At 41.8% G+C, this 288,358-nt stretch overlaps 1 protein-coding gene across 1 annotated transcript; it reads right to left on the reverse strand.

Moving 5' to 3' along the window:
* Nucleotides 1-1,174: 1,174 nt before the first annotated feature.
* Nucleotides 1,175-180,876, reverse strand: LOC132832169 (cadherin-6-like). The gene is made up of 11 exons (XM_060849919.1): nt 180,646-180,876; nt 118,629-118,923; nt 105,574-105,693; nt 90,962-91,129; nt 86,109-86,296; nt 85,755-86,008; nt 45,233-45,369; nt 34,053-34,180; nt 23,799-23,916; nt 15,869-16,120; nt 1,175-1,665 (listed from the first exon to the last, which is right to left on the reverse strand). Exons 1-11 carry the CDS (start codon nt 180,874-180,876, stop codon nt 1,175-1,177), a joined length of 2,382 nt encoding a protein of 793 aa, XP_060705902.1.
* Nucleotides 180,877-288,358: the final 107,482 nt, after the last annotated feature.

The following is a 288,358-nucleotide window of genomic DNA, read 5'->3' on the forward strand; positions in this document are numbered from 1 at the left end:
CTCAGTGTCACAGGCTGCAACATTGTCCACAGCTAGCAGCAGTCGGTGGTGAAAAATGTTTCTGGTGCTTCCTCGGGAATTCAAAGTTCTGAAGTGATTTTTAGCTCTGCAATGTTTCGGACAAGAAAATAAAAGAGGATGATCTGTCGTTACGGGAAGGTGTGCAGCTTTGAAAACTGCTGCAGTATCAAACTGTCAACAACACCAAGCAGATTAACTCTGTTTTAAGACGTACCTGTAGTGATTCACATCGACACTACATAATACAGCTCTGCATACAATATGTATGCATCTTTGTATACTGAATCTAAGTTACAGTACAGTACATTGTGAAAGAAACAGTTGACTCAACCACATGTTCAGCTCAAACATCTAATTCACTAATTTTACCAAAGGGATGTGCTGGCCAATAGTTGTTAGGGTCTAAGGCTGTAAATAAACCTGGAGTGAATCCAGCAAGTTTCTGAGTAGACCAAGGCTTGTTGTTCAGTGGCGTGAGTGTGAATCTCATAACCTTTCACCGCTTCAGCAAGCATATGTTGTTGTGATGCACATTTTCACAAGCAGCTCAATGGACACCACTTGTTGCATGTATAACCACTCCTGCAAATACACGGTTCTCCTCCTCTTCAGCAAGCAGTTCTTATCCTGCATTCACATAACATGAGGAGAGCAGCCCAAATGTGTCTTCAACCTGAACCATGCATCCGTGGTCTAATGTTTGGATCCAACTTAGGTCTTCCATAAAACCATCAAACTTTTGCCTCAGGCCATTTTCAAGAACTTGCTCTATGCACATCCCTATTTTAACACATTTTCTATTCCTCTGTGCAGACAGTATTACCTGTGAAATATTTCTATATGAGAAACAGAATGAGCAACATAACCTGTGTCTCCACTAGTGCACCAGTGGTTAGTGTAGGTATATAATTACGGTTTAAATTCCCATAGACACTGAGTCGGGCTCTTGTGGGCACTCAATAAATGCAGGGTAAATGACACACATATCACACTGGTACCATTCTGAGACCATGAATTATATGGAATAAAGTCCAACAGTTCACAATAAATGTTTGCTTAGTGGGATAGGTTTTGAAAAATGGCCCCTTTGTGTTTACACAGCAACACTTTTTTTGATAGCTGAATTTAAAGGGATGATTTGTTTGTTCCCTTGCTAAGAGTCTCTGTCACTGTCCTCTCCTCCGTACATGTCTGACAGTTTTTTGAACCGAGGTCCCCAGTCACTCAAGTAATCATAATCCTGGTCTGTCTCTGTGGTAACTGACTCTAAGGAACTGAGAGACTCAGCAATGGACCCATTCCCCTCATAGGCATATGTCGCCAGTGAATCATAAGGAGGTGCTCCGGGGTCTGTGTCGTTCTCCTTTAACCTCTGGTTAATGAAATCTCTTACGTCGGTGTTATCTGGTATAGTTGGAGCTGGTCGCGGGAGAAGGAAGTTTTCGGGTTTAATGTCTCTGCGTAACTGGGTGTCTTCGATGACCTCCGGATTTCTCAGTGTGCTGATGTCAAAGGCCTGAGTATCCTCCTCACCACCTCCCTCATCGTTGTAGCTGACAATGTTGTCCCGGATATCCTCTTTGGAAATAATGAGAGGCTCCTTCTTTCTCTGTTTCCTCATGGCAGCAAACAGCACTACAATAACTGAGAAAGGACAAGAATATTGTTTAAACCATCGTTATACCCCAAAACTAAAAAAAGAGAGGACAGAGCATTGCTTAAATAAATCCTCCTCTTTTGTTTACACAAAAGGACAAATTGTCCTCTTACTGTTCTTTACAAGTGACCTGACTCTTTTGTTTTATTGAAATAAAACAAAGAACTGTGATACTGGGGATCTAAAATGAAAGCAGAAACTCAGCATCTCTGGAGAGAGAAAAACAGGATTAACGTTTCAAGTTCAGCGACCCTTTACCAGAATAAAAACCTATTTTATTGACTTAATTCCTCCATCAACACCTTCTTGAGGACGGCACGGTGGCTCAGTGGTTAGCACTGCTGCCTCACAGTGCCAGAGATCTGGGTTCGATTCCACTCTCGGGCAACTGTCTGTGTGGAGTTTGCACATTCTCCCTGTGGATTTCCTCTGGATGCTCCAGTTTTCTCCACAATCCAAAGATGTGCAGGTTAGGTGGATTGACCATGCTCAATTGCCCATAGTGTTTAGGGATGGATATGTTAGATGCATTAATCAGGGGTAAGTGTAGGGGAATGGGTCTGGGTGGGTTACTCTTCGGAGGGTCAGTATGGACTTGTTGGGCCTAATGGCCTGTTCCCACACTGTAGGTATTCTATGATAAACCCAGAATCACTTCCATCTAGAAGGACAAGGCATAGGAACACCATGCTCAGCAAGTTCCCCTCCAATCCACTCACCATCCTGAGTTGGAAATGTATTATTATTCCTTCACCGTGTCTCTAATGGCATTGTGGGTGTGGCTACTGCAGCTTGCCACCACATCTGAAGGGATGATTGGAGATCAGCATAGCAAAAACATTGAGCTCCATCACTGATGCCCACATCCCATGATCAAATGAAAACAAATAAAGTTATAGAGTCATAGAGATATACAGCACAGAAACAAACTCTTCGGTCCAACGCGTCCCTGCTGACTAGATATCCTAAAATAATCTAGTCCCATTTGCCAGCATTTAGGCCCATATCCCTCTGAAGCTTTCCTATTCATATACCCATCCAGATGTCTTTTAAATGTTGTAATTGTAACAGCCTCCACTACTTCCACTTGCAGCTCATTCCATACACACACCACCCTCTACGTGAGAAAGTTGGCCTTAGGTCCCTTTTAAATCTTTTCCCTGCACCTTAAACCTATGCCCTCTAGTTCTGGACTCCCCCACCCTAGGGAAAAGACCTTGCCCATTTATCCTATCCATGCCCCTCATGTTGAATCAAGATCCTTTTGAATCCAATTCAAGGCTGGAGCTTTTCTTTTGCAATCTCTTCCCAATTAAACTCATGGCCAAATGAATTTGCTACATTACAGGGTTTGGAGTTGCTGATACAAAACACAATTCAGTTTGGACAATTCACAGGCAGAAAATAATCAGAAAATTTACACCTCAATCCTAGTGACAGGCAGCCATTGTCAAATGATTGCAATGACAAGAGAGTCATTAGTTCGTATTACTGCTGCTCTGTGACTAAAGGGAACATGTTTAGATTCATATCCATTCCCTTTCCAAGATTTGATGATGCAACTATAGCTGTTCACTGGGCAGTACAGGGAATAGTTTGTGATTGAAGTTGCTGCTCTTTGTGGATGAGATATGGAACTGGGGAATGCAGATATGCTGATTACCTCTTCATAGGAAATGGGTTAACTGTTAAAAATGCCACAGGCTGATTTTAGACATCTCCTAATTCCCTGTCGTGGCAATCTCTAAGCCCATAAAATGTAGCAATAGAAGTAGGCCATTCAGCCCATCGAGTCTGCTGTGCCATTCAATAAGATCATAGCTGATCTGATAATCCTCAACTCCACTTTCCTGCCTTATCTCCAGAACGCTTGATCCTCTTCCTGATTAAAAAAAACTTTATATTATCCCTCAAATGGCTCCATCACTAAACAAAAATGGGCTATAGTCTTATGAACAGTGACTGATAAAGAACAATTCTCTGGCCCATCCAGTCTGAAAATTCAATTGTGACAGTGTGTGTATCACGATAGTTAGACTTCCCAACAGAAACTACAGGTGAGTGTTTGGGACATTCTATTGGAGCTGTTAGAAAGTCTGACTGAAATTCCATTGTCAACGATCAGCGGGATATTCTGGGTCACTCACAGGTTACTGTTGAACACACCAATTTCCAATCTTGTTAAAGACGATATATCTCCCTCTCTTACCTATGCAACAACACTCACTAAACTTCAATTCATTGTTTATCAGACATTTTCACACATTTCAGAGACATGGTAAGGTATTGTATTAATATCTGGGAAATCACTGACTTGAGAAAGCACACAAGATCTGAATATATTTGTTTTAATATTGTGCTTTCACTGGGGAGCATCTCCCACTCAGAATGAATACTGGCATTTGCCAGAAGTTTCCATATGCCCTTGTTACTCCTCATGGGGAATGCAAAGTCAGAAAATAAATCAGAGAAAAAGCAAACAAACTCAATAATAGTGAAGCCTACAGATTTAAAATTATACCTAAATCATTTAAAGAATACGCTCTGAGCTGAGGTGGCTATACTCCAGAAAAGAAAGTGGTGCATTGGCAATGTTCACAGCACTATTAATCTCATGATCCAAACTAATGTTTTGTTAAGGAGAGTTTGTAGCCAACAGTTGGTGCAATTTCAACTCAACTAACTAAACTAATCAGCAACTATTAAACTATCATTGTTAGTTTAAAAGCCATTGGGTTTACCAAGGGAATTTTGCCCTCCTTACCTAGTCTGGCCTAGGTAAGCCTCCAAATGTGCAGAAGTGTGGTTGATTCATAACTGCCCTCTGAAATGGCCCAACAAGCCTTTCAGTTCAAGGACAATTAGAAAAGCCCACATTACATGAACAGGAAAAGAAAGCTCCTTTAACTTTGCGATTGCAATGTTGAGATGGGTATGCTGCAACACTTCAATGTAATTTAAAATCTGGGAGTTGTTGGTCTAATGCAGTAAAGTTGAGTGTTTGGGCAGGAGCTAAGGTGTTTGTATAATGTAAAGCAATATTTTGCAAATGTTACTGCAAAACCTTGGAGTAGAAATATAAGGCAGATTACTGAATGAATTGTACAACATGCATACGATCTGATGCCCTTATGATAACCTGCTTTCTTTATCCCAGTTTGAGCTGCATTAGTGACTTTTTTAAAATGCCTTTTGGAATGTTGCTCAGAGGGCATTTAAGACCCAACCACATTGCTGTGGGTCTGGAGTCACATGTAAACCAGACCAGGTAAGGTTGGCAGTTTCTTTCCCTAACAGAGGATAGTGAACTACATGGGCTTTCTTCACAACCAGCAATGGTTTCATCACTAGCAATTGCATCTCAATTTCAGAGTTTTAATTAATTGAACTTTCACCAGCTACTCTGGTGAAATTTCAATCCAGGTCCCCAGAATATCACATCAATCACGAGATTAACTGTCTAGTGATTATACCATCGCCTCCCTGTGGTACAACGTACTCACTACATCCTGTTCCAGAGTTGTGTTCACCCACCACAGATGTAGGAGAGATCATTTCAGAACAACATGGTGCTGCATGAGTTTAAGGTTCATTTTGTTTTGACTGGAATTGGAGATGTAAGGACAGTGCTGGTGAGGACCAGGACACTTGAACCCCCCCAAAACCCTGGCAAGCCTTTCATCTCTGTCAAATGGGGTGTGGGGAGGTGTAGCAGGTGCCCCACAACTCTCCAGCTCCTACTTCTGACTCCAAATAGCTGGATGTACAAACCAGTAGCAATACCCTGGGAGTTCAGTTCTGTCGCTGTACAAAACTGAGTTGGGCAGGGGGATGTTAGATTCTGTTTGTGTGCCATGGGGAATGTCACATAGTTCAAAATGAGGATTTGGGGGGGGGGGGGGGCGGGCAGGGGAATGTCACGTAGTACACAATGGAGGCGGGATGAATGGGGAATGTCACATAGTACACAACGGTGGAGGGGAGGGGAAATGGGAGGATGAGGCAGTATATCCCAATGAGTTAGCGGGACAAGGACTTAGAAGAGATGAGCAAGTTGTCAGCTCCCAAAATAGCAAACCAAAAGCAAGCTCAAATGCAATGCATTGTTCAGCATTTAGCCATCTCCATCAGCACTCATTTAAACTGTGGTTGTAAAATGGATAAGACTGAACTGATGTCAGCTAAAGGGGAAGGGGGAGAGGGTACCTAATGAATGGTCAGTTTAAAGGAGTCTTCCATACCATCATTTAAATTTAAAATAGCCCCCGCCAAGTAAAAGGTACATTCTTGCTGTTCAATCCAACTTTTAAACGTGAAAATTGCATGATTATGCTCTGATGTTCTGCACTACTTACAAACTTAATATCCACATATCATTCAGAAGTCAATTTATTTCACATTCCCTCCTTTGAGATGTTCTACATTAGTTTTTCTTTAATTATTTTTCTCTCTTCCTTTTTCAGACTGTGACTCTTATTCCTTTCCTGTCTCTGTTTCTCCATCATTAGTTTAGCCCTTATGTTCCTTCAGCTTGACCTGCCTTCCCATTGGAGCTCCACAGCTTCTGAAAGGGCTTGACAGAGTCAACACTGAGAGGAAGGTTTCCACTGGCTGGGACATCTAGAACACAGGGCACAATCTCAGGATAAGGGGCCAATTATTTAGAATTGAGATGAAGGTTTGTGAATCTTTCGAATTCTCTCCTCCAGAAGGTTGTGGATGCTTCATTGATGAAATACATTAAAGGTTGGGATAGACAGACTTTGGGCCTCTCTGGAAGTTGAGAGATTTTGGAAGCAAATGGAAAAATAGAGGTGAAATCCTAAGTCGGCTATGATCATATTGAATGGTGGAATAGGCTTGATGGGCCGAATGTTCTACTCCTATTCCACTTACGCTAATGTTCAAAGTGTGATTTTTTATTCTTCTCAAGCTAAGCAAGTGATTTAGCAAATTCTTTCTCTAAGGAGTAATGAATTACTCCACTCAATCTGGTATCTGTTCATTGCTCTGTAAAGGAAGAATTCTTGAGACTGTCAGGGCTGGAGGGCTTCAGCGATAGGGAGAGGCTGAATAGGCTGGGACTATTTTCCTTGGAGCATCAGAGGCTGAGAGGGTGACCTTATAGAGGTTTATAAAATCATGAGGGGCATAGATAGGGTGAATGGACAGGGGTCTTTTCCCCAAGGTAAGGGAGTCCAAAACTATAGGGCATAGATTTAGGGTGAGAGGGGAGAGATATAAAATATGAGACTTAAGGGGCATTTTTTTCACGCAGAGGGTGGTGCATGTATGGAATGAGCTGCCAGAGGAAGTGGTGGAGGCTGGTATAATTACAACATTTAAAAGACATCTGGATGGGTATATGAATAGGAAGGGTTTAGAGGGATATGGGTCAAATGCTTGCAAATGGGTCTCAATTTATATAGGATATCTGGTCGGCATGGACAGGTTGGATTGACGGGTCTCTTTCTGTGCTGTATATCTCTATGACTCTATGACTGTAAATGCAATGGGGGATTGTGCACAGGATCTAATTTCTCAGTATGTGTGAGATCAGGTGTTATTCAGCAATGTATTTAAGCCCAATGCTGGTACCCATTATACTTACTCTGGCTACAGCACTATGCACCATGTCAGATCAGAAATCCTATCTTTTCAATTCAATTTATATTCAACATCCAAATAGAGAGGTTTTATTTTAGCTCGTTCACGTCATGAAATTATTGCATCTCACCTTGGGGAACAGAATCCAAATGTAATTATCTCTGGATTTGCATATCAACAACTTCAATGAGCCTGCACCATGTACAACTCAGTTTGAAGTGCCCCATTTCACCTGCTTTAATTATGTTTTGTTTTTAACAGCTGGAATTTTAAACCCTCAGATATCTATAATCTCATCTGGCAGCTTCTGTCTTTGCCGAAGACCTTTGAAAAAGTGCCTCCAATTTTGCGAGCGATCATGCCGATAACAAGCAACGGCTGTGATCAGTCCCATTGTGAAACACCGGACAGATGTTGAACAAAGACTAATTCCGATAAAAGAGTCCCGAGGTGTCACAGGGAATGTATCCAGTGGCCCTGTGAGCCTGGTAGTGAGTGAACCATTCATTACACAGGCAAACTGAAAGCACTGAGCCAAAATTGGCTGTGTCAATTCTCGCCAGTTTTGTGGAGGGTTTCATTCTTTGATTTGATTTGATTTATTATTGTCACATGTGCCTAGGTACATTGAAAAGTCTTGTTTTGCGTGCAGGACATGCAGATCATACAATGCAAAGTCCATTGGGTAATAGAGCAGAGTGAGGAATCCAACGTTACGGCCCCGAGTGAGCTTCTTCAGATATTATCTAAGTAACCAGATCAGCGACGTGGGTGGGACTAAAACCTTGGACTCTTGGGTCAGAAGTAGGGACATTACCACTGAACCATAAAAGCCCTCTTGTAAGTTTTCTCACATTACGTTCCCAAGCATGCCTCATTATCTATGCACCATGCTGCAAGGGTACCCTGCTCATCCTGTTGTCCAACTTGCCATTGGTGAACAGACTGGCCACTTCTGGGACATCCCAGGATTCCTAGCACTGGTGCCATCTTTAAAGGTCAGACGATCACCCGTTCAAGTGCTGACCCTGCACAACTCCTGTCAATCACCCCAGACATGGTCAGACAGAATGATTGAGCACCAGCATGGCGGAGAGACACCGGGGGGTCATGGTGGATGGGAGAGAGGAATTTGTGCATTTGTAGTTCAGGGAGTTTGTCCTGAGATGTTGGCACTTGTTGACCAAGATAGAGGTCTGGAGGAGCAACTGGTGAGTTCGAGGTCACCCTCACTTTCATGTCAGGAATTGTCACCATTTAGTTTCTGTCTGCCGAGTGCGAGAATGGGAAATGCATATTCAAGAGATGAGATAACATCACAATGAGGACATTAATGCATACTAATACATGCATCATCAGTGCATCTTTGATAAGGTGTTGGTGCTCTGTCCCATCTGGTATTTACATCTCTGTTTGTTGGTACTTCCGGTTCTGTATCTGAATGGATTGTTTAACAGGGTCCAGTTCAGAAATCTTTATTCATGAACTCAACCAGATTCCTCCCGCCCCTCAGGAGAGCAGGCTTGGGACCAATGAGGATGTAGGCCATCCCTTGCTGAGTGTGAATCAGTCAGAGAAACAGAATCAGATCCTTTGGTCCAACCAGTCCATGCTGAATATAATCCCGAACCACACTAGTCCCACCTGCCTGCTCCTGGCCCCTATCCCTCCAAATCTTTCCTGTTCATTAATGCATCCAAATGTCTTTTAAACATTGTAACAGGACCACATCCATCACTTCCTCAGGAAGTTCATTCCACATGCAAACAATCCTCTGTGGAAAAGATATATCCCTCAAGTTGTTTTTAAATCTCACCTTAAAAATGTACCCCCAGTCTTGAAACTCCCCATCTTAGCGAAAAGACAACTACCATCAATTCCAACTATATCTCTTAATATTTTATAAACTTCTATCAGGTCACTTCTCAAACTCCTATGCTCCAGTGACAAAAGTCCCAGCCAATCCAGCCTTTCCTTATAACCTTCCATACCAAGCAACAACCTGGTCAATCTCTTCTGAACCCTCTCCTGCTTATAATATCCTTCCTATATCTGGGCGATGAGAACTGGACACAGTATTCCAGAAGACACCTCACCAATGTCCTGTACAACCTCAACATGATTTCCCAACTCCTATACTCAAAGCACTGAGCCATGAAGGCAATCATGCCAAATGCCTTTTTAACCACCCTGTCTACCTGTGACACATTTTAAAGAATTGTGTACCTCTCTGTTCTACAACACTACACGAGGCCCTACCATTAATTGAATAAGCCCTACCCTTATTTTTTTATACCAGAATGTAAAACCTTGCATTTATCCAGGTTGACCTCCATCTACCATATTTCAGCCCACTGTCGATACGGCGAATTTGGAAGTTCTTGCATTCACTGATCCATGATGCAGTTGGGACTCCACAATGCAGTCAGGCTGAGTAGCTAGATCTGGGTTTGGAAATTGATTTATTAGGAATATAAGAGTGTGGTAGTGATGAGAATATAACAGCTTGACAAGAAAACACATCATTTTGGGCTGGTGGCTGGGGCAGGCAGGAACAAAAGGTGAAAAGTAGAATCCTGAGAGAGGCTGTTATCAACAGGAGGAATTTGGAGCAGGCGGTGAAGAGAAAAGTCTAATTGAATATAAACAGAAATGAGAGGTGCTGATTAATTCAGTATGGTTCAAAATAAGACCAACAGCATAGTTCAAGTTCTGTTTGAGCTGAATTGTCCCGACAACAATCAGGGATAGGTTCACAATCAGCATTACTGAGATTATTCAATTCAAGCTCCACCAGCTGCCCATGTGGGATTTGAACTTCTGTCCCTCCAGGGTAGTAACCTGAGTCTCCACATTACTAGGTACTGCCTCAGCTTAATCATAAGGATTGACAGGTTAAAGCAGGAGTGGGGTACTGAGCCAATCAGCCTCTCAAGTTTGGGGCATCATCGTCTTCATAGAATCATCACAGAATCCCTACAGTGTGGAAACAGGCCCTTCAGCCCAACAAAACCACACTGAATCTCCAAAGAGTATCCCATCCAGACCCATTTCCCTATTACTCTACAAATGCAGAGGGTGGTACATGTATGGAATGAGTTGCCTGGGGAAGTGGTGGAGGCTGGTACAATTGCAACATTTAAAAGGCATTTGGATGGGTATATGAATAGGAAGGGTTTGGAGGGATATGGGCCGGGTGCTGGCAGGTCTAGTTTGGGTTGGGATATCTGGTCAGCATGGACGGGTCAGACCGAAGGGTCTGGTTCCGTGTTGTACCTCTCTATGACTCTATTTACCCCAGTCCAAATGCATCTAACCTATACTTCCCTGAACACTATGGGTAATTTAATATGGCCAATTCACCTAACCTGCACACCTTTGGACTGTGGGAGGAAACTGGAGCACCTGGGGGAAGCCCACACAAACACGGGGAGTATATGCAAACTCCACACAGTTACCCAAGGCTGGAATCAAACCTGGGTCCCTGGTGCTGTGAGGCAGCATTACTAACCACTGAGCCACCGTGCCACCTGTCTTGTGGGAAGGATGAGGACCATGGCAGCAGCTTCTGTTAAATGGCTATGGCACTTCAATAGAAGTGAGTGAACGAAAGATGGGAAGGCAAGGATAAGAAATTCTTAGTAATGAGGAGTTGGAATAGTGAGAAGGAAGACATGGAATAAAGTTTGGAAAAGTCCAAGGAAGAGGAGACACAGCCATCAATCATTGTGGTCCACATGAGAATCACCAGTAAAGGAACGGGCAGGTATGGATGATGTCAGAAGGGGTGTTTTTGACAACAACAAGGCAAGATTGGAAGCAGGTTTATGAGGGTAGTAAGGAGAGGGTTACTACCTGGCTGGAAATCTGTTACAGACAAATCACTGTTTAATATAGAGGCAGTCTGATTTTCACTTCCTTTGTTTTGAACAGTAGAATAAACATTGTGGGTTTATAAACATGCAGTGTAGGTGCAATCTGCTCCCTCTACCTTGTGATCTCTTGAAGATGATTCTAACCAAAAGAAAAGAAGAATTTGAATGTTTGGGGGTATTTAATAAAATGTAATCAAAAAAGTGGCACATATCACATGCAACTTTAGTAGTAACTCTGCCCTACCTTCACCTCAAACACCTCCTGCCCTACTCACACCTCAAACACCCCCTGCCTCATCCTAATCTCAAACATCTCCTGCCCTACCCTCAGCTCAAACACCTCCTGCCCTACCCTCACCTCAAACACCTCCTGCCCTACCCTCACCTCAAATACTTACTGCCCTACCTACACCTCAAACACCTTCTGCCCCAAACTCCCTCAAACACCTCCTGCCCCACCTTCATCTCAAACACCTCCTGCTTCATTCCCCCTCAAACACCTCCTGCCCCATTCCCCCCAAACACCTCCTGCCTTACCCTCATCTCAAACACCTCCTGCCTTACCCTCATCTCAAACACCTCCTGTCCCATCATCACCTCAAACTTCGCCTGCCCCACATTCGGCAGGGTGTGTGGTTCCGGCATGGCTCTGTTTAGTCACCTGATTCATCTGTTTCAGGATGAGACCTACCAGATCACCTGCCAGGTATATCACACCACATTGTCCCATAATCCGGCCCCAAGCACAAGCACCTGAAATGAAGCATGGGAAGGGGAATAAATGAAGTGGAGGACAACGGAATAGGAAGGACACATCTTGATGCAAGTCTACGTTTCATTGCCTGCCACATAGACGGGGTTTATTATGCTACAGGCTACTCTTCAAGTAAACTTTGATGTGAGGGCAAAGGCTTTTGCAACACCCTATGAGTTCACATTGTAGCTGCTGTAAACTATGTATGAATGGCAATATGCACTTCTATAGTGCCTTTAAAATAATAGCAAACTCCCAGGTGCTTGACAGCAAGTCAAGCAAAATTATTATCAAATATTATCAAAATTATTATAAATCTGACTCCAGGTCACATGTGGAGGTATTAGGTCAGTGTCCAAATGTGTGGTTAAAGAGAAAGGCCTTAGGGCACTACTTTAAGAATGACAGGGAGGTAGAGACAGAGAGGTTAAGGTGAGGCTTCCAGACTTAGAAGCACCTCGGAGGCAGGACCGCTAATGGTGGAGCAATTAAAATGGGAAAGAGGATATCAAAGATTCTGGATGGCTGCAGGCGGCTGCTCAAACAAAAATCAGAATTTTTACATCGGGGTCTTGCTGGATCAGGTGTTGGTATAGAGTCATAGTGATGTACAGCGTGGAAGCAGACCCTTCAGTCCAACCCGTCCATGCCGACCAGATATCCCAACCCAATCTAGTCCCACCTGCCAGCACCCGGCCCATATCCCTCCAAACACTTCCTATTCAAATACACATCAAATGCCCTTTAAATGTTGCAATTGTACCAGCCTCCACCACTTCCTCTGGCAGCTCATTCCTTACACGTAACACCCTCTGCATGAAAAAGTTTCCCCTTAGGTCTCTTTTATATCTTTCCCCTCTCACCCTAAACCTATGCCCTCTAGTTCTGGATTCCCCACCCCAGGGAAAAGACTTTGTCTATTTATCCTATCCATGCCCCTCATAATTTTGTAAACCTCTATGAGGTCCCCCCTCAGCCTCCGACGCTCCAGGGAAAACAGCCCCAGCCTGTTCAGCCTCTCCCTATAGCTCAAATCCTCCAACCCTGGCAACATCCTTGTAAATCTTTTCTGAACCCTTTCAAGTTTCACAACATCTTTCCAATAGGAAGGAGACCAGAATTGCATGCAATATTCCAACAGTGGCCTAACTAATGTCTTGTACAGCTGCAACATGACCTCCCAACTCCTGTACTCAATACTCTGACCAACAAAGGAAAGCATACCAAACACCTTCTTCACTATCCTATCTACCTGCAACTCCACTTTCAAGGAGCCATGAACCTGCACTAGGTCAGCAAATGCAGACTGATGTGTGAATGGGATTGTACACCAGTGTAGCCCCAACATTACTCTGGTCGTAATCAATGTCAAAGCACTACCGAGTGAGTGTGACCTTCACAACTGTCGGCAGAAAGCAGAGAGGAAACAATTTCAGAACAGCAGGAATAATATTCGCTGGTGACTGCCATCTTTGGGATCTTGACAGTGACAGCAGTCTGTTACAGCTAATTGTGACAAAACTGGAAGGTCATTTGGAATGAGCAGCAATGGGAACACTCTCTCTCTCTCTCTCACAATTGAACACAGTCTCACCATGGGAACACACTTTCTCTCTCACAATAAACACACTCTCTCACACAATGGCAACACACTCTCTCACAATGGAACACACACACTCTCTCACAATGGAACACACTTTCACCATGGGAACACACTCTCTTACAATGGGAACAAACTTTCATGCTCAAAGCAGGTGCATCCAAGTATAAGCTGCTGCAAATCAGGCCAGCACTGGCAGCTAAGACACTGTCTCACATCATGTTTACTGGGGAGTCACAGAATCCTTCATCTAGAGATTTAAGGCTCTGATCACTCCAACAAGTTTTCACCACCTCCCACCTCAATGTCCTCCCACACAGAGAGCACATTGACACATGATGAGCATCAAATTAAAACAAAGGCAATGGGCTCAGATCACATAAGGGATCTAGGAATCAAAAAAGACTATTGATCCTTTTTAAGATGAGGTGTGAGGGCGAGCGGTGTCAATCTGTGAAGGAAATTATAGACTGGGCAAGGGTTAACATATTGGCAGCTGAGTGAGTTGGAGAAATATCTTAGAATGCACAGGATATGTTTGAAATATAGTAAATAGGAACAGGAGTAGGCCATTTGAGCCTGCTCCACCATTCTCTCTGAGCACTGTTGAACATCCAGCTCAGTCTCCTGCTCCTTCCCCTCCATACCCTGTGAACCCTTTAGCCTGATTCCTTCTTGAAAACGTTCAATGTTTTGGCAGAGAATTCCATTAGGCTCACCACTCTCTGGGTGAAGAAACCTTCCCTCATCTCAATCAAAATGGCCTATGTTGCATTTTATACTATGAACTCTGGACTCCTCAGCTATCAAGAACATCTTTGCTGTGTTTATCCTGACTAGTCCAGTTTGAATTTTATAGATTTCTATGAGATCCTTGCTCTTCCAAACTCCAGTGAGCATTATCTTAACTGATTCATTCTCTGTTCACACGTCAGTTCTACGATCCCAGGAATTAATCTTTGCTGCACTCCCTTCATAACTAGATCATCCTTCTTCAGATTGGGAGATCAACATTACACACAATACTCCGCGTGTTTCCCACCAATGCTGCGTACAGTTGCTCCTGTACTCTAATCCTCTCACTATGAAGACCATTCTCTTATAGTTAAAGCATAGCTAAGAAAATTTGAAACAGTTTTAGGCCATTGGGCCCCCTGTACTTGCTCCACTATTCACTAACAATACAGCTGATCTGATCTGTGGGGCCAACTCTGCATTACTGCTTTGACCTCTGAGTGTTGATAGTCAAGAGTTTATCCTTCAGCCTTAAAAATGCTCAATGATCCACTGATCACTGCTCCAAAGACTCAAATCCCTCTGGTACAAAGTAATTCCTCCTTATTTCCATCTCAAAGGAAGAGCCTTTAATTTTAAAATGTGTCCCTTGTTCTACTCTCTCCCACAAGGGGATATATCTTACAGTATCGACCCTGTCATTCAGTGTTTCTGCCAAAAATCACAGAATCACAGAATTGTTACAGTATTGCGGTAGGAGGCCCTTCAGCCCATTGTACCTGCATTGGTTCTATCCCTTGTACTAATCTGCTGTTTTTTTTCCCATATCAATGCTCACCATTTTTACCCAAATAACCGCCCTCCCGAATACCTCCAATAAACCTGCCTCTGCCACATTTCCAGGCAGTACATTCCAGACCCTAACTACTGCCTGCTTGATAAATTATTATCTCCCATCATCCTTGCTTCATTTGCACATCACTTTAAAAATTATGGCCCTCTCATTCTTTTCTTCTTTTAGGAGGGGGTGCAGTTTCTGCCCATCTACTCAGTCCAGCTCTCTCATGATTTTGAAAACCTCAGTAAAATTTTCTCTCAACCTTCGTCTCTCCAGGGACACGGTAGTCAAGAGTTTATCCTTCAGCCTTAAAAATATTTTGTGATGCTCACTGCTCCAAAGACTCAAACCCCTCTGGTACAAAGAAATTCCTCCTTATCTCCATCTCAAAGGCCTTTACTTTTAAAATGTGTCCATTGTTCTACTCTCTCCCACAAGGGGATATACCTTCAATCCATCCTCATCACTCAAGTTCCTCATTGCTGGAGCAAACAAAATCAAAAAGTGCTGGAGAAGCTCAGCAAGTCTAGCAGCGCCTGTGGAGAGAGAAACTGAGCTAGCACTTTGCGTTTAGTAACACTTTGTCAGCCTGCTTTTTTTTTGGTTTTCTCTCTGGAAATGCTGCCTGACATACCGAGCTTCTCCGGCACTTTGTTTCTTTCTTTTGTGTCAGTTCTTCATTTTATTCCTGAAGCTATTCTTTAAAATAATTGCATTTGTTTGAAATGAAATGCAATAACAAGAGAGATATTAATTAAACTTTTACAAAAAACACACTTACCGAGCAGAATAATGATACAGAGCAGAATGGCTATGAGAGCCCCAGTGCTGAGACCGGGAGGGAGGATTATTGCTTCTGTATTACAGGATTGCATAGTCCCGTCACTGTCACAGGCACACACTCTGATCAGTAAGGTATTCGTGCTGCTTTGTATGGGATACTCCTTGTCAGCAATCAGGACAGGCAAAAGGTAGGTACTCATGTCTTGACGACGAAATCCACCTCTCCTGGTTAGAATTCCTGCTGTGTTATCTGAAAGGAACATTCCACATGAAAGAGTTAAAGCACTTACTTTGTACAGGCCCCCTTCACTCCTTTCACAAGTGGAAGTTTCACATGTCTTGTTTGATTGTTACATTTGGATCAAGCCTTAAAAATCTGTCATTTTCCTATCTGCTGTGCTTCATGCATTCATTTTATCTGGTAACTTTATCATTTAAACCTAGTTTTCTACTTCCGTGCAAATTGCATTTTATGTGACTAATAAAGATTACTAATCATTGTTGCATTAGTTTGCAGTCAGTCATGTTATTTAGATTGGAAATATTGTGCATTATTAAAGAATATTGACAAAGTTCAAATCTAAAAACAAATTGAATATTGTTGCTTTACAATGTACACAGCCAAAAAGATTTTAGGATTCTTTGTTTCAACAGGTTGGGCTCCTGTTTAAATGAATAGAATTGAGCGTTATATGACCATCATACATTGTAACTTTAGCAACATGTGATGACTTTCCTTTCCAAAAAAGCTGGAAAGGCTCAGTCATCCGAGGTTGAAGATTCAAGGATATACAATCAGGGAAATGGTCACACTCTCTCAGATCATAGTGGTCCTACATCCTGGGAAAGGTGCAATGGTCCATGACTGCATGTTCCTATAGAATGAGATGTTTGTGCTTGTGGCATTTCTCAAAGATCAAATGATTCGGATTTTCCCATAAGTGAGATGGTTAGTTATTCCTTTAGATGAGATGGTCCTATTGGCGAGATGGTCAGGTTTTCCACAGATAAGATAGTAGGGTGTTCCTGTATGTTCGATGGTTGGGTGCCTCTATAGGTGAGATTTTTCGTAAAATGGTCAGGGTGTTTATACATGTGAAGTGGTTGGGTGCACCTATAGGTGAGATGGTCAGGCATTCCTGTAGAGAGATAGTGAGGTGTTCCTGTATGGAGATAGTGAGGTGTTCCTGTAGGTAAGATTCCAAGGTGATTCTATAGATGTGATGTTTAGGTATTGGTGAGATGTTCAGGCATTCCTATGAGTGAGATGGTCGGGTTTTGTACGGGTGAGATGGTCGGGTATTCCTGTCGATGAGATGGCTAGGTATTCCTACAAGTGAAGTACTTATATATTCCTAAAGGTGAGATGATTGGTTGTTTTTGTTCAGTGCGATGGTATGTTTCTGTGGAGAGAAATGGTGTATAAAGTTGGATGGCGTGGATGGGTATATTTTCAAAGAAAGTGAGATGGCCTTAGTGGGTCTGCTGGAGAGTGGAATCTCTGTAGTCTGGACTTAGGAGGATCAGCCATAGAAATTTTATGGTGGTTCTCTATATCCTCTGTCAAAAATAAGAGTGATTGGTGGGACTAAGTGAAAAAAATGGAACAAGGAGTATTACTGTCTTGGCATTGCAGTGCGGTGAGAACAGGAAAACTTATTGTGAGACTTCACTGCTCTGACAGATTTGTGTAAGTCAGAAGGCTTAAGTTTAAAATTGTACTGTAGATAAACTTCATACTAGAAAGTCATAATGTATTTTTATTAGGATGTTATTTTAGACGGTGCAAAGATTGGTAGTGCTTTAACTATATAGCTAATGGGGAGAAACTTATGAGGTTCTAAGTGGGAAAGTTTCATATTTGTGTTCCATTGCTATCTAGGGATAGCAGTAAAAAAAAAACTGAGACTACAAGACTGTTTGAAATTCCTTGAAGTTACCCAAGGCCTCTTGTCAAAATTGTAAAAGGGACAATTAAATAGTTGTGGGGAAGCCATGAGCACGCTTCCCATTGGCTAAGACTTGCTATTACTTGTTAGAAATTGTTAGATTGTGTTGATGCAGATGTGTGTATCTGGATAAGATGTTGCAGAGGCTACCTGTAAAAAGGATATAAAAATAGAGACACATCACTGAGCACTTAGCATCTGTCATAGGAATCGTGCTGAGGATCATTTATTCAGACAGACAGAGAGAGCAAGAGTGTTGCTGGGTAGTAAGGATTTGTGTAGCACATTGTCAGTCAATGGGTATTTGAGTGGTGTCTTAAGAACGCAATGATGACCAACGTATGTGTCACAGGTTGAAGACTGTCATAGGAATCCAGTACAGGAGTGTGGACTAAAATCCAATGATAAGGCTAAAGTAACTGTCTTAAATGAGATGATTAGTCTTTGTCAGAAAATAGCTGAAAATGTGTTGCTGGAAAAGCGCAGCTGGGCAGGCAGCATCCAAGGAGCAGGAGAGTCGATGTTTCAGGCATGAGCCCTTCTTCAGGAATGAGGAAAGAAAATAGTCTGCATCTGAGAGAGAGAGATAGAGAGAGAGAGGAAGAGGATGAAACATTTATCAGCAGGCAGCTGTGTATAGTGCACTTTGGAAAGCTGTTGGTTGAAAAATAGAATCGACTAGAGTTGAAGGCTTAAAGCTGCAAAGGAATTTGTGTGTCATGTTGACTTAGCTAAAATTTCAAAAAAGATATATTGTGAGTCAAGAGATCGAGTTTAAGGTACTAAGAGGAAGATCACAGAAGTCCAGGGATCTACATAAAACGATAGATCGACCAACATGGGTTAGAGTTGTGTCTCCTGCTGTGCACCACCTAGTGAAATGTTATGCATCAGGCTTCATTGACCAACTCAACCTTGTTAGTTTGCATCCTAAATTAGTGATTGCATTTTTTTGCCAATATTACTTGTCAAGAATTTTTACTAAGAATGATGTTCACTTTCGATGACTAATTTGGAGTCCAATTTCCTGCATAATGTTGACTTGCTAGGTCCTAATGTCTTCGTAGAATTGTTTCACTCTTAATGGCACAATCTGGGTGAGAAATTTCTCCAAGGTCGCTCTGAAAATAAGGTGATACAGCCTCCTAAACTTAATGAGTGTATTTGTGTGAGGAAAGTGCAAGTTGTCAATACAACAGATCAGAACCCTAAAGTACCTGTGGACATGTTTATTCCTATTGAAATTTTTAAATTCACTGATGACTGGCCCAGTATTAATTGATCATCCCTAGTTGCCCTTTAAGAAGGCGAACTGTACAGTCTATGTGCTGTAGATAGACCCTCAAAGCAGTAAATGAGGGAGTTCCAGGATTTTGACCCAGTGATACTGAAGGAACAATGATATATTTCCAAGTCAGGATGGTGAGGGGCTTGGAGGGGAACCTGCACATGATGGTGTTTCTGTGTAATCTCAGTGGAATGTTACGTTCCACCATAAGTTTTTCTTTTAAAAGAGGGCTGTACAGGAAAAAGGTGCTGTGGATGTAAATTTAGTGACTGAGAGGAAGAGATAGCAGGAGGCTGACTCCACATCCATTTCTCAGCAGGAAGCCATCTTCTGCAAATACGTATGTGCTTTTCCCTTCTGGTGACACACAAAAAAGGTTTAAAATTACCTACAACCCCTAGATTGTGTGTATTATTGTCCTGAATTATTAGGGTGTGGATTAGTGCACTGTGACAGTCACAGTTTGAAAGGAGATATTAAACATCTCTGTACTTCAAGTGAAAGAGGAAAAGGAGTTCCTCACCCTGAGTTCTGCCAGACAGCCACAGATAAAAAAATCCAACTGCTCACCTACCAACAACGACATAACGAGTCCACAATTCACAGTCACAATATTCTAATCTACTCTTCAAGAACTGCTCAGAGGCTGTTTTTTTTTAACTTCTATCCATTTTTTGGATTCACTCTTTGTTCTTAATCTGTATGTTTATACATTGCGTTATTATTTCTTCTTTCATTTGGTAACTGATAAACTTTAGTTAACTCAAGAAGGCTGAGTTAAACGGATTCCTTTTAAAAACATGAATTCAATTGGTCTAGGAGAAAGACATCGCAAAGTGAAGGGATGATTGCTTAAATTAACCTTCGTGCACCCAATCGAGGCGGGGGGGGTGGTTAGTGGGATGGAGGGAGAATAAAGGAGAGGTATCAGTTCATTCCTCCCACCCAGGAGCTGAATGACTGGGGGGGGGGTAGCCTGACTATAGCTGTTGGTGCACTGAGGAATCTTGCCTGGGGATGATCCATAATAAAGCACCAAATAAGACATGATGTGTTATACCCCAAGATTGTGTAATTGCTGCAATCTTGGGTGAAGTGTCACATTTATAATGGATGCTTCTCATGAAATTCTGGAAGCTGGGTGAGTGGTTAAGGTGAGAAACCTTCAAAAAGTAGTTGAATAAGCACTTGATGTGTCTTACATGCAAGGTAATGGGACTGAGTAAGCGTATATTTTTTGGCAGGACAGACTGGATGGGTGAAGAGCCTCTTCTGTACTGTATCATTCTACAATTCTAGCAGGCAGGATGGATACAGGCCATTTCATTCTGCTGAAAATGTGTTGCTGGAAAAGCGCAGCAGGTCAGGCAGCATCCAAGGAGTAGGAGAGTCGACATTTCAGGCATGAGCCCTTCTTCAGGAATGAGGAAAGTGTGTCCAGCAGGCTAAGATAAAAGGTAGGGAGGAGGGACTTGGGGGAGGGGCATTGGAAATGTAATAGGTGGAAGGAGGTCAAGGTGAGGGTGATAGGCCGGAGTGGGGGTGAGGACGGAGAGGTCAAGAAGAAGATTGCAGGTTAGGAAGGTGGTGCTGAGTTCGAGGGATTTGACTGAGACAAGGTGGGGGGAGGGGAAATGAGGAAACTGGAGAAATCTAGGTTCATCCCTTGTGGTTGGAGGGTTCCTAGGCGGAAGATGAGGCGTTCTTCCTCCAGCCGTCATTTGCTATGGTCTGGCGATGGAGGAGTCCAAGGACCTGCAATCCCTACCTTTTATCTTAGCCTGCTAGACACACTTTCCTCATTCCTGAAGAAGGGCTCATGACTGAAACATCGACTCTCCTACTCCTTGGATGCTGCCTGACCTGCTGTGCTTTTCCAGCAACACATTTTCAGCTCTGATCTCCAGCATCTGCAGTCCTCACTTTCTCCCATTTCATTCTGCTGTCAAACATTGCTGAAACACGCTTGGATATTGCCAGTATATTTCCCGAAGTCCCTCTTTCTGGCACACCACTTGCAGCTTGCCATTTGAATCTGCCATCTGAGTCAAATTTATATTTTCAAAAGGCTGAACTGGGAGGTGCTGTGGTGAAAGTTCACACTGGGCCAGGTGTTCCTTTTTATGCAAAAGCTGACATTAGACTGGGTCGAGGGAATTAATGAAAGGCACAATTGGAAGATTCTTAAATGGCTAAAATTAATTATGCCAAGGCTAAGAATAAACTGCCTTATTTCCACATGTATCATGTTTCATGTAATACATATTCAAGATAATAAAAAGTGCAATATTTCACTCTGAGGTATAAACATATCTTCCTCTGAGCCACATGATCGATTGACTTACTGTCTTTATGACACTATGTTCTAACTTAAGCTCCCTGACATTATCTATAGCCAAAAAAAAGATATTTTATGTACAAGTCACTAGTAAACTGAGTAAAACTAAAATGTATATTCCTGTGTTTTGTAACTGTAATGCTGTTCCTAGATTAAAATGGAGGTAACAGTAGTTCCAGAATTTATTGGATTTAAAGTTTTAATGCCATAATTAATGACACCAGTTGGAATCCCTACAATCACATTTCTGAGTTGTAACACATGAGCTTACAATGGATAAGGAGCAGGAGTGGACTGTTCAGCCCCTCTACTACTTATTCATATCGTGGCTGAGCTGATTGCTTCATATTTCCGCCTACCCTGATCACCTTTCACAGTGCTGCTTATCAAAAGTCTTAAAAATATTGATGGTAGCCACGATGTGGAACTGGTCCAAAACCACGCAGCAGCAGGTTAAAGTCCAACAGGTTTATTTAAAAGCTTTCAGAGTGCTGCTCCTCATGAAGGGACAGTGCTCTGAAATCTAGTGATTTCAAATAAACCTGTTGGACTATAACCTGGTGTTGTGTGATTTTTGATCTTAAAAATATTCAAATATTCTGCTGCCATTGATGTTCTGAGGAAGGGTCGCTGGACTTGAAACACAGATGCTGCCAGACCCTGCTGAGTTTCTCCAGCAATTTCTGTTTTTGTTTCAGATTTCCAGTACTGCAGTTCTTTATTTTAATTTGTGCTGACACCCAATTGCATTCATTTTACTGACCAACTATAAGGCAAAACTTAATCTGGAAGGAAAATCAACACTTATCTCAACAAAGGCTAAATACTGGAGGCAGGCAAACTGGAATATGAGAAATGAGTGCTGGCACAAATTTAAACCAAACAGACCTGTACCTTCAAGAGCAGTTACATGCCATCATAATATGTGATACTTCAGTCTGAACAGACTCCCCTCAGCTTCAGTCATGCTCTCTATATAATGAGGTCAGTGTAGTATCTTCAGTAAGTCAGTTTTGTGTACATAAATAGTAACATCCATAAGGACAGTAGTTAGGCTATGTTCTGATTACATAATTAGGGTTTTAAATAAACTTCTAGATATCTGTCTCAATAGCAACCTGATTCTCTGAATTGTTTGCTACATTGGCTCACATATAAAAATGACAAATCACATCAACAAACCCTGAGTTATCCAAGCAGGTGTACGTTAATTGTTGGAGCCTGGTCTGCTAAGTATTTCCAGCAGTACTCCTGTGCATCTCCTCCACTTCCTGACCTCCATCCTTGAAGACCACCCTTCTAATTGCAACAAGGATAGAACCCCTGGTCCTCACCTTCCACCCCACCAACCTTTGCATACAACGCATCATCCTCCGACATTTCCGCCACCTACAATCAGACCCCACCACGAGAGATATATTTCCCTCCCTACCCCATCTGCATTCTGTAGAGATTATTCCCTCTGTGACTGCCTTGTTAGGTTCACGCTCCCCCCACCAACCCACCCTTCACTCCCAGCATCTTCCCTTGTCACCGCAAGAGGCATAAAACCCATACCCACACCTCCCCCCTCACCTCTGTCCAAAGCTCCAGAGGATCCTTCCACATCCAGCAGAGATTTTCCTGCACATCCAAACACCTCATCTACTATATCCATTGTTTTCAATGTGGTCTCCTCTACATTAGGGAGACAGGACACCAACTTGTAGAAGGTTTCAGAGAACATCTCTGGGACAAACATACCATTCAACTCCACCACCCCGTGGCTGACCACTTCAACTCCCCCTCCCACTCCGCCAAGGACATGCAAGTCCTGGGCCTCTTCCACTGCCAAATTCTAACCACCCAATTCCCAGAGGAAGAATGCTTCATCCTCCACCGTTGGACCCTCCAACTACCAGCATCAATGTTGATTTCACCAGATTCCTCATTTCCCCTCTGTCCCAATTTATCCCAGATCCAACCCTCCAACTTGGCACCGCCCTCTTGAACTGTCATACCTGTCCATCTTCCTTCCCACCTATCTGCTCCACCCTCCACTCTGGCCTTTAACAATCACTCCTCCACCTTCATCTACCTATCGCATTTCCAGCTACCGTCACCCCAGCCCCTGCCATTTATCTCTCAGCCCTCTTGGACATTCCCCACATTCCTGATGAAGAGCTTATGCTCGAAATTGATTTTCCTGCTCCTCGGATGCTGCCTGACCTGCTGTGCTTTTCCAGCACCACACTCTTGACTCTGATCTCCAGTATGTGCAATCCTCACTTTCTCTGAAGTATTTCTAGCACCTTCTGCCTCTATAACACTTCACTGTGTCGCCCACATACTTGGTCCTGGGTTAAATCCCTACCTTCATTATCCAGAACTGTAAAATTAGGATTGTTGGCAGATTCTGGGGTCAAACTGAAGAAGAATCTGGATCCACTTGGTGGTGAGTCCTTATCCACAGCTCCGACAGTTTGTATAAGCTGCATGTTAGAGCAACATAAAGATTAGTTCTAAACAGCTATCTATAATAGCCGAACATGTATAATTCAGCTGTATATAAACAAAACATGGAGCAAAACCTGAGTGGTCATATGGTTTAGAGCTACATACCATTTACACCACAGTTTTTAAATACTATATTCCACAGAATATATAACTTGTATTTATAGAGCACCTTTCATATAATTTGACTTCAAGCAGGGATTTGGTTAAAGAGATAGGTTTTGAGGAAGGTCTTGAAGGAGAAGGATTCAGGGAGGGAATGGTAAGGCTTAGGGTCCAGGGAAATGATGGCATGGCTAAACACGCTGCCAATTATTCTGATCAGGAATGAACCAAAGGCCAAAATAGAAGAAGCATCAAAATTGGTGAGTGTTTGCAAGACTGGAGGAGGTTATGGATGTACGAAGCCATGTAAGAATTTGAAAGCAAAGGCATGCAAATTTCAATGTTGAGATATTATTTTAAACAGAGGCAGTGTTGATTTAGTCAGGCGGATTGCTAACAGTGTTATTTTAAATTATCAAAAGTGACATGGTCAGACACATGTTAAGTACACCTCTGCTGATATAACCACCTGTAAATGTTAGACTCATGTACAGTGTATCTTGTTCATCAGTGTCCAAATGTCAAAGCTTGAAGTGTATGTCTCTGGAGTGTTATGCTCCCAGCTGATGGTAACACTGGCCATCAGTTCCCACAATGAAAGCTGGCTTGATGGGGCATATGTTTAAATGCTGCATTCAGTTAATATGGTGGATTAGTCACAGAAACATATTCACATGAAACTGCAAATATTCTTTAACAACAGAACACACATACATTATAAAAAAAACGGCAAAAACAAAATCTATATCTCTAAGATAGATAGATCTGAACACAAACAGCAAAACAAAGTTTCAACATGTTCCTAACACAATCTTATTTTAGATACTCAATTCCAGAGAAATCTAACTCCCATCTCAACTCTTCAAGTATTAACTTAGAGTCTTAGAGCCAAATGGTGCAGAAACAGGTCCTTCATGTCTCTGCCCAAATTGCCGTCTGAAGTGGCCCTAGGAAATCACTCAAGGGACAATTAGCGGTGGATAACAAATATTCTGGCTCAGCCAGTGACACCCACACATCCCATGAATGACTAAAACAAAATGTGACAATGACTTCAGCTCTCACACAAAAGAGACCTCTTGAAGGTTGATGAAAGGCTAATGCCCGAAACGTTGACTCTCCTGCTCCTTGGATGCTGCCTGACCTGCTGTGCTTTTCCAGTGTCACACTTCTTGAGTTAGAAAAGAGAAATCAACTGCAAGATGATCAGGTATGATTAAATTTTGGCTAAAGAAATATAGTGAGGTCTAACTTGAGCATATTACAAACTTACACTAAAACAGCATTCCTGTCCAATGAGTGAAATCACAGAATATGTGATCTCAAAAAAAATCATACAAATCCTCTAATTTCATGCAATAAGAGTGGGATTTCAGTGTTAAGAAATTAGAAATTAATGGCCTTGATTTCAAGTTTCAAGTAGATAGAGTTATAGAGTTATACAGCACAGAAACAGACCCTTCTCGTCCAGGCCGACCAGGTATCCGAATATGAATTGGTCCCACTTGCCTGCGTTTGGCCTGTTTCACTCTAATCTTTTCTTACCGAAGTACCTGTCCAAATGACTTTCAGATGTTGTAATTGGCCCCACCCCTACCACTCCCTCTGGCAGTTCATCCCACATATGCATCACCCTCAATGTGAAAACGTTACCACTCAGCTCTATTTTAACTCTCTCTCTTCTCACCTGTCATGACTGGTTTTGATTCCTAACCATGATAACGACCAGGACTTTAGCCTTCAATGCCACAATTACTTAAATGGAAGCATTTCGGCAATAATATTTCAGTGCATTACTGAGGCAGTGGTGCACTGCCTGAGAACTAACCCTTGACGTTATTTTAAAGCTACACTCTCAACTTAACTCTGTGGCTAAAATAGATGTGAAAGGATCCCTGATACTAGCAAATTGGAAATGGTTATTTATCCCCTTGAGCTTGTTCTGCCATTCAATGGGCTCATGATGTAACTCCCTCTAGTCCCACTTAACCAAATCTTGTAATTCCTGGGAACAAAACAATCAAACTCAGATTTAACACTAGTGTCAATTGTCATTGCAGAAGAGAAATGCAAATTTCTCTCACCCTTTCTGTGCCCTGACTATTCAAAAAATGGGGAGGTCCTCTCTGTGACATGGAGAACATCGATCCCTCAGTCAACACGATCAGAAGATAGATTAGAGTCATAGAGATGTACAGCATGGAAATAGACCCTTCAGTCCAACTCGTCCATGCCAACCATATATCCTAAATTAACCTAGTCCCATTTGCCAGCACTTGCTAGTTTTACTGGTGAGCCCAGCTTTACGTCCATTCCTAATTGCCTTTCAGAAGGCAGTGGTTGAAACAACTGACTGACTTGACTAATTTCAGAGGGCAGCTGAGAATCATTCACATTCGTGAGTGTTATGTAGAGATGATAGATGTCTTTTCCTCAAAGGCATTAGTGAATAAGACAACATGACAATCTAGTAGTTTTCTGTTACTGCAAATGATTTAAGCTTTTCAATCCAAATTTATACAGTTAATTAAACTTAAATTTCCCAGTCGTCAAGGTGAGATTTGAACATGACTGTCTGGATTATAAACCAATGTCTCTCAATTACCAATCCAGTGACATAACTATAATGTTATTATAATTTCAAATTAAAATGCTGGGATTCTGCTGCATGCAAATTGGTTTCTTGCTTTGATTAGATTCCCTACAATGTGGAAACAGGCCATTTGGCCCAACACATCCACACTGATCCTCCGAAAAGTGACCCCATCCAGACCCATTTCCCCACTAATGCATCTAACCTACATATCCCTGAACATGATGGGCAATCTAGTCTAGCCAATTCACCTAACCTGCACAGCTGTGGATTGTGGGAGGAAACCCACACAAACACGGGGAGAATGTGCAAACTCCACACAGACAGGTGCCCGAAATTGGAATCAAACCCAGATCCCTGGTGCTGTGAGGCAGCAGTGCTAACCACTGAATTGCCGATTGTCATGAATAATTAAAGGGAAATATTTTGAAGCATCTTCAGGGTTTGATAATGTGTTAAAACTTTATAAATCCGAGTTCTTTTAAATATCTATTATTCTATCCTGGAATCCTGTGCAATAAAGATGGAAATTAATTAAGTTTGTCACTGTACAACAGCTGTCCTGGTTGCTAACTTGATTATTTCAATAATCTTCACACTAACCTAACATCCTCGCACTATTTGAAAACATCTGGCCTTCAATTTTACAAGCACATCTAATCTATTCTGCATTGAATCCAGCTCATCCTTCATCTCACCTGTCAATTATTCCTGGGATAACTGTCAGTCCCATAATGCCTACATTACAGGAGTTCCTCAAGATAACATTCTAGAATCTTCAGCCAATAGAAAATTACAGTGCACCCTCACACAATAGAAAATCATGCCATGGAAAGCCGCTATAGAAAATTGTGCAGTAGAAGCTCACTATAGTAAATTGCTATACCTATTCAGTAGAAAGTTTGCATTATCTAACCTGTTTCCACAATTCCTCAATCGCATTATTGCCGGTTCACATTGATGAACCACATAATATGCCAGAACAAACTGTACCTTCCTTGCATCAGATGAAGCACTCACTCTTCACTAATGGTTCAATCCTTCAGAGAATGAAGCAGTCTGCGCTCTCACACAGGAAGACTTGAACAGTTCCCAGGCTTGGGTTGATATCTAACAATCATGCCACAAACGGGCCAACCAAAAACCATCTGCAAACAGCTATGCAGCTTCTCCTCATCATTCAATGTTGTTGCTTACGCCAATGTTCTCATACTCAGTCTCTCAGACTGTCACCACTGAATAGAAGCACAACTGGTGTGGCCTCAAACACATCCTAATCAGTAAACCAAGTCAGAGGTTGAATGTTCTACAGCAACTGGCTTACCTCTTGATTTTCTAGAACCTCATCATTCCCCAAAAGATGAGGGAGTTTGAAGGAATTCTGTCCAAATTGGCAATGCAGCTACAGCAACATTGAAGACCCTCACCATCATCCAGAACAAAGAAGGAGATACATAAGAACATCAGACGTAGGAGCAGGAGTAAGCTATCTGGTCCTTCAAGCCTGCTCTGCCATTCAATAAGATCATGGCTGATCTTTTCATGGCCTCAGCTCCACGTAGCCGTCCATTACTATTCAATTCCTTTACTATTCAAAATGTTATCTATCTTAGCTTTAAAAACATAGTTGATCCCGAGAGTTGAGCCTGGACTTCATCCACTTTAACTATTCATTGCCCCACTACTGATATTGTACCATCTGTGTCATCTACAAAGGAATAAGTTGATTAGGGATAGTCAACACGATTTTGTGAAGGGTAGGTCATGCCTCACAAACCTTATTGAGTTCTTTGAGAAGGTGACCAAACAGGTGGATGAGGGTAAAGTGGTTGATGTGGTGTATATGGATTTCAATAAGGCATTTGATAAGGTTCCACATGGTGGGCTATTGCACAGAATATAGAGGCATGGGATTGAGGGGAATTTAAAGGTTTGGATCAGAAATTGGCTAGCTGAAAGAAGACAGAGGTTGGTGGTTGTTGGGAAATGTTCATCCTGGAGTTCAGTTACTCGTGGTGTACCACAAGGATCTGTTTTGGGGCCACTGTTGTTTGTCATTTTCATAAATGGCTTAGAAGGATGGGTTAGTAAATTTACGGATGACAATGAGGTCGGTAGAGTTGTGGATAGTGACGAAGAATATTGTATGTTACAGAGAGACATAGATAAGCTGCAGAGCTGGGCTGAGAGGTGGCAAATGGAGTTTAATGTGGAAAAGTGTGAGGTGATCCACTTTGGAAGGAGTAACAGGAATGCAGAGTACTGGGCTAATGGTAAGATTCTTGGTAGTGTAGATGAGCAGAGAGACCTCGATGTCCATGTACATAGATCCCTGAAAGTTGCCAACCAGATTGATAGGGTTGTTAAGAAGGTATATGGTGTATTCGCTTTTATTGGCAGAGGAACTGAGTTTCGGATCCACGAGGTCATGTTGCAGCTGTACAAAACTCTGGTGTAGCCACTTTTGGAGTATTGCGTACAATTCTGGTCACCACATTATAGGAAGGCTGTAAAAGCTTTGGAAAGGGTTCAGAGGAAATTTACTAGAGTGTTGCCTGATACGGACAGAAGGTCTTCTGAGGAAAGACTGAGGGACTTGGGGCTGTTTTCGTTAGAGAGAAAAAGGTTGGGCATGTAAGATAATCAGAGGGTTAGATAAGGTGGACAGTGAGAGCCTTTTTCCGCAGATGGCAATGGTTAGCACAAGGGGACATAGCTTTAAATTGAGGGGTGATAGATATAGGACAGATGTCAGGGGTAGTTTCTTTACTCAGAGAGTAGTAGGGTCATGGAATGCATTGCCTGCAACAGTAGTAGATACACCAAATTTAAGGGCATTTAAATGGTCATTGGAAAGGTATACGGTTGAGAATGGACCAGCGTAGGTTAGATGGCCTTCACATTGGTTCCACAGGTCAGTACAACATTGAAGATTGAAGGGAAGGGTCTGCACTACCTTGTCATGTTCTAAGATCTATGTTCTATGTAGATACACTGGAATGACTCACCAAGCTTTCTATAACAGCACCTTTCAACCTTATGATCTTCCAACAGAACAAGGCAAGAACTGGATGGAAGCACCACCAGCCTCAATCATCCCATTCAGTACGATATCCTAATGCTGAAATAACCTGTTCCTTCATTGTCACTGGATCAAACTCTTGAAGTTCATCTTAACAATAAAGGTGCAGTTTCCCTATGCTCGATGCAGAAAGTGTTCATTACTACTTTCTAACGGGCACAAAAATCAAGGCTCCTCTGATCAAGAACACCCGGCACATCCAAAAAATGAGTTTTCTTTAATAATGATTGTTGTTTCTGAAGGCTGCAGGATACTTAATATGGAAATAGTTAACTGGGTGCAGGTGAAGTGCCTCCCCTGAGATACAACTTAAAGGAGACCACATGGGGAAAAAGAATAAGCACTACCGCAGTTAGGCGGTAGTGTGGGGGATTTTAAAAAAAACAAAAGAAAAATAAAAAAAAATAAACAGGAGTGTTCACACAGCATTGCCTTAAAACAAAAGAAAAAAATAAAATAAAATAAAGGAGACCACAAATATCCGGGTCACTAGCCAGGAGGTCTGTAAAATTGCAGACACTGACCAACATTAAAATGTAGATGTATCCTTATTATAGTGGGTCTCATTCTGAACTCAAATAAAACTACTTGCAACAAATTTACTTACAAGTAGGTTAATTTTAAATAAACAATTTTTTCTTCTATATTTTTGTTTTCAAATACAATGTAAGGTTCCCTACAGTTCCTTTCAGCTCTTCTTTCTTCAGTTCAAGGACAAGAATGCTTTATTTTATCATGGCCCAAATTGTTGGCTCTCTGGATTAGTCACTCAAGATGGTAATCAGGGTATTTTCGATACTGTAAGGATGTCCCTTAAAGGTATACTTACTTACTGTCAGACACAATACAATGTCCCCACTTTTCCATTAAAATAATCCCAAACAGATATACATGGCTGGATACAGACATATGTTATCAATTTAATAATTAAACAAACACATAATACAGGGTTTGTAAGATTAAAACTTCAAACTTCAATGCAAACTTTTGAGGCTTCATAACTTTAGTGACTTTATGCCTATCTGGAGAGGCATGCATTTTTCTCTAACACCTCAGTTTGACACCTCAGTTGTCTTGTTACTGGTTACTGTTACTTAACATCTCTGCACAACCATGAGATTACTTACAGTGTAGAAACAGGCTCTTAGGCCCAAGAAGTCCACACCGACTCTCCGAAGAGCAACCCGCCCAGGCCCATTCCCCCACATTTACCCCTTCACCTAACATTATGGGACAATATTAGGGTGACCAATTCACCTAACCTGCACATTTTTGGACTGTGGGAGGAAACCGGAGCACCCAGAGGAAACCCACACAGACACGGGGAGAATGTGCAAACGCCACACAGTCAATTGCCTAAGGCAGGAATTGAACCTGGATCTCTGGCACCGTGAAGCAGCAGTGCTAACCACTGTGCCACTGTACTGCCCATTATTGTCAGAAAGTTCTGCCTCACTGTCTACGTGTATGCTTAGTGTGTGTAGTTGGTCTGAGCTGGCTTCTGTTCCTTTGCAATGTAGTAGAATGATGATTTGTGACTTCTTATGATCTGGACAGATTGCATTTTCTCAAACCTTTTCCTGGTATCTGAGCATTTATATTTGCCTTGGTGTTACTAATTCACAGTCTCTGTCCAGAGCAGGCTTAGGAGTTCTTTACCTTCTGGCTCATTGTGTATCGCGTCATTTGCTCCTGTTCTTGCAATGCAGCTTTTTAATGTTTTGCTTTGTCTTAATTGAGGCAAACATAAACATTTATTTTATTTAGAAAGAAATAATAGTCTAACCAAAAATAAATCAGCTCTGTTTTCTTGGCAATTAATGCCCTGTTTGCAGACTAATTAATGTCCTCGGAAACAGATGCAGTTAAGAAGTAAAATTCTCTTCTGTCCAAAGCTAACCTCTGTTCATCATCAACTTGATTTCCCAATAACCACCACCGAAATGATAGAATCTTTTATAGATAGCTATAGTTCATGGTATGAACTTTCCTCCAGCAGGGCATTTTGCTTGCTGTGGCAATGTTTATGCAATCTCCCGTAACATTCAAAATTGGGTGTAGATATTGTGGTATTAAAGAATGTTATAAACATTTGTTACATCTAACTATTATTTATAAGCATTACATTCCACAGGCACACAAGTATCTCGGGCTAACATTAAGCTTCTAATTACACATAGGAACTTGCTTACACTAAAGTGTCATGTTGCAAATGCACTGAGGCAGGATGGACTATGAGACATTTAGACCTCCCATTTATTTACTATGATATAATGATGATGATATGAACATCTCTCTTAAAGGTACATTGACATACTAATCATGAGACACAAAGACCTTGTGGAACTCTAAATGCACTGACCCTGTGGGCTAATTGAACTTCTAAAGGGTAATTCTGGAACCCTCCTGAAAAAGGGTGTTTGGAGTCAAAGAATTCAGATAATTCTTATGTACTTGAATAGTTACTCAGGAAATGTTTCATGAAAAAAGTCCCCATCTAATCCTGGGTGACTACATACCTTTAACTTTCCCACCCTGTCTATACTTTCCTCCAACTCTTCCAGCTCCCCCTTGAGGCCCAAATCCACCCAATCCCTTGATCATAACCTCTGAGTCACCATCTCCTCTCCAACCTTACCTGAATGGCCACTATCACTTGAAACTCTCCCTCGCCCAATGCTTACAATACCCTCCTTACTCCCCAGTAGTCTAACTCCTTCCCATCTGAACTGGACTAGCCCCTACTACAGAGTCTACTACTCCTGATCTGACAATCTAACCCATCACCTGACACTCCAACAGGATTTAACCAGCCCCCAACCTGACAACATTCTCTCCACCTGACTGCACCAACCTAACCTGTTACCAACTTGCCCACCTCTCACCTAATCCACTGACAAAGCTGCACACTGGGGAGGCCATGGACTGTTAATCCAGAGGCCCAGGTAATGTTGAGGAGTCCAGGGTTAAAATCCCATCGTGGCAGATGGTGGAATTTGAAAATGATGATAAAGGAAAAACTGGAACTGAGAGTTTAATAGTGGCCGTGAAACCGTTGTTAATTCTTGGGAAAGCCCATCTGGTTTATTATTAGGGAAGGATTCTTACCGGGTCTGACCTACATGTGACTCCAGACCCACAGCAATGTGGTTGACCCTGAACTATCCCCGGGCAATAAATGCTGGCTTAGTCAATGATGCCCTCATTCCATGAATGAAAAAAAGACTCACCCTTTCACTAAATACTTTGTGACCCTTAAACTATTACATATCAGAATATAGTGACTCCTGCAATAGAAATGGACTTGGCTTCTGTGCAGATTCTCGTTAAGGTTTTCTACAGTGAGGGAGGTTCTGTATGAGTCCTGATTGGACAAAAAATATTTCATATAATTCAGTGAATGTGGGCGTTACTGGTGAGCCCTGACTCTCCTGGTCCTCAGATGCTGCCTGACCTACTGTGCTTTTTCCAGTGCCACATTTTATCAGCGTTTTACTGCACATCTCTAATTGTCCAGAAGACAGATAAGAGTAAACACATCACTGTGGGTCTGGAGTCACATGTAGGCCAGATCAAGTAAGGACAGCACTTTCCTTCCTGAAAGGATATTAATGAACCAGATGGGTTTTACGTCTGACAACAGGTAACAGTTTTAGGGTCGCCGTTACAGTTTTAATTTCTTTTCATATCCAGAAGCTCTTACTCACAACCAAACAATGTTTTTTCCATCACCAAATCACCTGTGGGTTTTTTTTAAAAATCATCTATTCACCACCACCAGTAAATCTCCCGCATTTGCCAGGTGATTAATTTCCATGCAAAACCCATTAAGGGCCAGGTAGACCATCAAAGGTGAGGGAGAGGGGCCCAAGTGAAAATGGAATTGGAAGGAAGCCATTAGACTTTTGATTCCATATTTTATTGACTTCCAACTTCATCATTTGTCATCTCAGAGTTCCTAGAATTTCCTGGGGTCGTTGATTAAAAAAGCTAATGATAATACCCGGAGACCATTGCTTCCCCTAACATGGGCCAGTTTCCTGTCCTGTTAGCACAGGGAGAAAAAGAAGTTCTGATGCTAATTGGAAGATTTTGGTCCCATGATATTGCCAAAGTGGCAAGGTGGAGCAGGGCACAGATAGCTCTTTAGCCTTAAGAGAAAAGAATATGAAATAATGAGCACAGATTTCAAGGTGTGATTGACCAGCCCTCTCTCTTGGCACTGTGGGTGTGAGCAGGGAAAAGCCAGCCTGCTGGCAACGACAGGGCAATAAAGCTACTTCTCAATTCTAAATTCTCAATTCTACTCCTCTTCAACTCTGAAAACAACTTACCTGGCCAGCCTTTGCATTCTCACAGACAAAAGTCTCATAAACCACGGGAAACTCTGGAGCATTATCATTGATGTCTAAAACCTTGAGAAGTACTGGCACGCGGCTAGTTTGCCTTGAATTTTCCAAAACTGCAAAAAAGCACAAAGAAACATAATTCAAAATGGCCTACACGGATTCTACTGAAGGTTTCGAGCATATTTAATCTGACAATAATTCGGATATAAGACCAAATCTACCTAAAAGGAGGAATCCTAGAAAATTAACTGTTCAAATTCAAGTATATAACTCTGTAGCCGTGAAACAGAAGGACGCCATTCAGCCCCTCAAGCCTGTTGTACCAATAAATGAGATGGTGGCTGATTTATACTCTACCTCCACTCACCTGACATGGGTTCAAATCCCTTCATAACCCCTGCCTCACAAGAATCTATCAATCCCACATTTACCCGACTCAATAAAAACATGAATCTTTGTGTTCTCTGTTACATGTGCTAACATACATTGGTCAGCATTTGTTGCCGATTCCTAATTGTTCTTGAACTGAATAGCTTCAAAGGCTGTATCAGAGACTAGTTAAGAGTCAATCACATAACATTTAGTCCAGGAGTCTTATGCAGGCCAGAGCGGGTAAGTATGGCAGATTTCCTTTCCTCAGAACATTAGTGAACAAAATTGCTTTTTCACAAACGTGACCGACACTTGGTTTGTTTTCCAGATTAATTAATTAATGTTTGTTGCCAACACCACCACTAGTTGGCGCACCATCTGCAGATGTGTACAATCAAAGTGCTACTGTTAAACTTACAGCCAAAGCAAATTCTGTGTGCTATATATGAATATAAACAAGGTAATCAGGGCCAGAGATATACAAGTATATTTGGGAGAAATTGCTCATTGCAAAAAAATATAACATCAAGAGTTTCTGATCTATTTTGCTGCCAAACAAAATTCCATTAAAGCTCTCCCTCTAGCTATTTACGACTTGAGTCTTTCATATTTTAAATAACCACACAAAGACACTTGAGTTACAGTGGATACTAGAAAACTATTGCATATTTGATATGAATGAGCCTTCAAATATTATAAAGATTACTATTTTGGATGGTTTCAACTATCACTGAGACCTTGGTTTTACACAAATGCTGTAACAATAAAGGTACAAATGCACATGCTCAGAAACATATGACAACACGTTTAATGGTGGTGCCTTATCTTCTGCATTGGGAATACACATCCTGTTAACACAAAGAAATTAAATTCTACCAGCTGGTTGTGATGGAATTTGAACCCAAGCTCTTACAGCATTAACTCTGAGTTGCTGGATTGCTAGTGTGGTCACATCAGTCATACATCAATATCTCCCTTGTAGCATATTGTTAATCTCAGTGAACTGGTAATCCAGAGGTCTAGGTTAGTGCTCTGGGCACTGGCATTCAAATTGACAGCTAGTGGAAATTAAATTCAAATTAATAAAATTGGGAATGGTGGCCTCTGGTAGTTCAGTGGTAGTGTCCCTACTGTTGGACCAGAAGGCCTGGGTTCAAGTCCCACCTGTTCCAGAGGTGTGTAATAACATCTCTGAACACGTTGATTAGAGACTAGCTAAAATCAGGAATTGAAAGCTAATCTTAATAAAGGTGACTATGAAGCCGTCATCAACGTTAAAAACCCATCTGGTTCACTGCTGTCCTTCAAGAAGGGAATCTTCTGGGCTTAGTCAGGCCAGCCAACATGTGACTCCAGATCCACATCCATGTAGATAACTCTTAACTGACCTCTGCAATAAAAAATGAGGTCTGCAGATGCTGGAGATCACAGCTGCAAATGTGTTGCTGGTCAAAGCACAGCAGGCCAGGCAGCATCTCAGGAATAGAGAATTCAACGTTTCGAGCATAAGCCCTTCATCAGGAAGGGCTTTTGGTCCTTCCTGATGAAGGGCTTATGCTCGAAACGTCGAATTCTCTATTCCTGAGATGCTGCCTGGCCTGCTGTGCTTTGACCAGCAACACATTGACCTCTGCAATAGCCCAGCAAGTCAGTCAAGGGAAATGAACACTGGACAACAAAAGCTGCCCTTGGCAGCCATGTCCACACGTCGTTTAACCAGAAAGAATATACTGGAGGAGTAGTTTTGGAACATCAAAAATTAAGTTCCAAAAAATCCATCTTTTACTTCACGTGGAACAGTAAGGAATGTGAGACCAGAATGTTGTATCTTCAAAGGCTGCAATTCAATTCAGGAGTTCAGCTTTGTTTGTTGGAGGAGGAGAGACTTAACGTTGGAATGGGAAGTTGGATGTTAGTCATTTTCACCCCTGTTGTGAGAGCCAACACTTTATCCCCGAGTGAGGGGACCAGCTGTTTCAGCTGTTGACTTGTCTGACTGTGAGCTTTAACTCTCAGCGCTCTGTGCCCCCACTGACTGCACTGACATTGCTGACTGGGAAATGGGCAGGTCTGTTACAAAGAACATCCTGAAACCCAAAGCCCGAAAAATGGGAGTGGGTGAGCATTGTCAATTAATTCAGCGATGCAAGAAAGCTGTATGGGTGCAGGTGTTCACAGTTAAAGGGACGGCTGGAAAATCGGAAGCCTTCAGAAATGAGATAACGAGAGTCTAGAGAAAGTATATTCCTGTTAAGGTGAAAGGAAAGGCTGGTACGTATAGGGAACGCTGGATGTCTAAAGAAATTGAGGGTTTGGTTAAGAAAAAGAAGGAAGCATATGTAAGGTATAGACAGGATAGATTGAGTGAATCCTTAGAATCCTATAAAGGCAGTAGGAGTATACTTAAGAGAGAAACCAGGAGGGTAAAAAGGGGACATGAGAGAGCTTTAGCAAATAGAGTTAAGGAGAATCCAAAGGGTTTTTATAAATACATTAAGGACAAAAGGGTAACTAGGGTGAAAATAGGGCCCCTAAAAGATCAACAAGGCGACCTTTGTGTGGAGCGGCAGGAGATGGGGCAGATACTAAACGAGCATTTTGCATCAGTATTTACTGTGAAAAGGGATATGGAAAATATGGAATGTAGGGAAATAGATGGTGACACCTTGAAAACTGTCCATATTCAGAGGAGTAAGTGCTGGATGTCTTGAAATGCATAAAAATAGATAAATCCCCAGGACCTGATCAGGTGTATCCTAGAACTCTGTGGGAAGCTAGGAAAGTGATTGCTGGACTTCTTGCTGAGATATTTGTATCATCGATAGTCACAGGTAAGGTGCTGGAAGACTGGAGGTTGGCAAATGTGGTGCCACTGTTTAAGAAGGGTGGTAAGGACAAATCAGGGAACTATAGACCAATGCATCTGACATTGGTGGTGGGCAAGTTGTTGGAGGGAATCCTGAGGGACAGGATGTACATGTATTTGGAAAGGCAAGGACTGATTAGGGATAGTCAGCATGGCTTTATGTGTGGGAAATCATGTCCCACAAACTTGACTGAGCTTTTGAAAAAGTAACAAAGAAGATTGATGAGGGCAGAGCAGTAGATGTGATCTATATGGACTTCAGTAAGGCATTTGACAAGGTTCCCCATGGCAGACTGATTAGCAAGGTTAGATCTCATGGAATACAGGGCGAACTAGCCATTTGGATACAGAACTGGCTCAAAGGTAGAAGACAGACGGTGGTGGTGGAGGGTTGTTTTTCAGACTGGAGGACTGTGACCAGTGGAGTGCCACAAGGATAGGAGCTGGGTCCACCACTTTGCATCATTTATATGAATGATTTGGATGTGAGCATAAGAGGTATTGTTAGTAAGTTTGCAGATGACACCAAAATTGGAGGTGTAGTGGACAGCGAAGAGGGTTACCTCAGATTACAACGGGTCTTGATCAGATGGGCCAATGGGCTGAGAAGTGGCAGATGGAGTTTAAGTTAGATAAATGTGAGGTGCTGAATTTTGGGAAAGCCAATCTTAGCAGGACTTATACACTTAATGATACGGTCCTTGGGAGTGTTGCTGAACAAAGAGACCTTGGAGTGTAGGTTCATAGCTCCTTGAAAGTGGAGTCGCAGGTAGATAGAATAGTGAAGAAGGCATTTGGTATGCTTTTCTTTATTGGTCAGAGTATTGAGTACAGGAGTTGGAAGGTCATGTTGCGGCTGGATAACGTTGGTTAGGCCACTGTTGGAATATTGTGGGCAATTCTGGTCTTATTCCTATTGGAAAGATGTTATGAAACCTGAAAGGGTTCAGAAAAGATTTACAAGGATGTTGGAGGATCTGAGCTACAGGGAGAGGTTGAATAGGTTAGATTCCCTACAGTATGGAAACAGGCCCTTTGGCCCTCCCAGTCCACACTGACCCTCTGAAGAGTAACCTACCCAGACCTATTTCACTCTGACTTGTGCACCTAACGCTGTGGGCAATTTACCTGGCCTGCATATCTTTGGACTGTGGGAGGAAACCCACGCAGAGGCAGGAATTGAATCTGGGATCCTAGTGCTGTGATGCAGTAGTGCTAACCACTGAGTCACCGTGCCACCCCTAGACTCAGGCTGTTTTTCCTGGAGTGTCAGAGACTTAGGGGTGACCTTATAGAGGTTTGTAAAATCATGAGGGGCATGGATAGAATAAACAAAATCTTTTCCCTGGGTGGGAGTCCAGAACTAGAGGGCATAGATTTAGGTTGAGAGGGGAAAGATATAAAAGAGCCTAAGGAACAACTTTTTCACTCATAGGATGGTACATGTATGGAATGAGCTGCCAGAGAAAGTGGTGGAGGCTGGTACAATTGCAACATTTAAGAAGCATTTGGATGGGTATATGAATAGGAAGGGTTTGGAGGGATATGGGCCGGGTGCTGGCAGATGGGACTAGATTGGGATGGGATATCTGGTTGGCATGGACGGGTTGAACCGAAGGGTCTGTTTCCATGCTGTACATCTCTATGACTCTATAACACATGATGTGTCAGCTCCTAAATTATTCACATTGTAACCAATAGTTGGTGTTACATTGAATTTTTGATTCATGGAATGATTATAGTACAGAAGGAAGCCATTTATACAATTGTGTCTGTGTCTCTCCATAAGAAAAACCCACCCATCTCACTCTCCTGTCTTTTCTCTAATGCTCTACAAATGTTTTCTCTTCAGATAACCATCCAATGCTCCACTGAAAGTGATTATTGAATCTGTCTCCATTGCACTCTTATGCAGTGGGATCCATAAAATACTCCCCCCAGACAAAAAAGCCTAATTGGGAAATAAACTAACAAAGGTACAACCATAAGAATTGGTGTTGAGATTAACTTCTAAAGGATGCAGAACTGTAACTGACACTCCTGTAATTTTTAAAGGCATCCAAAACCTAATATGCTGAATATTGAACCTTGATTTTTTTTCCAAATCATCATTACTTACTTTGTGTAAGTTGATCTCCCATTTATTTCAATGTTAATAAACATTGAAATACATAAATTAGGTTCTTGATTTCTGTAACCCATGTTACACTAGTTTATCAAGTCAAGATCAGTGCCTAAGTGCCAAGATACAATCTAGCTCAATCAGAATTCAGACAACAGTGATGGATAAGCAAAGGACTCTAGATGTAATTTTGTCCATTTTGAAGCCATATTTTGCATTAGTTTTGTGTTATACTTTGAGGTTATGATATCATTTAAAGCTAAACTGCATACCTTACAGCATTGCTCATCATTTACATGACAGAAGTCAGGAGTGGGATAGAACACTGTCCACTTGCCTGGATGAGTGTAGCTCCCACAATATGCAAGAAACTTGATTATATCTAAAACAAAACAGCCCACTTGGTTGTCAACCCATACACCCTTCACTATTCACTCCCTCCACCAGCAGCAGCAATGTGTACCGTCTACAAGATGGACTGCAGCAATTGACCAAGACACCTCTGACAGCACCTCCAACCTCTACTGTTTAGTAGGACAAGGGCATCAACACATGGAAACACTACCCCCTGAAAGTTACCCTCCAAGTCATTCATCATCCTGACTTGGAAATCTATTGCTGTTCTTTCAGTGTCACTGGGAATGAATCCCAGAACTCCATCCCTAGCAGCACTGTGAGTGAAGCTACACATCACAGACTGCAGCAGTTCAAGAAGGGAACTCACCATCACCTTCTCAAAGCCAACCAGGGAAGGGCAATAAATGCTGGTCTGGCCAAGTGCCCAGAACTCCTGAACAAATAAATATTTTTTAAAAATATATCCGTGTTAGTGGGAATTATTCTGCAATGGAGGCAGCAAAGCTAGAACCGACATTCCGAATGAAGGGGTTTTGCCCAAAACATCGATTCTCCTGCTCCTCGGATGCTGCCTGACCTGCTGTGCTTTTCCAGCACCACACTCTGGACCCTATAAACTACTGCACCACCAACAGGTGAGAGGATGTAATTGAACTCAACCGGCAGACCATACAATGAAGGAGCAGAAGAAAGCCATTTAGTCAATCGAGCTCCAGCATTCAAGGAGACAATAATTAATCAGTTAATCCTCAACTTAACTTTCCTGCCGTTTTTCTATAATCCTTGACCTCTTTACTGATTAAAAATATATTTATGTCAGCCTTTAATACAATTAATGACTGAGCGAGAAGATTTGTAGCTCAGGTTGAGGTTCTGGATCTGAGTTTGCTCACTGAGCTGGAAGGTTCGTTTTCAGATGTTTCATCACCATACTTGGTAACATCTTCAGTGAGCCTCTCGTGAAGCTTCATCTGGAGGCTTTCTGGAGGCTTACTGAAGGTATTGTCCAGTATGGTGACAAAATGTCTGAAAATTAACCTTCCAGCTCAGCGAGCAAACCTACATCTAGAACTTAATGACTGAGTCTCAACAGCCCTCTGTAGTAAAGAATTTCACAGGTACATTACTATCTGAGAGAGGAAATGTCTCCTCCTCTCTGAATTAAAGTTCAACCCCTAGTTCTGAGATAATGCCCTCTGATCCAAGACTCTTCCAAAATGGGAAGCAATCTTTCTCCATCTACACTGCCAAGTCCTCTAATAATCTTGTAGACTTCAAGAGGGTCATCCTTTATTTTTCCAAATGCCAATGAGTAGTGGCCCAATGAACTTCTCCTCGAAAGACATTCCAACCATCAGCTCAGTGAATCTAATCTTGACTGCCTCCTATGCCAGTATACCTTTCATTAAATCAGAAGCCCAGTTCAGAGTGTTCTAACTGTGAATTAATTTGTGCTTTGTGTTAGTTTAACAAAAACTCTACTCTGTTTCCTTTGAAATAAAGGCCAATATTGAATTTCTTTCCTCTATCTCTATTGAACTTGGATGCCAGCAATGTGTGATTCATGGATGAAAACTCCCGAATTCTTCTGTGTTGAAGATTTCTTCAGTCTTCCTCTACTTAAATCATATTTAGCTCTACTCTTCTTCCTCCCACCTGTCTGTATCCCTCTGCAGACTCTCTGTGTCATCGCTACCACTTGCCTTCCCATTTATTTTTGTGTCATCCACAAACTTGATGAGAGTACATTCACTTCCCTCATCTAGTGTTACAAATCTGTGGAGAGATTGCATTTTAAACATAAACATTCATACAGGAAAATGTTTATGTGAGTTGTGCAGGGAGACGTGATATTTCACACCCAGATGAATTACCCTATTCACCTTTTCAGTTCTTTCCCCTTGGCTCATGTGCACTGCCATCATTTTTGAAGATGCGTTGGCACAGTTTCAGTGCCAGTATTCTGTCTTTCATGCTCAGAGCTGGTACAATGGGTTAAATGCTGTATTGGATGGGCCAAAGGGCGACACATTAATACTCAACAGCTGTATGAGACAGTAGATTTTATCAGATGGGCTGAAGGGCTGCAATTGTTGATGATACTTTACAAGCTACATGAGTAGCTTGAATGAGACGGCAGCTGCAGCTTGTTTTTTTCTCCTGTATCTGTACTAGCAAGCAGCTTTGTCTTCTGTCTGTCTGTGCTGGTTTTTTGTTACACTGTATAAGGGAGAGAGTTTCATTCCAAGTGGTTGAGACTTCCCCTCGGACCGGGATTGTGAATGGCGTAAGGAGGGAACCTAAGCCCCAGACTAGCCATCGATCAAGGGGTCCCCGATGGGCAGGAGGGTGTGAGGTTCATTGCTTACCTTTCCATAATTTTTTTATTACTTAACAGATGTTCATAGTTTAGTCTTTTATTTTTTCTTCCTTTTCTATCTTTTATTATTAATCAATAAATGTTCATATATACGCAAATTGCTATTGTTTAGTTTTCTTTTAATTACGTTTAACCAAATCTGTAACGAACTGCTTGGAAACACCCTGTGATCCAAGACAAATACTATACGCTAGGCTTCTTGAGCAACACCCTGGATTTCTCACTGTGAATTGTTCACACTGCTAGCAGCAGCTGCAGTCCTGGACCTCACAATTATCTTTCCAGATATAAACCCAATCGGGAAGTAAGAATTCTCAAGCTACTTGGCTGGGAGTTTTTCACAATTCAAATGGACATCAGACATTTCAGATGCCACTTTCAGATTTATAAAAACAATGTAAAAACTAGGAGCTGGAGTAGACCATTCAGCCCCTTGAGCCTACTCCATCATTTGATATGGTCTCATCTCAGCCTCAACTCCACTTTCCTGCCCTCTCCATTGTTCTTTTACCTGTTACTAATTAAAAATCTGTCTATTCTCTCCTTAAATGTATTCGACGTCTAGGCTTCCACCACACTCTGGGGGAGTGAATTCCACAAATTCATGACCCTTTGAGAGAAGTTATTCTTCATCCTCTCTGTTTTAAAACTGCTATCCCTAAAACAATAATACCAGATTGCTCCACATGAGGAAACAATGCCCCACATCTATTTTGTTAATCCCCTTTAGCATCTTGTAGTCCTCAACTAAGTCTCCTCTCATTCTTCTCTCTCCAGACAGCACTGGCCTGAACTGCTCTCTGCAATCACTCTGCAGCTCTTTGCTATCTACAAGATGCACTGCTGAAATTCACCAAAGATCCTCAGACAGCACCTTCTAAACCAATGACGACTTCCATCTGGAAGGGAAAGGGCAGCAGACACATGGGTACACCACCACTACCTTCAAGTTCCCCTCCAAGACATGCTGGCATGGACATATATCACCGCTCCTTCACTGTCACCAGGTCAAAATCCTGGAATTCCCTCCCTAATGGCATTGTGGACCAACTTATAGCAGGTGGACTGTGGTCATTCAGAAGGCAGCTCACCACCATCTTCTCCAGTGCAATTAGGAATGGGCAAGCCAGCAACACCCCATCCCACAAATGAATAAAAAACAATACAACCCCTTGTCGCTTGTAGTGGCATGGAAAACTTCACAACAGAATTTCACTGAGAAATAATTCATTACATAGGCTATTGGTGTTTTATATTGATTTAAAAGTATGCAATTTTTACACCATGATGTGCTGTCCTTTAGAAGTGTGCTCCCTTTTTATCAAAGGAGCTTATATATCAATATAGCAGTGTGGAGCGACTACAGTTTACAGAACTCTGAGATGCAGAGGCATCTGGGCGTTCTTGCGTATGATTTGTAAGAGGTTAGTGTACAGGTACTAGCAAGTACTTAGAAAAGTTAATATAATGTTATCATTTATCATGAGGGGAAATTAATGCAAAAGTAGGGACATTGTGCTTCAGATAAATAGGACACAGATGTGATTGCATCAGGAATTTCTTGGCTCAGAGAGAAGTGGATCTGTGGAATTCATTACCACAGAGACTGTAAAGGTTGGATTTTGAATACGTTCAAGGGTGAGATCAATAGCAAGGGTTGTGAGAAAAAGGCAGGAAAGTGGAGTTGAGGATTATCAGATCTCATTGAATGGCAAAGCAGACTCAATGGGCTGAATGGTCTACTTCTATTCTTATGTCTTATGGCCCGTTCAATGTCAGTATTCTGTCAAGCTTGCTCCAAGCTATTACAGTTAAACATTGGAGTTAAATACTGCATATAGCATTGGTCCCCTTGTTTAAAGAAGGATGCAAATGCTTTGGGGATGAAGTGATTGTAAAGAGGTCAGCCAGGTGAATCTTATAGAATGTGAGTTTCCTGATTGGGAGCCCTGGCTGACAGATAAGAACAGGAGTGTCAGAGATTCTACTCACTCTGTGGGCTGGCTCTGAGGGAGCTGGAGCAGTGTCAAGAACTCTCTAAGTGTAAATAAAGAATGACATGCTGATGGGATACTGGCCTCTGCGGTATTGATTCAGGACACAGTTCAGAGATGTTTTATCAGACTAATACATGGAATAGACAAGGAAAGGTTGGACAGATCAGACTTGTTTTACAAGGAAAAGTTGGACAGATCAGACTTGTATCTGCTGGAGTTAGAAGAATTAAAGGTAACTTTATTGAAAGATATTCCTGATGAAGGGCTCTGGCCCGAAACATCGAATTTCCTGTTCCTTGGATGCTGCCTAACCTGCTGTGCTTTAACCAGCAACACATTTTCAGCTCTGATCTCCAGCATCTGCAGACCTCACTTTTTACTGAAAGATATACCATCCTGATGGGTTTGATCAGGTGAATGTGGAAAGATTATTTCTTCTTACAGGAGAATCGAGAACTTGGGGCTATGGTTTAAAAATCGCACATTTAGAACAGAGATTAGGCTAAATATATTTCCCTGAATCCTTAGAACCCTCCCTGAGAAGGTAGTGGAAATGGGGTCCTTAAATATTTTAAAGGCAGATGTGGAGAGATTCTTGCTCAGCAAGGATGAAAGGTTATGTCGGGTAGGAAGGAATTTGAAATTACAGTCAGATTGTGCATAATGTTATCACAGGTGCTGAAGGATGTCCTCCCACTGATTGTTTGTATGTTGGTATATAGACGCATGTGGTTCAAGATTGGCTGTCACAGAGGGTTCTGAATTTGATCATACAGATATCATCTCGTAGTCGCTACACACAAATTTACGTTATGTGACTGTTCTCTCACCAGAGAGGTATACGCCACACATTTTGGTAAATGTTTTCATCAAGCTTAGCAAGAGGCTGGAAAGACTTCTCACTTTGAGGCAGATTCTTGAACAAAGCGAAACTCATGCTAACGGTTTTGATAACCCTCGGTTTGATGATAAAAGCATCCTACTCTTTGCCCACCACTGGTTTAAACAATGTTAAATTAGAGGAGCAGTGCAAAGAAACTGAAACATAGCAGCAGCAATATTGACACTGACCTGTCTCGATTGCTATGACCGTAATATTATGCCAAGGCATTTCTTCTCGGTCAAGAGGTTTCAAAGTTACAATTGATCCATTGGCAGAGTTTATGTTGAAATATCTGTCCAAATCAGTGTGCCGATCGATTGAGTAACTGAAAGAATCAAGAAAAAAAAGTAATTTATGTAACTTATCACCAGCTTCCAAATAAGCTCATAAGATCTACATTGTTGGTCTATTTTCTTTTCTGATCTCTGATACATCTCAAATGCGTTGGTCTCTCACCCAGCAACTGGCCCCCTGACTTAGTGCATTGTTCACTACTCAGGATCTAGTCAAATGTCAGCAAGACCATTGGGTTAAAAACACTGACTGCAGATGCTGGAAAGCAGATTCTGGATTAGTGGTGCTGGAAAAGCACAGCAGTTCAGGCAGCATCCGAGGAGCAGCGAAATCGACATTTCGGGCAAACGCCCTCTTTCGGGCAAAACGTCGATTTCGCTGCTCCTTGGCTGCTGCCTGAACTGCTGTGCTTTTCCAGCACCACTAATCCAGAAGCAAGACCATTGGTGCCAGTGAATTTATCTGTAAAACCCTTCAGAAATAAACATAAATTCTGATGATTATTTGAAGTTTGGCATGTGGCCTGATGAGTGCAAGATGAAAGGCTTCAGTGACACGTGTCTTTCACCAAAATTCACTGGGCTGTCAAGAAGGCATCACCCAGTGATGCTCAGTAAACATTATCTGTAGATAATGGTCACATCCCATAAAGCAATAAAACATAACATGAATGAGGAACAACTAGAGTAAAGGTCAGTTACTCTAGCCTGACCAGAGCAGAGAGCTGCTCTCTCGTTAGAGACAGAAAACTGGTTATGGTGAAGGGTCACTGGACATGAATCATTAACTCTGTTTCTCTCTCCACAGTCCTACTGAGTTTCTTCAGCAACTTCTGCTTTAGACTTTCAGCATCCACAGTTCCTTGTTTTATTTTACATGAGATGAAACTGGTGGCAGTCTCAGGTGAGGGGAGAGGTTGAGAAGGAGAGATGTTCATGGTGACCTCAGCTGGAGTAGGCATTGAGCCCACGTTAGCGGTGTCACTCTGCCTTACTAATCAGCTGTCCAGCCAACTGAGCTAACCTACCCCCAATCAAGGTACACTGGGTCCCATGAAGTTACACCCCATCATGAAAATAAAGTCTACATGGAAGGACAGGAGGAGAGAAAACTGCTAATAGTAATAAAATAAAATGTGTCTGAAGATCGAATAAAATGTGTTGAAACATAAATTTACAAAGAGTTGTTCTCCGGTGTGTGATGGCAGTGAGTGGGAAGCAGCAGGTTCCTCACGCTGTGTGTTCTGATCAAAGCCATCTGCCAGCGATGAAGTGCTAAATGCAGGAAAGATCATTCCCAAAGCGGGGAAAGAGAAAACCTGGGAAAGTGAGTCATGTTTTACCCTGTTTGCATGCACTTCCTTATTGTGTAGCATTTTCAGAAAGCTCAGAGCTGGAGGACCAGCTCAATTGATATACAGTTTCATGAAATGAAATACATTTAATCTTGAGTTGTGAGATAGGTTGAAATCAAGGCCCGTTACAGACATGCCTTTAAAGAGCACAAATTACATATTCTACTTTATCCTCATAAAATTCTCTCTGCACAAAGTGGAGTTGCACTTGAATCCAGTAACTGAATTTCAATGATCACCTCCATTTCTCTGCTTCCCCATATTCTCTCCATGGTACCAACATCCTTTTGCACATTCATTCTAACCATTCAGTTTCTGTCTCAAGGTCAGTTCACCTTGAGGGTGGTATAATAAAACAAACGACCTGAGGATACAAAGATCTCATACTCCATCTTACCTCAGATCACTTGAAGCATGACATTCTACTGGAAACATAATCCTCTGTTGAATCCTTTCGCCCAATCTTAACCCAGCCACTTACATGTAAGAGGAGTGTAATGTTTGCACATTCAGATAGTTGTAATAAATGTCCAGGAGAAAGTGAGGACTGCAGATCCTGGAGAGTCAGAATCGAATGCATAGTGCTGGAAAAGCACAGCAGGTCAGGCAGCATCCAAGGAGCAGGACAGACGACAATTTGGGCATAAGCCCTTCATCAGGCTGCTTGGATTCTTGAATACCATGATATCTGTACTCAGTTTTTAATTCACACTCAGTAATGGGAAGTAAAGACTGAGATGTCCCTTCCCAGAAAGTGGTGAGCTTGTAGAACTCTCTGTCACTGAAAGCAGTTGAGACTGAAACATTGAATGCTTTTAGGAAAGGGTTAGATGCAGTTCTTAGAGCTAGAGGGTTCAAGGCGTATAGGGAAAAAGCAGCATAGGTTTCAGAATTGAATGATCAGTCAAGACCATACTGAAAAGCAGAACAGGTTCAAAGGGCTGAATGGCCTACTCCTGCCCCTATTTGTTTCTATGTTTCAATCACAAAGGGATTATCATAAAATGTTGGAGTCAAGCTCACATCACAAAGTAAACCAGCTCCCCTTGGACATTTAAAAAACAAAGAACAAAGAACCTTCCAGCACAGGAACAGACCCTTCGGCCCTCCAAGCCTGTGCCGATCCACATCCTCTATCTAAACCTGTTGCATATTTTCTAAGGATCTGTATCCCTCTGCTCCCTTCCCATTCATGTATCTGTCTAGGTGCATCTTAAATGACGCCATTGTGCCCACCTCTACCACCTCTGCTGGCCACATGTGTTCCAGGTACCCCCCACCCTCTGTGTAAAGAACTTTCCATGCATATCTCTCTTAAACCTTTTCCCTCTCACCTTGAACTTGTGACCCTAGTAACTGAGTGCCCCACTCTGGGAAAAAGCTTCTTGCTATCCACCCTGTCTATACCTCTCATGACCTCAATCAGGTCCCCCCCACCTTTGTCTTTCTAATGAAAATAATCCAAATCTACTCATCCTGTCTACATAGCTAGCACCCTCCATACCAGGCAACCTCCTGGTGAACCTCCTCTGCACCCTCTCCAAAGCATCCACATCCTGTTGGTCATGTGGTGACCAGAACTGTACGCAGTTTTCCAAATCCAGCTGAACCAAAGGCTTTTACAACAGTAACACGACCTGCCAACTCTTGTACTTGATACCCCAACTGATGAAGGAAAGCATGCTGTATGCCTTCTTGCCACCTTCAGGGAACAATGGACCTGAACACCCAGATCTCTTTGCACATCAATTTTCCCCAGGGCTTTTCCATTTACCATATAGCTTGCTCTTGAATTGGATCTTCCAAAATGCATCACCTCACATTTGCCCAGATTGAACTCCATTTGCCACTCCTCTGGCCAATTCTCCAACCTATCTATATTCTGCTGCATTCTCTGACAGTCCCCTTCACTATCTGCTACTCTGCCAAGGTTAGTGTCATCTGCAAACTTGCTAATCAGACCACCTATACCTTCATCTAGATCATTTATGTATATCACAAACAACAGTGGTCCCATCACAGATCCTTGGGGAACACCTTTGGTCACAGGTCTCCATTTTGAGGAACTCCCTTCCACTACTAATCACTATTTTCTGTTGCCCAGCCAGTTCTTTATCCATCTAGCTAGTACACCATGGACACAGTATGACTTCACTTTCTCAATCAGCCTACCTTATCAAATGTCTTACTGAAATCCATGTATATAACACCTACAGCCCTTTCCTCATCAATCAACTTTGTCACTTCCTCAAAGAATTCTATTAAGTTGGTAAGACATAGATTCCCTGCACAAAACCATGTTGCCTATCACTAATAAGCTCATTTTCTTCGAAATGTATATAGATTTTATCCCTCAGCATCTTCTCCAGCACTTCCCTACCACTGGCATCAGGCTCACTGGTCGATAATTACCTGAATTATCCCTGCTACCCTTAAAGAAGGGGACAACATTAGCAATTCTCCAGTACTCTGGGACCTCACCCATGCGTAAGTTTGTTGCAAAGATATCTGTTAAAGCCCCAGTTATTTCCTCTCTCGGTTCCCATCAGACCTGGGGACTTGTCCACCTTAATGCCTTTTAGAATACCCAACACTTCCTCCCTACGTATGCTGACTTTCTCTAGATTAATCAAACAATCATCCCTAACCTCAATATATATCATGTCCCTCTCCTCAGTGAATACTGATGCAAAGTACTCATTAAGAATCTCATCCACTTTCTCTGCCTCCATGCATAACTTTCCTCTTTTGTCCTTGAGTGGGCCAACCCTTTCCCCAGTTACCCTCTTGCTCCTTATATCCAAATAAAAAGCTTTGGGATTTTCCTTAACCCTGTTTGCTAAAGATATTTCATGTCCACTTTTAGCCCTCTGAATTTCTTGTTTCAGATTGGTCCTACTTTCCCAATATTCTTCTAAAGCTTCACCTGTTTTCAGTCGCCTAGACCTTCCTTTTTCCTCTTAGTTTCACAATTACATCTGTCATCCAGGGTTCCCTAATCTTGCCATTTCTATCCTTCATTTTCACAGGGACATGTCTGTCCTTCACTCTAATCAACCTCTCATTAAAAGTCTCCCACTTATCAAATGTGGATTTATTTTCAAACAGCTGCTCTCAATCCACATTCCCCAGCACCTGCTGCATTTTGGTACTGTTGGCCTTTGCCCAGTTTAGCGGTCTTCCTTTAGGACCACTCTCATCTTTGTCCTTGAGTTTGCTAAATCTTGTGGAATTGTGATCACTATTCCCAAAGTAATTCCCTACTGAAGCTTCAACCACCTGGTTGGGCTCATTCCTTAACACCAGGTCCAGTGTGGCCCCTTCCTGAGTTGGACTATTTACAAACTGCTCTAGAAAACCCTTCTGGATGCTCCTTCTAACACTAGGTGAATCCCAGTTAATGTTGGGAAAATTAAAATCTCCGATCACCACCACCCTGTTGCTTCTACATCTTTCCATAATATGTTTACATATTTTTGCCTCTATCTCACACTCGCTGTTGGGAGGCCTGTAATACAGCCCCAACATTGTTACCGCACCCTTCTTATTTCTGAGCTCTGCCCATATTGCCTCACTGCTCAAGTCCTCCGCAGTGCCCTCCTCCAGCACAACCACGATATCCTCTCTGACCAGTAATGCAACTCCTCCACTCCTTTTACCTCCCTCTCTATCCCGCCTGAAACATCGATATCCTGCGATATTTAGTTGCCAATCATGCCCTTCCCTCAACCAGGTCTCAGTCATACCAATAATCTCATACACCAAGTTACTAGTGCAAGCCCTAAGTTCACCTGCCTTACCGACTGCAGTTATCCCATCAAAACAAATGCACCTGAGACCACCTGCCCCTTTGCGTTCATCATCTGCTCCCTGCCTATTCTTCCCCTTAAACACGCCGACTTCATTATCTAGTTCCTTACAGGCTTCAGTTACTACCTCTTTACTGTCCACTAACCTCCTCATTTGGTTCCCATCCCCCAGCCACATTAGTTTAAACCCTGCCCAACAGCATTAGCAAAAGCACCTCCAAGGACATTTGTTCCAGTCCGGCCCAGATGTAGACTATCCAATAAATAATAGTCTCATTTTCCCCAGAACTGGTCCCAATGTCCAAAATATCTGAACCCCTCCCTCCTGCACCTTCTCTCAGGCTGCACGTTCACCCTGCCTATTCTTATATCCCTACTCTGACTAGCACCTGGCACTGGTAGCAATCCTGAGTTTACTACCTCTGCGATCCTACTTTTTACTTGTTTCCTAACTCCCTAAATTCTGCTTGTAGGATGCCATCCCATTTTTTTTACCTGTATCATTGGGGCCTATATGCACCACGACAGCCGGCTGTTCACCCTCCCCCTTCAGGATGTACTGCAGCCGATCCGAGACATTCCTGACCCGTACACCTGGGAGGCAACATACCATTCAGGAGTCTCGTTTTCAACTACAGAACCGTTTATCTACTCCCCTTACAATTGAATCCCCTATGACTCTAGCCCTTCCACTCTTTTTCCCGCTCTTCTGTACAGCAGAGCCAGCCACAGTGCCATGAATCTGGCTATTGCTGCCTTCCCCTGGTGAGCCATCTCCCCCCAACAGTATCCAAAACGGTCTACATGTTTTAGAGGGCGATGACCACAGGGGGCACCTACACTGCCTTCCTGTCTTTTCTCTGCCTTTTGGTCACCCATTCCCTTTCTCCCTCAGCAATCCTAACCTGCAGTGTGACCAATTTGCTAAATGCACTATCCACGACCTCCTCAGCATCGTGGATGCTCCAAAGTGAGTCCATCAACAGCTTCAGAGCCACCATGAGGTCTAACAAGAACTGCAGCTGGACACACTTGCTGCACGTGAAGGCGTAAGGAATATCAAGTGCATTCCTGAGCTTTCATATTCAGCAAGAAGAGCATTACATGGGTCTGAGATCTCATGCCATTTTTACTCTTAAACCTAACTTAGTCTAACTATAATATCAAATGATGGATAAGTGAAAAAATTAAAAAAGGAACAGTTTTTTTAAAAAGTCACACAATAAAAAGAAGTAGAAAAGTCTAACCATACCAAAACACATTTAGGGTCCCCTTGCAAGTGGATCCTTCTGCTCAAGATCTTGCCCTAATTTTTCCAAACCAACATCACCAATATTTTCAATGGCCATCCCTTGATTGCCTGTCCTTCCTTCACTGTTGCCCAGTGTCCAAACTATTCCTTCTCTCCAAAGTCATTGCCTCCATCAATGCCCATTTCTCCTATAGCTCTACACCTCATATCCTTTGACAGAACCTGAAGAAGCTGCTTTCTGTCATCAGGAAATGTTTGCTTCCTTTCATCCTTGATTTATCTGAAGCCTTTGATGAGTTCATTCACACTGTTCTTCCCTTCCAACATCCCTCCTCTGATGAATGATTTTTCGCCCCACCATTGGGTCCAAAAAGGATTCATCTTAAATAATTCCTTCTCATTATATGCACTGCACATCTGTTAAATCCCTCTCCTTCCAAAGACAACTACATTTCATTTTGTTGTGAATCTTCATTCCTGATCATCCTGACTCAACCTCTTGATAATCTGCATTAATGTCATAGCGTAGATCATATTTTCTCTCTCTCTCTCTCTCTCTCTCTATATATATATATATATGGTGCTATCATTGCCAGCCCACTGCCTTTCTATCACTTTCAATTACGTCCAAAATCTCTGCAAGATTCCCCCTTTACCTTTGTTCATTGGGTTCTTAATCCAACATCTCTAGTTGAAGCCCCATAACTCCCCAGCCAACCACAAATTCACACCTCCTATATCCATGCTGCCCTTGTCATTCCTGCTTTATTGACCCTTCTCCCATTCTTTTACACTCCAGATGAACTACAACAGAGATAGCCATTATTGATCTTCGATTGCTCTTTTATTGGTGACCTCTGTCCACCTCTGTTTCTCTCCTTGGCAAACATCTTCCTCCTTACCCATGTGGGTAAAGTGCTATATTCTATGTGATGCTGTGTAATGGAATTTATTCAGGGGATCTGAGTTAATGTGGTAATCACACCTTCACACACATGTTGTTGTCTGGAGCTATGGATGGTGACTGAAGAGGTTCCATTTTTATTTCTCACAAATGATGACCAGAACCCATTCCTGCTCTTAGAACCTGTCATTGGTGAGTGTTGGCTGGAGCTACAGGTTGTTTGGTTGTGTTTTGCTTCAGCTTTGGTGGACCATTGGGTCCTGGGGTAGAACCTGAATCCTGCGCTCAGAGGTGGGATCACTACCCACTGCGCCACAAAAGTGCTGAACATAAACAGAGTTGAAAATCACACAACACCATGCATACTCACACTTACATGCACACACTTACATGCACACACTCAGTCTCTCTGCCTCATGCATGCACACACATATATAAGTCTATGGGGTGAATTTGCTTTTGCAGAATTATATTTGCAGATACATTCAGTTTTGCTTAAAAAATATGCAGTCTGCAGGCAGTCAATCCTTGTAATATTTCATGAATTTCTACTTTGGAAATAGAACCAGTCTGACTCAAAATTGGGATACACACAGACCCTAACCTTACACCTTTAATGCATTGTTTGAGCTGAGATGTCACTTTTTTTTAATAAAATCTTAAGTTATGTTGGGAATGTGACTTGAAAGGAGTTCTGGGATTTACATATTAATGAACTGAAACCTGCAACCCATTTGAAAAGATGAAAGACTTAACAGCAATCTAGGTTTGTTCAATATATCATTTCAGTTGCATAACACTGTAATCTTTTGCTACAAATTCTGTTTTATGATCCTGTTCCACAGCTACCTGATGAAGGAGCAGTGCTCTGAAAGCTAGTGCTTCCAATTAAACCTGTTGGACTATAACCTGGTGTTGTGTGATTTTTAACTTTGTACACCCCAGTCCAATACTGGCATCTCCAAATCATGAATATAAACAGGATACAGCTACACACAATTGAGCCTTGCTTTGTGAGCTGGAACCTATTGTTTTCAGCCAATTCCTTTGTGATGTGACCAGAGCACAGAAACAAGGAATCTTCATGGTGCCATTGGCAAAGGAAAAATGAAATGTTTCAATTTTTTGGAAACAGTTCATGAATAGAACAGGTTTGAAGTTAAAACAAAATGTCTTTAAGGCTGATATGGCAGCGCAAGGCCAGCTTGCCAGACACAGGGGAAGAGGCAGAGTGCATGAACCTGTGGGAGGAGGTAGCTGGGATATACAGAGAAGGACATGGAAGAGAAACAAGACTCAGAATAGGTGAGAGAAAACAACGCCATTGGGTGGGAGGAAGCTTGCAATTCCTCAATGACATTTCACTGCATCGTTTATAGGAAGCTTTGCAGATTAAGGTGGAAAATTTGATCAATGTTTCACTTCCTTGCATTTTCTGGACATAATATGAGAATGTATAGTCTACTAATTTCGACATCTTAATGCCAAATGCTTGCATCGTACTGAATGTATTCCTCGTTTGAATGCATTACAGACATAATTCTCTGCACATACATTCAGAAGACATATCACTCGGAAAATCTGTTGTACTTTCATTCTTTTTACCCTCAATCCTATCAAAAATGTTGTTGTCTGCTTGCCCCCCTCCACCCCTCCTCCACCTCCCCAGCCTCTATCAGCCTCTGTAAGCCATTACATCTCGAACCTTTTCAAACGCTGATGAAAAGTTACTGACTCTGTTTCTCCCCTCCACCAATGATGCCTGATGAACATTTGCAGCTCATTCCTGTTTTTATTTCAGATTTTTTCAGAATTTTGTTGTTTTTCATTTGCATTAACACGCACGTCAGTCAGGGAGAATGGCATAAATAATCTCTGTGACTGATTAAACTAATATCTCTGCAAATGGAATGACTTTAGGATTTTGGGCAGTGGTAAGTCACTAATAATGTAATCAACCTCTTCTGTCAATCACAGTCATAGTATTCCTACAGTGCAAAAACAGGCCATTTGGCCCAACAAGTCCACACTGACCCTCTGAAGAGCATTCCCCCTATCCTATCCCTGGAACTTGCATTTCCCCTGGCTAATCAACCTAACCTACACATTCCTGGACACTAAGGGCAATTTAGCATGGCCAATCCACCCTAACCAGCATAGCTTTGGACTTTGATAGGAAACAAGAGAACCTGGAGGAAACCAACACAGACACAAGGAGAATGTGCAAACCCCATATAGAGAGTCACATGAGGCTGGAATTGAACTTGTGCCCCTGGTACTGTGAGAGAGTGGTGCTAACCACTAGGCCACCATGCTGTCCCTATCTGTGGTGAGATCTCACATTTACAAAACCACAGCATGCAACTGTTAAGTAGCCAGACCATTGTTTATCCACAAGCGCCCTGAAAATGATCCTCCAGATAAGGTCTTGTTTTGTGGCTTTCCCTGGTGTCAGTAAAAGTATATGAAAGGAAATTAGACCAGAATGTAATTTCAGCTGCAAAGCATTTTTCTGTTCTTGAACAGACAAGCGTTGAGTCCTGTCTCACTGAGATGTAGACATAGAGTCATAGAGATGTACAGCATGGAAACAGACCCTTCGGTCCAACCCGTCCATGCCAACCAGATATCCCAACCCAATCTAATCCCACCTGCCAGCACCCGGCCCATATCCCTCCAAACCCTTCCTATTCATACACCCATCAAAATGCCTCTTAAATGTTGCAATTGTACCAGCCTCTACCATATCCTCTGGCAGCTCATTCCATACACATACCACCCTTTGCATGAAAAGGTTGCCTCTTGGGTCTATTTTATATCTTTCCCCTCTCACCCTAAACCTATGCCCTCTAGTTCTGGACTCTCTGACCCCAGGGGAAAGACTTTGTCTATTTATCCTATCCATGCCCCTCACGAGTTTGTAAATCTCTATAAGGTCACCCCTCAGCCTCCAACGCTCCAGGGAAAACAGCCCTAGCCTGTTCAGCCTCTCCCTGTAGCTCAGATCCTCCAACCCTGGCAACATCCTTGTAAATCTTTTCTGAACCCTTTCAAGTTTCACAACATCTTTCCGATAGGAAGGACACCAGAATTTCCCACAATATTCCAACAGTGGCCTAACCAATGTCCTGCACAGCCGCAACATGACCTCCCAGCTTCTGTACTCAATACTCTGACCAATAAAGGAGAGCATACCAAAAACCTTCTTCACTATCCTATCTACCTGCGACTCCACTTTCAAGGAGCTATGAACCTGCACTCCAAGGTCCCTTTGTTCAGCAACACTCCCTAGGACCTTACCATTAAGTGTATAAGTCCTGCTAAGATTTGCTTTCCCAAAATGCAGCACCTCGCATTTATCTGAATTAAACTCCATCTTCCACTTCTCAGCCCATTGGCCCATCTAGTCCAGGTCCTGTTGTAATCTGAGATAGCCCTCTTTGCTGTCCACTACACCTCCAATTTTGGTGTCATCTGCAAACTTACAAACTGTACCTCTAATGCTCGCATCCAAATCATTTATGTAAATGACAAAAAGTAGAGGACCCAGCACTGATCCTTGTGGCACTCCACTGGTCACAGGCCTCCAGTCTGAAAAACAACCCTCCACCACCACCCTCTGTCTTCTACCTTTGAGCCAGTTCTGTATCCAAGTGGCTAGTTCTCCCTGTATTCCGTGAGATCTAACCTTGCTAATCAGTGTCCCATGGGGAACCTTGTCGAACACCTTACTGAAGATCATACAGATCACATCTACTGCTCTGCCCTCATCAATCTTCTTTGTTACTTCGTCAAAAACTCAATCAAGTTTGTGAGACATGATTTTCCCTCACAAAGCCATGTTGACTATCCCAAATCAGTCCTTGCCTTTCCAAATACATATACATCCTGTCCCTCAGGATTCCCTCCAACAACTTGCCCATCACGAAGGTCAGGCTCACAGGTCTATAGTTCCCTGGCTTGTCCTTACCACCCTTCTTAAACAGTGGCACCACATTTGCCAACCTCTAGTCTTCCGGCACTTCACCTGTGACTATCAATGATACAAATATCTCAGCAAGAGGCCCAGCAATCACTTCTCTAGCTTCCCACAGAGTTCTCGAGTACACCTGATCAAGTCCTGGGGATTTATCCACCTTTAACCGTTTCAAGACATCCAGCACTTCCTCCTCTGTAATCTGGGCATTTTGCAAGATGTCACCATCTATTTCCCTACAGTCTATATCTTCCATATCCTTTTCCACAGTAAATACTGATGCAAAATATTCATTTAGTATCTCCCCCATTTTCTGTGGCTCCACACAAAGATCTTTGAGGGGCCCTATTCTCTCCCTAGTTACCCTTTTGTTCTTAATGTATTTGTAAAACCCCTTTGGATTCTCCTTAATTCTATTTGCCAAAGCTATCTCATGTCCCTGTTTTGCCCTCCTGATTTCTTTCTTAAGTATACTCCTACTTTCTTTATACTCTTCTAAGGATTCACTCGATCTATCTGTCTGTATCTGACATATGCTTCCTTCTTTTTCTTAACCAAACCCTCAATTTCTTTAGTCATCCGGCGTTCCCTATAGCTACCAGCCTTTCTTTTCACCCTAACAGGAATATACTTTCCCTGGATTCTTGCTATCTCATTTCTGAAGGCTTCCCATTTTCCAGCCATCTCTTTACCTGAGAACATCTGCCTCCAATCAGCTTTTGAAAGTTCTTGCCTAATACCGTCAAAATTGGCCTTTCTCCAATTTAGAACTTCAACTTTTAGATCTGTTCTAACCTTTTCCATCACTATTTTAAAATGAACAGAATTATGGTCGCTGGCCCCAAAGTGCTCCCCCACTGACACCTCAGTCACCTGCCCTGCCTTATTTCCCAAAAGTAGGTCAAGTTTTGCACCTTCTCTAGTAGGTACATCCACATACTGAATCAGAAAATTGGCTGGTACACATTTAAGAAATTCCTATCCATCTAAACCTTTAACACTGTGGCAGTCCCAGTTGATGTTTGGAAAGTTAAAATCCCCTACCATAAACACACATTATTCTTACAGATAGCTGAGATCTCCTTACAAGTTTGTTTCTCAATTTCCCTCTGACTATTGGGGGGGTCTATAATACAATCCCAATGTGGTGATCATCCCTTTTGTATTTCTCGGTTCCACCCAAATAACTTCCCTCGATGTATTTCCAGGAATATCCTCCCTTAGCAGAGCTGTAATGCTATCCCTTATCAAAAATGCCTCCCCCCTCCTCTTTTGCCTCCCTTTCTATCCTTCCTGTAGCACTTGTATCCTGGAACATTCAGCTGCCAGTCCTGCCCATCCCTGAGCCATGTTTCTGTAATTGCTATGATATCCCAGTCCCATGTTCCTAACCATGCCCTGAGTTCATCTGCCTTCCCTGTTAGGCCCATTGCATTGAAATAAATGGAGTTTAATTTATTAGTCTGACCTTGTCCCTGCCTGCCCTGACTGTTTGACTCACGTCTGTTCTCAGCTGTGGACTTTGCACTCCACTCTGGCAGTTGGATCCAGACAGCTGTTTTCTAATGAAGGAACTATATTAGCTGTGGTGCTGCTGGTTCTAGCCCAGTAAGGGTCCACCGAAGCTCCTGTACTTGATATTAATTCATCATTAACTAGGCTGATAACATCACAAAGAATCACAGAATTGTTCCAGTGCAGAATGAGGCCATTCAGCCCCATTGTGTTTGCATCGGTTCTATTCCCTGCAGTCAATCTCCTGCCTTCTCCCAATATCCCTGCTCACCATTTCTTTCCAAATAACCATCCAATGTCTGCCTGGAATACCTGATTTGAACCTGCCCCCACCACATTTCCAGACAGTGCATCTCGACCCTAACTACTCAATGTGTGAAAAAGCTTCTTCTCAATTCGTCCTTGTTTCACTTTAAACATGCTGCAATTGGCGTACTTTCATGACATATCTATCCTGCTAAGCTGAGGAACTAGATCTGTGTAATTTTATAACAGATAGCGATGTGTTCATCTACCCCATCTTTCCAGAGAAAAGGGAACACTGGGAATCCACTGCAACCAGGTATTGTTTCCTGCAAGCCCCATGCCGTACGTGGCTCAGGATCCAGGAGGAAGCTTCATAAGATTGATTCCTGGGATGAGAGGGGGATCCCTGTCCTCCAAAGGGACATTATGTCAAATGAATCCATATTTGAAGAATGAGAGGTAATTGCAGGGTGAAGGGACAACAGCAGAATGGTGAACGATGAGAGTGCGGGTTGAGGTGATGATGATGTCAGTGAGACATGATCAATTACACAAAATTGGAGGGAAGCAGAGACTTAGACCATGAGGCCATAGCCCAGAGAGTGGGAAGCCTGTGGGATTCTCTTCACAGAAAGCAGTAAAGACCAAAACACTGAATGTTTTCAAGAAGGTGTTAGATGGAGTTTCCATGGTTAAAGGGATCAAAGAGTATGGACAAAATCAAGAACGGGGACTGAGTAGGAAGATCAGCCATGATGACATTATATTGTGGAGTGGGCCCCAAGGGCCAAATAGTCAACTCTTTTTCCTATTTGTTAAGTCTCAATAAGACGTCGGAGCAGGATTAAACCATTTGGCCCATTGATTCTGCTCCACCATTCGATGAGATCAGGGCTGATCTGATTATCCTCAACTCCACTTTTCTGTCCCACAAACCTTGCTTCCGTTACTGATTACAAATCTGCCGATCTCAAGCTTAAGTGGACCTTAAAGACCCAGCTTTGACAGCTGGGTAAGGAATTCCACAAATCGACTACCATCTGAGAAAAAAATTCCACCTCATCTCTATCCTAAATGGACAATCCCTTACTCGGAGATAATACCCTCTGGTCTGAGACTCTCCTAAAAGGAGAAACCATCTTGCTGCAGCTATGGTGTCAAATTCTCTCATTCTACTGAACTCTGTCCAGTGTAAGCCTAACCTACTCAATCTGTCCCTGGGAAAATCCCTTTATACTCAGGCGAGTAGTGGGTTCACCAAAGTGGATGCTGAGAGTCTGTTTGCCCCCATTTGGAGTGTCCAGAGTTCGAGGTCACGATCTCAGGACAAGGTCAGCTTCAGATGAGAAGGGATTATTTTCAGTCAGAAGATGTGAGTATTTCTACCTCAGGGAACTTTGGATGCTCAAGATGGGAGCAACCGATTTTAGGAAGCAGCATATCAAGGAGTATAGGGATAAAGGTGCCACAATGGCTCAGTGAGTAACACTGCTGCCTCACAGCACCAGGGACCCAGGGTTGACCGCAGCCTCAGGCAACAGTCTGTGTGGAGTTTGTATGTTCCCCTCATGTCTGCATGGGTTTCCTCTGGGTGTTCTGGTTTCCTCCCATAATCCAAAAATATGCAGGTTGGGTGGATTGGCCATGTTAATTCAGGGATATGTAGGTTAGGTGCATTAGTCCGGGTAAATATGGAATGGGTCTAAGTGGGTTACTCTTCAGAGGGTTGATGTGGACATGTTTCCACACTGTAGGGATTCTATGAAAGAGAGTTGGGGGAAAGTGTTCCGTCATTGTTTTATTGTTTGTTGAACCAGCTGAAGGGGTTGAATGGATTACTTTTGTTGCTGTTCCTTACGAAGGATGTTAGGGTCCTACAGGGATCTGATAGAACAACAGTGGCTATTGGTCAGTAAGCCTTTCCTCTTATCCCTGGGAAGCCATGAGCTGTTTCCATCAGGATGGAAAGGGATGAACGTTCAGTTTCGATGATGTGTTTGGGGTGTCTGACTGCTCATTGAAGTTGTCAGGCTAGCTGCAAACACAGCCCTCTCAGTACTCAGTGCATGGACTGTCTGCCAAGCCTGACAATGTCTCTCAGGATCAATAAATAAATCAATAATATTCACGAGTTATCCTCCATTGTGACTATCAGGAGCGACAGGTGAGACAGCTGCCTCCATTAATACCTCTGTCAGCCTGCCAGATTCTGTGTTACATCATCAGATTGGGAGAGGCTAAAGCTGCTCCAAACTGAACTCTTTCAGAAGCGTGACCTTACACAACTATAACTCGATGACAGGGTCACCTCTGGTACCCTACTGTCTTAGGTCTCAACTGCGTGTGATCTGAGATCACTGTGACATAGGTTCTTACACACATGCTCAATGACTATCACTAAAGATCGAGTTAAGCCTTTACCTGCCATTCTAGACAAGTTTACAGCTTACTTTCTGCTTTCCAATTCCATCCCTTTAGAAATCATAGCATCCCCGTAGTGCACATAGAAGTCACTCTGATTGAACTCACTCTCTAAAGAGCTCACTCCCTGAACTCACTCTCCAGTGCCATTCCATCCCTACAACTCCACATTTCCCATGGTTAAACACCTAGCCTGTACATCCTGGGCACAGCCAATCCACCTAAACCTGCCCATCTTTGGACTGTGGGAGGAAACTAGAGCACCCAGAGGAAATCCACGCAGACACGGGGAGAATGTGCAAACTCCACACAGACAGTTGCTCGAGGCTGGAATCCAAACTGGGTACCTGGTGCTGTGAGGCAAAACCACTGAACATCGTAAGCCCTATTTATTATTTGCCAAGAACTGTATAATCTCCTTCTTTGTCCAACTTATGTTAAACATTTGGGAAACAAAGTGTTTATAACAATTTAAATTAGGCAAAACTTGCTCTTGTGCTTTGAGTATTAATTGATTGCTGATGTACTGGTAGCCTGACCCCATTGTCAACCTTTCCTGTGTTTGACTAAGAGTCATTTGAAAAGTGCAATGTATTTTCAAAAAGGGGAGTACTGATCAACTGATCATCCCCATGCCCCCCCCCCCCCTCTCCCCCCCCTCTCCTCTCCCCCCCCCCCCCCCACCCATTTGATAAGCAACGGTGGATTCCGTTTTCAAAATCACATTTATAAATTATGCTATGATGGCATTTTAAAATTCACCCGAGAAACCGGATGCAAATTTGGGTGCATTGATTGTGTAAACTCTCCACTGCACTGAAATCACACAGGAGGTATTTAATATAAATGTGTGAAACATTGTGATAAAGTAGCACGCAAGGGGAACTGAACTCAATAAAAAAAGTAATCTAAAATCTCAAGGTGTAATGCATCTTTTAATATTCAAGCACGTTATTATTACATACCTCCTATTTCAAGAGTCTATGTTTTTTGTTTAATATTTGTTTGAGGGATGTGGGTGTCTCTGATTAGATCTGTATTTATTGCCCATCCTTAGTTGTTCTTGAGAAGGTGATGGTGAGCTTCCTTCTTGAACTGCAGCAGTCCATTTGGGGAGTTCGGACACCCGTAGGGAGGGTGCTCAATGGCACTGAAGGAGTGGTGATACATTTCCGAACCAGGACGGGGAGTGGCTTCGAACTGGAATATGCTGGAGTTGGTGGTGTTCCCATATATCTGTTGCCCTTGTCCATCCAGGTCAGAGGTCACATGACACCAGGGTTATAGGTTTAGTTGAAGTCCTAAGCATTCGGAGCACTGCTCATTCCAGTTGGCGCAGGTTGTGGGTTTTAGACACCACTGTAGTACACACACAATGTTGCCACATTACATCATTGGTGAAGGTGGCTCAGGCGTCAGGGTTGAGCAGTGAATCGTGGGCAATTTCATAATGAATTTTCCTGATTCTTCAAAAGAACAAACAAAATCCCTTCAGGTCTCAGTAGCTAAAAGGAATGGACTCAACCCAGTTATAGAGTCATAGAGATGTACAACTCGGAAACAGACTGTTCAGTCCAACTCATTCATGCTGACCAACATCTGAGATTAATCTAGTCCCATTTGCCAGCACTTGGCTCATATCCCTGTAAACTCTTCCTAATCATGTACCAATCCAGATGTCTTTTACATGTTGTAATTGTACCAGCCTCCAAAACATCCTCTGGCTGCTCATGCCATACACGCACAACCCTCTGCGTGAAAACGTTGTCCCTTAAGTCCCTTTTAAATCTTGCCTCTCTCACCCTAAAGCTATGCCCTCTAGCTCTGGACTCCCTCACCCCAGGGAAAAGACCTTGTCTGTTTATCCTATCCATTTTCTCACATTCCAGTCAGAGCTAATGTGCTATTACAACTTACATTTACATAATGCTTTAATGTAACAAACCATCCCAAAGTGTTTTACAGAAACATGATAGAGACACCGAGCCACATAAGGAAAGTATTTGGGCAGATGGCCAAACTTTGGATCAACATGGTTTTAAATGGATTCTTATTAAAGAGTTAAGAGAGGTAAGGGAGTGTAGGGAGACGGAATATTACAAATTAGGGCCCAGCTGTGAGTGGAGCTGTGAACATTTCAAGAGGCCCGAGTGGGGGATGAGTGCGGACATTGTGGTCCTTGAAGAGATCACAGAAACAGAGAGCTGCAGGTCCGCGAAGGGTTCAAAGCCATGGTTGAGAATTTTAAAATGGAGGTCTTGCTTAAACAAGAGCCAGTGCAGGTCATTGGGCACAGGGGTGACTAAAAGTAGAGTCACAAAGAACTGAGATTTAGAGAATCTGAGGTTTATGATGGACATAGTGTGGGAGACTAGTAGGAGTGGGTCTGGAATGGCAACGTCTAGAGGTAACATGGGAAAGAATGAGGGTTTCAGGAGCTGGTTTGTTCAGGTCGGGGCAAGGTTGGATAGCTTTAAAGAAAGACGTTGTTCGTTTTAGCTCAGTGCGAGTGTTGGATCATTTCTGAGTCAAGAGTTTGTGGGTTCCGAGCATACTGCAGAGGCTTGTGCATAGTATCCAGGCTGAACGCACACTTGGAACATTGACTTCTCCACCTCCTGGTGCTGCCTGGCTTGCTGTTCCTCCAGCCTCCTGCTTGTCTACCTTGGATTCCAGCATTGGCAGTTTTTTTGTCTCTAACTCTATCCTGTCTTTTGGCTGAGACTCTCTCCGTCTACTCAGGTGGATATAAAAGACCTCATGTTGCAATTTCAAAGGCGAGTTTTCACTGGTGTCCCAACCATCTTTTATTCTCCAGTCATTAACATTGAATGAGGTTACTTTGCCAATTATTTAATTGCTATGTTTAGGAATTTGCTCTGCATCAATTGGCTACTGAGTTTTACACATGCCAATGGTAACTACACATCAACGATCTTTCTTCCTTATCCCATTTCCTGACAAGGATTCCATCCCTATTTTCCAGTTCCTCCTTCCGCATTTTCTGTTCCAATGGTGCTGTCTTCCACATCAATGTTTCTGAAATGTTTCTGTTCACCTTGTTCTTCAAGCAAGGATTCTGCACACAGCATCAATAGCACTATCAGGTCTGATCTATTTCCCAGGTTTGAATTGAATTGCATTGAATTAAATTAGCTTTATTATCATATGTTTTCAAATGAGTGCAGTGAAAAGTTTGTATATGCAACATGTTAGATATAAAAGTACCTAGCTTCTTCAGTTACAAGATCTTAGAAAATAGTGAAATAAAAAGTTGAGGACAGTGGTTTTCCAACCCAGACCACGCTGACACCTAGTCTCCAATCCACACCGGGTCTGTCCTCCAAACTGTGCTGCGTTTAACTTCGAGGTTCATGAGGCTGAGACATCGCTCTGGAATCACCTCACGACTTGGAGACCACGCTGAGATAACTCTAGGGCAAGAGATTGCCACATACAGCCAGAGGACTCCCACGCCACATTGGGCCTGGTCAAGGGGATACCGTGCTGGGGTGCCGCTATGCCAAGCCAGGAGGTTGCTGCACCCTTCCTCAGAGGGCAGTGAAAGGGTTCTCCTGCAGCCTCCACATTCAAAGGACAATCCTCTTGTATTTCCACTGGTTGGAGCACGTTGCTACCACCAGCCACATCTTTTCCTCCCCTCCAGGGGACCATGGCTTCTGTGATACCCTGTCCACTCCTCAACCACCCTCACCCCCAAACACCTTGACCTTTCTTGTGACACCTTTCGCGACAGTGGGGAGACCAAACACAGTGACCATGCTGCAGAATATTTCCGGTCAGTCTGCAACTATCAACCCCATCTTCCAGTTATTTGCTATTGTAGCTCACCAGCTTGCTGTCACCCTGATATCTCTGTCCTTGGTTTGCTGCTGTGTTCCAATCAATCTCAACAGAAACTAGAGAAACAACACCTCATCTTCCCAGTATGTACTTTATAGCCTTCACTACTCAACATTGAGTTCAATCATTTCAGGCCATGCACTCTGTTTTCCAGTTCAATTTTATTTGCTATGCATTTGTCTGAAACATATTTTTCCAGGTTTAGCTTTCAGACAAAGGCTTCCATTATTCTGCCATTAACATTCACTCTGGATTGATGTTTTGTTCCTTTATTAACATCTTTATCACTCGAAAATAAGTGCACAGATAGCAGTATCCTGTCACCAAGTCACCCTTTACTTACATGGGCTCTGACCAGCCAGCTCCAAGCTAGTCCCTAAATAGAGAAGACTCTCTGAATCTCCTGTTTATTTTTTTCATTTTTTTCTTTTTCTTTTCCCTCACACTACCTCCTAACAGCGACTGTGCTTATTTTTCCCCAGCACCATGTTGTGTGTGTGTGCAGGTGTTGGACACAGTGAAAAACAACAAATATGTAAATCTTTATTTATATTCTACCATCAGGAAGAAAGGAAACACCCGGGTGGCCAGTGACAAGCAGTGCCCTTCACATCAAAGGGCCATGCTGTGATCAAACAGTGAAGAGGCGGGCAGGGATTAAATCAAAATATAATTGGAGGGGAAAATAAAACACTCCACTCCCTGCTGTGCCCACCTCTCCCTGAAAATCTTGAGGGCGTTTCTCCTGTTTATCTCATCGTCAATAAGATCCACTTGGTCCTCATTCCAATCACAACACACTTAGCTTTCTGTTCCCTGACACCTTAGTCATTTAATCTTTCCCACCTCTATCCTATCCCAGACCTTCCCATTTTCAACAGCTTTGAACACTTCCACCTTCTTTCAGTTCCAAAGCAGTCGTTGTCAGCTCAAAACATTCACTGTTTTTCTCTCTCTGTTGTCAGACCTGCTGAGCATTTCTCACACTTGCTGTTCTTATTTCGAAGTATGCCATTGGCTGCTTGGGGAAGTCCTGAAAGGTGCTACAGAAATGCAGAGTCCTTGGATTTCTCAAAGCTGCATCCAAATGAAAGCCTTTGCCATCTTTTCTTTTTGTTAAATTCCAAATTATGTGGAACAGGAGTTCAATAACTAATTGAAGCTCACGGTATACCGAATACTTGAGAGTACAGTTGTGGTTTCTGTGGAAGTTTGCTAGTGGGTGCAGAGTCAGTAAGAACAGCAAGGTTCACGTTCATTTTGGTTTGATTGAAATGTTAATTGTATGGGGGAGGGTGGTGCTGGTTTGGTTTCACCAGCAGATGGCAGTCAAACACCAAGTACTGATTCCTTCTTGTCTGAAACAGCAGATGGTGATGTGGTAATGCCTTGGGTTGGTAATTCCAGGGATCCAGGTAATGTTCTCATAACATAGGTTCAGTTCCCACTATGGCAATGAGTGAAAATTAAATTCAATTATTTAAAGAAAGCTCCATTGCTTTAAAACAACATCCTTTGGGAAAGGAAATTAGCTGTCTGATCTACATGTGACTCCAGACCCAAGCAAAGTGTATGTAATGAGGTGGAGGAGGTAGTGGAGGCTGGTGCAATTACAACATTTACAAGACATCTGGATGGGTATGAGAATAAGAAGTGTTTAGAGGGAGACAAATGAGACTAGATTAATTCAGGATATCTGGTTGACAGAGACATGTTGGACTGAAGAGTCTGTTTCTGTGCTATACATTCATATGACTCAAAGAGGTTAACTCTTAATTGTTTTATGTAATGACCTTGCAAATCACTTAATTCAAGAGCAGCTAGGGCTGGATGCCAAATGAAGTGCAGCCACTTGTCACAATATCAGCAGCCAATCTGCCCACAGCAAGTCCCTGCAAACAGCAATCACAGTGATTGGTTTGTCTGTTTCTTTGTGACAAGGGTTAGGTACTGAGCAGGATACCAGGGAGATATCACTCAACTGTCTACGCAATTGTCGCATGGGATCTTTTATCCCCCACTCCCACCCCAAAGACAAGGGAGATGGGCCTCGGTTTAGCAATGTTAATGAAAGACAGTGTCTCAGAGAGTGCTCACACTCCCTCAATACTGCACTGAAGGTGAGATATTTTTCTGTTCAAGGTTATGAGAGTTGCTTCCTAAAATTGAAAGATAGTGCTCCGTGATTCTATATGGCGGCCCTTCCCACCTTTCACGTTCTAATTTAGTTTTATTTTAGTCTAATTTTAATTTCACAATAATTGGATAATGAAGAGGGAGTTTCGAAGAACAATGTGATTGTCATCTTACAGTTCCTAGTGTTAAAACAGTGCCTTGATGTCAGAGTGGAAGTGCTTTATTGACTGGGAAATGCGTTGGGACATCCGAAAGGCATTGTGGAAATGCCAACTTTTTCTCTGGTTCACTAGAATGAGCGGAGGAGATTACAGAGAGCTGAGGGGTAAGTCCCTTCTGGAGTATAAATAATTGTAGAGGGATATGGTCGGGGGATGCTGTTTTAATGTATATCTGAAATCCTGGTGATACCTCTCAGGATGAATGGTGGCTCAGTGGTTAGTACTCCTGCCCGGGACTTGGGTTCAATTCCACATTCACGACAACTGTCTGTGTGGAGTTTGCACATTCTGTCTGTGTCTGTGTGGGTTTCCCTCAGGTGCTCTGGTTTCTCCCAAAGCTGTGCAGGTGGATTGACCATGGGAAATTGTCCAGTAATGTGCAGACTAAGTGGATTGGCCATGCTAAATTGCAGGCTGGGTAGGTTAGCCATGGGAAATGCAGGGTTACGTGGAGGGTCAGTCTGGATGGGATGCTGTTCAGAGGGGTGGTATGGACTCAATGGGCCAAATGGCCTGCTTCCACACCAGAAGGGATTCTATGAGTGGCTAGGCCACTGAGTTGTTGCACAATCCCTCCAGACCACCTTTCCCTGAATGGCGTCGCTGAAAGAATCCGTATTCTCCAATTGAAATGCCAAGCCATTGGCATCTGTTGCTGGAACTCGCTGCTCTGAGTGAGTTGGAGGGAAATATTGTTCATAACCCCTCACTGCCTCTGACAAACAAGCAAAACTCTGTCACCACTGAGTGCAGCGATTGCTGGGTCAGTTTGCGGTCGGGCGGACTTTATCTTCATTCATTCGAAGAATGTGAGTGTCGCTAATCACTGTCAATCCTGAGTTGTCCTTGAGGAGATAATCGTGAGTCATTTTGAACCACTGCAGCCCATCTCATGTATAATACATCTGGACAGCAGTAAGAAAAACTGAAAGCTGAAAGGAGTTTGAGGGTTTTGACCCTGATGAGAATACTTAGCTTCAAGTTGAAAATGAAAATGAATGATTTTATTGTCACCTGTATTTTACAGTGAGAGAAACAGTAAAATACAGAGGGACCTCAATTATCTGAAGGACATAGGCGGGGAGTAATTTGTTCGGTTAATCGAATTCTGGATAATATAGTTAGCCAAGCATCGAGACCTTGCAATCTTGTTCAGATCATCCGAAATTCAGTGAATCAAATGCCAGATAATCAAATTTCCACTGTCACTATGAGCTATCAAAAGTTGCTGAAGATTGTTAATTTCTCCACTGAGCACTTGATTAATAACAAGCATTTATTTTAAGACCGATGTTATGTAAATTCATTGATACTGGTCTAAGATTCAGCACTGTGAAATTAAATTTGCAACATCACAGTAAATATAAGAACCATTCCCACTTATTCAATCACACATTATTTACTTTTTTTGTAGCTATCATTAGAAATCCTGGTTTTGAATCCAATTGTCAGTGCTTGAGTCAAAGTTTACCACGACCATTAGTTAGAAGAACCTAACAATAAACAATCTCAGGCCCAGCTCTCTTCAGTTTACAGATGTTAAGGTTAACGGCACAGAATAGCCCATTATCTGCTACTCGAACAGTAGCAGGCTCGTGTTGAGAGATTAGGGGTTAAAGGTGGAACATTGTTGAAGCACAAAAAAAGGGAGCTCTACTCCTCAATTGCATGTTTTGTAGTTCACCTGACTGTACTCAATACGGACAGTGAGAGGGTAATTTCCTGACCTTGCACTAACTGTATTGCTAGAGAGGAGAGATAAACTGAATAGAGAGAGAGATAAAAGAGATTGAGGAGATCAGAAGTAGAGAGGTCAAGGAGAGGGGAAAGTGTTGAGACAGAATTAGAGCAAGACGGCAGAGAGAGAGGGATCGAGATCAGAAACATGGAGGAAAAAGATAAACAAGCCATTGATGCTTGTATCCAGTATTAAATGAGTTTCTGTGGACGCTGGTCCAGTTGCTCTCTGAATTCAAGGATTGTAAATCTACAGTTTAATGGAAATCTAAATGTTGTGCTTTGTGGCCTCATTGTTCTCAATGCAAGCTTTGCTCATAGCTACAATGTGTTCTCATTCGTTGCAAAGGGTTTGTGAAAGTCAATGACTGTAGGAGAATAGACTGAAAGTTCTGGGTCAATCAGTAGGAGTTGGAAAGACACTTCAACTTGCAATGGAACATGGTAGCAGGTATCTTAAAGCCTGACAGTAAACCCAATAGATAGCGCTCACTCAGACTGTACTAAATAGAAGGTACTGGAGCACAAAACATTTGAAAACATGTCCGGTATCACTTAAGAATACAGCCAGACTGCTATTTCATTCTGAGTGCTACTATAGACCTTTTGGAATGGATGAGTGGTGATACAGAATATGTTTCAAAATACATTTGAGGATCACTGTTACCTGTGCAAGGCAAAAGCAGGAAAGTGGGTCATCAATATTTCCTTTTAAAGTTGGTTGTTATGGTATTTTATTTCATTTATTGTGTGGTCTCTGTCCATGCTTTTTGCACACCTGCATTATCGCAGGGTAAGTCCTGCATGGCTGCACAACCACACACTTTAGCAGAAATACTACAAGTTCCTGTGATGTAATAAACTGTAAGTAAAGCCCAAGGTGTCAAGGTTGTAACAGTAACTCAGCTGTGGGACAGAAGTTTGAGAGTGTAATTTCAGCTGTGGTTCCAGCGCCATATTAGAGATCTACTCAATGCAACTCTGACAAAGTCAAAGACCTTCCACTGACTCATGCACTAGAAATACTGAAGAAAACACTTACTAGGATGTTACTTGGACTGGAAGGTTTGAGTTAGAAAGTGAAGCTGAAAAGGCTGGGATTTCCTTCCTTGGATTGTAGGAGACTGAAGGGTAACCTTATAGAGGGCCATAAAGTCATGATACACAGAGATAAAGATAGCCAACAGCTTTTCCCCATGGTGGAGGAGTCTAAAACTAGAGGGAAGAGGGTTAAGGTGAGGGGGCAGAGATACAAAAGGGTCCAGAGGGGCATTTTTTTCACACAGTGGGGGTCTGGAATGGGCTGCCAGAAGTATAAGTGGAAGTGAGTACAACTTCATCATTTAAGAACATGGATGGGATAGGTGTGGAGGGATATGGACCAAACACTGGCAAATGGGATTAGTTTAATTATAAAACTGAGCAGCATGGACAAGTTGGGTTGAAGGGCCTGTTTCCATGCTGTAAACCTCTATCATACTGTGTCCCTGACCCATGACTGCCCAAAATGAGGAGGATTCAGTCAGGAAGACATTGGACACATTGGGAACACACAGAAGGAAAGGAGAAACATCTGAGAGAGAGCACTGACCTCGAAATACATCTCATCTACCTGGACTCCTCATGCATCTCTGCCCCACATCCTGAAGGTCGTGTATTGACCCGTCAATGTTGGATGGAGGCAAGTCATCCTTGTTCTGAAGGGGCTGTCTGAGAAGGGACAGTAGGAATGAAATATTCAACTGGTGGAGGTACAGCCTTTGGATGGGGTCGTTAAAACTGAAACCCTGTCTTGCCCTTTCATGCAGATGTCTATGATTCCACGCCACTATTTTAAAGAAGACAAGGGGGATTTGTCCCAGACAATCCTCAGCCCACTTCACTGAAAAAAAATGATAACTTGGTCATGGAGTTAATTTCTGCCTGTGGGATCTTGTTGTGCAAAATAATGGCTGCTGCGTTTCCCACATCATCACAGAGATTACTTTTCATAAATGACTACACTGGTGTAAAGTGCTTTAGGGTTCCCTGATGGTGTGAAAGGGCTGCAGAAGTAGGCCACTCAGCCCTTCAAACATGCTCTGCCATTCTAGATCATGGTTGATCATCTATCTCAACGTCATGTTTATTTGCTATTTCCCACATCCCTTGATGTCAATGTAAATCTATCAATCTCTGCCTTTGACACACAGAAAGACTGAGCTTCCGCACAATGTTTCATTAGCTTCTGAGTGAAGATATTTCTCCTCATCTCAGGAGGCGTGGAAATGACAGTCTTTCTTCATTGGACATGAGTTAATAATTCTATTGTCTTGAGTCTCTTGGTTTAAACCTTTTCCATTTGTGTCTATCAATGTTCTCCAAAGAGACAGTTTACCTTCTTTCTGTTGCAGCACTGTCCTATCAGATAACTAGTCAAACACTAGTCGAAGAGAAAGCAAAGGACCAGTAAGCCTGAATTAACACAAGTCCCTAGCACGGGGGACCTAGACAGTGCCTTGAGATCTGTCTCAAGACGAGGCCTTTTACAAGGTAAACAATGGATGTGGAGCTTAACTGTGGCGAAAATGTGTGTGCATTCAGTAATGTCCCCGTGAAGCTGAATCTTCAGAGTCAATGTGGATCAAGAAGCTGAGAGGTGATCAGTGATTGGAATTTGTATTACATTAGGGCTCTGGATTTTGAACAAGCTCAGTTTTATAAAGGCTGGAAGATAGGAGGCTACCCATAAGTGTACAAAGTTAAAAATCTTACAACACCGGGCTATAGTCCAACAGGTTTATTTGGAAGCACTAGCTTTTGAAGTGTTGCTCCTTCATCGGGTGGTTGTCAGATGAGTGTAGAGGTTCCAGCAACAGATAAGCTCGGATCATGTTGACACCTTGACATTGTGCCTCCTATCCACATCAACAATGTCATGTTCCCTCCCCATCATCATCCATTACGCACAAACCTAAACGCCAATACATTCTGCTTATTCTTATACTCCCACCTCTGTCCCACACAGCCAGGGTCCTCATTGTAACTCTAGAATGACACTAATGAAAAATGCTGAATTTTGTTAAAGGAATTCTTTCATGTTTTGGGGGTGTCACTGGCAAGGTCAACATTTGTTACCCATTCCGCGCCTTTTAGCTGAGTGTACCTGAATATGAAGCTGACTAGGCTGCTCAGATAATAATGCTGAAGATGTGTTGCTGGAAAAGCGCAGCAGGTCAGGCAGCATCCAAGGAACAGGAGATTTGACGTTTCGGGCATAAGCCCTTCTTCATTATCTGAGACTGCCATAATAATATCCACATCACCATGGGTCTGGAGTCACACGTACATCAGATCTAGTATGAGTGGCAAATTTCTCTCCCCTAAGGGACATTAGTGAACCTTTTTGTGATAATCCATGATAGTTCCATGAGATGAGATTTAATTCTAGATTTAAGGATTAAATTCAAATTCTTTCAGCTGCTAATGTGGGATTTGAACTTATATCCCCAGAGCATTACCTGTTATTGTGTTATACCTTACAGGTGGTGTGCAGTATACCTTTAAGAGACATGCTTATGAAATCACACCATATCACATCATATGGTCTGACAGTGTAAAGGTCTCAGTCTCCATTTTAACTGAGGCCACTTGAAGCATGGTGTGCTACTGGAAATGTACTACTGTTGGTGACTAAATAGCTTAAAATGAGCCTAGAAATTGAAATGTCTGGGACTGTAATATATAGCCCAGGAGGTGGAATAAAATCTTTTGAATTTCTCTATATCACAGCACCTTCATCTTATATAATGGGAACTATCGTAAGAGTTGCCTCATCATGTACAATTACCCACAATGGGAGGCAATGACCGAGTGGCATTATCGCTGGACTTTAATCCAGAGAGGAGAAAGTAAGGACTGCAGATGCTGGAGATCAGAGCTGAAAAATGTGTTGCTGGAAAAGCGCAGCAGGTCAGGCAGCATCAAAGGAACAGGAGAATCGACGTTTCGGGCATAAGCCCTTCTTCAGGAATGAGGAGGGTGTGCCAAGCAGGCTAAGATAAAAGGTAGGGAGGAGGGACTTGGGGGAGGGGTGTTGGGAATGCGATAGGTGGAAGGAGGTTAAGGTGAGGGTGATAGGCCGGAGAGGGGTTGGGGGCGGAGAGGTCAGGAAGAAGATTGCAGGTCAAGAAGACGGTGCTGAATCCGAGGGTTGGGACTGAGAAACAACCAACCAACCCAACCGCCCCGTGGCTGAACACTTTAACTCCCTCTCCCACTCTGCCAAGGACATGCAGGTCCTTGGCCTCCTCCATTGCCAGACCATGGCAACACGACGCCTGGAGGAAGAGCGCCTCATCTTCCGCCTAGGAACCCTCCAACCACAAGGGATGAATGCAGATTTCTCCACCTTCCTCATTTCCCCTCCCCCCACTTTTTCTCAGTCCCAACCCTCGGACTCAGCACCACCTTCTTGACCTGCAATCTTCTTCCCAACCTCTCCGCCCCCAACCCCTCTCCTGCTGCGCTTTTCCAGCAACACATTTTTCAGCTGTTAATCTGGAGACCCAGGTAATATTCTGGTGACCAGACGAACTCTGCAATGGCAGATGCTGGAATTAATCTGGATTTAAGAATCTAATGATGACCATGAATCAATTGTTGGAAAAACCCTTCTCTGGTTCACTAATGTCCTTAAAATAACTGCACAGAGGCCAGTATCCCATCACTAATTCATCCTTCATTTACTGTGACCAGCCAGCTCAGAGTCAGTCCCCTGAACTCAGGAGGTTCTAAATCCCTTGCTAATACTTTTTCATTTAATCCATATTTCTAATCAACCCATTCCGCGACATTATTACACACCTCAGGAGGGAGTGGGACTTGAACCTGGGGCTTCTTGGTCCAGGGGTAGGGACACAACCACTATGCCACAAGAAGGCCTGCCCTGTTAATATTTTTTTTCTTTTTCTTTTCTTTCTCTTTTTAGTGACAAGCAGTGCCCTTCACATCAAAGAGGGCAATGCTGTGTGATCAAAAAGTGAGCTGTGTGATTTTTTTTGTGATCATCCCCCCTCGTTCTTTTTTTCTTTTTCCCCTACACTACCGCCTAACTGCGGTAGTGCTTATTATTTTTTTCCCCCGCACCTGCCCTGTTAATATTGGTCAGCCAGTGTCCCCCTGATTGGTCCACGTTAACAACCTCAATCAAGAGCTCATAGTCACCGATGTTTACCTGGTTTCAATCACTACTGTCCTTAACTGAAAATGTGTTGCTGGAAAAGCGCAGCAGTCAGGCAGCATCCAAGGAACAGGAGATTCGACGTTTCGGGCATAAACCCTTAACTGGTCTGTTAGCCACATGAACAGGAAGGGTTTGGAGGGATATGGACCAAGTGCTGGCAAATGGGACTAGCTTAATTTAGGATATCTGGTTGGTGTGGCCAATTTGGGCTGAAGGATCTGTTTTCTGTGCTGTACATCTCTGTGACTCTATGACTCCATGTGATCCCAGACCCACAGTAATGGGGTTGACTCTTAATTGCCCTCTGGAATGGTTAATGAATACTGGCCTAGCCAGCAACACTGTCATCCTGTGAATGAATAAAAAAACACAAGGGTAGATTATCTGGTTAACTAACTCAGTGACAGTACCACTGCACTGTTGTCTCTCCCCTGTGCATTGTCGATTAATTGCTGTACCTGAATAGTAATCAGGCTGCGCCTGGCCCCTGTGGAATACTGCAGCTTTACTTTCCAAACAACGATGGCTTTGTAGAAAGGTTTTCTTTGATATCCTCAAACATGAGGAAGAGAAACCTACTTAAACCTGTCACTGAGAGCCGTGCCTTGCTTTAGCTGAGTATTTGCATGGCACTTCTTTACACTTGGGAAGTTTTCTTTGGTTTCAACAAATCTGTTGATCAAGGAATAGAAAAATAAATGCCAGTCTCTGCAGTGAGAGCAATGCTTTTAGGAAAATTAAATTGGTGAACTGTCATTAACTCTAACATCACTTTCCTCCATTTAATTTTGATCCTATTTGTTTCCGATGTTCATTTAAAGAATGAAGATTAACGCTAGCTTTGGACAGTTGGCTTGGGGTGATCGCTGACTGTGCAATGAAACCAAATCAACATCAAGAAAAGATATAATCACAGAGACAAGAATGCTTCAACTTCAGTTGTGTACCTGCCAATTCAACTGTCACACATTATCAAACTCAGCAACCTCTCTCAGGCAGTGATCTCCTCTGATGCCATCAACAGTCAACATTCAAATAATATTTAAAAAATATCAGCAGCAGAGTGAAAATAAACAAAAGGGGCACAAAGCAAAATGGTGTGGTGTGCCATTGTTCAATTTGACAGGAAGGATTATTGGCAGGAGGCAGAGGTGATGTTACTTAGCTGCTCTTGTGTATGGATTCCTATGCCTTTGAAGTTGGCTTCTTCCTACGATTACTGAACAAAAGCTTGGCACATTCCTCCAGCAATCCTCGCTTTGCTGTGTAATTCCTCTCTGTGTTATTTAACTCTCTTACCACAATATCGCTTTTGCACAAACATATTTGAAGCTGATGGTCAGAAAGCTAAATTCAAGCCTATCTAATTCCTACACATCTTGTGGTACTGTCAGTACTGATATATAAATAAGCATGAAAACCACTGCTGAGGTACTGCCTCAACTGGAAAGCTGACCTGACATCCAGGCAGTTTTCACATTGTCTGAAAAGTGGACTGATCTGAAAACGACCATTGTAACTGGGAGTGCTGTTCTGCTGTTTGAGGATTTTATGAGTCTGAATTCTGGATTCTGCAGTGGCAGCATGTATTTACTTTAATAAATCAATGGGGTGTTAATGGATGGAGCACTATCTCACAGAAAAGAGCAATTGTTGTAGCAATGTGCAGGGCTGTGCTACAGTAATATTTGGAAAAGCTAACCCAGTAGTGATAAAGACTCAAAACCAATATCATCCACATGAGGATATTGAATCTAAAACTCAAATTTAGACATTGCTATTTTCTGGCACATGTGGTCAGCAAATATATTTCTTACACAATGTGTATATCTAAATAAGGACTGGGGCTGAGCAAATCAGGTTCATATTCTCTGGAGTTCAGAAGAATGAGAGGTCATGTATTGAAATGTACATAATATAGACAGGCTTAACACCTTGTTTCAACTATTGACAAATCTGGAATACAGGAGCAGAATCTCAGGATATCATTTAGGATTAGGATGGTACGAGGAACGTCCTTACTCAACATTTGTGAATGTTTGGAATTCTCCACAGTCATTGTTCCTTGAGAATTGAGGAATATGGGGAGCAAATGGGACAGTGGGAATGAAGGTCAAGATTGGCCATGGCCTTATTGATTGGTAGAACAGACCTGATGGAACAACTGGACCTTCTCCTATTTCTTAGGTTTTATATTCCCAAGTTTCCACCTCACTCTGCATTTCACAACGGCCACCTTGTTCTGGATTAACCCAACTATGGCACTTTTTGCACTATATCTAATCCATCAAATCCTTTAATCATTTTAAAGTCTTCAATTAGATTATAGAATCAGAGAATAGAATTATAGAAGAGTTACAGTCCCATGGAGTCCACTGCATCCATAGTGGCTCAGCAAGAGCAAGCATGGTTAGTAGTTAGCATTGCTGCCTCACAGTGCCAGTGACCCCGGTTTGATTCTAGCCTCAGGTGACTGTCTGTGTGAAGATTGCACGTTCTCCACATGTCTGCGTGGGTTTCTTCTGGGTAGCTCTGGTTTCCTCTCAGAATCCAAACATGTGCAGGTTAGGTGAATTGGCCATGCTAAGTTACCCATCATGTTAGGTGCATTAGTCAGAGGGAAATGGATCTGGGCGGGTTACTCTTTGGAGGGTGGGTGTGGACTTGTTTCCACATTGTGGATAATCTAATCAGCTAGTCATAATCCCTTGTTCTTTCCCTGTAGCCTTGCAAATATTTTCACTTCAGCTAATTATTCATTTTGAAAGTGATGATTGCAGCGGCCTGCAATACTCTCTCAGGCTGGACATTACAAATCCTAATTACTCATTGTGTAAAAGCATTTTGACCCAATTTCTTGGCCAATCTTGGTGATGCCCTCTGATTGAACCTTCTACTAATGGCAACAGTTTCTCCCTGTCTCTGCTGTCCAGCCTCCTCTTGATTTTGAACACCTCGATCAAATCTCCCATCAACCTCCTCACCATCTTCTTCAGAGCTGATGTGAAGATGCCGGTGTTGGACTGGGATGTACAAAGTTAAAAATCACATGACAACAGGTTATAGTCCAACAGGTTTATTTAGAAGCACTAGCTTTCAGAGCACTGCTCCTTCATTTCTGTGCTCTATGACAGAGTCCTGACAAAGGGGCAGTGCTCCAAAAGCTTGTACTTCCAAATAAACCTGTTGGAACTAAAACTTGGTGTTGTGTGATTTCCAGCTTTCTTCAGGACTGAAGTAGGATCACTGGACCCTAAAGGCTAGCTCTGTTTCTCTCTCCAAAGATGCTGCCAGCCCTGCTGAGTTTCTCCTGAAATTTCTATTTTTCTTTGTTTCAGATCTCCAGCATCTGCAGTTTTTTGTTTATTTCAGTTCCTTGTTCTTGTTTTCTTCCTACACCCTTTGATCCCCTTAGCCCTAAGGATTACACTTAATTCCTACCTGAAAATGTTCAAAGTTTTGGCCTGAACTATTTTCTGTGGCGGAGAGTCCCAGTGCTCACTGCTCTCTGGGTGAGGAAATTTAATCAATTCTACAATAAAGATCAGACACTTGTTCTCAGACAGCTGTACTGCTTGAAGTTGTAGAGATGTACAGTACAGAAACAGACACATTGGTCCAACTCGCCCATGCCGACCAGATATCCTAACATAATCTAGTCCCATTTGCCAACATTTAGCCCATATCTCTCTAAACCCTTCCTATTCATATACCCATCCAGGTGCCTTTTCAATGCTGTAATTGTACCAGCCTCCACCACTTCCTCTTGCAGCTCATTCCAAACATGCACCACCCTCTGGGGTGAAAAAGTTGCCACTTAGGTCCCTTTTAAATTTTTCCCCTCTCACCATAAACCAATGCCCTCTAGTTCTGAACTCCACCCCCAGGGAAAAGGCCTTGTCTATTTATCCTATCTATGCCCCTCATGACTTTATAAACCTCTATAAGGTCACCCCTCAGCCTCCGACACTCCAGGGAAAACAGCCCCAGCCTGTTCAGCATCTCCCTATAGCTCAAACCCTCCAACCCTGGTAATATCCTTGTAAATCTTTTGTGAATGCTTTCAAGTTTCAGAACGTCCTTCAGAAAGGAAGGAGACCAGAATTGCACACAATATTCCAAAAGTGGCTTAACTTCTGTGCAACTGCGACATGTCTTCCCAACTCCTCGATGCAATGCTCTGACCAATAAAAGAAAGCATACCAAACGCCATCTTCACTATCCTACCTACCTGCAACTCCACTTCTAAGGAGCTATGAATCTGTAGTCCAAGGTCTCTTTGTTTAGCACCCCAGGACCTGCGATGTGAAGATGGAGATCATTCAATCAGTACTGGCAGGCAGATCTGTAAGCACATCAATTATATTCTGTACTTATGCAGCAAAGAGCAATGGTAACTGCTCGAAGTATGGAGGTAGTTGAACTGTTCAAGCATCTGCTTTGAGGGCAGGGGTTAAAAGAATTAAATGCAAGGCTGGAAAGTTTGCATTTATTGACTGCTGAGATAGAGATCATCTCGTAATGTGAGCTGGTCTTCCATGGATGGAGGTGCCAAGTAAGGTACTGATTCCAGCAGGGCCACTATTTAAGTGCTCTCACAGGTATGTTAACAGGTAACCAGGTAACCAGCACATTGTAGGATTCTGAAAGCCTGAAGGAAGGGGTGAGGAGGTCCCCTCAGATTTCCCCTGCCCCCTGAGTGTGCAGGGACGGTAAATGTCTCCATTTGGTGAAAGGGGTTTCTCACATCACAGCTGGTGACCTGCAAGTAGCCTACTTTCCCATAACCAAGTCTCTGGTTAATGAAACCAAAGCAGAAAAGTACGTTGAGAGAGAAAAACAACATTTTGAGTCCAGTTCAGAAGAAGGGTTTCTCCAGCAATTTCCATTTCTGTTTCTGGCTTCCAGTATCCACAGTTCTTTGATATGTTTTCTCCAGATCATGACATCCCTGCGCCAGCCAGCGACAGATCCACAGTGAGGATGCAGCAAAGCACATTGACTGTTCAAATCATTGTGCAGTCTTCGGCTCATACATGGAAACTGTCGCTCCAGGAGCGTGATGGGAAGGGGGTGTTATATAGTGGCACTCCATCATCATCATCTCCAATGACTACCCACTGCAGGCTGCACAACAGAACAGTGCAAAGAGGACATTTCTCCTGGTCACAAGCACAGCAAAATGAAGAGCTCACTGCAAGACCAGCATAGGCAACTGTTTGCAGCACACACCAATCCAAGGAACAAAAGTTATATCAAAAGTGGTGTGAGTTATTCGAAACGTCGAATTCTCTATTCCTGAGATGCTGCCTGGCCTGCTGTGCTTTGACCAGCAACACATTTGCAGATTAACCACCTCACCACTACAACCACTTACAAGCTCTCATGGGTAATATTGTATTTTCATGAGCAAATGGAGACTCTCCAGTAAAGCAAAATGGAACCAACTGATCACCTTTTTTATTGTTTGTGAGCTTTTGTTTTGTGCCATGGTATAAATGAGGCCACGTGCATCTCTATGCGCTTAAACTGTGACCCTTACATCTGGAGGCTTCTGCTTGTTTCCAGCCCCATCATCATTAGCTGAACAGAGGGGAATGTAGATATGTCAGAAGCCTCAAGAGACAGTAAGCTCTTCTCCTGGTCATGGTGAGGTGGTAGCTCCACTGAACTACATGGGATAGGATTTGCAAACCACAATGTGATTGGTAATGATCATTCTGATGGATTTTTCTGCTGATTCTTTAACCTTACGATCTAACGTATCACAGTTTGGTGTCACTGTGTTGGTGCTTGCAGCAGATGGTGTGAACAGCAAAAGTTCTTTTCACTCCTGTTAGCTTCTGTTCACACTACAAGTCTATAAAGCTGGCAGGAGAAGCTCATGTTACAAATGCAACAGGGACAGCTTCAGATCTTCCATCTTCCCATTTCCCCCATCACCTCTGACCAGCTTCCTCTCAATTTGAGCACATCTGTCAGCTCTCAGCATAGCCTTCTCCTGTCCAAAGAAAACAGTCCTGCACTTCTCAATCTGTTTTTGTAACTGAGGTTTCTCAACCTTGGAACTTTTCTTGTGAACTTCTTCTGTACTCTATCTAGCGCATTCACATCCTTCCTAAAGTGCAGCACCTAGAACTGTACACATTGTTCGAACTGAGGTCTGACTTGGGTCTGGCACAGTTCAGCATTGCCTTCTTGCTCCTGAAATCTATGGCTCTGTTAATAAAGCCTAGGCTATTGTATGCTTTATTGACTGCTCACTTTTTCTGTCCTACTATCTTCAGTGATTAAAGCACATATGTAGAAAAAATTACAAGAGAAAAAATAAAGACACAATAAATGAAGCATATCTTCATAAAATCCCAACAGTGGAAACAGGCCATTTGGCCCATCAAGCGCACACTGTAGTCAGACCACATGGAGAACTGTAAATACAATGAAAGCAGTTCCAAGAAGTTTTACTGGACTAATACCTGGTATGGGCAGGATGTCTTGTGAGGATAGGTTGGACAGGGTAGGTTTGTATCTGCTAGAGTTTAAAAAAGTAAGAGGCAGCTTGTTTGATTCTTTAAGATCCTGAGGGATCTTGATAGGATAGGTGTGAAGAGGGTGTTCCCTCTTGGGGGAGAATCCGGAACTGGAGATCTTCTGGTCACAATTTATCAAATTCTTTTGTAACAGCCCCTGAAACTTTGCTTTGCAGGTGGTAGTATTCCCATGTATCTGATGCCCCTGTCCTCCTGGATGGAAGTGTTTGTAGATTTGAAGTGGTGTTTCAGTGGTCTTGGTGAGTTTCTGCAGTGTATGATGATTACATTAATGGTTTGCACACGATGGTAAAACAGCGTCTGAAATTCCTTGTTCCCCTTCTAGCAATCCTGCTGCTTTTAAAGCCATGGATGAGAATTTGCATGGAAGTTGGCTTCAGTCATCTGTACTTGTGAAAATAATGCTGAATTCACATTGTCAGTGGGACTGTCTATCTGACCTCGATCTTTCTCATTAGCAACACCTCTGTTCCGAAATTAAATCAAGGTTTGCTTGATGTCTAGGGCTATCCCTTGAAGTGTTAATACAAGCGGATCAGCAGACTACAGAACACAGACATTAAGTTATTCTGTTTGCTCGGCAGTTGCAGTACGATCTGTTCAGAAGTGTTTTATTAGCAAGACATCAAAACCCACACACTAGGTGTGAACACTGACTTAAAATGTTTGATTGTAAACTGAAAGGATTCCCTTGGCACTAAAATTATTTATCTTAAAATTATTCATGTTAAATTGTGTTTGGATTTTTGAATTTTCTAATTTGCAAAAGTACATGATTCATATCCAACTTCGTAAAGATCCAAAAAGTAACTTGTTGATCCAGGAGTTTTGTTATTTATTAAGTTGTGGAAGAACTGTGTTCTAATAACATCTACTTCTTGAAGACCAGTTCTACCTTTATTGTTTTAAGTGTTCAGTAAAATATTGTCTCTACTATTCTACCTGTTAATAAAAATAACCAATACTGTTAACATATAATGTTCACCTCACAACATGGTACAGTGTGATTTTCAAAGCAATAAGAAGAATGTTGAAGCTGATATTTTAAGCTAATTAATCCTGGACTCACCTTCTCATTCACCTTATGTAGATGGGTACAATACTTGCTTCTTAACAAATTTGATTTTCCTATGAGAACTGTCTTTATTGTTTGTTGGAAGTGTAAGCAAAAAGTATCTGGATAATACCTGAACCATCACATTAATTCATATAATAGGAGTAGGAGTAGGCCATTCAGCCCCATTTGATACAATCCTGGTTGATCTCATCTCAGCCTGAAAGCCACTTTCCTGCCTGGTCTCCATAGCCCTTCAACCCATTACTAATTAAAAATCAGTCTAACTCCTCCTTAAATGTATTCAGTGTCCCCACACTCTGGGGAAATGAGTTCCATGGATTCACCACCTTTTGAGAGAAGTAGTTTCCACTGATCTAAGTTTAAAATATGCTGCCCCTTATTTTAAAACCATGACCTCTTGCTCTATACTGCCACACATAAAGAAACATCTTTTTTACTTTCACCTTGTCAATTCCCTTTAGCATCTTATACATGTGGGCGGCACGGTGGCACAGTGGTTAGCACTGCTGTCTCACAGCGCCTGGGACCGGGGTTCAATTCCCGACTCAGGCGACTGACTGTGTGGAGTTTGCATGTTCTCCCCGTGTCTGCGTGGGTTTCCTCCGGGTGCTCCGGTTTCCTCCCACAGTCCAAAGATGTGCGGGTCAGGTGAATTGGCCATGCTAAATTGCCCGTAGTGTTAGGTAAGAGGTAAATGTAGGGGTATGGGTGGGTTGCGCTTCGGCGGGTCGGTGTGGACTTGTTGGGCCGAAGGGCCTGTTTCCACACTGTAAGTCTAATCTAATCTAATCTAATCTACATCTCAATCAGATGTCCTCTCATTCTTCTAATCTCCAGAGAATTAAAATGCTCAATCTCTCTTTGAAAGACAAACCTCTCATTTCTGGAATCAATCTGGTGACCTTCCTCTGAACTGCCTCCAATGTCCTCAAGCAAGGGAACTGAACTTGTAAGCAAAACTCCAGGTGTGAGCTTACTAGTGTCTTGTACAGTTGTAGCAACGCTATTCTGCTTTATTAAAACAAAGGACCGCGGATTGCACTCTGAGGAAGGGTCTCTTGAACCGAAATGTTAATTCTGATTTCTCTCCACAGATGCTGCCAGACCTGCTAAGCTTTTCCAGTAATTTCTATTTTTTGTTAAAGAACAACAGATAATGGAGATTTGAAACATCAACAGAAATTGCTGGAGAAACTCAGCAAGTCTGGCAGTATCTGTGGGGTGAAAGTAGAGTCAACATTTCGAGTCCAGTGACCCTTCCCACTTTTTATATTCTACATCTTTGGCAATAAATGCCAAAAATCCATTTGCCTTCCTAATCGTCTGTTGTACCTGGATTCTTGTTTTCTGCAATACATGCACAAGGACATCCAGATCTCTCTTTGAAGATGATCTTTGAAGTTTCTCTCCATTTAGTTGTGCAGAACACCAGCAATTGCTCTAAATACTGTGTCCCTTCATATTGCAGCCTGTGATTTGCCCTTGTCCCATTGCAGAAGAATATTTTTTTCAAACTTTGGTATTTCAGTTTTGCCCTAATCTCTTTGATCGATTGTCCAACATGTGAGTTACATGTAGGGACAAGTCTCGGAAACAAAATCGGCACAAACAGCATTGGTATCCCAAAGGGCTCGGTGGTATGTTTTGATCCACATGCAATGCAATTGGCACAAAATGATGACAATAACCACAAATTATGTTAAATCAGGGTGCATTATACTTGCAGAATTCTTACATGGAATTGGCTGTTTTCCCTGTAGAAGATAAAGTGTGCCTCACAACATTGTGTCACACACTCAGGTCATTAAGTGATAATAAACATTTAAGTATTGCTGAAAAGAGACATTTTGTATCAAAGATTTTCATCTTGCATTAATCAGGACAACTTACAAGAAATACGAATGGTGAAACATTTTATGCATGAGAGGAGACTGCTGATTGTTTGGCACTCATACCAAGTCATTTATGTCAATTGTAAGTAGTTGAGGACTCAGCTATGATCCCTATCTCACATTAAACCTTACTAACTAAAGAATAATTCATTTCAGCCTGATGTCTGTTTTTTTTATGTCAGCAAGTGAATGTTCTATCCATGCTGATATAAGCATGAGCTTTTATCCCGCAACAACCTTTGATGTAGCACCTTATCAAATGAATCATGGAAATTTAAACACATTACATGGACTGTTTCCCCTTGATCCACAGCATGTGCTATTTCCTCACAGCACTCCAGCTGAGCAGTTAATCATCATTTCTCATGTATGAAACCACACTGCCTCTGCCTAATTACCTTGAACATTTCAAAGTGTCCTGTATGATGAAAGGTGTGTTGTTTTAAACAATAAAAACATTTACTAGACTTTGGATTCCAATGCAATATAGGCGTTGATCTATTGTTGTGAAATGATTTAAAAAGTAATTAAGTCAGACTTTCTAAAGCCATTTTTTTTAGAACAGTGTATGCTAGACAGCAGATAACAGAAAGCTCCCTGAGATGTTAATAGAAGTTAATTTATGCTGTGGCGCTTACATCTGAAGAGAGAGAGAAAAACAACAGCCATTAGTTTAGTAGTAACTAGCATGACCAAGTGTTTGTTGTGAAAATATCGTTTAAAAAGTTAGTTCAGTTTGAAGAGGGACCTGATTGAAATCACGTACAAGTATAGTCTGTCCTCGAGAAAGGAAAATTTTCAGAGCAGTTAAGAATGTAAGTTTCCTAAGTGAATGTGTTTAGCTTGTGAAATTTTCAGACCAGGAGTATTTGGTTAGAAATTTGTATTGTTTATTCAAAGCTACGAAAGTCTAAGCTCGCAGTGTAAATGGTCAAGGGAAAAGGCCTCATAGGGCCAAAACTGTGAAGAAGGAATTAAGTTAAACCTATAGAATTTGATAAGGAAAAAAAAGTCTAGTTTTCTGAGTAACAGTAAACTTATGGTGATGGGGAATAGATAGATTTTTATTTTGTTATGTTTAGAAGCTTTTCAAATTGACTTGCATTTAGGTAGGTTGTATGGCTTTACCTTTCTTTCTTTTGTGCAATAAATTTCTGTTTTATTGTTAAATGTGAAACTGCAGCCTCGTATGCTTATGTCTCAGGGAAAGATGGCTACATTAAATTAAAAAGAAAATATCATGCTAGAGTTCATTCTGGGTTTTGACTTGTTCCAGTAACATTGGCTGGAGTCACAATGCTGCTATTGGTACATCATCCCTTTGCAAATTCTTATCTGTTTTAAATGTCTGTGGAAAGTCTTACTGTTTGTTATGTATTTCTAGTCAGCTTTCTCTAGTACTCTAATTGATTCCCTTTTTATTAATTTTTCCTATTTTTTGTTCTTTCTTACATTCCATCTAATTTTCTGAATTCAAACAATCTTTGCATAATAATACACTTTGTTTAATGTTAACGTTATTTTTAACTTTTATATAACTACAAGTAGTTATATAAAATCCTCTTGGATTTTTTCTTACTCATTGGAATATATCTATCCTGTGTATTCTGAAATATCTGCCATTACATCGCCAATAGCTAATCATTTAGCCCAGTTTGCTCAATCAGTTTTACTAATCATTCATTCATTCATTCATCTTTGCCCTTATTTAAGTTTAAAATATAATTTTGAACTCTTCTGTCTGTCAAACTAAATGTAAAATTACATCACTGCTACCTAGGAACACAAGGGCACTAATTAATCCTATCTTCTGACACAGCACCATGTCTTACATGGTCTGTTCCCTCATTGGCTCCAGAAAGCACAATTTTAAGAAACTGTCCCAAAAACATTCTATGAACTCTTCGTCTCTGCCCATCTGAGTTTTCCAGTCAAAATGTACATTAAAATGTCTCATGATTATTGGCATATCTTTCTGACAAGTTCTCATTATTTTGTCCCTTGTACCCCATCTTACTGGGTCGTTAGTAATACAGGACCGTATATACTCAAAGAAGTGAATTCTTGCCTTTATCTCCACCCAAACTACTTCTACATCCTGGTTTCCTGACTATAGGACATCAGTCTCTATGGTGCTAATACCACCATTAATCAACAAAGCCACATCTCTACCTTATCTTAGCTTCCTGTCCTGTAACGCGAACACCCTGCACTCTAAAAAGATGGTAAAGCTTACCTAATCAAGCTATGAGATGCATCAGGATCCTGTGCAGTTACGGTACCGATGATAGTCCCCACATCAATGTCTTCATATACATCAAACATGTAAAAGGGTCTACTGAACACTGGAGGCTCATCGACATCTTCAACAGCAATCCTCACAGTGGCTACATCTTTGTATGGACCCAGGTAAAGGAATCGCGGGTCAAGCCGACTGTTCGTTGCCTCAACTTTTAAGGTATAGCTTTTCTTGTTCTCATAGTCCAACATCTGCTTTAGAAGAACAAAGGTTTAGATCATCTGATTGCAAATAAAAAGAATGACAATGGAGAAAAGCCAGAAGAAAGAAAACTACTGAGTGTGTCTGCACCTTTTTGACCAACACGACACCCTCTTGTGTGGCCTTGTCAGTAATAATGTCAAACATATTCATCCCATCTCCATCAATGATGTGATAGGTTATTTCTGCATTTTCTCCAATATCTGCATCATAAGCTTTAATTCTGCCAACAGTCCCACCTTCTGGGGAAGATTCCTTGACGCTCATTTGGTATAAACCTGAAGAGACAAGACATTCTGATTTATAGGATCAGATATTACAATGGGTTACACTCCAATAACACTCAGCCAGGTGTGTATGAGCCTGGGCTTGCAATGAGTCATTGGTCTACATTGAAAAGTGCACTAAATCGACTGTGAAGTTGGCTTAACACAGAGGTGTAATTGTAAAGGTGACACGTATTTCACAAGGACTGATCCTCTTAACTGAGGATCGCAAAAACTCTCCAGTTTCAGTTGACATAGACAATGGCCCATTGCGGAGTAAAGGTAACATTGCCATAGCCGGATTAGTCCATAGGACTACCCTCTCATTAGAGAGAGAGAGAGAGAGACAGTTAGTGGTGGTTTAACCTGAAGGTCAGCACGCCTCAGCCACAGGGAGAAGTTGAGAAAAACAGGTCCTTATGTTAACCTCAGCCAGTGCAGGAATTGAATGCAAGCTGTCAGCATTACTCACTAGCTGTCCAACCAACTGAACTAACCAACCTCATTGAGACACATTTACTGAGTGTCAGAAGGTCAATTTATACCCATGAGCAAAGTTTTACCAACACAATAAACATTACAAGATGTTAAATTTGGAATGAGAGTATAATGACACAAATTGATTTCTTGTGCCCAGTCCCAGTTCGTTATTATCAATCATTGTGTTTTTCTAAAAGCAAATTGTCTTTTTTTAAAGTTCATTGTTAAGTTGTTGTGACCATTATTTGACTTGAGAAAATTTTGGTAGGTCTTCCTCTGAAGACTTGGAGGTACTGGTGTTAGACTGGGGTGGACAAAGTTAAAAATCACATGACACCAGGTTATAGTCCAATAGGTTAATTTCGAAGCACTAGCTTTTGGAGCGCTGCTCCTTCATCAGGTGGCTGTGGAGGTTAACCCCTGAATGCTCCGAAAGCTAGTGCTTGCAAATAAACCTGTTGGACTATAACCTGGTGTTGTGTGATTTTTAACTCCCTCTGAAGACATTTGTTGGGTGTGAAAGACTCGCTAAGCTACTGAGCCAGTAAATTTTGCAAACATGAGAATGTAGTCAGAACAGATAAGACCATTCATGAACCAGCTGGGATTTTACAACAATCAACAATTTCACGGTCAGTTTATCAATAATTTAGTTTCTTCACAGTTACTTTTTAACCAAATTCAATTTCCCGACATCCCCATTCGATATGAAGTGGGGATGAAGAATATTCATCCAGTTCTGAAGAAGGGTCACTGGACCTGAAATGATAACTCTGAAATGTTTCTCTCTCCACAGATGCTGCCAGACCTGCTGCGTTTCTCCAGCACTTTCAGACTTCATTTATTTCAGATCTCCAGCATCTGTAGTTCTTTGTTTAAGTATAGATGAAAGATATATTTTTTAAAAATGATTCCGTGGAGATATGTTTTCCGAAGCTGGATTCTACATTGGTTTCTGTTTGCATTGCCAGGTGAGGGAACTCCAGAAGTGAGTTCTCTCTCTGCCTAGGAGTGACAGAGGAGTTAGGACGGTGTTAATGACTGGGCGTAATTAGCCTGTCCCCTCTGATTGATCAGTGAGTAGCTGGGATATCATTGGGAAGGCTATCTTTATGAGTCCATGGGAACATGCTCAACACCGTCTGAATCCATTGATTTTGGGAAAGGGGACTCAGGATTCAAAGAAGTCAAAATAGGTGTTGTAGATTGTCAAAACAAAAACTATGACCCTCCTACCACAACAGGAAATAAATCAGACTTCTTTTTGAAAAGGGTAATGTTGTTGGACTTCTGCTTGCCCTTCCTGCTCAATACTTTGACAGATTTCATCCAGTAGAAAACCAACCCAGCTTCACTCAAGTGTCATTGACTTCAGGCTGGTATCCGAGCCACTGAGATTAACACTACAAAAGATGGCCTGGCACTACTGCCTTGTTACCATCTGGTGAGGGTTGAGGAGGAGACGTACAATTACCGTTCATGTTATTTGTTTGCATTGCTGGGGTATATATGTTTGAAAGTTTCATCAAGGGTCAAAGGTTCAAAGGTGGCCAACAAAGAGAGGTTGGGGGTTCCAGGAGTAGTTTAGAACAGATTGAGAAGCAACAGTCCAAATACCACACAGCATCCAAATGGACACAGTCAACATATGACATGTGACTTAGGTGTGAAGATTTAGTGACCATGAATTGGAATGACAGTACGCCCTGATCTCCAGTGTCTGCCCTTATCCATCTCTTCCACCCTTTAACGTTGATAAGAATATTAAGCCAAAGCTAGGAGAAACTGAGGACTGCAGATGCCGGAGGTCAGAGTTGAAAAGTGCGTTGCTGGAAAAGTACAGGAGGTCAGGCAGCATCTGAGGAGCAGAAGACTTTATGTTTCAGGCATAAGCTCTTCATCAAGAATGTTAAGCCAAGGCTGTCATGAATTGATCCTACCCCTTCACCCTGATCCATGATTCTTCCTTCATGGCTGCTCTCTTTATTTTTTTTTATTTTTGAGAACTAGTGGTTATTTTATGTCAATCACCTTCCAGCTCAACATACCTGGGATTGGGTGTCTAATCCCACTACTTAGATCTTAACTCTTTGGGACCACCTTTGCTTAATTCTCAAAAGGATACCTTACCACCTTCACTCAGCCAGCTTAGTTCAGATTTATGGATATCACTCTTTCTCTCAAATTCTCATTATGCTTGATTATGCTAACAGAGAACTGCTCTTACACTGCGACTTTGGTAAGACATTTGGCCATTAGAAAATACCTTATTTATGTTGCTGTGTAGGTTTCCATTATTGGTATTTTGTTAAGGACTCACATATGAGGAGCTGTGAAAATTATCTCATTTGAGACCTTATGAAGAAATCTGGACTTGTCTTTTTTTATAACTCATTGAAGGAACACAGTGGAACACATTAATAAAATATGTGAGTCAGGTGACTTCAGCTAACTGTTCAGACTTACTGGAAGTCACCTGTCTGAGAATATGGCTGTCAGGTGTGTGGCTATGTGATATTTTTGGAGCTCGGATGGTGTGTAGTATGTGAAGAGATAAGACCACCCAGCTCAACTTTTGCCATTTTTCTGAGAGACCCTTTTGAGGGTTATGTGTGATAATTGAAAAGCTAAAATGACGATTCACCCTGGAAGACTTTGAAAAGATTTCCTCTCAAAATCCTGAATAAACTGGCCTGAAAAGATCTCGGGAGGACAACTGCCTGTGTTCTAGTGACAACCTTTGATGTCTAGTCACCTGCCATATAAAAGAACCCTGGATTGAAAGCAATCTGGAACATTTCATATCCTCGCCTTTTATTTTCCAAAGACTGTCAACAATTTTGGCCAAGGTATATTTTTTTAAAAGCTAATCTCTGCAGAGAAAGTTTCCTTATTTCTTTCTTTAATTTGTGTGTGTGTGCACGCAAGTATCAGTCTAGTGTTTGTATGTGTGTGTACATGCATCTAGTCTGTGTATCTAGTGTATCTGTCCAATATGTGTTTATGTGTGTGTAGGCACATGCATGTATTGAGGTTACTTAGAAAGGTAAATATTGATAAAATCATATTTCAATCTGTACATTAGTCAGTTTTGCATCGAGTCTCCACAGTGTGGAAGCAGGCCATTTGGCCCATCGAATCCAGACTGACCCTCTGAAGAGCATCCCATGCAGACAGACACCCCCTACCCTAACCCTGCATTCCCATGGCTAATCCACCTCACCTGCACTCCCCGGACATTATTGACAATTTAGAATGGCCAATCCACCTAAGCTGCATATCTTTTGACTGTGGGAGGACACCAGAGTACCTCAAGGAAACTCACACACTCAGGGGGACAGTATGCAAACTCCACACAGACAGTTGCCTGAGGGTGGAATCGAACCACGGTTCTTGATGCATTGAGGTAGCAGTGCAAACAATTGAGCCACCATGCCACATCTTTGTCAACAATTGTGTTGCTCAGTGAAGAAACCTGATCGATGGATCTTTTTATTCTGACTCTACTATAGATAAAGCAGATAATTGGCTGGATCAGTAACTGGGTAAAACATTTAGATTTACATTGTGAGTGTTGGACTAGAAAGAGGCAATGTATTCCTTTCATCTTGCTTGCCCATAACAAGGTTAGCAGATTGTCAAGATACCGAGATTGCTGAGACACTGAACACTTGTAACCAGAGGTCAGGAATTGTTGTACTCTTAAACTTCTCAAGGTCATAGGACAGTCAATTCTTAGGACAGTAGGCAAGGCTTTCTGCTTCCACTCTGCCTGTGTAAACAAATTATTTTGATTCTCAAGCATTCATTCTATCAAAGGAATATTTAATAGAATACAATTTAAATAGCCAGGCTACATTTTTCTGAATAATCAAAAACTACTTTTCCAATAGGTACATCATTTGTATATTGTTCTCTGACTTGAATGTTGGATAATGTATGTAGTTCATAAACTATGGATTTAATATTTTCAGAACTCTTTGTTTTAATCAGCTTTATGTAAATCTTGCAAAAGGATGTTTTCTACATTGGAAATGAATATTATTTGAGTAACATTTGTAACTGTGTAGACACTAGACTCATTCAGACTAAAAAGGTGTGATGGCGCTCAAATAGGTTTATGCTTTTATTCACAAATGCTCCATACTGATAAATTATGGATCTAAATTTAGCAGCAAATCATTGACTGTAACTCACTTTGAGGAAATCTGGGAGGATTGTCATTGACATCAGTGAGGGTGATGTTTACAGATGTTGTGCCTGATAATCCTCCCATCTGTCCACCCATGTCCTTTGCCTGGATGATCACTTGATACTGCTCCTTTGCTTCTCTGTCCATGTTTGGTAAAGCTGTCCGAATAATACCTACAATAAACCACAAGGACAAAAATAAATCAAATTAATCAGAGTTGCAGGGAATTAATAAAACAGCAGGAAAAAAAACAATTACCAGATTCTTGGGGGATTTTGGTCTTGTTCAGTCACTGAAATCTAAGTCAGCATCTTACATTGTCTGAAAAATTACAAACATCTCTGTAATAATTACTAAACCATGCTGTGAAACAGTAAAGTAACATGTTAGCCTAACCAGCAAAATCTAGCTCCCGAAAGGTTCAGATTGCCAACTTTGCTGATGGGTGTGAAACTGTACAATAGATGGATCACAGGGTCATAATTTTGATTTCTGAACTCTGTTGCATTAGTTGATCTCAGCCAAGGTGAATGCATGATGTTAGGGTTGCTTGCAATTTTGCTGGGCTCAGAAGGAGAACATGTTCAGCCAGATTTATTATAACTGACAGAGTCATAGAGTCCTACAGCACGGAGACAGACCCTTTGGCCCAAACTGCTCCATGCCGCCCAAAATGTCCAATCACACTAACCCCATTTCCCTGCAATTGGACCATATCCTTCTAAATCTTTACTATCCGTGCATTAGTCCAGATGCCTTTTAAATGTTGTTAATGTACTCGCCTCAACCACTTCGACTGGCAGATCATTTCACATGTGTACCATCCACTGTGTAAAAAAGTTGCCCCTCAGGTTCCAATTTATTCTTTCCCCTCTAACCTTAAACTGATGCCCTCTAATCCTTGATTCCCCAACCATGGGAAGAAGACTGAGTATATTTAATGGTATACTTGTTATGAAGATGTGGGTGTACCATACCTTTAAGGAAGTTAAAAGCTAGCAGAACTACCTGACAGCACTAAATATTCTGAACAAAATATAATGTAACCTTCAGGTCCAGCAGTTAAAGTAGCTGGTTGCCTGGAGACAAAAACAAATTCATATTCAGCCAATCAGTTTAAATTATACTCCAAATGCCAACTTCCAATCAAGTTTGAATTTAATATATTAACGATATTAAAAACCAATGACACATCCAATGCTTTGGGGGTATAAGACCGGGGAAAATCAAACAGTTGGAGGAGAACTGCCAAGCTAACGACATCTGCAAACAACCCAGAGAATAGCTCTCTTAAAGATACCTTTATCGATCAGTGACCAGTGAAGCATAATCACGAAGAAGAAAAGAAGACACAGGAAGATCCAAATAGAAAATTCGACAGATGGCTGGTTTTGTAAACTTGAATTTTTGGTAAATCTTAATCATGGGGTTTTATTGGACTAGATTATCGAAAGGAAAAAGTAAAACATAGGTTAGAGGAAGGAGTTGTAAATAGTTGTGAGTTAATTATTCTCTGTTACATCTTAAGACATAAAGTTGTTAATTTCTACATTAAGTTGTTCTTGGTCTCTCGAATTTTCACAGATTACTGCACAGGATAAATCTTTTCTGTGTTGCTGGTTTAAATTAAGCAGGAGGGTTTACCCGTGTCATAATAAACTGTAAGGGCAGAGTCAGCTAGGAGAAAGTGAGGACTGTGAAATGGAAATGGGTAATGATTCTGGCCATTCATGAAGATTGTACACAATGATAACCATTGTAAAATAATCATTACTTTGCCCAGGTTATTCCATTCATTAAGAGATTAAAAGATATTCCTAGATATATAAACAATTTTGATAACTTGGTGCAACTTGATTATTACAACAAGAGCATGTGAACCACAAAAGAAAATAATTTTAAATCATGGTCTCATGTCCATCACTTGTGGAGAGTTGAAATTACAAACAGAGTCGAAAGTGTTGTGCTGGAAAAGCACAGCTGGTCAGGCAGCATCTGAGGATCAGGAGAAGCGATGTTTCAGGCATAAGCCCTTCATTAAACTTATGCCTGAAATGTCAACTCCTCTGCTCCTCGGATGCTGCCTGACCAGCTGTGCTTTTCCAGCAACTCACTCTCGTCTCTGATCTCCAGCATCAGCAGTCCTCACTGTCTCTCTGTCCTGAAATTACCAACATACAAACAAGGGATAAGAGGAGGTGTCTGGTCCTTTGAGCCTGTCCCACCATTCAATAAGTTTATGTCTGATTTGATTTTAACCTCAATGCTTCAATCCTACATTCCATTCCCTCTTCCAATAATCTTTCATTATGATCAAGAATTTAAGTCCTTTCACTTTAAAACTTGTCTCGTATGTTTTATGGACATACGTATGAGATTTATTTAGAGTTATATTGGTTTAGAGCAGCCAGCTGTGGACCTTTAACACTTTAATATTTTTAAATCACTCCAGTTAAACATCACAGCACTCAAAAACATGTAACTTTATTCGGAGCATCTGCCCTAAGTTCACAGATTGGTTCAGTGAGTGGAAACTTGCCGCATGCAAGTTGATTTGGGTGTTGCCACTTTATGAGCAGGGCATTTTCTAATGAGATACTATTAAAGTTCATGCTAACAGATCACAGACACTCAATTTGTGCCAGGCATAATATGTGTGTGGAATTCGGCAGTCACTCCCAATGGCTTGATTGATTGCAGATGAGCAAAACCAGCAAAATCTAGTGAAAATTCCATGCCAAGTATATAATATTCCCATTGGCCTCTCACTACGTGGAGGTCCTGCAAGTGGCATTGCCTTTCAGAATCTTCAGTTTTTGCTCAAACATTTAAAAAAAAAGCAGCTTTTTTTTCAGATTAGATTCCCTACAGTATGGAAACAGGCCCTTCAGCCCAACAAGTCCACACCGACCCTCCCAAGAGTAACCCACCCAGACCAATTTCCTCTCTGAGAAATGCACCTGACACTACAGGCAACTTAGCATGGCCAATTCACCTAACCTACACATCACTGGATTGTGGGAGAAATCCCCACAGCCACAGGGAGAATGTCACCCAAGGCTGGAATTGAACTTGAGACCCTGGTGCTGTGAGACAGCAGTACTAACCACTGAGCCACCGTGCTGGAGAGCAATTGGTGCCTGTGCAGAAAAAGCCCAAACATAAGCCAGCACCTTCAGATCAGAAGGGCAAATACTCCAGCATTAATTCCGTACCATTGAATTTAGACCGTTTAAAATTCTGCACTGGGAGCCTGGACTTTGATTTTACTGTCACTCAGATTATATTAAACACCATCTTTCAGACATTGCCATCCCCCAGACAGCTATAACTCTCCTTTAAAAAAACATTGAAAATTTAAAGACCAGATGGAAACTATTCAGCCCATGTATCTGTGCTGGTCATCCAAGAGTTAACCTAATCCCTTTTTTCTGATTCTTGTTGTATCACTGGAGTCTTTTTTATATTCCATGCTGCTCCATTAAAAATAAATGCAAATTGATAGATCTATGGGAACAGTTCAAATAAGTCCAGAGAAAACAATTTCCTTGCTCAACAAAATACATGAAAATAGCAAATGTTGCTTGGCAGAATGCCTTGCTTATGACTCACACCAGACCAACATCTTATTCATCTGTTTCGTCATGTTATTTCTCAACAGATAAAACATTATGGGACAATGCTGACCACTCATTGGCAAACACTCCAGCTCTGTTTCTCTGGCAGAGCGCAACTGTGATCACAAACCACTTACCAAAAAGATATTGCATCCGTTGTCATACATCCAGTCAAGATGACGCATGTCACTGTGAATACCTGGGTGTTTCTTAAATGATTTCAGAATTGTAACCTCTGTCTGGATGTTTATTTAGCAAATTGCTTGTTCTTCAGAGTGGATCCTAATTTTTCACAATGGTGTAAAACCAATGAGGAGTCACCTGCCTGGATTGCATTTCTCGTGCATTTTATTTTGTTTTGTTGCCTACATGTTTCTCAAATTATTTCCTTTTGCTGCAACCTTATAGCATTGAACTTATACTGTTTAGAACAGTGCACTAGACTCCTGGTGTTAGAGATTGCTGACACTCAGATTACGCTGAACCTCCTCTTTCGGTTGTTGCTGTCCTCCCGAGAGCTGTAACTCTCTTTCAAAACAACATTGAAAATGTAAAGATCAGGCAAATCCTATTCAGCCCATTGTATCTGCTGACTGCCCAAGAATCAACCAACCTAATCCCTTTGCTAACTCTTGCGGTATCGCTCTGTATAATTCAACATCTCAGTACATGTCGAAGTCCTATGAAATTAGATTACTTACAGTGTGGAAACAGGCCCTTCAGCCCAACAAGTCCACACCGACCCACCGAAGCGCAACCCCACCCATACCCCTACATTTACCCCTTACCTAACACTACCTGCAATTTAGCATGGCCAATTCACCTGACCCACACATCTTTGGACTGTGGGAGGAAACCCACACAGACACGGGGAGAACGTGCAAACTCCACACAGTCAGTCGCCCGAGGCGGGAACTGAACCCGGGTCTATGGTGCTGTGAGGTAGCAGTGCTGACCACTGTGCCACCGTGCCGCCCACAAATGAAAGGGTTTTTTTCCATCTCCAACCATTTCAGGAAATGGACTTCAGAATCTGGTCACATGTTGAATAAAATATTCTTCCTCAATTCACCTCTAATCTTTCCACTGGGTTAGGAAGCAAAACAGAACCATATCGTCCATCCCCCAGTTCCAAAGTACTGGGGTATTCTCACTTTATACAAGGTCAGTCTCCCATTGGAATAACATTGCGGATCTCTCACATCTTTCTCATCCACCCACAGAGGAAACAAATCTTCTTACACTGACTTGAAAAGTCTGCAGCATATCTCTGGAGTTAGCTTTGATTTATTTATACTTCAAGATAAATAGCCAACATTATCTATTTTGTATTATTCTAGCTTCAACCACAGAGGAGACCATTGTTGAAAGAATGTGGGATGGAAACACTTATTCTATGCTTGCCCAGTGTTGCTCATGATCATTATTATGATTGAGATGGGAGGCATGCATTGTCTCACTTCAGTCCCAACAGTCCAGGAATCACACTCCAATATATGGGTAGCATGGTGGCACAGTGGTTAGCACTACTGCCTCACAGCACCAGAGACCGGGGTTCAATCCCTACCTCAGGCAACTGACTGTGTGGAGTTTGCCCATTCTCCCTGTGTTTGCATGGGTTTCCTCCTACAGTCCAAAAATGTGTAGGTTAGGTGAATTGGCTACACTATATTGCCCGTAGCGTTAGGTGCAGGGGAATGGGTCTGGGTTGGTGTGGACTTGTTGGGCCAAAGGGCCTGTTTCCACACTGTAAGTAATCTAATAATTGCTTCACCAACTTCCCAATACAGACATTTAAATTAAAACAGACTTAAAATAAAAATGTTGCCATGAACCAGGTTTCTTCAACAAACACAAAATTATTGATATATGGAGAAACAAATCTAATGACTTAAAACTGTAAAATGTTACATATGTAGAATATGTAATATTAGAATATAAATGTCTGCCTCCATAAATGGCCCAAAAGATGCAAACAATAAGTCAAGAGGATTTTAAAAAAATCTGTCTACAGAAATAAACAAAAACACTTTTGGTCCAAAAGTCTTTGGTCTTAAAAGTAAAAGAGATAAGGTTTGAGATATTCTGATGGATCTTTGTCTGACTTTCCAGTGCACAAAGACAGGTGGACCTTGACACATGTAATTGTCACTGGGGATCTTTGATGATTCAGTCATTCAGGAGATATCAACAAAGGCTTCTCATATGAGGGCTGTCGGACCCAGGCTCTAGGCACCACATGGGAATTATGGGGCTGCTTTTCCAGAAACGGGAGAGCTGAGCTGGGAAACTCCTTCTCCTTGAGCTGGCTGGTGACTAATGGAAAATCCAAACAATCTCTAACCATGTTCAAATGGAACAGCCTCAAAATCCAGGCAAAAGAAAAGTTCAAAGGAAAGGTTTTCACTCGAGTGAGTTTAAGGAACAAAGATGAACAAAGCTGTATGTCTTCCAAGAAAAGCCTTCTTGAAAATAAATTCCAAAGCTTTTTATTGACATTTTTAAAAAGTGCACCAATCTAGGTATCTCTACAAGCCTTCAAGCTCATGTCCATAAATGAGATGAAATATGAACTTTCCTAACAACTTTATGGAGATTAAAACCAGGTCAATGTAAAACTGGCATTGTTCCCAATCTTCTCAGTTTCCTGGTCATCAGGATGGAGTTAAATTTGCCCCTACAGGGCATTCCATCTGATCCCTGTGAGTTTCTCATTGGCTTATTTGGTTAAAATTGTCCCTTAAATGCCTCAATGAACTGACAGTAGCAGATGTCAGCATTCTGGGAAAATCATTAAAATAGCTAAAGGCAGAGAACATGAATTTGAAGTCATTGTGTTACACAGTATAGAAACAAGTCCTTCAGTCCAACTTGTCCATGCCAACCAGATATCCTAAATTAATCTAGTCCCATTTGCCAGCACATGGTCCATATCACCCTAAATCCTTCCTAATCATGTACCCATCCAGATGCTTTTAGATGTTATAATTGTATCTGCCTCCACCACTTCCTCTGGCAGTTCATTCCATACACATACCACTTTCTGTGTAGAAATGTTGCCCCTTAGGTTCCTTTTAAATATTTCCCCTCTCACCTTAAATCTATGCCCTCTAGTTTTGGATTTCCTACTCTGGGAAAATGACAATGGCTATTCATCCTATCCATGCCCATCATAATTTATAAACCTGTATAAGGTCACCCCTCAGCCTCCGATGCTCAGGGGAAAACAGCACCAGTCTATTCCGCTTCTCCCAATAGCTCAAACCCTCCAACACTGGCATCATCCTTGTAAACCTTTTCTGAATCATAAGAAGAACGTAAGTACATAAGAAATAGGAACAAGAGTAGGCCATTCTGGCCCTTTGAGCCCATTCTGCCATTTAATAAGATCATGGCTGATCTTTTTGTGGCCTCAGTTCCACTTACCCGCCCTCTCCCTGTAACTCTCAATTCATTTACTGCTCGAAAAATTATCTATCTTAGCTTTAAAAACATTCAATGAGGAAGCCTCAACTATTTCACTGGGCAGGGGAATCCATGGATTCACAATTGCCTGGGTGAAGAAGTTCCATCTCAATTCAGTCCTAAATCTGCTTCCTGTAATTTTGAGGCTCTGTCCTCTTGGTCTAGTTTCAAGCTTCCAGTTTCACATAATCTTTCCTAAAGCAGGTAGACCAGAATTGAATGCAGTATTTTAAAAGTGACCTCACCAATGTCCTGTACAGCCGTAACATGACACCCCAACTCCTATATACAATGTTTTGACCAGTGAAGATAAGTATGCCAAAAGCCTTCTTCACTATCCTGTCTACCAATGATTCCACCTTCAAGGAACAATGAACCTGAACTCCAAGGTCTCTTTGTTTGGTGCACTGCCCAGGGCCCTACTGTTGAGTGTATAAGTCCTGCCCTATTTTGAGGAGAAAGTGAGGTCTGCAGATGCTGGAGATTAGAGCTGAAAATGTGTTGCTGGAAAAGCGCGGCAGGTCAGGCAGCATCCAAGGAACAGGATTTGTCTTTCCAAAATGCAATGCCTCATATTTATCTAAGTTAAATTCCATCTGTCACTCATTGGCTCATTGGCCCCTCTGACCAAGGCCCTGTTTTTTCCTGCATGTTCTGTTTCAGATACAGAAAAATTAGCTAGTTTGCTTAGTTTTGCATCTCCACAGGCATTTACTGATTGTGAAGATGCAGGGGGAACGGTGGGGTCACTTAACAAGAATGAATAAGTAAAACTATCCCCTTCATTGATTTCACTCTATTGTACCAGCTGTGGACTGGAGGATATTCCAACTCCCAATGCTGGATTGTCTGGTTTTGTGAGATGTTGAGATGTTGTCATGTTAAAAAAAATGTTGATGATGCAGACAAGAATTTTCTGGGATATTGTATGGTATCACAATCAATAGTCATCCCCACGTTCGATATTCTCAACCAGGAAATGCTCTAAACCGCCAGAGAATCAACTTCATGGCTACGTTTCAAAAGAATAGGCCTGGTTATTACCAAAGTCCTTCTCATCTTACACTCATCAGGACAAATGCAAGAATGCCAAATTTCAAACAATCAGAACAATTTCCATCACAGGAGAAACTGGTTGGCAAGCCACATCTGAAGACTGAAGCAATGCCATGGAGTATCCAATGGGGCACTATACATTTCTGAATAATTCAGAAAATGTGCAAGGCTTGAACTTATGTTTTTGCAAAGGTGTGGCCCTGTGTATGAATGTATGTCACTTCTTGTGGTAAATGTAAGGAGTTGCATTCTGGGCTTACCTATTACCTTAAATTGGTTGTTCCTGTTATCATCAGACCTCAACAATCCTTCCTTAGTCAATACTCCAGGAGAACTATTTTCCTGTCGACCATCACCAACTCACACTGACAGCCCAGTCCTGAAGAATGACTATGCCCAAAACGTTGACTCTCTTGCTCTGATGCTGCCTGACCTGCTGTGCATTTAACTGCGCCATGTTTTATCAACTCTCCAGCATCTGCAGTCCTCACTTTCTCCAAATTGAAGGGTATCTAAACATGAATCAGATTTCTACTTTTTGAGGAGACCCTTCCAATGGAGCTTGTTTTCTCATGATTTACATAGGAGCCATGCTTTAATAGAGCTCATTTTAAAAGAATCAGTTTACTAATAACCGATGTGGGAGCATCAATTAAGCTAACAAATAACTCAATACATCTTTTAAGTCATTTTCAAAGATGCTTCTTGCCCGGATCCATTTTTGTAGTCTCGTCCAGTCCTACTGTCGAGCAACATATTTGTGTTCATCCAATTATAGTTTCTTCAGCACTGTGACAACAATCACTGCACACTAGTGACTGTACCTTCATCTATTTAGAATCTGAGATTCTTCCAAAATCATCTTCAAAGCTCGATCTTTCCCCCCTCTCCTTATAATCGACCTCTTCGACTGACCTCTTGGTCGTTTGTCACAGTATCTCGATATAAGACCAGTGTCAAATCAGATGGTGATAACCTAGGGACACTATCACTGGAATTTTAATCAACTGACCCAGGCAATGTTCTGGGGACCCAGGTTCAAATCTCACTCTAGCAGTTGGTGAAATCAACAAAAATCTGGAATGATATGTTTAATGATGACCATGAAATGATTGTCAGGTGAAGAAACCCATCTGGTTCACTAATGTCATTCAGGAAAGGAAACAGCTGGCCTACAAATGATTTCAGACCCACACTAATGTGGTTGACTCCTAAGTATAACTTAGGGGTGAGCAATAAATGCTCAGCCAGTCAGCAATGCCCTGAGAATGAGTAAAAAATACATTGATTGATAATCACTATGTGAAGCAGTATGTATCATTTCATTGGAGCAAATTTGCTGTATAAATGCACGTTGGTGTTGTGCTCATTAAGGTGTATTGAGAGTGTAATTGGTTTGGAGAGACAGAGTGCAGACTGCATCAACCCAAGAGCAGCTTTCGCAGCCTGACTGATTTTGCTTTCCTGTTAACCTCATTGGCACGGTGGCACCAATCCATACAACCCTGGAGGCTGCGACACGGTAACTCGGTCCAGAGCACTCAGCGTATTAGACCCCTCACAGCAACTCCACCCCAACTGCATGTACCTTGTAAGGAACAGATGGAGGCTCCAGTTCTTAACAAAAGGCCAGTCGGAAACCGCTTGGGTTCACCACAGGACAGCAGCTGAACTGCTGAGACATTTCAGTCCCTCCAGGTGAATTCCTTCGACTTCATCACACGCTGATCTCAGCAATAGTCTGAACAACTGACTTTCAGACAGCATTTTGCTTCTTAAGAAGTGTCTCCTCCTGTATAGGACGTCACATTCAAAAACTGAGAAGCTTTAAGTTACAAATGATAATGATCATTTATTTCGCTTCTCCCTCCCAGCTGTATTCTTTCCACCATGAAGACAGCCTGCTAATTACAGGGACCATTTAGCTAACTGGATTGTTAGGTGTGCAGATTTGTAAAACACTGAAATTATTATCAGTTCTTGGGACAGTTTTTGGTCTTTTTTTTTTAAAGACAACCACAATGACCTACTTTCCAGATGGCTGTCTGTGTCAAAACACCCGATGTTGCAATTTGACTAAAATGAGCTGTCGTTTTTATTTTGCTCTCAATTTTTTGATCGTATTACTCTCTCAGTACTTATCCACTCATGCGATCAACATTAGCTGAAGGATTTGGCAGCTTGAATACGTGATACCTGGGGTTTCACTGGAGCTGCAATATCAGTGATGCCTTTCACCCAGTCAGCCAGAAGTAGCTTTACTGTATAGGTGGGGGCTGGGCATATGGAGATGTGGAGGTCAAATGCTTACAAGCAGCGGCTTGGGTTAACAGAATTAAATAATCAATTTATCTGATGGGCTGGACGTGATCTGAGAGAAACATTCTGCCTCCCTATCCCTACAGCCTCCTCCAGTCTCACACCCCTCTGAGATCGATGAACTCCTCAGATTCTTGACTGTAGAGCATTCCTGATTTTAATTCCTGTACCACTGGGCAATCATGGCTTTAGATACCAAAGCCCCACTTTCTGGAACATCCCTTGCCATCTCCTATTTCTAAGATGTTTCTTAAATCCTGTCTCTCAGATGGGACATCGGGCCAGCAATTCTAATATCACCTTTTGTAATTCAATGTCAAACCTCATCTGATAATGTTTCTGTGAAGCGCCTGAAAATGTTTGACTCTGTTAATTAGGTGCCATATGAATGTATTGCTGTTGCTCACAGTAGTTCAAAATAAGTCAAAGCAAACTGCTGAGGAATATAGAATCTTATAGGCCAGGCTATATCTATAATTGAGTAGTGCAGATAACTAATGTTTGATTAGGCTAGTTTCTCCTGCAATTTCTGAAACCAAGTCTAGCCATGAATTTAAACATTGCCTCCCAAAAACACCGATACGTAAAGACTTTGAGAATATATTGAATTTTCTAAGTACAAGTAAATGAAATTGAGTTTTGATCAGGTTTACACATCCATATCTCAAGTAAAACATAGAAACAGGAGTAGGCTATTCAGCCCCTTGAGCCTATCCCACCATTCAATCAGATCATTGCTGATTTGTGGCCTAACTCCATATACCTGCCTTTGGCCCATATCCCTTTGCTGAACAAAAAAAATCTATCTCAGATTTAAAATTACCACCTGATCCAGATTCCATGTCATTTGTGGAAGAGAGTTCCAAACATCTACCATCTACCATGGGTGGCACGCTGGCACAGTGGCTAGCACTGCTGCCTCACAGCGCCAGAGACCCAGGTTCAATTCTTGCTTTGGGCAACTGTCTGTGTGGAGTTTGCACATTCTCCCTGTGTCTGCGTGGGTTTCCTCTGGGTGCCTTCCACAGTCCAAAGATGTGCAGGTGAATTGGCCATGCTAAATTGCCCGTAGTGTTATTAGATTAGATTACTTACAGTGTGGAAACAGGCCCTTCGGCCCAACAAGTCCACACTGACCCGCCGAAGCGCAACCCACCCATACCCCTACATTTACCCTTTACCTAACACTACGGGCAATTTAGCATGGCCAATTCACCTGGCCCGCACATCTTTGGACTGTAGGAGGAAACTGGAGCACCCGGAGGAAACCCACGCAGACACGGGGAGAATGTGCAAACTCCACACAGTCAGTGGCCTGAGGCGGGAATTGAACCCAGGTCTCTGGCGCTGTGAGGCAGCAGTGCTAACCACTGTGCCACCGTGCCGCCCTTAATATGTACGGGAATGGGTCTGGGTGCTCTTCGGAGGGTCGGTGTGGACTTGTTGGGCCGAAGGGCATGTTTCCACACTGTAGGGAATCTAATCTAATCCTTTGTGTGTGGAAACATTTCCTCCCAGCTCTTCTGAATGGTTTGGCTCAAATTCTCAGACTATGCTTTCAAATCCCCAACTAGTGGAAGCATTTATCTTTAACTACCCTGTCATTTCCTTCAATCAGATCATTCCTTAACCTTCTAAATGGTAGAGACAACAGGCCTGATTGGCATAATCTTTCCTCATAACCCCTGAATGCTGGTGTCATTCTTGTAATCCTGCATTGTACTCCCTCCAAGGCCAATAAATCCTTCCTAATGTGTGGTGCCCAGATGTGCTCTTAATACTTCGTTTATATGTACCATGTGTGAATGTTGGTAGATTTCAAGGCAAGGTGAAAGCGACCATTGCGTAAGCTGAAAGTGGGAGAAATTGAGGACTGCAGATGCTGGAGATCAGAGTCAAAACATGTGGTACTGGAAAAGTACAGCTGATCAGGCAGCATCCAAGGAGCAGGAGAGTCGACATTTTGAGCATAAACCCTTCATCAGGAATATGCTGGAAGTGGCTGACTGGATTGATCCTAGTCTCTCTATTCTCTTCGGATTTCATGTTGCATGTCTAGAATTTTAGCTTCATTTTCAGACATTGTTTATTATTAATGGCTTAAAAAATTGCCTGCCTTTCTGTGGAAACCCATAATCTTCAGTATCAAATGTAAACTGTTGCTTAATCTCTCCATCACTAATATTTGATGAAGTGAGCAACGGCGGGAGTTACAAAACAGCTCGTCATGCTGTAACCCAAACGTCCCCGAGCAATCACATTACAGCTGTGCAAAAGCACCATTTCTCTGTTCCATTCAGGTTAATCCAGTGTATTTTGTGCATAAAATCCCATTAGTGTTGGGATATTTGAGGCAGCTCAATTACTAAAAGATTAGGCCAGTACAGTGCAGTATTCCAGATCTCATACTGCAGAGGTCTGCACTGTTATATTGTCAGACATGTAATGTCCTGAATAATTGAAAGGTGATGCTGGTCAAAAGCAGATCATCAATCCCTTGTGAGATCTGACATTTCAAATATACAGGCCACACTGTGGGAAAGGTGACATTGGGAAGTGATATATGCACAAAGAAGGCAAAGTCCATTTGTACAGAAGCCATATTCCATTTACATGGCTCGTTTATCTATCTGAAATATTGACAGATTCCTCCATCACTAAAATAACCTGCCCTGTTCTCAAATGCCAGCTTTTCGATCACCACCTCAACTTGTGCTGTTTCTTTTACAATGAGACGCACTGGTTACATGATAATGATTTTTGCAGAGATGGGTTCATGATGAGGCATACAGTAACCAATGAGACACACCTCCTACATGCTGTCAAATATCCATGCATCTCGATAACTTTACTCGACAATACTGGATTGAAAGGGTGAGTTGCCTTATGAGGAAAGGAAGGACAGGCTTGGCTCATATCCGCTGGAGTTTAGTAGAATAAGAGGTGACTTGGTTAAAAGAAACAAGATTGTGAGTGTAACATAAAGCAACAAACTGTGGATGCTGGAAATTAAAAACAAAAGTCAGAAGATGCTGGAGAAACTCAGCAGATCTGACAGCATCAGTGGAGAGAGAAACAATGAATGCTTCATGTCCAGTGACTCTTCTTCGAGTCTTCTTGAGTTCTGGTGAAGGGTCACTGGACTTGAAATTTTAATTCTACTTTTTCTCCGTCAATGATGCCAGACCTGCTGAGTTTTTCCAGCAATTTCTGACATTGTTTAAGATCCTGTTTAAGAGGTTTACATAATCACTTTATTCCAAGAAGCATAAGTGATAGCCCTTAGAGTGAGGTTACCTGATGTGGCCAGTGTTCAGGGATAGGGGGGAGTGACTGTACATGAAGTGGGTAAGGGGGAGCCAGGAGTATGGCCATAAGAGCCTGAGCCATTGCAATTATCAATTAGAGTTGAGTTTTTCTCCACTTGACTGGGTGAAAGTGAAATTTAGAGTGGATAAGTTAACTGAGCAGGACACCCTGGTGGAGGAAGTAATGCAATTGAGGGGAGATGAAAGGGATATGGTGGTAATTGGGAACAGAATAGTGAGGGGAAATTCACACTGGAATCTGCAACAAAGTGTGTGAGTCCAGATGGGGTCATTTTCAATCAATGCCTGGGTTCAGGGTATCTGCTCCGGGCTGGGGAAAAACTATCAATGGAAGAGGAAGGATCTCGCCATTGTGGTCCACACAGATCCTGTTGACATACAAACAACTGAGGAAGTGTGAAAGGCTCAGGGCTAAATTTATAAGAACTTTAAAGGTATTAATCTCTGGAACACTACCATAGGCATATGCAAAGGAGGATTTTATTTTGAGACATGAACTTATGATGTAAGGGATGGAGTGGGAGCAGTGGGTTCTAATTTATGGGAAAGTGGAATCTGTACCATTGGAATGGTCTACATGTGAGCAGCTTAACTAGACAAGTGAAGAGGGCGGGGGATCATGCTGGGGTCAATATAACAAATCAAGGAGGAGAGTCAAGACTGCAGAACAGAATGTTATTATGGGAATGTAAGGTCAGAGAATAGCAGGAAGGGACAGACAGAAGAGTTCTCAGAAAACACCAACAATCAAGGCTTGATATTACAAAGACATCAAAAAGGCAAATACTTCCAAGATAATTCACTAAACTTCAGTTTGAAGAAGTGTCTGACCTGTGTCCGATTCCACTGAGAAGTAAGGCTGCCCTTGTAAGATGCTGTATGCCACCCGGGCACTGTACCCATAGGTAGGGTCATCAGCATCAGTAGCAATCACTTGAATTACAGACGTACCTGGAACATACATAAACAGATTAAAGCAGTTCAGCAAGACTTTTTTTCTGAAAAAAAAAGTATTGTCATCAGTGCAAACCTTTCCCAAATTTCAAGTATTTTGTCTGATAGGTTTGACAATAATGAGTTTTTTCTGAATGTACCGGACAGTGTCTTAGTCAGTGAATCTCAAACCTTTTCCCATTGTGACCCTAATTTAAGGCTTGAAAATCGAGATGACCATTCAGTGAAAAACAAGGAACGATGGTTCCCATGTATAGTCTCCATCAGGATACCTCAATTAGACTTCCCAACCAATCAGCGCTCTTGTTTGTCCCTTTGAAATTTAGCATTCTGACATAGCTCTAGATGGGTGTAAAGCTTTCCCAGGATATCTCACTTCTAGCTGTATTGATGTGAAGTATTGTTGAAACACTCAAAGTCAAAATTCTTCATCTTACACTTGTTAGAGCAGGTATACAAGAAACTTCCAAAAGGATCACCGATTTATATAGCAAAGGAGGACGCTTATCTGTTGGATTGTGGTTGACATGAAGATGTTTCAGAAACTATTCACTCACAATCTTACGGAAAAGGAATTATTACAATGAAGAAGGAGGCCATTCAGCCCATCCTCATTAAGTTGTACCATTACCTGGTGCCAACCTCCAGCTTTCCCTCTCCTAACCTTACACATCATTTTTATCCAAACAATCATCAATATGCTCAAGAATGCTAAAATGAACCTGCCCCATCCCATTTCCATGCAATGCATGCTATCAGCTAACTGTTCGCAGTATGGAAAAGGTTTATGTCCTCACATCACTCTTGCTTCTTTTGCAGATCATTTTAAATATGTGCTCCCTCATTTTTGTTCATTTTACAAGTGGGAACAATTTCTTCTTATCCAGCCTGCTCATGATTTTGAAAATAATTGTTCCTGGGGATTTCCTTCACTGTCCATGTTGCCAGGTTCCCGACTCTGAGATAGGATTTGCACTGACTGTTGGAACAGCTCAGCTGAATCGTTGTAAACAGATAAAGAGGGTATCACATCACAACTTCACAATTCTCACCCGTACAGAAGGTGATGCTGGTCTTCAGTAGGAACACAAAATGGGTGATAGTGACTCACATCCCACTGGCTCCATTGGGGAAAGGAAATCAGATGAGGCGCTACTTCTGCGATCAGTCACCATATGAACTAACTAGATTCATGCACAGAAATCAGACAAGGCAGGATGCAGACAAAACTGCACAAGCTTATCTTTACTGACAGCAGAAAACTCGCCAAGTCTTTGAAATTTGCAAGTTCCTACTCCAGCTGTCAATGTGAAGGACCGCATTACCAAATCTCTATAGCATGTTCCACAGCTCTCTCTGCCTCTCTTTCTCTCTCTCAATTCAGTGCCACTCTGAACCACTCTGTTTCTGCAATTTTCATGATTCAGGTCTCTTTCTTTCTCTCTCCCTCTCTCTCTCTCTCTCTCTAGAGCTCTCTGTATCTCAAGCCACTGCCTTTCTGTATCTCATTAGCTTTTTGATCTCTTTGTAGTACACATGGATTGATGCTTTCTCTAAGTGGGCCCGTTTTCAGTCTGAATGATCCACAGATGGTGGGGGGTAGTATGTTAGTGTTCCTTGCATTTCCAGGTCATGTATTCCTGGCTGCTTCATAAAACTTTAATCCAGTCTGGAGACAGAAGAAATCATCTAGAAATCAGACCAGGTGCAATGCTAATTCAGAAGGAATCACCAATAAAACTTGTGAATTTGCATACTGGACCAATTTGTCATGTGTATTGCAGAACAGTGTTCCAGTATGACCAAGCATTAATATTTATTTTACTGTATTTTTTCCACCTGGACTGACCCACATCTGCCATTCCACATATGCAACAGCACCTCTTCCATGGCAGTCCTGAACACTGGTGCCTGGAAAGGTTGTATACTCAGCCCCTTACTGTACTCCCTGTCACATTCATGACTGTGCGGCCAAACTCCATCTATAAGTTTGCTAACGACACCACCATCATAGGCTGGATCTCAAACAAAGACATGACAGAATTCAGGAAAGTGAGAGAGTGCTTGGTAGTGTGGAATAAAGTTAACAATCTCTCCCTCAACACCAGCATATTGAAAAAGCTGGTCACCGACTTCAGGAAGCAGATTGGAGGGCACACCCCTTGTCTGTATCAACGGTGCTGAGGTGGAGATGGCCAAGAGTGCCAAATTCCTAGGTGTGACGATCACCAACAATCTGTCCTGGGCCACCCATATTCATGTGATGGTCAAGAAAGCACAACAATGCCTCAACTTCCTTAGGAAGCTCAGGAAATTCAGAATGCCCATAAAGTCTCTTACCAATTTTACGGATGAACAATAGAAAGCATTCAATCTGGGTGCAACACGGCCTGGTATGGCAACTGCTGTGCCTGGGGCTGTGAGAAACTGCAGAAACTTGTGAACACAGGCCAGACCATGACGCAAGCCAACCTTCCATCCATTGACTCCATCTACACTTCCCACTGCCTTGGAAAGGCAGCCAACATCATCAAAGGCCCCTCCCACCCTGGTTATACTCTCTTCCAACCTCTTTTGTTGGTGAGAAGATACAAACGCTTAAACACACGTATCAACATATTCAAGAACAGCGTCTTCCCTGCTGTTATTAGACTGCTGAAATGGAGCTCTCAACTTTATCTTGACTTCATTCTTTCTGCACCTTCTCTGCAGCTGTAACATTGTATTCCTCACTTTGTTCTATTATCCAACACACTTTATGTTTGCCTGTACTGCAAGCAAAACACAACGTTTCACTGCACCTAGGCACATGTCACAATAATAAATCAAATCAAATATATAGAGCATGGCACCACTTTGTGTTGGCACCAAAGCTAGATTTCCCTCAGTTAACCTGTGCACTCAGTTAATCCTTACAACACCAGGAATTTGACACAAAAATAACCAAAGTCAAGCTAAGCACACAAATCGAATTGTCCTCCCAAAATACCTTGATGGCTTCTTTCTCAACAGTTAACACTTTTAATATCCTGCAAAAGATTTATAGCTTAATAGAGACAATAAAGCTGTGTATGACGTAATAATACTGTATATTGTTTGCTCAGACAGTTTCATTGATAGTTTAATAGGAAGGGCTTGAAGATGTATTTGAACCCATTCATGGAATGTGGATACAGCTGACAAGGCTACAATAAAGCCCTTCACTTGAGAGATGGTGGCGCGCCTTCTTCTTCATAAACTGCTACAACATACATACAATGCTGACAGGGTGACTGTCAGATACTGCACGGTACCTTCATAAAAGCTTGAAAGTGAGCAAGATACGGTAAAGAAGTTAGACACCACACATAGCAATAAGAAGCAACCTCCAGCATAGTTTTCTTAAACTTGTCAAAAAGTTAAATCTATGACTTCAAGTGTGTTCTTTTAGATTGAGCTTAAACACTGTTAGGAAGGGTTTTCTAGGAGATTTGACCACTCAATAATGAACCAATGGTAATAATAGTTCCATGTGTGAGCAGGGCAAGACAATGTTGGTGATGTATCAAATGCCTTTGTCTTTTTAAATGGTAGAGGCTATAAGATTGGAAGGTGCTATTGAAGGAGCCTTGGCAAGTCACTGTAGTGCAACCTGTAGACAGTACACACTATTGCCACTGTGCGACGGTGCTGGATGGAGAGGATGCTTGTGGATGTGATGTTAATCAAGTGGGTTTAATTGTCCTAGATGATGTAAGGTTTCTCAAGTATTGTTGCCATGCAGGTGAGTGGGGAGTATTCCATTACCCTCCTGACTTGTGCCTTGTAGAAGGTGGACAGGCTTTGGGGAGTCAGGAGATGGATGATTCATCATAGAATTCACAAACTCTGATCGGTCATTGTAGCCATAGTGTTTTGATTAATTTATCAAGCCTGCAGGATGTTGATATCATGACCAATACTCTGACGCTGTAAGGAGAGGAAAGAATGACAGCCTGAGCATATGCAACATCAAATTATTTCCAAAATGCAGAATATACAACTAATATCTTACCTGGTGTTACCTCAAATGCCTTCTTTCTGTGTAATATTTTTAAAATTACATCAAGAATGCACTTTCTAATTTTCTTTCTCCAAGTAAACTATACCTTTCAATTATTATATTGCATAAAACTGTTTGAGTTTTACATTAGAAAAAACTCTTTAATCTGGAGAGTGGTAGATTATGGACCAGTCTATAACAGGGAGTGTGTGTGTGATATAAAAATCATTGTGTATTCTGTTTAAGCAGAGATTCCTCATACATGCTCAGGCCAAAAATCTGTGTTTCTTTTAAAACAAATATATTGACAAAGATAAATGATGATAAAGTTATAGGTTCCAACCTTCTAGCAGAGTCCTGTCACATGACTATTGAAGTCACAGTTACAGCACCGCGTGTCTCATCAATATATTGCAAATATTTAACTGTATCTCTATATATTTAATGGGAACCACAGGAATGAAAAGGGAGTCGAGGGTTACACTAACTGATTTAGATGAGACATTTTGGGAGGAGGTTCAAATGGGGAGCATAAACATGGACATGGGTTATTTGGACTGAATGGCCAGTTTCTGTCACATGCAACCCAGACAAAGTCAAGACAAACTGCATCTATCCCTTGTTCAACACTGCCTCCCGCCCCCCCTGACTGTTTGCAGAGTACAGAAACAGAGACAGGAATAAAGAAACTGCAGACAGCACATGTACAGAAGAAAATATCAGACACTATATCTATCATTTCCGTAACTTCTTTCAAAACCTCAGGACAACTCAACAGTGTAGCCACTGGAGGATAATGTTGGATGCACACAGCTCCCACAAGCATCAAATTGACAACTGATTGGGAGAGTTGTTACCGTGGAGAATGCACTACCTAGATGTTATAACTGACAGATAACTGCCAAGAATTGTTTAAAATTTAACCAGTCAGGATCCATTTACCAACCAATCAGCCTTGTCATTCAGTATAATGTCAGTTTTTGTATTGACTTTGGTATTTCTTGTGAATTGCCACAAAGGATGCATTCTGGATCAGTGGTGCTGGAAGAGCACAGCAGTTCAGGCAGCATCCAAAGAGCAGCGAAATTGACGTTTCGGGCAAAAGCCCTTCATCAGGAATAAAGATGAATGATGAATAGTTTTGAGAAGTTTGTCTTCTTTCAAACAACTGTTAGAAGTTATTGATAGGCTGTTGAAGTTTCCAGAACTTTTGGATGTATCAATTAGACATAAGCAGACATACATGAGCTCACTTGTGTTTCCTCATTGTCGTAGGGGGGATCGTGAAGTGAACAAACATACAACGAAAAGCTGTAAGGGAAAGGATGTTCCTACAAGTGACCAACAAGAGAATAGGCAGTGATGTCAGTTGGATGACCATCGTTGTGTAAAGAAATTAGGAATTAGGCAGATAATCATGCCAATCTGAGACCTATTATGTGTTGTTTGTGTGTTGGCAAATCAATGGGAGTTCAGAGATTCTGCCCCTTCATGGGAGAGTCTAGAACCAGAGGGCATCCCCTCAGTGTAGAGAGGCACCAATTTAAGACTGAGATGAGGAGGAATTCCTTCTCTCAGGCGATTGTGAGTCTTTGGAACTCCTTGCCACAGAGAGCAGTGAGGATAGAGTCCTTGTGTATACATAAGGCTGAGATCGAGAGATTCTTGATCAGTCGAGAAATCAAAGGTTATGAGGTAAAGGCCATAAAGTGGACTTGAGGAATGTCAGATCAGGCATGATCCTATTGACGGATGAGTAGGCTCATGGGGCTGAATGGCCTATTTCTGTTCCTTTATCTGATGGTTTTATGTCTTAAGGTTTTATGCAATGGATTATTATCCAATGTGCAGTAGTAAGGAGAGAATGCAGAAGAACAGCTTCAGTCAAAAAGACCAGAACAAGAAATCAGTCAGCTCGGAGCCACGAACTGGTCTACCAATGTCAGCGGACTAATCCACTGCCGATATTCATTACTATTCTTTCTAACTTATTGTAATAATATTGTGAAAAAAAACATACACCTGGAGTGATCTTGTGGTTAAGTAATGCAGAAGGACCTTTTAGAATGGGGTGTATAACTGAAACTCATGTAAGCCTTGCAACTAAAGTGAAATTGAACTCTCCAGATCTTACACCTGAGATTCTGAAAGGCTTTGTGAATAACAGCCTTTCTTTCTGCAAACCTCCTTCTACACAACATAGCTCCACCCAAACCTTTGCAAAAACGTCTCCACAACTCTGACCAGTGTCCTGCTACTAATAGACCTCCTTTGGTCACTTTGGGATCTTGGAGAAAGTGAGGACTGCAGATGCTGGAGATACAGAGTTGAACAGTGTGGTGCTGGAAAAGCACATTAGATCAGGCAGCATCTGAGGAGCTTATGCCTGAAACATTGATTCTCCTGCTCCTCGGATGCTGCCTGACCTGTTGTGCTTTTTCCAGTGCCACACTTTTCCACTTTGGACCCTCACTGACTGAAAGATGGTTGCATGTAGGCATCACCAGAGGGCAAGTTTGCATGTTTTTGTAATGCCTCTACTATCAAATAGTCTGTTCCCGAAGGCAGCTTACAGCGGCAGAGTGGAGAATGGGAAGCGAGATCACAGAGTGACACTTGGTACTAACTGGCAATGGATCTGCAGTGTCCCTTTTGTCTCAGTGACACGCCATCAATTCAGAATGCGTTCTCTGCTGAAACCTCATTGATAACTCAAGCAAAGTAGCCTTTGATTCTACTTGACAGGCTTTATAGGCAAAAAAAAGCACATGATTTATAACACATAATCATGTCCTGTGTTGTTTCGATTTTTGCTTATTTTGTTGATTTGTGCAACTTGATGCTAATAAGTGAGGACCAGAGTATTGACGCTCACCATTGTCAAGCTGAATGTTGACATTTTTTTATATAAGTTCTCTATTCTTTTTCAGCAGGGATGATAAATGTACTCTTACACTAGCAAGACCCAGCACACTCAAAGCTGAAGCTGACGAGCAGTTGCATCAATAGCAAATAGAATCTGAATCCTGGCACGAGCATTCTGAGACAATGGTCTGTAAATCAGCAGCAAGACAATGAAATGAAGAGGTTTGAGATCCATTTATAGCAGCTGAAACTTGCTTATACCTGGCACATTGTTACATTACCTAGAGATCTGCTTGTAGCATTGTTGCTGTATCACCATAGTCTGGAGCACTGTATTCTGTAGCAATGTGTACAACTGCTCTTAGGTTTTATGCTGTCACACCATAGCTTTTTCTAATGCTATTACATGCTTCAAGGTTCAGTATCTGGGATGCCATGATGTGGAGGTTCCGGTGTTCGACTGGAGTGGGAAAAGTCAAAGGTCATGCAATCGTTTGGAGCTTTTACAGTACACCCGAAGAATGGGCTACACTCCAAAAGCTTGGGTGATTTCAAATCAACCTATTGGACTGTAAGCTGGTGGGCTGTGACTTCTGACAGTATCTGGGATGGTCTTGTGTTAAAACTGTGAGAAATGAAAGGTCATCAGCCTGACTCAGTGACCCTGAGTTGGGAGGTCACAAGACCTCATGGCTTTCAAAAGCCTTCCGCCTTCTGAAGATGTCTGCCTGGAGCTCACTCATCTACACTCCAGCTGTGGCCCAGCCATTTGACACTCTATGGGGGTGAGGGGGTTCCATGGTACGAGGTGAGACATCCCCTTCCTCCTGCTCAGGCCAGGGAGGAGATCCTGACCTTCAGCAGCTGCCAGTCAAACTGTTTGGCAGATGATTCTCAGATCGAGCAGTGGCTGCTGGTGGTACCATTGGTGATTCCTCCAAAGAAGAGGATGTCATGGTGGGTGGCCTGTTTGGAAGATTTTGAGGTTTCAGCAGTACAGACCTGACAGCTTGCAACAACAGTGTGAAGGAAGGGGAAGGAAATGGGGTGAGGTAGGGGGCTTGGGTGTGCATTTCAGAGGCTGGTGTTAGCGGGGGAAGGGGGGTGTTGGGAAGGCAGATAGTTTGGTTAAAACAGTGGGTATGAAATTAAAGGGGCTGGCTCCAGGGAGCATGGGAAATCCCGACAGAGAATTCCTATTCCCTCAGCGACCCCCACACTAGCTCGCTCAGTAAATGTTGCCAGGCTTGACCTGGTTCCCCCCTCCCAGCCAGGGTAAAAGAACTATGGAGGTGAAGAGGACAATTAATGGCCATTTGCCATATGCTGCATAGCACACCCAAACCTAACCTTCAAACGTGCTGGGATCTGCATAGTCTAGATTGGAGCGGTGCTGGAAAAGTACAGCAGGTCAAGCAGCATCCAAGGAGCAGGAAAATCGATGTTCTCGGCAAAAGCCCTTCATAGGAATCTACATAATCTAATGTCCTGTTTCTCTCCCCATAGAAGCTGTCTGATGAAGAATATCCAACATTTTCTGCTTTTGCTTAGTAAAGCTGCCATAGGGTATGGGGCAGTAACAGTAGGATGAATAGTTTCCTTTTGTGCTGTATTACTTTTCTTTGCGTTTATGGGATATGGGTATCGCTGGCTGGGGTAATATCTATTGACTGTCCCTAGTCATCCTTGAGAAGGTGGGAGTGAGCTGCCTTCTTGAACCCCTGCAGTCCATGTGCTGTAGATAAACCCAGAATGCCCTTAGGGAGGGAATTCAGGATTTTGACCCAACAACACTGAAGGAACAACGATATATTTCCAAGGCAGGATGGTGAGTGGCTTGGAGTGGAATATCCAGGGGGTGGTGTTCCCATGTATCTGCTGCCCTTGTCTTCGAGATGGAAGTGGTCTTGAAGGTGCTGTGTAAGATGTTTCAGAGCTGAAATGTCTGACCTTCAACAATCACAACAATCCTCCTTTGTGCCAGATAAAATGCCAACCAGCAGAGAGCTTTTTCCTGCTGGCTCCCATTGATTCCAGTTTAGCTAGGGATGCCATCCCTGATTAAATGCTGCCTTGATGCCAGTTAATGCTGAGCTTCTGTTAGACAGTTGTTCACACCTCAGTCTGACTATTGTGGGTGCCACACCATTGCAAAGATGTGAGTACGTTGGAGAGAGCGCAGAAAGATTTCTTCAGAGGGTCAGTGTGGACTTGTTGGGCTGAAGGACCTGTTTCCACACTGTAGGGAATCTAATCAGAATTTCCCTTGATAGTGATGTTGACTCAATTCTGAATGCTGCACCATTTCATCCTCATAGAATCCTTACTGTAAGGAAACAGGCATTTTGATCCAACAAGTCCACACCGGCCTTCTAAAGAGTAACCCACCCCGACCCACTCCCCTACCCTGTTACTCGACACTTATCCCTGACTAATGCACCTAACCACCTGAACACTATGGGCAATTTAGCATGGCCAATTCATCCAACTTGCACATTTTTGGATTATGGGAGGGAACCAGAGTACTGGAGGAAACCCACGCAGACACGGGGAGAATGCGCAAACTCCACACAGATAGTCACCTAAGGTGGGAATTGAACCTAGGTCCCTGACGTTGTAAGGTAGCAGTGCTAACCACTGAGCCACCATGCCACCCTGTGTTCCTCGCCCTGATGAAGAGTTCCCAAGTATTGCTTCCCTACAAAGAGAAATAAACCTGTACATGTTGCATTTCTTTCTTGTTAACTAAAATAGTAGGAGTACACCATTCAGCTCATCCAATCTGCTCCAATTTCATAGCTGATTTTAAAATCTACTTTCCTGCCCTATACCCAGATACCATTGTACTGTCTGTCTTCATCTGTATTTATATATGCTAGCCTGATAACTGATCCTTGCACATCACTTGATTGCTTTAACCTGTGAATAGAGATAGAGTATAATGTGGTTCATTCCACAGAGGGTTCTTGTACGAGCTCTAAGATATTTAAAGTTCTGCAAATGAACTGTTTGGATTTACATTAAGAGTCACCAGTAAATTGTTTTTCCATGAATCAGATACCTGTGGATAGTATTGATAAGTTAGATTTGATACACACTTACTGAGCTCAACACCATCTTTGACTCTCTGAATGATCAGGTATCTCAATCTCAATCTCATTTATTTTTAACGTAGATGGAATTAATGATAGTTGCCTCTTCCCGAGGATGGGGAATTTCAAGACATTTTTAAGGCGAGGGGGAGAGATTTAAAAATGACACGAGGGATTGTGTGTGGTTTGTGTGTGGAATGAACTTCCTGAAGAAATGGTGGATGTGGGTATAATTACAATATTTAAAAGACATTTGGATAAGTACATGCATAGGAAAGGTTTGGAAGGATATGAGCCAGAAGCAGGCCATGTGGGACTAGTTTAGTTTGGGATTATGTTTGGCATGGACTGGTTGAACTGAAGGGTCTGTTTCCATGCCATTTGATCCTATGACTCCATGACTTTAACAACTCTCTGGAGTTATGACTGACAAGAGAGCAAAATGTGAAAACAAAATCATACAATCGCTATCAGTAGAAGCCTGGTGTTCCACAACCTTTCTGCTGAATGATAAATGAGATTCATTTGTTTGGTGAAAGCAATCTCAAAGGAAAATGGTATTCTATTGCATTGAGTAGAATAAATTCAGAAGGTTTGGAGGGTGGAGAAGGAAGAGGAATAAAATCTTCAAGTGGACTTGACAAGATGAATCCTAAGAGACAATTGCCTGTTTGGAGAGTCCAGACTGGTACACAACAACTCCATCGTTCTGGATTATCCTGATCACCTTCCATCACAATAAGTCACAACTCTCTGGAGATAGAGAATCCAAAGATTTGTAACTCACCAAATGGAGACATTTCTTTTTTTCAGTTCTCAATGACCCATATTGTGAAATTGTGTCTCAAGTTTTATATGATTTGATTTGATTCAATTTATTATTGTCACGTACCAAAATACAATGAAAAATATTGTTTTGCGTGTTAACCAGATAAATCATACCTTACCTAAGCATAATAGAACAGAAGGCAAAATATAGCATTACAGCTACAGAGAAGGTGCAGAGAAAGATCAACTCTAATATAAGGGAGGTCCATTCATAATTCTGATAACAGTGGGGAAGAAGTTGTTCTTAAATCTATTGGTATATGTTTTCAAACTTTTGCATCTTCTGCCCAATGGAATAGAACATAACCGAGGTAGGAGGGGTCTTTGACAATGGCTACTTTCCCAAGGCAGTGGGAAGTGTAGATGGAGTCAATGGATGGGAGGCTGTTTTCATGATGGATGGGCTAGGTTCCCAATTTTCTGTTATATTTTGCATTCTTGGGCAGAGCAAATGCTGTACCAAGCTGTGATACATCTGGGAATAATGCTTTCTATGGGGCATCCATAAAAATTGGTAAGTGTATTTGTGGATATGCTGAAGTAGAGCCATTGTTGTGCTTTCTTGACTGTGGTGTCGACGTGGATGGACCAGGACAGATTGTTGATGATACTTACTCCTAAGAACTTGAAGTTCTTGGCCATCTCCACCTCAGCACCATTGATACAAACAGGGGTGTGTCCTCCACTCTGCTTCCTGAAGTTGATGACCAGCTCTTTTGTTTTAATGACATTGAGAGAGAGATTGTCATCTTTACACCATGCCATTAAGCTGTCTCTACCCTGTACTCTGTCTCATCATTGTTTGAGAGCTGACCCATTACAGTAAATTTGTAAATGAAATTAGAGCTGGCTTTGGCCACACAGCTGTGAGTGTATAAGGAATATAGTAAGGGCTGGGTGGCTGGGCATGGGTGTTCAGGACTATCATGGAGGAGGCATTGTTGCTATCCTTATTGATTGCAATCTGAGGTCAGGATGTTGAGGATCCAGTTGCAGAGGGGGAGCAGAGTTTTAGATCTCTGAGTTTGGAGTTGAGTTTGGTTGGAATTATGGTATTGAAATCAGGGCTAACATCAATAAATAGGACACTGACATAGTAAACTTGTTATCCAGAAGATCTAGGGATGAATGTAAGGCCAGGGAGATGGCACCTGACATGGACTTATTGTGATGGAAGGTGATCAGGATAATCCAGGAGGATGGAGTTGTTGTGTACCAGTCTGGACTCTCCAAACAGGCAATTGTCTCTCAGGATTCATCTTGTCAAGTCCACTTGAAGATTTTATTCCTCTTCCTTCTCCACCCTCCAAACCTTCTGAATTTATTCTACTCAATGCAATAGAATACCATTTTCCTTTGAGATTGCTTTCACCAAACAAATGAATCTCATTTATCATTCAGCAGAAAGGTTGTGGAACACCAGGCTTCTACTGATAGCGATTGTGTGATTTTGTTTTCACAATTTGCTCTCTTGTCAGTCATAAAACATTGCACACTATTTTAAAGAGTAGGAGAGTTATCCTCAATATCCTGGACAATATTTATCCCTTGATCAACGTCACAAAAATAAATGATTAATTCATCATCACATTGTTGTTTAGGGGGTCTTGTCGTGGTCCCAGTAATTCCTTTATCACAAAACTTTGAGAGTACTTCACTGACTGTAACACAGTTTGGTACATTCTGAGGTGGTTAAGAAAAGATGCAAATATAAATGCAAAACTTTCCCCCTTTTCAAATGAATAATGCATTTGAGTACTTCCCATTGAGTGGGATTGGCTTAGTGCTGATCACCAATTCCCACAGATTGGAAACAGATTGTTGGGGCAAACACAAATGGTGCACTGGAATGCTATTCTGAGGTTAGGGTTGCACATGGAGATGCACAATAGAAAGTTTTATTGCATGCTGGGGCCAATCAATGTTATTCTGATATATCAGAACATGAGGTCTTTGTTAGAATGGACACATTGAGTGGGAAATAGATTTATTTCTGATTAAAATGGTTCTATTGAGCAGTTTATAACATTGCTAATTAACAAAGTTCTAGTCCAATTGGGATTATACATAGAAATTGAATATTTTTCTACTTTTTTAATCCACATAATGTCCTTACTTAAACTTACCAACATCAGACATTTCAGGAACAGTGGCCATATACAATTCCTTTGAAAACTTTGGTTCGTTGTCATTAATATCATGAATCTTGATAATAAATTCAGATTCAGGTTCCACGGGCCTCCCGGTCCGTCTTTCAATGGCTTGAGCACGCAATGTATAAAAAGATTTCTCCTCCCGGTCCATTTTCTTTAAGGCGTGAATGTCCCCAGTGTTCTCATCAATGGTGAATACTGTTCCAGCTCCATCGCCTGACAGAATGTATTTAAGAGTGCCGTCTCCTTTATCAACATCAGAGTGAAGCTGGAAATGTCAAAAAGAGAGAACAGGAGTTACAAGTCTGGCACGTATGAAAAAGACGTTTATCTTGTTGGTGGGTAAGTACTCGGCAGCTGACAAACTCATATTGTGAAAAGCTTCTTACAGCATATTAGCAAATACTGCACATAAATCTGTTCTGATGAAAGATTATCTCAACCCAGAATGTTTCTCTCCACAGATGCTGCCAGACCTGCTGAGTATTTCCAGCATTTATGTGATTTATGTTATACAGTGAAATTCTCATAAAAAATAATGACAGTCCCAACCCGCCCATTCAATACAACCGGGTTGTACCAATGGTTAAACACCTTACACCTATGCCCTCTAGTTTTGGACTCCCCGATCCCAATTCACCCTACCCATGCCCCTCATATTTTTATAAACCTCTATAAAAAGTCAATGTACCAGCATCCACTGCACCCTGGGATAGTGAATACCATAGATTCACAAACCATTGAGAGGAATAATGCCTCCACATCTCTGATTTAAAACTACTACTGTTATCCTAAAACTATGACTGCTCATTGTTGCACATGAGGAAGCATCCTTTCTATGTCCATGTACAATCCCATTTAGCATCGTGTACACCTCAATTAGATCTCTCTCACTCTTTTAAACTCTAAAGAGTATATGCCTAAACTGCTCAATCTTTCTTCATAACACAACCCCCTCATCTCTGGAATCAATCTAGTGACCCTCCTCTGAACTGCTTCTGATATTCCCAAGTGTGTAATGTTTAACTCAATGAAACATTGTTTGGAAAATTAAATATGTCACTGTTAGAGTTTAAATCTGAAATGCTTGATATCCACTAAGCATAATGAAATGTGTTTAACAGCAAGAATGAATGCTGGGGGAAGCTGAACAAGCACATGAGGGAACACAGGAATATTCTGACAGATGTGGATAAACAGAAATGAGAAGCATGGATTGGCCATGCTAAATTGCCCGTATAGGGTCCAGTGATGTGTGGGCTGAATGGCCTGCTTCTGACTGTTGGGATTCTAAATCGAAACTGAATTAACTTTAAAGTTTAGGGTTGCATTCATCAAGACAGAACATCACATTGCAAAATATTATTCACTTGGGGCATCCTATATTAGCATCAAAATAACTCAGCAACCTAATTACACGGAAACTAATGTTCTACACAACCTTTTGCCAACAATGCAGTTTAATTTCAACAGCAAAATTCTCTATTGCACCAGTCTCCAGTGTTTCACATTAACCACCTGAAACATCGTTGTTTCTGTGCTGAACTGGGGGATATCTTGAGAATCAGACCGGCACTCAGCACTGGAAATAAAAACAGTGAGTCCTGGAGAAACTCAGCAGGTCTGGCAGCAACTATGAAGAAAGAAACAGTTAACATTTTGAGTCCTTCAAGTTCAATGTGACTCTTCTTTCGAGCTTGGCAGTAAAGCCTGTTCATTGATTGGCCAAGCTCATGGATAATCCTTGTTTTCCAGTTGGAGCCAGCAGACAGAACAAGAAAATTAGAATTATAACCAATCACCTGGTTTGATTTTCCTTTGCTGATCAAACTCTATTTTTAGTTCATCTGTGGGATGTGGGCATCTCTGACTGGTCTAGCATTCATTGCCTGTCCCTAGTTGTTCTTGAGAAGATGAGCTGCTTTCTTGAACTGCTGTGGTCCATGTGCTGTGGATAGATCCACAGTGTCACTGGGGAGTAAGTTCCAGGATTTTGACCCAGCAACAGTGATGGAATGGGGATATATTTCCAAGTCACTATGGGGAGGACCTTGCAGGGGAACCTGCAGGGGTTGGTGTTCCCATGGATCTGTTACCTTTGTCCTTCGAGATGAAAGCGATTGTGGGTTTGAAAGGTGCTGTCTAACTAAGGAGCCTTGGCGAATTTCTGCAGCGCATCTTGTAGATGGTACACTGCCGCTACTGAACGTTGGTGCTGGAGTGTAGTGATTGAAATGAGGGCCAGGTGGATCTCATTGATTATGAGATCCATTATTGGGTTGTTAACCTGGGCAAACCAGGGAGTCCTGGCTGATAAATGTAAACATGTGATGGGATTTGAGGTTTGTCCTCATTTCCCTGAAAACTGGTTGAACGTCAGGGTTTGGGGCCTGGCTTTATCATTCCCCTCCCTTGTAAAGTTGCTGTTTCTTTGTATACAGCTGTTAATGTTAATTATTTTGTAAACTGCGAATTGTTTAATAAAAAAAAAATGAGATTCAGAGAGTCTCCTAATTCCAAGGACTGGCTCTGAGCTGGTTGGTCAGAGCTCATGCATTGTGCACATGTAAATAAAGGGTGACTTGCTGATGGAAAACTGGTCTGTGTGCAATTGTTTCATGAAGGGAGTGGGTGCTTGTGGATGTGGTGCCAATCAAATGGGCTGCTTTGTTCTAGATGGCATCAAGCTTCTTGAGTGTAGGTGGAGCTGCACTCATTCTGGCAAATGGAGAGTATTTCATCACACTCCTGTGCCTTGTAGATACTGGACAGGCTTTGGGGAGTCAGAAGGTGAGCTACTCGCCATAGTGTTCCTAGCCCCTGACCTACCCTTGTAGGCACTGTGTTTATATGGCAGGTCCAGTTCAATTTCTGGTCAGTGGTAACCCCCAACATAATGATTATGGATGATCCAATAGTGGTGATAAAATTGGGTGTCAAGTTGGTCAGTTTTCATGGGCTGCAATTCAGCCTTCCAAGCTGCTGTGGCTCAGAGACTGTCCTTTGCACCACACTGTCTCCACTTGAGATTTTTCTGCATTACCATATAGTGAGTACTGTCTGATTTTCAGGGAATCCCAATAAATTATTTTATTTACAGATTATTAAACATTACACTCTGTAATACAACTCTCTAACTCATGTTCTTCCATCATTCCTGAGTTGAATGGGGTTGCTGATGTCAATATTACTTACTTTATCCATCATCCTGACATTACTGTCTGACCTGTATTTAGACCTTTACAAAAGCAAATGTGTTTCTCCTACCAAACTTTTGGGAACCATTACAATGTTGTATTTCAGAACCAATAGGAAATGCCTCCCTCTGTGCACTGCATTCATTTTCCTATAGTCAGAGGCTTTGCACTTTTACTTTTATTGCTGTTTCTTTGTATACAGCTGTTAATGTTAATTGTTTTGTAAACTGCGAATTGTTTAATTAAAAAAAAACATGAGATTTAGAGAGTCTCCCAATTTCAAGGACTGGCTCTGAGCTGGTTGGTCAGAGCTCACGCATTGTGCACATGTAAATAAAGGGTGACTTGCTGATGGAAAACTGGTCTGTGTGCAATTGTTTCATGGAGGGAGTGGGTGTTTGTGGATGTGGTGCCAATCAAATGAGCTGAAGGCGTCACAGATGGGGCAACTTTATCGCCCATCCCTAATTTCTTATTTCTGCCATTTATACAAAGGCAAGGCCTTATTTAACTGAGTTAGAAATGTAAAATATGTTCCCCAGCATTAAAGGACATTGTTCTCGATGTGACTGTAACTTCTGCAGGGGAACCATTTCCCACAATATGCAACAAAAAACAGAAATTGCTGGAAAAGCCCATCAGTCCTGACAGCATCTATGAAGAGAAAGCAGAGTTAATGTTTCGGGTCGAGTGACCCTTCTTCAGAATGCTCTTTGTTTTTTTCCCCCCTAAGATTACGGTTGTGGCTTCCCTTTCCCATTGTATGGGAAAATACCAGATGCGCGCGCACACACACACACACACACACACACACAGCCCTGGTGCATTTTACCAGCGTGTAGTTGTGAATTTGAAATACCAATGTGCTTTATGTGTAAGATACCTGGTAATGCTCAGCTTGCTGGAACCTTTGCTGGATTTCAGGGAACTAGGAAAGGGACTACAGCGTGACACAATGAACGTGCAATCAGAACATTGCAGGGATTTTCTCAAATCCAGTTAATGTAGCTTGGAAAGAGATGAAAATTGACAAAATGGAAAATGCAATAGGACAATTGCATGCAACAATTTACACTTCAGTTCCAACCTCATCCAGCGAAAAGTCAGAACTTGAAAAAGATGATTAAGCATTTCCAAGAATAGTGCTCATTAAGATTCCAATATGAAGAAGATTGCAGTGGAGTATTGCTCTGATAAAGGTCATTACAGAAATGATGGCTGTTAACACTAAATGGGAACTAGCTGAAAAATAATCTGTGTGGGTGGCTTTCGGAATGCAGGGCTAGCTGAGGAGAATAGACTTTGAATTAATCCATTTGACTGTATTTCGACAGAGCTGTTGAACAATTGCAATGTGAACAATTGCCGTCATTCTAAAATCCAGCAGATGGAAATGTTCAACTTGGCAGGTTTTTTTTTGGATGAGATTTTGCACTTAAGCTATTTAGTGTAGGAGAATGGAACCTGTGCAGGATTGGAGCATGATGAATCAAGTTTCCTTTATTGTTACTGCTCAGCAATCCTTAACCATAACTTAAACCTCAGTTGAAGCTGGGTTCGAAATCAATGGCCAACTAGAAAAAGAACTCTGTATTCCAGTCCATGGATTCTTTGATTTTTTTGTTATTCGTTCATGGGAAGTGGCGTCACGGGCTGGGCCAGCTTTTATTGCCTGTCTCTGGTTGCCCTTGAGAAGGTGGAAGTGAGCTGCCTTCTTGAACCATTGCAGTCCATTGGCTGTAGGTAGGCAGACAATGTCATTGGGGAGGAAGTCCCAACACTTGGACCCAGCGACAGTGAAGGTATGACGATATATTTCCAAGTCAGAGAGTGAGTAGCTTGAGGGGACCTTGCAGATGGCAGTTCCCATGTATCTGCTATCCTTGTCTTTTTGGATGGAAATGGTTGTGGGTTTGGAAATGCTTTCACCCAGAGGGTGATGGGAATCTGCAACTTGCTGGCTGTAAGGTTAATAGCGGCAGAAACCTTCATAATATTTAGAAGTATTTAGATGTGCACTTATGATGCTAAGGGAAACAAGGTTGTTGGTCAAGTGCTGAAAGGTGGGACTTGAATAGTTAGGTGCCTGTTTTTGACTGGCATTTATAGTGCCGGAGGAAACATCACAGAAGCGCTTCACTGGAGGCTCCCAAGCCCTGAGGATGTCACCTAGACAGGGGACGAAACGTCTGCTACACAAATTCCCAGCTCGATGAACAGAACCACAACAACAAGCACCTGAGCTTACAAATCTTCTCACAAACTTTGAGCAGGAGTAGATATGGTGGGCTGAAGACCCTTTTCTGTAGCTGACTAAGGTGAATTCAGAGGAACCTTGGAGTGCTGCCACAGTACATGATATAGTTGGAACACATTGCTGCTACCGTGCATCAATGGTGATGGAAGTGAACGTTGAAGGTGGTGGACAGTGTGTCAATAATTGGGCTGCTTTGTTCTGGATGGTGCCGATATGCTCATCGCATCTCGAATCTCACATCTGAGAGGTGATACTAAACCTCAAATCTACTTCAGTGAAAATGTCCAACTCTGAACGTGGAACAAAACACAATGTATACACTTTAGCTGCTCGGAATATTTTCAGGGAAATTATTATTGTCCATTTCTTTTAAGGAAGTACTCTTTGTAATTTATAAGGAATAAATGGATATTTGGCTTGGTATTCCCGAAAAAAACTGAAAACAGGTCTCTTTTTGACTCATTTCAGTGTAATTATGAGCACTTAAGTCACTTGTGACCAGAAGTTTTAGATGCTGCCTAAGAGTTAATGATTTTCTATCTCCTCTGCACTGCATTCATTACTATTCAAAAGCTGATAGCTTTGAAACACTATTCTGTAAAAGGAATAATCTGCCTCAGTAGATTCATTTAACTTCATTAAATCTAATAAAGAATCATGTATTTGGCTGACAATTCTACTTCTTTAAAATGTCATAATTCTTGATTGATCAGGCTTTTAAAACTCAACTGGAGTCTTTCTTATCTGAAGAGCAGAATTAGCTTGAGTTGTTTCTATCTATATTCACCATCCATCAGACATCAACTGAGCTAAGATTTGCAAAGAAGTGCCAGATGTTCTTTATTAAAAACTGCATTTTGTTTGCTCATCCCAACATTGTGAATAATTTGAAAATTAGCTCGTAGGAATGCAAGTTGTTTTTAATTTTCATTTGAAACCAACTGCACTGACAGGAGATGGATGTTCTGAGAACCCGGGAACATTAAACTAATTGCACCAACTGTACAAAGCTGAGCTCAGTACTGTACTGCACAAGAACAAGCCAGCAGCAAACCTAACTGATGTCTCTCAATGCAGAGTTACTAGCAAAACCCATCCCTTACAATGCATACATCTGGAACATCAGCACGATTCCTCAGTGAGTACTTGGGGGAGACATTTGTCTTCATTTCTTTATCCGCTGGTTATTAGTATGGGACAATTAAGATGTATTTCAGAACAGAGGTGCGAAATAAATTAGACAAATTTATCATAAAGTGCTGAGTGAGTCATAGGGTGGAGAAGGAAAGGGTAAAAGAACTCACAGTCACAGATTAAAAATAAATCTGTTGGAAAAATACGAAATAGAGTATAAATGTAGAGATTGGGAATAGAAATAAAGTAGCTAGGAGCAGGAGTAGACTGTTGTGGTTTTATAGTGGCGGAGGAAACATCACAGAAGCGCTTCACAGGAGGTTACCAAGCACTGAGGATGTCACCTAGACAGGGGACAAAACATCTGCAACACAAATTCCCAGCTCGGTGAACAGAACCACCACAACGAGCACCCGAGCTACAAATCTTCTCACAAACTTTGAGCAGGAGTAGGCCATTCAACCATTCAATGAGATCATGCCTGATTTTCCATCGCAATACCATTGCCCTGCTTTTTCCCCCTCCTCTCGATGTCTTTGAAATCAAAATGTTTATCTCTTTTTTGAATACTTTCAGTGACTTGCCTCCACAGCCTCCTGTGCTTGTGAATTTCGTAGGTTCATTACCCTTTGAGTGAATGATACGTTTCCTCATCTCAATCCCAAATGGTCTACCCATGTCCTCAGGCTATTTCCTATGTTTCTAGACTCCTCAGCCGGGGAGAACATCCTCTCTGCATCATGTCTGTTCAGCCCTGTTAGAACGTTATACATGTCAATCAGATCTGCTGTCTTCTTCTTAAACTCTAGAGAATACAGGCTTGAAATATGGCACTGAAATGCACAAAAGCATTAAGATGCAAAATAATCACAAACAGAATTACACTGAAAGAAGCTAAATAGATCAAAGATGAACTAATGTGTAATGTGCTTAGGTTAATGGGCCATGTTTGATTTAAAGTGTGAATATTTTTGTGTTTTTTAAAATGGGATGCAAGTTACACTGGTTAGGCCAACACCATTGACCTGACGGAGTTCCTGGACTACTTCAGGGGGCAGTGAGAAATCAATCACATTGCTGTGGGTCTGGAGTCAGATGTTAGCCAGATCAGGTAAGGACATCAGTGGATCAGATGGTTTTTATAACAATTGATGCTAGTTTCATGACATATTACACACATTAACTTAATTTAAATTCCACCAGATGATGAGTCCAGTGACTTACCACTACATCATCTAATCATCCAGGAAACATTGATTGTTGATGAATCAATATGCTGTGTCAAATACAGTCAGTTCTGCGATAACTCGGTAGTTCCATTCTCCTGTGATCCCGTGTTATAAAAAAGTCAGGTAATAGCAGCACCATTTAAAGTAATGGGGTCAGAATCATGTTATAACCAATACGTGCCTAAAAGGTTGCCACTTTAGAAACAGTGTCCCCAATTCATCAATCATGTTGTAGCAAATTCGCATTAATGAAACACGGGTTATAGCAGTACAACCTGTACTAACTAAAAACTAAAGAACTGTGGATGCTGTAAATTAGACAGGTCACCCAACCCAAAACATTAACTCTGATTTCTCTCCACAGCTGCTGCCAGACCTGCTGAGCTTTTCCAGCAATATGCTGCATCACTGGCTGGCAGCAAGAAATTGGATGTCGTAGCACTTTCAAGAAAACCATTTACTTCTCAAAAGGGTTCGCAAGAGGCGAAAAAGTGGATCCTTGTTGCTCTAACTCTTTTCACAGGACAGAATACCTAAATCCAAGCCTGCTTTCAAAATCAAGTGAATCATTTCAGTAGTAAAAGCAAGAAATGCTGGAAATAATAAATGAGCCTTACAGCATCTATGGAGAAAGTTGATCTTACAAGTTGACTTTTCACCAGAACATGAGCATTTTCAGCATCTTTAAATCTGACTTCTTATTTCCAACATTCTCAGTACTTTTGCTCACTTATTTTTAAAGGTATTTTGTGATTAATAATCAATACTTCAGAATGGTGACAAGTTGTTGTATATATTCATACATTGATAGATGACCAGGGATAACGTTGTCATATCTAATATTACCCCGATCAGAATACTGTGTCAAGGGTTGAATGTCAAATATCTGTTGAAGGAGGAATAGTGTTCATAATGTAATGAACTGCCTTAAAAGGGTGTAAGATTATCTCAGTGCTGGATATACCTTTCACCGTTTCATAAACATAGCTCTCAATGTATTTTCAGTGTGGTTACAATCCTCCTGCTGATGGAGATCACTGAACAGCCCGAGAACATTTATTTTATTCACTCAGCATCACTGGCTGGGCCAGCATTTATTGTTCATCTCTAGTTGTCTTTGAGAAGGTGGTGGTGAGCTGCTTTCTCGAAGCACTGCAGTCCATATGCTGGAGGTAGACCATAATGCCATTAGGGAGAGAACTTTGACCCAACAAACCTGAAGGAACAACAATATATTTCCAAGTCAGGATGGTGAGGGGTTTGGAGAGAAGCTTAAAGGAGGTGGTGCTCCCATGTACAAAGGAACCTCGATTATCCAAATACCAGATTATCCAAAGGAGATCTTGAGGTCCCAATAGAAGTGTTTCCAACACTGATTGTGTGTTTTGTTTACAATGATTAAAAACGAACTCCACTTCCTGAAATGCTGCTTAGAACAGTTCTGGATTGATGGGAGCCCAAGCACTGTCTCAAAATGACTGACCGCCTGCCCTCTCTCTCCCCATACTATCCCTGGAGTTCTACACAGGTGTGTACCCTAAACCCCCCTTCCCCTGATAATCTCTCCAACATTGTCCTTTTCAGGGCAAAGGTGGAACTTGTCGTGGTGTGTGTGTGTGTCACCCACTCCGTGTGTGTGTGTGTGTGTGTGTGTGTGTGTGTGTGTGTGTGTGTGTGTGTGTGTGTGTGTGTGTGTTTGTCTCACCCAACCCTCCAGTGTGTGTGTGTGTGTATGTGTGTGTGTGTGTGTGTGTGCGTGTCACCCACCCCTCCAGTGTGTGTGTGTGTGTGTTTGTCTCACCCAACCCTCCTGTGTGTGTGTGTGTATGTGTGTGTGTGTATGTGTGTGTGTGTGTGTGTGTGTATGTGTGTGTGTCACCCACCCCTCCAGTGTGTGTGTGTGTGTGTGTGTGTGTCACCCACTCCTCCTGTGCGTGTGTGTGTGTGTGTCACCCATCCCTCCAAAAGACAGCAGCAGTCTTCTTGTTGGAGTTCAGTCTGGCTGCCCCGGAGAGGGGGCGTCTGGGGAGGAGAGAGGGAGAGTGGCTGGCGGAAGGGGAGGCATCGGGGGGGTGGTGTTGGAGGGGCTTGGGGGGTGGTTGGGGTTGTGATTATGGGCAGGGTTGGGGGGGTAGTGTTTGACAGGATTGGGGGTGGGGTGTGGTGTTGGACACGGTTGTGAGGTGGGGTGCGGTGTTGGACAGGGTTGGGAGGTGGGGTGCAGTGTTGGACACAGTTGAGAGTGGTGGTGTTGGATGGGATTGGGGGGTGGGGTGCGGTGTTGGACAGAGTTGAGGGGGTGGAGTGCGGTGTTGGAGAGGGTTGGGGGTTTGGGGTGTGGTGTTGGATGGGGTTTGGGGAGTGGGGTGTGGTGTTCGTTGGGGTTGGATGTTTCTTGATGAGGTCCACAGATGCTGCCTGACCTGCTGTGCTTTTCCAGCACCACACTCTCGGCTGTAGATATCTTGCCAATCAAGCAGGGTGCAATATCCTGCATGGTGTCAAATATTTTGAATGTTGTTGGATCTGCACCAATCCAGGCAAGTGGGGAGTATTCCAACATACTCCTGACTTTTGCCTAGTGGAGGGTGGACAGGCTGTGGGGAGCCAGGAGGTGAGTTACTCACTGTCCAATTCCTAGACTCTGACCTGCTCTTGTAGCCGCTATATTTACGCTTATACACATCATCTGAAAAGTGTTTAATAGAAAGTGCTCACTAATCAAAACGGTGCAACTGAGGAAAAGCAAGGAACAAAAATTAAGGATGCTGACAGTGGGCATGAGTTGCAAAGAAGGAAAAAGTATTTAGAAAAAGTAAAGAAAAGAGATGAAGCTAGTTTATTTTGCTTCCTACTGGACAAAAGTATCAATGCTGTCCGTGTCCCTTTGTGTCCAATATTCACAATTAAGCACAATCTGCTGGTGGTGTCTGAGAGAGTCATAGAAGTCATATAGGATGAAAACAAACTCTCTGGTCCAACCAGTCCATGCCTACCATAATACCAAACTAAAACTGATCCCATCGGCTTGCGTAACCCTCCAAATCTTTCTTATTCATGTATTTAACCAAATGCTTTTTAAACATTTTAATTCTATCTGCATCCAAAACTTTGTCTGGAAGTTCATTCCATACACAAACCAGCCTACATGTAAACAAATTGCCCTTCATGTCTTTTTAAAAGCTTTCTCCTGTCAACTTAAGAAATATATCCCACAGTCCCACTCTAGGGCAAAGATACCTGCCATTCACCCTTGCCGTGCCCCTCATGATTTTATAAACTTCTATAAGGTCACCCCTCAATCTCCTACACTCCAGTGAAAAAAATCCCAGCCTATCCAGCCTCTCCTTAGGACTCAAGCCCTTCATACCCAGCAACATCCTGGTATATCTTTTCTAAACCCTCTCCAGCTTCATAACATCCTTCCTATAACAGGGTGACTGGAATTGAACACAGTATTCCAGAAGAGCCCGCACCAACATCCTGTACAACCTCAACATAATGTTCCAACTCCTACACTCAAAGGTCTGAGCAATGAAGTCGAGCATGCTAAACGTCTTCCTAACCACCCTCTACATGTATTGCAAACTTCAAAGAATTATATACCTGAACCCCTAAGTCACTCTGTTCTACAACACTACCAAACTTACCTCACATTTATGCAAATGAAACTCCAACTGCTGCTCATCAGCCCATCTTTGTAATCTTAGATCATCTTCTTCACTGTCCACCATACCACTAATGTTGGTGTCCTTTACAAACTTAGTAACCATACCTTCTTTATTCTCATCTGAATAATTTCTGTAAATGACAAGTAAAAGTGGACCCAGCACCTGTGGAACACCGCTGGTCACAGGCCTCCAGTCTGAAAAGCACCCCTCAATCATCACTCTCTGTCTCCTACTGTAAAGCCAATTTTGTATTCAATTGACAAGCTTACCCTGAATCCCATGTGATCTACTTTTACTACCATGTAGAACCTTGACAAAGCCTTTACTAAAGTAAACAATGTCTATTGCTCAGCCCTCACCAATTTTCTTGGTTACATCCTCAAAAAACTCAATCAAATTTGTAAGACATGATTTCCCTCACACAAAACCATGCTGACTATCCCCAATCAGTTCTTGCTTTTCCAATTGCATATAGATTCTATCTTTCAGAATCATTCCCAACAACTTACCCACCACCAATGTCAGACTCACAAGTCTGTAGTTCCCAGGCTTCTCCTTACATCCCTTCTTAAACAAAGGCACAACATTAGCAACTCTCCAGTCATCCGGCATCTCACCTGTGATTATAGATGATACAAATATTTTCAGCTTGGGGTCCCACAGTTTCCTTCCTAACTTTTCACAGTGTCCTGGGACACACGAGATCAGCTCCTGGAGATTTATCCACTAATATATTTTCTAAGACCTCCAGCATTTCCTCTTCTGTAATATGGACTGTTTTCAAAACATCAATATTTATTTCCCTGAGTTCTCTAGCCTCCATTTCTTTCTGAACAGTAAAAACAGATATATATTCAGTTAATATATCTCACATCTCCTGAGGTTTAAGACAAAGGTGACCTCTTTGATATTTAAGGGGCTCAGCTTATCTCCAGCTGCTGTCTTGCTCTTAATGTACTTACAGCATATCTTTGGATCATCCTTAACCTTATTTGTCAAGGCTATCTCCCATCAGCTCTTTACCTTCCTGAATGACCCTATGCTCTTCACACTGTTCAAGAGATTCATTTGAATCCAGCGGACTATATCTAACACATGATTTATTTCTTTCTTGGCTAGAACCTCATCTTTCCAAAGATGCTATCTGACCAACCTTGTCAGTTCATTTTTTAAAAATCACAAAAAAAAACAAGGGGCAGCCTTTTGGATTGAACGTTATTGCAATCAACAGTAACTGTACTTGCTGGTAAAACAGTGTCAACAAATGTGGCACTGGAAAAGCACAGCCAGACAGAAGCTTCGACAGTAGAATCGACGTTTCGAGCATAAGCTCTTCATTAGGAATGAGCCTGACTGGCCGTGCTGTTCCAGCACCACACCTTTTGACTCTGATCTGCAGCATCTGCAGTGCTCACTTTCTCCCTGCTGGCCAAGCACCTGATTGAAATCTGAAGTGCTCCTCAGGATGAAGGTCCAGGAAGCTCTTATTGGCATGCACGCTCATTCCCCGCCATCATTAGACCCATCTCACAAGGGGAAGCAACCTCTCCACATCTACCCTGTCAAGCCCACAGTCTGGAATCTTACATGTTTCAATAGAGTTGTCTCTCCTTTGAAACTCCCCATCTGGTTCACTAATGCCCTTTAGGGAAGGAAGCCATTGCCTTTACCTGGTCTGGCCTACGTGTGACTCTAGGCCACAGCGATGTGCTTGACTCTTAACCAACCCCTGGGTAATTAGGGATTGGCAATTAACTCTATTCCTACCAATGCTGTGGGTGTGTCAAAGCCAGATGGAAAGCAATGGTTCAAGAAGGCAGTTCCCCACCACCTTCTGAAGAGCTGGCCCAGCCAATGACATCCATATTCTAAAACTAATAAAGCCAACGCCACAGACAAGGATGAGACCAATGACCATATAGCCTGTCATAGTGACATTATATATGTTGATTATAGTATCAGGGAGAACTTTCTACTCTTTGTCCAGATAGTGTCATGTGATTTCTTCCATCTTGAGAGACCCATCAAGGTTTTGTTTTCATGAAGGACAGCACCTCTGACAGTGCAGCACACCCTCAGTACAGCACTGGAGTGCAGGACTAGATTCTGCACACAAGGTTCTGGAGTGGGATTTGAACCGACAAACTCCATAGACAAAAGGACTGCCCACTGACTCGGAGCTGACACCTGGGTCAATCCCAGATTCATATGTCGCTATTTTAAAACTGATCCTTCTGCATACCGAACTTACTGTGGGTGTTTTGACATTTGTAATCAAAACAGTGCAGAAGCTTTACACACACAGAATTACATTGTGTGGAGCGGTTTGTGGGGAGAATGCACTTAGTGCAGCTGTGCAGAATCACACCCACCCACAATAAACGCTCACTGATAGCACCCTGTGGACATCAGCAAAAATCTATCTAAATATGTGCAGGAAGGAACACGGAGGCTGAGAGTGAGAGGAAAAACTGCCATCCACAGGGAAGTGGGAAATAAAAATATACCCAGAGAAAGATTTATTTTCTTAGGAGGAACGTAGAACTTTTAAACATTTTTTAATCCGCATTGCATTCATTAACCACAGAATCAAAGGATCAAAATGGTGATGGTAGGATTTATTAAATCCTTGTTGTTTTAATTCTGGTGAATAATCCCTTCTCATGCTCCTTATCACTACGTCATCCTCCTCCAAAGTTTCTTCTCCATCATGGAGCAACATGGATTTGCCTTCATATTGTTCCATTATTTCTAACAATGCCTGCTCTTTTGTCCCAGTGCAATCACTTCCGACTCCTTCAAGAATCTATCTAGGGCGCCATTCCGAGACACAAACTAAAGTCTTTATCTCGATGATGTTATTATGAAGATCACATGCAGTAAAACAGACAATAGCTTGCTTCACAGATTCACCACATCTCTCAATCCCAGGCTGTTTCTGCGTTGATCCATGCCTGCATCTACTTGCTAATCTCAAATCTTCTAGCTTCCTATTTCCCAACTCATTTAAAGTTGGATCAAGCATATTTAGGAGCCTCGTCCCCTCCTGGCCATGACTTTGAAGGCTTTCTGCTCTCGAAAAACATGAGACAAATAAAACATGCACTTATGCCAGTTTCTGTAGCTGTTTTCACATCTAGGACTGGACTGAAACCAAAGGCTAGAGTTTGTTGAGTGCCACACTACATCAGGAATGGCTGACTTCAAGACTGTCCCCACCACCTGTCACAGGTGCGTTGGAAGAATTTGGACATGTTTGGCTGTGCTATGAAAACACCTACCTTGGCTGTCAAATCCTGGGATTGGATTCAAATCTGGGGCTTTGAACTCAGAGGTAGGAACACTACTCACATCACTACAAGGTTCTCATGCTACCATCTAACTTTCCATTAAACGCTTTTTATGTGGAGGGTCTGCTGTAAATGGAAGTTGTCATTGGTAAATAGAGAATGTGGGAGACTGCAGAAGACTGCAACAGAGAGTTGATGGATTTGGAAATTCTTGCCCGTCAATTATAAAAAAAGCTAGCACCCGAGTTCGGCGGGCAGTAGGGAATGGAAAAGGAATGTTGGCCTTTATTTCAAAGGGAATGGAGTTAAAAAAAGAAAGTCTTGCCAAAATTACACTCAGAACTAATCAGACCACAGCCTTATTCCCCTTGTTGAAGGGACAATATGCTGGTATTGGAAGCATTCCAGAGAAAGTTTACCTGATCTTGAGTATGCAGGGACTGTCTTATGAAGAGACGGTGATTAGATCGGGTCTGTACTCATTGGAGTTGAGAAGAATGAGAGACAACCTAATTAAAAGGCATAAGATTCTCTGGGGGGCATGACAGGGTAGGTGTGGAGAGGTTGTTTCCCTTTGTGGGAGAGTTTAGCACCAAAGGGCATCATCTAGAATAAGGGGTCACATATACCAGACAGGAGTGAGGAGTTCTTTTTACTCAGAGGGTAGTGAATCTGTACAATAGTATCCTGTAGAGGGCTGCTGAGGTTGAGTTATATTCAAGGTTGAGATGGATGTTTAATCGGTAAGGGAATTCAGGGTTATGGAGAAAAGGTAGGGAAGAGGAGTTGGGGATGATCAAATCAGCCATGATCCCATTGAATGGTGGAGCAGACTCGATGGACTGAATGGCCTACTTCTGTTCCTCCATCTTAAGATTTTATGCATCATAACAATCGGGTCACATGACGATGCTGTAATTGGTTTTCAGGCATCTCCCGAAATAATTACCATAAACCAGAAGAGTCACTGACATGCTATTGTTCTCTCTCCTTAATTTATCAGTTAACCATTTTACTATTTTTATTTTAGTAGAGAATAGCGATCATCATCATCATCATCAAGGGACCTGACTAAGCGAAGGTATTGTATCTGACAGTATGAGAAAGCCAAATTACCACTGGGGAATTAAAATTATATTCTATTTTTAAACAAGTGGGTTGATACGTTCTAATCAAAATTTTGTGCACTCATTTTAACAGTAGCTTGATTTGTAATGCACTAAACACATGGAGAAGTTATTTTAGAAAATATAAGGAGGAAGGAACAGTAGTATGGGCAAAGAAACAGTCAGAGTCATAGAGTCATAGAGATATACAGCACGGAAACAGTCCCTTCAGTCCAACACGTCCATGCTGACCAGATATCCCAAATTAATCCAGTCCCATTTGCCAGCATTTGGCTTATATTGCTCTAAACACTTCCTATTCATATACCCATCCAGATGCCTTTTAAATGTTGTCATTGTACCAACCTCCACCACTTCCTCTGGCAGCTCATTCCATACATGCACCACCCTCTGAGTGAAAAGGTTGCCCCTTGGGTCCATTGTAAAATCTTTCCCCTCTCACTTAAACCTATGCCCTCTAGTTTTGGACACCCCTGCCCTGGGAATATACCTTATCTATTTACTCTACCCATGCCCCCTCGTGATTTTATAAATCTCTTTAAGGTCACCCCTCAGCCTCCGACACTCCAGGGAAAACAGCCCCAACCTGCTCAGCCTCTCCCTATAGCTCAAATCCTCCAACATGGCAACATTCCTGTTAGTCTTTTCTGAACCCTTTCAAGTTTGGCAACATCCTTCCAATAGCAGAGAGGTGAGAATTGCACCCAATCTTCAAAATTGGCCTAACTAATGTCGTGTACAGTTGCAAAATGCCCTCCCAACTTCTAGATTCAATGCTCTGACCAATAAAAGAAAGCATACAAAATGCCTTCTTCACTATCCTGTCTATCTGTTAGTCCACTTTCAAGAAACTTTCAAACTGAACTCCAAGGTCTCGTTGTTCAGCAGCACTCCCCAGGACCTTACTGTTAAGTGTATAAGTTCTGCCCTGGTTTGCCTTTCCAAAATGCAGCATCTCACATTTATCTAAACTCCATCTGCCACTCCTCAGCCCATTCCTCAGCCCATTGGCCCATCTGATCAAGACCTCATTGTACTTTGAGGTAACCACCTTCATTCTCCACTATGCCTCTAATTTTCATATCATCTGCAAACTTACTTACGATACCTCCTATGTTCACATCCAAATCATTAATATAAATGATGAAAAGCATTACCCAGCACCGATCCTTTGGCACTCCACTTATCACAGGCCTACAGTCTGAAAAGCAACCCTCCACCACCACCCTCTGTCTTCAAAAGACAGTTCTGTATCCAAATGGCTAGTTCTCCTTATATTTCATATGATGTAACCTTGCTAACCAGTCTCCCATGAGGAACCTTTTCGAACTCCTTACTGAAGTCCATATAAATTACATCCACTGTTCTGCCCTCATCAATTCTCTTTGTTACTTCTTCAAAAAACTCAATCAAGCTTGTGAGACACAATTTCCCACACACAAAGCCATGTTGACTATCCCTAATCAGTCCTTGCCTTTCCAAATACATGTAAATCTTGACCCTCAAGATTCCCTCCAAATACTTGTCCACCACCAATGTCAGTCTCATCAGTCTATAGTTCCCTGGCTTTTTCTTACCACCTTTCTTAAAAATTGGCAACACATTCACCAACTCCAGTCTTCCGACACCTCACCTGTGACTATCAATGAAACAAATATCTCAGCAAGGGGCCCAGCAATCACTTCCCTAGCTTGCTGGAGAGTTCTCAGGTACACCTAATCTGGACTTGGGGATTTATCCACTTTTGTGCATTTTAAGCTGTCCTGCACCTCCTCCTCTGTAATATGGACATCTTTCAAGATGTTGCTATTTATTTCCCCACATTGTATATCTTCCACATCCTTCTCCACAGTAAACACTGACACTAAATACTCATTTAGTATCTCCCCCATCTCCTGTGGCGCCATAGATAGGCTGTCTTGCTGATCTTTGAGGGGCCCTTTTCTCTCCTGAGTTACCCATTTGACCTTAATGCGTTTTTACAATCAGTTTAGATTCTCCTTAACTCTATTTGCCAAACCTATGTTATGTCCCCTTTTTGCCCTCCTGACTTCCCTCTTAAGTATACTCCTACTGCCTTGATACTTTTCTAAGTGTTGGAGGTTTGATGGAGAACTATGGGCTGGAGTCGAAGGCTTTCTGAAAGCAGCATTGCAGTTGACATGGTGGAGGGAACCGGCCAGCAATCCAGAAGGCAAGGGTACAAGGCTGGGCTGCAAGGGAGGGATAAGGAGGAATAATTTGAAGGATATTCAGGTGGATCCATGGATATAAAACAAGAGTAGATCATTGAGACAGAGTTGGCTGAGGTTGTGGGAAACCTCAACAGCGGAGAAACAGAGTCTGGAGGAATGTGGGAGAAGGGCTGCCGAGGTAGTAAGGTTTAATGGGATGAATTTGTCAAGATTTTGATCAATTAAAGCTGGTTCAGGAAGGGGTTTGAAGCAGTCAGGCAGTGTGGAGCGATGAAGGTATGGACTCCCTGTAGCATTGGACGGTGGGGGTGGGGGGGGGGGGGGGGTAGGTGGGCAGTAAGAGGTGGACAGTGTTCATTGGTGGGGACAGGGGGTTCACAAATGTTGGGAGAGGAAGCGGTGTTCTGTCGTGGGCTGCCAAGATTATTGACTTTCAACCCGACTTGAGAAGGTCTGAATGAGTGGAATCATCGCAACTGAAGCAGGGCGACTGAAGAAATGATGTTGGCCTTGTTAACATGCAACTGACAACCTTGTTCACTCAGTTAAAGTTAATGACTGTGGAAATTGAAACACAGAGGGATTTCATGAGCTGCTTAGGTATGTTCCATGGTGCTTTTCAATAGAATTAAGTTCACTTTCCCATTGTATATTGAAAATTGCTGCTGTTAACTTACCTGGCTTCACTCATTCAGAATTGAATGAGGAAACAGTCAGCACTTTTCAAGCTTCCAGACCTGAATAAGAAATCGATGAGTGTCCAGGGAGAGTTGCTGGATTTTTTAGATTAGATTACCTACAGTGTGGAAATAAGCCCTTTGGCCCAACAAGTCCACACCGACCCTCCAAAAACTAACCCACCCATTTCCTTACACTTACTCTTGACTAATGCACCTAACACAATGGCAATTTAGCATGGCCAATTCACCTCACCTGCGCATGTTTGGACTGTGGGAGGAAACTGGAGCACCCAGAGGAAACCCACACAGACAGTCACCCAGGGCTGGAATTGAACCCAGGTCCCTGGCACTGTGAGGCAGCAGTACTAACCACTGATCCACCAATTCCCCCCCATTTGGTACAGCTTTTATGTTGAAGTCAAGTCAAAAGACACAGCACACATTTCAAAAAGGATGACTGTCCTTGATAAATCTTTTAAAATACCTTGAAAAGTCAACAGACATGGCATTAAGAGGGTGATACAGTGAAGGTGAACTCACAGAAATGTTTTTACATAGCACAAAATGTGAGATTTTGTTTATCACAGGAGATTAAGGAAGATAGAATTCACAGGAAGAATAGCAAACTGGATTGAAATTGTTTCAAAGGGAAGTTAGTAGGGGTTAATAGCATTGAATGGTTTCAAGAAGATCTTGGGTATAGTTTTTAGGGCTAAAGGAATCAAAAAGTCTGGAGAGAATGCCTGAACAGGGTATTGGGTTATATGGTCAGCCATGATAACATTGAATGGTGGAGTAGGTACAAAGCTCCAAATGGCTTACTCCGGCTCCTACTTTCTATGTTTTATCCACGTTAGAGCGTTGTTTCAGAGTGATGGGAAGTAGCTATTGGGTGTCCCAACAGGTTACTTTCTCAGGTCACTTCTGTTCGCCGCATATTACAATGATTTGAAAAAGGCTAAGGAGCTGGGGTTCCAAATATTCTGCCCATTCTCAAAATAGAAAGTGGAACTAATTCTTTTGATGACTAACAAATAAGAATTGGAATGGATTATTGATAAAGTGAGGGAAGTGATGAAAAAGGGCACAGATGAAATTCAATGTAATAATGTGATGTGATTGACATTAGATAAAAACTAACGACAGAAGTTCTATTCTGAATGCTGTGATAGATTTCTAATTTTAGAGTCTATTTCATTCAAGGCTGCACTTCAGGTTAATAGTAATGTGAGGAAAAAATCAGATTGCTCTAGGTTATAAAAGTAGAGATTGAATATAAAGATATAAAGTGATAAACCTATGTAAACTTTCATAAACTCTCAGTTAATATACAGTATACAAATCAGGTACTGTGTCAGGTAGGGTGTTTCTGCTTAAGGAGAAAGTGAGGACTGCAGATGCTGGAGATCAGAGCTGAAAATGTGTTGCTGGAAAAGCGCAGCTCATAACTGATTGCTCAAAACCTGTCTTCAGGAAAGCAACAAGGACAAAATAGACCTCTTAAAGTCATAGTATCGTCACAGGGACTTGAAGAATAAATTCTGACTTGGGTTGAATGGACCAAATAGCCTGTTACATTCCTGAAGAAGGGCTCATGCCCGAAACGTCAATTCTCTTGCTCTTTGGATGCTGCCTGACCTGCTGCGCTTTTCCAGCAACACATTTTCAGCTCTGTTTCTGCTTAAACAGTCTACAATCCAGATTTGTTAACTCCCTAGCATTATGAGAAACAAAAAAAATGTAAAAACTGCTTATTTTTAGATCACAGTTTACGGAGCAAACTAATGTATTCAAAATTATAGAAGTATTTAAAATTGAATAAGAATAAGGCAGGGTATTAAAACAATGGCACAACAATACAAGATGCAAGAGATTTACAATAGAAAACAGGAAGAGGTTTTGTTACACAGACGAGTTATAAGGTTATGGACGTCACTTCTAATGTTAATGAATGAGCAGAAATAATATCAACATTTAAGAACAGAGGGGATAAGTGGATAATGGAAAGAAAATAGTGGCCAATTGAAATTGAAGAACATAAGAAGCAGGAGCAGGCCATTTGGCCCTCTGAGCCTATTCCATCATTCATTGCTGATCTGCCCCAGGCATCAACTCCTCTTTCATGCCAACTGATCATAGATAGCTCTCAGCTGTCCAATATCCAAACAAAATCTACCTCTTCTTCAAATAATTTCAGTAATTAAGTCTCCATAACACTCTGTAGTACAGAATTTCAGACATTGACTACTCTATGTGAGAAGAAATCCCTTTTCATGTTGTTATGGACAAGAGCAGACCCACCTCAAAATTTATCAAGGAGATAGCATGGACCCTAACCTTTATCTTATTTACAGGTAAGTGTCAGGTGTTGCACTCCAGATGTGATTTGATTGGTCACACTATTAGGCTTTAAATGAAACACACTTTATTCTTACACTACATTAAAAAAGAATTGGTATAATTTTAACTCTACTGGGAAACCTAACAGAATAATAGATTATTTACCTACTAAACAGGAACAGCTCCAATATAGTACTAACCCATAAATACACCTTTGGCAATGACAAAGTCATTAAAATAGATTATCTCATATGCAATGTTTCTCCTATCTAGGAGGAAAGAACATCAAGAGAAAATTCGGGTAAAGAGGTAATGCAGCTTCCAATGCAGCTTTCAAAACCTAGCAACTACCGAAACTAAATCCCTGGTTCTGTGGGAGCCTGACTCCACCCATTCAGGCTGCTTCTATTGTTCCATTTTTTAAAAAAATCACCCTGAATCTCACAAGCTGATTATTTTATTAGCTTGGAAGATACAGCTCATAACTGATTGCTCAAAACCTGTCTTCAGGAAAGCAACAAGGACAAAATAGACCTCTTAAAGTCATAATATCATCACAGGTACTTGAAGAATAAATTCTGACTTGGGCTGAATGGACCAAATAGCCTGTTACATTCTATGCATTGGGCAATGCAAATAACTTGAACTTGATCTTACAAGAAGAACTATGTTTAAGCTGTAAATTCATCATCAGAAAGTAATACATTAGAAATCTCAGGATAGCTAGGACACCGATACCAGTAAGTCATTACGTAAATAAATTGATAAGGCTTATGGCTTGAAGCAGTGAAACTCTGCTGTGTCCTAAGCTCTGACTTAAGATTGGTGTAAATCAATGCTGAATGGTTAGATCTGTCTTTACAGATCGAAGCTTTTGTGTTCAATTCTCATATCAAGCAGCCATGAGGTTTAGAACTTGGGGTTTGATCCTCTACTGACTGTACTCAGTCTCCAGTCTGAGTATGCTGCCTCTCAGCCTTTACCTTAACGAAGACTGAATAGGACTCTTAGGAGCTTCAGACTTTTCACACACATACAGACTGTTGGAGATCATAGTGAGCTCTGCAATAGTAATAAGAGAGGTAGAGTCACCAAACTCTTACCGGATCATAAGGCTGCTCTCTCAATAGAGACAGGGGTCTGCTGATGATCTAACCTGAGGGTCAGCATATCTCCGATGATGGGAGAGGTTGAGAAGGAGAGTCCTTCGTAGTAACCTCAGCAAATGCAGGATTCGAACTCACGCTGTTAATGCCATGTCACAAGCCAGACATCCAGTCAACTGAGCTAGCCAACTCTCTGATCTCAGCAACAGAGCTGTCCAGCATACCTATTCCATGCTTTCTTCTCAGGATCTGCACAGGGTGTGATTGCTGATGTCAATATTACACAATCTCATATAGCATCATGTCACTAACATATGCATTCTCATTACTCTACACTCAAGCTCTTTGTCTTTCCTTCTCCCTGCACCAGCCCACAGGGGAATGAAATATCAGCCCCACGTGTGTAAAACAAGAGCAGTACACTCTTCTAAATGCAATGGCCAGAATCTGCATGGATCAGGCAGACTATGATTTAGGCTCTATTTATCCCTTTCACTCGAAAGTCATTTCTAACTAACTGTAACTGATATAACACAATCACGGAAACACTTTGAATTATTGACTGTTTCTCCATTGATCCCACTTCAGCTCATTCAAACTCCTTTCTTCAATTAGGTCATCAGCCATGAAAAGTATGCAAGAAAAAAGCCTGACAGTCAAATTAATGATTACTTTACAAAACTGAAACTCACACGTTAGTACACATTAGTACACATGCAGAAGTTGTGAACAATGCCCTGGTTATTTAACATGAGTTCCCATTCCACAAAGCACCTTTGTCCTGAATCTGGGTTGTTGGAACTTTAACAGGTTTGATTGGCATTTTCTAGTTCCACAATCACAAATTTCTCTGGAATCACAGCCACAAACTTGAAAGAAATATACAGAAATACTTTCTCCCAGCTTCAGTTTCTTCTGCTGAAAGCCTTCACTGAAACTATTGCCATCTCCCCATGGCCAAACATAGCTTCATCAGAGCTGATGCAACAGCTTTTCCTTCTGCTAATTACAATCTTGTCTTAAATCTGCACTTTATATTTTTGAAATGTCAATGACTATTTCTGGGAAGTAGACCTTTATTCTGTGAAGTACTGTTGATTGTATCACGGTCTTTTATTTAAAAAAAGCAGCGATGACAAAGAGTTATATAACACCACAATAGTAACAGCTGAACAGGAAAGGTTCCATAATATTATTCCACTAATGATTCTAAGGTTTGGAGAGCATGCAGGTTGTGCAACATGGTTAAATCTATACATGTTCCAGATGTCTGGAAAAAAACGACTGTGAACAATGCTAATTCGGCAGATGGTATACAGTAGCGAGGTAGTTACTCATCTCAATGTCACTGCTGAGGAAGTTTACTGCAGTTGCTGTTACTGTACAAGTGAGCTGAATTGTTTAATGAGTTTTCTCTGAGCCAATTTATCAATGGGTGTCCATGGTCTATTGCTGGTGGAGCTAGAAAACTATACAAATTGGTTTGATAAAGACGTTGGTGAACAGCACACTCTGTACTAACATCAAAAGCCACTTAGCATTCAGACATGCAAACCTTTTTTTTTCTGTGCAGGCGAATCAAAGGGCTGAAACAGACGTACCAGATTTCTTTGGCACTCTGCCGAGTGTTCAGTCAATTTTGAATGAAGTCTAACATTTCCCTCGGTTTGCCTGATCTGTTCACATAAAACACCTTTGACACTGTGCCACAAACATGTTGAATTTCAATTGGTTAAGGATGGTTTCCGAAGCTCATGAGCAGTGGAATGTTTTTTCTCACCTCGTCTCTGGGTCTGCTGTAGACTAATTCACAGAGATTGGCTGTTGTGATTATAATCAATAACTCCAACACTGCTGCATCACATGACTACCAAGATGCTAGAAGCTGAGCTAGATGGGCTTTGATAATTTTTTTGTCTTCGTTTATCTTTATTCTTTTATGGGAATTGAATGGTGGTAGACTGGGAAAGGGGAAAGGTGCAATGATACCTTGGTGTCCTTGTACAGCAGTTGCAGTAAGTAAGCATTGTAGGTGCAGCAGGGAATGAAGAAGGCAAATGCTATGTTGATCATCACAGTGAGAGGATTTGAGTACAGGAATAGGGATATCTAGCTACAATTGTACAGGGTCTTGGTGAGACCACACCTGGAGTACTGTGTGCAGTTTCAGTCTCTTTATCTGAGCAAGGGGTTCCTGGCTAAGGAGGGGGTATAATAAATGTTTAGCAGACTGATTCCTGGGATGGCAGAACTGATGTATGAAGAGAGACTGGATTGGTTACTGCAGTGTCGAAAAATGAAAGGGGTATGTCTTAGAAGACTAAAACAAAATTAAGAGGGTAAATGTCGGAAGAAAGTTACTGACAACAAGTGGGAGTCCAGAACCAGGGGTCACAGTCTAAGGATACAGGGTAGGTCATTTGAGACTGGGATGAGGAGAAATTTTTTTCACCCAGAGAGTGGTGGGCCTGTGGAATTTTCTACCATAGAAAGAGGTGGAGGGAAAAACACTGAATATTTTCAAGAGGGAGTTAGGTAGAGTTCTTACAGTTCAAGCGATCAAAGGGTATTCGGAAAAGTGGGAGCAGGGTTCTGAGTTGAACAATCAGCCACAATCATATTGAATGGAGGAGCAGGCTTGAAGGGCCGAATGGCCCATTCCACCTCCAATTATCTATGTTTTGATGGGATGAGGGCCCCACTCACAAAATCGGCATTTATTGGCTATCTTTAAATGAACTGAGAGTCCGTTCTTGTGGGCAATTAAGATTCACCCATATTGCTGTGGATCTGGAGTTACAGATAGACCAGACCAAATGAGGATAGCAGATTTCCTTCCTCAGACAGCAGTAGAGGACCATGTGTGCTTTTTTTTCTGGCAATTAATGAGGGTCTCTTTCTCATTGATGCTAGCTTTCAAGTCTAGAATGACTAATTGAATTTAAATTCTTTCAGCTGTGTTAGTGGATTTTGAATGGAAGTACCAAAACATTAACCTGGCCAATTGTGACATCCCCACTGTGCCATCACCACCCCATATAGCTGAGGAACCCTTTATTCCTATGGTAATGAAAACAGCACATGGTAATATTATAACTGGATGCACTGGCACATTGTCAAAGGAAATTAAACTTCTCGAATTAATGTATATTCAGGGGCTACAACTGATGGACCTGAATCCAAGTAAAGATTTCAAATATTATTCTTTTTGCCCACTGTGATTTTCAAATTATCTTTTATCTGATTTAATTTCACACACTTTCTTTCCAATTCCCATGTTGGGGCTGGAAATTGTCACACGTTGTCCCTTCAAATGTGTTCCATTACTGGACTGAGCACTCCTCAAGGAACCAGTCACTAGAAGATGTGAATTTCTGGGTGGTATTGCACTCTCAGAGCTCAAACAGCCGCAAACTTTGATGAAATCCAATTTTAACTGCGCATACTAATTGCCTCACTTTACTTATCAGCTGACAATAGCAAATTAAGCTTTGTATTTCTGACCAGTTTGGACAACAGCTCTGACTGTCTGATAACTGTGAGGTAGATCAGAAATTCTAATTTCTCGCCATCATTGGGCTTCATTGTAAAAGTGCTCATAGTGCTGCCAGTAATCTCACAAATGAAGATAAAGAGAAAAAACATGTTACAATGGCAGCTTTTCTTTAGGAGATTTAAGGGTAAGTTGACCAAAAATGGAATTTGCTTGGGGAAAGAAATTTGCATTCCTAACAGTGCTGTGGATATCTTGCCGTCTCAAAGATCAGCAGGTCATTCTGGAAGATAGCTTGACACCATTTTCTCCAAAGCAAATAGGGATGGGTAATAAAATCAGCTTCACCCACATCCCATGAACAGATAAAACAAATCTGTATCTTCAAGTATAAAAATAAGGCAAAAACATCCTCTCCAGACAAGGAGCAACATCTGTTCGTCGCACCTCATTCTCAAGCTCCTGGTAGAAACTCTGTCGCCTTGACAACATGGAGATTGATAGCACTCAAAGGAATGTGGAGAAATTAATTGTTTGGGCTGAGGCACGGCAGATGGAATCTAATGTGAATCGATGTAAGCTAATGCATATTGATACAGGGAAGATAAAATATGTGTGCACAATGACTGCAGGTCTATTAGCAAAGGCAGGAAAGGAGATGGATATGAAGGCAGTTATTGATCATTCATTAAAAGTAGCCAGTCTAATCAAGCCAAGGATGCTTTTTATTTCCATTTCAGTTGTAGCCTCTTGTAGTGTGTTGAAAGTCCACATTCAGAATAATGGGTGCAACTTCAGGCATTTGCCCTCCAAAATGGGCATACAAAATGGGTGACCTTATAGAGGTTTACAAAATTATGAGGGGCATGGAAAGGATAAATAGACCAAGTCTTTTTCCCTGGGGTGGAGGGATCCAGAACTAGAGGTATTAGGTTTAGGGTGAGAGGGGAAAGATATAAAAGAGACCTACCGGGCAACTTTTCCATGCAGAGGGTGGTATGTGTATGGAATGAGCTGCCAGAGAAAGTGGTGGAGGCTGGTACAATTGCAACATTTAAAAGGTATTTGGATGGGTATATGAATAGGAAGGGTTTGGAGGGATATGGGCCAGGTTCTGTCAGGTGGGACTAGGTTGGATTTGGATATCATGTCGGCATAGACAGATTAGACCGAAGGGTCTGTTTCCATGCTGTATATCTCTATGACTCTACGACTCTAATTGGAACCAATTTGTACTGGGAGGAGAAGTTATTTTTAAGGATGGATCAGCATTTTTTATTAAATTATTTAAGCGCTAATTTTTTAAATGAGCTTTTTTCAAGAGTATTTAACGTAAAAGCAAATTTTTATTTGGAGAAAATTGAGCTTGATCCAAGCTTTTGCCATTAATGGATAGCATAAACACAAGTAGGGGGTTTGTGTGGCACAGAGGTAGTGTTTCTGCTCTGAGCTAGTAGGCCCAGGTTGAAGCCTCACCTGCTCCAGAGGTCTCGAATAACATCCTTGAGTAGTTTGATTAGAAATATCTTGAAGCCAAGTTGTTGCTGCCTCTTAACCGGAGTTACAGAAGAATTAAAATTCAAGCAATTTGAAGATTTTTTTTCTTCAAGGTTAGAGGAATGAAGAACACTCTATGTGCAAAAGAAATGAATACAGCATCCTGCCAAATAGACTGCTTTAAAAGTATTTCATGAGTAATTAAAGGAAAATGGGTTGGCAGGTTACAATACAGGGTATAAACTTGTCTATAGCTGCCAAGGGAGGGGAGCTGGTGAATAAACCTGGTCTTGTTTCTTGGTGCAGGTGATATTTATTCCCATGTCAGGGTTTTTTATGATACCACAAACACAGAGAATGTTGGAGAAATTTGACAGATCTAACAGCATCTGTGGAGAGAGAAACAGCGTTAACATTTCAAGTCTGTATGACTCTTCCTCAGAAATTAATTAAATCTTATCCCAAGAGAGTTGCCAAACAAACCAACTGTTCTGTCAGCTCCTTGAATGATATGATGATTACACTCATCCTGATTCATGTCGAGAGTCTTCACCGTGTCTCAGAATTTAGTCTTGTGCAAGGTCAGAAGATAAACTAATTGTTGCAAAGTTCACAGCCTGTGATCTACCATTGTAGCACAGACATCAACGCAGTTGATCCAGTTAAAGTTGTGGCCAGTGCTGAACCTCAAATTGTTGAGGGTGGACCTGATGGTGATGATCCTGGCTGGGACATGGTTGGGCTTTCTCTTCTTCAAGTTGATTTACTACCAAGCACATTTTTCGGGTATAAACTTGAGAGTGTGGAGCTCTAACATTTGTGGTGTTTATGAATGGAAACAAACACAATTCCAAAATCCAGAAGAGGGGGAGCATCTAGTTTTACTTTACAAAATCACAGAGTCATTATGGTGCAGTAACAGGCCATTTGGCCCAACATGTCTGCACCAGCTTTCTTATCATGTGCCAATCACCTGACTTTTCCCCAAAACCTTATACACATTTTCTATCCAAATCAACCCCGTTCACTCTTGACTGCCCCACTTGGACCTGCCTCCACCACATTTCCAGGCAGCGCATTCCAGACCTTAAGAACTTCCCAAATGCAAATATCTGATGCCCACCTCCTGTTAGCGTTTCCAATCATGTTAAAGGAAGACAGTTTCTGGAGCATTCCTAATGAAATTGATTCCAGTTCTTTCTTACATACATTTAATCTCTCCCTAAACTAAAACTAATCAACAATAACAAGTTTCATTCATATAGCACCTTTACCTTGGAAAATATTTCAAAACACTTTGTTGAAGTGGCAATTGTGGTGGGGGGGGGGGGGGGCATGAAGAGGAAACATTTGCATACCAAACCACACAATGAAAAGGTTAAGTAGGATAATGAATGTGGTCAAACAGATCTTGCAAAGGGTTTTGCAAAGGGAAATTGAAGAGTGCAGGGGTTTAATGATGACTGTCAGAAGATAGGGCCACAGAATTTGCTGCTAGTGGTTCAGGTAGAGAGAGGAGACAATGGTCGTAGTTTGAAAATCAATTATGTTAGAGGGGATGGAATCACAGAATTCATGAAGTTTTATAAGATAGAAAGTCATTTTGCCCATCATGTCTATACTATCTCTTCATCAGAAGGCTAGAAGAGGCTGCAAAGACTGAGTTAGAGACAGTGATACTCAAGTTTGTCACAATCTGTGCACTGGCTAACAGGAGACAGGTGAAAGTGATGCTTTGGTTAGAGATTTTCGAGGTGGGTTGCTATCAAGTTTGATATTGGAGCAACTGAGTTGTGAGAATGGCAGTAAATGATGATGCACATTTGGAGTGTGATACAGGCAGGCTGGGCCGAACGGCTATCTCTGCACCACAATATTCCGTAATTTAGTGAATCTGAGGCAAAGTCTGTTGGCCTGCTCAGTGTCACAGGATTGTTGCTCTGTTTTCCTTCAACCCTGGGGCATCAGAGCTCTGAGTAAATTGCTCTTCGAATGGCTTAGTAACTTCCTCCAAGTTGGAAGGTGAATCATTCAAACCAGAAAGATTCCCAGGTCCTGATTACCCCACCCACTCTCTCCCATTGAGTGTTGGGGATGTGTGGAGTCAGCCCTCCCACTGCTAACCCTGTGGACTCTGTTTAAGCAACTGTCAACTCAATCTCCCTTCCTATTGGACTCAGAATCAGAATCACGAAAGTGCTAAGGCACAGGAAGAGGTCATTTGGCCGAGTGTGCCTACACTGGCTCATTAGATGAACATCATAACCTAATGTTCAGCGCAGACCCTGTCTTATATTTTGTTTTATAATGTTCTTGCATCTACATGGGATATTTTCCTAAGTTAAAAGCACAAAATGCATATACATTGTTGGCTCGAAATTGGTTTGCGCATCTCTGATACAGATACAACTTTGTTAAACAAAGGTATTAAGGGTTGTTGGCCAAAGGCAGGTATAGGGAGTTGGGCCACAGATGATGATGGAACAGGCTCAAGGGGCTGAATGGCCTATTCCTGTTCTGATGTTCCTATCACTGGGTTTAACAGTAAGGGTGCACAATTGACTACAAATCTGTTGGACTCAGGGAAAGGAGCGACAGATATATGTTTGTGTCTGACTTTTGTCTGTAAGAATACAATCACACTAAAAAAAGCAATTGAATAATAGTCAAATACTGCAGATGCTGGAAATCTGAAACAAATACTGAAGAAGTGTCATCCTGGATTTGAAACATTAACTCTGTTTCTCACTGTGCAGATGTTGCCAGACCTGCTGAGTTTCTCTAGCATTCTCTATCTTTGTTAGAAGTAAAAGAAGAGCCAAATTGAACAGTCAACCTCCGAACCCTCTTCACCGTTCACCACGATCATGGGCGATCCTTCTGCTTGACTCCACTTTCCCACACTATTCCTTAATAATTCTTATTGTACCCAAAAACCTATCAACCTCTGCCGACCAGGCATCCTCAGCTCTCTGGGGCAGTGGGTTCCACAAATTCACCACCCTCTCCTCATTGTTGCCCTATCTATTGATCTGGGAATGCTTGTAGGAACTGTGCAAGAAGCCAAGCAAAAACAAACTCAGTGAGGACTGCACATGCTGGAGATCAGAGTCAAGAGTATGGTGCTGGAAAATCTGGGTCCTAATGAAGGGCTTATGCCTGAAACATTGATTCTCTTGCCCCTTGGATGCTGCCTGACCTGCTGTGCTTTTCCAGCACCCCACTCTCAATGCTAAGTAAAATCAGCGAGGAGAAAGTGAGGACTGCAGCTGCTGGAGTTTCAGAGCTGAAAATGTGCTGCTGGAAAAGCGCAGCAGGTCAGGCAGCATCCAAAGAGCAGGAGAATCAACGTTTTGGGCATAAGCCCTTCTTCAGAAATGAAGAAGGGCTTAAGCCCGAAACGTCGATTCTCCTGCTCTTTGGATGCTGCCTGACCTGCTGCGCTTTTCCAGCAACACATTTTCAGCTAAGTAAAATCAGATCCAGGTCAGGTATCCCTCAATAACTAAGAGCCTGCCATTTGGAAAAAAAAACACTAGTTCATGGATGTGAGTGTCACTGGCTAAGCCAGCATTTATTGCCCATCCTAGTTGCTCAGAGGGCAAATGAAAATTATGCACATTGCTGTGGGTCTGGAGTCACATGTAAGCCAGAGCAGGTAAAGATAACAGATTGCCTTTCCTGAAGATCGTTAGGATATCAGTTGGATTTTGAAGCAACAGCTTTAAAAGAGTGGGTGAGAATGGGCTGTCTGTGGTGGAACCAACCCACATCATAACTGCACCGAGGTGAGGGGGCAGGTATAAAATACAGAATGATGCAATCAGGCTTTAGAGTTAGTGAAATCAATTTGAAGTCCAAGAGGCAGTTGGGTCCCCAAACAAAAGATGAAATGTTGTTCTTTGAGTTTGTGCTGAGTCACACTGGAATACCGCTGCAGATCTGTGTCAGAAATGTTGGCATGGAAACACAGTGCTGAACTGGCAGGCAATTAGAAGCTCTGGGTCATTTTTATGGACAGAACCCTACGCATTCTGCAAAGTGAATCCCCAGTCTGTGTTTCATCTCCCTAGTGCAGAGGCGACCACACTATGAGCAGCAAATGCAGCAGACAAGGTAGAGTGAAGAGCAGGTAAACCACTGATGCACCTGGAAGGAGTGTTTGGGCCCTTGAATACTGAGGAGGGAGGAAGTAAATGGAGAGCTATTAACCTTCCGCAGTTGCAGGGGAAGATGTCATAGGGGCACGGGGAGATGATGGGAACTCAGGAGGAGTGGATCAGGTTGTCCCAAAGGGAACGGTTCCTGCAGAATGCTGACAAAGAAGGGGAGGGGAATATGTGTCCTGTCCTCAGAAAATTATCTGGGTCCTGACCTATCAGTCACCATTACCATCACCAGAAACAAAGGGTCACAGGCATTGCCAAACCACCAGGTGTCTGTGGAAACCTATCTCAACAAACATCAAATACATTTCAGGAAAGAAGATAAATAGCAGTGAAAAAAAAATCAAGAATAAAAATGCAATCTTCACCCGATTCCACCTCTTTTCTGTTTACTCCGGAATCCATGTGATTATAAATTGCAACGAGCTGGTGCAACTAATAAGTGTCACACAATAGGTTCATACTGACTTGCCATTCTGAGATACGACATTTCATGACTGACTACCATCAGTGGCCAAAAATGTAAAAGCATGTATGCTATTTAGAATATTGAACTGTCTAATGGAAATGCTCTTGCTTAATCACTAATTATTCCCTATTCAATGCCTACATGTAGCGAAGTAACAAAGAAAATTTTCTCGCAGGATTGCAAACTGCTTTGTGTGCACTCGACAGTAAATTATAAGAAGTCTATTGAAGGAGTGAACGTCACAGAATGGGACAGCACTGAATGAGGCCATTCAACCCATTGTGCTTGAGCCAGCTCTTTGCAAGAGCTCACCGGGTAATCTCAGACCCTCAATCTTACCCAGTACTGTTGCAGTGATTTCCTCCTCAAATTGATGGGCTCCCTGGCTTGAAGTAGATTCCATGCTTTATTAAATTTGGATGAGCGATGTCTTGTTGCAGAGTGAGCCTTTCGGTCAAGTCTCACTCCAGGACAGAAGACGTGTTTACAACACAACCAACAAATTGATTATCTACCTGTCAAATCATTCTGACATCCTTTCTGGCATATCTCCTGATCAGCTTGATGTGGATCTGGGGCTCCCGACTTCTGGTGACTAGTTCCAGGAAGAAAACCGCAAGCTACAGGAACAGATTGTTCCATTAGGCTCATTGCCAACAGGCATTTGGTCCCATCAACAGGGTCCTGAAACTTGCTAAACAAAAATCCAGCTCATTGAAGAGAATCTGTGCATCATGCAATTTCCTGTCATTCTTCATTTCAGAAAGGTTCTCATAAATTTTGCAACAATCAATCACTGGTGACGGTTCAACTCATAGCTCACATTGTCAAAAATATTTGACACATATTAATGTCTCTATTAATATTCAGTGTCTGAAAAGGTCACAATATTTATAGTCAAATTTTACAGGCAAGAAATCTAGGCATAAAGAAAAGAGCAATTGTTTGACACAAGACTTGCATACAACTAGCTTGTACCACGACTGAAGCATGCTAATTGTGTTAGAAACAGGAATGGTAAAAATGCACATGGTTAAGGATATTACCAGCAATTTGCTTGCCTCAAGACATTAAGTCTATAGATCTAACGTAATTACAATTCATGTACAAATGGAGACAAAAAAAAATGACCCTTCCTGTTCTTGGAAATGGTTTATCAACAAAAAAATGAAAAGGTAGATTGACTAAAAGCATTGCTCTGTCTTGAGCTCCAGCAAATCTTTTGTCACAGTAATGCACTTGGCCCTGACTGCTGATGCAGCAATATAGTTAACGTGACCAAATATGACAGCAGATAAAGGAAGACTGACATGATTTGATAATGAATGTGGTTAGACAGAGAAAATGCAATGGTGTAGGCAGTTAATGTCCCCGGTTTCTTTAAAAAAAATGTCTTAAGCAGTCAATACCTTTGAAACCTCCTATTTTTATCACTGTTGTTCACAATGCTCTACCAGTTCTATGCAATGTGATTTGCCAAATTGAATCACTCTCTGTAAGTCAGAGGATGGAATATTATACAATTGCAGCAACATGTACCATGTAAAACACAACATTCAGGGTTTTTTTGTTACAGAGTGGCTCCCCTATGGTGTCTTAATTTTGCTGAAAATGTTTGCAAAATCTAACTGTTATATAGCTGCAGGAGTCGAACTGAGTTACAGGAGTGGGTGCAGCTCCAAAGTGATTTCTGTCCCATGCATTATTCATCTGCTGGTACATCTCTGTTAAAAGCTGATTGAGTTTACATAGAGGCCAATTAGGAATTGCTTGACATTTTGCAGTAGATTTCCCTCTTCACTGTTAAGCGATTATTGCTTGGAGCAGATCATGTACTGGACCTGATCAACTTTTTAAATCATTTGACAACCAATGTCATAGGGATCAGGCAACTTCTACTCCTCAAATGGTCAAAGTTAAAAATGGCACAGCATCAGGTTTTAGTCCAACAGCTTTATTTGAAAGTACAAGCTTTCAGAGCACTGCTACTTCATCAGGTACCTGATGAAAGAGCAGCACTCTGAAAGCTTAAACCTGCTGGACTAAAACCTGGTCTTGTGTGATATTTAACTTTGTCCACCCCAGTCCAACACCAGTACCTCCATATCAAATGATTAACTGAGAGCACCTCGATTGGGATCCATTCCAATTTCCATTGACAACCTGGTATGAAGATGTGGGTGTACTGTACATTTAAGAGTGTAAAAGCTAGCAGTGACAGCACCAAGTGTTCTCAATAAGACACAATGTAACATGTACTCCAGCTGCTGGGGTAGCTGGTTGCTGGAAATGACAAAATTGATTATGGTCAATCATCTTAAATTATACCACCAAAGAATACCAAATTCCAATCCAGTTTGAATTAAGTATTTTGATAATCTTAAAAGCCAATGATACAATCTGATGCTTTGGGGTATAAGACAAGGTAAAATTGAACAGTTGGGAGGAGAACTACCACCAGACCAACAGCTGTAGATTGCTAGTCAGAACTCTCGGAGAGGTACCTGTCGAGAGAAGGAGTTTGTGTTGAGAAACCTCAGCACTGACCTGGAGAGCTAGTCGACTGACAATGATAAAGCGGAGATTCGACTGCTGGCTGGTTTTAAAATTTGACTTTTCCTGTAAATTGTAATCAGGAGTTTTATTGGACTAGTATTAGATAAGGGATGGTAACAGGAATTGTAAATTATTGTTAGTTAATTATTCTCTGCTATACTTTAAGAAATAAAATTGCTAATTTTCACTTTAAATAGCTCTTGGACACTGGAATTTTTATAAATTACTGCATGGGATAAATCTTTTGTGTATTGCTGGTTTTAGCTTAAACAGGAGGGTTTATCCTGTGTCGTAACAAATCAGACCTGTTGCAACAGTTTGAATGTGCAAAACCATACCAGCCACAGAAATGTAACTCATTGTCAAATTCTTTGTGTTCCTTTGGAGTTTTTTTGCTTCGACTGACTGAAAATGTCTGGGAAACAAATGTAACACCTGATGAGCCCCAGGTGAGGAATAGGCATCAGATGTGAAATTGTAATTAACTACACTGCAACACAGCTAAATGTGCTCAGACAGTGCTCTACATTGTGAGAAGATGCATGTTATACAATGCAATACACAAGTATCCATCTTTCAGCTAAAGTGTGCCACTTTAAGGTTGCAAAGACTAACTGCTGTTAAGTCAGCATTACATTAGTGCAGATTAAGCCACTTCAGATAAATCAGCTTCTGTATTTTATTTTAATACAGGATCCCTTTGTTATAGTCTGCTTTGAAGTTGAACATTATAATTTGAGTCTATATTTGCATATGATGGTCATGGGAATCAGTATTTGAAGTTTATACGAGAATAGATATATTTAGGTGGTTAAATATTCAGCAGCAATGTTCTATTTATGAGACATTAACCTCTTAGATGCTTTTAAGCAGAGAGTGTTTTTTTTATTGATCTTGATATTTTCATTGTGTCCTCCTTCCCTATGTACACAAAGAAGGATCTATTGTCTGTGGTGCTCACCTGGGTCCCTATAATAAGTTAATGATCTACATTTTAAATTGTGTTTGGAGATCACTCGTGTGCAGGGAAAGGAATCCTGGCAAATTTCTGTTCATAATCCAGTGAGTCTAAGGGCAATTTTAACATGTTCACTGATATAAGCAGGTCAGTTACCTCAGTATTATCCAAGGGTTAAAACTCAGATCCCTTGTCTTTGGGCAGCACATTGGCAATCATTGGTAAAGAGGACCATCTTCAATGTTGTGGCTTCAAGACCCACTCCAGGCCTTGAGTACAAACGTAAATGATAGTGCTGAAGTGAGGGAGCACTGCAGTGTTCACAGCTCATGATTTGAAGATGGCGGTGTTAGATTAGATTCCCAACATTGTGGAAACAAGACCTTCAGCCCAACAAGTCCACACTGACACTCTGAACTGTAACCCACCCAGATCCATTTCCCTCTGACTAATGCACCTAACACTATGGGCAATTTAGCATGGCCAATTCACCTAACCTGCATATCTTTGGACTGTGGGAGGAAACCCACACAGACATGGGGAGAATGTGCAAACTCCACAGCCTGAGGCTGGAATCAAAACTTGGATTCTGGTGCTGTGAGGCAACAACGCTAACCACTGATCCACCTTATTGGACTGAGGTGTACACAATTAAAAATCACACAATACCAGGTTATAGTCCAACAGGTTTATTTGGAAGCACTAGCTTACGGAGTGCTGCTCCTTCAACCACCTGATGAAGGAGTGGCGCTCCGAAAGCTAGTGCTTCCAATTAAATCTGTTGGACTATAACCTGGAGTTGCGTGATTTTTAACTCTGTTCATAGGTGTTATCTTTTATTAAGGACATTAAAATAGGGTCTCCATCAACCTGCTCAAGTGTATCTTCAAGATCCCATGGTACTAATTTGAAGGAGGATGCTATTCCAGTTGACCTGTCCATGAATATTTAATTCTCAGCTAACATTATGGAGACAGAATATGCATTATCACACAACTGCTTTTGGGACCTTGCTCCGCACAAATGTGCCGCACGACAATAAACAGTGCACTTGAAAAGTATTTCATTGGCTGTGGTGCACTTAGAGATGTCCAGTGATCATGAAGAGTGTTCCATTAAATGCAGATTTCTTTCAATACTTGAAAGCATTCTGCTCTATCTGCTGTCAGAAAGGATGTTCCTTTATGTTTACACATTTCTGTTCTGTCACTTGTAAGCATGATAGCAGTTTTCGCAAGATATACAAATTGACAAGCTTGAGAAAACAAACCAATCAGTGAGTAACACAATCTCCAAAGGTCACTGGTGTTGAGAATGTTGTTGATGTCTCCTCATTGTTCAAAACATTGTTGAAAATAGGGAGGCAGCTGATAGGAGGGACATGGCTGATCATGGCTGATCTGTGGCCTAACTCCATATATCTGCCCTCAGCCCATATTCCTTAATGCCTTTTCTTAGCAAGAATGTCTCTATTTCAGATGTAAAATTAACATCTGCCATCTGTGGAAGAGAGTTTCAAACATCTACCGTCCTTTCTGTGACGAGGTGTTTCCTAATATCTCTCCTGAACAGTCTGGCCTTAATTCTCAAACTATCCCCCTAGTTCCAGAATCCCTAACCAATACAAATAGTTTATCTTTATCTACCCTGTCTTTTCCCGTTAGCATATTGAAGACTTCGATCAGATCAGTCCTTAATATTTTGAATTCTAGAGAAAACAGGGCTAAATTGTGTAATCACCCGCGTAACTGAAGTCTAGGTATCATTTTTGCAAACCTAGATATATAATCCCTCCAAGGCCAATAAATCCTTCCCATGGTCTGGTGTCCAGATTGCTCAGTCTCAAATCTTAAGCAAATGAAAAGTTATTCATACTTTCATTGAGAATAATTCTTACTTTGTGCAATATTTTGGAGGAATTATTAATGAATCAGCAGCTGGTTTTCATTTCTCCTCATTTTCCCAGCTACTGATCATTTAAAATTGGTGGATTCCAGTCACTCTGAACTACTCCACACTCTTGGCCAAAATCAGAATGACTGCCCTGGAATTTTAAGCTTAAAATAAAATCTTTCAAAGGCAATGTTTCCTCCTGTATGAATGGTGTTGCTGGGAAAGGGCTTCATCTGAAAAGGTTTGGAAGTCAGGTTAATTGAGTTTGCTTGATATTTCAGCATGTCTGAGCTCAATTAGAATAGACAGCACAATGTTAGCAGTTATCTCAGAGCTGTGTTAATGCATTGTGATGCTTCATTTGACTGAGGTGTTCATCATTAAAGGATAAAGGGTAACATTCCTCACATGGTCATCTCTTTTACTATGATACATCTCAACAATTATCACTCTCTCATCTTCCACCCCATGTTTTTTCAGAACTGATAATCACTCGAGCTGTTTTGATTGTGTAGACACTTGGCTGGGTAGGTTTTTTTTCCCATTTATAAGATGTGGGCATCTCTAACTAGATCACCATTTATTGCCCATTCCTAAAAAGCAACTCATTGTTGTGGACCTGGAGTCACATGTAGGCCAGACCAGGTAAAGATGGCAATTTCCTTTCCTAAAAGACAGAAGTGAGCCAGATGGGGTTTTACAACAAATGATATTCTTGGTTGTCATTAGGCAGATATTTTCTATTGAATTCAGATTTTGCCATTGGTCATGGAAGGATGAAGAACTCATGTTCCCACGCCATTGCCCGGGGTTCTGGATTAGTAAGGACAGCAGTTTCTTTCCTCAAGGGGCATTTGTGAATCAGATGGGATTTTTCCTGACAATTGACACCGTTAGATGCTTTAATTTAAAAAATTTTGTTGGGTTCATTTTACACCATCTGCTGTGGTGGGACTTGAAACTGTACCCTCAGTATGTTACCTGGGTCTCCAGACTAGCGGTCTAGTGATAATACTACTAGGCAAGTGCCTCCCATACAGTTCAGAATTAGGAAATAGTTGAATGTTGAAGTGGCTGAAGAAGAGGTCAAACATGTAGGCTTGTGAGGAGGCATTTCTTCACTCAAAGAATGATGAATCTTTGGGATTTTCCACCCAAGAGGTCCATGAGTCCTCAGCCATTCTGTCTATTCAAGGTAAAGATCAATGGGTTTTGATGGTTCTCCAAGGAACCTGGAGGTAATGTGAGAAAGTAGGTTGAGGTAGAAGATCAGCATGAATGGTGGAAAAGATTGAAAGCCCAAATAGTCTACTCTAGCTTCCAAAATCCACGCAGCAGAGTACATGACTATTTTGAAGTAATAAATTTATTCAGCAAGATCATTCATCTCTTGAAAATATTCCCACTCTTGAGAATAAAAGGTGACGTTTCCATAGTCCTACTCTCTCTTTATAGACATCCAGCTGGTGAGATTAGAGCATAGAACATAGAGCAGTATAGCACAATACAAGCCATTCAGCCTTTGATGTTGTGCTGACCTTCTTTTCTACTCTAAGATCAAACTAACCTATATACCCTTGATTTTACTATCATCCATATGCCTATCCAAGAGTCATTCAAATGTCCCTAATGTATCTAATTCTAATACCAGCACTGGCAGTGCATTCCACACTCTCACCATTCTCTGTGTAAAGAACCTCTGAACCTACCCCTAAACCTTCCACAAATCACCTTAAAATTATGTGCCCCCCCCCCCCCATGATCACCATTTTAGCCATGGGAAAAAGTCTCTGCCTATCTATCTATGCCTCTCATCATTTTGTATACCACTATTAACTCACCTCTTATCCTTCTTCCTTCCAATGAGAAAAGCCCTAGCTCCCTCAACCTTTCTTCATAAGACATGCCCTCCAGTCCAGGCAGCATCCTGGTAAATCTCCTCTGCACCCTCTCTAAAACTTCCACATCCTTCCTATAATGAGGACATCAGATCTGAACACAATATTCCAAGTGTGGTCTAATCAGGGCTTTATAGAGTGGCAGCATAGCCTCACGGCTCTTAAACTCAATTCCCCTGCTACTGAAAGCCAACACACCATACACCCTCTTAACAACTCTTATCAACTTGGGTGGCAACTTTGAGGGATCTATAGATGTGGACCTCTGTTCCTCCACACTGTCAAGAACCTTCCTTTTAACCCCGTATTCTGCATTCAAATTCGACTTTCCAAAATGAAATCACTTCACACTTTTGCAGGTCGAACTCCATCTGCCATTTATCAGCCCAGCTTTGCATCCTGTCAATGACTCATCGCAACCTACAACAGCCCTCCATACCATCCACCATAACAGCAACCTTTGTGTCATCGGCAAACTTACTAACCTATCCTTTAACGTCGTCATCCAAGCCATTTATAAAAATCAAAAAGAGATCCCAGGACAGATCCTTGTGGAGCACCACTGGTCACCAAGCTCCAGGATGAATACTTTCCATCTACTACTACATTTTGTCTTCTGTGTGCCAGCCAATTCTGTCTCCAGACAGCCAGATTTCCCTGTCTTCCAGGCCTCCATACTTTCTGAATGAGCCTACCATGGGGAACCTTATCAAATGCCTTGTTAAAATCTATATTCACCACATCCACTGCTCTACCTTCATCAATGTATTTTATCACATCCTCAAAAGGTTCAATAAGACTTGTGAGGCCTGACCTGCCCCTCGCAAAGCCATGCTGACTCTCTCTAATTACACTATGGTTTTCTAAGTAATCATAAATCCTGTCTCTCAGAATCCTCTCCAATAATTTGCCTACCACAGATATAAGACTGATTAAACTGTAATTTCCAAGGATATCCCTATTCCCTTTCTTGAACAAGGGAATAATACTTGCCACCCTCCAATCTTCTGGCACTATTCCAGTGGACAGTGAGGACTCAAAGATCATCACCAAAGGCACATCAATCTCTTCCCTTGCTTCCTGTATTAACATTGGGTATATCCTGTCTGGCCCAGGGGACTTATCTACCTTCACGCCTTTCAAAGTTTCCAGCACATCCTCTTTCTTAACACCAACCTGTTCGAACATATCAGTTTGTTTCATGTTGTTCTCACAAACGTCAAGGTCCCTCTCAGTAGTTAGTATTGAAGCAAAGTATTCATTAAGGATCTCCCCTAGCTCCTCCACCTGCAGACACACGTTCCCTACACCATCCCTGATTGGCCCTACCCTCACTCTGGCCATTCTCTTATTCCTCACGTAAGTGTAGAATGCTTTGAGGTTTTCCTCAATCCTACCCACCATGCCCCCTTTTTCATGCCCCCTTCTAGCTCTCCTAAGTCAATTCTTCAGTTCCTTCCTGGCTACCTTGTAACCCTCTAGAACCCTGTCTGATTCTTGCTTCCTCAACCTTAAGTAAGCTTCCTTCTTCCTCTTGACTAGATGTTCTACATCTCTTGTTATCTAAGGTTCCTTCACCCTACCATCCCTTCCTTGCCTCAGTGGGACAAACCTGTCCAGCACTCGCAGCAAGTGCTTCCTAAACAGCCTCTATATTCCTAACGTGCATTTCCCTGAGAACACCTGATCCTAATTTATGCTCCACAGTTCCTGCTTAATGGCATTGTAATTCCCTCTCTCCCAACTAAATACTTTCCCATACTGTCTGCTCCTATCCCTCACCATGAGTATAGTAAAGGTCAGGGGGTTGTGATCACGATCACCAAAATGCTATCCCACCTTGAGATCTGATACCTGGCCTGGATCATTGCCAAGCACCAAATACAATATGGCCTACCCTCTAGTCGGCCTACCTACATATTGAGTAAAAAGTGAGGTCTGCAGATGCTGGAGATCAGGACTGAAAATGTGTTGCTGGTTAAAGCACAGCAGGTCAGGCAGCATCCAAGGAACAGGAAATTCGATGTTTTGGGCACAAGCCCTTCATCAGCCCTTCATTCCTGATGAAGGGCTTGTGCCCGAAACGTCGAATTTCCTGTTCCTTGGATGCTGCCTGACCTGCTGCGCTTTAACCAGCAACACATTTTCAGCTACCTACATATTGAGTCAGGAATCCTTCCTGGACACACCTGACAAAACCTGCTCCATCCAAAGTATTTGCACTAAGGAGATTCCAATCAATATTCAGGAAGTTAAAGTCACACATGGCAACAGCCCTGTTACTTTTACACCTTTCCAAAATCTGCCTCCCAATCTGCTCCTCGCTGTCTCTGCTGCTATTGGGGGTTTATAGAAAACTCCCAACAAAGTGACGGCTTCTTTCCTGTTTCTGACTTCTGCCTATAATGACTCAGTAGATAAACTCTCCTTGATGACCTTCCTCTCTGCTACTGTGATACTATCATTGATTAACAATGCCTCTCTTCCACCTCTTTTACATCCCTCCCTATTCCTTTTGAAACATCTAAACCCTAGAATATCCAACAACCATTCCTGCGATATTCAAGTCTCTGTAATGGCCACAATTTGAGGGACATCACATTTCCAGCAAGGGGCAAGATTGAGAAGACAAGACCTTCATGGGGACCTCTGTCTGGGAACTGAACCCACTCTGCATTTCAGCTAAGTTAACTGAGCCCCTCAGGTATGGAAGGACACAACAGTAAGTAAAGCATAACTGTTCACAGCTCGATGCAGTTGCTTGATTTTTTTTGTCCATGCTCCTGAGTAGTGAAGAGAGGTTGAAACAAAAATAGAAATTGCTGGAGAAACTCAGCAGGTCTGGCAGCATCTGTGGAGAGAAAACAGTTCACGTTTCGGGTCTAGTGACCCTTCTATAGAACAGTTCTGGAGAAGGGTCACTCGATCTCAAACATTGACTCTGCTCTTCCTCCACAGATGCTGCCAGACCTGCTGAGTTTCTCCAGCAATTTCTGTTTTTAATTTCAGATATTCAGCATCTGGAGCTCTTTGTTTTATTTTAGTTAACTGAGGTGAGATGACACTCCCCAATATGATAGGGATTTTGTTTTTCAACGTTAGCAAGCTTCTCTTCAGCCATAATGGACAATGCTCCTCCCCTTACCTCATGTCACACACAGATGTGGAAATGTATAGACTCTTTTACCAAAGAATCTAGGCCCACTTAAAATTCTATAATGTCATAGTTCTGAAAGAGTTAACATTGAAGGTGTATTAGACTCCACTCAATTTGGTGATGTCACAGTCTTTGGGTGGGGAAGCAACAATCTCGCCTGAGTTCCTAATGGACATGCCTAACGAGTAAGCTGTGTCTAATTAGTTAACTTAACTTGTTCCTGCAGCTATTCTTCAATAAACTGCATCTAGTTGTGAAAGACAAGTGCCTCTTCTTATTAAAGATTCAATAAGAGTCTGCCCTGTTTAACTATTAATTATATTGGCCTTTAGCTTCAATGTAGATAGGAGGATTGGTCACAGCATCTTACACAAACCACAAGCCACCAGAGTTAGTAGCAACTTATAACCCCATGCACTGTGCAGGAGAGCAGCATAAATACCTCATGATAATAACAGTGAAAATAATCCATTCAATGCAAGAGCACACAGTTTCAGAAAAAAATGAGTGCTACCACTTTTAGAATACTTGAGATGTCCAGTCAGTCGCTGAAAGCAAGTAAATAGATCAGCAATCAGCAGCACTCATGGAAGGAGAAACAGGGCAAAAGGACATCTTCACCTGAGAGCTGGTAAGGGGTGCAGTGTGAACAGTGTGAACAGGGAAGAGGAACAAAACTGGACACACTAGGAACTTTCAGTGTTCTTCTGGAAGACAGATTAGTAGCAGAGGTTTGACTCTCCATGAGTAGAGTTAGAAATTCCTGTACACAAGGTGGAAAAGTTTAAAATAGCAATGCAAAAAAACTGGGAGTGCCTACCCTTTGAAATGCATGTCACTGTCATGATGAGTAATTCCACAGGGCCTGTCTACAATAGATAGAGCAAGGATCGGAATATGAATTTAAACCCAAGCCATCACAGGAGAAAAGATTTACAGTAACTAAAGAGCAGTTTAGAAGGTTTTGAAGACAGAATCTCATTTGGTTGGATTGTGATGGCATTGGTAGGAAACTTTACAAGACCGCAACCACAGAAATTTATTTTAAAAATGTGCAAAGGTGACATGCAATATGACTTAGAGTGAATGGTAAGAAAGGTGGGAAAGAAGCCATTTTTCCCATGAAGAAGCAGGAAAATTCCATCTGGGCTGCTTAACGTGGGAAAACCTCCAGAAACTGCAATTTTAAAGAGGAAAATGCCCAATAGGCAGTACAGAGATACCTTTTTGCTGCAAACATGTATTTAAAGTTTCAAAAGAGGTAAGACAGCAAAGCACATCCATAAAACAGATTTCAAAGCTTTATTGAAAAAGAAAATTATAGCATCATTATAATATATTGTTTAAAAGTTTGCAAATACAGAAAATACTTCAACACTTATTATAGAGAATTTAAGTATTTGAGTAGATGTTATGAAAAACAGAATTACAACAACATGATTTAGTGTAAGATTATAATCTTTAGAGCCACCAGAACTTTTGTAAAATCAAATTAAAGTTTTGAGGAAAGAAAGCGAAAAAAACAACCTTGTGATGCTACAAATTGAGAACACCTTTAAAGGGCTATGCGTGAATAACAACATGAAGAAGCAATGGAAGGAGAAATAATATTGTCATCATGATTTAATGCCAGAGATGACCAAATGAGAGCCTTAGATTGGGACATCTTGGAGAAAACACTTGCTAACATACAGAATTTGCTCAAAATTAAATATTAAATCTCCATCACTTATAGCAGATGACAATATCCACCAGCAAAATTTAAAATATACTTTTCATGAGGTTCTCATGGATTTTGAATACTTCATTAATTCAATTCAAATTCAATTCAAATTCAATTGAATTATGTCAATAACATTCTGAATGCACAAGATTCAATAGAGAAGTTTAGCATCCAGAGGAATCAGTAGACAATGTCATTATTAACCTCTTACTGATGGGTGAAGAACTGTGACTGTGGAGATTTGTAGACAGAATTCACAAGACATAAAATTATTGCTGGAATTATTGAAAAGTCTTTGTCATATTTATCGCAGCAAGGAAGGCTTGACTTAGGTGAAATTCCCTCAAATTGTGCTGGAAGCAGAAATCAGGAAGGCTCATAAGCCAAGTTTGGAGTGGAAAAGCATAACTTGACCATAGAGACCATCAGAAACTATCTATTTTATAAGGTACAGACATATACGACAAGGCAACTCAAAGAGAAGGCCAAATAACAGATACTAATTATTAGTGTTGTGGAACATAAAAGCCTGTTAGCCACAACAAAGAAATGCCACATTAGTAAAACAATAGGTTACTTCCAAACGACGCGTGATAGACATGGTTTTGGAACAATAAAAGTGGTAGAGCCATGCAAAGAGTGTGATGCAGTAAAGCAATCACTGCTGGAAAGGATACCAGAGGCATTCCTAAGGGAAACTGATGATTCAACCGCCTCATGTTTACTTGGTTATGTTAATGGTAGTTATAGGGCTGAGTGCCACTTTCCTGACAGAACAATACCATGGCTGCAGACATGAAGGTGCCTGGTGTAGAAGTATAAATCCCAAAATTAAACTATAGCATGCACAACACCACAACATAATGGTGTTAGATAGTAGAGAATGCTTATATCATTCAATATCAGGGACCTTCACTCTTTAGTTAGTAAATATGTGTTTCTCTCAAAGAATTTAAAATCAAGAGCTGGAACAGTGCATGTGTAATTAAAGCTGCTCACTGCATTTTTACTCCATTGGGAGATTTTGCTTCAATCTATTGACTTTTGTAATCACCTAAGCTCCAGGGATTTTCCAGCAGACCATATCTGGATAAACCAGAGAACAGCAGATGCTGGAAATCTGAAGCAAAAACAGAAAGCGCTGGAGAAACTCAGCAGCTCTGACAGCATCTGTAGAGAGAGAGAAACAGAGTTAATGTTTTGAACTGGAGAGGTCATTAGGAATATTTTCATCAGTTCTGAAGAAGGGTCACTGGACTCAAAATGTTGAATCTGTTTCTCTCTCTATAGATGTTGCCACACCTGCTGAGTTCCTCCAGTAATTTCTACTTTTGTGTTATAAATTGTAAGGTTCAGAGGACACCTTTGTCACATGGATGTTATACTGATATATGGACAGAAAGGTGAAGAACATGACCAGAGCGTTCATGCAACTTTCAAAAGTTTAGAGTTTGGAGGGTTAACACTCAAAAAGTACAAATACTTTACAAATATGTTCACATCTTGGTACACATCATTGACCAACATAGCATAAGACCAAACCCACAAAAAAATTACGGCCGTTAAGAAATTTTCTTCTCTAAAATTAGTTCATGACTCGCAATGATTTCTAGACTTGGCAAACTAGTTGATTAAATTTTTTGCCCCGATGAAGCCTTATTCAGGAAGGTGTAAGAATGGGGCTAGAATCCAGATCAGGAACATGCAATGTCATCCAAAGATGTCCTGGCCCATTGCAATGCATCCTTTCCAGCCACCATAGCTGGGAATGGTTCTACTACAGTTTAGGAGCAGTGCTCATTCAGGAACAATTGGAGAGGTGTGAGAAAACAAGGTATTACACAGTGTGAGTATTGTCTGACACGGATGCATGTGACATATTTATGAAGAAGGAAGCTTTCTCAGTCACATGGTTTTGCAAGAGGTTTTCAGACTATAGTCTTGAACAGAAAGTTCTCACACTGCATAAACTATTGGGCTTCCTATTAAGTAAGAATTGGCAAAGATGTCTTTATAAGTACAAGGATTCCAACTATGTGGTATGATTTGTGAGGTCATACATATGCTGGGGAAACTACAAACAATATGAATGCATTCTCTAGAGTGACTGCCCACAGCTTTATGTCTGATTGGCAATATGTTGGGGAAATTGACTCATATACTGAAACCACTGTGCGAGAATGGCCAACAATACAAGTTCAATCATATCTGAAAGCAACAAATTAAAAATGGACTGGGAATGTGTAGTGTTGGTACAGTGTCAAAAGTTACCAAGAAAAAAGACCTGAAGGATTGGCTATGCATGACCTACTTTGGGCGTTGACAGCACTTCACCATTATAGATGACTTGCTGAGGTTCAATGATCAATTGGTCATTCCAGTTTGTTATATGTTAACAAAGAGATACATCTGGGACTTTTGAGAATTACTGAGTGCAGAGCTAGAGGCCCAAACATTGGGATTGTCACCAAGGATCTCAAATGACATTGAGGACCTCATAGCCAATTCTGAAGTTTGTGCTACTGACAGACCTGAGCAGAGATAGCCACCGGTCCCCACCAGATCATAGCAACAAGTAGGAACCAGTGGATTTATGTTTCAACATCAATCTTACATTATTGCTATCTGTTATTTTTCACCACTAGAGACAAAAAGAGAGTTTAGATTACCATCTCAGAAGGTGAGGTTGTTGGAGAGGAGATGGCATGGTGGTAATGTCACTGGGCCAGTAATCCAGACTCCAGACTAAAACAGTTACATACCTGAAGGTACACTATGGAGAGAAAAGCTTGGGAGGAGGTGTTTTCTAAGGTAATGGTTCTGAAAGAATTAATGTTGAAGCTGTATTAAGGCTCTTTGCAATCTGATAATGTCTCATTGAATGATAAGCAGTCCAGTATGAGTTCACAATGGAGACAGATGTGGCATCTTTTGCTCTCGATAGTCTTTGTAGTTTTGTCTAAATCACACATGTAACCTATTGTACTTGTACCTATTGCTATCCTGTAATAAACTCTATCCTATTAGTAAAACAAGTGCTTCTTCTTTTAACAACCACTGTGGTTTATTCACTAACAATTCTAATAAGATAGGAATTAGTACAGAAAGGAGATCTGGTGGCAGAACTCAATTCCAACCACAAGCTGCTAGTCAGAGAGTCATAGAGATGTATAGCACGGAAACCGGCCCTTCGATCCAACTCGTCCATGCCAACCAGATATCCTAACCTAATCTAGTCCCATTTGCCAACATTTGGCCCATATCTCTCTAAACCCTTCTTATTCATATACCCATCCAGATCCCCTATAAATGCTGTAATTGTACAGCCACCCCCACTTCCTCAGGCAGCTCATCCCATACATGTACCATGCTCTGTGTGAAAAAGTGCCCTTGGAGGTCTCTTTTATATCTTTCCCGTCTCACCTTAAACCTATGCCTTCCAGTTCCCACCTGGGAAAAGACCTTGTCAATCTATTCTATCAAGCTCCTCATGACTGTATAAAACTCTAAAGAGTCACCTCTCAGCGGTCGACACTCCAGAGAAAACAGCCCCAGCCTATTCAGCCTCTCCCTATAACTCAAATCCTCCAACCCTGGCAACATCCTTGTAAATCTTTTCTGAACCCTTTCAAGTTTCACAACATCCTTGCAATAGGAAGGAGGACAGAATTGAATGCAGTATTCCACAAGTGGCCTAACCAATGTCCTGTACAGCCACACAATGACCTCCCAACTCCTGTACTCCATACTCTGACCAGTAAAGGAAAGCATACCAAACACCTTCTTCACTATCCTATTAATCTGTGACTCTACTTTCAAGGAACAATGAACCTGCATTCCAAAGTCTCTTTATTCAGCAACACTCCCCAGTAACTTAACATGAAGTGTATAAGTCCTGCTCTGATTTGCTTTTCCAAAATGCAGCAACTCGTATTTATCTAATTAAGCTCCATCTGCCTCTCCTCACCCCACTGGCCCATCTGATCAAGATTCCGTTGTATGCTGAGGTAACCTTCTTCACTGTCCAGTACACTACCAAATTTGGTGTCATCTGAAAATTATATTCACATCAAAAGTATTTATATTAACGATGAAAAGCAGTGGATGCAGCACTGATCCTTGTGACACACTACTGTTCACAGGCCTCCAGTCTGAAAAGCAACCCTTCACCACCAACCTCTGCCTTCTACCTTTGAACCAGTTCTGTATCCAAATGGCTAGTTCTCCCTGTATTCCATGAGATCTAACCTTGTTAACATTTTCCCATGAGGAATCTTGCTAAACATCTTACTGACGTCCTTATAGTGGAGGAGTCAGTGTTGGACAGTGGTGGGCAAACTTAAAAATTGCACAACACCAGGTTAAAGTCCAACAGGTTTGTTTGGAAGCACTAGCTCTTGGAGTGCTGCTCCTTCATCAGATGGTTGCGGAGTATAAGATCATAAGATACAGAATTTATAGCAAAGGATTACAGTGTCATACTGTGATATATTGAACAAACATGGATGGTTAAGTTTTTCATCTTTTAGAATGGGTTGCAGGTTTCGGTTCATTAATATATAAATTCCAGAACTTATTTTAAATCACCTTCTCAAGATAATTTAAGTTTTTATAACAAAAGGTGACATCTCAGCTCAGACAATGTATTAAAGCTGTGTAGACTGAACTGCCAGAGGAAGTGGTGAAGGCTGGTACAATTACAACACTTAAAAGGCATCTGGATGGGTATATGAAATAGGAAGGGTTTAGAGGGATATGGGCCAAGTGCTGGCAAATGGAATAAGATTAAGTTGGGGTATCTGGTTGGCATGGACTAGTTGGACTGAAGGGTCTGTTTCCGTGCTGTACATCTCTGATTCTATGACTGAAAGTCCTGATTGGCTATTTTAATATTTTATGCTGTATTTAGAGCTAAATAAATTCTAATCTATTTTATGAGTGTCATTTGTTCACAACCCTTGTGAATTTTAAAATTTTAAATTGGAGATAGTTTTTTTTGGTGAGCAAAGTTATTAGGGGATTTGGGCCAAAGGCAGGTATATGGAGTTAGGCTACAGATCATCCATGGCCTCATTGAATGGTGGGATAAGCTCTAGGGGTTGAATGGCCTCCTCCTGTTCCTATGCTAAATAATTGAAGCCATTCCTTCAGAAATTCACTTTTATTTCCTGTTGCAGAGGTTTTCTTAACGTCAGTACCGAATGCATTCCCTCGACTACTTTGTCTTAGTGATGGTGACCATTAACCCATCAGCAATTGTTGTTAAAAGACCCCATCTGAGTCACCAATGTCCTTTAAGGAAGGAAATCCATCAATCTTACCTCGTCCAGTCTCCAGGTGACCCCAGAGCCACAGCAAAGTGGTGAGATCTTAACTGCCCTCTGAAATGGTCAAGCAAGCCATAAATTTGAAGGGCAAATTAACAACAGGTAACAAATCTCAGCAAGTCTGGAGCAACTGTAAGGAGAGAAAAGATCTGACGTTTCGAGTCTAACTGACCCTTTGTTAAAGCTTTGACAAAGGGTCAGTTAGACCCGAAACGTCAGTTCTTTTCTCTCCTTACAGATGCTGCCAGACTTGCTGAGATTTTCCAGCATTTTCTCTTCTTTGGTTCCAGCATCCGCAGTAATTTGCTTTTGTTCAGGTACCAAATGTCTTGTTATTAACACCCATCTCCCATGAAAGAATAAGGAAGACAAAACTTTACCAAGAAACAGTTTAATTTTGGTTTCTTTTGGTCATCGTTGACCAAGAAACAAAGACATCTAAAGCAATTCAATCTCTACATCAGATGTGGAATGCTGCAATTTACTGGAATGACTGCCCATTTTTGATTGCAGTTTCAAACATTACAAGGTGGCCAATATGTCGACTCCCACGGGGGAGTTAAATGGGGCAAGCAGCAGCACCAACTTGATGTTACACAGTCTTCCAAGGTCCAGGAAAGAGGTGGTTCTGTGACGGGCGGCAGTGTGAGGGGCCACAAAGTTCTGATTGGAAATGTGCATCTGCTGTATTTCAGGACAAACAGAATGCATCTTCTATCCAACTGGGAAGCAGGCATCAGGATATATGTGCCTTAAAATGTGGTACACGAAGTCTGCTTCCGGTTCACACCACAGTGTAGTTTGTTTTAACGCTGCCTGCACCATTAAGAAGATCAATGCTATCAGCATTTGCTGATGCCTCAGCTCCTTTTACAATGTACACCACCTCATCCATGGCCAGTCTTAGAAAAATTAGAATGCTCAAGCCTTCCATGACACTTTGCTGAGCTTAAGAACCCATAATAATACAGAAATGGAAGAAATAGGAAGATTGGATTTAAGAGACCATTGACAATTTGACGGTCCCTGGTTGACCTGGTCGCGCTCTCAATTTCACTTTCCTGTTTTCAACCACAACCCTGGATTCCTTTATTCATCAAAAATCCTTAACCAAGCCTAAATTCAAAGACCCAGGTCCACTCTTTTCCAGAGGAAAGAATTCCATTGTCTATTGAATCTCAGAGAAAATAAATTCTCTTCAATTTTGCCTTAAAAGTGACAGATATATTATTCACCTTTAACCCCCTCCATCACTATGCCCCTTTTGTTCTAACATCAGCTGAACTCAGGTCCTCCATCACTGAAACAGTCTGAACTCAACCATCCAGGACTCTTCCAGCTGGCTTCCTCACCTTCATAAACTTCCACCTGTACCAGAACCTAACCCTGATCCTAATGCCACACATATCCTTGCTGCATATTACATTTTCTTCCATACACCACTTCATCTCATCCACTTAGTGAAGATAATAACTGACTGATACCTTATTCCATAATCTCTAAAGGTGTTTCAAAGATACTCTTGGATATTATTTCTCATGAGATTCTTTTTTTATTTTCCCTTGTTGGTCCCTTCACACATCTGTAGAAGCAAAATTTACTCAGTGAGACCAATGATATATTTATTTCTAGCAGTCCACACCACTCTGCTGCATCACAATGCGCTGTGTAAATATGCCAACATTTGTGACATTGTTGTAAACGATATTCCCTTTAACAATGAACATGAGCATACTCCAGTGATAATAGAGAGCTTTTGACATTCTATGTATCATATATTTAAGGGGTGGTTTTCTCCTGTACAGGCAGTTATTCAGGAAGCAGAGAGAGCCGACTGGACCTTATATTTAGCCATAAATCACAAACAAACAATTATGGAGGACAGACAGATTCTTGCTCCCTGCTTCAGTAAATGGATGTCTCACAGCGCAGCATTGTGCACATCTTATGCACACTTACTTCCATTTTTTCAGCATAAGATAAAGCATTAGATAATAGTGGGTTCTAAACAGCAATACAAAAGTTATTACAAAGCAATGCAATTCCACAGACGCCTGTGGTGTAATTTCAAGCGGCTGTGTTTGTAATGGTGACATATTGATGTTGTAATCCCTGGTATTGATTTCAACATGTCCTTAATAGCATCTGCATTTTATAGAGAAATGCAGAAACTGTTTTTAATCGATATCCCGAGTTACCCTTGAATCACCACTAAATGGGTAACAACTCTAATAATTTTAAATTCTTTGACATTTAAACCATTCCCAAAGTGGTAGCCACATGCCTCTGTCGAAATTTAAAAGTCTTTCTCACATGGCTGCCAGGGGACTATTAAACCATTCTTCACCTTTAGAGCATTCAAATAGAATTTGTAAATTATTTAGGCACTATTCATTAGATACGTGGCATAAATACTGGGTTGAGAAGGTAGATATACAATGCCATATTTATTCCCCTAATGAGATGTTCAGGTTTTGCTTGTGACTTGTCCATCTCGAATTCTCTGATACAACCTTCACTCATTGAACAGGAGGTATGGAGTGGGAATCCACTGCATTCTGTAACCAGAACCTGAGCAGTAAAGTTCAGAAAATATGAAGAAATGCAAATTTAAACTCTGAATTCAGTCAGACTCAGAAATCTAGATCCTCTGAATCTGAAATAGTTCTGAGCTTGAAGCTAGCTCCTAACCTAACCTCCAAGAACCTAACTTCTAAGAAATTCGAAGCAATTTCTAAGCAATACTGGTTTTTCATATTTCCAACTAAATAAATGCACAATAACCCCAATAATTTCAAATACTTTGACATTTAAACCATTCCCAATGTGCTATTCTTTCCCCTAGAAAACAATAGAGCTGGGTCTTCGAATTTACCCAAGGCCTGGTTAAATTTTTGGGAGTGATTTTGACCGATATTGTAAACTAAGAAGTAATGAATCAGCTGTGTCTTTCCGCATCTCACCAGTTTGACTTCAAATAAAACTTCAGAATGTCACTTATCAAAATCAAATGGACCAGCCCTGAACCCCCATGTGTTTTGCGTAAAGAGGCTGTGGAACTGATTTCAAGCCAAAGACAGATAACACCTGACCCTCAGTAGTGTATAATATGTAAGAGCACAATACAAGGAGGGAGACATTTTAAATATTAATGTAAATAACAAAGACTTAATTAACTCTCGAGGAAATGTTACTAATTGAAACTGTGTCTTGTTTAGTTTGCAAATGTTTGCTGGCTTTTCAAATTGAAGAATCATTTCTGTTTTAAGCAGAAATGGTTCTGAAAGGGTTAATATCAGTGACTGCATGAAACTGGAGACCCAATAAGGTTATCTCTAGCTCCTAATAGGAGCAAATATCTTATCCCTGGCTCCTGATAGTCTTGACAGTTATATTTAACCAGCCAATGGAACTTGTACTGAATTGCTATTATGCAATAAACTAGAACTTGTTGTTAACACAAGTGCATCTTCCTGCTGCATTCCTCTTCTTCTTAAGAGTCACTAGTGGCTTATCCTTTACCATTGTTAACTAAGTAGGCCACCTCAGGGTTTGTGCATCATTCACTGTTGGCTCTGGAAGAACATTCCTGCGCCCCTTGGCCCGAAGGTTTCTAAATGCCTTTGCAATGCTCATTCCCCAGCCGACACTATGTGACCTGCCTTCACCAGGTGGGAGAACCAGAGTGGCTTCTCCATCAGGCTGATGTTTGAAGCTAGTTAGCTTATCACTGATGCTACAAAGCTCCTGTTTTGCAAAGAGCCTGTTTCCAGAAAAACAACCTTGGAACTGTACTGCCAAACGACAAAATAACAGCCAGCAGGATTCAACCAGGAAAGGCAGAATGGGGTGGCACGGTGGCTCAGTGGTTAGCACTGCTGCTTCGTAGTACCAGGGTCCCAGGTTTGATTCCAGTCCTCGGGCAACTGTCTGTTTGGAGTTTGCACAGTGTCTGTGCGGGTTTCCTCCGGGTGCTCTATTTTCCTCCCACAGTCCAAAGATGTGCAAGTCAGGTGAATTGTCCATAGTGTTAGCTGCATTAGTCAGATAGGAAATGGGTCTGGGTGGGTTACTCTTCAGAGGGTCGGTGTGGACTGGTTGGGCTGAAGGGACTGTTTCCACACTGTAGGGAATCTAATCTAATCTAATGTTCCCACCTCTGCCCCAGCCAGAGTGTGTTAATATCTCCATGTGAAACCTTTGTCACCAATGTGAACTGCTAATCAACAGTATGTTCTTTCCTGTTTGCGTCCTTCTTCTATCCTGCAAATGCTGACTCCTCAGTAGATAACCTTACGGAAGCATCTATCATCCTCATATACCATGTGAAAGTGGCCTTTATATATTGGGGCCATATCTCCAGGGAGATGATGTGTGATTAAAGTGATACATTCTTTCAGAGAGATCCCATGTTGATCTCACTATTCGTCAAATGCACAGGCAGCACAAGCCACATTTTAAAAGTATTTTCATTTGGAAAAATGTTTAATTTACTAAAAAATTGATGAGGGTACACCGATGAATGTAGTACCTGATTCAATATAGATTTTTAAAGTGGTTTTCCGTGATTATAAATCAGCTTATCTGCAAGTGAAGGACTGGATAACCTTATTAAAAATGCCACATTATTGTATTAGATCCGTTTCCAGCACTATTAGTAAAACTATAATGGGCTCGCACACTTAAATATATCAAGATATGCTTTTTAATTGAAAGGAAGACGTTGCCTGACTATGTTGTTTCAAGGAACATTTTACTCCTGTGGTTCTGCCAATCATTTTTATTGAATGGCTGACCTGTGATCCATCAATGTAATTTCAAGTGTATTCTAGGTTCAATTTCCTGTTTTCAATAAAAGCAGAAACTCAAAACCAATTGAACTAAGCATTAAATAATGAAAGGCTAATCGGTTATCAGGCACCAGGTAGCCAAAGCGTTCACCCTTCCAGTAGGTTTTGTTGAATGACCATCAAAAGCCATAAATAAAGGTAGTTTCCACTTAGTTTTCAGGTCCTATCTCCTCTCTCTCTCTCTTTCTTGGCTATTGCAGTCAGTAATCTCATCAGAGGTTTTCCCGAGGCTAATATTGATGTAAAAAAGAATCCCCAATGAAGGACAAACCTCCAACCATACAATATAGGAGCAGGAGTAGACCATTTGGTCTCTTGAGCCTGCTCTGCTATTTAATGTGATCATGGTTGATCTATTTGTGGCCCCAGTTCCAGTTTCCCCGATATCTTTTCACTCTCCTTGTTAGTCGAGAATGTATCTATCCCTGCCTGGGCGGCACGGTGGCACAGTGGTTAGCACTGCTGCCTCACAGCGCCTGAGACCCGGGTTCAATTCCCGACTCAGGCTGACTGACTGTGTGGAGTTTGCACGTTCTCCCCGTGTCTGCGTGGGTTTCCTCCGGGTGCTCCGGTTTCCTCCCACAGTCCAAAGATGTGCGGGTCAGGTGAATTGGCCGTGCTAAATTGCCCGTAGTGTTAGGTAAGGGGTAAATGTAGGGGTATGGGTGGGTTTCGCTTCGGCGGGTCGGTGTGGACCTGTTGGGCCGAAGGGCCTGTTTCCACACTGTAAGTAATCTAATCTATTCAAAGATCCTGCCTCTCCCGTCTTCTGGAAAACAGAGCTCCAGAAGTTAACAAGGGAAAGAAATCCTCCTCATCTCCTTTGTAAATGAGAGATCTTTTCTTTCTAGATAGTGACTCCTGGTTCTCATCTCTCCCATTAAGGGAACCATGCTCTCAGCATCCATCCTGTCAATCCTTCTTAGGATCTTATTTGTTTAAATAACATCAGCTCTCATACTGAGAAATTCCAGTAGATACAAGCCTTGCTTGTTCAAACTTTTCTCACTAGATATTTTCCCAGGTATCAGTCATATGAACATTCTCTGAATCACTTCTAATGGAGTGCCACAAGGATCGGTCCATGTCCTCTACTTTTCACCATTTATATAAATGATTTGGATGTGAGCATAAGCGGTATAGTTAGTAAGTTTGCAGATGACACCAAAATTGGAGGTGTAGTGCGCAGTGAAGAGGGTTACCTCAGATTACAACAGGATCTTGATCAGATGGTCCAATGGGCTGAGAAGTGGCAGATGGAGTTTAATTCAGATAAATGCGAGGCGCTGCATTTTGGGAAAGCAAATCTTAGCAGGACTTATACACTTAATAGTAAGGTCCTGGGGAGTGTTGCTGAACAAAGAGATTTTGGAGTGCAGGTTCATAGCTTCTTGAAAGTGGAGTCGAAGGTAAATAGGATAGTGAAGAAGGCGTTTGGTATGCTTTTCTTTATTGGTCAGAGTATTGAGTACAGGAATTGAAAGGTCATATTGCGGCTGTACAGGACATTGGTTAGGCCACTGTTGGAATATTGTGTGCAATTCTGGTCTTCTTCCTATTGGAAAGATGTTGTGAAACTTGAAAGGGTTCAGAAAAAATTTACAAGGATGTTGCCAGGGTTGGAGGATTTCAGCTATAGCGAGAGGCTGAACAGGCTGGGGCTGATATCCCTGGAGGCTGAGGGGTGACCTTATAGAGGTTTACAAAATTATGAGGGGCATGGATAGGATAAATAGACAAAGTCTTTTCCCTGGGGTGGGAGAATCCAGAACTAGAGGGCATAGTTTTAGGGTGAGGGGGGAAAGATATAAAAGAGAACTAAAGGGCAACTTTTTATATGCAGAGGATGGTACGTGTATGGAATGAGCTGCCAAAGGAAGTGGTGGAGGCTGGTACAATCGCAACATGTAAAAGGCATTTGGATGGGTGTATGAATAGGAAGGGTTTGGAGGGATATGGGCTTGGTGCTGGCAGGTGGGATTAGATTAGGTTGGGATATCTGGTCAGCATGGACAGGTTGGACTGAAGGGTCTGTTTCCATGCTGTACATCTCTATGACTCTATGACTCTGAAGCATTGACATATTTTCTTCACTAGGAAATCTAAATTGTACACAGTACTATAGATGTGGCCTCACCAATGCTCTGTAAAAATGCAACATAGCAACCTGAGTTTACTTCATTCTTCTTGCAATAAGTGACAACCTTCCATTTGCTTTCCTCATCACTTGCTGCAGCTGTAACCTAACTTTGTGGTTTATGTACTTGGACACTCCGATCCCTCTGTACTTCAGGATTCTGCAGTCTGTCTCCTTGTAAATATTTTTTTCATGGGCTTTCTCACCATTTCTCTGAAATTCCTACTGAAATTTCAGCAGAAAATTGGGAATCTTTTACCCCCACTCTTGATCCCAAAGGAAATTCTACCCAATAATTGCCTGTTGTTCATCAGTCTGGGATCACTTACCTCCTCAAGGTGAGGACTTAATCTCAAAATCTAAATAATGGTATTGTAACCTAATGTAAGATTTAGATCAAATGCAGACTAGGTGAAAGCTGTGTGGAACACAAACATGATTCTCAGCTACCGGATCCTTGCTATTTTAAGCCTCTAACCTATTCCCACTGTGACCTCTGTTCCCAGCCTCACACAATGTTCCAATGAAGCTCAAGTAAAGTTTGAGCGCTAGCCCCTCATCTTTCAATTAAACACCTTACAAACTCCCAGATTCAACACTGAGTTCATATTGAACTCTTTCTGTCATTGCTATTTCAGTTTCTCTAAATTTATGTTTTGGGCAGAATTGTATCGAAGTGCTGTGGGACATTAAGGACAGATGGTGGGAGAGTGTGAGACCCCAGCATTGTCTCTTTTCAGGAAGGCCCACCATATCTTGCGCACCCAGGTACCTGACAGCTGAGCAGCAGACCTTCTCCTAGGATGAAGTACCCTATAAGAATGGGGTCATCCCAGGAGCTTAAAACATCACCGTTGCTCATTATTTGGCATTTACCCAGATGGCCACAATTGGAACCTTGTAGGGTTTATTTTATTCATTCATGGGATTTGAGCATCACTGGCTAGGCCAGTATTTATTGCCTATCCCTAAATGCCCTCAGGGTAGTTAAGAGTTAATCACATTGCTCTGGGTCTGGAGTGACGTGTAAGGATGGTATTTGCCATCTCTACCTGTATGTGGAACTGGGTGAACGTTGTTTGAAGTAGCTTGCTGTCATCGGTTCATCTTGGACTTTGTCTTGGTGCTACCTAGTGATTCATGGTAGAGGTTACACCATTTAGGGTATCCACACTGTTTTTAGTTAACAAGGTTTATTGTGTGATAATAATCATCAACTATTGCTCAACAAGGATAATTACTGGGACATGGAGTAGATACAATTGCTGTCTTTGAAAGCAAGGGTTTAACTCCTGGTCTCCTGTTAGTAAAATAACTGGAGCTGATGTAATGTGAGCATTAACCCCTTCAGAACCATCACTGTTACACATAGGTTGGGGGGGGAAGAGACGTCCATCTGGTCTCCTGCTAATAAAATAGCTGGAGCTAATGTAATGTGAGCATTAACCCCTTCACATAGGTGGGGGGAATCTTCCAGTCAGAGGTGAACAGCTCACCTCTACCTAACAGTGCCACCAGAGCTGGGTGGCTGCTGTTGGTGTTGCATGCACCCAGAGCCATGGAGTAAGGGCAGACCCAATCACAGGAGACTAATCACTCCTGGTACCCTGTGGATTTTGTTGCTGCTATAGTATTGGGTTAAGGCTTTTCTTGGGGGGGAAGGGAATGGGGGGCCCGGGCACAGGCTGGAAAGGAAGTGGGGGGGGCGAAATGTGGCAGCAAGATTGGGGATGGTTCTCAGCATGTCCCTCTCCTCTCAATGTCAGGTCTCTCAATCTGCGTGTCTTTGAATTAGGCAGCACCCCTCAATCAAGTCATTGATCAAATATAGCAGGGATTGCATGTCATAAGTCCTTGCCCAGCCACTTACCACTGAGTTAAGATATTTCTTTCATCAACCTATTCAGAGATGTTATGGCACACCTCTGGAGTAAGTAGGACTTGAAACTGGACCTTCTGGCTCAGGATTAGGGACACCACTATGCCACATGAACCCTCCCACTGTGTTAATACAAGCAACAGCTTAAGTGGGCAGTAACTGCCTTAACTGAGCGGCTTTTGTGGCACAGAGATAGTGATCCAACTGAAGTCCTGGGTTCAAATCTCACCTGTCACAGAGAAATGTCAAAGCATGTCTGCAAAAGTTGATTAAAAAGATAACAGCAGCCTTAATTGGTAGTGTGCTAGGGAGGCTGACCACCTCTCCCGTACCAGTACCCATCTTTCCACCAAGCGTGCATAAGCCAGGGGGCTGCTGGGGAGAGTGTAAGGGTACAACATACTGCACTAAGCTTTGTTGCTTGGGCACAATGACATGAGCTGTAATTAACATCAGCAGAGCTATACATTGGTAGCTGAATTGATGTCATCTTTTCTATCGTCAGCCAAGTTAAACTCAAACCCTGTGAGTTGCATAGAGCTAAGAAAGGAAATGCTTCCGAAACTATTTAACTTGAATAGACTGTGCTCTAAGCTGGGATTTTTTTTTATCATAAGCAGTGCGTTTCCAGTAAGAAACTTGATGTTTTTTTACCAAATCTCCAAGGAATCTAGCGTTGCATTTTTCTACTATACAGCATTGAATGTGCGTGTATATGTGTATTGGAGGTGGGGGGCACTTTCCTTAACCCTTTTGAACTCTGCCCCAGCTACATTACAATTAGGAATGAAGGGCTGGAGGATGGGTAGGAGGACCATTCATGACATTACAGAGAGAGGAATTTTACACAAAAGCCCTGTTTCTGGATGGCTCTAAGTAACAGACCAACAATCACTAGAGGGCTGATTTGAATGTACCAAGAGTCGGACAAGAAACCTCTTGGTAATGCTAATGAACTACTGTGGCAGTCAGCCAGCAGTCTCTCTTTACATCATCATTCTTCCACTGGAGCAGATGCCAAAGTTTCTACTGCAATACGAATTTCAAAAAGGGAGAGACAGTCTGTTTTTAACACATTCAAATAAAGGCCAAATACTGCAGATGCTGGAAATCTGAATCAAGCACAGAGAATGCTGCAAAACCTCAGCAAGTTTGGCGTCATGTCTGGAGAGAAAGAGAGATGGAGTTGATGTTTCAGGTGAAGCGACCTTTCCTCAGACCACTCTTCCCCACTTTGCTTTTCATTGTGGTCAACAGATAGGCAGACCTGGTGGGTGAGGGAAGGGGGTGGGAGTGAGGGTTGGGGGGGAACACTGTATGACTAGCCAACAATTCCAATATCACATATTGGGTTTCACCTGCAAAACTGTGCCCAGTAAGTCCTTAGTTACTTCTCATGGTAACAAATTAATTCTTGCTGCTCCCTTCAGAAATCAAGGGAAGCTGACAATCTGCAGGAATACAGTCTTGAACAGTAACAGCCTGCATTTCTGTGGCACCTTTAATGCAATAATGCATCCTGAGGCACTTTACAGGAGCATCACGAACCAAATTATGACACTCAACCATGTATGGAGATGTTTGATCAGATTTCCTAGAGCTGTAGCGAGAAAACTTGAAGAGGGTATGAAAGGATGAATAGAGGCAGAGAAACGTAGGGAAACCCTGAGCTTGCAACAAAATACTGAAAGCATGCACTCACAAAATGGAGTGATTAAAATCGAAGCTACCTACTAGACCAGAATTAGAGAAATGCAATGATCCGGGAAGGCTGTGGGACTGAAGGAGATTACAGAGGCAGAAAGGAATGACTTACAGAGGGATTTGAAAACAAAGATAAGAATTTTAAAAAACAAGGTGTTACTCAACCATGAGCCAGTATTGGTCAGTGAGCAAATGGTTCAAGATGGTGGGGACACCAGGTGACTCTTTGTGGGCTCTCTGTACCAGATTTTATTCTCTTGTTTTGTACACCTTCTGTGTAGTCATGACCTGTATGCTTTACTCTGTCTAAGTTAAAAATCACACAATACCAGCTTATAGTCAAACAGGATAATTTGGAAGCACCAGCTTTCGGAGCGCTGCCCCTTCATCAGGCAACCACCTGACAAAGGAATGGCGCTTCGAAAGCTAGTGCTTCCAAATAAACCCATTGGACTATAACCTGGTGTTGTGAGATTTTTAACCTTGTCCACCCCAGTCCAACACCCACACTTCTAAGTCAGTCTGTCTAAGCACCCTATGATCTGTGCATCCTTGTTTTCAATGATCTGCTTGTGCAAAACAAAACTTTTCACTGTATTTAGGTACATGTGACTACAATAAATCAAATTGGGTGATGAATGGGATTTGATATGGGATAGAACACAGGCAGCAAAGTATTGTGTGCCTTCAAATTTGTGATGGGATGTTCATGGGAGTAAACCGCACCTATTTCATGACATAAATTCCAAGATTTTGGAAGAATATTTTGGGGAAAGCCATCAGCAATTCCAGTTATTGTTCTCCAATCAGTTGTAAACTGTTTGTGTTAAATTTCAGACAAGAGACTACTCACTGTCATAGAAATTAGGGCAAAACAGCTGGATGGAAGAAACAGTCAGAAACTGGCAGATTGATTGTAATTTTGATTTGATTAAGATATTCACAGTCATGTGCATGATGTCTATTTGCAAACATCACTGTAGCAATTGGAGATGACAATGTAGGAAACTGTTGATTAACAATAAATCAGATTCTTATTAAAGAGGTTAAAGGGGAATGGAAGTGACGCATGTTGTATTAATGAAGTGTTCCTCATCACCATGGTGTTTATTAATAAGTCAGGTCTCTTGTGGTGCAGTAGTAGTGTCCCTACCTCTGAGTCAGGAGACTCAGGTTCAAGTCCCACCTGTACCAGAGGTGAGTAATATATCTCTGAAAAGGCTGATTAGAAATTATCTATAAGTCACTTTATGTCATACATCCAAAACATTCAATATGATCAGCACCAACACCATCCTGGATAAAGCAGTTGCTACTGGATTGGCACTACATCCATAAGCATTCACTCGCTCCACCACCACTGCTCAGTCACAGCGGTGAGTACTCACTATAAGAAATAGTGCAGAAATTCACTAAAGATCCTTCGACAGCACCTTCCACACCCATAACCACTTACATTTAGAAAAAAAACCAAGGCAGCAGATACATGGGAACACCACCGCTTGGAAGATTTCCTCTAAACCACCCACCATCCTGACTTGGAACTATAATGCCGTTCCAACTATGTCACTGGGTCAAAGTCCTGCAACTCCCTCCCTAATAGGACTGTGGGTCTACCTACAGCACATGGACCTCAGTGGTTCAAGAAGGTAGCTCACCACCACCTTCTCAAGTGCAAGCAGGAGCGGGCAATGAATGCTGGCGCAGCCAGTGATGCCCATGCCCTATGAGTAAATGAAGAAACCTTTGGATGGGCAGGGTCTCATATTCCTCCATCCCACAGATAGTACCTTCCATTACATTTTTGTTTGATACTGAGCTTGTGCTTTTGTAGCTGAAAGGTTAGAAATCACTGTTGATGACATCAGCAAAGAATCACTGGATGGGTTCAACTTGAGGTTTATTTCTTAATAGTTCTGGAGATAGACACAGCTCTTTTAATGTGTAGCTCTTTATATGCATATAAGAACGACAGATGACAAGAGCATACTACAGAAACACTGATAAACTATAGACTTTCTGCCTTGTGATTAAGAGGAACATCTCTTGGTGCCTACCTTGCCCACGTACTGTGGCTCAGCCCCAGTGTACTCCTCCAGCAAAAAGAACTGATTCCACATCCAGCCACGTTTGGAGCGATGTAAGACAGAAAGCTTGTCACCCTCAGGCGTCACTGCCAGTCCGTCCTCTTCTTCTTTAGCAGTCCTGTTTGACAGTGGGGACATCAGGCTGAACTCCAACAGGCTGATCCAGAGAAGCATTAGCACACAGCAATTCAACAACGCCATTCTTATTTCAGAACTGGTGGCTGCAGAGTCGAACTGGGTTTTGTTGGCTGCTGTCCAGCAACCCGTCAGTAGACAGTGTATCCCTGACTAACCTTTTTGTTCCATTTGTAAACTACTTGGGTCTTCAATCAAACTTCAAGTTCACTTGGTTTCTGGGAATTTCTAAAATGGGAGAGAGAGCAAAACAAAATAAACAGAATGATGTTTCAAACGGTAGTTTTTTTTAATTTAAATGTCAAATATATAAATTGCAGCATATACCATTGATGCTTAATTTGAATTGCTAATCTGATTTCACTGATAACATCATATAACTATTATAGATGCCTGTGGAACTCAGTAATGTGTTCATCATCAAGCCCTTTTCTCAACCAATTGCAGAAAAATATGCTCCATTACACAATAAAGCTGCAGAATTGACTATCTTAATTACTCTAAAATGATTGTAAAACACCAGGTGCTGTGTAACTAGAATCCAGTTTAGGTTTAACCAGGTACAATCCTGACTGAGGAAAATAATAACAACACAGAAAGAGTCAAGTAAGATGTTTGTTCAATCTGGAAATTGTGAGAAGTGCCACATTACTGTGTGAGATTTGTTCGATAATGGGACAGTGAAGATTTAGGGGTGATTTGATCCAGGTTTTCAAGTAATTGAGTTGTGACGAGGCTGCCCCTTTAACAAGGTTATTTTGTCTTTGTTTTTTTCAAGAGGGGTTGTAAGTGCTGAAATGGCTAACACAATTCAATAGTCAGAAGAGGTCTTTAAGTTTTTTTTAATTGTACAATGAAAGGGGAGTGGCTAGTTCTCCCAGCTCAGGTTTTTTCTAGTTTGGTTTAGTTTTAGCAGGCAGTCAGAAAACTGCTGGTGACTTCGAGAAGCAACTACAGTGAAACCAGTTTCCATGTGTCAACAGGTGCTTCTTGCCTGAACTTTCTCTCTACAGCCTCTCCTGCCTGTAAGAACCTGAGTTTGAATTTACCATTTGCCAAAGGATGTTGCGGGGACCGGAACAGCTCCTTCGTTATGGTGCTGTGTCGAGTCGGTTGGGTTTCTAAATAGTTAAGTTATTCTAAATTCTGTTTCCTTTTGTCCGTGTTTCAACTGTAGTGTGTAAATGAATTCTGTTTTGCTTAAAGCCGAGTGATTTGACCAGCTGCATCACTCCTGGAGTATCCACTTCACATCTGTCCTTTTAAAGAAGTTAGGGTCTGGACTACCTTCCTGAAGTGTTTTGAGGGGGTCTGGCCTGGTCCATGACAGAGTGTAATAGATGGAGTGGTTTGGATGAAACTATATTCCCTCATTGAGGACTCTAGGACACTAGTGATATTAGTAAAGAAGTTTAAGTCAGGAATTTAATGAGAGAAATTAAGGCCATAAGACCAAGTTCTTTTCTTCAGGCAAAGGATGGAAAACATTTCAATATATACTCCACAGTTGCCAAATTGATGGTTAAACACAAGGTTTTAAGGGGAGAATCATATCAAGGGATGTGGAGTAAATGCAGTTTTCTGGAGTCAAGTCACAAAAATGCCACAATCTCTTTGAACAGTGGAACTGGCTAGAAGGATTAAATGGCCTTCTGCTGTTGCTATGATGTTAGACACATCAGGAACAGCATCTGAGCTGGTGGTGTTTTTGAACCAAACCTGAGAGAGCGCACTTGCTGTTGAGAAGGCAACAAGGATACTCCATAAGGCATAGAAACAGAAGCAGGCCATTCAGCCCATTGAATGGTGAAGCAGACTCAATGAGATTATAACTGATGTAATAATCCTCAACTCAATTTTTCTGCCTTTACCCTATAGCCCTTGATTCCCATTATTGCTTAAAAATCTGTCAATGTCAGCCTTGAATATGCTTAATAACCCAGCCATGACAGCCAGAGGGCTAGTGTTCTTCAGATACACTACCCTCTGAGAAGGAATTCCTCCTTATCTCTGTCTTGAAAATGTGACCCCTATTCGGAATCTTTAGTTGTGGACTATTGAACAAGGGGAAACAGCCCTTCTGTAAGAACTTATCAAGCCCTGTAATAACCTTGTATGTTTCAATAAGGTCGTCCAATGAGTACAGGTCCAACCTACTCAACCTCTCCTCATAAGCTGGTCCCTCCATACCTATTATCAGTCTAATCACCCTTCCCTGGACTGCCTCCAATGCCAGGATAACTTTCCTTAGATAATGAGACCCAGAACCATTCACTGTGGTCTGACTATTGTGTTGTAGAACCTTCCTACTTTTATATTCCATTCCCTTTGAAATAACATTTCATTTGCCTTCCTTATTACCTTCTGAACTTGGATGCTAACGTTTTTGATTCACTGGCTAAGAATCCACTGGTTAGGATATATTGAGACAAGGTAATCTTTTGAGACAATAATGATATCACTGGACTAGTAATCCACTGTACAGCGATACTGAGGCGAATGCTTTGGAGAAAAGAGTTCAAGTGACAGCTGGTGGAATTTCTATTTAATAACTAGATGTGGAATTGAAAGCTAGTCTCAACCATGGTGTTCATGAACGTCATAAACACATTTGGTTCAATTATATTCTTTAATGAACCAGATGGTTTCAGGGAAGGAATTTTTCCATCCTTACCTGGTCTGATCTATATGTGACTCTAGATCCACAGCAATATGGTTGACTCTTAATTGCCACTTAAAATGCCCTCGCAAGATTCTTAGTTCTAAGTTAATTAGGGATGTGCAACCAATGCTGGCCTTGTCAGTGATGCCTATATCCCATAAAGCACAAAGACAGAATAATTTCCTGAATGCAGTTCAGCTCAGTACAGGGTAAACTAAATTTGCATTGAATATCCCTTATCAGTACACTCAACTGTCTATTTTACAAAACAATGGAGATCAGGCCAATTTCAGGTCTTTATCTGCCTTTACCAACATAGTAGGTAGCCCATTACCCATTTGTAATCAGTCCTCCCATGCCTCTTCCTCATAATGGAAACTCAGGCATCAGGAACATGCAATCACCATTAAATATCTATAGGCCAGTCTATCTGTACAGGATAGCAAGATGGAAACTGATAGGGAGGTGATGTAAATGTATTTAAAGCATTTGCTGTATTCATTAAAAATAAACAGAAACCTTAAATTAATACAACATCATTAAACAGCATTACAAAAATCGTGCTGGCAATGAAATACGGTTTTAATTTCCACTTGCAAGACAGGCCCTAGCTCTGTAATGGAATTAAAAGGCATGTTTCATTAGTTTCTGTCATGTATTGTCTATTTGTATTGGAACTGTAATTCATTAACTGGAAATTACAGTCACTGTGAAAACTTGTGTAAAAATTCATTAATAGGCCATTTTAGTCAATCTCTGGAAAACGATAGTATGCTCATATTTCTAATGTGTTTCCTGGACTGAAAATATTAAAACATAGAAAAGAAAGGACATAGGAGCAGGTGTAGGCCATTTGGCCCATCAAACTTTCTTCGCCATTCAATTTGATCTTCTATCTCAATGTAATATTGCCATTCTCTCCCCATACCCCTTGACATCCTTAGCTTCCCGATCTAGAGTCACATACAGGTCAAACCAGGTAAGGATGGAAAAATTCCTTCCCTGAATCCAGCTGGTTCATTAAAGAACATAATTGAACCAAATGTGTTTACGACAATATGCTATCTATTTATTTCTTAAATATGTCAACTACTTGGCCTCCACAGCCTTTTGTGGTAGAGAATTGAATGGGTTGATCAGTTTGTGATGAAGAAGTTTCTCCTGATCTTAGACGTAAAGTACCTACCTCACATTCTAAAACCATGACCCCTTGTGCTAAATCCACAGGCATGGCAAACACAACCCCTTCATCCAGTCTGTTCAACCTTTTAGACTAGGTTAGATTCCCTACAGTGTGGAAACAGGCCCTTCGGCCCAACAAGTCCACCCCGACCCTCCGAAGAGCAACCCACCCAGACCTCTACATTGACCCCTGACTAATGCACCTAACACTACAAGAAATTTAGCATGGCCAAGTCACCTGACCTGCACATCTTTGGACTATGGGAGGAAACCAGAGCACACCCACGCAGGCACAGGGAGAACATGCAAACTCCACGCAGACAGTCACCCAAGGCTGGAATCGAACCAGGGACCCTGGTACTGTGAGGCAGCATTGCTAACTACTGAGCCACCATGTCGTTTCTGTCAGAATGTTTGAATGTTTCAGTGAGATTCCCCCTCATTCTTCTAAACTCCAAAGATTGCAAGTGCAGTTGACTCAATCTCTCCTCATGTGACAGTCTCGACTGTCCCAGGAATCAGTCTGGTCAACTTTAGCTGTACCTCCTGTATGACAAGTATTCTTTCTTAGGTTAGGAGGTGGAGTTTGCACATTCTCCCTGTGTCTGCATAGATTTCCTTTAAGTCCTCTGGTTTCCTCCCATAATCTGTAGATGTGCAAGTTAACTGGATTACCCAAATATGTTTAAGAAGAAAAATGCCCCGCAGTGTCCAGGGATGTACAGATTAGGTGGGTTAGCCATGGGAAATGCAGAGATGGGGTGGGTCTGGGTGAATTTGCTCTTTGGAGGGACAGTGCAGGATCGATGGGCTGAATGGCCTCTATCTGCACTCTGGAACAAAACAAAAAAGACTGGAACTGTGCACAATAGTGTGTTCTCATCGAGGTCCTGTACCGCTGAAGTAAGCTTTCTTTACTCTGTATTCAAACTGTATGGGTGGCACGGTGGCATAATGGTTAGCACTGCTACCTCACAGCGCCAGAGACCTGGGTTCAATTCCGAATCAGGCAACTGACTGTGTGGAGTTTGCACATTGTCCCCGTGTCTGCGTGGGTTTCCTCCGGGTGCTCCAGTTTCCTCCCACAGTCCAAAAGATGTGCAGGTCAGGTGAATCGGCCATGCTAAATTGCCCATAGTGTTAGGTGAAGGGATAAATGTAGGCGAATGGGTGGGTTGGTGTGGACTTGTTGGGCTGAAGGGCCTGTTTCCACACTGTAAGTAATCTAATCTAAAAACTTTTCTGCAATGAATGAGCAGCCAGCATTTTCCTTAAGTCAAACTCAACATTCCTTTATTTGGATTAAAGGTTGGAGGAAAGGTTGAGCAAAAACTGAGAGTGTGCTCAGAGCCAATAGGGGAAGTATTGGCAGATTTTCAAAAGAATAATGATTTAAAAATGGACAGTTTGTTTAAGTATAAAATTTTTACATGATGGACCAGAAAGGAATACATACAAAAGTATCTGGAACATCAAAGCAGGCAGCACGCTAAGCAGCTTATGGTGGAGAAGAAAGGAGATATGAATGGAATAAATGAATGGGCAAAACTGCAGCAAATGGAATATCGAAGGAGGAAAGGTTGGACAAGTTATACCTTCATCCATCCGAATTTAGATGAATGAGAAATTATCTTAATGAAAGACATAAACTCCAGAGGTAACTTGAACGAGTACCTGCGGAAACAATGGATCCCTTTGTGGGAAAGACGAAGATTAGGGGAAGGAGTTTATAAATAAAGTTATTTCAATTTAAGAGAGAAGCAAGGAATTTTTTTCCGAATGACTCATTAATCTATGGACATAGGTCGATTTGCTTAGTTGGCTGGATGGCTGGTTTGTGATGCAATATAATGCCAACAGCATGGGTTCAATTCCCACACCAGTTGAGGTTACCACGAAGGACTCTCCTTCTCAACCTCTCCTCTCTATCTGAGGCATTGTGAGGCTCAGGTTAAACCCCACCCCCATCACCAGTCGTCTTTCTCTCTCCAATGGCCAGGTAACACAATGGTGAACTTACCTACAGTCTTTAAGAATTTTGTAACTGAAACAATCCAAGCAGGGGGATTGAATATACTTAAGGCTGGATAAAAAGGGCTCTAGACTGACAAGGGCATCAAAGGATATAGCAAAAGTTAGGAAAGTGAATTGAGGCCAAAATCTGATCAGCCAAAAGACAGTGAGAGCTCAAGGGGCTGAATGGCCTACTGCTGTTTTAGTTTGCATTTACATTTACATATCCAGCAGGGCAATTAACATTCAAAATGAAGAGAATCACCACGAAATGCATTTGAACATGAACAATTTTGCTGTTGAGATCAATGAGGCACTTGTACAGTTAAAGCAAAAAGACATGATGGTCCTGGGGTGGTCAGTATCTTCCTTTCAGAATGTATTGGCCGATGTGCTGGCTTTAAGAAAACCTTTTCCAAGCTGACTTCCATTTTTCTCCCCCACACACCTTTTGATGGCACCATGGTAAAAATCCATTAGTATTGCCAGGTCCTGTACAAAGCAGTCTCGGGGTCCAGCTCATTCAACTGAGCAGCTGTGTTCAAGGCTCCAATCCCCATTCATCAGGAGACTGGCTGATGCTCACTGATGCAAACCATTTGAATTGGACCTTAAATTAGTTCTTGGTGTTTAATGTTTCTTTTCTGTTATGATTGTTTATCTGTATGAATAATTGGGCTGCAACAAAGAAGGACAACTGTAATAGATAAGAGTAATGGATATGTCGAAACAGAGTTTGGCTTTATTGCTCAGACAGCTGCCTCCTTACAAACTCTGCCAATAATAAATTTTAATTACCTATTGCTTACCTAAATTATTCAATTCTGTTACCCCTGCTAGAGGAAAGATGTTGTGAAACTTGAAGGGGTACAGAACAGATTGACAAGGATGTTGTTAGGGTTGAAGGGCTTGAACTACAGAGAGAGGCTGAATAGGTTGGGGCTATTTTCCCTGGAGCATTGGAGGATTTTTTTGGGGGTGGGGGTTTGATGGTGTTGCAGGGGTGGTAATAGAAGTTTATAAAACTGTGAGGGGCATGCACAGGGTGAATAGTCAGGGTCTTCTCCACAGAACAGGGGAGACCAAAACCTGATGGTAGAGGTTTAAGGTTAGAGGGGCAAGATTTAAAAGGCACTTATGAAATAGAACAGTACAACACAGTATAGGCCCTTCGGCCTCAATGTTGTGCTGATCCTTTATTCGACTCTAAGATCAGATTAACCTATATACCCTTCATTGTACTATCTTCTATGTGCCTATCCAAGAATCACTTAAATGTCCCTCATGTATCTGACTCTACTAGCACTGCTGGCACCCACCACACCCTGTGTGAAGAACCTACCTCTGACCTCTCCCCTAAACTTTCCTCCAATCACCTTAAAATATGCCTCCTCATGATAGACGTTTCTGCCTATTTGACTATTCACTCTATCTATGCCTCTCATCATCTTGTACACCTCCATAAAGTCACCTCTCATCCTTCTTCATTGCAATGAGAAAAGCCCTAGCTCCCTCAACCTTTCTTCATAAGACCTGCCCTCCAATCCAGGCAGCATCCTGGTAAATCTCCTCTGCACCCTGTCTAAAGCTTGTACATCCTTCCAATAATGAGGCAACCACAATTGAACACAATATTCCATGTATGGTTTAACCAGGGATCTATAGTGCTACAGCATAGCCTTGCAGCTCATAAGCTCAATCCCCCGCTAATGAAAGCCAACACACAATCAGTTTTCTGAACAACCCTATTAACTTGGGTGGCAACTTTGAGGGATCTATGGACATGAACCCAAGATCCTTCTATTCCTCCACACTGCCAAGAATTCTGCCTTTAATCCTGTATTCTGCATTCAAATTCAACCTTCCAAAGTGAACGACTTCACACTTTTGCAGATTGAACTCCATCTGCTACTTATCAGCCCAGCTCTGCATTCTGTCAATGTCTCATTGCAACCTACAACAGCCTTCCACACTGTCCACAACTCCATCAACCTTTGTGTCATCAGCAAACTTACTAACCCACCCTTCTACTTCCTTATCAAGTCATTTATAAAAATCACAAAGAGCAGAGGTCCCAGAACCAATCCATGCAGAACACCACTGGTCACCGAGCTCCAGGCTGAATATTGTCCATCTGCTACCACCCTCTGTCTTCTACAGACAAGCCAATTCTGTATACAGACAGTCAGATAGCCCTGCATCCCATACGTCCTTACTTTCTGAATGAACCTACCATGGAGAACCTTATCAAATGCCTTGCTAAAATCCATGTACACAACATCCAGTGCCCTACCTTCATCAACGTGCTTTGTCACATCCTCAAAGAATTCAATAAGGTTTGTGAACTGCCCCTCACAAAAAGGCATGCTGACTGTGTTTAATCAAACTGTGGGTTTCCAAGTAATCATAAACTCTCTCAGAATCCTCTCCAATACTTTGCCCAAAACTGACAATAAGACTGATTGGTCTGTAGTCCCAGGATTACTCCTATTCCCTTTCTTGAACAAAGGAATAACATTTTCCACCCGTCAAGCATCTGGCACTACTCTAGTCGATGATGAGAACACAAAAATCATCAGCAAAGGTGCAGCAATCTCTTCCCTTGCTTCCTGCAATATTCTCGGGTATATCCTGACAGGCCCAGGGGATTTATCTATCCTTATGTTCTTCAAACTTTTCAGCATATCCTCCTTCCTTCCATCAACCTGTTCTGGCATTTCAGTCTGTTTCACACTGTCCTCGGGAACATCAAGGTCCCTCTCAGTGGTGAATACTGAAGCAAAGTTTTCATTAAGGACCTCCCCACTTCTTGTGACTCCAGGCGCAAGTTCCCTCCACTATCCCTGATTAGCCCTACCCTCTCTCTAGCCATCCTCTTGTTACTAAGGGGCAACTTTTTCACACAGAGGATGGTGCGTGTATGGAATGAGCTGCCAGAGGAAGTGGTGGAGGCTGGTACGATTACAACATTTAAAAGGCATCTGGATGGGCATATGAATGGGAAGGGTTCAGAGGGATATGGGTCAAGTGCTGGAAAATGAGGCTAGATTAGATTAGGATATCTGGTCAGCATGGATGAGCTGTACAGCTCTATTTTAAATATGAGTCAAATTAATTGTTTTGACAAAAATCTTACCATCTCGATTGAAAAACGTATTAGCTAGGGCAGGAAGCCTCATTTTCTCTTATTGCCCTCAGACTGGAGTCTGCCGGCTGTTCATCAACTGAACTTGAAAGAGTTTGGAAGTGCAACAGATGGCTTTGCTGTTTATTTTTTATGAATATGTGACCTGCATGAGTTTAAATCTTGTCTTCAAAAGGAAGTGGGCTAGGCTGAAAGCCAGGATGTCAGTTCCTTTTACATTCTGTCCTTCATTTCTCTAATATGAAGAAAGTAATGATTACTGTGGGCGGCACGGTGGCACAGTGGTTAGCACTGCTGCCTCACAGCGCCTGAGACCTGGGTTCAATTCCTGCGTCAGGCGACTGACTGTGTGGAGTTTGCACGTTCTCTCTGTGTCTGCGTGGATTTCCTCCGGGTGCTCCGGTTTCCTCCCACAGTCCAAAGATGTGCAGGTCAGGTGAATTGGCCATGCTAAATTGCCCGTAGTGTTAGGTAGGGGGTAAATGTAAGGGTACGGGTGGGTTGCACTTCGGCGGGTCGGTGTAGACTTGTTGGGCCGAAGGGCCTGTATCCACACTGTAATCTAATCTAATCTTACTTCTTTTCTCTTCTTTAGCATCAGACTTAAAACACAAATTTGACCATCTTCACAATTCCAGTATCCACACAACATGGGCTGTGATCTCAGGTTTAGGAGATGGATCTTGAGATTGTTTGCATCTGTCAATCTTGATCAGGTCTGCATGCAGCAAGCTTAGGTCAACTGCTGTCACCTTTCTCATCATTGTACCTTTTCAACCATCTCAGTTATCAAAAAACGCTTTTTCAAAATGACTTTTCTCTCAGCTTCCCACACTAACCTCTTACAGCCTCCACTCAGGTGGACAACATGTGACTTAATTTGCCTGGTTTTGACCCTAAATGAAAATATTTTTTTATTTCTGATTAACAAGTATGTTATAAAAGTATTAGCAGCAGTCCAAACATAATTTCATGAATAAATCTGATATCATTTGGTGTTTGTGACATTTTTTGTTTCTGCTACTTTTAGATACCAAGTACTATGTGTCTGCATTCTGAATATGTTGAAATGTCTCAAAGTAGATTGGAATGTTATAACATGCAATTTGCATTATGGAATCAAACCATTTAACACAATGAATCCATGTCAACATTTACAATTCAGTCGGGACTCCTCCCATCATTCCTTATCTAACTCTGTCAGCATAGTGCCTTTCTTTTCTCTCTCATGTGTGTATCTAGTTTCCCCTTTAATATATTTGCATTGTTCACCTCAACTACTTCCTTTGTCATCAGCTCTCTATTCTCTCACCGGGAGAATTATCGAATTGTTCCAGTGTAGAAGGAGACCATTCAGCTTATGTCTGCACAAGTCCCTGAATGAGCAATATATCTTTACCATTCCTCTGCCTTCTCCAGTACCCTTGCACACTCCTCCTTTCCAGATAACGATCTAATTCCATCCTGCATGCCTTGACTGAACCTTCTCTGCCACACTGTCAGGCAATGCATTCCATATCCTAAACAATTACTACATTGAAAGGTTTTTCCACCTTTGCCATTGGTTCTTTTGCCAATCATCTTAAATGTGTGTACTTCACTTCTGAGGAAGGGTCACTGGATCCCAAACGTTAACTCTGATTTCTCTGTGTAGATGCTGCCAGACCTGCTGAGCTTTTCCAGCAATTTCTGTATTTGTATCTTAAATGTGCGCCCTCTCATTATTGATTGTTTGATGAGTGGGTAAGTCTATCCCCATTTATTCTGTCCAAAACCCCACTTTTTCTTCTTAAATCAAAACAGTCTTGAATTCTTTGATTTATGTCACTGAAATTCCTCATGTCTGGAACCATTCTCATGAATCTTTATGCACCTTATCTAAATCCTTTGAATCCTTTCCAAGTGTGGGTCCAGAACTGGATACAATGCTCCAGCTGAGGTTAAACTGATATCCAAAGCAAGTTCAACAGATCCTTTTTTGCTCTTGTTCCTCTATGATCCAATTAATAGGGGCTGGGAGACTTCATTCTTTATTAACCATTCTCTTAACTGTCCGCTACCTTCAATAATACACCTTCAGATATACACCCAGGCCCCTCTGTTCTGGCACCCTCTTTAGAATTAGGGCCTATATTTTATCTGTCTTTCCATTTTCTTTGTAAGAAAATGATTGAGGAGGTGCTAGTCTTGTGGTATTATTGCTAAACTATTTATCCTGAGACTCAGGTAATGTTCTAGGGATCCTTGTTCAAATTCTGCTGTGGCAGATGGTGGGACTTGAATTCAATGTGAATCTGTAATTAAGAGTCTAATGACCATGAAATCATTTTCGATTGTCAAAAAACAAAATCTGGGTTCACTAATGTCCTTTTGGGAAGGAAACCGCTGTCCTTACCTAATCTGAACTATATTTGATTCCAGACCCACAGCAATGTGATTGATGTATAACTGTCTTCTGGGCAACCAGAGATGGGCAGTAACCACAGGTCCAGACAGTGACACCCACATTCTACAAATGAATGAAACGATCAGGGGACAGAAGTTACTTCTGAATTCTCTAGTTTCACTCTTCCCTTCCCCTCAAGTGAAAACATCTGGGCGGCACGGTGGCACAGTGGTTAGCACTGCTGCCTCACAGCGCCTGTAGACCCGGGTTCAATTCCCGACTCAGGCGACTGACTGTGTGGAGTTTGCACGTTCTCCCCGTGTCTGCGTGGGTTTCCTCCGGGTGCTCCGGTTTCCTCCCACAGTCACAAAGATGTGCGGGTTAGGTGAATTGGCCAAGCTAAATTGCCCGTAGTGTTAGGTAAGGGGTAAATGTATGGGTGGGTTGCGCTTCGGCGGGTCGGTGTGGACTTGTTGGGCCGAAGGGCCTGTTTCCACACTGTAAGTCTAATCTAATCTAATCTTCCCAGTGGCTACTTTATAAAAACCTTCCACCATTTTAAAGACCTCTTCACCCTTGTCTTCCCATGGTCAAATTCTGCTCACTCTTTCCTAGACAAGCTTCACATTATGATGAGTACTTTATACTCGTGGCTACATAAACAGATCTAAGCTGCATAGATATGGTTCAGCATGTTCTTTACAAAGTATGTTACATCATCCATTTGTCCTTGATTGCAGTGGACAACCAGGGAACTCTACACAGTGGTAAGTTGATGAAGTGGCTTTATTCTATGATGCAGAAGTAAAGAGTGGGATCAAAAGAGGTCATTGTATATTAATGCTTGCATTTTTGAGATTGTTACAAAGGTGAGGTCAAACTTTCTGATAATTAAAACTGAAACACAAGTCCCCCTAATCTGTTATGGCAAGTATACAGGTCTTCTTCTGGTAATTAAAACCTGAAACGCCCAGAGAAGCTCACTTCGTTGTTAAATGAAAGAAGTCCCTGATATTCACTTTATAAGCAACAAGTAACAACTTATTTATTTAACTCTAACAATTAGCAAATTATCAAAACTGCTAACAAACCAAATAATTTGCCACTAACCACTAACTATTCCCTAACTGAACCAGATTTTACTGGTATGCTGTTCCAATAAACACAGATAATAAGAAAACTAAATGAAAACTTAAGAGTCTCAAATCCATACATTATGTGTCTCCCAGAGTGTTCTGCCTTTTCCTCTGTCTCTCCAGTCAGGAATGTTTTTCTACGCAAATACTTCTGTCAGGGATGTCTTTTTTCTGTGAATTCTTCTGTTAGGACTCTTAGCCAAAAGTGCCGTGGTATTTTTATGGATGGGTGGTGTTTTCTTGGAGAGCTTGGAGATATCTGTGAGAGCTAGATGTTCATTCCTTGGATGGCAGTTTGCTCTCACCTGATTTCCAAAAACCTAGTTCTTATATACCTTGGATGACATAACATTTTCTTCCAACAACATTGGTCTGAAGTTGTCAAAACTACCAGAATTAAATGTGATTGGTTTTCGGTTTCTAAGTGCTTGTTTTAAATTAATTGGCTGGCTGATTTCAAGCTAGTTGCCAAAATATCAAAACAATCCTAAGGTTTGCAGTCACCCAGCCAACTGATACATGTTTCAAATTTTAGTACAGTTCATACATGTTCAGCTGCTTACAGACACATTTTCCATGTAAATCTCCAAGCTTAGAAAAGCCCTCTACCTCTTAAAGGAGCCACACACTTATTCCTCCTATCATTTTTCCAAATAATTTCTAGCCTCCTACCTTCTATTTTACAAGTACTCTACACAGCTTTGTAACAATATTAAGCTGCTGTCATGAAATCCATAACAAATGGTCAGACTGAACAATCATAAGAAGTGTGGTTTCCTTGATTCTATTTTGCTGGGACTCGAAAGTAGTTCAACATGGGAAGGCCACTCAGTAGCTCCAGTAGTAGCACCCCTACCTCCCTGATATTGACAATCACCAGTAAGGAGTCATGAGTATGGTGCTGGAAAAGCACAGCAGCTCAGGCAGCGTCCAAGGAGTAGGAGAATGGACATTTTGGGCATGGAAGGCTCCACCCCGAAACTTCCATTCTCCAGCTCCTTGGATGCAACCTGGCCTGCTGTGCTTTTCCAGCAACACACTCTCAACTCTGATCTCCAGCATCTGCAGTCCTCACCTTCTACTAGAATCCCATTCGCATTTCAACTCACCCACATGTGCTTTCACTCTGTGAATATTCTCTTTACTCAGCAGGCAATCAAATATGATTATTCTTCATTTGTACAGAGAGCAATGCTACTGTTTGGGCTGAGCATTTCTGCCCGCACTCTTCCTCATTTTACGGAATTATTCAAATTGGTACAACAGGGTCATACTCACAAGAAATGGCCATTTGACTACCGAATGTGCAACCCATCTATTCTGGTGCTTCCAAAACAGTGGCGGCAACTTGCTATCAAGACATAAGAAACTAGAAATAAGATTGAGTCCAAAACTGGGTTTCAGCCTTGTCTCGCAGCTTGTTATATTTCTGCTCTTACAGGATAGTCAGAAGTGATGTCCACAGCACAAAAAGATTCAAATTCAAATGGAGAGATATCCCTGTGTAGCACCATTCCTAATTCAGAAAATACTTTAACATTTATCTTGATCCTAAAATGATCCAGTGTCTCATTCAGGAATTTTGTACTTGTAACATTTTTCCAATAAGTACTGAGAATAATGAAGCAGCTATGAATCCCTAAATGCTACTCGCTGCCAATTACTGATTAGGTGAGACAACAAGAATACATCAGTAGTTACTCAATTTGTTGAAAACAGAAACGTAAATTATAAAATGATCATTTGGAGAAACAGAAAAATGATGTGAAGGATTAATATTCTACATGCCATTGCTCATGCAAGTGGCCTCTCAAGAAAAGACAAAGTTACTGGAATCAGCAATCAATTAACAGCAAAGGAAGGTCTGCTAAAATAGAAACACAAATAATAGATTGCAAATTTAACAAAACTCTTACATTATTCCCCAGGCAATCCTTATTACTGGCAGCCAGAAATCAATCAGTAGTTTAATAAAAATACCTAATCCATTGCCTATGTGACTCCAAATACAGAAAGTGGTGTGCCACTAATTATAAGGCAATTTCACAAATTAATAACTCTAATTTCATGATTTCTCACAAATTTCAATGTGATTCATATTTAGGGAGGGCAATCAAGTTGGCACCATTAAAGTTTGCTTGTTCATTCCAATAAAAGGCTGCAGGCCTGACTGACAAAACCTTATTGTCTGAAGTGTTTTAAGGTTCCTTTTGAAACTGTTAGTTAAACTGGCCAATTGGTGCTGGCTCAGGGCACAATCATCTTAAAATGTCCACACTATCCACATAAATACACGCCTCCCAAAATACACACCGAAAAATAGATACTTATGCACCCAGACACAAAACATTCCTCAATATAAGCACACATACACTCCACAGACACACAAATCTGCACATACACAAATACACACACACTCACTTATACATTGGCAGACACAGACACTCATACATAGGCAAACACACATAAAAGACACACTGATAGACACATGCCATGAAATGAATACAGGCCCATTACAGACACCCACATAAACATTCACATTATCAACAACACACATTCATACGTAGATGCACACAAAAAGACACAGATAGATGCATACCTTGACGCAAACATGGCCCCATACACACACCCACATAAACTCTCACATCAACAACATAAACTCACACATGGGCACACACACAAATAGACACAACTACTCTCTCACACATACTTTGAGACACACCATTAGCTTACACATTTACACAAACACACTCACCCCGATACATGCACACGTTCACAACTGTAACTTTTGAACACAAATTTATATTAGTGAGAGTCACCTTTCTCTTCCTATGCAGCTTGTCGGTCAGTCAGACAGCTTTTACAGTGAACAAGGGTGACCCTGGCAAACTTTGATGGTGCCAGATGAAAACCTCAATGCTGTAAATCGGAAACAAAAACAGAAGTTGCTGGAAAAGCTCACCAGGTCTGGCAGCATCTGTGAAGAGAAATCAGTGTTAATGTTAACTCTGATTTCTTTGATGATTCCAGGTTTATTTTCCTCCTTCAATAATTACCTGAAAGTTGTGAGGAATCATTAAATAGGAATTGCTAGTTCTTGAAGTTGACACATCACAATTTGTACTTTGCCATAGTCTGAAGGATTTTTAAAGTTTAAGTGACTGATTTCTGGCTGCCAGTAATAAGGATTGCCAAAACAATGTCATAGTTTTGTTATATTTGCAATTTACTGGAGACAGGGAGTGAGGAGTTTATATAGCCCTGGTGAAAAAGGACAACGTATCTATGTGCAGACGGTGATGGATCTAAAGCCCATGTAGTTTACAGAAGCACACAACAGTCAGTTTCCCACTTCCACTTAAATCTCCAGCCAGACATCAGTCCATTTACCTCCTGGGATTCAAATCTAAAACCAAATCACAGAGGAGTCTCTGGTGGGGCAGTGTCCCTACCTCTGAGTCAGAAGGCCCGGATTCAAGTTCCATCTACTCCAACAGTGTGTAATAACATCACTGAACAGGTCGATGAAGAAATATTAAAAGCAGCTTACAATGGGATGCGTTGCAAATGCCATTTGTCCTGGCTAGGAGGGGAATAATGCATTGAAAGAAGCCTTTGAAACTTATGCATTTTCCTGACCCCCAAAACAAGCCGCATTTGTACAATCTGAGCTGCCGGGGGAATGTTGACAAACTGTGAAATTGTTGCCCGTTTATTTCGGTCCGGTTCAAAACTTTTCATTGTCTCGGGAGGACATTAAACACAAAAGCATTGAAAAGCTACTCGCTCTTCTGCTGTTCTATCCTTCAGGATAGGCCGGGTTTGGAATTTGAAAGCCTTTAGATAATAGTCTGAAAGCAAGAAGTTTACGGTAGCTCTGTCCTTTCATTAATCTGACTGAATAAACAGAGGAACAGCGTGGGGCGAGACCGCAGGAGGGAGCTAGACCTCTACAGAAGAGAGGGACAGACAGAGAGAGACAGTATAGTTGCTGTTCGTACAGTCGCCAGCACACCATCTTTCTCATCGCAATTTGCTCCAAATATAACCTGTCCTGCAAAATGCAGAGAAAGCAGAAATCATGATTCAACTCAGGGATAAATCTGTGTGAAATGTCGATTACTGCACTGCCAAGCTGCTAATAACTGACTAATATATTTCTGCACTTGCACTTTTCTGACCTTTGGAAGTTGTGCAAGTATAACTGAATTTTTTTCTGACACTGCGGTCGGTTCTAAGACTTCCAAACGGGGGCTTGTGGGGAAGCATATTGGGAGAGAAATTGGAATCTGCCGGTTTCTGTTTTCCCTCGTGCAGACTTGCAAATGCCGAGTTCACAATATTGTTCCATTTACTTGCAAATTACATTCACTTTACACACAGTCTCCAGTGCGGGCCATGAATTATTCCTCAAAATATGGTTCTGTCGCTAGGGCTGAGTTTTGTGTGGCGGGAACAGATGGTCTCTGTATTGTAAGAATTATTGTAAACTTCACACACAGAGAAATCTCGAGAATGAGAGCGATTTCAGTGGTGATTCTCTCAGTCGGAGACTCCCCGCTATCGCCACCAAAACACTCACAAACGTCTACTTTCAGCCGCTGGTCGAGACAACATTCTTGTCACGTTACACGGAATAAAAAAAGCGAAACATTGCAGATTCAATGGCGCAGTAACCCACCCGAACCGTGCAAGAACAGAAATGACAAAATGATTGTGGTTTGAGGTTATATCGTTGACACAGTCTCTCTCTCTCTCTCACACACACACACACACACACTGCAATGTCCCACACTCCGAGGCCGGGCAATTATATGGTTTCAATCAGGGGACGTTTGCTGGGCGGTGAATTGAAGAATATAACTTTTATTCTCCTTCATCCCCCACCCCATCTCTCTGGCCCTGTCTAGCCCCCAGTCGGAGAATGAGCTCAAATCCGATGGAAATGTGGAAGGAAAGCGAATTGGTGAATCCCAGACTGCACAGGCCTCCAGCTAATAACCTCCCCTCAGGGCTAGAGGGGGAGAAGCAAACTCTCTCTCCCAACTCAGTTAAAAATCACACAACACCAGGTTATAGTCCAACAGGTTTAATTGGAAGCACACTAGCTTTCACCCCCACACTCACCCCAACACCCCGCACACTCTCACCCCAACCCCCATACCCAGCTTCACCCCCAAACACTCCCCCCAACACCCCGCACACTCTCACCCCAACCCCCATACCCAGCCTCACCCCCCTACTCTCACCCCAACACCCCCATACTCTCCCCCCAACACCCCGCACACTCTCACCCCAACCCCATATCCAGCCTCACCCCCCTACTCTCCCCCAACACCCTGCACACTCTCACCCCAACCCCATACCCAGCCTCACGCCCCTACTCTCCCCCCAACACCCCGCACACTCTCACCCTAACCCCCATATCCAGCCTCACCCCCCCATACTCTCACCCTAACCCCCATATCCAGCCTCACCCCCCCCCCCCCCATACTCTCACCCCAACACCCCGCACACTCTCACCCCAAGCTAGTGTGCTTCCAATTAACCCTGTTGGACTATAACCTGGTGTTGTGTGATTTTTAACTTTGTTTAACCCAGTCCAGCACCGGCATCTCCAAATCATCTCCCAACTCAGTAACAGAGTCAGTATTTCCCCCAACCCCCAGAACAGAAAAGGTGTTTACTTTCCCAACCCCGGGCTGGCTGGGAAGGAAAACCCAAGCGTTGCAACGTTTTCAGACGCTTTGCCGAGCTGCCGGTGTTAATTTACAGGACGGCGCGCCAGAAGTGCCAATGAGATGTAGTTGGGAACTGAGACAAGTCTCTCTGCGCACACTAACGAACGGAATGAGAGAGAAGCTGGCGGTAGAAACCTGACGAGGGAAAACTTCACATTACATCTGGGTCAGAAAAGGTTCAAATGAAAGCAGAGTCGTGGCGGCTGACCCGATGTTTATTCAAGAGAACTGGCCAGCCTCCGAGTGTCCTTCACTCAAAACCCTAACAGCCAATATGTAATAAACAACACCAGAGTGGTCACTGGGACACCAGCTAGCTTACTCTTCATTGGTTTGGATGAAGCTGCGTATTGGTTGTGTTCTGAACCTGGGGGGCAGCGAGGAGCAGAACCATTGAGTTTCCGTTCTCCATTTCCTCTGAAGATACTCCGGCGGCCAATTAGCCCATCGCACTTGGAAAGGGCTGATCCAATTTCCCCAAAGTCGCTCCCCCGCCACCAGCCCTGCCAATATTTTTCACAGAAGATTGGAGACTGACGGTTCTCACTCAGCGAGGCGACCCCCATATCCAGCCTCACCCCCCCATACACTCACCCCAACACCCCACACACTCTCACCCCAACCCCCATATCCAACCTCACCACCACATACACTCACCCCAACACCCCACACACACACCCCCACACTCCCATACCCAGCCTCACCCCCACACCCCATACCCAGCCTCACCCCCCACTCCCCATACCCAGCCTCACCCCCCACTCCCCATACCCAGCCTCACCCACCACAATCCCAAACCCAGCCCCACCCCCCACAACCCCAAGCCAAGCCTCCCCCCACACTCCCCATACCCAGTCTCACCCCCCACACTCCCATACCCAGCCTCCCCCCCACACTCCCCATACCCAGCCTCACCCCCCACACTCCCATACCCAGCCCCACCCCCCACAACCCCAAGCCAAGCCTCACCCCCACTCCCCATACCCAGCCCCACCCCCCACAACCCCAAGCCAAGCCTCCCCCCACACTCCCCATACCCAGTCTCACCCCCCACACTCCCATACCCAGCCTCACCCCCCCACAGTCCCATACCCAGCCTCACCCCCCACAGTCCCATACCCAGTCTCACCCCCATACACAGCCTCACTCCCCCACACCCCCATACCCAGCCTCAGCCCCCAGTACCCCAAACCTAGCCTCACACCCATACCCAGCCTCAACTCCCACATCCCCAAACCTAGCCTCTCCCACCCACATCCCCAAACCCAGCCTCACCCCCACACCCCCATACCCAGCCTCACCCCCATACCCAGCCTCATCCCCCACACCCCCATACCCAGCCTCACCCCCCACACCCTCACCCCCCAGTACCCCAAACCTAGCCTCACACCCACGGCCAGCCTCACCCCCATACCCAGCCTCACCCCCCCCTCACACCAAGCCTTCCACCCCCCCATCCAGACAGTTTGACCAGTGTGTGTGCCGTACCCCAGGCCAGTCATTTCTGTTCAGTCAAGCCGCAGTTGGAATGTGTGAGGGCTGGGGCGCAAGGGGGGCTGGGGGTGAGGCTATAGGTACATGGAATAACTGGGGCTGAGGGGAATGTGGGGATTGGCTGTGCCATACAGCAATGTGTTGGGCAATTGTTCTTCCTGCTGGTATATCCACGACACGGACATTCAGTGAAGCCAATCTCCATGTCCCTGCCGGAGAATGATCCAAATGGTGCCGCTTCTGCAGGTTAAAAATAAACTGCAACCAGCCTTTAGCCCCCGGGGGTATCAGCAGGCAGTGCTCAGCTCAGCACCAGCCGCCGCTGTAACTCTCTGTCCAGATGACACCTTTCAGCCGGCTCTCTTCAGTCACCAGGGGTTCTGCAGTAACCTTCACACACACACACACACACTCACAGACACACACACCCAATCACACACTCACTCACACACACACACACACTCACTCACAGACACACTCACTCACACACCCAATCACACACTCACACACACACACAATCACACACACACTCACACACACTCACTCACAGACACACACACCCAATCACACTCACTCACACACTCACTCACACACACTCACAGACACACACACACAATCTCACACACACACACACACTCACTCACAGACACACACACCCAATCACACACACACTCACACAGGCACACAGACACACTCACAGACATACAGTCACAGACACACTTCTGCACACATATTCACAATTCTCTCACACAGACTCACACACAATCACTCTTACTCATTCACTTACACACACACAGACTCACTCACGCAATCACTCTTACACATACACTTACACACACTCACAAGCTCACACTCAGACACACACACATGCACACACACATTCTCATACATACTCATTCACACACGCACACTCACTCACTCTTGCACATCCACTCATACACAAGCTAACACATTCACACACACACTGACTCAAGCATACTCTCACTCAGGTACACAACACACAGTCACTCTCCTACAGATGCATTCACACGGTCGCTCATACACAAGCTCACTCACACAGTCGCTCTTATACACACATACCCTCTCACATAGTCGATTTCATACACGTACTGTAAAACACACACACATTCACTCTCATTCACACACGCACAAACTCACTGACACACATTCACACACTCACCCTCTCACACACTCACCCTCTCTCACCCACATTCACACATTCTCTCGCACACACACACACAGTGACTGTGCAGAGGAAGTGGTCGGGGAGGGGAGAGCGCCTGGCCTGAGATCCAGTTAACCTGCTTCCCTGAGAGCGGAGGCTGAGCCGAGACAAGAAACAGGCGTTTGATCCAAAGTTGCTGCTCAAATTATGGTGCTGAAGGATTGGGGTCGGGGTCGGGCACATAGAAACATAGTAACTCGGAGCAGGGGGAGGCCATTGGGCCCTTCGAGCCTCTTCCGCCATTCAATATGATCATGGGCTGATGATCCAACTCAGTCCCCTGCTCCTGCTGTCTCCCCAATACCCTTTGATCCCTTTTAGCCCTAACTCCTTCCTGAAAACATTCAATGTTTTGGTCTCAACCACCTTATGACATAGAATTCCACCGCTCTCTGGGTGAAGAAATATCTCCTCATCTCAGGCCGAAATGACCTGCCCTGTGCCCTTACGTTGTGTCCCCTGCTTCTGAACTCCCTGGTCATTGGGAACATCCTTGGTGAGTTCATCCTGTTCAGTCCTGTTAGAATTTTATAGGTTTCTGTCAGATCCGAGCCTCCAACCCAACCCCAACCATTCTTGGGAACTCAAGTGAATAAAATCCTAACCCACACAATCTCTGCTGGTGGCAAACAGCTTTGATTGGGAACTGGATCGGACCTGTTCCAAATGTATCTCAAACTTGGCTTCAGACACTGTGCCCGTTCTAACGCAAATATCTATTCATCTCCGCGCCGTTTCAAAGTTGTTAGAAACAGGTCAAGAAACAGACTGGGAGTCCAGAGCTCTAATACCATTTTTTTTAAAAAAAGCAACATGTTAGAGATCAGAAATAAAGACTGGCGCTACCGGTGTTATGAACCATGTCAGCGTTTTCCACAACTATTTTAGCACGCTCGTGAACAAGGACATTGTGAAATTAATTGTTGTAGAAATATCCTGTCTTAGAATTTCAAATAAACTCACCCATCACATACAAACGGACGCAGCTCAATTCCCCTGCACAACATCCCAGTTCTGGCAGAATTCAACTTCATAAAGGCGCAGCAGAGAGATTTAAATAAAACTGGTCACTTGTTTTGAAACCTGCTCGGAAGTGCCATTGCTTGAAACCGGGGCCTCCTGGCTCAGAGAGAGGGACTCGACCACTACACCACAAGAGCCCTCAGTGCTCCTTGGCAAATACAGCCTTTATTCGGTTTGTACACTGAAAATACAGGTGCCCAGTTGGTTTACTCTGCACCTGAACAACATTAATGTCACGGCTGGGCCTTTGTCTTTCAGTGTCGAACCTGAAAAGGGAACTGTTCTGAGGCGCTCAGTTTTGATCTGTCTTTCTCCACCGCTGGGTACATCTGCACCAAATTGCTTACGTTCTACCTCATCCCTGGTTTCCACAAGTCTTTCCAATTAACACTTGATAGTGTGCACTGTATATTTAGGATGAGCTTTTTATTTTTTTTAAATTAAGTGTCCAACCCTGAAATAAGTTCCAAACATTTAAACTTCGTCAGATTCCATGTCCCCCTAATCTTACATCTCTTCTGGCCTGACACGGTCCCAGCAATTTAGCAATTGGGGAGTTCCAGCATTCGCTGGCTCGATCTTCCTTATCGGAGCATGTGAGAGCAGCAAGAATTAGTCAGGCCTCCTGTGTGTCCATATTTAGAAAATTAACCAGTTCAAATCTGTGATTACAGCAGGTTGTTTTTGGGAGGGGGAGAGTTTGATCCCGGACCTCACGACTCAGAGGTAGGGACACGACCACCGCATCACAAGAAGTCCAGCAGTCTCAGATCCGCCATCCAGCCTAGCCTTAATAACCTTCCACCAACGCCTTACTTGACATTAACCTATTCCTCTCTTCTTTCTAAAACATTCATAGACTCTGCTTCCACCACCCATCCAGGGAAGAGCCTTCCTGAGAGAGAGAAATCGCCTAACCTCTGTTTTGAATAGATGGCCCTGATTTTTAAACAGTGACTCCCAGTCACTTAGCATCATTTTTAAAATCAATAAAGTCCGAGCAAGAGTGAGACATAACCAACTTGTGTCGAAATTGATATTAGAGTAAAAAATGAGGTCTGGAGATGCTGGAGACCACAGTTGAAAATGTGTTGCTGGTTAAAGCACAGCAGGTCAGGCAGCATCCAAGGAATAGGAAATTCGACGTTTCCTGATGAAGGGCTTATGCCCGAAACATCGAATTTCCTGTTCCTTGGATGCTGCCTGACCTGCTGTGCTTTAACCAGCAACACATTTTCAACATCGAAATTGATATTGCCAGTTCGCCAACAAATTGGAGAAGAAATCTTTCTTCTCGATGTCTCTATGAATTCCCTACAGCCTATATCTTGTGATTTCACTGGGTTCTATATACTGTTTGTTAGACAAGTCACATGAAGTTTATATGCAGTCTGCCGTGTGTTATTTAACCAGTGAGGGTCAGTACTTATGCAGCGCAGTTGGAACTTTCAGAAACACGGTTCCTGCTGTCACTGTCTCTGATGGCCGCTGACAATGGCGAGCTGTTTGTGTAATGTTTATAGATGTGTTGCGAGTTTGCTGCTGTCAGTCCGTGGGTCTGAGTGTACAGTGCAGTGCTGTGTCTGATGGGAATCTCGGTAGTGGAGTCAATCCCAAGGAACGAGTTCTCCCCAGGTAATTGTCCTGTTTAATGCAGTGTCTGCGGATCGGAGAGTACGCTGCTTGGCTGCTGGATTGGAGGTCACAGGAGCTGTGCTTGGAAAGTTTATACTGCCTGTACAATTCTGAAGCCCCTTCGCAGTCACACCGTGGACAACGCAGCGAAAGGTATGTGGGCCAATATCACAGCGTGAGGAGGACCACGTGACGGGGAGCATCTTTCTGAGCTGCTCAAATTTGACCAAAAACAAACAAAAAAGTCTTGATTCACTTTTGATGGGAATGTATCTACTGCTGCGGCGGCACTGGCTCAGTGGTTAGCCCTGCTGCCTCACAGCGCCAGGGACCCCGGTTCGGCTTCAGTCTGGGTGGGGTTCACACACTCTCCCCGTGTCTGCGTGCATTTCCTCCCAAAGATGTGCAGGTTAGGGGGATCGCTCATGCTAAGTTGCCCATAGTGTTAGGTGCATTAGTCAGAGAGAAATGCTTCCGGTGTGAATTACTCTTCCGAGGGTCAGTATGGCCTTGTTGGGCCGAAGGGCCTGTTTCCACACTGTAGGGGATGTTATCATATCGCATTATATTCCTCTTTCATGCCAATTGTTCGCTCTTGGCGAATATTTACATGTGAATTATGTGCACCATTGCAGTGTTAAATGTAGAGGTCACACTTAAAATCAACCCGCACTGTTTAATTTTCACCCTTTGGCACCTCCTCCCTCCATCCACTCCCGGGTTGGCGTTTTAACTGAGGACCTGGAATTATTGAGATTTAACAGCAGACTTCAAGAAAACTTGAAGGAGCATGTCCATAATGTCCAGAGAACAAATAACGCTGGAGATCACAGCGGGTCAGACAGCAACCATGGGGAGAGAGGTGCTTGGGTCATGGATGACCCGCTGTGATCCCCAGAATCTTTGTTTTCAGCACAGATTCCAGCATCTGCAGGAACTGGCCCCTGCATTGTGTCAAAAACGTCCTGCAGCAACTCCAGACGGGAGCAAGACCAGGGACTTATCTTGCTCCCTGTAAATCTCAACACATTCGCTTCGAGTATTTAACTCCGGAATCCCTGTGCTGATAACGGAGAGGCTGCTGCTGTGCATAACAGGAAGATCTTTGCTCACTTCAGCTAGACTGCCCTGGCCTGTTTCCTCATCCTCTCGAAGTTTCTCACCTCGCATCAGTCAATCACTCTGTCTCAGTGGGGAAGAGGAAAGAGCGACTTGTTTAGATAATGTAAATTCCATTATTGCTGCCCCCATCAATCTTGGTTTATTTAATCTACCAGTCTCTGCTGAGCAGTAATTAAGCCTCTCCTATTCTGTCTGGATCCATGCACTGGTGCTGTGGCAGGTGGATTTATCTGAGAGCCGTCTCGGAGCTGGCTTCCTGGAGAAATAAAGTGACCGGGCAGCAAAGAGTTAAGTGGTCCATGTTGGACTCTAAGAAATTATGGTTAATTATGATCCGAACAGAGGCTGGGAGTTGAAACATACAGGTGGATGTTCATTTTATTCAGAGACTGTGTTCAATTCCCCGTTCAGGCGAACACATGGAGGTGGCTGGGGTGGGGGTGTTGGGGGGGCGTGTGTGGGGGTGTTGGGGGGGGGGGGGTGGTGAGGTGTCTGTATTTGGTGAAAACCCATGAACATCAACAGAGAGCGAACCGGGCGCAGGGAGGTCGCCACTCCAATGCAGCGCAGAGCGCAGGCGGCCGAATGAGTTAAAATTCACTTAAATAGGACGCTTTTCTGCGCATCTTCTATCCCCATTCCCACACTCCAGAGACAGGGAATTCCGCCCCTCTAGCTCTGAGACACACTGAGGGGGGAAGTGTGGAGCTGGGGCCTGAGCGGAAGCGAGCCCAGAGAGAGCTCCCGGCCGAACAGCTACATTATTGGAGTAACCATTTCACATTAAATACACCAAGCCGCTGCTGTTTGGGAAGCCCTCACCTTGTTTGGATAGAAACAGGCGGCAGGCAAACGCAGCGCTAATCGCCCCCGCTTTAACACGCACCTTGTGAACTGCTTTCACTGAGAGCAACTGGCAGGTTGTCTCCTCAGCCCGGCGTCTGTCCAGGCGACACTTTCCCAGCTCCTAACCACAACGCAATGGGGAGCTGCGTCGAGGAGCTAGCACGGGCGAGATGGGCCGACTCGGCGCTCAGGGTGCCTTCCAGTGCAGGTGAATGGGAGCAGCTGGCCAGGGCACGAACTGGAGGGGACAATCCTCAAAAAGGGTGGGGAAACCACAACAGACCATCCCGCGAGTCCCGGGGGCAGTGGGACTGGGAGCAGAGTGCTCCAGAACTCGCCACTGAGTGAGACAGCAGCAGCCGGGGAAAGGGGCAGAGGGGGCTGGGCTGGGCTGGAATACCCCCCCCCCCCCCCCCCGTGAATTACCCCACAGCATTGGCAGAGTTTGGCGCTTCCAGTTCTCCGAGAGGTAGATGCGTTCGGAGCGGAATCTCTGTGAGCAACGAATTCTTCACACACACACACACACACACACATAAACACACAGATACACACACACACAGACATACACACACACACACAGACACACACACATAAACACACAGACACACACACACAAACACACATAAACACACAGACACACACACACAGACACACACATAAACACAAAGACAGACACACACACACAGACACACACACACATAAACACACGAACAGACACACAGACACACACACATAAACACACACACACAGACACACATCTCTCTCGGATTTATATGCGGCCAGCATCTGAAGGTCAGCGCCACACCGCCCAAAATGCTAAATACCGAACTGGGGAAAGTCACCGGGCGAGGAGACCTTTGGGGTGGTGTTTGATTGCTACCAGCTCTCCCTCTCTGTTCTGAGCTCGGCTGCTTTCCGCCGGCTTCAAGCGTCTTGGAAGCTCCTCAGTTGGTGTCTGGCGCATGTTGCTCATCCTCGCTTGACCTTGGACTCAGCCAGCAGCCTCCTGCCCAGCCCCGGCAGGGGAAGGATTGCCCACATTGCCAATCTAACAGCACTCCCCCCACCCTCCCCAAACCAACCCAACCCAGCCCACCGCCCATCTATCTGAGAGAATTGTCGCTACGGCATCGAAATAGTAATTCACTTTCTGTTTTCGGATGTTTAGACTCAGCCGCGGTAAAGCTGGTCAGATGTATTGCAATTAAGAGGAACTATTAAACTTAGGTCTAACAACACATACACATCGCAACTCGACCTCACAATAGGCAGCAACACTTTGTGCAAATGGGTCCGGTACCAACACATCTTTCTAAATCCCATCCCCCGATATTTCTCCCTCACTATCTCAACGCTGCAATCATCTTCAATTCAAATTAAGTACAGTGCGCGTTTTATTACAGCGACGGTAAATACAAAGGCTGTCTCTGCGTTAAGAGAGAGAGAGAGAGGGGGGGGGTGGTGGTGGTGGGGTGGGGAAATATTGCAAACAAGATTGCTTCCCGTTTCATGTATAAAACCTTCGAACAAAGTACCGCTGTAAAGCCAAAAAGCTCCATCAGGACAAGAAGGGGAGAGCACTTACCGCTGACAGAGGCTGTGTGTCAGTGAGAGACAGTGGCGCTTGCATCGCCGATAGGGAACACGCTGTTGCTGTCTCTGCCTGGCGGCTGCTTTTGCGATGCCGTGATTTCTTTCTCCCCAAGACTGACTTCTTCCATCTACTTCAACGCTCCTTCTAGAGGCAGGGATCGGCAGCCCCCGAGGGTGGGCTGGAAGGAGCTTTCCTACCTGTCAGCTTCCAGATTGGTGACTACTCGGTTTTCAGGCTCTCGTTATTGATAATAGCATCCTCCTGAAGCTGAGCGAGGGTTGACAGGACTGTGCGCTCTACTCTGTACGGACGGCAGGGCACTGGGAATTCTGGCTCTTTCAGACTGAGGAATTTGCAAGTGAATTCAGTGGGAGCTTACAGTGAAGTGGTTTATATGAATAGAACCTCCCCCCGCCATAAACACACACACACACACAGATAGTGATGGATTGACCTCTCTGTTTGAAGTCTTAAGCAATGGCATTCTCTCCCACCTCTACACCCTCCCCCCCCCCCCAAAGCAAAATATAATCTGCTTTCTTTCATGATCTGTGATAATAAAAGATGAAACAAACCTACAAATTGTAAACCATTTTCAGTTCAGGCACCTCCACCCCACAGAGTAGCCTTTGCAGTTCCCCAGCAGAACCAGAGACCAGCAGCTCATTGATCAAAACACTGTCTCAAACAGCAGCCACCTCCTGGAACACAACTTGTGATTTCTTATCTTTCATTGGCAAAACATAATATACAAAAGCAAAAGAAAACAGTAACATTCTGGTGATGAAAGGCTCAATTATTTTGGACATACATTGCTTCACTACTCTTAAAGAACTAATATATTCATAGAATTCTAACAAGAAAATGCTTTTGCGCTAAATGACTTACTTCAGTTGCTGGTTATGTAAATATTTTGCTGTAAAGTAATTCTTGCTTTTGCTGGTTAACTCTCTCAGCAACACTAAAACGTATGTGTGTGCAAGAAGAGACAGATAGATTGTGTGTTTGAGAATGTGTGTGAGAGAAAGCATATACCTGTATGTGTGTGAGACGGTGTTCTTGTAAATAATGTGTACATTTGTGATTTTGTGTATGTGTTTGTAAGGGTGTGTTTGTAAGTGTGAGAGTGTGATTATATCATAGGACATAGAACACAGAACAGTACAGCACAGGAATGGACCCTGTGGCTCACAATGTTGTGTAAAACATGATATCAAATTAAACTAATTCTTTCTGCCTGCCCTTGGTCCATGTCCCTCTATTCCTTACATATTCATGTCTATCATTGTGCACATGAATGTATATGTTTTTGAATAAACCCTGTCGAGGTATCATTTTTTCTAGTATCCATCCCCTGAGCAACTGAAGCAGCAGGCTTTGAATCTCATTCACATTCCATGGGAACACTTGTCTTACTTTCCAAAGCTGGCTGGTTCCTCTCTGTGCCAGGTGAGAAAGAGCACTTTAATCCCGCCTTCTAGATATTGCTCTGTACCTAATAGGTTATTGCACCTCAAAGACATATCCTTTTCTAACGTGTTTGTAATTTCTGCCAGCATTGCCATTTCAGTCACTGAGTTTCAGACCCTCATTCATTCTTTGAATGGAAAAAGGCTCTTTGAAATGCCCTTCTAACCTTCCATCAATTACTTTAAATCGGTGCCCCTGTTTATTAAAGAACAAAGCAAATTTACAGCCCAGGAACAGACCCTTCAGCCCTCCAAGCCTGAACGGATCCAAAAGTACTGTGTAAACCTATCGGTCAATTCTTAAGCATCTGCATCCCTCTATTCCCCACCTACTCATGCATTTATCCAGACACATCTTAAATGAATGTACCGTGCCTGCCTCTACCACCTCTGCTGGCAACGCATTCCAAATTGACCTGATAGGGGGATGTAAGACCTGCCTATCCACCCCGGCTAAACTCCCATAATTTTATCGACATCAATAAAAGTATCCACCACCACCCCCTCCAAAACTCTCTGGTTGTATCTAATCTTTCTTACAATTAGCATGTGCTGAGTAACACTTTAATGTCACAAGAAGCTGGACATGGCAAGAACTAAAACAGGGAGCAAAGAAAAGTTAGTTTGAAAAAAAGAACTGATTTTTTTGAGTCAAAGCCAGCCTGTTATTTGACACTGAAGGTTGTTGCAGTATTTTCACAAATGGTCTCCGTGGAAAAGCTAACGTAAGTACCAAAAAAGAATGAAACTAATTGAAAGGTCACTTTGCTTAATAGCTCATGCAGCATTACATTGATGTTAGATCATTGGCAGAGTCCATAGCATTTAAAAGAATATTCCTATTAGTTGAATAGCAGATGAGAATCCAAAACTGTTCGGCAGTATTTAATTGGAGTCACTCCTGTTATTACAGTTTTATGTGTATGTGGCTTTTTATTGAAGAGACACTTCCAGGCTTGCTCTCCCACTAAAAACTATCAGCCCATTCCTTTCTGTTCTGTGGTACAATTGTTTTACAGCAACTGCACAGGTTGTCTTAAAAAAACTTTTCTCTTGACTATTGTTTTGCTGCCAGAAGCCATGCATTCTCCAATAGTTACAAATGATCCACCCAGCAATAACACAAAATAAGGTTTGATTGGGTCAGGAGGACAGGCTGGTGTCTCAAACACCATGTCAAGCACCTATACCAATGAGAGGTAAACCGCATATAGAAGTACGGATCACAGCCACCTGTTTTATAGTTTGGTGCTGCTTCCAGAAGTACCAGCTAAATTATTGTCAACATCTATATTAAAGGCTTAACAACTATACTTACTGATTCACAAGGTATGGGCGTCACTAGTTTTGCCAGTATTTATTGCTCATCCATAATTGCTCTTGAGAAAATGGTGATTTGCTTCTTGAGCTGTTGCAGTCCTTGAGGTAGAGTGGGCACCCATAATGGTGTTAGAGGGGAATTTTAGGATTTTAGGAATTCTGGGGGCATATCTCTAAGGTGAGAGGAGAAAGACTTAAAAAGGACATGAGGGACAACTTTTTTACACAGGGAGCGGCTTGTGTGTGGAATGAACTCCCAGAGGAAGCAATAGATGCAGGTACAGTTACACCATTTAAAAGATATTTGGATAAGTACATGAATAGGAAAGGTTTGGAGGGATATAGGCTAAGCACAGGCAGATGGGACTAGTTTAGTTTGGGATTATGATTGGCATGGACTGGTTGAATTAAAGGATCTGTTTCCATGCTGTATGGTTGTATGACTCTATGATTTTATCCCGATAACAGTGAAGGAATGGTGATATGGTTCCAAATCAGGGTGGCGCGTGACCTGAAGAGGAACATACACATGCTTGCATTCCCATGTGTCCTCTGATGTTAAGTGCATATATAGATGTTAAATCTTGTTTTGTGCAATCTTTGGGCTGGGTTTGGATTCCCTGAAGTGACTTGAAGAAGAATTCCTTCCGCCTGTGAACCCTGCATTTTGTTTTGACTTTCCCCACAATTACATGGCTGAGGTTACATGTGGAAAGTGAGATTGGGGAAGAGAACGTTGCATGTTATGTTGCACCAGTAAATGGGTCAGTCTTGATGAAACTGACTAAAGTATTTCTCGCGCATTGTCTTTGGAGCTGCTACCAATAGTAACTCCAATGAAATGAGGGCAACATTGAACCCCCGTTCAGTGAGCATTATTGTACCATGTATGAATTCACCATATAAACTCAGTTATTGAGTACATTCAAGGTGTACCTTTGTATGTTTAGTCCAATCACTTTATATAGGCAGCTTTTATTATTTAGGTGATGCGCCAAAACATAACAACAATGTGGATCAGTTTTCATTTTAGAAACCTTTCCACAGAACAACAGAAGTTTCTTGAGAAGGGTTAGTAATCTGGAACCATTCCCTTTGTTTCTTTTCCCACAGATGAGGCCAGACCCACTGAGTTGCTCTAGCAATTTCTGTTTATGTTTCAGATTTCCAGAAATTGAAGTTCTTTGTTTTATTGTAACGGTATTGTCGGAGTTAGTTCTTTACTCTCATTGCTGAATGAATGAATGCTTCAGGCAAATAACTGTAATGAAAGTTTGGAATTATTAAATAGAGAACATTTAGGAATGGAGGTTACTCAATGGAAGAAATTGACTGTACTCATCAGGGAGGATTTGATTGGCTAAGCAGCATGCTAACATGATCTGTGACATCAACATTTTCCAATGAATAAGCAATGGATAAGATTTGTTACTAATGTGAATATTGACCTAGTTAGTATATTTATAAAGCTGCACACATCTTAAGAAAAATTTAGTAAATAGCAATAACTTTTGCTCATTCAACTGGATATATTAAGAATGAACAAAATTAATTTTACACATTGACATTTGATGCAAAGATCTAACTTTGGCCTTTTCGGTGATAAGGTGATGCCCATTGCAGCAGTTGAGTGATTTGCCATTGGAACAACCCCATGTCTGTAGTCTTTACTGGAACCTATAAAGCCTCTGGGCCCATAAAACCCATCAGGATTTCTGCTCCTGGTTGCTACATGAGACCCCTGCTTCTGTATAAATATGATCTTGAAGAAATAAAAGACCCTCCTCACCCAGTGCCTGAGGGGACAGAGTGTCCAGCTGGGAATAGCTAGCTCGACAATCACCTGCCAAGACTGGGGCTGTCATAGACTGAGATGGCTCTGTGTGGGCCAGTGCCACCCAGAGTAGAGCAGTTTAAACATAAATTAAAATGATTGGTGTTGAATTGGGTTGATTGACCACACAAGTGAGCAGCTGTTGTTGAGAAGCATAAGTAGTGAAATAAATATCAAAATGGGCTTGAATTGTTTAACACACACATTTACTATTTGTCCAGTAAAGGAGGAAGTGAATGGGGCTTGTAATATTGTAAGTGCATTCATATTCTCAGGGGAGATTATGGCATTGTGGTAATGTCACTGGACGAGTCATCTCGACTCACAGGCTAATGCTCTGGGGTCATAGATTCAAATCCTGGAAGCAGATGAAACGTAAATGCAATAATGTATCTGAAATTGAAAGCTAGTCTGGGTAATGGTATTAGAATGCAGAGCAAGAACTGAGGTCTGTGATTAACTGCATGGCCTTGCAAGAATTGGGGGTTGCTTATGTTGGTCTGTTGTGGGTCAGGATGCTCGCTACATGCAATGTCTTGATGCTGTGTCCAGACAGGTTGAGAGGAAGATGATTTTTCAGGAGCATGAGAATACATGAGGAAACTCAACACATCTTGCAGCATAAATGGAGACAGAAGCAGAGTTAATGTTTTGAGTCCGATATCATTCTTCTACAAAACTCCAATGTATTTTTGTCGGCCTGTATGTACATTTAGAAAGGGTTTAGAAGGGGCTTCGAGTTTTAACTTGTAAAATTGCATGTTACGATTTCATAGCCTTTTATTTTTGGTTAGAATCCATTTATTTATAACAACTAGTAGTTTTTGTTCAGTATTGAAACCGGCTCCATGTTTTTTATAACCGGAGTCTATCAGACTGGTATACTGGGACTCTGTACTTGGATCAAAGTTTTAATTTTTGTGCCGATTCCTGGGATAATGGGGCTTGATTTCCAGATCGTTACCCCAGTGAGGCCTGACAGTGAGAGCTATGCTGCTACAAGTATTTCAGATTCCCTTTGCATAGCAAGGGAAAGGACAACATGTTGCCCATTTCTAATACCAGCTCTTGCTGGAAAAGTACAAACTGGAGTAGATTGAGTAACAACAAAGTGGGGTTCATCTATAATTAGGTTTAAAGCTACTCATACTCGAAGTGAGCGGCTGTTTAGGTGGCCTAGTATCGAAAGGTATCTATCTGTAAATGCAACCAAGGGATGTCAGATTGTTTTAAAAGCCCACCTAGTTCACTGATGGCCTTTAAGGAAATAAATCTGCCATCCTACACGACACTGGTTGAGGAAGCAGGAGACGGTACCCAGACTGTGCTGAAAGGGAAACAAATTCAATCGCTAGACAAATTTAAAATTGAATATGGTAGAAATATTGGATAGTCTGTGAACCTGACAACACCCAAGGACTGCATGAGGTGCACCTAAAGGTACTGAGGGAGCAAAGAACAATCCAGCACAAAGAGGCCCTTCGGCCCACCATGACTGCACTGACACATGATGCCTTTCCCCAAATTAAAAGCCTTTGCCACTATGCAATCTGGATTCTTCTGTCCCCTGTCTATTCATGTACCTGTCAAGATGCCTTTTAAACATTGCTGTTGTATCTGCCTCCATTACCTTCTCCAGCAGTCTATTCACTCTCTATAAAGCCTTGCCTCTCACATCTCCTTTAAACTTATCCACTTTTACCTTAAACCTATGTCCTCTGGCAACTGACATTTCTACCCTGGGAAAAAGACTCCAACTATCCATACTATCCTTGCCTCTCATAAGCTTGTAAACTTCTTTCAGACTACCCCTCATCCTTTGGCATTCAAGTGAAAACTAATCAATTGCACCTCATAGCTAATACACTCCAAACCAGGCAACATCCTGGTCAACTGTTTCTGTACCCTCTCCAAAGTCTCTATGTCCTTCTGGTATTGTGGCAACCAGAATTATATACAATATTCCAAATGTGGACTAATTAAAGTTCCATACTGCTGCAGCATGACTGGCCACGTTTTATACTATTTGCTCCAATCGATGAAGGTAAACATGCAAATGCCTTCTTGACCACCTTATCCTCTTATGTTGCCACATTCAGGGAACTGTGGACCTGTACACTAAGATCCCGCGATGTTGATACTTCAAAGGGCACTGTCATTTATTGTATATTTCCCTTTTTCATTAGATCTTCCAAAATGTATCACCTTGCGTTTGTCCGGATTAAACTCCATCTACCATTTCTCCATTGAAATCTCCAGCCCATCTATATCCTGCTGTCTCCTTTTGCAATCCTCCTCACTATCGCCAGCTACCCTGAACTTTGTGTCCTCTGCAAACTTTATAATCATCCTACGTACATTCTCCATCAAATCATTTATATATATTGCAAACAACAGACATCCCAGTAATGATCCCTGTGTAACACCACTGGCCTCAGATCTCCAGTCAGAAAAATGCTTTTCCACTGTTAATCTCTCTCTTCTACAGCCAAGCCAGTTCTCTGGCCTTCTTGCCAGATCACCACGAATCCCATTTGACTTCACCTTCTGTGCCAGCCTGCTATGAGAGGCCTTGTCAAAAGCCTTGCTAAAATCATACAGACAATATCTACCACCCTGACCTCATCAATCATCTTTGTCAATTTTTCAAAACACTCAATGAAATTTGTGAGACATGATCTTCCCTGCACAAAACCTCCCTGCCTATCACAGTGAGAGTGGAAATTGCAGAGGCACTGGTGAAAGTTGATCAGAGGTAGTGATCCACTGGACTCATGATTGTAAATGTTGCACCCTTGTTCACAAGGGGGTGTATGGTTAAGCCCAACAACTACAGACCAGTCAATTTAACCTTGGTGGCTGATACAATAACTGAGGATGAAATTAATAAGTACATGGACAAATGCAGGCTAATTAAGGAAAATCATGCTTACCTAATCATGGGCGGCACGGTGGCACAGTGGTTAGCACTGCTGCCTCACAGCGCCTGAGATCCGGGTTCATTTCCTGACTCAGGCGACAGACTGTGTGGAGTTTGCACGTTCTCCCCGTGTCTGCGTGGGTTTCCTCCGGGTGCTCCGGTTTCCTCCCATAGTCCAAAGATGTGCGGGTCAGGTGAATTGGCTATGCTAAATTGCCCGTAGTGTTAGGTAAGGGGTAAATGCAGGGGTATGGGTGGGTTGTGCTTCGGCGGGTCGGTGTGGACTTGTTGGGCCGAAGGGTCTGTTTCCACGCTGTAAGTAATCTAATCTAATCTAATTTACTTGAGATTTTTGATATGGCAACATAGAGGATTGATGAGGGTGGACTTCCAAAAGGAACTTGATGCCTTGTTGCACTGCAGATTTCATGAAATAAATTATAATTTATAGAATAAAAGGAACAGTAACTACATGGATACAAAATTAGTTGAGTGACAGGGAAACTGAGGGCGATAGATGATGGGTGTTAGGTGTTATTTTGGGTAGGGCAAAGTTTGAAGTGGAGTCCTCCATGGGTTAGTTTTGGGACACTTGTTTTTCCTGATATATGTTAATGAACTGAACCTTGGTGTGCAGGGAATAATCTTAAATAAACGCCAGTGATGCAAAATTTGCAAACATGTAAACTGTGAGAACAGCAGTACAGAAATTCAAAAGACATAGACAACAAGGCAAAGTGGGCAACAAGACCACAATCAAGGTTCAGTGTGGTATATTTTGTTGTAAAGTATAGCAAGGGGCAACATAGTGTAAGAGGGTGCAGGAGTATAAGGACCTGGGAGTACATCTAAATAAATTATTTTGTCGCAGGACAGTGGGAGAGCAGTAAATGAAACATGCAGTATTCTAGGCTCTATTCATACAGGCATAGAGTACAAGAACAAAAGAATTATGTGCAATGTATGAAACACAGTAATTTGGTGTTAGCTGGGGTTTCTTACTTATTACAATGGCACATTTATTGAATATTAGAACTGTTTAGTGTTTGTGGAATATCAAGTTCATCTAAGAGTGAATGGCCTAGAAAGTGGGGCAAAACAAGACTCTACCATATCAGGTCAACCCAGGATAAACCTGGTAGGAGAAAGTGAGGACTGCAGATGCTGGAGATCAGAGCTGAAAATGTGTTTCTGGAAAAGCGCAGCAGGTCAGGCAGCATCCAAAGAACAGGAGAATCGACGTTTCGGGCATGAGCCCTTCAGCTTATCTGGTCACCACACTTTAGAAGGACATAAAGCATTGGAGGGAGTTCAGTTGGGGTTTGCAGGAATTAGATTCCCTACTGTATGGAAACAGGCCATTTGGCCCAACAAGTCCACACCGACCTTCTGAAGAGTAACCCACCCAGACCCATTTCCCTACTCTATATTTACTCCTGACCAATACACCTAACACTATGGGTAATTTAGCATGGCCAATTCACCTCACCTGCACATCTTTGGATTGTGGGAGGAAAGGGGAGAACATGCAATCTCCACACAGACAGTTGCCTGGGGTGGGAATTGGGTCCTGGGTACTGTTAGGCAGCTGTCCAAACCACTCAGCCACCATGCCACCCTAAATGGCTCCAGGGATGAGGAATTGTGAAGATCGATTGGAGAAGCTGGGACTGTTCTCCCTGGATGAGAGAACACTGAGAGGAGATCTGGTCAAAGTATTCAAAACCATGTGCAATTTGGACAGTTTTTTAGGGAGAAAATGTTCCAACTCATAAAAGGGTTAGGAATGCAAGGCACAGAATTAAAGATACCTGTATGAGTGAAAACGTTATGATGAAAAACCCAGATTGAGTTTAGGGTCTGGAATGCACTGCCTGAGAGTGGGGTGGAGGCAGATTCAATTGGATCCATTTCAAGGAGATTGCTGCAGTTATTTGGAAATATGTAATGCTCAGGTTTATGATAGAGAACATTCTGCCCATCCAGTTTGTTCTCTCACGCAATTACACCCTGGTTGATTTGTACCTTGACTCCATTTACCCGTCTTGACTGTGGAACCATTAACACTCTTTGCCCAGCAATATTGAAATGTTGAATTGACCTCCTTAACCATAACAGATCTTGGGGTCAAATGTTCCAGGTTCCACTACCTTTTGTTGCAAAGAAGTGATTTTTCACCTTACCTTGAGCCAGCCTTGTTCTTTTTTGAAGCCTATGTCCTCTTATTCAGGAATATCCTACCAGAGAAAATAATTTCTCATTATCTCCCCTAATCAATTCTTTAATCATCTTCAATTAATTAGATCAACTGCAAGTTGTTGATATTGGAGTTATACAAATCTAGTCTTTGCAACCCATCTCGTAACTTTGGTTCCCTTAGGCTAATATATCTGTCCTGAATTGAGACACCTTCAACAAAACTCAGTGCTGAGGTAGAGTTTGTGCTGAAACAACACTTTTGAATTCCAATCCCTTCAGCTGAATGGCCAATATTCCATTTGCCTTGATTACTTTATATCCCCAGGCATTCACAGCTTGTGTGCATGGACATCAGGTCCCTTGTATGGTGCCTTCTTGTGAAGTTAACAACCTTATCTTTGTAAGATCACAGGAACAAGTGGCAGAAGTTACAGTTTAGTGTTGCTATAACTGATATACAGAGTGTAATAAACAGGGATTGGGAGGCTGGCTGGAGATACATATGTTAGGAAGTAAATCACACAATATATTGCTCAGAACATCATCCATCACTTCCCACATAACTCTCTAGATCTTGCTAAACCTTCTCTTTATGCATAATTAACCTAAAATGGTATAATGATGAAAAATTTGAAACTATAATCCCCTTTGTTCCATGATACACAAATTTAAATTAACCATCTGAAGCATTTTGTAGTTATCTCACTGAAAGAGTGGGCCACTTTTGGATATATAGCACCTTTAAATATTTATTATTTGCTAAGTGTCTTTGCAGAGAAAAAAGAAATTCCAACATGCACTCAAAAAAGACATGCAACAATGTACTATAAATCTGAAAACAGCCACGTAGGCCCAGAAGACTGGGATGAAGGAATTGGTCCATAGGGAGAGATAAGGGCTTATTTTCCCTAGAGTTTAGAAGGAGGAGATGTAATCTCATTGAAATATATAATGTTCATTAAAAGCAAATTCTGTGAGATGTCCCTGCATGCGTGGAATTCAGAATATGGAGTTACAGTCTCAGAATAAGGGGTTGGCCATTTAGAGGAGAAAGTGAGGACTGCAGATGCTGGAGATCAGAGCTGAAAATGTATTGCTGAAAAAGCGCAGCAGGTCGGGCAGCATCCAAGGAGCAGGAGAGTCAACGTTTCCTGAAGAAGGGCTCATGCCCGAAACGTCGACTCTCCAGCTCCTTGGATGCTGCCTGACCTGCTGCGCTTTTCCAGCAACACATTTTCAGTTGGCCATTTAGAACTGAGATAATGGGAAAATTAGAATCATAGAATCCCCATTGTGCGGAAGCAGGCCATTCAGTCTATCAAGTCCACACCAACCCTCCAGAGAGCATCCCACCCAAACCAACTCATCTCTGCATTTCCCCTGACTAATGAACCAAACCTACACATCCCTGAACACTACGGGCAATTTCCAATGGCCAATCCATCTAAGCTGCACATCTTTGGACTGTGGAGGAAAACCAGAGCACCCAGAGGAAAGTCACACAGATGTGGGGAGAATGTGCAAACTTCACACAGTCACCCGGGATGGAATCAAACCCCGGTCCCTGGTTCTATAAGGCAGCAATGTTAACCATTGAGCCATTTGCCATCCCAACTACCCATTGAAAGGATAGTGGATCTTTGGAATGCATGAGATCTAAAGTTGCTCATGTTGACCCTATTAAAGATACATATTGCTAAATTTGGGCTATAAAGGAAATTAAGAATTATGGGAATGATACAGGCAAGTGGGAGTGAGTATGTAGGCCACTGAATAATCACATTGAATGATCAGTTTGATGAGGGACATAACTTACTTCAGCTCCTATTTCATCTACATAACAAAGATATTGTTTAACTAAAGAAAAGGGGTCACTTTAAAATTATTAATATACAATGTCTATTACCATTACTAATCAAAGTTTGGGCTAGCAACAATAGACAATCATAAAAAATCTTAAAGAATACAACTTACTTTATTAAGAAGACTGTGACAGTGAATAATGATGAAACAGGTTACTTTATGGATGAAGGGAATGGTATGTGCTTTAACACATTTTGTGTCCTATGACCTACAATTAGAATTTGGAATGATGTAGACAAGAACTGTGAATTACCAGTCAATAAAAAAAACAAATTCAATTTTTGTCTGACTTTTTAGCATTCAGTCTACAACATTCTATCAGCTCACGTTTTCTGATCTATTATCCTCAAATGTACAGGGATATGAAAGCTGCTCTGATCAAGGAGATTGTCTTTCAGTTCAAAAAGAGGGCAGTTGTTCATTTACAGATTCTCTTTTCTAGGGGCGGAGTATAATATGTCAAGCTAGTTTTGAGGTATGGTCACGCATGCTCTCCACTGGTGCCTCAGAACCGCGGGTAAGTCAGTCATCCATAACAGCAGTCATTAGGAAACTCATAGCCTAACATCAAGAATGAACTCAAAGGCTATGCTCATCAAGTATTTGGCTCACTGCTGTTAATTTAGTGCTCAGATCTATCTGACGCTATAAAGAATATAAACACCACCTGCTTGTTGCTGAAGCCCTTGATTAAATAATGCACATTTCTGTAATCTTCATTAACTAGCAAGGTTAAATAGAGGATAAATCACCTATGACAGTGAGTGACAGAGGTTTGCTCTCTGGCATGAATGAACCATGACTCAGGACTGGCATAAAAATCAGGAATGACTGAACTTCATTGCTGTGATGTTCTGCTTTGATTTTGTAGCTCAAATCTCAGGCAGGCAATGTAACTCTCACTAACACACACCGATTTTTAGTTTTCAAACACTGCCCTGGAGTTATCATTAAGCCAGATTTGTTATCTTATTTTCAACCTCACAAATGTACAATAGCAGAGCCATGTGGCAGAGGATGCATTGCAATACAAATTTTGACAAAACACTAAAACAAAGAGAAGCTCCAGTCATTAAGAACTAAAATACTACATTGAAGTGAAAGACAAATACTGTAGATGCTGAAAATCTGAAACAAGCACAGAATATGCATTTTTATTAATGTTGCTTTTTTTTCTGATACTTCAGAGCATTGCCTTTATTGTAATGTAGGAAAACATTCATATCTGCACAGCAAGCTTCCATAAACAGTAACCACATAATCCGTTGCTGGCAAGAAGCAGATATTAACCAGGGCACTGGGAATAACATTTCAGTAGCAGTTATAAAATAGCACTTATAAAGCATACGTACAGGTCCAGCTCATTTTGTTTATTGGGAAAACCAGTAAGACCAATACTTTCATTTCCAAGTATGACCAGTTTCATTACTGATATTTGCCTCTGCTGTTTAAGGCACTTCATTAACTGTGAAATGCTTGAAGTAAAAAAATCACACAACATCAGGTTATAGTCCAACAGGTTTATTTGAAATCACGAGAGCTTGTGATTTCAAATAAACTTGTTGGGCTATAACCTGATGTCATGTGATTGTTGACTTTGCCCACTCCAGTCCAACACCGGCACCTCCACATTATGGGATGCTTTGGGAGATTTTGAGGTCACAAAATGTGTTTGTTTTCTGATATTAGACTGATGTTCCCACTGTGTTCTTCAAATCTGTGTATTCTGGGAGGTCAGAGGGCACCTTGGGTTTAAACTCTCCCCTGAAAGATTTTTGAGGAATGCCAGTTTGGATAAAGCACATAGAGGAGCCTGAGCACAGACTGGACTCACAACCTTTTGATTCAGAGGTATGTCTTTTCAATATCTCTGAAAAAGCAACCAATAGCAGAGAATTGACAAAATTAAGGGACTGCTTGCAACCTTGATATCATATTTCACCCTGAGGTGACCATATATTGCAGCCATCACTGAGTCTGCTTACTTCCTACGCTGTCATTAAGTTTGACTCCATCCCCACCTCAGCTGTTCTGTTGCTGAAGCTCTTATTCTTGTTTTGGCCACCTCCACACTTGACTATTCTAACTCATTGTTGACCAACTTTGTTGTCCTATTGTCTCTAAACTGAAGACTATCCCCTTAGTTGCACCAAAGTTTGAACCCTACTATGCTCACACTGGTTAAGCAAAACCTTCACTTTAAAATTCTCTTCTCTGTCTTCAAAACCTCTATCCAGAACAAGAGGGCGTCGGTTTAGGGTGAGAGGGGAAAGGAACCTAGGAAGCAACTTTTTCACACAAAGGGGAGTGTGTGTATGGAACGAGCTGCCAGAGGAAGTGGTGAAAGCTGGTACAATTACAACATTTAAAAGGCACCTGGATGGATGTATGAATAGGAAGGGTTTGGAGGGATGTGGGCCAAGTGCTGGCATATGGGACGAGATTTAGTTTGGATATTTGGTAATGGATAGGTTGTACTGAATGGTCTGTTTCTGTGCTGTACATCTCTATCACTCTCTGACGTTATGTCCCCAATCCTTACTGGTCTCCTCCAGCTCTGAAATATCTGTGCTCATTAAATTCAGATCTCTTGAGCATCCCCTATTTTAATTTTGCCACAATTTTGGCACCTGTGTCTACAAATGCCTATGTCCTATTCCGATGAATGTCCTGCCTAAACCTATATATCTTTCTGCCTCTTTTTCTTCCTTTGAGGTATTTCTTGAACTCGACTCTTTTGCTCATCTTCGGGCCACTTCCCCTAATATCACTTTACGTGTCTCAGCATCATTTGGTGCTTCAGAACATCCTGAGAAATGCCTTGGGAGGTTTCTCATACTCTCAGGTTCTATGCAAATTCACATTTCAATTGTTGTAGGGGTGGACTCACCCTCATTGAATTCAGATAAAGTTAGAGAGTTAGTGTGCACCAGTTAAATTTGAGTCACTTTTTATGCATTTCTCTCTGAATAATTCAACTCATTCAGTAACTTTACTTGGGAATTCAATCATTCTAAGGATGTAGGATGACTAGAAAAATAATATGATTTTGACTTGACTGATTCAGATCTGGAGTCCCACCAGTCACGATCAACCCTCTATCTGACTTCAACAATCGGGTGATGAAAGGCACAGCTAGAGGCTAATCTTTACACATTCCTAAACATTTATTTACAAAGCCAAACATTGCAAGCATGCACTTCCAAATGCACCAACCACAATTTCATCTACTTCTGTACATAGGGTAATGCTCACTAAGCTGAATACAGTTAAACATCCAATTGATGTATAAGCAATAAAGTCGCCTGACCTATAGATATCCACAGATGCACACTCATCATTAGGCTACTTCTATAGAAAGTGGGTCCTAATGAGGTTTAGGTTAAGATTGATACATATCTATGTGAATTGGAGCATTCATGTAACAATTGGATAATTTACCTGGATGTTCCACTTATTCTGCTGAAATGCAAACTGTATTTGATAAATGGTTCCCAAGCCAGATGGTGAAGTATGAAGTTAAACACAGATCCTTTTTGTTTTGATTGTTTGATTAGTTACAGAATGCAGCATTACATATGCCTGCTTCCTAACAATCAACTCAACTCTGGTGGCAATGGCCTCGTGGTATTATCGTTGGACTGTTAATCCAGAGACTCAGGTAATGATCTGAGTACCTGGGTTTAAATCCCACCATGGCAGAAGGTGGAATTTGAATTCGCTTTTTAAAAAATCTGGAGTTAAGAGTCTGATGATGACAATTAATCCATTGTCAATTGTTGGGAAAAACCCATTTGGTTCATTAATGTCCTTTAGGGAAGGAAGCCGCTGTCCTTACCTGGTCTGGACTTACATGTGACTTCAGACCCACAGCGATGTGGTTGACTCATAACTGGCCCCTGGGCAATTAGGGATTAGATTAGATTAGATTAGATTAGATTACTTACAGTGTGGAAACAGGCCCTTCGGCCCAACAAATCCACACCGACCTGTCGAAGCACACCCACCCAGACTCATTCCCCTACATTTACCCCTGCACCTAACACTACGGGCAATTTAGCGTGGCCAATTCACCTAACCTGCACATTTTTGGACAGTGGGAGGAAACCGGAGCACCCGGAGCAAACCCATGCAGACACAGGGAGAATGTGCAAATTCCACACAGTCAGTTGCCTGAGGCGGGAATTGAACCTGGGTCTCTGGTGCTGTGAGGCAGCAGTGCTAACCGGATGGGTAATAAGTGTTGGCCTGGCTAATAATGCTGTCATCCTGTGAATGAATTAAGGAAAAAAAGACTATGTCTCAGTAGGGTCTCTTGATATGTGCTCAAGTACTTAACCAATCAATCCCCTGACCCTGTTTATCCTTAACAAACTATTGTTTCATGTATTAGAACTTGAGAAAAGTATTGTTTTACCTTTTCTCTTCGTTATATCAAAAATAATATTTCCCATGCTCTGCTTCATGTTTATTGGATCATATGTCGAGGTTAGCAGTGAAAGATGTCTACTTTCCATTCATGAGACATGCAGGTGGTCAGGGAGCTTTCTTAGGCTTTTGAGCAGAGCCTTGTTTTTTTTGGATGTTTCATCTAAGACAGTGATCTTGATAGAGGATCTACAATATGTGTGAGGAAGGTATGCAATAGTGTGGTTCATCAAGTAATTGAAGAATCCTTACTGAAGTTCTTAGAATTTAAGCCAGGACTGGGATGGCATGGTGGCTGAATGGTTATCACTGCTGCTTCACAGCAGCATGGACCCAAGTATGATTCCGGCCTTGGGGGACTGTCTGTGTAGAGTTGGCACATTCTCCTTGTGTGGGTTTCCTCTGGATGTTCCAGTTTTCCTCCACAGTCCAAAGATGTTAGGTTAAATGGATTGGCCATGAGAAATGCAGGGCTAAAGGGTAGGGCATGTGTGGGACTAGGTGGGATGCTCTTCAGAGGTTTGTTGTGGACTTGATGGGTTGAATGGCCTTCTTCCACACAGTAGGGATCCTATGAATCTTAATTAAAATTAATTTGACTCATGTACTTTGTGTAAAATAAAAAATAAGGAAACAAAGAAAGATTAAGGGGGAAAGATAAAATGAATAGACAAAAGAAAAAGAGCAAATCTCCAATACTAATTCCATGCTGAAGGAACGAAGCTCCGTTTTGTAAAATTAAACTTTCAAGAATGGAGATGCTGTGTATGAGTATTAAAGATGCATTATAAAATTCAATATGTACTTACACTTTAATTGACAAGCCCTCACTTTTGCGGCATATCTAGTGGGGAACGACTTGGGTAAATGCTGCCAATAGCAGCCTAACCCCATTTCAATGCAGGCTCGCATCGCCAGGTAACAGTGTAGTGAAGCTCATGGAGGAGTAGGGAAAATTGAACAGCAATTCCTGGATTTTCACATCTAACTATGCATCAGCGCAGCCTCTGGTTCATTCAGCAATTATAGTGAGTCATGATAGATTTGCCATCAGTCTCAACACAAAATATAAACCCAGGTTTCTACAGAAACCAACATGAAGTCTTTGACTTGCCTCAGCTCAGCAGATTAGAAAAGAGTGACAAACCATATAAGAAGTATTTGCATTATTTAATGGCTTACTTTTAACTGCATATATAATTAATAGGAAAGGACATCTTAAAAGGTGAGCAGTTCAAATGACAAGTTCCATCTCCTACTGTGTAAAGTTATTTAAAAACTGCAGTGCTCTTTTGTTTAGCCATCCATTTCATGATGCAACAGGTGAACAGATGTTCTGTGACAGAGGAAGCTCTTTGCAAAATGTCTGCTCCTTGCAATTGGCGTCAATGAGACTGTTGCATTTAAGAAGGCAGTAGTACAAATTTTTAATTACTATTTTATGTCTACATTTGCATATTCATACATGCCAACTTACAAAATTAGCAAAAAAGCTGGTCAACAGCTGACACAGCCTTCAGAAAGCTGACAACTCAAAAATGTCTCGATAATAAGCTACGTGAAAGCAACACTGCAAGTGCACTGGGACTTGGATTTGAGCTGTGTGCATTTTGAACATCCATTCACTCACACAGAAGGAGAAAAGAAACAAGGAGAAAAGCAAATCCTTGCACTTAAGCAGCTTTCTGGGTGTCCCAAAGTACTCTACAGTCAATGAAATCCTTTTGAAAAGTAGTCACTGTTGTAACGTAGGCATATGTGGGCATGTGAAAGCCTGAAATAGAAAGCAAACCTTTTCAGTTCATGTTCTTTGATGAGCAATTGCATCATACGGTGCCAGTTTTTACAGGCTGTTCATTTCCAGCTGAGGCCTAAAGTTGCAGGGCAGGAAGTGCAGATAAGTTCACAATTGGAATTGTGCTGCATCAGGGGTTGGTTAAAGGCAAACCAAAGCCTTTGTCACTCATTGCCTGTGCAGGCTGTAGCTGGCACCTGTGCAGGCTGTAGCTGGCACCTGTGCAGGCTGTAGCTGGCGCCTGCTTCTGCTTGGATCTTCTTTTGTTATTGTTCATAGAATCATACAGTTTTGCAACATGGAAAGAGATCTTTTCATCCATCAGGTGTGTTCTGGTAGTTTAGCACCAATTTACTCTAGTCCCATTTTCTAGCACTTGGTCTGTAGTCATACCTAATACAGCACTATAAATGTATCTCAATACTATTTAAATGTGATCATTCCAGCCTCTGCCATCCCTTTAGGCAATGAGTTTCAAATATTCACAAAAAAGTCTACCATAAATCCCATCTAGACCTCTTGTCCACTCCCTTAAACTTGTGCTAAAACTAGAACTGCAGATGTCGGAAGTCAGAAACAAAAACACAGAAATTGATGGAGAAGTTTAGCAGGTCTGAAGCATCTGTGAAGAGAAACAGAGTCAATGTTTCCGTGACTCATCATCAGAAGTGGACTTGACTCGTTAACTCTGCCTTCTCTCCACAGATTCTGCTGAGATTTCCAGCGATTTCTGTTTTTGTTTCTTAAATCAATGCCCCCCCCCCCCCCCCCCTCTGGTTATTGATCCTTGTATTAAGGGCAGAAGTTTCTCCCTATCTGTACCCCTCATAATTGTGTATACTTCAGTAAGGTCTCCCTCAGCCTTCTCTGCTCAAAGGAAAGCTATCTCAGCTGATCTCAGTCTGTCTTCATAGCAAGCAGCATCCTGGTGAATCTCATCTGTACCCTCTGGAATGCAATCACATCCTTTCTATATTGTGGTGACCAGAACTGCACACAGTTTACCAGCTGTGACTGAATTAACAGCTGCCACCAAAGCTTCTTGGAGTAACTGTCTATAGAACTGAACCCTAGACTTAGGGCTACATAGGTCTCATGATTAACATTTCAGAAATAACAATGACTCTTACCTAGTGTAATGCAGGTAACTGATCTTAGGCAGATATAACCTGTTATTGCAATAACATTTTATCATCATAGAATCCCTAAAATGTGGAAACAGGCCATTTGGCCCATCAAGCCAACACCAACCTTCCAAAGAGCATCCCACCCAGAGACAACATAGCCCTGTATTCCCCATAGCAAATCATCCTAACCTGCACATCTTTGGACTGTGGGAGGAAACCCTCACATACTCAGGGAGAATGTACAAATTCCACACAGTCAGTTGAGGGTGAAACCCAGATCTCTGGTTCTGTGAGTTGGCAGTGTTAACCATGCCCCTGCAATAAACAAATTCTTGTTACTTAAGCACTTAGGTTTTCTTCTGAAGACTGATTAGTTGTTAATCCTTCACCACTTCAACCTAACAATCCCCATCCAGTATATTCCAACAAGGTACTCAATGAAGATCCTAGCAGAACCAAGTGCCAGCTGTACATATCTCTTACAATATCCCTCACTTTTGATCCAAAACTGTTCCCAATACTTGAATCACTAGACTCTCTTGACTGGGACACCTTGTTGAAGATGAGGAGTGTATTATGTTGGTGACAATTGATTTTGCAAATTCTAATTTGCATATTTCCAACTATTATGAAGCATGAAAGTTGAATTTTTTTCCATTCAAAAAAGAATTTTGTTTGCCCGAGGAAATGTATTCTTTATTCCTGCTTTGACAATTTATCACTATCCTGTATATTTTATCTCAGTAGCAGCAGATGACCTATCACTGGGACAATTGTTTTGTTAAAGATTTCTTTAAAAGAAAGAGAGGCCAGAAAATAAATAAGGAATTCAAACTCTGTGTTATTTATCAATGATCACATCATCAACAGTTTTATATATAGCAATTTTTAACACTCATTGTTTACAAAGTTGCTTTGCCAATAAATAGCTCATTTTTAGGCACTGTGATATACGACCTATGTTTATGATTGCTGCATTAATTTTCATGCACTCTTATTGTTTTTTCCTTCAATTTCATTCTCAGATTGCTGACACTTATTTTGGATCCCTAGCTCCCCTGAAAATGTGCAGTAAGTGTCTTGGCCAGGCTATCCAATGTGAAAATCCTTCTCAAACCAATGCAATTGGCTGATTCTCTGAACAGTGGTTTGTGAGGCTGGCAGTTGTGGGCAGGAGCTGATTCAAGCAAATTGAACAGTGATGCAAAGGCAATGCAACATACAAACCTGAGTGGTGGTGTTTGCAACACGACCAAATTCAAAATCCCCAAATTAGTCTTATTTAATTATTTGTGTCAGGGTTGGATAACAGAAGTAATGCAAACAAGAGCAACAATTTTGCATTTGTAATACCTTTAATCACAACATGTCTCAAGGTACTTCAGAGGAGCATTATCAAACAGAATGGGACACTGAGTCACACAAAGAGAAGTTAGATTTGATTACCCAACAGTTTTGTCAAAGAGGTAGGCTTTACTGAGCAACTTCAAGAAAGAATTGGAAATTGGAGATGGTGAAGTTCAGAGAACAATTTCTGGAGCTTAGGGCCAAGGCAGCTGGATGCCAAGTAATCAGTGATGGGGAGATTAAAATAATATTACTTGCAGAAATGCCAGAATTACATTAAGCGTAGATATCTAGAAAGGTGGTGAGTAGATTATTAGTCAGCACATTGCATAGGAAAGAATTACAACTGCCAGACGTTACCAATGGGTACACATTGAACTGTTTGTGTACTTCTATGATAGGATGGTTTTTGGGTTTGGAGGAGAACTAACTAGTAATTCTGCCCGGATACAAGGCCCATATGAATTATGTTGCCATGGAGACGAGCTTTGCAGAGGTAAGTATCCATAGTAAAGCCATTGAAATATTAAGTGACAGGGTTTCTGAAGTACCCCTGAAACACACAGGTACAAGTCACTTGAGTCACCTGACTGCAAAACAGAAAATGATAGATCCAGCTAGTCCTGCACCTGAAGGAGGGACAATGCTGAGTGCCTTGTTCATCCCACACACTCAGGTAGGGACTGAATCATGGATGTGAGCATCAAAAAGAGTGAGAAGTTTCACCTAGGGAAGGAATCTCCAGTGTAACCCACACACTGAAAGCCTGTTCTGCAACTGGAATGTATCTGGCTGAGAAACAAAAATGGAATCTGGCCACTGCGAGTGCAGAATCACTTTGGGTTGAATTGGGGAGATTGAAGTATCTGCTAAAGCAGCAATGCACAGTATAACCACAAGGAAAGATCTTTGGTTATGTTGAAAGCTAAATGAGAAATGTATTTTCTATAGTTTGAAATATAAGTTACTTACAAAATTGTATTTAGCCAATCTTAGGGGAGGCAATAGCCGAGAATTATTATCGGTGGACTGTTAAACCAGAGACCCAGATAATGTTCTGGGGACCCAGGTTTGAATCCTGCCACAAGATTCTGCCACAGATGGAATGCAAATTCAGTAAATATCTGGGATTAAGCATTTAATGATGACTATGAATCCATTGTCAATTTTTTGAAAGTCCCACCTGGTTAACTAATGTCCTTTAGGGAAGGAAACTGTCATCCTTACCGGGTCTGGCCTACATGTGACTCCAGACCCACAGCAATGTGGTTGGGTCTTAACTGCCCTCTGGGCAATTGGGGATGAGCAATAAATTCTGCCTCACCGAGGATGGCCACATCCTGTGAATGAATGAAGAAATATTGTTTTTGGATTGTTAATTATGATAAAAGTCATGAAACTTGAAATCTTGCATGATCCTTTCAGTCAGTCACTAGAAATTTGAATATCTTTCTTTTAAAGTTACTGGTCTTCACAGGGATTGAAACAGTTTTGAAAGTACTTATTGGAGATATGCATTTGGCTTAATTAAAGATTGAGATTCGGATTGTCCGGTTTCTCTTCCTCGGGGTAGAGGATGCAAATCAGCAAATATGAAGAGAAAAGCGCCACTACCTGATGGTGGTTAATGAGAGAAACATCTGTTAGAGGTCTGTTGGAAGAAATGGGATAGGGCAGATAGCAGCCCTGGGCGACACAATCCCACTGTGCATGACATAGATACTTTGGACATCCTAATGACATAGATGCAGATGTCATATTACTTATTGCCCACGGCAATCATTTCCCCTTTGCATAGATACAATGGAGAACATGAAATAACACAAGCATTTAATCTTTATGATGCTGTAGATGAATGTATCTATTCCAAATATTATTGGGCTCATATTCACTTGACAACACGCTTTGTGATTTTTTTACAAGAAATATTCATTCGTTGGACAGGACAGCAGTGTAACCTACTCAGTGGAAGTCTGAACTGGGTTTGGAAGTATCTGACTGAGAACCATTGGGTGTGCAGAACTGCTTTGGACTGGTTCTGGGAGAATGAACTGTGTAAAGCTAAATGTGGAATTTATTTTCTGCAGTTTGAAATACAAGTTGCCTACAAAATGGAGTTAAGTCAATGTTGCTCCTGTTATAATTGGGGGTCATATAGGCAAGGCCAGAATACACTATCGATTCCAAACACCCTCTTCAGAAAGTGTTGGCTGCCCCTTCTTCAGTCTTTGATCTATAAGTGCAAACACATGGTCGTAGTTCAAACCTAAGGGGTCACCCATTTAGGATAGAAATGAGGAAACATTTTTTTTCTCTCAGAGGATAGTGAGCCTTTGGAATTTCTTTCCTCTAAAGGCAGTGAATGTAGAACTTCTGGATATTTTTGAAAGCAGAGGTAATGCACAATAGACACGGAGGGGACATGAGGAAGCTACTCTTTTTTACACAATAAGTGATTATGTTTTGGAATCTATCACCTGAAAAGGTAATGGAAGCAGATTCGTTGGGAATGATTGAAAGATAATTGGACTCCTGAATGAAGGAAATAATTTATAGGGCTATGGGCAAAGACCTAAAGGATTAGATGAATTAGTTCGCTGTACCAAACGCATAATGGGTTAAATGGACTCCTGTATTTACCATTCTCTGATTCTATGTACTCGTTCTGAATTGGTCCCAATCGTTAATATTGTCAAGCAATAAAATGAGCCCGGAAATACAACTTCTGCTATGATAATATGTGATTGATTAAATCGTTGGGACTTCCATTGCTTGATTTCTCTATCCCACTCAAAGTTATGAAGATTCACATTCAAAAGCTCCAACTGAGTCATTACCATAAAGGAAATCAGTTTAGATGTGAATTTCCCCTCATTCATTCACATCAACGTAAAATTGACGGTTCCCATCTTATATTTTTAGTGACCTCAGTTCTCCATTCAGGCTACAATACACAGAGTTTTCAAAACTTGTGCTTTGATCGAATCGAACCACATTGATATATGTTGCCATCTCATTCGTTTCATCGTTGTAAGAACCCTGAACTGTTGGTCTTAATTCCTCCTTTAGATTCTTTGTTATTAAAATTGAATTTAAATTGCAGCGAATCATTTTTACATGGCAAGTGGTAGTGCACTTAAATGTAAAGTCGCAGTGAATATCTTTTAGCAAATAATTTATATCATTTGGACCATATAACCACAAGGTATCGGAGCAAAATTAGGCCATTCAGCCCATCAAGTTATTGCCATCATCCAACCGTGGCTGATCCGTTTCTCAACCCCGTTCTCCTGCCTTCTCCCCACAACTCTCAATCCATTTTCTAACCAAGAAATCATTCAAAGAGAAGATAAGGAATGAGGAAAGTGCAAGAAATTTGCAAGAGCAGTGTGTAAAAGAAATTTCATGACCACGTTAACCTATACATTACTGAAGGCATCCAGTGAAATTGTCACGGAAATACAACTTCCCAGTATTTAAACTTTCTTTCTACGGTTGAATAATAATTTAGGGTACTTTAAAGAGCCTCATTATAGTTCATTATTATTGAACAAATCTCGGAACTACATGAGGAAACTGTCTTATTAGGAATTAAATGTTAAAAGAACAACTTTTGAAAAGGGCCAGAACAAAAAAATTATCTGTTAATGATTCCAATTACCATTAAGCGTGCTTGCTCATTTATAAAATTCTCCAGATGTTAATGTACTCACATTCTCCACCGTTAAATTAGCTAGAGTAAATTTAAAAAAAAATACAACTTTTGAAAGGTATAAATAACAGAAGTTTGACAACTTTTGTAAAATTTCGCATGTGAGTCACTGCTGTTTGCCTGTGTAAATTTGGTTTTTACCTTGCCATCCTTCCCTTGGAGACTCAAACCATTTTAACAAATACTTTGAATGTTTGGGTGGCACTGTGGCTCAGTTGTTAGCACTGCTTCTCACAACACCAGGAACCCAGGTGTGATTCACCTCCTTGGGTGACTGTGGGGAGTTTGCACGTTCTCCCTGTGTCTGTGTGGGTTTCCTCTGGGTGCTCCGGTTTCCTCCCAAAGTCCAAAGACCAGCAGGTAAGTTGGAATGGCCACGCTAAATTGTCCGTAGTTTTCAGGGATGTGTAGGCTAGTGGATTATCAATGGGAAATGTAGGATTACAGCAGTGGGTCTGAGTTATGGGCTGATTGGCCTGTTACCTCACTGTTTGGACTCTATGATTTAAAGGAAAGATTATATTCAATTTTTGAGGTTACACTAATGACATTTCTAATGCTGATACATCCTGGTGAGACTGAAGTCTATTAAAATTTTCTGGAGTCAATCCCTAGTAAATATTGAAGGCGAGATCTGGATTCATATTACACCTGGGACTGGAAGCGCGCCATATAAGAGAGAGGAGCTAACTGCAAGTCTGTAATTCATTTTGATGTAAAGATGTTAAACATTTAAAGACTAAGGAAATCTTGGTACAATTGCACAGGACAAATGGTGAGAGGACAGGTGGAATACTGTTTGCAGTTTTAATCTCTGAATCTAAGAAAGCTATGCTTGCAGCGATGCATCAGAATAAAAGTTTGTCACATTAAATCATTGGGATGAGAAGTTTGTCCTTTCCTCAGGGATTGAGGTATCTTCTGGAATTTAAAAATGAGTGGCAATCTCATTGAAACATGTGGAATTCTAGAAAGTGCTTACTGATAGGTTATTTCAACTGTTTGGGTATCTAGGATATTGAAGCAAAAGCTCAAAATATGGTGGAGCAGGCTCAAGAGGTCAAATGATCTACTCCTGCATCAATTTCTAGTATCCTTATGGGGGGTGGGGAGAGAAGATAAGTTTTGCAACGTTTGCAAAGATTGTAGATATTTAGCTATTATAAACTCAATCATTCTAAAACTCAGTGCCAGCCAAAATAAGCACGTCGACTAGAAACAGTGTCTTTGGGCAGGTGAGAGATCGGCACAACTTTGAAACTCTTGTTTAATGGGAATTAATAAATACTGTTATTGTAGGGCTGCTTCCCTGGGGAGTAACAGAGAAAATATCAACCTGGTCAATGTGAAGTGTTCTATCCACATGACATGGTCGATGCAGAAGAATTGCTGCTTAACCTGCTGTGCTTTAACCAGCAACACATTTTCAGCTCGATGCAGAAGAAGATGGAATTAAGGAAGCTTCCAATTCTACTCAACCGGATCAAAAAGGTCAACGATCGGGTAATTGGCTCAAGCACATATGCCACAGAGTGCTGACTTGTTCATCTGCTTAGCACTGACCAATATCTCATGAATACTGAGGTCAAAGGAAGGGCATGATTAGCAGCTTAAATATCCCAAGATATCGATGCTTTAGGTGTGATAGAGTGGGAGGTAGAAGGGGTGGAGGAGTTGCACTACTGGTTAAAGAAAATATCACAGCTGTGATGGAGGAGGGCACTGTAGAAGACTGGAGCAGTGAGGCAATATTGGCAGAGCTCAGAAATAGGAAGGGTGCGGTAACAATGTTGGGCCTGTACTACAGGCCTCCCAACAGCGAGTGTGAGGTAGAGGTACAAATATGTAAACAGATTATTGGAAAGATGTAGGAGCAACAGGATGGTGGCGTTAGGAGATTGTAATTTTCCCAACATTGACTGGGATTCAATTAGTGTTAGAGGTCTACATGGAGCAGAATTTGTAAGGAGCATCTAGGAGGGTTTTCTCGAGCAGTATGTAAGTAGTCCAACTCAGGAAAGGCGCCATACTGGACCTGGTGTTAGGGAATAAGTCCAGCCAGGTGGTTGAAGCTTCAGTAGGGAATTACTTTGGGAATAGTGATCACAATTCAATAAGTTTTAGAACACTCAAGGACAAAGATGAGAGTGGTCCTAAAGGAAGACCGCTAAACTGGGGGAAAGGCCAACTATACCAAAATTTTGCAGGAGCTGGGGAATGTGGATTGAGAGCAGCTGTTTGAAGGGAAATCCATTTTCGATATGTGGGAAGCTTTTAAAGAGAGATTGATTAGAATCCAGGATTGGTATATTCCTGTGAAAATGAGGGATAGAAATGGCAAGGCTAGGGAACCATAGATGACAGGTAAAACTGTGAGACCAGCTAAGAGAAAAATGGATGTGTACATAAGGTCTAGGCAACTGAAGACAGACAAAGGTTTGGAAGAATATCAGGAAAGTAGGACCAATCTGAAACAAGAAATTAAGAGGGCAAAAAGGGGTCATGAGATATCTTTGCGAAACAGGGTTAAGAAAAACTTCAAAGCCTTTTATTCATACATAAGGAGCAAGAGGGTAACTAGACACAGGCATGACCCACTCAAGGATAAAGGAAGAAAGTTATGCGTGGTGTCAGAGAAAATGGGTGAGATTCTTAACAAGTACTTTACATCGGTACTCACAGAGGAGAGGGACCTGACAGATGTTGAGGTTTGGGATAGATCTTTGAGTACTCTAGGTCAAGTCTGCATAAGGAGGGACTTTGTCCAGATGGGATCTAACCCAGATTATTGAGGGAAGCGCGAAAGAAAATAGCTGGGGCTTTAACTGCAGCATCCTTGAACATGGGTGATGTTCCGGAGGACTGGAAAATTGCTCATGTTGTCCACTTGTTTCAGAAGGGTAGCAGGAATACTCCAGGCAATTACAGACCGGTAAGCCTGATGTCAGTGGTAGGGAAGCTGCTGGAGAAGATACTGAGGGATAGGATCTATATACATTTGGAAGAAAATGGGCTTATCAGTAATGGGCAGCATGGTTTTGTGCGGGGAAGGTCATGTCTTACAAACCTAACAGAATTCTTTGAGGAGGTGCCAAAGTTGATTGATGGGGAAAGGGCTGTAGATGTCATACACATGGACTTTAGTAAGTGGTTTGGTAAGGTTCCCCATGGTAGACTGATGGAGAAGGTGAAGTTGCATGGGGTTCAGGATATTCTAGCTAGATGGATAAAGGACTGGTTTTGGGCAGCAGAAAATAGTGAGTAGTAGTGGAAGGGAGTTCCTCAAAATGGAGACCTGTGATCAGTGGTGCTCTACAGGGATCCGTGCTGTGACCATTCTTGTTTGTGACATACATAAATGGTCTGGAGGAAGATATCGGTTGCCTGATTAGCAAGTTTGCAGATGGCACTAAGCTTGGTGGAGTAGCAGATAGTGAAAGGAACTGTCGGAGAATACAGCAGAATATCGATAGATTGGAGGATTGGGCAGAGAAATGGCAGATGGAGTTCTTTGCGGACAAATGCAAGGTGATGCATTTTGGAAAATCCAATTCAAGAGTGAACTATACAGTAAATGATAGGTCCTGTGGAAAATTACATACAGGGAGATCTGGGTGTTCAGGTTCTTTGTTCCCTGAAGGTGACAACGCAGCTCAGTAAATTGGTCAAGAAGGCACATATGGTATGCTTTCCTTCATTGTACAGGCAATTGAGTACAAGAGTTGGCAGGTCATGCTACAGTTGTATAGGACTTTGGTTCAGCCACATTTGGAGTATTGCATGCAGTTTTGGTCATCACATTACCTAAAGGATATGAATGTTTTGGAGAGGGTGCAGAAGAGGTTCACCAGGATGTTGTCTGGTATGGAGGGTGCTAGCTATGAAGAGAAGTTGAATAGATTAGGATTATTTTCATTACAGGTTGAAGGAGGACCTGATTTAAGTCTACAAAATCATTAGGGTATAGACAGGGTGGATAGCAAGAAGCTTTTTTCCAGACTGGGGGACTCAGTTGCTAGGGGTCACGAGTTCAAATTGAGAGGGGTAAGGTTAGGGGAGAGATGCGGAGGGTGGTGGTAGACTGGAACACGCTACCAGCAGAGTTAGTAGGGACGGGAACAATAGCATCATTTAAGGCGCATCTAGACAAATACATGAAAGGGCAGGGTACAAAGGGATACAGATCTTTATAAAATAGGAGGCAGGTTTAGATAGAGGATCTGGATTGGTAGAGGCTTGGTGGGCTGAAGGGCCTGTTCCTGTGCTGGAACTTTCTTTGTTCTTTGGTTTTGGCAGCTAATGCTTGCCACAACAGATTAAACATGTCCCGGGAGAGAGGGGAAAACAGAAATATACAGAGCGAGTGAGATAAAGTGAATTAATTCAATTCCCTGGCGGTTCTGCAGTCTGTGAGCAGGTTTTTGAAATTAACATGGGGAGGCAAACACGCCTGGCCTGCAGCCATACTTGGTGCATGGATCTCAGACAAAACCTGAGATAAAAAATTGGCTGAAATCTACAATGGGGACTGTTGTAGTGTCATGTCTTTGTGAGAGTCATGGTGGAGGTGGGGAGAAGGTAATGGGTGAAATGGCCCAGGGCTCAATGTTCAGACCACACTCTTGGGTCTCCATTCTGAAACTCCTGGAGTGGCATTTGAACCTAGATTTTCCAGCCCAGGGACAGGGATGCTACATCCCTGCACCAAGTCACTATGACAATGCATATTCAATATACTTGATGAAGACCAAAAGTCAAACTATTTCCTCTGAGTATCAGTTTCCGTACAGAACACGAGGAAATTAATTGTATCACAGACATTTTCCCTGAGTTCTGCATCCACATCACCCCTCTCACTTGTGAACACTGACACAAAGTGTTTATTTAGAACCCTGCTTCATACTCTGACTGCAAGCATTATTTAACACCGTGGTGTTTAATGGACTCTACTCTTTTGTTCATTATCCTTTTATCTTCAATGTCCTGTAAAGCAACTTAAAATTTTCTTTTATTTTACCTACCATTATTTTTTCATGCTTCCTCACTTGTAGAGTTTTCTATACAATGGCTTAAAAAAGCTGCCCTGCTTGCATTTTACCAATTTCATTACCTCTGAATCTCTCTTACTATGGCTATCCCAGTTAAGATTTGGAGGTGCTGGTGTGGGACTGGGCTGGCCAAATATAAAAATCACATTTCACCAGGTGGAGCAGCGCTCTGAAAGCTAGTGCTGCTGAACAAACCTATTGGACTATAACCTGGTGTTGTGCGGTTTTTAATTTATCTCAGTTAATATTGAGACATCTGAAATTTGCTTCTTTAAGTACACTATCACTTCTACCTTTCCCTGATATTTGCCTCTATTTCGCTTCTATTTCTTTTGGACTGTTAGAGTTTGAGAGAATACTCCCAGCAAAATATGATAACTCCTTCTCTGTTTTTTAAATTCTATCTACTTGGTTCCATTTGTGAAGCTTTCTAAAATATCAGCCTTCATTAGTGCTGTAATTTTTCACATTCAAAATTGTGATACCTCTTCCTCTTTCAACACTTTCTTTATCTCACTCGAAGACCCTATAGACTCGAATATTGAGCTGCAGTTTTGTCCCTTTCCCAACCTTATCTCACTGACTGCAATGACATCTTTCCCCAATGTTTGTGCCCTCACCTCATCTCTGCCTTGTTCATCGCCACTGATCTGAAAATGTGTTGCTGGAACAGCGCAGCAGGTCAGGCAGCATCCAAGGAACATGAGATTCGACGTTTCGGGCATAAGCCCTTCTTCAGGAATGCTGTTCTTCAGCCCTTGTTCATCACCATGCAACCTTGTCAAACTCCCTTTGACGCAGAGTGAGGACTTTGCAGAGGACCTGGAACTATGTCTGGGACCCCAGCTGATGAAGATGAACTCTATTTAAGTTGTTTCTTTTTTATTCTTTCGTATCTCAAAATGGTGCCAATTGTGAGCCTGAGATAAATGTGACAATCACAGCTGCAGCACACAAAGAGGCCATTGAGCCCATTCTAGTTCTCTGCAGGAGCAAAATAGCTGCTGCCAGTTTCCTCTCTTTCTTCATAACATTGCAAATATTATTCCTTCAGTTGTTTATCCCTTTTGAAAGTCTGAAATTAATCCTTTTCATTATCCTTTTAGGCAGTGCAGTCATTTCATGAATGGAGCTAATGAACTAATTGGTGCCAGCCATAATCTTTGCTTGTCGCAACCATTCCTTTCTTAGAGAGATGTGCTGCTGGTATCCTTCCTAAACAAAGCTCAGTTGTATATTTACTGCAAGTGGACAAGGCAGCTACTGAGGTAACAAGTCACCACAGTCCATTCTGACTAGAAAGAAAACTAATAGTGAGTTTGACCTGAGGCCTCAGCTAAGAGGGAAAGGTTGGGAGGCTTGGTCTTCATGGTAACCTCACTTGGTGTGAGAATTGAACCCACATTGTTGGTGTCACTCTGCATTGCAAACTAGTTCTCCAGCCAACTGTACTTACCAACCCCCAGTGTTACAAGCTTACTGGTGCTGACTTTTTTAGCTTTATTCTTTCAGGACATGTGATCACTTGTAAGGCCAATATTTATTGCCCATACCAAATTGCCCCTGAGCTGAGGGGCTTCTCTAGAGGGCATTAGTGAATGAGATGCATTTTAAATAACAATCAACAAAGTTTCACAGTCTCATTACTGAGACTAATATTCAGCCATCCTGAATTGCCTCTTATTCCAATGCTCTGTCTTCTATTTGTTAGCAAATTCTTTATCCATGCTTATATACTGCCCCCAATGCCATGGCTCTTCATATGTAACCTTATGTGCACTGCCTTACAGAGTGCCTTTTAGAAATCTAAACTCATTACATTCACTGTTTCCCCTTTATCTATCCTGCATGCTACCTTCTCAAAGATTTCAAACCAATTTGTCAGGCATGATTTCTTCTTTGCAAGCCATGTTTGCATATCTAAATGCTCTGCTAGTACATACTGTAAAATAGACTCTAACATTTTTACAGTGACAGACATTGAGTTAACTGGCCTCCAGTTGTCTGCATTTTCTCTTCCTATATTTAGATTAGATTCCCTACAGTGTGGAAACTGGTCCTTCAGCTCAACCACTCCACACTGATCCTCCGAAGAGTGACCCAACCAGACTAATGCACCTAGCACTGTGGGCAATTTAGCATGACCAATTCACCTGACCTACACATCTTTGGATTGTGGGAGGAAACCCACACAGACACAGGGAGAACGTGCAAACTCCACATAGACAGTCAACTGAGGCTGGAATTGAACCTGGGACCCTGGTGCTGTGAGGCAGTAGTGCTAACCACTGAGCCACCGTGCCACCCTTAATTGTATTGTTAAAAATCACACAACACCAAGTTATAGTCCAATAGATTTATTTGGAAGCACAAGCTTTTGGAGCGCTGCTCCTTTATCAGGTGGTGGTGAAGCAGGACCATAAGACACAGAATTTATAGCAAAAGATTAGTGTGCTTTTGGATGTAGGTTTGCTCGCTGAGCTGAAAGGTTCATTTCCAGACGTTTCATTACTTTACTAGGTAACATCTTCAGTGGACCTCATGCGAAGCAATGCTGAACTTCCTGCTTTCTATTCATATGTTTGCGTTGGTGATGTCATTTCCTTTGGTGATGTTATTTCCTGTGGTGAAGTCACTTCCTGTTCCTTTTCTCAGGGGGTGGTAGATGGGGTCTAACTCGTTGTGTTTGTTGATACAGTTCTGTTTGGAAATGCCATGCTTCTAGGAATTCTCATGCATGTCTTTGTTTAGCTTGTCCTAGGATGGATGTATGTCCTAGTCGAAGTGATGTCCTTCCTCATCCATATGTGAGGATGCTAGTGAGAGAGGGTCATCTCTTTTTGTGGCTAGTTGGTGTTCATGTATCCTGGTGGCTAGTTTTCTGCCTGTTTGTCCAATGTATTGTTTGCTACAGTCCTTGTACGAGAATTCCTAGAAGCATGGCATTCCAACCAGTACATAGAACATAGAACATAGAACATAGAAAAATACAGCGCAGTACAGGCCCTTCGGCCCTCAATGCTGCGCCGATCCAAGCCCACCTAACCTACACTAGCCCACTTTCCTCCATATGCCTATCCAATGCCCATTTAAATGCCCATAAAGAGGGAGAGTCCACCATTGCTACTGGCAGGGCATTCCATGAACTCACGACTCGCTGAGTAAAGAATCTACCCCTAATGTCTGTCCTATATCTACCACCCCTTAATTTAAAGCTATGCCCCCTCGTAATAGCTGACTCCATACGTGGAAAAAGGTTCTCATGGTCAACCCTATCTAAACCCCTAATCATCTTGTACACCTCTATCAAGTCACCCCTAAACCTCTTTTCTCCAATGAAAACAGCCCCAAGTTCCTCAGCCTTTCCTCATACTATCTTCCTACCATACCAGGCAACATCATGGTAAACCTTCTCTGCACCCATTCCAGTGCCTCCACATCCTTCCTATAGTATGGCGACCAAAACTGCACACTCTATCAACAAACACATCGAGTTAGACCCCATCTACCACCCCCGAGAAAAGGAACAGGAAGTAACTTCACCACAGGAAATAACATTACCAACGGAAATGACATCACCAACCTAAACGTATAAATAGAAAGCAGGAATTGCTTCGCGTGAGGTCCATTGAAGATGTTACCTAGTAAGGCAATGAAACGTCTGGAAATGAACCTTTCAGCTCAGCGAGCAAATCTACATTCAGAACCTCAACCCGAGCTACCAGCCTTCTCAAAACTCGTTAATTAGTTTGCTCTTGCTGGACGATATCTTGGGGTTGTGCGATTTTTAAATTTGTCCACCCCAGTCCAACATCGGCTCCTCCACGTCATGGTTTCTGTTTACATTGGCAGTTTTCCAATACTTGGTAACTTTTCCAGAATTTTAGGATTTGTGCAAGATTACTACCTGTGTATCCACTATCTTTGAATTTACTTCTTTTAAAATTCTAGGATGCAACCCAACAAGACCTGGGGACATATTCACTTTTAGCCCCATTAGTTGACCCTAGCACTTTCTGTCTGGTGATGATTATCATATTTATTTGTTCCCCACATTTTTCCCCTTGGTTAATTAGTATTCTTGGAATGTTATTAATGTAGTCTATTGCAACTACTGATGTAAAGTATTTATTCAACCTTGACTCCCCGTTATTATTTTCTCAGCCTCATTCTCCAAGGGTCTCTTCCTTCTTATACATTAAAAAACCAAACTCATCTGTTTTCATATTACTTGCTTGTTTTCCCTCATAGTTTAATTTTTCTCTTTTTTTTTTGCTCAGCTTTCGTTGGCTTTTAAAACTTTGCTGATCCATGGGTTTACCTCAAATCTTTGCCCAGTTGTCTGTTTTGAAATGGGGCACCTCTTTATCTCCATGATCCAGTGTAAAGGATCGTGAAATCATATTATTTGGATTTACTGTCATTACTGTGCTCTTACCTGCAGTAAATGGTGTGCCATGCACAACTTAAAATGAAAGGAAATACCTTTGAGGATTGAGAGGAGGAGAATAATTTTTCACTCAGAGTTGCGAGTCTTTGGAATTCCTTAACCCAGAGGGCTGTGGAAGCTCTTTGTGAATATGGTTAAAATGGATAGATTTATTAATTAATCATTTTTTGATTGTCCATGGCATAAAGCTGGAAAATTAGATCGAAAAGAGCTGAAGTATTCAATCAGCTGTGAACATGCTAAATGGCAAAGCAGGTTCGATGGGCTGAACGGCCTGTCATTGTTCCAATGTTCCTAATTGGATTTATGCCAAGCAGAGACCCAGAGAGATGAGATGACAGACCTGCTGATCACACCTCTGTCTCATTAGCATGGTACTGTAATGCTTCCATCTGTTCCAGCTGGAGAAGCCTCAGGGGATCTCTGACTCTGCAAGTGAAGCATAAAAGGGACAGAGACCTCTGGTAAGAATTCTCCCCATTATTGTCCTTTGCTTTGCCACCTAAATAAGTTGAGTACCCAATACACAAAGTGCAGGAAAGTTCTGTTGTTTTTTTGTCTGTCTTCTCTCTTACTCTTTGCCACCCTGTCAGCATTGCGCATTGTTAGGCGTGGACTACCAAGTAAAATAAATCCCTGATGCACTAGCTAGCACAGACAGGGACAGCAGCTGGGAGCTTCATTGGCAAATCGATCAAACCTCAAGGTGGAGGTTTGACCTGAATCAGCTGTCCAGGTAAACTTTGCCTGTACCTGGGGTTCAAGGTGGGTCTTAAGTGATGCCAATTTGAGGTGCGTCTTTTTGGTAATTAAAATTGTGTTAGTTAATGCCTCCAACTTTTTACAAGCAGACGGAGAGATCCAAACACGGATGGCAAACACAATTAAAACAGACACAGACTGGTGCTTTCAGCTTATAAAATTCACACTTTATTGCTTTCACTCAAGAGTAACACTATAGCTGCAAACAACATGTCCTTAGTACTTAAGAGGTTAAATCAAATAGATATGCATGCAACATTTTAGATTGCTTATGATGGGTAAACAGCAGCCATCTTTGCAGTACTCTAAGAGCTGTGACTAATAGTCAGCGCTTCAGGGTTATAGTTCGACTCAATAAAAGTAATAATGTAAAATGAATTTAAGAATGTTAGCCTATATGTGCAGGCATGCATAAGATTGACCCAAGCACTGCCATCATAAAGTGCTTTAGACTTCATCCGGGACATTTTTGGGAATTTGTTCCTATAAAAGCAAGCTGCTCTGGTCTGATGTGTATTAACGATTGTGCTTGAACTGCATAAACATAGCAAGAAGTGTGCAGCCATTAGATGTTGCTCTTTGCTTGAAATAACAGTATTCCAACCCTCAAATAAATAATACATGAATGGCTATTTGAGTCAGTTCAGTTCGAGAAAATTGTAAAGTATGTAGTTTTTTACTTTTTTCAGCAAGGAGTTCCAATCTATTTTGGTCAATTCGTGCATCTCACATTTTTTATGCTGCTTTACACGACTCACTACCTCTTAGTTGAGCTTCAAGGGAAGAGGTCCCTGGTTCTCCAGCCTCTTAACAATCTTGTTGTACTCCACTATCTGGGGATCGTGCAGAAGTGACTGACTCTTAAATATTTCATGCCCTGTACCAACAGAACAAACTCAGACTTGCCCAGCACCTAACGTGATTGGTTGAGACTGCTTAAGAAAATGCACTGAGACAAAATGGTCTACGCAGAGGGCATTGGCTTGTTCAGCCATCATTTTGACTTGGCGAGGTGTTGTGAATTAAATAATACCTCTCTGGACCAAACCTCTCCTGAGATCCATTTCCAAGAAAGTCAATAGCAGTGGAGAGTAGAGTAGGGAAGAGGGATAATAATGAGAGGATCAAAAGAAGTTCTGAAGTAGAAATATAGTGAACTCGAAATGTACATTTTTTCTCTCCCCAAAGATGCTGTCATCTATTGCATTTAACAGGCACTTTCTGTTTTTATTTCAGTGCTTCTACGTCCGCAGAAATTTGCTTTCATTTCAGGTCCACTCTCAAGATGAGGAAAGTACCATAGAATTTACATTTTGAGACCAATAATCAAGAACTCTTGACTGCTTGGCCAGAGATCAAAGTACAAGTTACACCGTAGATGCTGGGGAATTTTAAAATCAGCTAACTGAATGATTTTTGGCTTGTGTTTCACCATATTGCTCCAGGATCTTTGTGCTATGTGGCATCTTATTCTCTCATCCTTCTGTGAGCACCATACTAAACAACAGGTGATAGCAAGAGTACTGGGCTCTGATATTTATTAATATAAGTGAATGCACATGTGGTGGGTAGTTGGAAACAGTAACTCTCATGGAGTTGCAAATTCATCTCTATGCCTGCTTTCAGGGAGTTGAAGTGTTCTGTGAAGGGTCTTTGTAAAAGCATCAGAAAATATCAGATATTGAAAATCTGGTTCAAAACAGGTAGCAATTCAACAGTGAATTGAGGCTAAGCTATTTAATATACACACATAGTCTGTTGTGTTGAAGGAAAGTTTTCAAATTTGTAGTTTGGCTTGAGGCCTGTTAATTTTATATTACCATGTGCATTCTGCAGTCACAATTGAAGTGAAATAGCCTCTTTACATCTGGTTTATTGATGCCTTTCAGCTTTTCATTGTCAATCTTCCTTCCTCCAATGGAAACAAGTTCTGTTCTGAAACATTTTCTCTCAGCTTGGGGCCACAAGCCATATAATTATGCCTGTCACTCTTCTCTGGACTTTCTCTAATGCACCACTCTGGATTGATTTTCTTTTAACTCATTCTCAGGATGTGGGCATTGCTGGCTCCTCTTCAGTTTGACACAGCTGAGTAGCTTGCTAAGTCACTTTGAAGGACAGTGAAGGGTCAATTACACTCATTGGGGGTGGGCGATGGTGGGTGGAGTGGAATCTGGAGTCACATAGAACAATAAATAAATCAAGACAGCAAGTTTCCTTCCCAGGCTGAACCAATATGAACTATAAGGGCAATCCGCCAACAGAATAGAGACTTTTATTAATATAAGGGTTTTTTAAAAAAAAAATTCTGATTGAATTCAAATTCTCAAACTGCTGTGATGTGATTGGGCTCTCCAAATTACTCATCAAGTTAGTATAATCAGCACACTAGCCTCATTCTAGTATGTAAAATATTCAAAGAAGCATAAATTTTGCCAACTGTGACCTTGATGATGAGTTGTACTAGATTAAAATAACATGGTTCACGTTCTAACAGTCTGTCTTAGTATATACTGTGATCTTTGACTGGTTACAATGAATATTTGGATAGTTAGTAGTCATGTCCAGTGCACCTAAGTTACTATTGGATACCCATTTGCTGTGAAAACATTATTTACTTTTTCCAATCCATTGCATACAGCTATACATTTTGTATATTAAAGATAATTCCATGTCCTCTAATAAGTTATATCCATTGAAAGTCTACTGATTTATTGGTTGCATTGGTCCATAACTTGTTGCAATTTTATTTGCCTCAAACTAGTGTATCACTTACACAAGAGGAGGACAAAGGTCTCATTTCGAAGGTTCCCTGAAGGCTTCCTTCATGAAAAGCAACACAGATGTCAATGCATAGGAAGCCCTTGAGAAACTGACTTGGTAGAAACTCCTGTATGAAAGGACGCAACACTTCGAGAACACCCATTAGCAAAATGAAGTATGGAAAAGAAACTAGAGAAAGGAATGCCAATTTTTCTAAACTAAAGATAGATTCCAACTCCCAGCTGCCAAATGACTCTAGGATTGGTCTCAACACTCATACAAAGACACACAGAACCCATGACCAGTGACATGGAATTTCCTTAAGTGGGCAATCACACTCGTTAGTGAGTGATTGCTGATCAGAGTTTCATTTTATTCCACATTTAAGTTTTAAAACATTTTATGTTGAAAGTTATTGGAAGTAGAAAGGAATACTTTAGCATCAAATCAAATTAGTCATTTGGAACTTGAGTGAAGTGAGCACATAACTCTCTATCTCTATGATCAATTAGATTAAAATATTAGGAAATGAATATCACGGGTTGAGAAGGAAGTTTAAGCGAGGATGGATGAATAAAATACCAAATTAGATTAACATAAATAAAGTTAGGGAACTAATGGTTGGACTAAGATAAAATAAAGGATGGAGAAAAATTTAAAATATTTGCAATTTTTAAGTTTGACATTTTGTTAACTCTAATAACAACAATGCAACCATCTACACATTACACAATCCACACTCTCCTCTCAATCAATGTAAATGTTGGTTTTCTCCTTGAATTCTTGCAAATTATCCTGATGCAAGGTGCATAGTTTTGAAAAACATGCATCTTTTTCAGCAATACACATTTATGATAGTTATTTTATAGTGACGGAGAGATTAATGACAATAATTAATATCCGTCACATCATTAAGATGGTATACCTGTTAACATTTGTAAAAATCACTAAAACTTTAGACACCATCAGCAGGGCAGGAATCTACAAAAGTTCAGGGAAAATTGGCTCTCTCCCAAAAATCCTCTGTCTCTTCTGTTCTTTCCATGACACAATATGTGCTGCATTATGCAGTTTGACACCTCCATTCCTGACAGTTTCAGAGTGAAAAATAATGGAGTGAGACAGGGCTGTGTTCTCACCCCCACTCTGTTTGGCATCTGCTTGGTGGCCTTTCCTTCCCTGCAGATATGGCAGGAGTTTATTTGCACACTAGGTCAGACAGAAAACATTACAAGTTATAGAGTGAAAATGAAGTTGAAAGCACACTTTGTTGTACGACTTAGGAAGGATCTGAAAGGTTAACACTTGGTTGAGTGTAATAAGCATGATCCATCGTGATAATGTTATGAGGATTTGGTCGAAGATGAAAGTAGAATCTTCTGGAAGAAAGATCTAAGGCTTGTGGATAGTCATTGTGGTAATAGAATCCCTACAGTGTAGATTGAGGCCATTGTCTAAAGGGTATCTTATCCCACCCCATACACCCACATTTACTAGGGCAATTTCACATGGCCAATCCACATAATCTGCACATCTTTGGAGCATGAGAGGAAACAGGAGCACCTGGCAAATAACCATACCCATGCCATCACAGGGAGAATGTGCAAACTCCACACAGACATTCATCAAAGGCTGGAATCGGACCTGGATCCCTAATGTTATGCGACAACAATGCGAACCACTGAGCCACTGAACAGGTTCACAGGACAAGGTATTTCATTATTTTCCATGATCAGAAAAGGGATCTTGGAGTTGAAATGTAGTGAGTTTAATTTTCATCTTACTGCCCAAATACAGCACCTTTAAACATCTCAATGCATTTTAGTGCAAGAGAACTGCTGTTTTATTACAAAGCTAATAGTGAAAAAATACAACCGGTGCAATCAATGTTTGAATTTCCCTTTAGAACTGGGCATCTGATCCTTACCTTAAGATGCTAGACTTTACTCATAAATAATGCTGTACACCATTACATTTATTTTGACAGCAAATTATTTGGGCTGATATATTATTGAACCATAAGCTATTGCTTCCAAAATGAAGCTAGTATTCCTCCTGTGCTCTTTAGATGGTCATTGAAAGCCTTTTGTAAACTGTTCAAAAGCATTTTCTTACTGTCACTGTGTTAGACTAAATGATTTATCATTCAGTGCTTTGTGCATTACTCTATTTATGAATTTTGGAATAACATTCATCTACTTTTTGTCCCTCACCCATAACATCAAGTATCCATTAAACCTTGAATAATATTAAATCCACCTCTGTATATGTTCTTTCTCATTTCTTTAGGGATTGTGGAACACATCTTTCGTTCAGAGTTGAGGTCCTTTCTAATACGCTTTACTGACAACTAAGTGTGCTGAAATTTTGCCTGAATCTAGAATTTGCTAACTCAGCTAATAAATGACTCCGCCAAGTTCCGTAAGAGAGTTGTGAATATGCAATGCACAGTCTGATTTTGAGAGTTGAGAGATATTTTAGCATTTAACGTTAGTGTTTTGTGGAAATTGAACTGAAAGCACCTTCGGTTATTATTTAAAAATATTGGGCTGCACTTTATACTTGCAGATTTTCATGTCTTTTGAAATTGAACTCAAGCCAAAATAAATATTCTGCCTATCACAGAAAGGAATGATATAGGATATGAATGGCACTGCCATTGTGATGCCAGGCACGCAGGCTGTATATTTTAAAGACTGGTGAGTTGTATCCAACTGTGTGCCTCTTTGGCACCTCTGGACCAGACATAGAATTTCAAAATACCAAACTATGACTAATTCCCTTCTGTTGCACAGAATACTTCTCCCAAATTTGTAACAAATATTGTTCAACAAAGAAAGAGGGTGGATTTAAGGGAAGGGTATACTTGTGGCTAGAATATGAGACAAAAATCAGCTGGTGTTCCCACTCCTGTCAGTACAACACTGTCCACACATGTGGGCAGTTTGAGTGTAGATTCAGGGTTAGCTGTAATGATGTGAGAAATTGAGGACTGCAGATGCTAGAGATCAGGGTCGAGAGTGTGTTGCTGGCAAAGCACAGTAGGTCAGGCAGCATCCGAGGAGCAGAAGAATCAATGTTTTGGGCATAAGCCCTTCATCCTGAAATGTCAATTCTTTTGCTCCTTGGATGCTGCCTGACCTGCTGTGTTTTTCCAGCAACACACTCTCAAGACTTCTTATTGTTGACTCACACACTTGCATCCATTTTCCAATCTATCCTACCTTTGGCATTCAATAGCGTTATCATTACTGAGTTCTCAGTACCAAAACCCTGGGGGCTACCACTGAGCAAAAAACCAAACTAGATTAACCATTTAAGGAAGGCACAATACTCAGTGGTTATCACTGCTGCCTCACAGCACCAGGGACCCAGGTTTGATTTCAGCTGCAGGCGACTGTGTGGAGTTTGAATATTCTCTCCATGTCCATGTGGGTTTCCTCCAGGTGCTCCTGTTTCCTCAGTCCAAGGATGTACAGGTTAGGTTGATTGACTAACTGCCAATAGCATCCCCAGGGATGTGCAGGCCAAGTGGATTAGCCATGGGAAATGTTGGGTTACATGGATAGGGTAGCAAGTGGTTCTGGATGGGATACTCTTTGGAGGGTTGGTGTTGACTCAATGGGCTGAATTGCATTCCTCCACATTGTGGGGATTCTAAAATATAAATACCAAGGCTGCAAGAGCAGGTCAGAGGCTAGAAATTCTGCAGTGAGATATTTTCTAATCAGCTTGGTCAGGGGTGGACAATAAATGCTGACCAGTTAGTGATGCTAAATCCTATGAATGAATAAAATAAAATCTTATGCTTGAAGGAATCCTCCTCATGTTGAATAGAAGAAGGCAATTTGCACTTCCAGACCGAATTTGTAGCTTTAATCAGAAACTTTAAGAGAAGACGATAATAAATTTTCCCCAAAAAAGGCCAGCAAAAATATAATAGAAATATTGTTTTATGTTGCTGTTATACCTTCAACAGAAACAAAACTAGAAGGGAAGACATTTAACAGAAAAATAATTAGTTGGGTCTTTATTTTTGTTAGGTGTCAATTTGTTAATTGTTTTCTATGAAATACACAGATGTGACTTGTATTATTATTTAGGGGAAGGTGGTTAAAGAGTGATGTAATATGAAACTGAAATGATTATTGTGCAATGTGTAGTGTGTGCTTTTAAATGTGTGAGAGAATAAGGGACAATAGTGGATGGTCAATATTAATTGCTTTCATTTACTTGGATTTGGGAACCTGAATTTGTTATTAATGTCTGAGATCCAGCTTCAAATCCAACCCAGAATGAAGGGCTACAATATTCATGTGCCCTCTTTGACCTTTTGGAGTCTGATCTGAAATGAGTTTGTGTATCTTAACTCACCTGTTAGTAGCCGACTATAGGTTGATCCACATTGGACAGAATAGGGATACATTTGTGTATATTAATACTGATGAAAAATGAAAATGACCCCATTTCATTTCAAGCATCCCATCAAAGCAAGCCTAATTAAATTTAGGAATGTATCTCACTCAGTTGGTTCCAAGTCTGAACAAACTGTTCAAATCAGTCATTGTATATGGAATATTGCGTACAATTTTGGCCTCTTAACTTTCAGTCTAAGCTTGATCCATGTTAACGATGTTTCAGAGAAGACTGACAGAATTGATTCCCCCATAGAGGACTGTGTAGGAAAAGCAGCAGAGCTGAACTTGACTTCAATGGTAAAGGGAAAGATGAAAGTTGACATGTTATAGATTTTCAAATTCAGAGGGTGGGTACGATGCAGATTTAAGTGGTTTAACTAATTTAAAGTGTGACCACATAACTGGAGGACATGAATACAAAATGAGCAAGTCTCAAATGAGCCCTGTTGATGAGAAGTTTTCTTTCTGTCCGTGGAGTAATGGCTTTGTCGAACAGGCTCCCAGGAAAAGCAATTAATTCAATGTTGATTAAATCCTTAAAAAAAAGCTCTGGATGAATATCTGGTTAAAAAATAATTGAAGGTTATCAGAGTAGGAATACACAGATAATCAAATGCATTATGGAACATAATGGGCCCTGAGCTACAGAGAATTTAACAATATCCTCGTTGGATTGCAACTGTTCAGGGTTAACGAGTAGAGATTATAATCTTATAGTCAAAGAATGGTACAAAATCAAATAATATTTTTGTAGAGGAGATATATAACTAAGGGTGCTGCTCCCATGTTGAAGGATCCAAGCTGTTTTAAAAAATAGGGCCGTTGTGGTTCAGTGGTAGTGACCCTACTGTGGGACCAGCAGGTTTAGGTTCAAATCTTAATTGCACTAGAAATGTTTGAATAGGTTGATTCAAATTGCTTATACCCCACAATTAAAAGGTACTGTTAAGGCACAGTGCTAATATCTGTACCTTGGAGCCAACAGGTTTACCTACAAGTCCCACCTGCCCTGGAGGTGTGTCATTTTCTGTTTGAACAGATGGGTGGCACAATGACTCAGTGGTTAGCACTGCCGCCTCACTGTGCCATGGTTCAATTCCACTTTCAGGTGACTGTCTGTGTGGGCTTTGCACATTCTCCCTGTGTCTGTGTGGGTTTCCTCCGGGTGCTCTGGTTTCCTCCCACAATCCAAAAATGTGCAGGTTAGGTGAATTAGCCATGCTAATTTGCCCCATAGAGTCCAGGGATCTGTAGGTTAGATGCAGTAGTCAGGGGTAAATGTAGAGTAATAGGTTCAGGGAATGGGTCTGGGTAGTTACTCTCTGGAGGGTAAGTGTGGACTTTGAGTCATAGAGTCATAGAGATGTACAGCATGGAAACAGACCCTTCGGTCTAACCTGTCCATGCCGACCAGATATCCCATCCCAATCTAGTCCCACCTGCCAGCACCTGGCCTATATCCCTCCAAACCCTTCCTATTCATATACCAATCCAGATGCCTTTTAAATGTTGTAATTGTACCAGCCTTCACCATTTCCTTTGGCAGCCCATTCCACACATGCACCACACTCTGCGTGAAAAGGTTGACCCACAGTTCTCTTTTAATCTCTTTCCCCTCTCACTCTAAACCTATGCCCTCCAGTTCTGGACTCCCCCCCACCCCAGGGAAAAGACCTTGTCTATTTACCCAATTCATGCCCCCATGATTTTATAAACCTCTATAAGGTCACCCCTCAGCCTCCAATGCTCCAGAGAAAACAGCCCCAGCCTCTCCCTTTAGCTCAAATTCTCCAACCCTGGCAATATCCTTGTAAATCTTTTCTGAACCATTTCAAGTTTCACAATACCCTTCCAATAGGAGGGAGGCCAGAATTGCATGCAATATTCCAACAGTGGCCTAACCAATTATTGGGCTGAAGGACCTGTTTCCACACTGTAGGGATTCTATGAATGCTACACAATCCAAATATGTGCAGATTAGGTTGATTGGCCATAGTGTTCAGGAATATGTTGGTTAAGTGCATTAACCATGGAGAATGTAGGATTAAGGGAAATGGTAGGGGGATGGGTCTAGATAGGGTGCTGTTCGAAGAGTCAATGTGGACTTGCTTGATTGAATGACCTGCATGGATTCTATGGAGATGGATGGAAAACAAATAGAATTAGATCACTTGGCCCAACTTACTTAAGCCATCTCTTTGGGAGGGAAACCCCAGTCTTGCTGTTGTTTTATTGTCCCTCAAATAGTTCCTTCTTAACAGTTTACTCAATTCTCTTTTATCAGCTGCTATTGAATTTACTGTCATCACCTTTTCACACATAACACAATCACTCATTGCGTAAGATAAATTCTGCTCACGTCTTCTTTCTTACTGCAGGGAGACGTTCCTCAGAGAGCAAGAATGAGAGGGGTTCAATGAATAATTTCATAGAACTTCATCATTTGTAAACTTTTCCCAAAAGCCATTACCTTGAAACAAATTAGGTATGTTGATTGGAATTCATGAGATCTCAATTTCATGTTTCCTGTTGGAACAAATACATTCAGGATCAAGTAACTTCTTATCATCATGTACTATGTTACTTATTACAGTGGTACATTTATTGAATATTAGAACTGTTTAGTGTTTGTGGAGTATCAAATTCATCTCAGAGTGAATGGCCTAGAAAGTGGGGCAAAACAAGACCCTACCATATCAGGTCTACCCAGGATAAACCTGGCATTGTGCTTTATTTTCACAGCTCAAGCAGCTCACTGCAGAAGAGAATTGTGAATTTCAGATCTGCAACAATAGCTCAAGAAGGTTCTGAAAGACCAAGTGTTCAGGAGAGAGTAGGTAGAACAGTACAGTAATTGGAGGAAGATGATCCATGGAGCAGAGGAAGCTTATGACATGGACTGTGCGGTCATCAACAAATTCACCCAGCAGAGGGAGTCAAAAACAATTAGGGAGGATGGGGAGATTGGGAGAGGAGTGAGCTATTCAGGAGAAATCAGGAGATTGAGAGACAAAGGAAAGCGATTAAGCAAGTCGAGGAGATTAATAATTCAGCAAAGGAAGGGAAGACCATGAAAACATAAGAACAGTGGTAGGAACAGAAGTAGGCCATTTGGCCCATCCAGTCAGCTGCACCATTTGATGAGATTATGGCTGATCTGATGATCCTCAATTCAGCCTTAAGTATACTTAAAAAGGCAGAGATCAAAAAAATGGGGCAGAGATTGGGAGAGTCAGTGTGTAGCTTGATGTGCAGTGAATCCAACAAATTCATTCCTGCTTTGCTTTGTTTCACACCTAGATACAATCATTCCACTGTTGGTTTCTGTGCCTCCTGCTGGTAGGCCTCGAATTCCCTCCCTCAGCCTTGCTGCCTCTCTTTCTTGCTTAAGGTGCTATTTAAAACCTAACCTCTTGATCAAACACTTACTTGATCATGAGCTAGAAAAATTCCTTACATGACTCTGAAGTGTCTTTTTTTTTGTAGTGATCCTCCAAAGAATGTTTTCCTAATTGATTTTACACTGATGTCCCAATAGTTAATTCATTACTCCCTCCTTAAATATTTGAGCATCATTTGTAGCTTCCACACCTAGAGATACAATTTCTGAATCCAAAGACGTTTGGAAAATTCTGACAAAGGTATCTGCAGTTTCTTCACCAATTTTTATTTATAAACAAATAGATGCAGGCATAATGGGCCAAATGGCATCCTCCTGTGCTGTAGCATTTCTGTAATTCTGTAAATACCATCAAGTCCTTGAGATCTCATTGTCTTAAGTCCCAATATTTTCTCTGTTGTTACTGTTAAAAAAAATCATCAAATTAATTAAGTTCTTCTCATTAACTTGTGTTAGATTTTCTTGTAAAAATGACATTTCATTTCTCTACTGTGGGAATGGATACAAAGCGTTTACTGAACAACCCTGTAATTTCTTTATTATCCATTATAATCACATGATTGTGTCTTCAATGAAGTCATATGCCTTTAATCACTATTCCCCCTTTTAGTATGTTAATACAAACTTTAGGTATTTATATGCTGTATAATTTTCAATTCTCCTCTTGTATCCCTCTTTCTGTCCACTGAATTTAAATATTTCCTCTGATTTGTGTAAATGCTCCAGGCTCATTTTAAAGAGCATGTTATGTACCAGATTTAATATGTCATAGATCATGTTGCTTCATGTTTGAGGAAATGTAACTTTACGAAAGCAAAATGAAATGCAATTCTTGATTTATCACTGCTCTTCTCGTTAATCAGTACCCTGAAAATATTCTGTCAGATTTGACAGATACAAACCAGGTAGGGTTGAACATACAATATAATTGGAAGCCTTATTGTTGTTCAATATTTAGATATTGACAATGCATACATTATTCAAATCAACGCTAGCCGATATAAGAGACATTGAAATTTGTGAAGAAACATTCCTACCTCTCACACAATTGTCCTCGAGATGATAAAGTTCTCAATTGCTGTTGTATTACAAACAACTAACACAAATATCAAATTTAGCTCCTTTAATGCAAGGATGAAGTTGCTTCAAATAAAAAAAAGGTTAATATATTTGTCAAAACATCAGGATGTGGAATTTGATATGTGTGCATCATATGGTTCAGTCAGCATCATTGATCACTGTGCTGTCCAAACTGTTAGCATCTGAAAATGTGTTGCTGGTTAAAGCACAGCAGGTCAGGCAGCATCCAGGGAATAGGAAATTCGACGTTTCAGGCATAAGCCCTTCGGCTTATGCCCGAAACGTCGAATTTCCTATTCCTTGGATGCTGCCTGACCTGCTGTGCTTTAACCAGCAACACATTTTCAGCTGTGATCTCCAGCATCTGCAGACCTCATTTTTTACCCAAACTGTTAGCATGCAAAGGTCAGTTTTCTGCCCTAGTTGGGGGGGGGGGGGGGGTTGGAAGTTGGTACTGGTGTGAACTGGTGAGGATGGCATGGCTGCAGCACATGGAGGATGTGACTGTCATCCAATTCACTCAAAGTCTGACTTTTCAGAACAAAAGTCATTTTCATTCAGCGACTAAATGAGAGAAGAGCTTATCAGAGGTTTCAAAGTATTTCAATTAATATAAATTAAATTCATTATTTACGAGCTATGGCACTCAATGCAGTGTGCGACTGTTTTGAAACCATCGTGATGGCTCATGCCAGGAAAGCGTGTTTCACTTTTCATTCCTTCATGGGCTGCCCACATTGCTCGCAAGGCCAGCATTTGTTTTCTGTTCCTTTCTTTTTTTAAGTTGATTGGCTGGTTAAAACATTTCACAGTGTATTGCTGTAGATTTGGAGTCACATGTGGTCTGACCAAAAAGGGGCAAATTTCCTTTCCAAAGTACATCGTGAATCAGATGGTTTTTGTTATGAAGTTGAAGGTGTGCGCTGTACCTTAATGAGAGAGTGAATGTTGTTTTGCACTGAGAGCTTACAAACACCTACCATATGACCAACTAGCAGCCTCAGAGTGTACTGAAAAATTGAAAATTTGTAACATTTCTGTGCAATAGATACCTGAGTCTATTGCTGTTTTGACAACAATTTGAATTCAATAAATCAGTTTAAATTATGCCCCAGGATACTACATCCCAATTGAGTTTAAATTTATTGCTTTTGCCTTCATCGAACCTGTGAGACAATTTGATGTTGGACGGTATAAAAAAGGCACGCAGTTTGAAAGTCAGACAGAGTAACTACCATCAAGAGAGTAACTGCCATCAAAACACTCTCTATCAAAGGTACTTCTTTGTATGAAACATCTTTGCAGTAAAAAGAAAGAAGAAAACCCAGGGAGATCTTCAGCCAGAAGAAGAAAGGCACTGGAGATGATAGCCACTGCGTGTTTCTGAAATGAAGTTGATGTAATTTTATTAAGTGTTTTATTGAAACAATATATTTTTATAGAGTTGGAGGCAGATAGTAAGCGGTTCAGAGAATTGTGAATAGTTGTTGTGTAATGTTCATTCCTAGAGTTAAAGAATAAATTGATATGATTTTCTTTAAATAGTGGAATTTGGGTGTTCAAAGTTGGTGAGAAGATTTGTAGCTTGGGTGCTTGTTGTTGTGGTTCTATTCTCCGAGCTGGAAATTTGTGTTGCAGACGTTTTGTCCCCTGTCTAAGTGACATCCTCAGTGCTTGGAACCCTCCTATGAAGTGCTTCTGTGATGGTTCCTCCGGCATTTGCGGTGGTTTGAATCTGTCGCTTCCAGTTGTCAGTTCCAGCTGTCTGTTGCAGTGGCTGGTATATTGGATCCAGATCGATGTGCTTATTGATTGAATCTGTGGATGAATGCCATGCCTCTAGGAATTCCCTGAATTTGGGATTTCACTGTCACTCATATTTTAACAGATTATGAGGCAAGTTGAGCTTTTCTGGGTGTTTGGTTTAATTAATAGAAGGGTTCATCACCATGTCATAACACGTTTTGCAACAACCAACCATAGTCACCATTACAGAGAACTAGTTTTACATCCCAGATATACTAATGAATTAAATTGAAGTGTCACAAGCTATCATGGTAGGATTGTAACCATTAAACCCAAAGCATTAACCCTTGGATTACATTATGATTATACTGCTGTCTGCCTGTTGTTGGGATACAACATGATCTTAAGCGTGTCTTTCCCTTGGGTTTGAACTTACATTTGCATTCCTTTGTTGCATTCCTTTTCTATCAGTAAATTTGAAGGCAAAAGATAGAACAGAAAAAGATTTCAATACTTTAGCCCAGAACTTGAACTTTAGTTGGAGTGTTTTTAGAATATTGTGTACAGTTCTGGTCACCACACCACTTTAAGCATATGAAGGTGTTGGAAAGGGTAAAGAAACTGTTTACCAGGAGGTTGCCTGGTTTGGAGGATATTAACTAAGAGGAGAGATTGGACAGACTTGGTTTGTTTTCACTTGAGCATTGAAGGATGAGGGCAACCTGATAGAATTATGAGCAGCATGAATAGATGGATAGTTGGTGTTTTCCCAGGATAGAAATGACAATTACTAGAGTGTATAGGTTTTATAGTAAAAGAGGATAAGTTTGAAGGAGATGTGAGAGGCAAGCTTTTTACGCAGAGTGTGATAAGTCCTGGAATGGACAGCCAGATGGGGTGATGGAGGTGGATCCAAGAGCAACATATAAGAGGCATTTTGACAGATATGTGAATAGGCAGGGAATAGCGGGATATCGATAGCGTGGGGGTAAGAGGTTTTAAGTTTAGAAAGGCATCATGTGTTGGTGCAGTCTTGGTGAGCAGAAGGACCTGTTCCTGGGCTGTTCTTTGTTCTTTTATGTGACAGAATTAATGCCAAAGATGCATAAACGTATTTGTCACCTGTATTTTCCCTGGATTTCTGGGCATGGCAATTTAATTTTCTGCAAATAAATCTATCAGCTAAGGTACAGTTGCTCGAATGCATGTGAGGAAATGCCTTTGCAATGTTTTTGCTTTACCTTCAGGTTTGTCACAGATTTGTCCCATCTTCTCCAGCCTGAGCCTTATGTCTTGTCCTGTGGCTATTACCAAAGCCTTGTATTATGATGTTGTTGGCTCATTGTAAACTGTTATGTGATATTACATACCAGATCAATCAATTAGCACTGTCCAGTTACAGATTTCAGGCATTTTATTTTCCTGATTGAACAGTTTTTGGATTCTGCATATAAGTCTTCTCGCTGAGCTGGAAGGTTCACTTTCAGAACCTTCATCACCAAGCTAGAAAATATCTTCAGTGAGCCTCTGGATGAAGGCTCACTGAAGATGTTACCTAGTATGGTGACGAAACATCTGAAAATGAGCCTTCCAGCTCAGCGAGCAAACCTACATCCAGAACCTCAACCTGAGCTACAAATCTTCTCAAAACTCACAGTTTTTGGATTGCTTGATGAATCACATTTGGATGCTTCCATGGGTGACCTGTATCCCGTTCTGGATTGGGAAGGTTTCTTTCTACACATGTGTGACTTGGGTTTGATGCCCGCAGATATGTTCACTTTTATTTATATAATGGCATATTTTACACTTCTAGTTAAGTAAATCAGTAACTCCATCTCTCCCTCAGACACTATTCTGATTCCTGGGAAGGCAATATTGATGTATGAAGCAAAGCTAGATCGGTTATGACAATTTTCACAGGAGTTTAGACGAATGAGGAGGAGATTTCATAGAAATTTATAGAATTCTAACAGGACTAGCCAGGGTCAATGTATGATGAATGTTCCTGATGACCAGGGAGTCCAGAACCAGGGATCATAGTCTAAGGATATGGGGTAGGCCACTTAGGACTGAGATGAGGAGCAATTTCTTCACCCAGAGATTGGGAAGTTCTGTCTCACAGAAAACAATTTAGACCAAAACATTGAATATTTTTAAAAAGAATTGGATGCAGTTCTTAGGGTGAAAGGGATCAAAGGGTATGGGTTCTTCATTAAAGGGATCAAGGAATATGGAAGACCTCGCCTGACGAAGGGACAGCACTCTGAATCCTTATGATTTTAAATAGATGTGTTGGACAATAACCTGGTGTTGTGTGGCTTTTTACCTTGTCTCAGTTCAGGCCAAGATCCTCCATCGGTTGTAAAGTTCAGTTCAGCCGTCGGAGTATAATTACCCACCTGGGCTGTGATTCAGTAGCTCACAGTAATGGGTACCAATGGTCAATGTGCTGACCTCGCAAATGTGAATGAAAAGTGAACATTGACTATTGCAATGGAAAGGGAAGTGAGATGAAAGACAAAGGAAGGAGCTGAGCAATGATCACCAGCAGTGAAGTCAAGGACACCATTCCTGTGTCTGCCTATTCTACATTGGGGCAATTTTGATCGGTGTATCCGTTGTTTTTTTTTCCTGCATTCTCTGTCATATCTGAAAATTAGTCCAGGAGCTATAACTCAGTTTTGGAATGAGAACCCTGATTCCATTTCAAGGAAGCAGCTGGGTCATCTGAAATAGGAAAGCTGAGAAATTTAGTCCCCGAGCAAGTTTCATGAGACTGTGTAAAATCTCTCATTCCTGCATCCATTCTACACCTGTGAGATTGACCATTAGACCATTAAACTGAGGAGCAGAAACTAGGCCATTCAACCCATTGAGTCTGTTTCGCCATTCAATCATGGCTGATACACTTCTCAACCTCATTCTCCTGCTTTCTCCCCATAACCTTTGACCCCATTCATAAGTAAGATCCTATCTCTCTCCAGCTTAAATATATTCAGTGGCCTGGCCTCCACAGCTTTCTGTGGCATTGAATTCTTCACCACACCCTGGCTGAAGAACTTTCTCCTTATCTCCGTTCTAAAAGGCTTTCCCTTTTCCCTAAGGCTGTGCCCTCGGGTCCTAGTCTCTCTACTAATGGAAACATCTTCCCAACATCTACTCTGTCCAGGCCATTCAGTATTCTGTTTGTTTCAATTTGATCCCCCTAAACTCCATCGAATATAAACCCTCATATTTTCCTCATATGTTCGGCTTTTCATTCCTGAGACCATTCTCACGAACCTTTTCTGAACACATCCCAGGGCCGATATATCCTTCATGAGATATGGGGCCCAAAACTGTGCGCAATATTCAAAATGGTCTGACCAGAGCCTTATAGAGTCTCAGAAGTACATCCATGCTTTTATATTGTGATTGGGCAGAACCATAATCGTGTAATTAAGTACTGAAGTACAGGATTACAGTGAAAAGTGTATAATGTCACCACACACAACACTGCGGATACTGATTAGGAATGATCAGCCATGATCATATTGAATGGCGGTGCAGGCTTGAAGGGCTGAATGGCCTACTCCTGCACCTATTGTCTATTGTCTATTGTCTACCTTAGGTACAAGGTACCTAGGCACAAAGTGGTAAGAGGAACAAAGATAAAAAGATTAAGCATTACCTTCATTAAATAAATAGAAAAATAAAGAAGTAAGGTAATAGTTAACATTAAAGTCCCTCTCAACTTAAACTTGAAAAGTAAAGTAACTAAGTTGAAAGTTCAGCAGTCTTTGAGTCCTCTACTAAGCTCACTCTCCAGGAGACCTCAACTGTTCCCAACACCACCACTGCCGATTCCACACCCTCACTGTTCTTCTAAAACCTAAACCTAAATCAATGTTTGGAAATCTTTGTAACAATAACAATAACATGATTTTTTTTCTATTCATAAATAGGGGATGTTCTTCTGCTCTCCAACCCTTTGTCCTTTTGCATCACATCCATGGGACCAACTGCTCTCAGATCTGAAACCTGCAAACATGTGGCGATGTTCAACCAAGCTCTGTTGTCAAATACAATGATAGAATCAGGATCCTTGGTAGTGGACAGACAATCCTTGTGAGAATTGTTGACCTCTTCAAATGACTTGGCATTCCACACTGTCAGTGGCTAAAGCTGCATGCCAGGAATACAGATTTGGAACAGCTGCCAGCAGAGTATCTCAGGGTAATGTTTGTGTTTTAAGCTCATCACGTTATCATTTAATCATTTACAAAAGCATTTCTGTTCTATGTGTAATCTAGCATATTTTCTTCGGCACTGTATTAAATGGAATTTTCTTTACCTGCTTTAGTCTGTATGCAGTATGTAGGAATAGTTCCAGACCATTTTACACAACAGACATGCCCTACCTTTCAATAAGATCATGCCTGGTCTCATTGTGGTTTCAGCTCTACTTTCCTGTCTGCCCCTCACTCCTTGCCAACCTTGCCAATCAAATATCTATCCAACTTTAGCCTTGAATAAATTCCAGGGAAGAGAATTCCACAGGTTAATGACTGTCTGATGGAATGAAATCTTCCTCATTGCTTTCCTGAAAGTGTCCAAGGACTATAGTGGTTAAGAAGGCAGCTCACCGTGATCCCTACCAGAGCTTGAATCATAGAGTCATAGAGATCTACAGCATGAAAACAAACCCTTCGGACCAACCTGTCCATGCTGACCAGATATCCCAACCCAATCTAGTCCCACCTGCCAGCACCCAGCCCATATCCCAACGAACCCTTCCTATTCATATACTTTCAGGGTATAAGACCGAGGAAAATGGGACAGTTGGGAGGAAAGCTGCCAAGCTACCAGCATGTAAAGACTGCCTGAAAAATAGTTCCCTTAAAGGTACCTTTATCGATCAGTAACCTGTGAAGCAGAATCCCCAAACAAGAAGGAAAAGAGACAGGAATAAAGAGAAAACTGAAAGCTGCCTGGTTTCTGAGATAAGAAGTTTTGTTTTCTAAATCTTAATTGGGAGTTTTATCAGACTAGTATTATAGAGAGTAAGGTAAAAGGTTAGACAAAGGAGTTGTAAATAGTTGTGAGCTAATTATTCCGTGTTATACTTTAAGGAATAAAATAGCTAATTTTTACTTGAAATAGTTCTTGGCCTCTCAAACTTTCATAGATTACTGCTTGGGATAAATATTTTCTTTGTTGCTGCTTTAAATTAAGCAGGAGTGTTTACCCTGTGTCGTAACAGATTGGGGGCTTGGGTCTGTGCTTTGAACTGGTTTAGACAGATTTGAACAGATTTGGGGGTATGAAAAATCCTAGGAGATTTAAACACATGCAGTTTCATGTCCTAAGTCTTTAAATAAAATGTAATGTGACAATTTGTTTAATTTCGGTGACTCGTGGTTGATTAAATTATAAGTGAGAGAAATGGCTCTTAAAATTGCTAAAGAGGTTCTGGAATTTGAAGTTTATTCTCAAATTTGCCAAGGAAGTTTAGAAGAAAAGAAAAAAAACATACTTTTTGAATTAGCAAAGAAGTTGGATTTGGGTTTAACCAAGGACAAACATAAAGCTGAAATTATCAAGGAATTACTCAAACACTTAGGTGTATCAGAGAAACAGACAAGTGCAGTAGAGGTAGAAAAATGTAAATTACAATTGAGGAATGGAGTTAGAAGACAAACAAAGGGAGAGAGAAAGAGAGAGAGTTAAGAGAGAGAGGAAAAAGAAAGAGAGAGAAGGCTCTTAGCTGAGCGAAGAGAGAGAATTTGAACTTGAGAAATTGCTACTTAGTCAGCAAAGTCAAGTTAACAGGATGGAGAGTAAAAGAGAAGGTAGTGATACATATAAATATGTCAAAACTCTGCCACACTTTGATGAGAAAGATGCTGAAGCCTCCTTTATTTCATTTGAAAAATTATCTAGGCAGATGGAGTGGTCTGAGGATTTATGGGTAATACTAGTTCAGACTAAACTATAGGTAGAGCTAGTGAGGTATTTGCCGCATTGTCAGATGAAGGGTCATGAGATTATGTAGATGCTAAACAGGCTATTTTAAGTGCTTACAAATTAGTACGAGAAGGATATAGACAAGAAACATACAGAAGGAACCATGTCAGACTTAGGTTGAGCTTGAAAAAATTAAACATAGTCATTTTGATTGGTGGGTACATGCTTTGAAAATAGATTAGACCTTTGAGGCTTTCGGAGAGATTATTCTGCTGGAGGAGTTTAAAAACTCACTTCTAGGGATAGTAAGGATTCATGTGGTGGGACAGTTAGTTCAGGAAGTCAGAAGGGCAGCAGAAATAACAGATGAGTACATGTTGGTGCGTAAGACAAGCTTCTGGACAGAATTTCATCGTGTGAGGGATCTAAGTTGGGAGAAGGAGAAATCCTATACTATGAAACCAAGAGTAAGCATTTATCACAGGATAAAAAAGTAACCCCCGAGGGTGGAAAGGAGTTGAAAGGCCTCAGGTATTTTCACTGTGGTAAAGTAGGACATGTAAAGTCAGTGTTGGTCGTTAAAGAAAGGCACTGTGGAAAAAGATGTGGCAAAAGAAGTTAAGTCAGTGGCGTTAGTGAAGGTTGTAAAGGAAACCCCAAGAGGAGCTGAGGAGCTACAGGAGAGTGCACAGCCTAGACAAGGGCTGGGTATGGAGGTAGTACCTGATCTCTACAAAGAATTTGCCTTTGTGGCTAAAATTTACTCAGAAAGAACAGGGGGAGAAGAACAAGAAGTTATCATTTTGAGAGGCTATAGGATCTAACCAGTTGCTGATAGTAAGAGATGAATAAATATGCATTCTTGCTGATCTGTTACTCAAACTTCTGGTAATTTGTGGGATACATGGATAGAAATTTAATGTTCCCCTATGGGTTGGAGTGCCAACACAAGACTGGGGAAGTTACAGTGGGAGTGATTGACAGAGTGTCAGTTCCAGGAATCCAGCTTGTTCTTGGGAATGATTTGGCAGGATCCAAGGTGGGAGTGACACCTTGTTGTGGGGAAGCCAAGGAAGACCAAGAAACTGAGGAGTTAAAACAGAAATATCCTGATATTTTCCCAGACTGTGTAATAACCAGATCCCACTATCATAAGTCACAACATGAAGTGAAAAGTAAAGAGAAAGATGAAGGAGTTGAGGTTCAGTTAACGAATACCCTGTTTGATGTAATGGTGCAGGAAAAACCTGAACAGGCAAAGGGTCAGACAGAAGGGTTTACTCCTGAAAGGCTAAGAGACTTGCAGCTGGAAGATAAGATGATAAAAGATATATATGTGGATGTGTACTTCAAAAAGGAGGCAGAGAATCTTCCAGAGGATTATTATTTGAAAGATAGAGTCCTAAGGCAGAAATGGAGACCATGAGGTTAGTGCAGAGGAGAAATGGGCTGACGTGTACCAGATTGTGTTGCCAGTAGCATGCAGACAGGAGGTGTTATGGGTAGCACATGAACTACCTGTAGGAGGTCACCCAAGGGTACAAAAGACTCAGGCTAAGATACAAAAATATTGTTATTGGCCTGGAATGCACAAGGAAGTGATTAACTTTTGCCGTGCGTGTCCTACATGCCAAATGGTGGGTAAGCCACAGGCGGTAATAAACCCAGCCCCTTTGTTGCCAACTCCCACATTTGAAGAACCTTTCTCACGGTTCTATAATCGATTGTGTAGGTCCCCTCCCGAGAACTAAAGTGGAAACCAGTACTTGTTAACCATAATGGATGTATTTACCAGATTTCCGGAGGCAATTCCTTTACAGAGTATTAGGGCAAAAAGGGTGGTAGAGGAGTTAGTAGCTTTAATCACACGGTATGGACCATCCAGAGAAATTCAGTTGGACCAAGGATCAAATTTTACTGCTGGGCTGTTTAAGGAGGTTATGGATAGCTTAGGCACACAGCACTTTGAATCAAGTGGACATCATCCTGAATCCCAGGGAGCTTTAGAAAGGTGGCATCAGACCTTGAAGACCATGTTGAGAGCATACTGTCATGATTACTCGAATGATTGGGATAAATGTATTCCATTCGTATTGTTTGCCATGAGAGATGCCCCAAATGAATCTACTTAGTTCACTCTCTTTGAGTTAATACTCGGGCATGATGTGAGAGGCCCTTTGTAATTAATTAAAGAAAAATTGATGGGACCAAAGTCAGAGATCTCATATTTAGGTTATGTATCAGAGATGAAGGAGAGAGTAAATAGAGTCAGTGATTTAGCTAAACAGCACCAAAAGACGGCACAGTGTAGAATGAAGCAGGTGGCACATAAAAGCTCTGAGACTCGGACATTTTCCTGAGGGATGACGTGTTTGTACTTATACCAGTGATAGGAGATCCCTTCAAAGCCAGGTTTGATGGTCACTATCGAATTGAGAAAAATTTGAGTCAGGTGAACTATTTAGTAAAGATGTCAGATAGAAAAAAAACGGTACTGGGTATGTCATGCGAACATGTCAAAACTGTATTATACTAGAGAGAAAGATGGGATAGATTAGTAAGCTATCTGTCTCAGGAGCATAGAATGCAGTTGAAAGATTTGCTACTGCAGTATAAAGCCATATGTAAGGATCAGATGGGGAGGACTAATGCTATTTTACGTGAAGTAGATGTAAGGAATACTGCCTGATAAAACAACACCCCTATCGGCTTAATCCTTTCAAAGCCAGACAGGTCCAGATGGAGATGGAGGCCATGCTCAACAAGGACATCATCGAACCAAGCCAGGGCACGTGGAGTTCACCGATTGTCTTAGTTCCCAAACCGGATGGGACTCACCGATTCTGCGGGGATTATCAGAAAGTCAATGACGTTACAAAATCAGACACATATCCAATTCCTAGATTGGAGGACTGTATTGATGGAGTTGGACAAGCCAGTTACATCACCAAGTTGGATTTCATGTGTTGTTACTGGTAGGTACCTTTACCAGAGAAAGTCCTGAATTTGTAACCCTAAATGGGCTATATCAGTTTAAAGTGATGCCCTTTGGAATGAAGAATGCATGCGCCACATTCCAAAGACTCAAGAACAGAGTTGTGGTGTGGTTAACAAACTGTGCAGTCTAATTGGCTGATTTACTGATCTTTAGTTACTTCTGGAAAGATCACATGGTACAGTTGACAGAACTCTTTGAATGACTACAAGAAGCAAAACTGGTGAAAAACTTAAATAAAACTGTATTCGCGAAAGAAGAAGAGACGTTTTTGGTACATAACATCAGTCATGGAAGGTTAACTTCATGGAATGCAAAGATGACTGCTATCAAGGAATTTCCACAATCAACCTCAAAGAAAGAGGTGCTTTGATTCTTAGGATTCAACAGATTCTATTGGAAATTTGCTCTAAACTTCAGCAGTGTGGTAGCACCATTAACCGATTTGCTGAAGAAGAACACAAAGTTTCATTGGACATAACCATGCCAGGAGGCATTCGACAATTTGAAAGCCATATTAACCACCAAACCAGTTTTAACTACACCAAACTTTTCAAAATCTTTTAAAGTCGCCATTGATGCAAGTGACATTGGAGTTGGAGCTGTACTCCTACAGAAAGATGAGGATGGGATTGAACTGCCAGCTGATTACTTTTCAAAGAAGATCAACATCCACCAGAGGAAATACTCCACAATTGAAAAGGAACTATTGAGTTTGGCACTGGCCTTACATTTTAATGTGCATGTCACAAACAATATGTCAGAGATGGTTGCGTACATGGATCACAATCTGTTTACATTCTTGGAACATTTTAAAGAAAAGAATATGAGACTATTTTGGAGTTTTATGTTACAGATTTTTAATATAAAAATCATACATGTTTTATGATTTGTAAGAATGTAATCATAGATGCGTTATCGCCAATTTAACTGATAGAGTTTTGATGAGCTTTGTCTTTATTTAATGTTTTATATACATATTTAGGTATATGAAAAGAAATTAAGGTGAACTTATACTAAAGTTATTGTATCTTAAGGAAATGTATTTAAAAGAAAAGAGAAAAAAAAGATGTCATCTTTTCATTATGATGGTTCATTTTTTTCTTAAGGGTGTAAGTGTTATGAAGAAGTGGGTGTACTCTACCTTTATGAGAGTTAAAAGCTAGCAGTGACAGCACCAAGTGTTCTCAAAAAGATACATTGTAACATGTGTTCCAGCTACTGGGGTAGCTAGATTAGCTGGTTGCCTGGAAATGACAAAACAGATTCAAATTAGGCCAATCAGTTTAAATTGTACGCTAAAAAATACCAAACTCCAATCCAGTTTGAATTTAGTATATTGACAATCTTAAAAGCCAATGAAACATTCCAATGCTTTGGGCGTGTAAGAATAGGGAAAATTGAACAGTTGGGAGGAGAACTGCCAAGCTACCTGCCTGCAAAGACTGCCTGAAGAATAGCTCTCTTAAAGGTACCTTTATCGATCAGTAACCTATGAAGCCGAATCCCCAAGAAGAAGTAAAGAAGACAGGGATACAGAGAAAATGGAAAGCTACCTGGTTTTTGAGATAAGAAGTTTTGTTTTCTAAATCTTAATTGTGGGTTTTATTGGACTGGTATTATAGATGGGAAAGTAAAAGATAGGTTAGAGAAAGGAGTTGTAAATAGTTTTTAGTTAATTATTCCCTGTTATACTTTAAGAAAAAAGTTGTTAAATAGTTCTTGGCCTCTTGAATTTTCACAGATTATTGCATAGGATAAATGTTTTCTGTGTTGCTGCTTCACCTTAAGCAGGAGGGTTTACCCCATGTCGTAACAGTTACTATAGATGGGCTTGAGCCAGGGGGTGTGTTAAAAAGGAGATTTGCCCAGTAACACATTGCTGATTGGTCTGGTGACCAATTATTGATAACAAAGGTCTTCTGCCTTCCAATAACATTGCAATTGTTTTCTAGGTAGCTGAATGTTTGGGCAGGAGCCATTTGATCTCCAAAAAGGAATAGGATGACCTTTGTCTCTTCACTACAAAAAGCCACCTTAAGCCAAACGAAAGCCAATTTGTTTCACCTCATTAGTTACTGAAGGCGTGGCTCTTAATCAGTAGGTCAATGACTTCATAAGGTTAAACCAGTCACTGTGTAGCCCCTTCAACAAAGTGACGGTACCTGGAAGAGCAAGTTCCAGGAGCAACAAGTCCTGATGAGCCAACAGCATCATCTCATTGAACCCTGAGGACAGAGACCATTGAATCTTTCCCCTGATCATCGCATCAATTTTTTTTGTATCTGTCTGTGTGCGTAAGGAAAATAACCAGTCGAGTTATATCTTGTTGGTTTAAAATTGCTTCCCTGAAAGCAGAATTGCATTTGTAATAAATAGTTATTGGTCCCGACTTAGAACATGGAACATAGAACATAGAACAGTACAGCACATTCGAGCCTTTCGGCCCTTAATGTTGTGCTGGCCTTCAATACTACTCTAAGATCAGACCAACCGATATACCCTTCAGTGTACTATCTTCCATGTGCTATCCAAGACTTGCTTAAATGTCCCTAATGTAATTGACTCTACTACCACTGCTGGCAGTGCATTCCAGGCACTCACCACTCTGTTTAAAGAACCTACCACTGACATCTCCCCTAAACCTTCCTCCAATCACCTAAAAGTATGGCGACTTGTGATAGTCTTTTCTGTTCTGGGAATAAGTCTCTGACTATGGCTCTATCTATGGCTCTCATCATCTTGTACACCCCTCTAACAAGTCGCCTCTCACCCTGCTTCGGTCCAATGAGAAAAGCCCTAGCTCACTCAACCTTTCTTAATAAGAAATGCCCTCTAGTTCAGGCAGCATCCTGGTAAATCTCTTCTGTATCCTTTCTAAAGCTTCTGCATCTTTCTGACAATGAGGTGACCAGAACTGAACACAATATTCCAAGTGCTGCCTAACCAGCGCTGTAGCATAACCTTATGGCTCTTAAACTCAATCCACCTGCTAATGAAAACCAAAACATCATAGTTTTTCTGAACAACTCTATCAACTTGGGTGGCAACTTTGAGGATCTATAGATATGGACCCGAAGATCCCTCTGTTCCTTTACACTGCCAAGAATCCTGCCTTTAACCCTGTATTCTCCATTCACATTCAACCTTCCAAAGTGAATCATTTCACACTGTTCCAGATTGGCCTCCATTTGCCACTTATTAGCCCAGTTCTGCATTCTGCTAATATCCCGTTGCAACATACAACAGCACTCAACACTATCCACAATTCCACCAACCTTTGTGTCATTGGCAAACTTACTAACCCACCCTTCCACGTCCTTATGCAAGTCACTTATAAATATCACAAAGAGCAGCAGTCCCAGAACCAATTCCTGTGGAGCACCACTGGTCACCAAGCTCCAGGCTGAATACTTTCTAACTACTTACTGTCAATCTGGGTCAAGTAGACACATAAATTAAGGAATCTTCATATTTCAATAAAAAACACAGACCTTTGTAACAACTCCAGGAATAGCAGGGCTTGATTTCCATCGTGCTACCTCAGTGAATGATAACAACTTGCTGTCACTCTAATAGGCCACAACAATACCTCAAAAATAATCATGTATAATCAATTTCAAATAAACTACTGACAAGTTGTGTTTTGTAGTGTTGCTCCCATTCTGTAGTGGCCACACTACTGATAGAAGAGTGGCCAAAGGAACTCCAATTCACCTTTGCATCCATTCATGCTTAGTTCAGACTAGATACCCTATAGTGTGGAAACAGGCCCTTCGGCCCAACAAGTCCACACTGACCCTCCGAAGAGTAACCCCTCCCTCCCCACCCCTTACAAATCCATTTCCTTCTGACTAATGCACCTAACACTACGGGAAATTTAGCATGGCCAATTCACCTGACCTGCACACCTTTGGACTGTGGGAGGAAACCGGAGCACCTGGAGGAAACCCACGCAGACACGGGGAGAATGTGCAAACTCCACACAGAGAGTCGCCCAAGGCTGGAACTGGTGCTGTGAGGCAGCAGTGCTAACCACTGAGGCAATGTGCCACCCTTTTTAGAGGACAGCCTACCAGCCTTCTGGCTCTACGTCTGTCCCTACGTACCATCTAGCCTGTGGACTGCCCTGACACACCTTCCGGTCACCTCGAGGACAGCCCATCCCCTGATATTCTTTTTTAAAATTTTATTAAGCAGTACAATTTACAAACAATCGACATTAACATCTCCATCCTGCAACCATTAGATTACATTCTCTACAGTGTAGAAATACGTCCATCGGCCCAAACAGTTCAAAGAGTAACCCACCCAGACCCATTTCCCTCTGGCTAATGCACCTAGCACTATGGGCAATTTAGCCTGGCCAATTCACCTGACCTGCACATCTTTCGACTGTGGGAGGAAACTGGAGCACCCGGAGGAAACCCACACAGACACAGGGAGAATTGTTTCATCAGGCTTTTAGAATGTGTAATGGTATTCTCCTGACACTTGTCCCAATTTACATTGGGGAATGACAAGGCCAATGACACTGGAAGCTTTAGGCACCTGGACTACAGGCTAGAACTTCAGCTCCATATGAAACTGAGATCCTTCAAGGATCAGCATTCCAGGAATAACCTGTGTGCTTCCCTGGGCTACCCTCCGTGACACTAGAGTGTGGCAGCAGTGGAGGATCTGCTTATGGCCTCCCCATAGTGAAAATGTCTTGGGTACAAATCTATATCACCATCATTCTGCTTTAGCAGCCTGAACCAAAGTTCGATCTCAGAACTAAAGTTCCTAAAATGAATGGCCTAATTAAGCTGCTTTTTCTTACGGTCTGCCCTTCATTTTCAGAGGGAAAGAGTTTATAAGCAGAGAAGTTATGTTGCATCTGTACTGGGTGCTGGTGAGGCCACACCTGGAGTACTGTGTGCAGGTTTGGTCTCCTTACTTGAGAAAGGATGTACTGGCACTGGAGGGGGTGCACAGGAAGCTCACTAGGTTGATTCCAGAGTTGAGGGGGTTGGCTTCTGAAGAGAGCCTGAGTATATTCAGAAGAATGAGGGGGGAGTCTTAAAGAAACATATAAAGTTATGAAGGGAATAGATAAGACTGAAGCAGGGAGGTTGTTTCCACTGGCAGGTGAAGCTAGAATTAGGGGGCATAGCCTCCAAATAAGGGGAAACAGATTTGGGACTGAGTTGAAGAGGAACTTCTTTACTCAGCGGGTTATGAATTTGTAGAATTGCAATCCCATTGAAGCAGTTGAGATTACCCCCTTGAATGTTTTTAAGGCAAAGCTAGATTTTTGAACAGTAAAGGAACTAAGGGTAATGCTGGGCGGGTTGGTAGGTGGAGTTGAGGCTATAAAAACCATCAGCCAAGATCGTATTGAATGGAGGGCCGGGGGTGGGGGGGGTGGGGGGGGTGGGGAGGGGGTGGTTGATGGGCCACGTGGCCTACTCCTGCTCGTATGTTCTTATTGATTTAATTTAACAAAGATCTGAGATGGTTCAGTATTCGGGCAGTAAGCTATCAGTAATTTACAATTTTCTCTGATTAAAACATTAGTTTTGTTTATTTAGGGGAATAAACCTTATTACTAGTTTTAGTTCTGAGTAGACAAAATAACCATGAGGTAGCTCAGCATTTCATTGATTGCCAAAAGACAAAAAGCAACAATTGAAGAAAATAGTCTTATTATAGTTTAGCATCTGCTGTATCTTTTTTTCGTTGGTTTAATGAAAGCCAACATATACTTACATAATTGTGTTGAATATATTTAACTGGGTTCATGTGTTGACTGTCTCTATTGAAGTGTTTCCACATCCAGACATCAGTAAGGGATTGAGCAGTTCTTGGAGGCGTTTGTAATTCTGAATGCAATGTTTTTAAAAGTAGAGATGAGTTAATGGAGGGAAAAGGTATACTTTCAAGGAATAATTAAATAGTAGAAAGGTAGTATGTTATTTAAATAGAGAGAGAGATTACAGAGCTCAGAGGCAGAGAGAGATGTTGGGTGTCTAATATGTGAATCACAACTAGCTTGTAGGAATGAAGAGCAAATTGAATGGGACATGAGGGTTAATCAACAGATAATCGTTAACCAAAAATAAAATGGGTTACTGTGAAGCTGATGTCCTATTGTTTTGAGAGGGGGGTTGGTGTTACCTGGAAGGGACAGGGGAATAATAATTGAGTAAGCTAGACTTATGCGCAGACAAGAAGTCAGCTGTGAGAAATGCAAGACGTACATCAGATATCCTGATAAACATGAAGTAAATCATATTTAAAAGTTTAAAGAAAAAGCAGCCACTTTCCATTGGAGCCAGTTTGATGCTGCATTATATTCACTGAATATAAGAAATCTATGTTTATTTGTACCAGAAGTGTAAGGTAGGGTATTTCCTGCACATATGCAGATTCAGTGGCTTTGCCAGAGTCTGAGTATTTGTTATCTGCATTAAAATAAAGAAGTTAGTTTAACACTATAAACAATAACATTCAAGTTACCCATTTTGAGACCTGTACAGTCATTAACCAAGTAGGTGTTTCTGTATTTAGTCCACTTTCCAATTATTCCCTCTGTAAAACGTGCTTCTCACAATTCAGTGAATAGCCAGGATAGCATAGAATCCCTAACAGTGCGGAAACAGGCCATTTGGCCCAACAAGTCCACACCGACTTTCAAAAGAGTAAACCAGCCAGACCCATTCCCCTACTCTATTACTCTACATTTACCCCTGATTAATGTACTTAGCTTACATATGCCTGAACACTGTGGGCAATTTAGAATGGTCAATTTGCCTAACCTGCACATCTTTGGATTGTGGGAAGAAACCAGAGCACCTGGAGGAAACCCACGCAGGCAGGGGGAGAACGCGCAAACTCCACAAAGACAGTCACACAAGGCTGGAATCAAACCTGGGTCGCTGGCACTGTGAGGCAGCAGTGCTAATCACTGAGCCACCACGCCACTCAATGAACATCAGGAATAAAAACATTAACTTCCAATACTGGGAATTGGTTGTAACATTTATTTTAAGTGCATTTTTTGATAGAAATCAATACAAATTAGTATTTTGAATAAAATATTGAAGAAAATATTTCGCATTGATTGCACTTGAGGATATTAGCCTCATTATTTACAAACTGAGCTAGTCAGGGTTTTCAGGATCACCCCTGCACAAAGCATTTCCAACTTGTTCAGTGACTTTGCAATAAATATCAGCCTTATATCAGTTAAGATATAATCTCACCCACTGCGATACTAATAACATGCACCACAGCATGTTGGGCAAATTTATAAATTGAATTTTATTCATATTTATCCATGGGAATAATGTTGGTATGGGGTGACTTCTGTAACGTAATCAAACTTCAGTGACTGTCCAGCAAGTGAACCAAATTAAATGAATTCAATTTCTTGCCTCCAAAAGCAAGAGAATGAAGCCTAGTGCGTGTTATCTGCGTAGTTCAAACCAGATTCTTAAAGCTGTGAGGCAGAGTTTTGAATCTGCTCATGTAGCCAACAGCTTCGAGGGGTGAATGTGCGTGAGCAACTGGGCCTGAAGCCTTTCTGTTGATGGCGGAATTTACAGTGATGTAAAAGGGGAAAAAACGTGCATTTACGTAGCACCTTCCTCAACCACAGGGCACCTGGAAGTGGGTTAGAGGCTTGCAGCACCTTTGAAGTGCAGTCCCTTGTTGTGGTACAGGAACCACAGTTGCCAATTGGCAAACAACAAGCTCTCACAAATAACAAAACGATAATCAGTGAATGTGGACTGGCCAGCTCAGTTGGTTGGATGGCTGGTTTGTGTCTCAGAATGATGTCAAGAGCACATATTTAATTCCTGTGAACGTCCCACATTGTCAACCTCGCCTCTCTCCTGATGATGTGGTAACTGTGAGGTGACACATCCATGAGTCATCACTCTCTAATAAGAGAGCTCTCCAATGCTCTGGGAATAGGGTGATGTTAGCATTAAAGAGCAGTTGATTTGTTTTAGATGAGGAATAAATGTTGCCCAGGCCACCAGGGACAGTTTATCCTCTCCATCCTCAAAACAGAGCAATGGGAAATGTTGCAAACAAGACTTGTGATTTTAACATTTCAATCACCAACCTCCCAGTCTCTCACTCCTGCAGTCCTAAATGGGGAGCACCAGGCTATACATTAGCAGTCTAATGTCTGGTGGGGGTTTCAATGCATTCTTTCTAGTGTAAGTAACGAAAAGACTGAATACCTTGGCACAGCTGACCTAATCTATAGCTGCAGATGTTGAGCAGTAAAATAAAGAATATAGCTTCAGAAGTGGCTCCTTCCTGCAGGCTTGTGGAAGTAAGAGTCAAGGAGATTGGGTCCAACCACTCTCCCAGGGTGACTGCTGTGCTTTGAGGCTGACGTCTTTTTTTTCTCCGTGTTTTGTTAAGTACATTAAGTCATGGTCACAGCAGGAATAGACTGTTCCAGTCCGGTGCCTTCAGGCTTCTTAGTTTGCTTGGTCAGTGATAATAATTGCCGGAACAAACCTGGCTTTTCGCTACCAGCTGAGAATATACAACTCAAAACACAGTGAGGCAACAATGCTGAATGTCTTGGGGGCAAGCAGCACAACGGGAGAGGGACATAAATTGAACAGTCTTCCAACAGATGCTGCTTTGTGAGGTCAGTGACGGAAATGGCTATGTAAGCGTTTTAACTCATTCCTGCTGCATTCTGTAGGAGATTTATGTAAAAGTTTGATCATGCCTTAGAATCGAAAAGTGTTATATGTATATAACATGAAGTGGACACACACGGAGAGCTCTGCTAAACCTATTTCCATGCATCTGTTTCTCATCAGACTGCCTAGTTTCTTTGATAGGGGTGAGCGACCCAAATCAATCATCCCAATCCACATGCAGAATGTTGAGCAGAGAGGTTCAATTGCTCTCACTAGAAAAGAGAGGATTGCATCTCTATAGAGCCTTTCACAACCTCATTTTCCTAAACTGCTTCACAGGTGATTAAACAATTTAGAAGTGTAGCCATTGTTTAAATGTTGGAAGCACAACAAGCTCCCAGAAAGAGTAGGGTGGTAGAAACAGTATCGGACTTGAATATTACCGAGAAAAGGTGCATTTTCTCAAAGCATTTTTGTTTTGCACTCATCAGGCCAATTTACAAGAACAACTATTTCATCGGGAAAAAAGCAACATTTCTATTTATGAGAGAAGTGTACTGATTTTTCAGTAAGTGATCACTGATTGGTACATAGGTGACCATGGAGAATGCATCAGTTAATAATGGTTGACAGTTAACAGCCAGGCTTTATTTAAATTTTAAACCAGGCAGCTTGATGCTGATTGGATAAGACATTACTCTGAGGAAGGGATTATGTCAAACAACTATGTTATTTAAGTCACCCTCCCTCCCTGTCATACAGTGTAAATGTTATTTTCCGATTACTTTAGCATTGTTGTGAATTGTCCTGATGAGTGAAAGATGAAAATCTTCGATAAAATGTCTTTTTTTTAACAGTGTAACAATGACCAGATGATATGTTTCGATGATGCTGGCAAAAAGTCAAATATAGGTCAGAACATCAAGAAGAACTCTCATTCTGAAGAGTTGTTGGATCAAAACATTAACTCCCTTTCCACAGGTGTTGCCTGACCTACTGAGTTTCTCCAACATTTTCCCTTTTTATAACTCCTATGTGCTTCATTTGCCTAGCATCATGGATATTTCACTTTCACTAAATTCTCATCCAAAAAAGACAGAATCGCTGGCAGTGCAGCATTCCCTCAGTACCGTGACCTCTGGAAAATTTATTTTCCAGAGTTCGATAGATTCGGGATCAGTTCCTGTGGATTGGAGGGTGGCTAATGTTGTACCACTTTTTAAGAAAGATGGGAGAGAGAAAGCAGGAAATTATAGACCAGTTAGTCTGACCTCAGTGGTGGGAAAGATGCTGGAGTCTATTATAAAGGATGAAATTACGACACATCTGGTAGTAACAGGATAGATCAGAGTCAGCATGGATTTATGAAGGGAAATCATGCTCAACTAATCTTCTGGATTTTTTTGAGGATGTAACTCTGAAGATGGACGAGGGTGATCCAGTAGATGTAGTGTAGCTGGACTTTCAGAAAGCTTTTGGTAAAGCCCCACATAGGAGTTTAGTGAGAAAAATTAGGGCACATGGTATTGGAGGCAAAGTATTAACTTAGATTGAAAGTTGGTTGGCTGATAGGAAACAAAGAGTAGTGATATACGGCTCCATTTCGGAATGGCAGGCAGTGACCAGTGGGGTACAGCAGGGATCAGTGCTGGGACCGCAGCTTTTTACAATATATATTAATGATATAGAAGATGGTATTAGTAATAACATTAGCAAATTTGCTGATGATACTAAGCTGGGTGGCAGGGTGAAATGTGAGGAAGATGTTAGGAGATTACAGGGTGACCTGGACAGGTTAGGTGAGTGGTCAGATGCATGGCAGATGCAGTTTAATGTGGATAAATGTATGGTTATCCACTTTGGTGGCAAGAACGGGAAGGCAGATTACTACCTAATTGTAGGTGTGAGTAGGCTCTGGTGTAGGTGGGACTGGGGTCTGGTATAGGTGGGACTGGGGCCTGGTGTAGGTGGGAGTGGGCTCTGGTGTAGGTGGGACCAGGTTCTGGTGTTGGCGGTCAGACCATTTGCGGAGGCTCTGCATTGAGCTACTACATTGTAATATTTATTTGATTTTTTTTTACCTGACAGTAAAGTCAATCCTTTAATGTAGTCTTATTTTGAACATTTTTTTATTCCTCTATTGCATTGTATGATTTATACCTGGGTACTTATACCTAAGATAGCACCACAAGGGATAGGCATTGTAAAAACTTTTCACTGTACTTCTACAATGGAGTACAATAAAGGTTATTCTATTCTATTCTATTTCACTGTAGCATCAGACCACAAGATAGGATGCCAACCAATCTCACTCCAGGACACGATCGTACCATAGAACAAGTTAATAATGAAATTTGGTTTGATAGATTTTTTTAATCTTTTATTTAATTTAACATTCAAGGCTTTCATTGAAGCATAAGTGTACGCTGCAGATTTGGTTTTAACAATAAAGCAGAAGTGTGTTATACAAAAGAAAGAAAATACATTAAATAAAATAGTCTCAGCTGTATGATTGCAACTCAGTTTGAATGGTTTCTAAACACAAGACAAAACAAGATCCAAACACCATCTCTTTACCATTAATGAAAGTACAGAGAATTTATTTCCCTATCAAAACCGTAGGCTAGATTTCATTGCTTCTTCTCACTTCTGATCCATGACCTGTGTGGCTTTTTCCCTTGACCAATCATGTAACTAAGAATAAAGTCTTAAATAATCTGCAGGATTGTAACCAAACACGCCAGGTCTTGAAGGCTCACAAGCTGTACTTTCTCACGGAAGTGAATTATTTCCTAACTGTTCTGAACAATTTCCTTTCTAGGAGAGTCCAGTTACATCTAATCTCAAGCCGGTCTCCTCGGAACAACTCAAATGTTTTGGAACATTTTTTTTGAAAAGATGCTCACTTAAATTATGCTAAGCTAATAATTTATTGTTATATTTCTTAGTCATGAAATTCTAATAGCATAAACAAACATCCATTAACACTCCAGAAGGTCTCCATTGTACTCTTTGATACAGACTGGTTGAAAATCATTGTTCCAAAAAGACTGACCTAGTTCATTTTTACACTCCTTCTCAAAAGTATGCCACTTGTTGAAAATCCAATTTTAAAATACATAATTTACATAAATCACATACATTTCATTACACACTGAATTGCACATTTGCCTCTCTCTCCTCTCTTAAATGCTTGGTATCTACCTCTAATTCTATAACAATATGCTGTTCCAATCTAAACCCATATTAAAATTACATTGACTTAATTTCAAAATCACATAGAGGCTGTCATCTCTGGTGTCCTCCTTCTTTTGGCTGAAGGTCTCCCTGGGCCATCTTCGGTTTTTTGCTGCAAAGGTGTTTCTTATGAAAAAGTTATCTTTGATAGAGAGTGTTTTGAATGGCGGTCTTTCTCAATGTCAGTTTACTCTTTGTCTAACTTTCAAAATGTCTGCTGCTTTATACCCTAAACATTGGATCGTCTCATTAGTTTGATGTTGGCAAAAACAATATATTTAAAATAGCTTGGGTTTTAGTATCCTGGGGCATAATTTAAACTGACTGTTTAAATTTGAATTGTTGTCAAAACAACAAGCAAGTCATGTATCTGTTTCACTGCCAAATATTGCATATTTTCAATTTTCCAGTACACTGAGACTGCTAGTTAGTCATATGATAGGTAATTAAAAGCGCTCAGTGCAAAACCAACATTCACTCTTTCTTAAAGGTACAGTACACACATTCATCTTCATAACATAACCAAAAAGTAAAATATATTTCTCTGGCAGCACGTTCAGCTCATTACTGGAAGCTACAAACTCTAATTTTATGGGGACTGTACTCCCATGTAAAATCCCTTCCCTACTTTACCTGTTTCTGGGGTCAATCAAGTTATTGGCAAGCTTGTCCAGATTTGAAGTTCAAAATCTAAGATTGGTATATTGGCTAAGAGGAATGAGGGATAAGAAAACAAGGCCAATTATGGAATAAAGATTTCAAACAGTCATGATCTAACTTAAGTGGCGGAAGTTGCTTGAGGGCTGATTTGCCTACTCCTGTTCTTGTGCCCTGATCCATCTGGATTTATGTTGTGATCAATTATAACTAATGCTACATTTAATTAACACTTCATCACATTGCATTAGATTTATGACACTACTTTGGATGTCTTAAAGGTTGAAATGGTCTCCAACATTATTTGTAATAAGCAAGCGAATAATTAAAGACTTAAGACTCGTATTTGTTATCTGTGCAGTCAGCACATAGACTATTGCTGCTTGGAATCTTTTCAGAAGTATGCTTTGATGATCTCTTTATATACTTATTCAAGATTTTCTGAGCCAGTTTGGTTGAATCTACAATCTGTCCACAGATTATTTTTGTGAGGAGTAACTTGAAAAATTTGTTTATTTAACACATTTGACACTTCCTCCTCTCTTGCTCCATCTCTGTATCCATTATCACTGAAAGATTCTGAATAGGCCACATACGAAACAGTCCCTATGCTCCAAGAGTGATTCATTTTGCAATGCCTGTGAGTGTTCTTGGCGCAGTAAGATGCCATACAAATAAAAGTTTCTCAATTCTTTATTTTCCACGTAGATAATTTATTGAAAATTCAATTCCTCTATTATTACTTTGCTCCCATTAGTTATTGTAATTTCAATATAACTCTAGTTTGATGTTGAAGACTCACTCATTGCTATGATTGGGCAATTATGAGGGCTTTGAGATGATAAATTTGGAAGAATCTGTACTCGGGGATATGGGGAAAAGACAGGAGATTGGCTTGAGGCAATAGAATCTGTGCAGGCGTGATGTGCTGTATTAGTTCTGTGATTCTGATTCCGTTTTAACCTGAGCGTCTCCAGGGCTCAGTCAGGGGGAGAATCTGAGAACATGGGACCTTCATGGTGTGCTCAGCTGGTAAGGGTACTGAACTGAGACTGTTGGTGTCACTCTACAGCAGAAACCAGCCATCTATCTAACTGAACTAACTGACCCCTGTCCACCCTACCTACTGTGCTGTTTAATCCCAGACAAGAAGGCAACAGGAATGTTACATTATCTTCAGACACCCTAGGTTAAGGAATCATTTATGAGGACAGGGCTTTAATTCACTGATCGTTGCTGGGTGAGCACTTGCATGCACGTCAGAAGCGATGGATCAGTTAACTTTGAAGATTTCTGCAAAATGTGTAGTCAGTAATCATCATCACAACACAGTCTATTATCTGACTATAATCACAGGATTACTTAAACAAGGTAATGGAGGATGACAATCACCCACTGACCATTATAGCCTGTACCATGAGAAAGGAGGGAATGGAGAACACTGATTAACTGCATTTGGACAATTTGTTGTTGCATATGTATAAGGATGGATGGACTTCCACTGGGGTGAAACCAACAAATGTAAATTAAATTGGTCCCTGGGAGAGTGTAAGTGTAAGAGAGGCTGAATAAAACGGAGCAAAGGAATGTGTACCTTTGGAATTGTTTTTCCCAAAGGCATGTGGATCATTCTATCATTCATTATATTCAAGGCTGGCGTTGACAGATCTATTGCAACACAAGAAATCAAAGGATAAGGCAAAAGGCTTTGAGATCAAAGATGAGCCATGAATGTATTGAATGTTCAATGGGCTGAATGGTCTACTGCTCCTGTTTTGTTTGTGCGACCCTATCTTGAATGTATTAATAATTGCAGGGCAGGGAGAGCTGTTACTCTCCATAGGCAAACCACTGTCTTAAATATTGTAAACATGTACATTCATTTCCAATGATCCATCCATTATTCCAGAAAGAATTCTACAGTTTAACTACATTCTGTGCTGTATCTTTAAACTTCTGAGTTGCAATTTGTCTCACTAAATTTAAACTTTTCTTCTGTCAGTAGTTTCTATGTTCTGCCCTAGAGACCCATCCATGCACCAAAAGGGTAATACACATACAATTGAAGTCATGTCTTGGACGTGCTGGTGTTGGACTGGGATGGACGAAGTTAAAAAAAATCACAAAACAACAGGTTGTAGTCCAACAGGTGTATTTGGAAGTAATAGCTTTCGAAACACTGCCCCTTCAAAGGTGGCTGTCACAGCTACCCGACGAAGGAGCAGCGCTCCGAAAGCTAATGCTTCCAAATACACCTGTTGGACTATAACCTGGTGTTGTGTGATTTTTAACTTCATACAATTGAAGACAGAGCTTTCTAAGTTTAAATCCTCCTGCAGGATCTCAGAATACAGAATGAAGACTGGAAGCTTCAGTTCAGTATTGAGGGAGTGCTTCACTGCCAACAGTGCTGTCTTACAGGTAAGATGCTAAACATGGTTCGATTTGGTTCCCAGCTGGACACCAAAGATCCCATGGGACTGTGCTAAATATGAGTAAGAGAACTCCCTCTGGTATCCTAGTCAATGGTTTATCCTTCAATCAACATTGCAAAAACAAAGTGTCAAATTATCATTCCGTTATTTGTGGGAGCTTTCTGTCTGAAAATTAATTGCCTTTGTCCCTCCATGATAACATGGAGTACTCTAAATAACTACTTGCTTAGCTGAATGTTGTTTTGATACTTCTCTGGTCAAGAAAGGTGCTATGTAAATGCAATCCTTGTAACCTTTCCTTACTTCTTTGGAGCTTTCAAGAGCATCCTCTTAATTCTCCCATGTTAGCTCCTCTATCAGCCACAACCTGATGGTGGTGAAGAATGATATAGCTTTGATTTATCCAGTTAAACAAAAAAAATGATGGAGAGGTGTAATTCATTTGCACTATTGCTCTCAGGTATCTGAAATGTATGTATGTATTTGTGCAGATGATTGTGTGCCTGAAGTTATACAATTTTAAAACCCATCTTTCATTCAAAATCAAAACAATATTACATCTCTCAATCTTCATTATTTAGGTTGTGACTTGAGTCCGAGCATCTGCAAATGATTTCCCAGCTGGTGGCAAATTTACTGCCAGGTTTTACAGTGGTCTTATATAGTCTCTCACTGGTTAACCACTCTGATTTTCTCCATTATAGGCAGCAAATTGCAAAGGCAACTAGCGTGAAAGGATGAGATCGTGGTTATGTTAATGGGTTGCTAGCCCAGAGCTATGGGCTCACATCCCATCATAGCTACTTTCTTTCAATGACTGTGTATTACGGGCCATGCCTTTGTTTGTGCTGGCACCATTGCCTGTTCTGATTTATTATTTTGGGCATTAGGGTGCCCTTTCTATGAGGCTGTCCTCTTCACCTCCACTGTTCTTGCTATGACCCTGCCGCACCTCTATCTCTGTCTTGACTAACAGTAACTATTTTCTGACTCTCGGGCATTCCAGAAACTTTTTTTTTCACTTACAGACTATTGTGCATCACATCATTCTCTGTAATACAGCTCTCTGGTACAACTTATTTTACCCTACCTTCTCAGACTTTTGACAGCACTTATTTTTTTCATGGGACCTGGGCATCGCTGGCCAAGGCTAATGTGTGTTGCTGGTCCCCAACTACCTTCGAACTGAATGATATGTGTGGCCATTTCAGAGTGCAGTTAAGAATTAATCCCCTGTCTAGCATGTAGGCCAGACTACGTAAGGACAGCAGATTTCCTTCCTGTTACAACACGAGGTAAACTCTCCTGCTTAATTTAAAACCAGTAGCACAGAAAAGATTTATCCCGGGCAGTAATCTGTGAAAATTCGATAGGCCAAGTAATTGAAGTAAAAATTAACAACTTTGTTTCTTAAATTATAACAAAGAATAATTAACCAACAACTACTTACAAATCCTTACTCTTACCTATCTGTTAACTTCCATTCTATAGTACTAGTCCATAAAACTCCTGACTATGATTTACAAAACAACACTTCTTATCTCAAAACCAGGCCGCTTTCATTTTCTCTGAATTCTGGTCTTCTTTTCTTCTTACAGATTTTTGCTGCACAGGTTACTGTGATAAAGGTATCTTTTAAGAGAGCTATTTTTCTGCCTTTTGTTTACAATGCAGAATTTAGCAGTTCTCCTCACAACTGTTCAATTTTCCCTGGCCTTATAGCCTCAAAGCATTGGATTGTGTCATTGACTTTGAAGATTGTCAATATATTAAATTCAAACTGGATTGGAGTTTGGTATTTTTTGGGGTATAATTTAAACCGATTGACCTAATTTGAATGTGTTTTGTCATTTCCAGGCAACCAGCTAATCAAGTTGTTTGACCAAATATTACATTATATTTCTTTTCAGAACACTTGTGTTCTGTCAGATAGTTCTGTTGCTTTTAACTTTCTTAAAGGTACAGCACACCCACATCTTCATAACACTTCCCTAAAGAGCATTAGTGAAGCAGATAATTATGTAACAAAAAATAATACATTCACAGGCATCATTACTGAGACTAACTTCATATTCCAGATTTTAATTAACTGAAGTTTTAAATTGCGGCAGCTGTCCTGGATGGACTGAAGCCTATGTCCCTGAGGTCTCTGGATACCGTGTAGTCTAATCATTACTATTCCTCCATATGACTGATGTCAGTGTTACATAACTCTTCATGTCATCTATTATTTACATATTGTATTAAAAAGTCACTACACTACAAGAACTTTTCTGAAACTGAAAAGTGGTCACTGAGAGGAAATAGCCTCATTTTACAGCTATCTTAGTGGGAATCTTCAATAGGGAACTGTCAGAAAATTCATATCAATTGTTCCTTTGCAGAAAGGTGAAAAATAAGCTCCGATTGGACTTTGCTGGAAAACCCCTGATATCATTATCATTATCTCTTAATACAACCGCATAAAAGTAAATGTGCAATGTGATTAAGAAGAAAAGACATCATTCCACAAATAAAATATGGAACAACTACAGTATAAGGCAGTCTGATCCCTTACTTTATTAAAGACATAACTGGTCTGTGATTGATTGAGAATTTAATGAACTCAACCTGACAATTCATGATCCATGGACTTTAATACAAAGTGCAAATTACAGAAAACCTTTCATTTTTGTTTTGTAAATAAGGAAGATCTGAGTTTTGCAATGTGTTGCAATCACCTTTACACCAAAATGTTTATTGTTGTACAGTCCTTTTACTATTCTACACCCTGTCTGTATTATAAATTATGATCACTTGCTTTATTTGTATTGCCATCAGCATTTGTATTGAATTCAGCACCTATACTGTGATGATTTTTCAATAAATCAATGGTCAATCTGAACTAATTATCGATGATATGATAAATAGGTGTTCAAAACATAACCAATGAAAACAGAGTCCAGCTGAGTGGAATGAGAGGAGCTCAATTAGCATCTCAAGTTTATTCTGCCATTCAATAAAGTCATGGTGAATCCATAATACCTGCACATTCCTTCCTTTACCAGGTAAAATCTATTGTTCTCAAATTAAAATTTACAATAAATCCAATATTAATTGTCATTTTCAGAAATGTCTCTCTCCGTTTCTGTAAAGACTCGTTTCCTCATTTTGCTCCTAAATTGCAAGCCACTAGTGTTTTAGACAATGACCTCATTTGTAAACCCTCCAACTATTAGGCATATCTTCTCTCCATCTGTATCATCTGTTCCCCTTATTATCCACTATCTTTGTATAAATATACTCTTAACCTTACGAATTCCAGAAAATACATTACTAATTTGTGTAATGGTTTGCGAGAGCCTGGGACCAGAGGGCATAGTCTCAGAGAAAGGGGACACTCATTTCAAATGGAAGTAATGAGGAATTTCTTCTTTCAGATGGTCACGATTCTGTGGAAGTTTTTACCATAGAGAGCTGTCAAGGCTGAGTCATAAAGTATATTCAAGGCTGAGATAGATGTATTTTAAATTAGTTAGGGAATCAAAGGTTATGGGGGTCAGGGAGGAAAATGGATTGAGGATTATTTGATTGGCCATGATCTCATTGAATGGCAGAACAGACTTCATGGGGCCGAATTACCTGTTTCTGCTCCTACATCTTATGATCTTAGGGTCTAATTAATTCCTCCTTGTCTTAAACTTTGGTGTAGTGATCAGATAGCTCAGGGCCTGAATGGCTAGGCCCAAAACTAGAACAGGGCAATCTTTGACCAGCCAGGTCCAATGGGGGGCAGGCAAGACACAGCTGGACATGCATGGAAAATGAGACTGGTTTGTGTACTGGAGTACTGGCAGACTCACTGGCACCCAGAGAGGGACATGCTGTTGACACATCAGAGGATAGGTACTGAGAATAAACTCAGCCTCTTCTACACATGACATCCAGGATCCCATTAGATGCCGTGACCTTGACCCGGAAGATCGATTGGCTGAGGGCCAGGGAACATTCTGGAAGGATGCAGATGGGACTCCGGTAGCTACTCTCAGCAGTGGAGCTCTGCCCACCTGGAGAGAGAGAGGGAAGGTAATTATGTATGAGAGAACCTTCATCAAGTCCATCAGAGCTCAGCCTGGCCATGTTTATTCGCATGGGTCATAGCTGGAAGTTTAGATAAGGATTGCAACAAAGACTTGAAGTTGCAATTGGGAAAATAATTCATGCAAGAATTGAGAGTTTAATTGTGAAAGAGAAGGGTTTTAGATAATATTTGGTCATATGGTCTCTACTGTGTCTTTCGTGTATTTTGTGAATAAAATTGCCTTGAATTGTAAATTGACTCTGACTCCTTCACTTATCTTCTATAAGAAAGTGAGGACTGCAGATGCTGGAGATCAGAGCTGAAAATGTGTTGCTGGAAAAGCGCAGCAGGTCAGGCAGCATCCAAGGAGCATTCCTGAAGAAGGGCTCATGCCTGAAACGTCGACTCTCCTGCTCCTTGAATGCTGCCTGACCTACTGCGCTTTCCCAGCAACACATTTTCAGGCCTTCGTTTATCTCACAAGTATAGTACCCGAGTAAAACAAGTTTGCGTAGAAACTGGTCAATGTGTCCAAAGCACAGACAATAGTGTCCAGATATCATTTTGGTGAACCTAATCTAGAGTTCATCCTGAGTGGAAATGCTCACTAGAATTGCTCATGCTAACTCTGGGCGTGGTCGAACCAAGGCTTTGTACTTGTGAAGAGTGACTGTACCTCGGAATCCTGTAGGTCTCCATATATAAAGGCTAGCATTCCAAAAGGATTTTTTGATTATTTGCTGTGCCTGTTCGTGAAATTTTATTGATCTTTCTTCTTGGAAACCAGATTCACCCCCCTTCCCCAACCGTCTAACAGAGATCCCAACATCCTGGATTGCTAGATCTCCATTGTCTTTGGTTTGTCTCCAAATAGAAAGTTACTGATGGAAGTACCGTGATGGTAACTCCAGCTGATCTGAACGATGCTGTCCAGCATCTGATAACTGGTACTAATTATTATTGTGTAAATAATCAACTAAACACATACATGTTAACTGATGTCAATTGACACCTTTAGAACTTGTCAAAACCCAGTATGTGTGCATGTTATTGACTGAAGTAACGATTGCAAGTCCTTGGTTTAGATTCTTTGTTAACAAGGGTTCCATGTTTTCATTGCACATCAGTGATTAAATTATATTTCTCAGTATTTGTTATCCATTTGACTGACCCTCACTGATATGACTGAAAGACAAAGTAAGTTCCTGAAAGGGTGAACTGATATTATGTGATGTACTTTGTCATCAGTGCATAAATGAGAGTTCCTGGGATAGGCTAGCCACTTCTCTGCTGGTTATCAAGTAATTGTAAGAACGGTTCAGTAATAGTACTCTTTGTTTGAGGCTGCTGTCTCAAGCATCTCAGCTGTAATGTAATGAGCTGTTAAGTAGAAGCAAAATACTATGGATGCTGGGAATCTGAAACAAACAGAAAATGCTAGAGAAACTCACCAGGTCTGGCAGCATCTGTGGAGAGAGAAAAGCAAAGCTTTGAGTTTGGTATGATTCTCCAGTGAAGGCTCATTCTTTTCCTTTCACTCCTGAAGTCTTACTCATTTTACATCTCTATTTCCCTTCCTCCACTGTTAAGCTTTGTCATTTGCATTGGGTCATTACCTCCATTAAAAGAAATTTTAAAAATCCAACATATTTTAGTTCTGAAGAAGAGTCATATTGGACTTAAAATGTAAACTCTCTATTTCTCTCTCTCCAGAGATGCTGCCAGACTTGCTGAGTTTTGATGTGAAAATGAGGACTGCGGATGCTGGAGGTCAGAATCAACAAGTATAGCACTGGAAAAACACAACAGGTCAGGCAGTATCCGAGGAGCAGGAGGTTCGATGTTTCGGGCATAAGCCCTTCATCAGGAATCCTGATGAAGGGTTTATGCCCGAAACGTCGATTCTCCTGCTCCTCGGATGATACCTGACCTGCTGTGCTTTTCCAGCATCAAATGTTGCTGTGTTTCTATGTTATCAATTAATATATAATGACCATTATTCAAGATTAAACCCTGGCTCTCTTGGTATTAGTAACTTAGACTAATAACAATGAGAAAGATTGATGGCAGTGAAATAGTCCAAAATTTTTTGGCCTCACCATTATAATATAGGGATGGCTGTCACAAACTAATGGTCCTGGTTGAGTCAATGCGTTACAAGGCTGAAATTGCTTGGCACAATTTTATCAAACAGTTCTTCCTAGCCCTATCAGAGATTAAAGACAGTAAGTACCAAAAACTTTCATGTACTTACCCCCACACTCGTGGCCCCTCAACTATTCCAGAATCTTCCACAGGCCTGTCGGACGCCATTACACATGTGGCCTCCACAGCGCCCGCGGCACCAAAGGCCGCCGCCGACCGTGACGTCACTTCCGCCCCCACCGACCTCGGAGCCCCTGCGATCGCCGCCCCTACAACTGCCCCGGTGACCACCACACACACAACCACTTCCACGATCGCCGACGGACCCGCGACCCACGCGGCCACCGGGAATGACCACCACTCCTCCGTCGCCGCAACCATTTCCGCCCCTCCGGTTGCCGTCGACGCAGCCACTTCCGCCCCCACTGACATCACTAACCTGCAGGAGCACAAATCCTCAGGTTTCCCCGCCCCCACGCCGTCTTTCGTCACTACGCATAACCCCGCCCATAACCCCGCCCCCACGCCATCTCCCGTCGCTTCACGTAACCCCGCCCCCACGCTTATTTCCGTCACGACGCATGACCCCGCCCCCACGTCGAGCAACGTCACCACGTCTAACTCCGCTCCCACTTCGATCTCTGTCCCCGCCCCTAACCCCGCCCCCAGCTCCAGCTCCAGCTCCAGTCCCACACCAGGTCCTAGCTCCCAGCCTTGCCGGATTTTCACCATCCCTCCAGATCTCCCCCTCTCTGAGGATGAAAGATCAGTCCTCAGCAGGGGCCTCACCTTCGTTCCCCTACGCCCTCGGATTAATGAGTTCAACACGCGGCGAGATATTGAACAATTCTTCCGCCGCCTTCGCCTCCGTGCCTACTTTCACAACCAAGACTCCCGCCCACCCTCTGACGACCCCTTCTCCCGCCTCCAACACACCCCATCCACCTGGACACCCCGTGCAGGCCTCCTACCCGCCCTCGACCTCTTTATAGCCAACTGCCACCGTGACATCAACCGACTCAACCTGTCCACCCCTCTCACCCACTCCAACCTCTCACCCTCAGAACGTGCAGCCCTCCACTCCCTCCGCTCCAATCCCAACCTCACCATCAAACCCGCAGACAAGGGAGGCGCGGTGGTAGTTTGGCGCACTGACCTGTACACCATTGAAGCCAAACGCCAGCTCGCGGACGCCTCCTCTTATCGCCCCCTTGACCACGACCCCACCTCCCACCACCAAACCATCATCTCCCAGACCATCCAGGACCTCATCACCTCAGGGGATCTCCCATCCACCGCCTCCAACCTCATAGTCCCACAACCCCGCACCGCCCGTTTCTACCTCCTGCCCAAAATCCACAAACCTGCCTGCCCCGGCCGACCCATTGTCTCAGCCTGCTCCTGCCCCACCGAACTCATCTCCCAATACCTCGACACGATCCTGTCCCCTTTAGTCCAAGAACTCCCCACCTACGTTCGGGACACCACCCACGCCCTCCACCTCCTCCAGGATTTTCGCTTCCCCGGTCCCCAACGCCTTATTTTCACTATGGACATCCAGTCCCTGTACACCTCCATCCCCCATCACGAAGGACTCAAAGCCCTCCGCTTCTTCCTTTCCCGCCGCACCAACCAGTACCCTTCCACTGACACCCTCCTTCGACTGACTGAACTGGTCCTCACCCTGAATAACTTCTCTTTTCAATCCTCCCACTTCCTCCAAACTAAAGGAGTTGCCATGGGCACCCGCATGGGCCCCAGCTATGCCTGCCTCTTCGTAGGATATGTGGAACAGTCCATCTTCCGCAACTACACTGGCACCACCCCCCACCTTTTCCTCCGCTACATCGATGACTGTATCGGCGCTGCCTCGTGCTCCCACGAGGAGGTTGAACAGTTCATCAACTTTACTAACACCTTCCATCCCGACCTGAAATTCACCTGGACTGTCTCAGACTCCTCCCTCCCCTTCCTAGACCTTTCCATTTCTATCTCGGGCGACCGACTCAACACAGACATCTATTATAAACCGACTGACTCCCACAGCTACCTGGACTACACCTCCTCCCACCCTGCCCCCTGTAAAAACGCCATCCCATATTCCCAATTCCTTCGTCTCCGCCGCATCTGCTCCCAGGAGGACCAATTCCAACACCGCACAGCCCAGATGGCCTCCTTCTTCAAGGACCGCAGATTCCCCCCAGACGTGATCGACGATGCCCTCCACCGCATCTCCTCCACTTCCCGCTCCTCCGCCCTTGAGCCCCGCTCCTCCAACCGCCACCAAGACAGAACCCCACTGGTTCTCACCTACCACCCCACCAACCTGCGCATACAACGTATTATCCGCCGCCATTTCCGCCACCTCCAAACGGACCCCACCACCAAGGATATATTTCCCTCCCCTCCCCTATCAGCGTTCCGCAAGGACCACTCCCTTCGTGACTCCCTTGTCAGATCCACACCCCCCACCAACCCAACCTCCACCCCCGGCACCTTCCCCTGCAACCGCAGGAAATGTAAAA

This window comes from Hemiscyllium ocellatum, chromosome 34, assembly GCF_020745735.1.
Source record: "Hemiscyllium ocellatum isolate sHemOce1 chromosome 34, sHemOce1.pat.X.cur, whole genome shotgun sequence".
Lineage (NCBI taxonomy): Eukaryota > Metazoa > Chordata > Chondrichthyes > Orectolobiformes > Hemiscylliidae > Hemiscyllium > Hemiscyllium ocellatum.

Excerpts from the sequence above, each read along its gene's own strand:
- LOC132832169 (XM_060849919.1), bottom strand. The coding sequence starts at position 180,876 with ATGGCGTTGTTGAATTGCTGTGTGCTAATGCTTCTCTGGATCAGCCTG. Across the intron at positions 45,370-85,754 it reads GCATCTCATAGCTTGATTAG|TTACTCAATCGATCGGCACA; the intron begins GTAAGCTTTACC and ends TGATTCTTTCAG. Across the intron at positions 1,666-15,868 it reads CTGTATCATTATTCTGCTCG|TTATTGTAGTGCTGTTTGCT; the intron begins GTAAGTGTGTTT and ends GTCCTTTCTCAG.